This window comes from Accipiter gentilis, chromosome 12, assembly GCF_929443795.1.
Source record: "Accipiter gentilis chromosome 12, bAccGen1.1, whole genome shotgun sequence".
In the NCBI taxonomy this organism is placed as follows: Eukaryota; Metazoa; Chordata; class Aves; order Accipitriformes; family Accipitridae; genus Astur; species Astur gentilis.
Genome location: NC_064891.1, coordinates 682,031 through 970,388, shown reverse-complemented (window position 1 = coordinate 970,388; position 288,358 = coordinate 682,031). Strand labels below are relative to the sequence as shown.

The window sequence follows — 288,358 nt, the reverse complement described above, 5'->3', positions numbered from 1 at the left end:
GTCTTTTTCTGCTCTTGAGCAAACTTGTTCTGTGTGCCAAAGGCGAGAGCATTAATTGAGCACAGGACCTGTTTATAAATCCAGCGCAGCTTACGGTTTGACGGGTGCCACTGCTGTTCATTCTCACCTTGCCGCTGTCCGTAATTAACCTTCTGCATCTTGAAATTCTCCATGAAATGAAGGATGGGCTCTGGTTTCAGCGGGGCTGCTCTGGCCTAAATTAAAGTGGCCAGACTCCTGCTGCACCTCAAAGTCTTTACCTGGCCTTGTGGACAACCAGGGAACGAGCCAAAAGATGTATAGGATCAGTCTTCTAGATAAATAACATTGTGAACAAGAGGAGGATGTAAGCCTTGTTGTGACTTTCCATAGCTTATTCCTTATGATGAATTTGGTACAAGCACTGTTGCTCCCTAACAGAAGCATACAGCGTACCACCAAAGAGGAGACTGGCTGCCAGGTACAGCTACCTACGTAGGTGTGCACTAGCACATGTAGAGCAAAGATGGGCTTCACATAGGAATCTGTCCTCCTCCCCCAAATGTGGGACCAGTTGAGTGCCTGTTGGAGTCAGTGGGACCCTCCCTGTTGACCTCAGTGTCGACCTGGGGAGAAGGAGCTCCTACCCCAGCACCTCCTCCATGCCATGTGTTCTCCCAGTGCTCCCCCTGGTACTTGCTGGGCCTCTCTGTTAGCTGATTTAACTCACTGAAATGGCCAGAAAATTGGCAAAAGGCAAAAATAAACCAAAGTAGAAATCTTGCATTGTTTTTTGCCTTCTGGTGAGTCATGGCAGTGGAGGGAAGGAGCAGTAGGGCAGCCTGGGACAGGGGCAAGTCTGGGGCTGGGGCAGCAGCAAGGAAGTTTGGGAGGAGGAGAGCACCAACCCTGCCTTGGTCAGTGAGCTGCCAGACTGCCTGGGCTGCATGTGAAACCACAGCCGAATTCCTCATGTCAATGTCTTTATTTTGGTTATTGTTTGAAGGAGTCGCCTTATATCCAGTTTCCAATCAAAACATCATGTACTCCCTAAAATCTGAGCTCGAATATGAACATGCTGCACTACAGGGACTGAAGTCTACCAGTCGTATAACGTAGACGAATGCCTTTGAAAAACAAATCCTTAATCAAAGTTACACTCCATTTGTTTTTTAAATTTTCATTTTCCATTTAAGTGGCTGTTTCATTGCTATGAGAAGCATTAAGAACTACTCATGTTTTTCTTCTTGTGGCTCTTTTAAAACTGAACTTCCCTTGTTATTAATGTCCTGGTGGTGGATATTTTCACTTCTCTGCCCTGTACTCATAGCTTAGGTCCAAGATTACCTGTGAAGGGTTTTAGTTTCTTCTTGCAGAAATTTATGCATTGCTATTTTAACTATTTGAATGTTTTCATTGTAAAGCACTGTTTCTTTCTCACTATATTGTTGTAATTGCATATTAAGTTAACTTAAGTCAGAGAAATTCTTTTTCTTCTGTTATGTCTTTTTGTCAGCCTGCAGTTAATTCAATATTGACTTGTAAAAGTAACATCAATGAAATTATAGATGCAGCTAGGTTGTAACTCTTTATTTACCCAGGTATATTCTAAGAAGATGATATGCTATGTACGCTAACAAGCCGTTAAATTCTACAGAGGTGCTGCCTTTGGTCAAAAAGACTGAAGACATCACTTTTCTGCTCTGACTTCCTCCTGTGAACATTTAACCAAGGTAAGAAAGTCACTGCTGCAAACTACCTCTGACACTCGTGAACGTTTTTTTCTATGGGATACCCTTTCTGTTTGAGTAGAACTTTCTTCTACTAATGAATCACCATCTCAAATAACAGTGAACCCCCCCAAACTACCAGACGAGCATTTTGAAGCTTGATAAGAAATATGTTTTCATTCCAGCATGGGTTTCTTTCACAGCAAAACAATACTTGTGGGAAAAGCTGGGGTTTTCCAACATTTCACCTCCTGAAAAATGTCAGTGCTAGTTTGTTCTGAAATGGTTATTGAAACATATTCAGAGCATGTTATCAAAATGTTTTGTCTAAAAAAACCCAAGCATAACCACTTTTGATAAAAGATCACTTCAAAGCATGACTTAAACACACAAACCTCAAACTTCAGAAAATAGGAAAGAAATTAACTTTCCAATTTCTCCCCAATAAAGCCTTTAAAAAAAAAAAATAATCATCACCATCTGTCAGCTCATTAATCTACTCAACAAAACAGGCAAAGGGTTATCTCTGGAAAGGGGTTCACCTCAGCTGTTTCTCTGGATTCACTCATTGCCTCTCAATACCATCTGGTTTTGAGGGCAGCTCTGCCCATGTCTGCTCTTCTTGGGCATTCAGATCTCCCAGCAAGCTCCCCCATGCTGCTTGGTCTCCATGTCTGCAGCTTCCAGGTACAGATGTGTCAAGTTCCTTGTCATCTTCGTGCCTCTTTTGGCAAGCCAAAGACAAATCATCCAGAGTAATTTTATATGCTGCTAGGGGCATTTCTTACACAAGATTTTACCAGGTTCCCATGACAAATCACTCTGGAAGCACTTTTTTGTTTTTCTTTTTTTATATTTTCTCTCTACCAACACCAGGAAGAATTCGCTGGTAGTATTTCTTACAAGTTGTTTAAAAATAGAACTTAACACACACACCACCCCCTCCCTCCGCCGATTTCTTAGTATTCAGTCTCATCCTCCATAAGTCAAAACCTGCTGGCTGCACAGCCACATGCAGGAAAATATCACTGCATCTTTTCAGACAGAGATATGAGGGCCTATGTAGTGTTAAGTGATACACAGGGTTAATGTATTCTGGAAAGCCATGAAGAAAGTAAGCAGGCGTTCATATGTCGGGATAGGACAATGGGTTTTTTTGTAAAGAAAATGTTCGTGTGTGCTTAAGCCCTTCCAAGGTATCGCACAGGTCACTATTACATCATTGATGATTTACATTTTCTGCTCTGTATCGTTTTGTATTCCTGGCTTAGGAAAGCAAGCTAAAGCAAGATAAATGCTCAGTGTACTCGAACGGTGTGCATTCAGCTTCTAATAGCTTAATGACCGCTTTCTTCTCTCTCATTTATCATCATTATTATATGTCCATTAACAAGAAACTGTTTAGCAGAATCACAGAAAAGGCTGCCTAATGTTTTACTACCAGATTTGTGAGAAAGGAAAGGATGGGACAGAGAGGGATAATTTTAAGAAGTGGGAAAAACCAGAGGCTTTTAACTTTAATTCCTGGCTGTCATCATTCTAATTAGCAATGGGTCTATTTGATGTCTCAGTTCAGACAGTGCAAATAGTGCTGCTTTGTGTCTGTCATGGTGATTAATGTCTTTTTCAGTAAAAACCCAGTAACACATACAGAGTCATATACTAAATCTATAGAGTATGCTGTCCCAGAACAATTAGGTGTCATACACCCAGTTACATCAGTGGTGATGTCCTCTGTTTGCATTGTGAAAAATCAGACTGGTGACATATTAGGGGTGTCTGCTGAGCCAGAATATTCAAGGGACTAGATAGAAACAATAGGCCTATGAATATACATTGAATTTAATAATAGTTGTTTAACTTCTATTCCCTACTCATTTTGGATTGTTCTCCTCATCACGGAAACCAGCTTCTCTGCACATTCTACAAGGCAGCAGAAACAGAAGGACAATAAAATCACAGCTAAGTGCAGCATATTCATCATGTAATATCTCTGATCCTTTCCTGGAACTGGTAAGAGAAATGGGGTATATCCCACTGAATCAAAAATGTGGTTGTGCTCATATTACACGCACAATGGTTATGAAAGGCAGATCTTAAAGCAAATCAGTAAATTCATATTAATTTTAGTGGGCTTTTGACCAGCCCTAAGCTGAAGCCTGTGGCTTTGAGGAATTCGATATCTACATTTTTATTTCACTTTTAAACAATTCCAAGTCTCCCAGCATTCATTTCTTATATTACAGCAACCTTTCTCAGAAGTATTTTCTCATGCCATGCAAGCTAGAAGGTGGCTGGAGTTTCAGAAGCAGATGAAAGGGAACATTATCCACTTTCTTCCTAAAGAAGGTATTTCTTCAGCTGACCTTGTCTTGAAGAAACATTCAGCTCTGAATTGTTTGTGTTTGTGGAACAGAAAAATTGTAATTTATGTGACAGCTGACAATAAAATACTATGCAATATCTTAATTCTTTGCTTATTCATGAAATAGATTAGTGTAGAGTTAAATATATAATTGAAACATTGCAAGGTCTAATAGGTAATTCTGTGACAGAAAATACAGGCTGCTTTACATCAATGAGCTTCACCTGACCAGACGTTTATGGTGTAGGTTTCATTTTGAGAAATGTAACACTGAAACAACTGGCAAGTGATGCTGGGTATTAGTTGCAGTAAGAAGAATTGAAGATTTATCATTTAGAAGGCATCACAAACACATTCTTCTCCTTTGGCATGACCTATCAGTTACAGTAGTTTAGGGTTCTTATGAGACTTTCACACCCTGACACTGAATATAATTCCATGCTGTGTTAATGAAAGTCAATATTCATGGAGTTACATGGTTAGAGTTATGGAATGAATAGTATTTAAGATTTGCATTCCACACACAAATAGCTGTAACACTCAGCTTTTACACATTTCAATGTATAGTTGGCATCCATACCCTCTGTTTTCAGAAATCATCTGACGAAATGGATAGTCAAGATCCCATGATCTCTCTGTAGGAAAGTCAAATACAGATTTTGATTCAGCTGAGTCCTAGTGCAGTAACCACTGCAGAGCACTGTTTCTCATTGGGTTTAAGGAATGCATGTGAATTGTATGTTTTTCCTCACTTGAGGATAATTGCTGAACTTTCTCTGCGTGGCTGGAGATGATGTACATAAAAGGGTGCAGGTTTGGACTGGTAACAAAGATCCGTACTGTTTTTGTTTGCATATGAAGGACACATGCATAGATTTCTGTGTTACAGCTATGTATTCATACACAGCGTGCCAGTAACTCTTCCTCAGAAAAGATGCAGTTTGACTTTCTGCACAGTCTTTCTTAGGCTTTGGCATGTGTGGTTTCACAAAACTGTGCCTAGGTGACAGACAAGATTTTGGTCTGCTTTTCGCAATGGACCTGCTGGAGCCTGGAGATGATGGTGCTGCTGGGACAGCACTCTTCTGGGAGCAGAATTATCTTTGTTGTGTTTTGTTATTCCACACCCCCCGCCCCAGCCCTGTGAACCATAGGCATGCTAATTGTAAAGTATGTATCTCTGGTGGAAGGAGAAGGTAAGCCCTGCTGGTTGTCCTTTTTATTTAGTTGTTTGGAAGTAGGGGTGCTGTGTACAGCTGTGGATGGTTTCACTGATACGTACTCCAGCGCATAGTATGTACTCAGGAAGGTTCATTAGAGCTGAAATAAGCTCCTGAAGTTAGCTGCTGTGAGCTTGAAGATCCTGTCCTATCTGTTGCTGCTCAGCAGAACTGACTTGGCAGACTGGATGCACATTTTTTTAAGACCAGCAACGTTTGGCCTATCTTTGCAAATTATTTTGAAAAAACCCACACTTTAAACGCTAACACTGCATGATACTTGCTTCATATTTTTACTTTGATCTTTGGTGAATGCAGTTGCTGCGGCTTAGTCTCACTGCCACTTTTCATAGGGCTGTGGCAAATTTGATTTTTCCATACAGCCTATAATGAATCAAAGGAGCTGATGTGGTTTACTTTTGCCTATTATTTCACCAGTTCTATTAAATAAGTTAATCGTGATTGAAAATTCAGCAATGAGACAGACAGAAAATCTTGTTCTCTGTGAAATAATTCAGCAAATCTGTTACTTGCCATCTCACCCAATGTTATGTGGTCCTCTTTTATCAACTAGTCTTTTTTGAATGTAACATGAATGCTGTAGATTAGGAACCTATTTCACGTATGCTGCAGCAGCGCTTAGTTTCAGAAGGAGGGGATATATAGAAGTTCAGAAAGCCTTTCGTGTGCAGTGTCTAAGAAAGGAAGTAGCCACCATGAATCGTGGACTGTGCTGACTAATTCCAAAATACAAAGTTTTCATTTGTAAAGGTTTAAAGGATAAACTATTTTTCTTTGAATTCAGCAAATGACTATATAAGTTCCAGACAGCTCTCTCAACTTTCATAGTGCAAGTTTATAACTTTCTTTTTTTTTTGTTTGCTGAAGTTTTATGCTCAACTCACCTGAAAAGTCTTGGCCTTACACCAGTAACACAAGGTGGAAAGCAGGACAGTCTCAAGAACTTTACTGGGTCTCGTGTTTTCCCTCTGAGCCAGAGGATGATCTCTCAGTGTAAGGACAAAACAGGATATAGCCTTCATTCTGTTGCTGCTCCTTCATTGCAAAACAAACTCATTCCTGGCCATTAACATTCTTTCCTCACTCTGCTTGGTGCTGTGGCTAATAACTACTTATGCAACAAACCCAACAGGCTGACTCTTCTGTTTGACCACTGGTGGCCTTAAAATGGAAGATGTATTAGCAAGCTGATGGTATCTTTGCCCTTGTGCTGGTGAGTATAGCTAGCCACATACTTTGATAGCTTGGTCAGGAACAGTTTAAAAATTATTTTAGCAGATCTCTGGGTGCCATTATGAACTTACTTAACTCCTTTTCCCATTTCCAGACTGTTTAGTTTTAAAACTCTCGTGTGACATTTGTTAACCAGGATATATATAGAATCAGAAGCAAATGAAAATTAAAATAATGAGAATAGGACACAAAATATCTATGATTTTCTGTTCATACATTTTCATTTTTATTATGGTAATGAAATGCTTAATAATGTACTCTTCAACCGGTGAAATATATCTTGAGATGGTTGAATTAGTGCATATTTTGGAAAACTCCAATGACAATAATAGGATACATAGTTTTATGACTAGGTAGCGATTTGGCAATATCACCTGCATGCTAAGTGCAGCTAAAATAACGTAACTAATGAGATAATATGGGAGTAAATAAAAAGGTGTTGGACGGGTGAAGAAATGCTTTAAGTTAAATCTAACATATAGGTATAGTTCAAATAACATTACGGTTCTGACTCAGGCTCATGAAAGTATGGAAAGTGAGAGTTAAGGCTGCCTCTCTATGCTTAATATGCCCTGGTGCCTTTCCAGCAAATATTTTATTATGTGAGCTCTCCTAGTGATTTTGGAGTAGCATTTTGGACCTCCGTAGGGGTTTGACAGTGGATTATTTCCCTTAGACCATCAAGCAAAGACAAAAGTCCAGAGAATTGGGAGAGACCAAAATCTTCAGTTCCATTTTTGGGCTGTTACAGGCAAATAACCTTTCTGCTCTACCTGTCCCCTCATATTAAGGCATGGCTAAAATGTTTTGCTAAAAATCTGGACTGTGGTTAGAATTTGGGCAGAAATTCTTCATTTTATGTCTCCAGAAAATGTTTTAGTTGCAGAGAAAGCTGCTTCCACCCCTTCTGCATAGGCAGTTAGGCAAACCTGCGGTCAAAGATCTCCTGTTCCTGACTCAGATCAAAACTTTTCCCCTAAAGCTGGTAAAATGGGAAGATGAACTCAGGTCTTCTCCACTCTAGGCTGGTACCCTTATGATGAGCTATTCTGACATGATGCCACAAAAAACATGGTTTCCTTCTCCTGTGGGACAAAAGCAACATTCAAAGCTGTAAGAGCTGGCATAAAATAAAATGGCTGGTTGGCACTTTAGATGGTGATGGGATTGAAAGATGAGGATTTCAGTCTCAGCATTTGCACACTCCTCCTTACTGCAGTATCTAAGCCTCTTGCACATCCCAATGAACTGGTTTTATAGCTCCCTGTTTTACAAACGGGAACGTGAAAGCAAGAAAATGTGCTGCAGAGCTGGGACTTGATTCCTCTTCACGCAAGTACCTCATCTAGTGCAATGCTCCCAGGATCTCTCTTGTCATAGCTACAGATTTTCTGTATGCAGCCAAAAGGGTTACTGATTGATCTGGCATTTCCTTTAGGTTGTCGTTTTGTCCCTGCATGCTTTATATGCCCATTTTTCCCATCAATATGAATAGGAATAAAAATAAAACCCCAATTCCTTTAGTTGAATCAAGAATAAGTGGTATAAATCAGTCTCCCTGGCATTGCTGGCTGTTCTGTGGAGATCATACTCAATATCTCTTTAGTGTGGCTGTTAGCTGTTCTCTGAAAACAAATTCTTTTGTTTTCAGTTTTCTTTTTCTTCTTAGGTTGAAACAAAATACCTTTATACTTACCACCAATAGCTCCCAAGACTTAGGGAAAATTAGCAAGGTTATAAAACCTACAGAGTGTGTGTGGTTTGCTGTTGCAGCTGCACTTTAAAGGAAAAGTAATATACTCACTTGTCCTCCTTAGAAAAGCATCTATAAATTAGCACTCTTTGAAAAGTTCCTGATGCCTAGCACCGTTTTTATATATTACAGCCAAAGTGTGGGTCTTCCATTTTTAACCCTTTAGTCAATTTAAACTGTCTTGCCAAGATCTGATGGGTCTCTGCTCCAATCCTTTTCTTTATAACATTTTCTGGTGCCTTAGAGGCACAATGTCCCCACAGTGACTCAGTGCCTTTGCAAAGGTCTGTAGGGCCAGCTGTCCATATGGCAAGGGTGACCATGACCATGGCTGGAGGTACTGCATCCTGCATCGTGCCTTTGGCAGCGATGGGATCACCTCCTTCGAAACACCTTGGGAGGGTTAGTGCATCCACTGTGAGAGCCTGCTAACACCTCTGTTTCCATCCACTCAAAGTGCTGGAGTAGTTGTTTATTACCACTCTTCAGCTCAGTGGGGTTAAGGGCATACTTCAAAAATGTAGCACATTGTGCTTTCTTGCAGTACTAAGAACAAACATGAGAAACTTAAAACAAATGAGAAGGATTTGTGTTAGGTCTGTTGGCAAGGAGTCTTTCTTAAACTCTCTCCTTCCATAATATCTGAGTCAAAATAATATTGACTCTATTAAATCTTCAGGTTTCTTGCTTTTTGTGTATCAACACTAGGATGAAGCAGTTGCAGTCCCCAGAGACGCACAGGAGCGAGCTGAGTGAGGCAGAGATATTAGAGTTGCTCTTGTCCTTCCATGCCCTGTCCTCTGCCTTTGTTAATCTGCATGTGCAAATTAAATTGAAATTAAACTCTTAATTTATCACCATGTTGTGGTGACAGCAGGCAGGATCAGAACACTTCACAAAGACGTAGCACCACATTAACATCAGAAACAGATTCTTCCCCAGAGAGGAGAGAAGATTTTAAAGAATGTAGAAAGATACCACAGGGCTGTAATCCCTCTCGCTGCACAGAAAACAACTGATTGTTGTTGAAACACTCGGAGGAGGAGGTGGGTCCAATAATCTGCAGAACATATGTAGGATACGGCTTTTCCACTGTCAAGAGTGGAGCTGAGAAACTTGAAATAAACAACATTAGGTGAAGTTAAAAAAAAAAAAAGAAAAAAAAAAAAGAAGGAGGAGGAAAAAAAAAAAGAGAAAACACATGGCAAGTGAGAAAAGATACTGTATGGTAATAACTCAATGTGACTGCCCGGAGAAGTGAACTGCTCCGAGAAGCATCCCTCTGGATGCAGATCATCTCTGTTACAGAGGGCTGCAGGCTTTGCCCGTGTCCCCATGCTGTCTTTATTTTCCATTGCCTGTTTTTGCAGGGGACTGAGCCACCTCCTTGTCCCTTCATGGGATACTAGCAGGTATCCCAGGATCAGTGAGGGCCATCTGTGCGGGTGCCCTGTGGTCCGGATTTAGGAAAGCATTTAAACACATGCTTAAGGGATTTGCTGAATTGGATGCTGCTCTCTCCGCTGGCTCCCTCCACATGTCTCCTGGCTCCCTGACTGTTTGGCTCTGTGAGTGCTTTAGGATGCTGCTGCTGTTGAAAGCTGGGCCCCTCTCCTTCTCTGCAGCATCAGAGGTGAGGCAGGCACGCTAGCATTGCCTCAGCAGGTAGGTCTTTTCTCTGCTATTTTGCAGTGGGAGATGAGCTGGCTGTCCCCACACTCATCCCAGCAGGTAGGAGCATGCTGTGGTGTGTGGGGGCGCACCACATTGTCCTGTCCTGCTGACAGCCCCATAGAGCATGGTCCCCAGCGTCGCCGGCACGCTGCCCTCTGCCTGCCACGTACCTGCTGGTGACACGGGTCTCCAGGAGATGACCACCATCCCGTCAGCTCCATTCCAGTGCTACCACCCCTTGCCCAGAGCAACCTCATGCTGCAGAGGGTCCAAATATGACAATTTTAAAGTTTACTGGCTGGATGAAGGCCTTGACACCCCTTTGAAACTCCTAAATTCCCAGACTTTGAGAGCACATAAGTGATTTAAGACCCTACGTCTGAGGGCTTTGGGAGGACTAAGTTCCAGAGCTCCTAAGTAATTTCTCTTTTAAATAGAGCTTTACTCCCTCAGGATCTTTTCAATGTTACCCTCACTTCTGTACTCAACTTCAGATGACAAAATCTTCAGAAATGTTTGGATTCCCACAGAGGCTGGGTAAGACGAGTTTATTTGTTCAGTCCTGCTTCACTTCATCAAAGAGACCCCAACAGGGAGAAGTCAGAGGGCCCCATTCGTTATGTTTCGCCCAGCCTGAGAGGTGCTCCTGCCTGCAGTAGCGATACTCTGCAGGGAGATGCAAACTTGCCAAGCTTTACTTACCTCAACTCAGCATGTGGTGCAGCACACTGATAGATGCATGGGTATGACATGCTTTGGAAACCGGCCAGGGCAGACGTATTGCCTGGCAAGAAGCAGGACACGCGTCCCCCCGGCATTGCTTGTGATCTGTGTGCCAGGTCAGCGCCCTGGCAGGCTCCTTTGCCGAGACGGGTGCTGGGGTGCCAGTCCCTGGGAACCCCATCCCTCCCATGGCCACAGCTCCCTCCTGCACAGGAGCAGGGCAAGACCAGAGCCTGTGGCCATGCCGAAGCCTCTTTGGAGACACCTGTACCGACAAGCCAAGGTGGAGTTATGTTTTCTCTGCAGGGATCCACGCAAGCTTGCGAGTCAGTGGCCGGACTGTTGCTTCACTGTGCCACTGCGCATCTGGGTGGGATCCCCAGGTTTCCCCTGGGAGAGCCTGAACTCGGGTAGTTGGAGAAGCTGAGCCCACAGGCTGACACTGTGCCCCCCACCAATCAAAAAAAAACCCAATATCCCTTTAAAACTGATATTTCAGGGCCCCTGTAAAGAAGCTGATAAGGAAATCTGAATTAGCAGGATTGTTTTGTTTGGAGGTTTTCCACTAGCGTTGAGGAACTGTGTATGGGGCAGACTCAGGACTTTGGCATCTCTGTTAAGATCAAATCTCAGTTTCAGATTTTTGATCAAGTAGTGCTCGGGCAGTGCAGACATACAGGTTTAGGTGCCGCAGCTGGGCACCACTTCCCTGCACAGTGCTGCCATTTGAAAAGGGGGCAGCAAAGAGAAAATTACGCCTGAAACCGCTCTGAAAACTTACATTTCTGAAAATTCACCTGCAAGAGGCAAAGTCCTTTGAGGGCTTCATTTGACAAATAAATATTTTTCCCTTAAGAGAGAGGCTTTAAAAAAAGGGCCCTCTTGAAAGAAAAGAAATCCTGGTGATTCAGCTGAGCAGAGTACAATGTACTCAGCAAAAATAAGAAATAAAGGAATGAAAGTGTTAGCAGAGCCTTGATTATTGGTGACGGAGGGCCATTAGCCAAGTTATAATGGATTGTCAAACCAGGTTCGTGTTTGTATAACCTCCCAAGTTCCTTGCACTGAGTCAACATCTAGCCATCTGGGATGGGAGAGGAGGGAATAACTTTTTGTTAAAAAAAATAAAATAATGTAAAAATCAGTTAAATTTATGTTTCTATTCTAACGGAAGAAGTGTTTAAAAGGAAAACATACCTTTCAGAGTGAAGCATTTGTTTTTGTTCTTTACAAGTGCTTGTTTGAGTTCATGTTTGTTAAATGGCTTGTAGTTATTAAATCATGGAGGTTTCCCCTGCTAACATAAAAATAGGTGTGATTGGAAAATTTGTAGCAGGAAAATAAAACTGCCTTTCACCCACTTGGACTTCACTTGACTTGGTGAGATGTTTGCAAACCCTGATTGACTTAAAAGCACATTTCTTTAGGAAAGAAGTACAATTAAGACAGAAATTTGCCAGGAAGACACATAGAAGCTGCAGCAATAATACCACGAATTATGTGTCCACCCAAGGACACAGCTGTTCCCAAGTGATGGTGGTTACTGATGAGGGAAACACAAAACACTTGAGTATGAAAGCAAGAACAGCTTGGAAAACAAAGATGGATTTTCTGTAGCAAGTATAATTTCATTTTCCAGCCTCCTCCTGTGTATACAAATGTAGTCATTTCTTACGGTTAAGACCCCTTGGCCTTGATAGGCACAGCATGTACATCTTTAAAATGATGGTGGCCTCTTGTCAGTGTACATGCGTATGAAAATAATTGTGCTGTGTTTTATGCTAACCTGGAACCTGTGCGGGTCAAAAGCCCAGAGGAGTGAATGGATAGACATCAGCTGGTTTGGGATGGCTTTGGGTCAGGTCCTAATTATGCCTTGTGCTAATGAAAAAAGAGATGATACATCTGAGAGCAACTTTTGTGGCTTTGTCCTCGACTGCTCCATGAGGGAGCACGAAACAGCACAATTATTTTCACATGCAAGGACACTGACAAGAGTACACAGGCAAGAGGAGGAAGACAGGCACAAACACCAGGATGGAGACTTGGCTTTAGCCCTCCAGTTTCACCAAAGCTTTTTGAGGGCCAGGGGTGACCATAGACAACTCTGCAGCACGGCTGGCAGAAATGTTCCACTGAGGATGCATCTGCTGGTGTCTGTGGATAATATCTTCTTGCGCCTACTGGTTTCATCCAGTTAACCCCCAAGAGATTTCCCCAGGAGTCACTAGGCTGCTGGATCTGTGTAATTCTGAACAGAAAATCCAGTTGGTGACAGAGTCCCAACTTTTTGTTTTGCTATTGTGTATGTGGACAGATTTACTCACTTGCAAAATTCAGTACATCATAATCAGTTTCTGGGTCATTAAAGAGACTTGGCAAACTTTTTGCTATACTTTGTAATGTGTTTTCTCTGTTTCAAGTGAAACTGGAGTGAGAGCCTTGACTTCGAGCATTCTGATTTATTTCTTCTGGTTTTAGAAGTTATCTTTGGTTTGCTACACAAAGAAGACCCTGGTGGAGCACTGCACTCATAAAACAAAAAAAAAAAAAAGAAGAAAGAAATTATGAAAAAGAAACATTTGAAGACACAGTTTGTCAGTCATTTAATTGACATTCAAATGAAACTGCTTTGTAAGAAACATATCCTACCTAATTCTGATCCACTAATAAAAAAATGTTTATTCAGCAAGGGTTAACTTTGTCTTGTGGACAAGGATCTAATTCATTTAAATCCCTATTGAGATTTTAGCACACAAATGAAGTGTTATACGGTCTTGCTGGAGCTCTTGGCATTGGGTGAATTTTTCCCATCATAATGTTGACTTATTAGACGCGTGCAAAGCCTGTCCACCTCACTGTGGCTGTGTGGCAGAAGGCAGCACTGTAAGGAGTCCCAGCGTGGATGGGGTAGCTCAAGACTCTCTGCAAGAGGCCCTGTCTTCAGGGGCTAATCCCACCCGTTGGGGAGGATGGTGCACTTTGCTGGGTAGGTGTCCCGACCCAAGGCACTTGGTACTTGCTGAATTCCATGAGGAGTTTACAGATCTTGCAGACCTGGGCACACCAAGAAAATGCTTGTGAAATTTAAACAGAAGTAAGCATCTTCACATGCTCTAGGTGGGGTCTTTGGTGCACTCATATTGCTTTTGGTAGCTGCTGGGATGTTATACAAGGAAGTATTTTAGAGTGGTGACACTCAAGACCAGGCTTACAGTTCTGATGTATGGATCATAGAAATCCAAGGGTAATACTAAACCCAGGCCTGGTTTTTAACATGCAGTTGCTGTAACTGAAGATGCAGAGTTGGTGTTTGCATGTGGGAAGTTGAGTCCTACCTGTATATATGACATAATAAAAGAAGTGTAAGCAATTATGTAAAGACGAATGTGCATGTGGGATTCCTGTTATGAAAATAGGTATTACTTGTAAACTTCGTCCCATTGATTGAGAAGACAGGGGACACTTACACTTCATATACAAATGCTGGGCTTGTTTTCATTTACCAGGGCTTCTTTCTACTCTTCTGGCAAGGTAAAACGGTCTTTGTATGTGTGGAAATACAAATTGCACATCAGAAAGGGCTTTTTTTACAATGCTAAATTAACATAAAAGAGACTTGGTGTAGATGAGGGTCCGACTTACTGTTTGCCTTTCTTGTCAGAGCTAAATCAACTTGTTCTGAAACCTTATCAGCATATGGACTGGAATTATAATTTGGTTTGGACTGTTCTTTTTTTGGAAGGAAGCAATAACATTTCGAAAACAGAGTGATTTTCAGATGTGGTGGAGCAACACAGTGCTTGTCCTTTATAATGTTCTTTAGAAATGTGCAACCAGATATTTACAGTGGCTGTGCTTATCAAATATTTATTGGTTGGGAAATTTTTGCCTACATGATTGCCATACAGGTATGGCAAGTCTTTAAAGATGATGTTAAAAAAAAGGTAACATGTCTCCTAGTTTATGAAATAAATAGAAATATTTCTTTTGGTCAAGTTTTCAGTTCCTAAAAGCACACTTAAGAAAATGTTTGCTGTACGTTAAATAATTAAGATCAAAAGCATAATTTTTCATGAGAGTTTTAGGGTGGGTCCCATGTTCATTAAAAATCCATTTGAATACTCAATAAACTGAATTTAGCCTGAAAACCTATCCAGAAGTTTATTAGAGATTTAATTCTCAGTGGTAACACTACGTGCAGGAAGACAAAGGTAAATGAAAGGGACCAAAAATTACATGTGTTTTTGACCAGACAGTCCTGTGTTTACAGCTAAATACCCATCATAAATTTATTTTCATATGTTTTGTCTCCAGTATTAACTTGAAAGAATATGAATCATGCAGAGGTCAAAGATCGAGGTCATTTTCCTGACACAGAATATTTTACTGTAGGACTCACGGACTGCTTGCCCTCAGCAGTATGAAAATCTTCTCACTGCCCTTAGGTTGTTGTGTTGTGAAAGGTTGCAGTGTAACATATGCCTCCTGCTTCATGATTTCTCCACAGGGCAACCCAAAATAGCTTTTCCAAAAAGTCCTTGAAAATTTAGAATGCCCTCTTTTCGTTGTCACAGAACTTTGGAGTCACTAGTCATCTGTTGTTTTGGTAAATCTCTGTCCCTTTCCCTCTTATTGATAGATTATCAGTGTTTGGCGTAAAAGTACAGCTTAACTGTTACTTGGACTTCAGACTTTAGTATTAGGCTATGGGAAAGAAAAGGACTGATGCTCTGGAGATGGGGCAAAAAATAAGGAATAGAAAATGCTTTGATTTTTAACATTATCTGTATGACATGGCAACTTACACATATTTCAACTGTTTGCTGTACAGTGAAAATGAAGTCTCTGTTAAGTCGGCAAATGTTCCTGAGTTATGTAAAGTCAAAACCTGCTAGAAACAAAACCTGCAGCAAGCACCCTGACAGTAATTATACTGTTGATAATGAGGAGGATGCATCTAGTTTTCCTTCTCTGAAAACTAACCAATGCAAAGGGATATGCTATTTTAGCCACTGAAGGCTTATCTAACCATAGGATTATCATAGAATTATTCCATTTTCACTCCAAGCTGTACCTTCTTCTGAAACAGATTTATATCTAGATGAGTCTCATTGACTAGAGGTACTTACATCTGAATCCATCAGTCCTTCAGTGCTCAGCATCTCTACACCTGACTTGTAAGCTCCTAGCACTGAGAACAGAAAAAAAGAAATCCATCTTAGAGGCCTAAGTTCCTTATCCAGTGAATAAGCCGAAATCAGTGTATAAGAATGGGATAAATTATTGCAAAACCTTGTCCAGAAATGCCAGTAATGAAAATTGCAAAGAACTACAAAGAACTATAAATACAAAATACATAGTAGATGGAAAACAGAGATACTCTCTAGACATATCCAGAAGGCTTAGATTTTGGAACAGACTTTGTTGGGAAGTAGCCGAATTGCTGTCACTGAGGTCTTTCAAGAAGAGATTAGACAGAATCTAGGAAGGACAGTCTGGGCACATTGGAGCTTGATTCAGAACAAGGCAGCACATACTTGGTGGGATGAAATCATAGAAATGTCATGCTGGAAAAGAATTCAGAAGATTAACTTCTTTGGTTCTGCTATGGACCTGTTGGCAACACGGTTACAGTAAGGATTGGATCTAGGCATTTTCTGAACATGCTCGTATTAGAAATGCACCATCAATTCAAAATAATTGTGATGTATACGAAAAGAGTTTGGTATTTGGTTTTCTTCTGAGCTAAAAGACTAAAAGACTGTCTATGTATCTTCTAGGGCTGGTAGACCTTTGCTGTACCAGGCAGTGTGACTTTTGGTGTCTCTAAATTGAAGAGGGGAATGCTGTCTTGCTGAACTATTATGTAAATAAGAAATATTAACATGCATTAAAACAATTACCAAACTTATGTCTACAAAAATATAATTGCAGGCTAGACTGTCCTCAGCTAGTTGCTTATGGACAAAATGTCACATTACATCACTTTTGAAATTAGTGTATTTATTTTTCGGCTGTATGCTTCAGATGAGTTCCACATGTACTCCAGATTTAACAAATTCATCATTGGTATCTTATTATCACTTGAAATTACTTCACAGTTAGGTCAGATCCAGGGTTCTCATTTGTTTTTCATAGCATGGATCACATTTTAATACAGAGTTTCTTGTGTATATCTCCTCTTCCCATTTTGCAGTTGTGAAACACCCTTGTGGTGTGGGTAGTTATTACATACATGGAAAAGTAAAGCTAGGAAACTATTTAATGCAATTTTAGCTTCATAACAGTTTAATAGCTGGGACTAGGGAGAGCCAGCTCTGTGTGACTAGCCAGTTCTCCACTGTGGGCCATTTTTGAGAACATCTGACAATATAATTTTACAGTATTTCACTTCTAACTTGTCTGTCTGTGTTCATTATTTGTTGTTTCTATGGATTCTGCCTTCTTTGAGTACTATCTCCCTTTCCATCTCTCTTTTCCTCTCTGCTGACAAGACCAAAGCTAGAAAGCAGTGTGAGAGGTAGCTCCCTCCCAGTCACAAGTTCTGGCGGTGTGTGCGAGTCCAGGGATAAGAAGAGAGGGACCACAGGCCAGTACAGGCTTTTCTGAGCAGGAAATTGGAAGAAGGTCTGGTCAAGTATTCTTCACTAAACCTACTTTTTGACAAAAAGTACTTCATTTTCAGCCAAACACCTACCTCCAAGAAAACTGGCTGCTTTCTCTGGAAATTACCAGTATTTCACAAAAAAAAAGCGGACTGATAGAAAAAAAAGAAGAAAAAAGTTTTGATTTGGGTATACTCCTGTGTTGCCTCGTGGCTGTTGTAGTTAGGTTGCCTCATGACCCCACTGATGTCTCCGATTGACAGCTGGGGTTGTACCTCTGCCTGTACTGCCCCCCCAAGAGAGGTGTTAGTGAGGGGAGATGGGGTGCACCACAGGAGGAGAAGTCTTCAGGGTGTCCTTGCTCCAGGAGACCTCAGGCCAGCCACAGCTGTGCCATGCAGCCCCAGGGGATTTCTGAGGTGCTTGGGGACCTCCTTTTTCCTTCCCATACAGTTTACTTTGGTGGGTTTCTCTCTCTTTCAAAGATGACTAGCAAAAGAGAGACTCCCTCCATGCCCACTTAGAGCCATGTTCTTGGCTCTACTTGGTGTCATATGCTAGCCAGGCTTAATACATTTTAATAAGCCAGTTTAGCCCATGGGTTTTGTATACTCATTTATTACTTCTCTCTCTTTTTCCTAATGAAGAGGTGCTGCCTGCTCATCATTTGTAATCAGAAAGACTCTTTGAGGACAGCTCAAGGGATTAAAGTGACCGAGTTTATTTTGTTTGGTCATTAGGATTGTACAGATCATGATACAAAGGTGTACATTGCCAACCCCAAAAGAGTACTCTATTGCAATGATTGCAACAACAGGAATTGAGTAAGCTCTGCCAAATATATTAGTGCATTGATACTTGTACACACTTATTTACAAAAAGCTACTGTCACAGATAGATTAATAGGGCTAGGTGGATGGCCGGTCTGGCCCCAGAAGACATTTCTCATGTCTGTATGTTGTTAAAGTCCTTAGAAGCCCAGAAGCACTCCATATACTGCATGCCTTGTACCAAGGGCATCCCGATGCAAAGGTCTGCTGCTAGTGCTGCTTCAGCGTGTAGCACCTGGGAACACCATCCTGCCACTGCCAGGTTAGGCAGCTCTCTTGGGAATATAGTTCACAGAAATACTGTTTAGTTTAAATACATAAAATTATGGACACCGGCTAAAAATATACCATTTTGACCAATGTGTTACAGAGGTTGTCATGGGGATGCCTTGCTCTCTCTCAGTCTTTCAAAAAATCCTTGTGGAAGCTAAAAGAAAAGGTTTCCTCAGAGGGGTGATGTGAGGAAAAAACATCCTCCATTTCCGCTGTTCTTTAATGAAATTTAATAGATGGAAATTAGGAGAGGAGATGGCATCATGGGGTGGATGGTTCTTAGAAGGCCAAACCCACTGTGAAAATCTCTTTCAGTACTAACATGGAGACATGAATCTGGTCGCTCAATGGTTACTCACCAGTTCTGAAAAAAGCATAAAAATTGTTTCCAGGTTCAAATTAGACAAAACAATGTGCACTCTGTGACACACTGGACTTCAATTTTATGGCAAGAACCTCCAGTTTCTTTGGCAGTTCAAAGCAGAGCTCTGCAGTGCACTGAAAGCTTTGTGGCAGCTTCATAAGCATTCCCAAACTCTGGAATATACTGAGCAGTGAGCTATTTGATTGCACATATTAAGTAAGTGGATTGAAATTGCTCCTTGTATATTGCTTAAATGAGGCTTGATCTGGGGTTTTGGCATGGTGAAGATGGAAGGAGCTTCAGACAGAGAAAGGAGGCTCTTCCTTAACCATTCAAGCCAGAAGGACTTGGAAGAGGGGTTTGAGGATTTAATAAATAGCTGCCTATGGCTCTCCCTGTGAGAAACGTAAAATAATCCTTAAATTCTCCCTACTTTTCCTATATTTACTGTGTGCACTTGTTTTGTCTGCTGGGCGATGGGTGGGCTTGGGCTATACAGGTTGCAGAAAGTGTAGGTTGTGGTCCAGGTGAGCTGCAAGGTGAGGGATGCTCTGCAGAAACACTGGATTTGGCCCAGGCACGTCAGCCCCAGATGGGGCTATTCTACTCGGATGGAGCTCTTCTGGGGACGCTGCAGCACCTAAGGTAAGCTAGCCATTGAAACAGTTTCTGTTCAGTCTTTGCTGACATAGATACTCAAAATGACAAATATATTGGAAGCTGAAATCAATGTGGGAATGGTTTTCCTTTCTCTTTTGGACCAAATATTGGTTTTAGATGATTACTGCTGTGTCAGCCAGTGCAATTCCCAGGCAGAGAAGCTTTGGATTTGAGTATTTGCCAGTATGAGGACCTTCCTGCCACATAACACAATGCCATCAATGGCTTATCTGAACCCTTAAAAGGCATGTGTTGAGATCTGTCCCTGGAGACGAGACCATTTCCAAAATTAATGTACTTCTTCACCCTGGTTAGAAGTGGTGTCAAAAAAAATCCCCTCTTGCCCCCCAAAAAATAAGGAGGGAATGAAGATAAAGGTAGTCCAAGTATGACCTCAAACTAAAGAATACTTTGGTTTTGTTTTATAATGAGGCTGTATTTTGTAAGGTAGACTATGGGGACAAAGGTAGTCAGGAGTAACTGTGGAAGTGCAAATGAAGGTGTTTGCAATGGAAGAGTGGCTGGATAATGTCCATCTCATAATAGTCCAAGATCTGGCAGAGGAAATTGCAAGTCTGGTAGAAAGGATTTTTAATAATCTATGAACTCAAAGGTAGCACTTTATGATTGGGGGATAATGCCTGTAACACCCTCTGTTGAAGGAAGGGAAAAATAATCTGGGCAGCCCATTAGTGTCACCTCAGTAGTATGCAAGGATTTGAAACAATAGAGAACAGAGACAGAAAGGCAAGTAGAAAATGGAAAAAATAAAAGCAACAGGAGTTTTTCAAAGGTGAATTGTACCAGGTTAACTGATATTTCTCTTTAACAAGGTAATTCCTCTTCAAAGGAAGTGAAATGTAGAGGTTTAATCTAGCAGGACTTCAGTGCCACTGAGCTGTGTGGGAGACTGAAATAACCTGAGGGAGATGGGGATTTGTAGGCAGACTGTCAAGTGGTAAGGAACAGGTTAAAGAAGAAGCCACAGAGCCGCCATCTGGAAAGCATTCCCGTTTAATTGTGCCATTGATAACTTTGTCACCAGAAGTCCCAGCATGCTAAAAGTACGGGCTGAGGAAACCAGTTGGGAGTTGTTGTCTGCCAAGGGAAGGATTGAAATATCATCCTGGGGAAAATGGGTGGACCTTCCGGATGGTGTGTCAGAGATGGGACAAAATACAGCAACACAAAGAGCAAGATGAAGGAAATGAAGACTTCGGTACAAATTTCTTTGATGAGCCATCTTTATGTAACCTTCTATGCCAAAAAAAGGTTGCTCACATTATTAAGTTGTCTTTAATTAGGTGATCCCAAGCTATTTTTTCCATAGCATGTCATCCAAGTTCTATGTAAAGACTATATGTTTGCTACTCAGCTACTCCAGAGGTGCATCAGGCAATTTTTTCTGGGGGACACTGCAAAAATCAAAAGTATGGACTGGATGAAAGGCAACGCAGAAAGGGAATGGTTAATGCATATGAAGACTGTGCAATGTCTCCCTCAGGAACAGGTTGTCTTTCCTGTCTTTCTCTGTAATGGCAGCGCTGCTTGAACCAAACTTTTCCATTTCAGGGGGAAAAAAAAAAAAGATCATGAGGATTTTTTGAAAATATTTATGAAATTTTGGAAAAAATAAAATCAGTATTTGAGAATGTTTTGATTGGCAAGAAACCTTTGGCTGTTCTACCATTTGCTAAAAAGACTGATTTTTTAAAAATTAAAATTTCCAGATGTTTGGAGGGGAGCTTATTAAAAAATGGTAAAAATATTTAAATATAAGAAATTCAATAATCTGATCTATATGCCTACATGCTGGATCTATATTTTAAAGTATAGAGAATGATGATAAAGTATTAATATGTTTTCACCTCTGTATTCTCAGCTGTAGCACAGGAGGTTTATAACAGGTACTTGTTATAAATGATTGTTCAGGAAGTATTTTCAAATCAGCTTCTTTCTGCATTGTTCTGCTCTAGATTGTTGAGACCTACTTTGCAGTGACTAGCACAAGTTAGTGTTAGGCTATGGAATGTATTTCCAGAAGTGGTGCAGTTTTCTGTGACTTGAGGAGTTGCAGGAGGAGGGGTATAGGTTTGCTTGCTCTTGTGTTCAGAACATAGCAACGGGGGGAGAGGAGATGTAGGACTTGTTTTTTCTGTAATCACTGGTGAGTCACTTAGAGAAAGTTTTTTAACTGGGGTCAGTCTAATTAAACTCATGATTCCAAATTAATGTGTCAGCCTATGCGGCATATGTTTCAGAGGCCCCAGTCAGCCAGTTTATGCTGGCTTTGGGAGTAGACACACAAGTTTCAAAAAACAGATTTAGGTGCTGAATGTCAGGCATCTGACTTTGAAAAAAAATATTACTTTTAATCTGTCTTGCTTCAGTTTCTTGTTAATGTGAGATCCCAAGTTGCAAACCAAGATTATCTTGATGTTTTCCTTTGCCTTTTTCAAGGAAAGATTCTTGCTGGCTTCTAATCAGCAGAGCTTTGGACAGAGCAAGGGCTGAGAATAGAATGATTAAGCCTTGGTTGAAACCTCTCTTGCTTCTTCATGACTTCCAGAACTCTGTTCTAAGTCGCTCAGATGCACCTCCAGCACCAGGAATTTATCATCTGCTGACAGAGAGAGAGAGAGTAAAAAGCCATTAGTTTTATAGGAGCTTTTCCCCCTTGAAATTCCATTGCCGGTTGACTCTTTCTGAGAGATGATGTTGAAACTGAGAATAAATTCAGTTTCAACATTTTCATATTCTTCATAGTCACTGCCAGGAAAGCGCTCGAGTTATGCAATAACAGCCTGGACTCCGTTCAGCATTCGCTGTGGTCGTCACGACACTGTAATGATCTCAGCTCCATACATCCCGGGTGCTGGATGCAATCTGCTAGGATAGTCTCCCCACAGAGCTGGAACTTCAGAAGCAGTTTCTGAGATGTACTCTCAGAACCTCCTCCCCCCCCACACACATGGCATTTCACCAGATGGACGAGGTGGCTAGACGTACAGCAGCATACCTGCCCCTGAACTGCTCAGCCCGAGTATTGGAGCAAGCAGGTAAAGGAGCCAGTGCTGCATGCGGCTTCGCTGTGGACCCGAGATGGAGCAGCCCATGAAAGCCTGCTCGTGTGTCGACACGATGCAGCATTCCCACCCAGTTTCTTGGTGCTCCAGTTGATCCTGCTGCAAATGCAGGCTCTTTGTACCCGCACAGCTCCTGGGAGATGCAGATGCCAAGGTGCAGGCGCTTCTTTCATGAATCCCTCTCTATTGTTTAGAACACTAGCTAAACACCTGATTGGTTTTATGTTAATATAGAAATATACACTATGTGATTCATAAGGTGCATTTCATAATTCACCTTTTGCTCTCCAGTTTTAGGGAAGGCTTCCTTGTAATCATTTTCAAGAAGTTGCAGTGATTTTTTTTTTATTATAATTTTTTTCTCCCCTGCATCGGAGAGCCATGTTACTGACTTTTCATTCCAGAAGGAGGTGGTGTTGTCTAATGGCTGGAACATTATAGCCTTGTCAGCTTGTTTATGACCCCTCTCTGTTACTGCCCGTATGACCTACAGCACAAGGGGCTAAGCTATTTCTGTATCATTTTTACTGTCTGTGAAAGAAGGTTAAAACCACCAGCCTCGTGGGATGTTGTAAAGTTTTAATGGCTCAAAAGTACTTTGAAATGATCAGGTAAATGATAGCAACTAAATGCCCAGACAGTTATTAGAGCTTGCTAATTCTCTTCTGACACAAGATGTCTGGTCACTTTGAATTATCCCTTCTACAGTTCGGGTTTTTTTAGTAACTAAAGTGTGTTAGTGTGGAGAAACAGGAGTGGTTTGTACAAACACAAAAACCCCTGAAGATGGAAAGAAACAGTATTTACAAGACACAGGAGGAGAATGACTCAGTAATTAGTTCTTGGAAGGGAGCATTTGATAGGGAAAGTGGATAAAATTAAAGGGCAGTCTTGATTACAAAATAATCTCCAAATTACTTAATGTATTACCAATTTTTCTGTTATTTCAGCCCTATGAGGCAAAATGCTCCCAATTACTCAGGTGGCGGATTCTTCTTTTAAGAAACCCAAGCAGTCCAAAGCAAAATCACTTCTCCCTCATTGAAGGCATACCTCCATAGGCCCTCACCTCTCTCTCAGACCTCAAGGTTACTACGTGGAGATTATAATGAGAATGAGAATGAAACTTGATATATTCTTTGTCTTCAAACTTGTAGAACTGTGGTACCCAAAGGAATCAGGACTTTGTGATTTATGACTCCTCTACTTTGTTATGAAGAAACGTTGAACATCTTTATTTAATATGTTAGATACCACGTTATCCAAGTTTGGCTGCTGGTTGCAACATGCTCACCCTTTATTCCCTAGAAGAGCAATACCTTTCTGTAACTTCCTACATTGCTATCAGCTTCACAATGCTATACCCTGTTTGTATAATTGCAAGTTTTTCCAGTTGTCTGGGCAGTTGTACCATCTGAGGGCTATTACGCTGCTTTGTAGCCTGCAGATTCTTCTGGATCATTTCCGATGTTAATAAAATATTTTACTTTTGTGTTTAAAAAAAGGTCACAAACCTGATTTAAACTAACCTCAGCGTATGGTATGTGCTTCTCTTCTCAGAGGGGTCCCCCACAGCCCTTGACTGCACTTCCATTAACACCAAGAAAAATTCCTCTTCTGCTTGAAAGGGAGTAAGTGCTAAAGTGCTAAAGTGCTGTTGGGGTGTGGGTGATAGCATTAAGCTGCACAGTATTTTTAGCAGATAATACTGAAACATGAGGCAAACCTACAAAAAAAAAAAAAAAAAAAAAAAAAGAAGAAAGAAAGAAAGAAAAAAAAAGACAACCCCCAAAACTTTAAACTGAAACTTTGTTTAAGCCAACAACAGGACACCAAGCCAGGAATCAAACAGGTCTGTGCTCCATTCTGCCTTTTGCCTGGAAATCATGTTCCATCCCAAGTCAACAGTTTAGCCAAGAAGCAAAACAACATATTTCTTAGGAGACAGTGAGTGAAGCTGTAAGTACTGCATCTGATTGACTGCGGGGATGCCGAGTTACTTGATTGCCTCAAGGTGCAAAGTTTTTAAGCATTATCTTTACTTTGTCAGCTTTAATTTATAATGCAAAGCTGACTGGTAAAAGGAAGATTTGCTGCTCGGTCACGTCACTTTCTTTCCATTTCTTTTTGATTTGCATTTGGTTACTAGAGCAAAAATGACTATTTTTAGAAGCTTGAGGTGAAAACAGAAATTCACCAGGACAGTACTATACTACTGAATCACACCTTTGCTCTTCCAGGATGGTTCATTTGACTCTCATGATGAGAAAGGGACAAATTACCCCAGGAAGTGGGAAGCCTCTCCCTGCTGCTTCACCTCATGGAAATACACTTCTGTGTGCATGGTAGGTGTCACTTTCTGCAAGAGGGTAAAAAGTCACCTAACTAGAGAGACAAGCTAAAGCCTGGCCTGAGTGCTTATGGGCTCTGTGCAGCCCCTCAGCCTGAGCCCTGTAGGGAGAGATGTAAGCTTAAGCCTTCACAGCTGATATCTGCATATTCCTCCACAAATGCAAATCCTACCAGTCAGAAACTGGAGGTCTAAAAAGTCTGCTTTATTTTGCTTACTCTGAATAAGGGGTCTCCTGCTTTTCAAGAGCATGATGGCTTGTCATGCCAATATAGTAAAACATGCTGTTACTTCTCTCTGGAGGATGTAAAAAACTGCTGTGACCTAAAAACCTCAAAGGTAACAAGTCCTATGAAAATGAAAGGATGAAAACAACAGAGTATTGCAAATCTCCTTTTGTTTAATTGAGAAAAACTGTTTAGGAGCCAGAAAGTGCTGCAGTAGTACTGGAGGATTAGATTTCAAGAATAGAAGTTTTTACAAATTTACAGTAACTTTCAGCATGTGCTTTTGTCCCATTGGCACAGCCATTGATATATGTGTTCTGTTGAACAGGGATAGGATTATACACATTCTTTAAATTAAGCACATCCTTAACTGCTTAGTTAAATCTGGGTCTTAATGGGCTGGATACAATGCGAAGTACCTCAGATCCAAGGGTGTGCAAACAAGCTGGAGAATTCTAATAAGAAATCTGAATTTAGGGTGCAACAGATTAAAATTCCTCTGAAAAAAGATACGCAAAGAACAAGTAAAAAAGCCAATGTGGCTTCACAAGGGACTGCTCAAAAAATCTGAGGTTAACAAATGAACTGTTCTGGAAATGGAAAACAGAGGTGGCAGCTACACAAGAACATTCTCTAAGTTACTGCTAGCAGGAAAAAATGAGAGTTAAAAGCCATGATGAGTTAAAGCTAGGCAAGGCAAAGCAATTCAGGGACAAGGAGGGGCATTTACAAGTATTTTAGTGGAATCGTGGGCAAATGTGAAATAGCCTGATAATCACTGAGAGGAGAGAAAGCTAAAACCAAAACCCCCCACGCTGCAGATCCTCAAGTTCCTTTTCAAACAATGTTAGCAAGCACATAGGGGTTTCAGGTCATAATTATATCTGGTAAAGTATCTACTGATTAAAACAGAATAAAGATGTCTCAAAGCCAAGAGTGCTTAAAAATCAGCAGATGAAAGTGCATGCATCTGACAGTGTCCAGTGTACAAAGAAACAGACAATGGGGAAGGATGGTGGTACCCTCTCTAAGCTAGGGACTCCTGACAATTTCATCCAAAAAAATGTCACTCCTACCAAGGCTTGTACAGCCTTGCAAGAGCACTCTTCTGCCTAGCACAGCAATGGCTGTGGAATGAGTCACAAGCCACTGTGGGGAAATAATTTTTCTCACTACTTCGAATATGTGTCAGTGGGCCACTTGCAGTAACATTTATGGTGTTCACGACTCTGAACTCATAAAGCCTTCTGGAGCATCCCTGAGATCCCACACTGAATTTCCACCCAGTTGTCTGGTTGTCTGCCATCTTTCATGTGGCCATCATGAAAGAGCATCTCCCTGATGAAAAAAAATATACATGGAGACCATCTGGAAGAGCAAAGCTTGACATGTATATCCTACGGCCACGAAACCATAGTCTCTGTCTATCTCATATACTCATTGCTTTAATAGAAATACATGTCCTGATGTTTCTTCTCCTTTCTGTGTTCTGCAAGAAGTATTCAGCCATGGCAGTATGCAGACGGCCACCCACCCACCCACCCACCCACCGCTGGTGTAGGCAGGAGCTGGAAACTCTTGTGCAAGGAGGTGACCCAAGACAACAAGGGCTGAACGGGAGGCAGGTGAGACCAGGAGTGCCTCAGAGGGGAGGGTGCATGGAAGGGTAGGCTGGAGAGGGAGTAGACACGGGGAGGGTGGATTGGGTGTCCAGCAGAGGCTGGGTTGGCAGCCATGCCCATGCCCCCCAGGACCTTAGGTCTGCACCCAGAAGGTGGGCACTGCTGGCTTGAGGTAGCCTGAAGGGTCTGGCCAAGGAGATGGAAGAAACAGTCCTGGATGAAAACAAGCTGAAGAACAAGGGGTTGAGGCAGGGCTGGGAGAAAGGCCCATAACTGCCCTGAGGATCTGCAAACCAGCAAAATTTCCGAGTTCACTATTTCTCTGCTGCCAGCAGAAGCCTGGGGAGATCACTCGCAATCAGCCTGCCCCCATCCTCAGAGAGCTCTGGCAGCCTGCTCAGACCTCTGCTTGTTTCTCCTTGCTCAGGTGCAGAAGCCCAGTGGTGCTTGTAGACAGTGAAGATCAAGACATTTTGCTGTTGCTGCTCATCAGGTAGTGCTATCTGCCCTGTGTGTTGAGACAGAGAAAAATGTACCGTGTGGTAATGGCATTCAGGGCCCTTCTGTCCCTGTAAGATTTACTTGCAAAAGCCAAAATTAAATAGCATGGATGATTTTAATTCCGTACGTCCTCAGCAGTGTTTCTGGGGAAACCTCAGTAACATGTTTTGAACAGAGACTTCTGTGCATAATTTCCTGGCTTTATTTCCCCACCACCTTCTTCCTGCAGGCTACTTGTCTGGAAATATTTCCTCCTGGACTTTCTCCTTCCAGCTGTGCTCCTCTGCTTTGAAGCCTGGTGGATTCCTTCTTCTCAGTGCCTGAGTCCAGCAAGAAGCACCAGAAGGGCAGGGGAGACCAGGCTGCTGGAGACCAGCGCAGGTGCATGGTTGCATGGTCTTGTTACATCCCAGCTGTGGGCAGCATTGCTGAGCAAGAGCAAGGTGAACCTGGGGCAGGGCATCCCTCAGCATCTGCAAGCTGTACTTGTTCAGAGAGGGTTTCCAGGCATTTTTTGAGTAATTAAACCTCAAGCAGATCTGTAACATGGGGGATTACAGCCTGGGCAGTTGTAAGCGTCTAAAGGTAGGGAATACAAGGAAGAGTCAAATGAAGTCAGTAACAGGCAATGTCATCAGTCCCACCTATAACTTAATTTTAGTAAGGCTGTAACTGCATGCTGAGAAACATTTTCAGCAAAAAAGTTACTTTAAGGAATTTTTCCATAGCAAAATGGAGAGATCATTAGCAAAATTGCTGGATTCAAGTAGTATATATTAAAAAAAAGTGGTTCAGTGGTACCAATTGGACAAGTGTACATACTAGTTTTATGTTTATTTAAAGAAGGAAACAGTGACATCATTAATGCTTTCCAGTGGCAGCTGATCTATAGCAACACCAGGATATTTCTAAACCAATGAGTAAACAAGTTGCAAGCTCCAGCTACATAATTTCTCTGCATCAAAATAGCAGAATCACTTATGTGAGTGAAATATTAGCAAAACCCTCACACTCTTCCCAGTTCAAAATTACAGCATACCCCTTGTAGCCCTGTTGGCAGTAATTTGTTCACATGTGGAAAGATCTCTCTCCCTCCCTCTCACATATACGTGTGCTTTCTTTTTTAAAACTTAGAGTGATGTCTCATAGCGTGAGATTATTTTTAATGTGCAAAATTAGTGCACACCAGGTATTGTTAAATAATAGAGAGGTTTCCAGATCAGACAGATGACAGAATGCTTGTTGTGCCTGCTTCACAATGGCAAAAGCAATGTGCCATATGGTAGCCACATTTATTTACACCGTGCCTTCTGCTATGCTTTTATGAGTGGAGGCACAGGGGCTGATACTTGTTTACTGATATGTCCAAAATAGTATGAAGCTGGAAAAGATTGATAAACTTTCAACACTGTGTAGCTCGTCTATCTCTTAGATATGAGTAAATATTTCAGCTGTGGATGCGTCGACCTAAGTAAACAGTGTTCCCTTGTAAAATGCCAGTAAATGAGTGTACGTCGTGCAAAGTCTGATGCTTTTACCATGTATGTTAATAATAGAGAAGGGATGCCTCCGAATCTTTAAAGAACCAGACAGGGCCAGGTATAGAAATTCAGGCTCTGCCGTACAGCATGCCACGAAGCGTGGTGCTTCCCTGGGCTTTCGTTTCAGCATCACCACTCAGTCCTTGTAGGTGAGCAAAAGGCAAAAAAAATGATATAAGAAGTCTAGGAGTTCATGGATCTGCAGTTCACCACTGGCAGCGTGCCATGGCGTGGCACATTGGTGGGGACAGCAGCTCTTGGTCGCTCTCCGTTTTGGTCTCACCTTGCATCGTGCGCAGGTGATGGGTGTATTCAGCTCACATCCCATTACTAGGCAGTAAATGGCCTCTGCTTCTCTGCTGCAGCACTCAAGTCATCTGTGTGAAATGCAGTTCCTGGAACCCATCAAATAGAACCTTAGGTTTTATGCATTGCTGAGAGGTTTATGAGGCCATCTGTCTTGAACCGATGACCTGGTACATAGTGTTTTCTCCAAAAATTAGACAGTATTTCCATAAATATAACTTCTGGTATGAATTTCTGAGTTTTGCTATTTTTCTTTTCCAGTGAATAATGGAAATAATTTGATAGCTTATAAGTGGCACTAATGAAAATTTCAGTGTCATGAATTAGGAATAATTTTGAGTCTGTTTCAATATGCACACTGAAAATGCTGTTAGCTGTGTTTTACAAATTATGGATTGTAATTTGAGGCTTTTAGTAGTGTGTTTACATGCTGTCTATCCGTCTATCTATTTCCAGGAGCCAAAGCAAAGCTCATCTTGTCACTGCTGATCTCCCTCACTTAATTCCTCATTTCACTTTGATCTGTCCGGGATATCTCTGGGCTCTCCCCTTGCCATCATATCTAACGGACTTCAGAATCTTATGTAGAATTTATTAAATAATTCCTGAGAGGCAGAGAAGTACAGTTTTCCCAATTATGATTAAGGAACTGAGACGTTTGTGTGGAAATAAATGGGATTCAGGTGCTAAATAGTTTCCAGAGTTGGTCTGAGAGGTTTTAGACTATTGGGACTGGCTGATATGCATGTTGAAAAGCATTGCAAGAAACCTGTATGAATCTGTAGGCGCCAATGCGTTTTGAAATCTAATACTAAGAAACTAATCCAAGGGCCAAGGTTCAACACTGCAAACATTATCCCATTCTTATTTTAACATTTCAACAATGTTGTGATTATATTTGGCTTTTTATGTTTGGCTTTTTTCGTTGGTTTTATCTTGCGCCATCTTAAAAACTGTCAGCTTAGTAAGTAATTAATTCACTCAGCATGAATGGATTTTACAGGGATATAAGTATCAACAAGGATTTTTCTGCCAAGGCTGTGGTAGTGTTAGATGCTCTGTAACTCTCAGGGTGAACATGTGTTGCGGCAAACTGAAAAACAGGAGTCTAAAGGTAAACTTCTGGATTCATATGGAAGCATCTATAAAGCCATTTTTTTCAGACATGCTGGGTATTTGTCAAGTATATGTCACACAGAAAGACATATTTATCTTTCGAGAACCATGCACATGTTTCTGAGTTTACCAGCTTACCTCATCATGCACTTGTGAGAAGAGATTGATCTACAGGTTAATTATTTCATACTTTCTATATGTTCATTGATAGTCCCTAAAAGACCAGGAAAGAGGTGAAATCTTGTACCCTAGGGCAAGACCACAGAATATGCTTAGGAGTAGCTGGAAGATGCACCAGCTTAGAAATGAAAGTAGTAATAATAATAAAAAAATAGCAAAGCGATAACATCTTGTGGGCAGTATTAAAAAACAATCTAAACCGAGACCAAACACTGATGGTTTTTCATACAGGGCAATGCACATGGTAAAGCTTTTCTCCTGTCATTCATTTTCAGTGAGCAGTCGAATTTCTCAGAAAAAAGAAGCACATGAAGATTTTGACATCAGTGTGGCCAATTTATTTTATTGATCCAATTATAAGAGCAGTGCGAAACTGTGCTAAAAAGCTGTGGCCAAAGTGAATCCCGGTGCCCCTTTCAGCTGTTTTGCTGCTTGCTAGAAAGACAGGACAAGGTGCGCGTGTCCGAGTCTCCGTGGCATTCGTACCACCTGCACCTTCTCCCCGTGCTTGAGGACAGCACCCTGCTCCCCGACACTTTTTGGGTGTGCTGCCCACCTTGGGTGCTGGTCCCCAGCAGCCTGGCACGGCATGGCTGGCTCCCAGCGGAGGTCCATGCTTGGTGGCCGATGGTCCCTGCTTCTGGGATTAGAGCTGCTTTTTGTGTGGGGGCCGGCTCATGGAAAATGCGTGACTGGTCCCTTGGGAAGGCTGCCCCTCTCGGGCAGGACCAATGCAGCTCATAGAGATGTAAGTGCGCAGGATAGAGATGTCAAAAGGTTAAGGGATTCCTAAGAAAAGCCTGGCTTTCAGCAATCTGGATATTTATACAAGTAATCCAAAACTCTTGGGCTTGCAAAAGCTACTTTTTAAATTGGTCTCATTAACTCTTTTTATTTGCATACCTCAACAAATAGTTGTTTTACATGAAAAAGATGTTAACAGAGGTTCTCTGCTTTGCTGATTACAGATTTATGATTTTTTAATATCTGTTACAATATTTTGTGGGTTTCTATTTCTATTTTTTGCTTTTTGGCTTAACCCAGGCCAGTCAACTCAGCCTCTTGAGGTAACAGAGAAACTACAGAATATTACTTAACAGCGAGCAAAAGCAGTGCTATACAATAGCATTGCAGATGATTTTAGCAAGTTCCCACCTCTGAATTCATCAGATTTCTTGGAAGAAAAGAAATTTTGTCCTGAAAATAAAAGATACGTGTCCACAAAGGGCATCAAATGTTCCTAATATGGCCTTTTTAATTTCATTTTTATATTTTTAATAAATGCTCACAGATTAATAGAGAGTGAATTCCTGGATACTTTGGACTATAAATTTCTCAGTCAGCCCTTCTGGCAGTGCTATGAAACGGGTTTATTTTAATTTAAAGCCATGCTGGGAAGCATGGGATGTTTATACGCTCAATTCAGATGTTCTGCCCACGAGGAGCTGCTGTATCCTCAGGATAACCTTTTGCCTTCCCGCTGTCCCAGTCCCTGCACCAGGCTGCCCTCCTGCAGGTTCTTCCCCAGGCCTGGAGAAGGAAGGATGGCCATCCCCGTGGCTGGGGCTGCGTCTCCTTGTCCCGGCATATGGCTGCTCTCACTCCCCACTGAGCTCCCAAGCCCCTCGGCTGCTGTCTTCACCGTCCCCTTTTGCTGCTTGGGGCCGTCTGCCCTATCGGGCTCGTGCCACCCAGCCTGCCCTTGGGGCTGATGCTGCTCTGCCCGGCCGTGGCAGAGGGGCCAAGGGCTGGGTGTTTGGGTTGGGGTTTTTTTCACGAAAAGCATGCAGAATGAGCATTGCCAATTGCTTTGTGCTACTGTTTCATCGTGCAGAGGTGAGCCCGTGTGTAGCAGCAATAGTTATTTTGAGGCGTCAGTGCCAAGAAGTGTGAGGACTGTGAAAGAAAAGACAGAAGGTTGGCTGTGCACAGCAACACGCAGCCTGAAAAAGCATAGAGAAATAGCAGAAAATGCTAATTCCTGGGCTGTAAACGACTGGCATTTAGAGAAGAAGGAAAAATTTCAACCTAAAAAGAAAGGAATCCCTGGAGTGGGAATATTTTAGTCTGCACATTGATCATTTATTACAAGCTGAAATTTGTAAGCAGTATTTCTGACACAGATTATTTAAATCTCATCTCTCACTGCACTGACACATTCTAGCTCTGCTCCCTGGCTGCTTTTCCACCTGAGGTGCTGGTGGGTCTGCAGCGGGCCAGTGCTGAGGGGCTGAGGCTGCTCCTGCTGCATTGAGTTCGGTTTTGCTGTCCATGTCCTCCAACGCCACAAGAGTGGGAGAAGCCCAGCCGGCTGCCTCCTCCAGGACGGTGTCCCTCGGTGTGCAGGCAGACCCCGGCAGCAGTGTGGGTGAAGGACGCCAGCTCCATCTCCGACCGCTTGCCATGCACTCACCGGGACCGGTGCTGGGCAGCCCTGCTCCGGTGACAGCAGGATGCAGCCCACTGAAGGTGATTATCACAGCCAGGTACCAGGGATGGTGCAGAGAGGGCCTGTTACACTGCGGGGAGGATTTTCAGGCTTGGTTTTGCTGTGATTAATAATGAAAATCAAATAAAATGAAACAGGTTATTTGCAGAAAGGAAAGTGAGTCTAAGCTGAGGGTTGCAGGGCCTGGAGTCCCAGCGGCTGAAATCCCAAGTGCTCCCAACGTCACAGGGATGCTGCTGGCCGCTGGTGCCTGTGTGGCTCAGGAGCTTGGTGCTGCCAGCCGAGAGCCAGGCCTTCCCCAGGATTTGAGGAAACGTCTGCTTCTTGGTGAATTAGAAAATTATGGCAAGAAGCAATTTTTCTGGGACAGCCCCGCACTTGCAATCGTCTGGACACTACATCCCTTCTGGCTTGCAGAGCATGGCTATGGTATGCCCCAAGGGCACAGATGCTGGCCCAGAAGGCCCCCCCTGCTGCAGTGGCAAGCACCCAGTCAAAATGAGACCATTTCTTCGGCTGACCAGAGCTCTGTGTGTCCCTTGCTGGGTTTCCCTTGCCTAGAAAGCTCCCAGGTTGGAAAGAAGTCAATGGACAGGAAGCAAACCACTGGGGAGTGATTCTGGGGACGAGCAGGATGCTGCTGAGCACTGAGCACTGCTGCTGCTGCTGCTTGCTAGGAGCCATGAGCAGGCAGGAAGGCAGGACCCATCCTGCACCGACCCACCACGGGGACAGCACCCACACTCAGCGGCCCATGGCCAGGAGGAGGCAAGCGCAGTGCAAAATTGCCTCCAATCTCTCCTTGCTGGTCGCGGGGTACCACCAGTCACCTACAGCAGTAAGTGCTTTCTGTAAGTGCTTACAGAAAGGGAGAAGTTGAAGGTTACTGGGTGTAATCAGGAAACCCAATACACCAGGTGGAAACAACCAATGTCAGTTATAATTCAAGCTGAATTTCTATTACACAAAGAATTTTTAAATTATGGAGCAATTTCCAAAGTCAGCAATAAAAAGCAGTACATATCAGCTCAAGGGAAGATAGACAAATTTATGGAAAATGAGGAAACCAGAGAGATAGCCACTGGCTGGATTTATGTGGTTGGGAATAGATGCTGAGATATCAATTTGTCTGTATTACTTACTGTCACAAATGTAGGTTTAGATGAACCATTGCTTCTGGCTCTGACATACCTACGCTTTAGTAAAAAACAATTGCTTCCATAATACAGGAAGAAACAATGGAATGATAAAATCTAACTGTATGGGAAACAAGCTTTCTGTATGAAACTTGTGGTTTGCTCTCCATTTTGTAAGACTTAATCTTCTCTTTACAGCAGGGATTTTTTGGCAGCTCTGGTGATTCTGCATTATGTTTGTGTATGTTTTGCCGTAGGGTATAACCTCATTTTCTTCCTAGTTTCGACACAAAGGATAGAATAAGTAAATATGAGTGTATGTAAAGTATACACACACAGATGCATACACATACACACAAATATATATATATATGTGCTTAGCAGTAGGTATTTGCAAAACCAGATAAAAGATGGTTCTGTGACACTGTGAGCATCCTACAGACTACCAACAGCAATTTCCTAGCATGCATGGGCTTAAAGATTTTTAAAGGGAATCTTCAGAGACCGTAGCATACCATTTTCTGGTATATTGAGTTTCTGAATAGATTTCCTTGGGTTTTTTTTAATGCAGCCTGCCTAATTCTTTTCCTTTCAAGCCTTACTCTTGGGTGACAGGAGCTCACTTGCTCTGGTCCATCTTTCTTAGGACAGTTCAAAGCACTGAGGGTTTGGGTGCTCTGGTCCTCTTCAAGCTAGTCCTCCTGCTGCAAGAAGGACATGGGTGATGTGGCCCTGGCCAGGCCACCAGCCAGCAGCAAACACCCAAGTGGTGTATCTGGACGTTACACTCTAACCCAGACCTCAGGCTCTGTGCAGGACGTTGGTGTCATGTCTTGAGAACAGAAGGGTTTGTGTTAACAGGTCTAACTTCGCATAAAGCCATATGCACCCAGGATGGCCTGGAGTGCCATGTGGCGAGCCAAAGGCGCTGATGTGTACTCCAAATTTTCATGCAAAATATTATGAAAATAACAAGAAGTGTTTCTTGGGATGACTGGGCATTAGAATTGGAGAGTTATCCCTGAAATATTAAACCTTTCCTTCCGCAGGATCCTTTGGAGGGATGCTTACAAATACTCTTCAGGGCTATATATTCAACACAGGCCTTGTTTTTTTGTTTTTTTTTTTTCTGTTAACCAATTATTATTTTTTTAAGATAGAGATTATGAAATCACATGGACTGATTTTTGAACATTGCAATTCATGCTTTTTTCTGTCCAAGACAATAAAACGTATTACAAGTGCCTTTTTAATGAAAGAGAAAGCAAGGCCTTCACGTCCTGCAACATCTGCTGGGAACATAATCTAAATTGAAAACGTATGCTGTTCTTGTGGGGAGGGAGAGGGAGAGGTCTTCCAGTGACAGGAAGTATCCAAAAAAGTTAATGCTGAAATCAGTAAAAAAATCATGCGTGACAGGAGGAAAATGAACACATAACCTTTCTTCCCCCCCCCCCCCCTTTTTTTTTTTTTCTGGGGGGTGGGGTGGTGATGGCCAAAGACAAGAGAGGGATGGGTGAAGTGGGGAAGTGGGATTATCTGTGTATTGACAGAACTGTTTATTTGCTCCTGGCAGAAATAAATCCCAGCGTATATTCCCTCTAGCTTTTTCTTATTTATAAAGATGGAAAGCCTAACCTGTTGCCAAGACCCATTATCCCTTGACTTGAGTCAGACAGTATAACTTGGTTATTGAATCAAGGAATACTGTGTGTTTTATGAGGACAGAAGGGAAAAGAGATGTTTACTCTTGTAACCTTCCTCTCTTTATTAGTGTGTATCATTACCACCACTACCAAAATGAAAGAGCTCGTATTTTAGCCATAGCAGAACTAGGCAAATAAATAAATAACATCTATTGAAAAATAATTTAATTGCCCTGTACTCCACCACCTGTGAGGAGGTGGGACGGTTCTGTGATGACGTGCACAGCATTTCTGAAATGCTTCTGATTTTGATGTGTCATGTGGTTTATCTTCATCTTCCCAGGTGGGAAGAGCACTAGTTAGCTCGATTGTACCTGTGCTAAGTTTGAAAACGTTTCTTAAGTGTGCTTTATGCCTTGCCTGAGCTCAAGCATCTCTAAGTACTTCCAATCTCCTCATAAATACACCTTTGTATTCTGCCTAATATATAAACATCACGACCCATGTCTGAGAATGTTGGGAATTTTATTAGGTTCATAAAGTTTTAGTTGCGGTCTAGCCCAATGGGTCCAAAATAAATAAACACAGAGAGCAAAAAGAGTAACAATTTCGTACCTATTTCTTCTCCCCTCCCTTGAGAGTTTCCCCAGGACTGGTGAAGTACTTGCCATGGTGTTTTCTGTGGCTTGCTATCAAAGTATCTGCAGTAAGCAAAAGGCAGATGCAGAGAGGAAACCTGAGAAAAGTAACTGAAACGGGCCTATTCATACCTTTCACTGATTTCCTCGATCTCTTTCCACCTTAAGGACTGAGAAAAAATTGTGAATAATTGTGAATGACTTGTGACAGCCATGTTCCCTCTATTGCTGCTGTGGGTGCAGCTGCTTGATTGGGACAGCTTCCTAAGCCTATGGATAGAGCACGTAAAGAACCAGCATGGCAGGACAGAAACCTCTCTCTTAGCGTATAGCGAGACCTAAATCTTGGACTGACGTCTTCAGTCTGGGGTGGCCCTTGCTCTGGCTCTGGACAGAGAGCCGTGGTTGCTCCTCCCTTAGCACACAGCTTGCTTTGCCCACAGCTTTCACCACCAGCAACTAAGGTGGATGCAACAGTACAGAAAAGAAGCTATCAGTGCCGCCAACAATTTCACCTGAGTTATGGACGAGTGCGGTCTTTGCTTCAGGATCTTATACTCCATAGATATTTCAGGCATCTCTCGCTCAGCGGAGCCACCATGCTCAGGACATGCAGGGTACATAGGACAGACGCTGTCATTCCTGCTGTCTTTGTGGAAAGGTGTTGTGTCATTGTGAGACAAGTCCAAGTGCCATGAAGCAATCATGCCCTTTAAAACGATTCTGTTGTGAGCCTTCAATCTGTCAGAAAAGTATAGCCCAGCAGACTTTTTAAAACCAAGGGATCAGCAAGCCAAGGCTCACGTGAGAATCAAACCCATGGCTTAGGGCAGTTACAAAGCCAACTATATGAATTTTTGCACATCTATTGCAGGAGCACCAGAGCCAGAGATACCACTTTGCAGGAAGAATTGGAAGGTAAAACTTTAAAGATCAAGCCCCAAAGAGCTTTCTGTTTGTTTATATGCACTGCACCCATTCTGTTTCAAGGCTATTGGAAAATTATTTCTGGAATGTAGCAAATGGCATAATACATGTTACAGATCCCATTCCTAGTTAGCTACAAAGCTTACACTGCATTTGGGGGGGGGGGGGGATAGAGGCATCTTTTTATTGTTCAAGAACTTTTACAAAGGAAAATATTTGTTTAGAGCAGATAACTGTAACTGACCTACAATTACAAACCAGATAAGACCATGCTATTTTTTATTATTATTATTTTTCTCAACTTAGAGCTACACAGCTCACACTTAGGATTGGTTGGAAGTTTTTCAGCAAATCAGAATTTTGTTGGAAACCTCCCCACAGCTTTCAGGGTCCAAGATACCCAGGTTTTTGAAAGGCCTTGGATTTGACAGACTTCTGCAAGCTCAAAGGTGAGTTTCTGCCAGGTATGGCCACAGGCGGGAGCTGCCAGGCCCTTAACCCTGGGGCAGATGCATCTGCAGGGTGCCAGAGGGTTGTTTTCATTTGGACTGAGGAATGATGAGTCCCCCCATCCTGCTCAGTGGTCAACTCTTCTGGACAAAAGTGGGTTGTACAGGACCAATCTATGGACCAGCTCTAAGAGGGGGATGGACAGACATGGAACCCAGATGGAGGTAGGTGCCTTCCTTCAACAGGGCATAGATGTTGGTTAGACTTTAAGTGCTTGTCTCACTGCCGTGCACTGGCTGATTTCCACTGTCTCCTGCTCGTCCTGCCCATTCCCAGCACCCAGGTTTGCATGGGAGGGAGACTGCCTACCCCCGATGCGGGGTTGGGGCAGCGAGCATATGCCGTCCTGGGCTCCTTCAGGCGTGGGAGCTGAGCAGAGGCTTCACCCTTGGCTCAGCTCCTGGCTGGGAGGAGGTGGAAAAGCAGGGCAGCCAGCACCGTGCTCCGGGGCAGGCAGTCCCCTTGTCCCCACACAGCTGGTCACCAGCAGGCCAGGTGTCCCTGTGGGTCAGCAAGACTCTGGCTGTGGGCCCCTAGCGAGCTTGTAGCCTTTGCTAAAACCTTCTGTATCTCCCACCTTTTTTTTCCCCTTTTTTTTTTTTTTTTTAATGCAAGTGCAAAAGCCCAAAATTACTAACGTTCCTTCCAAGACAATGACCACAAAACAGAGAATCAAACCCACAGAAATGCTTTCTTTTAAAAATTACTCACATTTCATCAAGCTTTGCTTATACCAAGGTGACACAGCCAAACCCACTGATGGTTCAACTATGTGGCCTGAGAAACGCAACTGCATTAACAAAGCTGCTCTCAGATGTAGACCAACACTTTTCATCTTTGTTAAAATACCACATTGCTACTCCATTCCTAGCCTGTCAGCATCCCTTCTCACTGGCCCTTCTGCCTGTCCCACTGGAAATTAGGTATATGTTGCCAAGCTCCTTAGAGCTATATGAGCTAAATATTCACCCCAGAACGCCTTAGAGATGTGAGGAGAACTGCTTCTTTGCTCTTCCTTTTTCAGAAACCTAACTAAATCTTGCTATTGTGCGAGTTATTTTTTTGTTTTATTAATAACACTATATTTCATTTCATCCTACACAGCAACAGTTGCAGGCGGCTGCCCAACACTTGTACTCTTAAAAAGGGAAAACAATACAAAGAGAGGATCTCCCTGGAGGGAGATCATGCCCTGCCCCAGCTGCCCACACATGCAAGACAGATTTTTTTCAAGCACAACAGTCAGTCGGGAACATGACTGCCATACTTGCCCTTGGAAACACCCATCTTTGCCCTGCAAGTATTTGGAAACTTTGCTTCCACTGCCACAAGGGTAGTTAGGGACTTTACTGGTTTTGAGCACTGGCATTTCACCTGAATGAGTATATCAATGGTCAGTGGTGTGACAGAGGGTGTGACACATTCAGGGTGGCACACACATACATACATACCCCCATGGGGTAATCATGTTTGAAGAGAAGGCCCAGTTTCTTCTACCCTGTCCTGACTGGAGCTGAGCAGTCTCTGACAGATGAAGAGGGACTTCCACAGAAAGTGAGCAGGATCTGGCAAGCAGTTTTGTTGTTCTGCTTTTGGCAGTTTAGCAAAAAACAACCTCTGTAGTCCAGTAGAAAGCTAAGCAGTTAGATACTTGCTCAACATCTGTGTCCTTGGGATATCCTTCTTATTGAAACGGATAACATTTTAGAGCATATAGCTTGTGCGACAGCTGGGAAAGGTAATGCTGAGGTTATTAGCAACTGCTGCAAGAGTCAAACAAAAATAATGGCTGGCTACAAAACCCAGAAATTTCTACAAGTTCTGCGGATAAGCAGAGGTCGCTGGGGTCTACGGGATGCAGGATGTGTGCCATGGGGACCAGAGACCCTATGGGGAGAGGCAGGAAAGGTGTAAGACTCTTGGCACAGCAGCCTAGCTCTTCCCTGGGGGTGTGCTGGCACTGAACCTGTGGAAGCAGAGCGGGTGCACAGTTTGGATGCTTTGGCACAGTCCCCAGTGTCAGTATACACCTGATGCTGTCTGTGTTTTCAGTCTCATCCTTGCCCCCAGCAGATAAGAAATCTTGGAGATAATTGGGTCTTCCAGTGGCCTGTAATGAAAGCGACATTATTCCTTCACAGAGGTGTCTTTATAAAGCAGCAACCAAAGTAAATGCATACAGTTATGTCCTATTTCAAAACGTGCTATAAAAAAACAAGAACTAAGCTGTGCACCAGAAGCAGTTTGGATGACAGTATATTTTTGCCATTGAATACTTTAGATCAGCTGTTGTATCAACGAGAAGAAACTCTTATGTACTGGAAGATGTTGCCCATAGACTATATATGCCCATAGAGTTTTGAAATCAATGGACTGAGATTCAGGAGGAAAGGTTCAGCTGCTGACCTCTCCACAGGCTTCCTTTGTCCCTTAGTTCTCTACCTATGAAACAAGGAAGCAATATGCAGAAGAATGCAGGGATAAGCATATCCTTACAACTTAAGACTTAATTTAAGGTTTTGGTGAAGCAAGCACTGGCATTTATCACAGTTCCACCGACAAAACCTGTCCAAATAGCACACAGATGCTAAAATGATGGGAACAGCATTTTTGCATAAGTAGAAATGTTTTCCTGTAAGCAAAACAGAACCATCAGTAGCTGTCATTTTGCTATCTCAATGTGGTGAAAGCAGAGGTGCAAGTTTATCACAGAAGAAATATGTCAGAACCATTTCATTGGCAGAGTATTTAATTTTTTATTTAGTGAGTGATTAGAATCATCAAACTATAGAAAAACATAGATTGGAAAGGATGTTTCGAGGTCATCTGCTCCAACTCCATGCTAAAAGCAGAGCTGACTTAACAATTAGATGAGGCTGCCCATGGCCTTGTTTGGTGAAGCTTTGCATCTCTCAGGGAGCAGGGATGCTGCAGCCTCTCTGGACAGTCTGTTCCTGTGTTTAACTGCCTCCCGCAAGAAGAATCTTCTTCTGCAAGAAGAATCCTCTTCCTTCTAAGAGACAGGTAAGAAAAGACCTACTTCCTGACTCCCAGAAAAGCCCAGGTATAAGTTGGACACTTCACTCTTTAGGCATCTTAAAATGCAGGTAGCTGTGCACATGCCTGGAGATAAAAGACTTCTGCTTTCCAGAGCTTGACCTGCTCTAGTGTTGAGCAAGTCATGACAAAGGCTGGGAGCAGTCTCTGCTGAATTTTTCAAACATTTGGTGAAGTTTTTCTTTCTGTTTGTGACTTTTTAATGATAATTCTGTTGTAAGACTCATTAGCTGCTTGCTTTGAGGGTTGGGGCTCTGTGGGGTTTTTTTTGTTTGGGGTGGTGGGGGTTTTTTTTATTGTGATTTTTGGCCAGAAAACTTACCTGATTTTGCTTTTAACACTGACAATGGGGGAAAAAATTCACTTTCACTGTAAGGTCTCACAAATCATAGACTTGTCACTCTGACAGCTGTAAACCTGTGAATAAATTTTTCTGGTAGGACAACATGCAGTGTGAGATAATATAGAAGATAGCATATAATAACCATCATAGAGAGGGTGGGATAAGAGTAAAAGTATTAGTTTACTAGTTTTGAGTAGCTGTTACTGGTAGCTTGGTTCAATCTAGCGCTAACAGTCTGGACAGAAATTACAGGATCAGAAAATACCAGCATGAAAGACACAGAATGAAATGAGACTATCTATGAGCAAAATTTTAGTAGAATGAGTGTGAGCGTTAAGTTGCCTATAAATGTTAATTTTTATCTTATTTTGAATAAGAGCAGGTGGTTATGATCATATCCAATTGCCTTCTATAGATTAAGGTATTTTGTATTATTGATGAATATGGAAAAAGATCGCTATGGCCCCTTGATGATGTTCCTCTGTTCTGGGATCCCTCTTCTTTTATCCCTTTATTGTAGTTTTCATCAGCCTTTCAAGGCAAATTTTTATGATGTGGACAAAGGATGGCATACAACCTGAGATACAGAGACTGTTGGTTTTTTCTCCTGATTTGTAAGGGACTGGTGTGCAGTATCACTTTAAGGTCTACAAATGGAAGCTCACTTTAACATAAATATAAAGTAATCCTGATAATTCATTGACAAATAGCATCAATTCCTGTTTCTGTGGGCATCAGTCATTAGGAAGTTTCTGGATGCTACTTAAGCTGCAACAGCATGGGGGAAAGGAAGGTTTCTTGTGTCATTTTCATTGGCCTTCAATCACAAGTTATGAGTGCGTTACTTTCTGTTCATGAATTTTGTTATGTATAAGGTTGTCAGATATTTTGGGACTTGGTGATTTATGTTTTCTGAAAAACGTAGAGCTTTCAGACAGCTGGGTTGTTTGGGGCTGGAGGAGCTAATGTAGCAGAGAAGGCACCCATCTGGGGAGAAATCTGTGAGAGATATGGTCTGCATATGAAGAGGACAAGCTACTGGCACAAGAATTATAATATTATAGATAGCTATATAAAATACCAGATGTGGAGAAGTGGGATGCCAAAAAAGCCAACAAGATCTCGGTGGGAAGCTTTTGGCATGTCAACATTAATGATCAAGCAAGACACCATGAGAAAGGAGAATTTTTTCCAGGAATCAAAAACCAGGGATGTGGTTGCTGAGAGCAAGAATTCCAGGAGAGGGAAGGGGGAGAGAAAATGTCAGATAGAGATGTACAATGCTTTGCTGGAAAGCTTAAGCCTTAAAACATTTGAGTAAGGGCATTCCAGTTTAGAAGTCATTGTGTTAAGGATAATAACCTAGCCAAGAGAACCCCAAACAAATGGGATGTAATTGTGTTGCTCCACTGCATGCTCCAGTACTACTGCCATAACACAGCAGAGTGCCAGTGGGCAAGGACTGGGTCAGCAGGTTGCTCATGAGGACCTGGTGTGCCTAACTTACAGGAGAGAGGCAGGTATCTCAGCCGTCAGCAGGACACTGTGGCACCAGGATGTCTTCTACCAGTAGCAGACCACTAAACGGACATATTGGCTTATTCATAACTCTCACTAATGAAGTACCATGGGGATATTTTTGCTGGGATAACCATGTTGGCTCCAAAACGCTGCTTCTTTCTGGAATGAGAGTCCAGTTATTATTGGTATGTTTCTAATGTACTTAAGGCAGTCACTTTTCCCACACTCTAATACTGCAGCTCCACATTTTTGGTAGTAGTCAGTCAGATGTGTTATAATTATGAATCAGACATTGGTTTTAAGGCTTGCAGACCTCTCTCATAAAGCTTTAATTTCCTCAGCCATTTGCAATAATCTTACATCTGTCACATTCGCAAGGTATCTAGACAGGGTACCACCAACTACCAAGGCTGTGCCAGGCACAATACTGTATTATGTCTGTGGATTGTACCTAATTAAGCCCTAAGTAGGGCTTGACAAGTCACTGGCACACGATCCAAGTCTTTCCTATTTATCAGGGGTACAAGTGGTTTGTGGTCAGTCAAAAGTTGAAATGACTCTCTGGAAGAGCTTTTTAATACATTTTTCACATGCTTCTTTTACAGTGAGACACTCCTCAGTCTGCAGAGAGTGATTTATATTATCAGCGAATGTCCAGGAGCAGTATGTAGCAGCCCCACCAGTCTGACCAGGTTGCAATAATTTAGTAATCTGCAATGCAATTATAGCAGGAGGCTGCGAGTAGTTACAGGAAGGGAGCACCAGTATGCTTCAGGTAGGGCTTCCGCTCAGTTGAAAACATATTCTCATATTATGTTCAAATATCAGGTGCTTTCATTTTCCAGGAGTTCATTCCAAGGGTCTATTATTGCCATTCATAACCCAGCATTCATTTCACTTTGACATAGATTCAGGAGTTTGCATTTATTTATTACTTTCTTAGGCCAATTTACCTTTTCTCAGTCTGCCCTTATGCCTAGTTTTCATGCACATTGTCTCAGTAGTTCAGCTAGCCCAATGTTTATTGCATTTTAGACCCAAATACCAAGTGTCTCTGGAAATCTAGGCTGGCTTTTATCATGTTTCTCTTCTTAATGGCAATATCCCAGGACTTTGTCTGTACAAGCAACTATCCCTTTCCAGGTGCTGCAGTAGCCTTGTCATTTCCTTTGGAATATATTGGGTGCAGTAGTGATGCCAAAAGGAAGTCTGCGGGAAGATTACCATCCAAAAGGCATAATAAAAGTAGTTAACTTGGCGCCATCTGGGTGTAGAAGCATCTGCCAAAAACCATTTGCGGCATCTAAAAGGGGAAAAAACTTGGGCATTCTTCTTGGAAAGATGTTGTCCACTGCGGATAGGACAGTGTTTCTCTCAAGCACTTTGTTTCGTTGATTTAGGTCAAAGGATATGCTGACTCGTCTGTTTTTGTTAAGGCCTTATAACCACTGGTAAACACCATTCAGTGGGTTTGGCTATTTCTTCTGACAGGGCTTGGATGGTCTGCTCAAGCTCTTTGCTTGGGAAGCACTGAACTAAACATGTTGTGACTCCCTAGACACTGTAAGGAGTTGTATTGCATTGTGTAGTGGGGACATGAGCTTAGTGGGCCTCTTTCCTCCAGTGCTTTTGTGTTGTTTTGGCTGATGTAGCAATGCCATTGGTCTATCTTACTGAACAGTTAATTTCTGAACCACTGGCAACAAACACAGTGCCCCAAGTGTCCTGTAACATTCTAAATTACTACAGGTCTTACTGGCATGTATGTTCATCCATGCGTGCAAGTGACCCAGTCACTTGTTATTTGGTTTTAACCAGTTCTTTCCCAATTCTCATTTCTGAATGCCATCCTGTGCCTCCCCTCAGGGACTTCCTTCTTCTTTCTCTGCCTTCAGACTCAGGAGACTGCTTTCTACCTATTTATTTTCCTGCTTCAATCTCTAAAAGTCTGAGAGGACCTTACTTAGCTTTTGTTGCCCAACCTACTTCCCTCCATTCCTGCTGGAGTGGACACCACCAGTGTGGTCTCAAGGCCTCTGTTGACTGAACCTCTCCTGTATCCCGCTGGACATGTCCTTCTTCCACTAGAAATCTGTCCCACTGGAGCAGAAAATGGAGGTGTGAGGGTTCGCAAGGAGTTTTCATTGCTGTCAGCTAATAGCTAGCCAGGGCATGAGGCCCTCAAATGCATGTGCATTTGCTCATTGTTTTCCCTGGCAAAGAATTAATTCATGTTGCAAAAAAAATACTGTAAAATTCTTCCATTTCCTCCTGTCAATTTACCCCGTGCAGGAAAGTGGGTAAGTCATGAGTGTGCACACTTTCAGCTGAGACTTCACAGCCAATAGCATTGCCAAAAGCCAAGAGCTGTGATAGCAAAAATGTGGGGTTTTAAAAAATGAGAGTTAATATTGATTGTCCTGCATTTTACTTGACCAGAGCAGGGAGTCTGTTTTTAAGAAATCATCATGCCCCTTTAAAAAGGTCAGGCCTCAGTCTCATTTTAAAGCACTTAGAACTGAAAATCATTCCTGAAAATGTTGACTTAAGCTGCTGTTATTTTACAAAAGGAATCACAAACTTGTTTGACCCTCAGAACTAAAATTTTCTTCTACCTCCAAGTTCCAGACCCACATCCTGCACACTTTCTTCATATCCCTCTGTTAAGTACTTCCAGTTGGACTTCTCGATGAATAAGGGAGGTAGAAGTTGACCATATCTATGCATGTGCATGTTTCTATCCATGATCAGGATTAAAATGGCCCCATATATACGTGTATTTTCTTGTTAATTCTGCCTGTGTGAGCCTACAAACAGATGCTTTTATTGCTGGAACCAAGAGGGAGAAAGATGAAATAACTATAGCCAAGTAGAAAATGTTAGATATGGTAATTTCCCTCCTGGAGTAATACACAGGAATATGATACTAGAAAACATAGAGAAAGCTAGGAGATCTTAGCTAAGAGACACTGAGATCTTTTCCTCTTTTTTTTTTTTTTTAATGTGAGAAAAAGAAGGAAGGAAAAGATTGTAATGGCCTTTTCCATTCCTGAAACTTATGCCCCTTGTAGATCACAGGACTCTCTACACCACAATAAGCAATAAGAACAGTGTGCTTTAAGTAATTTAAAAGCTATGTTAAGAGAAGTGCATACTTTTCATGTTTTATACAATTCCAAAACCATCAATCATTGATTTCTATTTGCGTGTTCTGCACAATTAAAATTGAAAATTAAATGCACAGAAAGGAATGAATAGCATTATCTTTCTTTCTATGTCTCTTTTTTTCTCTCTTTCTCTCTTTTTTCCTCCCTTTCTCCCTTTCTTTCTCTTTCCTTCCAGCCCCTTGTCCTTTCTCCTCTCTTTGGTCTTTCCTCCATAAAGGAGACTGAAGATGTCATATTGCTCTTCTTATGCTACTGACTGAATCCACACATGTCGACAGATAGCTCAATGTTTTGCCAATGTGGTCACTTGATAAACAATGAAATTTAGCCATCTACCCAAGTCCTATAAAACATGTGGATGTTAGACACACAGCCATAGGATGACTGGAGTTGTCATTTCAGATTGTTGCCCAGATACCTCTGCCTGGCCTGCCCTGGAGCTTTTCATGGAAAGACCTAAGGGCAATGGCTTCCCTTCACTGGAAATCTTGGTGCTGTCCTCCAGGACGGGGGATCTGAGTGCCTCTGAGCCCCTCTGCCTCCATGCCTGCAGGCTCTGCCCCTTCCCTTCACACCAGCTCATCCTTCATGACCACAGCACAGGCCCGCTGGAGCTGGTCACCCAGGCCTTCCCAGTCAGTGCTGCTAATGGCCCAACAACAGCGAGGACACTGTTGAACACATATGGTGGGATGTACGTGGTTTTCTTGGCATGGCAGTTTGAGGAAAAAAGTTTTGTGTGGTCTTGAAACCTCAGATGTGGATGGCCCCAACTGAATGCTGTTAGACAAGGGAGTAGCTAAGAAAGATCATTACAGTTCAATATGCTTTTATTTTAACCGAACTACTGAGTGCTAAAAATCTTTGAATATGTGGGAGATCCTCTTGGTAGAGTCTAGTTTCATCATGACTTTTCACATTGACAACATGCAGCATGTTGCGCTCAGAAACCCTCTGGGGACTGGAGATGAGAATTGCCCTCTGATCCCCTTTGATTGGTATTTATGACTCGAATGAGGGGTGTTTTTGAAAGAAAGCACTTAGGTCTCATTTTGTCACAGTGACGGTTAATCTTAGTATCAATAGGTGCCTAGGCATTTGTGTTTGCCATATGTTTTTCTCTTTAGCTCTAATGTTAAAGTTTTGAGAGGTCACTGAATTTGGCACGCATGCTTTTTCACTTGACTGTGTCTTTGACTATTAGGGTTCAGTAAGTGTTTCTAAATCCTAAAATAATTTAAAGAGGTACACATAGGTTCAGATATTTATCTTTAAATATTTGGAGCAACAATAATAACAGTAACAACCAGCAAATCCTTTTCTCATGACGCTTTTCTAGTTAATGGCTGGTTTTGCAGGAACCATAGTCCTCACTCCTAGTAAAGACAGAGAGGCATTGCCGGGAAACGTCCCGTGCAGTTGGAGGTTTTCACCAAGAGGTGGTGCTAACAATTACCACAGTCAGAATAACATCCTTGTAAAATCTCTATAATCTATTTGCAACCGAAATGAAAGGTTTTATGTGGGCATGTGCACTTATGCAGTACTACGGCGTCCTTCTATTTATGAGCTGTGTAATTGTACGTTTAGTCCTTTTTCGGCGTAGGAAAGCCGCACTATAATGTGTAATTATAACCTTGGTAAGTGTAACACCATTAAAGTTAGAGTAAGTGGTGTGCGCAGCAGAGCAATGATAGGGTGATGACAGAGTGACATGCTATAACCAGCACGGCATAATAAGAAGAGTCTTGTTGTTCCTGCTATTAAAAAGGCTGTTCTCTGTACCAGCTAACTTTTGGTTCCCTGGGAGAAGGGAAATGATGCTAAGCCTCACAGAAGCACTGGCTGTGCCTGTAGTGTCGACATTTGCAGGACACGTACCCAGAGGCTGTTAAGGATCTCGAGGTGTCGGGGCACTGGGGGTGGCAGAGCCTCAGGAGGTCCCGGCAGCCCTTGGGGGCAGCGGCACCGGCCATGCCGCAGGCGGACCTTGCTGGGGTGCTTGCCTCAGGTTGCTTGTCCAAACTGAGCCCTCCCCGAGCACTGAGCACCCACCTCGGCCTTGGCAGACAGGAGGATGTGCTGGCCAGAGGGCTGTACTAGCAGGTCCCTCCAGTGCGGAAAAGAGCCTTTTTCACAAGCCAGTCTAGGGCTTGTTGACTGCTGCAGGTGCGGATAACTGACCCTCTCTTTGCCCCCTCTGTTTTCCCAAAGGCAGGGGAAGTGAAGCCCTAGGTGCTCAGTGGCACAGGGTGCAGGAGGCTGCAGAGGGCAGCATGGCGGGGTGGTGGAGGACCCACCAGAGCTCCGCGTCATGGGGCTGATGGCTGCACTGGGGGAGCAGCGTTGGCCTCACCAGGAGGTATCTAGCCGAAATGCTGGAGGCTTCCCTCCAAAGTTTCCTGTAGGTGGAAACAACCAGCAATCTTCTTGTGAAAAACAGCCTGGGGGAACAGATACTTTGCCCAAGGGAGGGCAAACTTTGCCCGACTTCTGTAATATTGCCACCAGTGGTGAATCCCAGGCTCATCTCTGTGCTGGGGAGTTTCCACTCCTCTGGTACCTGTGGGATGCTGTTGGCCACATTGGAAGCATGTACCGATTAGCATCACTGAGGAAATTAAAAATCTCAGTGTGGGTATATGGCATAAACTACACTGCAAATTGAATTAAACTCTCTGAAAATCCTGCCAAAGAGGACAGCCTTTTACGGATTAAATCCCAGCCTTGCAAGCACTTTTATATAGGATTGCAGAAAAGAGCTTTAAAATGGTCCTTATGGCATTTTTAACAGAGGCAAGTCCCAGGGCTGGTTCGGGGTAGCTGGTCCAGTGGTTCTGTTTTCACTTTGGCAGGAGTACATCACTAATCTGAAAGCTGTTGACAGTCTTCTCAGTGATGCTTTTTTTCCATGTTTGTGTTTTGTATTTTCTGGCTGAGTTAGCCTGTATCCTGTAAACTTTCTTATTGTGCTTCATACTCATTGCAATGACATCTACTGTGGAAGGGAGAGAGAAGGCTTATTAACCGCAGGCTCGCCTCCTGCTGACTGCAGTCGGAGACGGCCTGGGACAACACTTCCAGCAGATGTTTCTGCTTTATAGATCAATGGAAACTTTACAGAGATACTTCCCTCTTCAGTCCAAAAGCAAATGCCAGCAAGTCTGAGATCCAGCAACTTTGTGCTGGACACCAAGAATTTTATTTGGTTTGTTGTATTTTTTATACACACACAAACTAGCTACCAGAAAGTTGTCTTTAACATTGCTTTAAATGTCATGTCTTACCAGAACAAAGCTGCTATCCACTTGAGGAAAGCGGTCTTGCTGCCTTTGCCCACACATGAAGTATCAGCATAGGTTAGAGTCTGGCAGAGACGGGCCCGCACAAGACATAGACCATCAGCCGTCATCACGGCGTGGTATTTTCTGGTTCTGAATCTCCATGGACTCTGTGGAACAAATCCATATTTCAAACGATGAAAGAGAAATGCGCTATTATATCCAAACAAAGGGGGGGAAATGCATCTTTCTTTCTGCAAATTATCTTCTTGCATTCTCAAGGAGGGGCTGACTGGGGAAGAAGGGATATGGAGAGGAAGGGAAAGGGAAGCCTCAACATCTGTGCCCACTCATGACTCCACAGGGATGGGAACACACGACCCCTTTCTCAGCACAGCACCCGTCTGCTATGGCTTCGGGCACAGTTGCTCCCATGCTACAAATTTCCCTCAAAGCAACTGCAAACAGGAAATAAACATTTTTACTATTTTAACAAAGAAAGCTCATCTATGGTTTCAGATCACCCATGTGAAACCAGCATAACCCTCCAGGACTCCTTTTTCTCTCATACTTTGCTGTTTGTGTAAAGGAAAACAGACAGTTGCAGCTGAAGGAGCTGCTTCCTTTCCGTGTGTGTGTGTGTGTGTGTGTGTGTGTGTTGCAAAAGTGGTGGCTTCTGTGGGAAACAGACTTTCATACATCCTACTCTTGTGTGATAGAGACAGGGAGCCTTTTGGCTCTACAAATGTCTGTAGGAAACTGCAAATTCAGAGACACATCTTTCAGTGATAGAAACCTCAACTATGTAAAAACCTCAACTGATGTTTCAGTGATGGAAACATCAACTGTCCTGTCAAACAAGACTTAATTTAGTGGGAGTATTTTTTGTAGCAGCAAGTAACAAAATAGACTTCCAGTGATTGCCTGCCATAAAGGAGCTAGAGACTTCCTCTGACCAGATCAGGCCAGATCTGGAGATATTTAATGTTCCTTTAATGTTTAGGGATCTGCATATTTGGTGGGATATCTGCATGAAGAAACAGCTGTGTTTTCTCTGGGCATCATCTTTTCTCAAAGGCCATCTCTCTTTTGAATGTATTGCAGCCTTCCCTTTAGGGACAACAGAGAGAAGCAAGTATACCCCAAAAGTATGTGCGCGGACTGTGCAATAACAAAAGTTTCCTATAATTCAGTTGGCATTCTGTGTTTGGTCAAAAAGCCCTTGAGGCCATGAAGTTTGAGAGAGCTGATTTCTTTTATTGCCTGGCTTTTAAATGCTCACTATTGTGTAAGACAGTGGTCAGTTCAACCAGGTCATGCCAGAGACTTGTAAATGCACAGTTGCCTACCTTGTCTTTTTCCAGCTAAGCTTCAATGTACTAATGGCATTTGGCAAACAGTATTGAGATTAGAGAGGATATGAAAAGCTTGTAATTTGCTTGTCAATCAAAGTAACCATGATCATACAATTTACATCTGAGGTTCTGGCTACTCCTGTCTTCAGAGTGTGGCCCCATGAATGCCAGCAGAAGCAAAACCATTTAGTGCTGTGGGGAGCTCAGGCTGCTGCAGGTATTCTTTCTGCTCAAAAGTGCCATAGACGCAGTCCTCATCTTCCTCCTGCCTAAGGTCTGGATAAGGTGCTTGGGATGGTTACTTCACACACCTGCAGAACCACCTCTGATTTCCTATATGGACAAGTACCTACAGCATCACTTCCAGCACACGGCAGCAGCTTTCACGATGACCTACTGTTTTTTATGTTTGGCTTCTTAAATATTTCTTCATGCACCAGCAAGTCTCTGATTCCTCTGAGATCACTTTCTAATAGCATAGGCAATCTCGATTTCTCATTTCTTTTTGAAGAAATGTCTGCAGCCAACAGCCCATATATCCCTCTTGTTATTTTATAATTTAAAAGTACTAAATATAGATCTGGTTACCTCTGCCCCTCCTTTGCCGACAGGTGCTTTATTACATTGGTAGCTTCACTCACTGGCCATTACGCTGGTATAAAGGGAACCTGCCGCTGTGTGTCTGGGATTTCACTGCAATCTGTTTAAAACTCCAGATCACTGGTGCAGCCTGTGGTCAGATACTCTTATGTGAAAAGTGCCATGTTTAGTACAGGTAGCGTGCAGAGCAGCCCCTTGTTTAGCGGTGCTGTCTCCTGCTAATCCTCTCTCCGGGGATGAGGGCTGTTGAGCTGTATGAGGAGGCACTCAGCCCCTGCATACTCTGTGCCAGGAGGTGGACTCTGCAGGTGCAGAACTTGGAGTGGGTCAGTTCCCAGGGCTGGGGCTTGAGGTGTAAAAGCGGGGCAAGTCCCACGTCCCTGTGAAAATCAAAAACAAAAGAGCATCCCCAAGATGCTCTTGGGGATCTGGCTGATCTCTCCTCCCTGCCTCACTGGGGACGAGAGGGAGATTTCCCTTGTAACAGGAGGATCTCTCTCACGCGTGCCTTGGCCTGCACTGTAACCTGTGCAGGAGGAGGTAGCTGTTCCCTTCACCGGAGGTCACTGCAGCATCACCAACCTCTGGTCTTTGGACTGTTGCATCTCCGACTGTTGCTCTAGAGGCTGTGTTTCTGACTATGATCTCTCTTCTAGGTTTTTATCTGATATACAAATACTCTCTCTCAATAAGAAACCCCCCCTCTGCTCTTCCCAGGGCAAGTTTGTCATGCCCCTTTCAGCAGTGGCAGCAGGTGGCGTAATGTCCTTTCCAGCTATTTACGAGCCCCCAGTAGATGAAGACATGAAACCTTTGACACCCAAATGCCATAGTCAAAACCTTGTTCTCTGTTACAACACGCTGACAATTTTATCAGCATCCGTGAGATATAAACTCACGCTCCTAGGAGGACCTCACTGATACCCTTCATGGAAGAGTCCAAGGGTTTCTCAGTTTTTTACTTACTGTCTTAGCAGCTCAGGGCTGAACTTCTTCAATACAGTCCTCTGATTAACTACCTCAGACCTTTTAATGCAACCAGCATCTTATGGTCCTATCTGCACAGACGCACTTTCAGGTTCTCAGGTCAAGTAGTGGGATTAAGCATAAATTTCCTTTTCTCATTCAGTATTTTGAGGGATGCTTGTCCTCTCTGCTGGCATACCTAGAGTGTGATGGTCTTAGTCCTGGTACCTCTCTGGCCATGTTGCTGTGTTCATTTTTCTCCTAGGAGTGTTATTTCTATGACACACAAAGTGTATTTTTAATTTTTCAGCTTAAGGCCAGCACTCTGGTTTTTTTCAGTCCTGTGCAGAGCCTCTACCCCTGCTTTTTCCCTTCTGATCAAAACTTGGTTTATGTAAACCTTTGCACACTTTACACCATCAAAACCATAATGCATTCATTCAAATCATGAAAGCCATTGGACTTCCAATCCCCATGGAGAAGAGGTGTCTCCTCCTTTGTTAAATGAGCACAAATGTGTGCTCCATTTGTGTAGCGGTACCTGCCAAAACCTTGTATCAGGCACAGTAAAAACACTTGGCATCAACCACCTCCCCAAAGACTTCTCCCCTCGGAGGGGAAAATTCCATTTTATCGTGTTACATCCTTTCAATAATGTTCATAAATGAAGTTTTTTAAGGCTTGGCTGCATTTCTCCCCCTCTGCAAAGACTATGCACTGACAGCTTCTGCTCTCTCTCTGCTTCCTTGCTTCTCCTTCCTTGATTTGGTAAGACCTGCATTTTAGCCATTAACACCCTGATTCTTGTGGTTTTCCTCATAATGTTAATGTTACTCTTTCTGGCACTAGTCTAGTCTAGAGCTTGAACATTCCAAGGAAAACTCATGATGGATCTGGCCTCTTTTTCCAAATGCCAGCTGTCTGCTTGGTTTCTGTTATATGCCACAGTAAAGGTATCTCCATCTACAGTTCCCCCTGGATTCAGGCTCTGCATGCCTCTCTGACCTGAATGTCTTCAAATGGTGTCTGGGGCTCTCTGGGATGGCCAGACCATCATGAACTTCAGTCTTAGTAGATGCTGGGATCCCCAAGCATCCTCCTGTGGGACTCTAGTCTCAACCTGACAGCTTAACAGCAGCTCAGACACCTGAAAACACAAACAGCCATTTGCCAAAGGGGCCAAGCTGTCAGCCACATCTTAAATGGAAAAGTATGGATTTCAGTACAGGACTGAGCATCTTCAACTAGGATTGTGCTCCTGGCTCCATCACTGACCACTGTCCATCTTTAGATAGGACACTGCCTTTACCATGGCTCTGCTGCCTTATCCATAAAATGAAGGTAACAATCCTAATCCTCCTTGTAAAGCTCTCTGAGACTCACTGGCAAAGGATTTGTGGCACTGCAGAGCTAAGTCAACTGAAATGGCTGCAGTATTTTAGCTGAAGCCTAGAGCTTCTCAAAAGCCTGAGGTGACTGAAGCAGTAGTTAGACAACAGAAGAAATAACTGGGTCGGGAGCTATATTTATGAATGATGGCAGGGTCATATGACTCACTGTGAATAATTTATCTGACAAAGACATATAGTTTGCATAATCTTAAAACAGTGTACTGTAAATATTGCAGTCTGCTGAATAATTTGAGAGATGAGTCAACAGGATTTGGTTAAGATCCAACAACGTTTTGAATTATTGAATTCTTTACTCCCAGACACTTACTTGAACGGCACCAGCTGCCAAGCAAGTAGGTTCCCACTCCCTCCAAATGGAAGTTGCCTTTGCAAAGTGGGTTTGAGAACTGGCTCAACATGGTCAGCAGAAATCTGGCCCTCCAAGGATCACGGGCTATTTGGCTGCTGTTGCAGACAGTACCCCACCAAGTCTTTCCTGTCACACTAAAACTTGTTTTGAAGAATGGGGGCTTGTGGAAAAACCTTGCCTCTTGCCCTAGGTAGCTGAGTGACTCTTGGACTGGTCTTTGTGTGACGTTAAAGGTCGAGCATTGCACAGTAACGTTTGCTCACATGAACACTTCTGCTCACAATGGACTTCTGTGAAGAGCACAACAGTTAGCCTTCATGGGGCATTATTCTGAATTTAACTTAGCGCCCTTGAAAACTTTCAAACCCTGTGTTTGTTGGTTCCTGTACCCTCACTGTCTTCTGGTTAAATAAACCTTTGTGGCATGAAGAGTGCTCAATAGTATCTGTTTGAATCTGTATGAAGAGCCTCAATAGTTTCTGAGTGTTATTCTTTCATTCATAGTCAGAAAAAAGCTCCTGTATCTCATGGGGATGATGACAACCACTCCCCTATGTCAACTCCTCTCTTTCACCATTTGATTTCACAAGATGAATCGGGTCAGTGCACTGAATGGCTGTCTGGTTTCTGTAGGACCTGCTGGAAGTGGCTCAGAAGAGTGCAGTCACACTGCGCTAGCTCTCCTGCAGGGACAGCTGTGGCACTGGGAGGCAGGACCTTGCTGAAAGCTGCTGCAAGACATGGCCTGCATCCTATTTTGTTTCTTTGAGGAGGTCATGTTCCAGTGAGAGTAACTATGTCATGTCCACCAAAAGTCCCTTGATCATGATCAGACCTGTGCTCCCCTCCTACCCAACAGATCAGGGCTATTCACCTATTCACCTATTCACCTATCAGAGCTATTCACTATTTCACCTGCCTGGTTGAGCTGCATGCATGGTGCAACCCTCAGAACTTGGGGCAGGTCCACCAAATCTTTTCCTCCACATCCATTTCATTATTATTACCTTCCTGTTTGCACTGCCCTTCCAGGCAGCAGGAGAGACAGAGATGCTGCTCCTTCCCAGAGAAAGACAGGTTGAACTCTCATGAGTTCTGTTGGCTGGGGGAGGGGGACCAAGCAGGAGATATTACAGGAGGAGAAAGGAGCATGGGATGAGGAGGAGATTGAACCTCTGAGGGAAAGAGCAAAGCAGTCAGATAGCAGGGAAAGAGAGACTGAAAAAAAAGAAAGAAGTTAAGCTTTGGAAGAAGAGGGGGGAAAGAGCTTCTTAAATGTAGCTAGCAAGGGTAAAGACTCTGGTTTCTTCCCAGATCTCCCACTGGCTGTGTGTATGCCCTGGAAGAAATTCCTTCATGACCCTGGGCTTCAGTTTTGCTGCTTCAAATTTAGAGTTTTCTGCTAATTTTTCCATCTCCAGCATAAATAACAGGACATGGTGTATTATCTGGCATTCGGAGTTAGAGAGGACAAGACCCACAGGGAATCACAAGGCGCTTGCACTTTCAATGTGCTGCCCCCTCTCTTACTCACAGGCTCACGGTGAAAATGCTGGTATTTAGCCCTGCCCTGGGCATGAAATACAGCGTCTTAATTCAGCACTGAAACGACTGTCCTTAAATGAATGCTAACCATGTACCCAGACAAAAGGAATGCATTTGCTTGGTCAGTAAACAACTTTTTATGGGCATTAAAATAATTTGGTTTCCATTTTCTTCTCACCAGGCAGATTTTATTTAGTCAATACCAGGGCTGTCACAGGCTGTGCCATTTTATTATTTGCCATGCCCCATGCTCTGTGTTACTGTGCTGGATCTCTTCTTAGTGGTGCTTCAGAACAGACCCAGGCACAGGGCATGAAAAAGCTCAGCTGTGCACAATCGCTGCTTTACCGGCATTGTAGCACCCTCAGCAACCTACTCAGAAAGCTTAGAGCTGACTTTGCATTTTCTGGCCTTGATCTCTGGCACTAAAGTTAATTGGGATAATTCAGAGTTCACACCCATCTCCCTGAGGGGCTGGTTTAAAAATACATGTAATGTGAGTTTTAAAATAATTTCTTTTGATTGGAAGTATTTGGAAATGTTCCTCTCCACTGGTTTTAAAAGGTGTCATTTTTTTACGAATGCTGAGACGTTGATTAATAAAATTCCGAAAGCATTAACTCAATTGAGTGGACTCCAACTTTTCCTTTTTTTATTATTATGATTTGTGAAAATAAATGCAATAAAAAAAAAAATCCCAGCAGCTCTGTTAAACTGTATCCTCAGCAGTCTTCCTCCTGATAGCCCTACCAGATGTTTTATGATGCTAGACACAGGGCCATTTGCTCTTTTCTCAGGGGAAGGCCAAGCGAAGCCTTGGCTCGGCACCACGAGCCTTCAGCTTGTGACCCTGTATCTCAGCCACGTTGTACACTAGCCTGTACCCTGGGAAGGGGCCAGGCAGTTTAGTGTCCCTGCTTTTAAGACACCTCAGGGAGGACCAGGTTTTTGGACAGCTACCTTTGGTTGCCATCTTCCAGCCTCCTAGGGGCAGCTTATGGGAGGTGATGCTCAGAGCCATCTTCTCCAGCACATGCCCTGGCACGGCCCTGGGAGTCATTCAGGAGGATGGCAGATGCAGGCTCTGGCTCTGCCCAGCCAGGGCCACCTCCCAGGCAAGAATGGCCATGACCACCCAAACGCTGGGAGACCCACCTAGGGAGACCCTTCTCCCTTGAAGCTGAGCTTCTGGTCTGCCATGAAATATGCCCTCTGAAAGGAGCTGGAGAGGCTGCAAGCCTTTGTATTTGGGAGGAATGAGGAGGATGAGGACTGGGGGAGGTGGAGGCAGGGACTGCTCCTGCTCCCGCTCCCAGCCGCCAGCCAGCCAGCTGGGGAAGGATTTACTGCCCTGGATGTGTTTGGGACACAGACCGCTCAGAATAGCCATCCATCCTACATGTCTGAGGGAGCAGCCATGGGAGATTCATTTGTAGGCTGGCCTATCTTCTTCCTGAAGTTTCTTTCTCCTTTATACTGCAAAGGCTAATATATTGTTCAAAATAAAGCGGGCCTGGGGACTGAAGACAGACCTGGTTATTGAGTGGAATGGACTGATGAGGAGTGGGTAATATATTTAAAGACTGTGCAGGAGCCGCTAGGGATGATATAGTCTGATTTATTTGATTTAGCCTAATTTATAGTACACTAGACTATGTTGTGATTCTTCAGGATTTTTATCAGGAAATTTGCATTCAATATTTAAGGATGTCTGGGCAGAAACACTCTCATTCTTTTATTATTTTGGCTTTAAACATATCATGTACCACAGAAGAATTTATAAGTGTATAAAGGGTTTTAATAAGTTCAGATGGCAAAAAAAAAAAAAAAAAAAAAGTTTGAAAGCTAAGATCAGCAAGGGTGGAGGATTCCTGCTTCACCCTTTCCCAAAAGCATGGGTGGACTTTGTTAAAAAAAGGCAATACTGTACCTGCATTAATTCTCCTTTTTTTGTCTTTAGGACAGAGCCAGCCTTGGTAGAGTCGCTGACACCCAGAGGACTACCGATCTGGTTTGTTGTGCACGTCCTTCCTTTCTGAAATGGTCCTTGATTTTAGGGCTGTAATTTTGCTTAGTGGAATAGACGATAGTCCATTTTTTTGATGCTCTAAGCATGATTTTTACATCATAAAACCCTCTAATAATTTCATCCTCTTCAGAGACCATCCCTAAAGGGAAATACTTCAGGTGAAATTGGGGCTGTCAGAAGAGCAGAAATGGCTTCAGCACAAGATTGAATTTCTAAGCACACAACCAGGGGAGACTCAATCTTTTTTTTTCCTGGAATTTTAAACCTTTTTCCATACACAGAGCAGAAGAGGGGGGCGGTCCCCAGTCTGTGCCCTACTGAGGTACCTTGTGATGCACTAAACATCTCAGCAGATGCCATGTCCGAAACATCTTAAATGTTCATAGAAGGATCTCAATCTTAAATCTGTGACATGTCATGGTTTCAGCCGCTCTGCTGGACCTTCCCCTGACATGATTTATTTGTAGGTACATTCCATGTTTTTGAGGTTTGCATCCCGTTAAAGCATAGTGGGCTGCAGCCCTTGAGCCCTCAGCCTAAAGGTGTTCAGTTGGGAAAGTTTGAATCCCTGGTGATCTGCAAACTGCAACACTATTTAAAACCTTTATTGACAGTCAAGCACATTGAGTGTTTAAAGTTTTAATAGGCTTAGAGTTAATTCTGGAGTCCACCAACATCTGCGTACATCCGTAATTTACGAGCACCTTTTACTTGGTTGGTTTAGTAAATTGTACCTAAGAGTGTTTTTGAAACTTTGGCAGCTCCTTGTAGAGTTTCATGATTCATCTGTGCTTTTGCCAGCTGCTTTGGTTCTTTTCTTTTTGCTTCTTTCTTTTTTTCTTCACCCCTTTTCCCCATTGGAAGACATTCTTAAATACTTAATTCAGGGCTGGGGTTTGGAATGCACTTTATCACACACCTTTTCTGTGCCAAAACACTTTACACACTCTATTAAGGACAACTTTCCACATACTAATGTATTTATTTGTGCAATGGCTTTTAAAGCCGGTGTAGATGGCAGAAGGCAAACACGATGGGCCAAGCCCACTTGTGGAGGAGACCTGACCCTTTCTTGCAGCTTACACCCCTGCTACATGCAGGCACGGCTTGCTCTCCTGCAACCTCTCCCTCTTGCAACGCTGGCAGCATGGGCAAGGCAGACGTGTGCCATTTTGAGGAGAAAAGCAATGGGCTGGGAGCTGTGGAGAGGAAGTCATGGGGGTGTGTGCACAATTAGTGGCAGGTCCCCAAGGTACCACTGGGTGCCTGACTTCTGGCCAAGGACATTTGCTTTGGCTGGGAGGGTCCTGTTGAGAAAATATAGGACAGCTGCCTGGAGGCAGCCGGAGAACATGGAGGCTTCCAAAAAAACCTCTTTGTGCGTTTGCCCTGGACAGCCCTTAGGAGCTGGGCTGGGAGCTGCTGGGCCAGTTTATTGTAAATAGAAGAGTCAGTCTTCCTTGCATGTATGAACCTTTTAGTTTCTGGCAGCTCTCATCCAAATAATCCTGTTTTCCTCAAAACATGTGAGCGTTTCTGGGCTCTTGAGAAGGCCGAGTGCCTGACAAACTCAGCGCTTGTCTCTTCAGGCAGCTAGAGGTGGCGGGGGCACAACTGTGACGCTGGCTGCATTGGCGGCTCTCATAACTTCCCTTGTTGTTTTTATTGTCTTAACCTCCAGAGTGCTTTGATTAGGTTGGAATCCTAGCTTTCATATTTATTTATTTTTTTAAAAGCAAGTTTCTAGCCCTTGTGGCTGTGGAAAGAGTAGCTTGAAAACATGCAATGTGCTTTGGATGTGCTAAAATCAGAAAGGGAACAAAGAGAGCCCAGCTGGGACTGCAGGCATGGGACACGTCTTTTTTTTAAACTCTGGATTTTTTTCTCTGTCTTGCAATAGCTTCAGTCTCGTTATCATCCTTTTAGCAGAGGTGTGAGGCAATGGCACAGCTTGCCCGAGGTGACACAGCAGGGCAGCAAGTCAAGAACATGCTCAAGGTGTCCTTGCCACGTGCTGTGCTGCTACTGCCTCTGCCTCACACAGGCATTTCCCAAGGGCTGGGCTGGTGCAGGCGTTGGTCACGTTGGGAACAGTTGGAAACAGAAAACTGAAGAGTTGGAACAGGACTTGTTTGTACATCATAGCAAGTCAGCTTGATTTCACTTCAAGTTTCCACCCCAAACCTCGTAATGGTGCATTTTCAGTGTGTCAGGTTTTGATGCTTCCAGCCTTGTCACACACTTGCAAGACCCAGTGCAACACTTTTGCTGCAGTTGGCAACTCAGTAAAATTTGCCTTTTTCACCTGAATTTGGCAGTATTAGTCTGAGAGCACATGCCCTCTCTCCCTCTCAGATGTCACCTCTTTCTGAAAGGGTAGAGTTTTCGGCACATCTCTTGGCTGGGCAGTAAAGCAGTGAACATGGGATAAGACGTTACCAGCTCTAACGAATTAAGGTCTAGGAACTACGCTGTGAGCCATAGAGCCATTTATTGTCACAGCTTGTGCTCTGCTGATGCTTGGGTTTGTTTTACATTATTCCCATAGCAAGATAGGAGTGGCTGATGCTCTTGTACTTAGGCTGGTTGATTTGACTCAGGCAGATAGCTCTTCTGGGCTGGTAAGAGTATTTACACTGAAGGGAGACTGAGTAAGGGGTGGAAAAAGATACAAAGTAGAGCCGGTCCCATCTTAAAAAAAATACTGACTCACAAAGAGTTAATCTGAGCAGGTTTATATTTATCTGTCTGATATTTATCTGTCTGACACATATGGTTGATACAAAGAACTGGTATCTACTCTGTCAGTAGAAGTATTTTATTATTGTTAATAACTATTTGTTAACTCTGGCATCTATAATATGCCAGGCACTGTGCAAAACCCATTGGAAAGCGTAGTCTCTCCCCAGAGAGCTTATACTAATCTATTCTATTGCAACAATATTTTTTTAATACTGTGTATAAATCATTCTACTAGCAGTACTTAGTACAGAGGTTTACACTTCCCCATTCATGTTTTCATGGCAAACAAATTTGCCACAGTGAAAACAATATGCAGTTCAATCCAGCTATATTTTATGGAGTTTCTTCCAGGTAAACCATTGGAAACCATCGCTGCAGAGAGGCTCTTAACACACAGTTAACTTTGAAATCTGCCTAAGCACCATTAACTTTAATGGCCCTGAGCACACACTTCGGGCTAAGTGTGTGCTGAAGTCCTCTTCCAAATGTGGATGGGATTAGGCCGATACAAAGCATTTTGGCAAAATTCGGTGTAAAGCTTCTGGGACATTAAAATCCCCAGGGATTCACTATGGAAGTGGGTATCACATTGTCTGTCTCGAGGGGCCATGCTCAGATGTCTCATGCGGCAGTGTGAGCTGACCCTCCCATTCAGGACCATTTTCCCATCTAAGGGATTCTGAAAACTTCATCAACCCTGGGGGCCTTTAGCGAGGGTCGACTCTGTTTTGCTGCATGGAGAAGTGCTGTAGTACTGCCCTGCATGAAGGAGAAATGACTCCTAAGAGAGTAGATGAAATCATGATAGGACAATAGTGTAAGAAAAAGCTTTTTTTTAAAAAGACCTTCATTGAGTCAGACTAGAACTAAATCTGTAGCTAAATAAAGGCATATAATGAAATAGAAGCAAGAAAAAATAAAAATAAAAATAAAAATTTATGTGTGCTAAACAAACAGTATCATCCAGTCTCTAGGGGAGAATAACTGAAAAAAGATAGTATTGGAATAGCTTAAAAAATGGAAAATGCCTAATGAGGTCCTTAGGGGACTGACTACTTATGTAGGCTGCATGAATGGCTTGATTCAAAAGGGAGCTTTGACCACATTCAGAATTGTGTCCAATTTAGTCTTATTTATTTAACACGTGAAGCCAACTTGCATCCACTGTTGAACTGCCATCAAGAAGCACTGGAGATGCCTGACGGTGCCCTCTTGCCTCTTTGGGAATCACAAACCAGCAGATCTGTGACAGCATTTTCCTGATAGCAAAGGCATTTTGATTCTTCACTGGGTTGCTGCCCCCAAATTACCCCATGTGTTTGGACCTTTTGTGAGCCTCCAGAGAGTCAGAGGCAGAAAGCCTTCCTAACACAGAGAAATATCTGAGCTAACGTTTTTTGCCACAGGAGCGTGATGCGGAAAAGGGGTGCAAAGGAGATGGTGGGAGGGAGCAAAATCTTTGGGCTGCCATGAGATCCTAGGTTGGCTCACCACTTCTCATATGGCTTCACCCTAAATTTCTGAAGAGATACCCCTCACTGTAGGGATTTTTCTATTCCCCGAAAATACCAGACCTTCTGTCTTTAGAATAATTTTGAGTGGGCTTTGGCTATCCATTATAGGGAGCAGAGGCAGAAATGAACTGTTCCTTAAGAAACCAGCTATGCTGTGCTGGAAGTTACAGAGAAACAACATAAGCCAAGCCATAGCAGAGACTTTCTTTAATGTTTATGAGTGACTATTTTTCTGGCTGATGCTTGTGAAATAAGTCAGGTTGGCACAAAGAGTTCAATGAAGGCTTCACTGAATGCGTGAAAGCCCTGAGAACAGAAAGACTGCTGCAGGACTGTGGGTGAGACATATGGGTGAATAAGCAATTTCCTTCCCTCAGATCTGATTGTTTTTATATAAATACACACAGGCATAATTATAGGTAAGACCACTTGGAGAAAATGGATGCGTGAGGGCAACTGCATTCATTTCTTGTGAGTCTCTCTAGGGGCAGGAGGCTTCAATAATCAAAGTCCTAGAATCCCGAAATGGTTACATTACAAATATTCTTTGTTTTTATGAAAGCTCAGTGAAACCCACCTCACTTTTCTTTTTAGAATGTATCATCATAAAAAGGAAACCTTCCAAACATTAGTCAACCACTGCATGGCTTTGTAGAGTGTTTTAACTTTTGTGACATGAAGAAGAGTGCGATGCATATCCTCAAACAGCTCTGCTTGTAAAATTATTTACTAAACAAGCACAAAAAGTGGTTTATTTATAAGCACTAAATGACAAGATTGAGAACTGGAAACCAATAAGAAAGAAGGGAGCAATAAAATATTACGCAGCCAAATGACTGTGGCTTGATATATCTTGTCTCAGCTTTTTTTTGATTTTCCCCAAAAGCAGTTGGCAGTGACAATAGAAAGGCTGTGAACAATGTAACAATATGATATACTTGTGCCAAAATGTAAATACAAAAGAAATGTTCTAAAATACCCTGTATCAAATTATCTGCAAGAAGCGGAAAAAGATGACTCACGTTTTCAGTTCTTTGAAAACACAGAAAAAAAATCAAATGCAGAGCTTAAGAGTTTATCTTTACATAGGTACAAATTCCTGATTAAAAATTTGATCCCAATTAGAGAAGACCAAATGAATACTTTGATGATGATGTGATGGATGGGGTACACAAGTGATGTGTTTCATCATGATCCCAGCAAACTGAGTAAAAGCAAAAAAACCCCCAAAACTCAGAATGTGCCTCACACATCTCTTTCTCAGCAACTAAAGATATGAATGAGGAGGTAGTGACTTTTTAATGAATTTCAAGTTCCACAAATGGGAGCCTTTTAGGATCAAGATATTAGGTGAGCATGCGATATGACATTTTTATAAGGCTCTCAGATATGGGTCTTGATGCAAGACATTCCAACTCACTCAGATGGACAATAACTCTTCACTAGCCCTGGATTAACACAGGCACTAGAGAGAGAATATGTAGGGAGGAGAAAATAGTCTCAAGCCAAAGGCCCACCCTATGTGCCTATATGTAAATCACAAGAGGCATAAAGAGCTTTATCTACCTTTCCTTTCCTAATGCAATCTGTTTTCACAATAAAAAAAAGGTCTCATCTGTATTATTTTCTTACAGCTTGTCATAAAATGGTTATATTTTTCAAAAGCATTTCCAGTGAAAGCCAATGGATAGGTCTGCAGACGTTCAAATATCTGATCTCCTTTTCCTCGGCTCTGAGTGTGTTGAATATGAGTCCAGTTCAGCCAGCCTGGAAAATGTGAAGTTTATTCCCAAGCTAATGTCTCTGGACTCATGGCTTAAGCAGACAGCACGCTGTCCCAGGGAGGCTTAGGGTCACAGCTGTTAAAATTGCTGGGTGCCTTATAAGTTAGGTGGGTGTACTAGACACTCATTGAAGCACCGGAGGTTGTTTTGTTTTCAGCAGGGGGTTGAAAATTTTGCCCTCTAGCATTGACCCTTGGCCTCCTCTGGCCTATGGCCAAAGTACCAAGTCAGTTCATGGGTGTAATTCTATTATTTCCCATCAAGACCATGGGCCTTGGTCTCTACTCAAATACTCTCTTTTGCTCTTGTAAGCCAAAGCATATACTGTAATACTGAAGCAAATATTTACTGTTTGGCACACAATGCTCTATAGTCCTCCTGTGGTCTTTGACAAAATCCACTTCTCTGTTCTTGTTTTCCTAGCTAAAAGCTAGCTAAGGAAACAGGTGGATGATTGCATGTGTGTGATGCTGAACTCTAAGAGGAAAGTCAAATGCTTTGCTTTTTGCTCAATGTAAATTCGATCTGAGATCATTGGGACTTTGCTTTTAAGAGGTTCTTTTCTCCTAAAGTAACCCAGTGGCTTCCATCAGGTCAATGACAAAAAGACAAAGTAGTCTAAGAAGAATACTGTGACGGTCCTCTCTTCTACCTCTAGTCCTTGTTTTTTTCAGCCTGACCTTAGTTTTTTAGTGGCTACAATTTTAGGAGTAATATGCCTAAGTCACTCCATAAACATTGCACATAAAACGTGTACCTGAGTTATTTTTATTAGTTTCTCAACTCAGCAGAAATGATTAGATTTTGTGCAACACACTCCCACAGCAAAAGGATATCACAGTATGGTCTGATAGGCAAGTGTGGGAGGCTGTAAATTAAGTGAAATACATTTATTGGGATCATCCAGTTTTACTTTATGAGAAAGCTGGTTGTCTCAAAATAATCCTTGATGCCCTTTCTTCTCTTAAGGTCATATAGATAGGACATCTGGCAGAGGCTCAGTCCCAGTGCAACCAAGAATATTAACCCTGACCAGCCCAAATCACAACTGGGTCAGCTCATTCTCTGTAGCAAAAGAAATCAAGCACAATTTTGTAGTTGCTGATATTTCAAGGACTACATGAAATAGTTCTATTTTCAGTAAGTATCAAAGCCAGGCCGATTGCAAGGCCTCCACTCCAAAGACCCTTTGTGCTAATAAAAGCACATTATCTTTGTAAAGTTAGTCACTATTTCATTGTGAACAAGGACATGGCAGTCTGCCCCTAAATTAAAAACTAAAGCCAAATCCCATTTGTTTTGCACCCCCTGTGGGTTATTGCTATAATCTCTAATTGACAATAATTGCATTTCATGAATCCATGAACAAATATTAATTTAATTTAATTTACAGAGTGTCCAGTTCTGTTAAACATCAAAGATAGTAATTTATAAATGACATCAGCAATAACTCTGCCTTCATTCAGGGCCACTTCTTCTGCCAGTCCAGGCTCAGACTCAGCACTTCAGCTGGCAGCTGCCTGCAGGCACCGTATGATGCCCAAGCGTCTGTCTTCCAGCAAAATGGGTGTTTCTCCTTCTGAGGGTGAAGGGGCACCTCTTTCCCCACATACGTGCATTCTCCTGGAGAGGGGCAGCCTGCGGAGGCACCTGCCCTGTGTTGGCTTGACCCCACAGTACAGGGGGTTGTCCTGGAGGAGAAATTCCTCCCAGGGCTTTGAGGTAATGTGGGCTGCCCCCAGCCCCAGTATAGTCCCACTGCCGCTTCACATGGGTGCTTCACGGGGCTCAGAGGTGCTGTTTTCACACAGCCGCTATAGCAGCCTTTCCACATGGGTCACTGAAGAGGGTGCTTCAGAGACCCCAGGATCATCTCCCTGTGGTGCAAGATGAGCGCAAATTAAACTCTCCTTCCTTTTAGGAGACCACGGATCTGAAGAGGAAATTTCAAGATAACCGTTTTGGCTGCCAGCTTCTTCTACCTATGCCTTCTCGCTTGGACATGTTCTATGCTTGTAGCGCATCAGCCTCAGCCCACCTTCTTCCTCCACTTGCTACCCCTCAATGGACCTCCCACTCCTGCAGCTGCGGATGTGGTCTGAAACTGGTCAGGATGCTATTGCTTGATTGTTTTTCATTTCCACATCTTTTCCAGGAAAGAAAAAAAAACAAACAAACAAACAAAAGCCACTGGGGAGCACAGGGGACAGAACAAGACAGTGCTTAGTGTTGCTGGGAAAAGTATGGGAAGGGAAGAGCCCCTTATGCTATTGAGGCAGGAGGTATGGAGACCCTTGCCAGCAAAGTCTGCCACCGCAGCAATGCCTCGTAAGCGTCATGGTGATCTGCAAGTGGCAACAGAGATACATCTTGCTCTCGACTTACTTAAGCGTCACATTGCACACTGCACCCATAAAGTGGCCTACACCCAAAGTGAACTGGCTCTGCGCTGAAAACACGCCCGTTACAACCAGAGACTCTGGATGCAGAAAATATGCTGTCAAAATGTAACGGTCCAGCTTATGGCTTGATTGAACTTTTTGTCATCTTTGAAAGGCATGACAGCTGGTGTGAACTTTTGTATCAAATATCAGCGTTCCCCTCTCCAAATACTTCCATGTGACTGGCTTTGGTTAAAGAAGGCACTCTTGCTGAATTTAATTAGATAGAAACACAATTTCAGGGCAGATACCACCCCTTCTCGTTACCAAGGAAGATGGCCTGGAGCGTTGCTTTGTGCCCAAGAGTCTCCCTAGCACAGCTTTCTGGCTGAGAAAACAATGGGCTACATCCAGGAAAAATATGAACGCTATATCTGTGCCTAGAAACTGTCACACTGGTATCTTTATAAATTGTACTGATATAAAAACAAAGCGCCTTAATTTAATTACGTGTGTTTTCCTTGGTTAGTGTAAGAAGAGTTCTGGGGGGGGATCTGAGGACCTTTTTCCTATCAGACTGTCTTGAAAGGCAGAGGCCTCAAGGCAGACCCTGTCTGCGCTGCAGAGACATACGCGCCCGCTGCAGGGCCACAGGGTGCTCACCCGTCCCCTCTTTGTAGGGAAAGCCTTGCTCTTCCCACGTGCACTGTACCCGTGGCGTGGTTGGTGACATTTCAGTTACAGCAACAGATTCTGGGTGAGGGAAGGTTATGATTGGGGCTGGGAAAACCATCTGAGTGGACGACTTTATTCGGCCATTTTCTTTCTTTTCCTTCTTTCTTTGTGAGTTGCCTGCAAGCAGGTGGGCCTTTTTCCAGATGAACTGGTGACTCACTAAGTGACTTGCCTGGCCGTCCTAAGTGCTGCTTCAGCGTGTGAAGGGCAGCACATCCTCCTGCCACAAATCCACAGGGAGCGAGAGCTTGCCCTGGCTTGGGGCTGCTCCGTGGTTTAGGGGAGGGAGCGCAGGACCCCCTGTGCCGCACAGCTGGGAGGATGCTGTGCCCTCGCCGAAGAAGCAGATGAGGCTTTTGTACAAGGACAATAATGGTTTCTAACCTTTCTGCACATCACACAGAGGAGGAAGACTCTTTGCAGCTGTGTTATCTTAGTATAAGGGGCGCCAAGTGCAAAAATGCATTTTGAAGGAAAACAAGGGCTTTCATTTGGCATTTCCAAAAAATACAGGCACTTGGTATTACCCACTGACAGTCCTTCCCCTTTTAATGTCTGCAAGCAGCTTGTGGTCTGTGGAGAGCTCGTGAACAGCTTGTTAAGAGCTTGATGATCAAACCTGCTTGGTTGTGATCAGCCATGTGGCATATCCCCGTGACCATGGGGTAAGAGCCCTGAGCTCTCGTCAAATAGTCTCCAGAATTATCTTCCAGCTTGCAGTTTTAGCAAACACTCTTGCCACAAGCACGTCCACTATATTTGTAAGGGAAAGGGAAGAGGAAAGGGACATGGAAATCAGGCTGTTCAAAATCATCTGCTGTTCTCTTTTTAGAGAAGATGAGACAAGAGCCTGCAAAATTTGGGAGAGCTAATGCTGCTGCTCCACTTGAGCAGGAGACGTCTGCAGTGAATGTATGTATGAACTAAAAGCCACAGCAAAACGTGTCTTGTGAGGTTCTGGCCCAAGCATATTGAGGAAGAGGTAGGACAGATCCCCATTATCATACTGAGCATCCTGGGAAATGGGAGTCGCACCTAAGAGCATGCACCAAAAATAGTAATATTTGTACAGGGTAGTAGGCAGTGAACTCCCAAGCAGAGCTGAATCAAACAGCTGGGGATAACCAGACAAGAAAACACATGGCTGGAAAGATAGCCATCAAATTCCTCTTACTCCTTTCTCTGGCACTTTGCTCTCTCTGCAAAATGTCGACAACGTTCCTTAGACAGAAAGAGACTAGAAATGGAAAAAGTAAGTGGATAGGCTGTGGTTATGGCTTATTTTCTTTCCCCAACAGGGGAGTATTGTATAACGGAATTTTGTTCAAGTATCAGTTTTATTCTTAAAATAGTTATTATTCTTCATACTGCATATGAAACAAGAGCTATGTTTTGGGTCTAACATACTTCTTGATAACAGGGTGTGAGCGAGCTTTTTAAAAAGTAATAAATAAATAAAAATAAAATTATTTTTTACTAAATTGATTCTAAATTAATTTAATTTAAACTAAATTAAAATGAAATAAAATGTAAAAGGAGATATGAAAAAAAACTTCTTCATGTGTATTTGGGCAAAACAGACATCCGTGGACCTAGGGACTCTGAGTACAAAATCTTCTGTCCTCTGCTCTCTGATAAATGAATCACAAAACTGGAAACAAAAAGACAGGTTTATTTTGAAGACAGTCTCACAACATTCTGATGTTGGGTATAATCTAACACTGCTGGACTGCCATGTTACCCAGAGTCAGAATGATATCCACTGGGAGACTGAGATGTCTCTCTAAATAACATGTCCATGAGCTAATGCAAATATTGGATCAACAGTGGAAATGTATAATGCAACAACCACCCATACGCCTGAGTGCTCCTGTATTAAAACAAGGCCACTGTGTTTCAAGAAACCAAAAAGCCCTGAAATAGGAGAGATCTTGTATGGTTACACTTCAGAAAATTACAAGAACTCTACATCTAAAGCCAAAAACTAGGCAGCAAAATTCCCAGATCCATCTTTCCCATTTTCTTTTCTGTTTTGGTTGTTTGTTATTTTTAGTTTGGTTTGGTTTGTTTTTTTCCTCGCATTGGACCAGAAATATTATCAAAAAAACATCTCTCAAAGTGATTTCAATACTTCCTGCAGTCTTGGGAAAAGATATATAAACCTGAGAAAAATGTTCGAGGTAGGGGAAAAAGTAGCTTTGAAAGACTGTGGTTATTCATGGGCAGGTTGTGTAGCAGGGGCAATGTGCTTCATTCTGTGCAAGACAAAAGGTTTAACAGTCCTTTCTCCAAATATATTACCAGTACAAAGGACAAGTTGTTGGACCTAATTCAGTTTTCATTCATTCTATTCCAGTTGAAACAACTCTTGGAAATTTAGTGTGAGAACAGTTTCCAAAAATAGGTAAGAAGTTAAAGGATTGATGATGGAGATGGCAGCATCCATGGGGAAAGGGTCAGGTGGCCACAGTACTCCCTCGTCTTCCCTACGCCTCAGAAAACTTTGTCTGGGTTTTGCTGAGTTTTGAGTAAAAATGGAATTCTCTGGTATTATTCATTTTGTTTTCTTTGGGTCACCTTTCCCTATATATTACCCCAGCAAAATAAACAAGTGCAAGGAGTTCTAGCTTTGATTTTGAGCTGGATATGTGTGAAATACTTACAGTGAGTCAGGAGGGCTATGCTAACCATATGTACTGTTGTATGTATGTCACATAGACAGATGACCATGAACAGGAAAATGCAATCAATCATGCTGGCACTTTCTTCCCAGCCCTCCTCTCATGTGCCTACATCAGAAACCTTTGATATGCACACATGTGTAAACAAAAGTTGGCATATTTCTGTTGCTTTTGTATTTTTTCAGATCATTCTGTAACACAAGGGATAATACTTGCCTCTCATTGTTTTAAGTGGCAATAATCCACTTGCTAAGTGGAAAAACTACAATGCAAAAGGTTTTAATTTAAAATCCAACACAGGAAACAGATTATTGCTGAAAAAAACCAAAGTTCTGATATCCAAGTATTGTAAAAAGAACCTATTTATAAAATAAGTTGCTTGATAAAGTGAGAGGCTAATAGCAGTGACCTTAAATCAAGTTTAATTTAGGCACAGTTTGTTTAAATGTCTCTGAAAAGCTTTGCCATGGTATTTTATTCTTCACCTGTGTGTCACTCCGTGCTAATGCAGCTGGCTACACACTGCCCATTTTGTGATGTGGAGCTCCAGGTGAAGTCACCAGCTCCCCCTCCATGGTGAGATCCTGAAAAAAGGAAGATCCTGAAAGATCCTGAAAAAGTTACCTGCCTAAGGAAACCCATCGGCTCTAACACGACTGATGACCTATCTAAATGCTTCCAAAATGGATATCTACTTCAGCTCTCCCAAAGTTACTTCCCAATGCATCAATCACAGATATGATGGTCCAACTAAACTGCACTAAACAAAAGCTATTGACATTTATCCTAAACCCACTACTAGACTACAATGATCTTGAATCAAGTTTACTTGGCAAGCTACAGAAACGACTTGTCTTTCAGGCACTGTGAATGCACAATTTTTGGAGCTGGGAAGCCATTCAGTGTGCTGGCACAACAGCATATGAGTTCTGGAGATTTGGGAGCACCAGCAGAGGGTCAGTTTCACAAGCAGATGCCTCAAGCAGGGCTGCTAAGTGGTTTAAATGAAACCAACACCGTGTCACATAAAAACTTAAACTATTGCTTGTGACAACTCTCTTCCAGGGGGCAAAGAAATTAAATTCTTCCCAGAGACCTCTAAGGAAAAGAAATCAGTGAAAAGACCTCCCTCTTTAAAAGTTTGTTACTGGTTTCTGTGGCCACTTTGAGCTGCTCCACTGTTATTAAATGACAGTGCAATTTCTTTACCTGCCATGGTTTCAACACTTGGGTAGTCAAGGTTGCACAGCCCTGGGACTGTTAGCAAGGTAAGTGGTGAGATGCATTTGCCCACAGGTTATGCAGAGTTCTGTGCTGTTGGGGCATCTCACTGTGAGCTCTTTCCACCTCTGGCCCATCTGCATGGACACCAAGCAGCCCCATCACAGGTGCTCCGTGGCACCGTCCTCACTGATTGACGCATGCACCCAACACATGCATTCCTCTCCCGAACTGAGACTCCTTTCTTCCTCATTTAGCTGGACTGTCATAAAATAACCTGTTGCTTAAAAAAAAAAAAAAAAAAAGAGAGGACTTTGGTGTATAAAGCTGGAGTGCTGACTCTACACCATCTGGTGGCTTCTTAACTGCAACCATGCAGTGCAGCACAAGTCCTCTGAGGGAAGAGGTGACTAATAAGCTGCAGAGAGATCCTGAGCTGGTTAGGAAGTAACATTAGATTTCTGCTGTCTTCACTGGTTAATGTGATATGTAAATGAGTAACATAGGATATGATTTGAAGCCGTTGCTGTCTGTAGGAAACATATGCCAGTGTAAGTGCTTCGGAGGAGGTAGTTTTCCTAATGAATACACTCTGTGTTTGAGAATGGCAGTGAAGTCCCAGTTTTCTTCTATCATCTTGTGCAACTTGTCTAAAGCAACACTTGTTCCAGGGGATGGTAAATGTTTGAAGTTTGAACGGCATTGGCTCCTTTAGCCTGAATTTGTACTGTCACCCCCTGACTTGCACACTGCAAGAAATCCTAACCCCTTCTTCAGCTGCTGGAAGTGGACTTTACAGCGTATCTCAAGCCAAGAAGCAATTCCTAAATCCGCTGATTTGTACCAAAGTTAGAGTTAGCATAGAAGACATTTGAAAGCAAATCTAAGGCAGAAATTTCAAGCAGAGACACCATGAGTTGGATTTCCACACTGAACTGAGACACCTAGGCAAGGGGCTTGCTTTTTGACCCTGCTCAGTGTCTCTCAGCTCCTGTGGATTTCTCTGCAGACGGGCAAACGGTCAGCGTCTTTGCAAATCAGACCCATGGTAAGGTACTGACTAAGAGCAAAGGACACTACCTTTAGACATTCGCTTACCAAACTGCTTTATTTAAGCCTTCTGCTGTGTGGCTTATCTTGTTGCAGTGAAAGCTGTTGAATACTCAAGTAGCAAAGCTGGGGAGGTTTTCATCATGTCTTCCTGCTGACTCCCCATTTTAATTTCTTATATATTCCATTTGTCCTTGTGCACAGCCTTCCTGTGTTTCTCTTACGTGAGGCCTCTGGGGAGGGCCTTTTATTGTCAAAACTGGTAGAAGGAAGAGAGAAATGCAAAGAGATAGAATGCAGCCTCCAGTCATGTCTACCTTGAAGGGGACGAATTGAATTTCATCCTGAATGAGAAAATTTTGAGCAAATTTCAAATTTTCTAGTATTTTCTTCCAGCAACTTAGTCCTTAATGTCATAGTCCAGTAGTTAAGAAACAGAAACATACCACAGATCTTAGGGATCCAGTCAAAACAGCAGAAATTTCTGATGATAAAATGTTGCAACAAGCTATTTCCCAGCCAGATTTAGAGCAAGAATTCTTAGTAAGGATGCTTTTGCAACTCACTTAAAAATAAATAAAATAAAATTGCCCACTGCAGAAAGAGGAGCATTGTTTGCATCTTATATACAATTTTTCCATTTCAGATTCATTTCATTAAGGTGTACTCCTGGGGAGTAATAATAGCACATCAATGAATTCTCGCATTTTTTCAATGTGCTGTGAAAACATCTGCTAGTACTCATCAAACTCCTCTGTGGTTGGTTGCCCCCATCTACCAGGTTGAAGAAATTAGACAGGCAGGTTAAAGGACTTGCCCAAGACCACACAGGGAATCAGATGACAGAGTAGGTATTAGAATCATAATTTCCTGGCTCTACTTCCAATTACTTTGTGCCAAGGAAAAGGACTTTTTTCTAACGTAACACCTTGGTTATTTGATTTTGCTCTTTCTCTCTCTCTCTTACTCTTGCTCTATCTCACCTAAAATGTAATTGAAACAAAATTCTCTTCTTTAGTGTGCAGGTTTATGTTTAATCTATGGTGCCAAACAGATCAAATAAATGTTGTCACCACTCCAGAAAGAGCAGGGAGAGTTTATTTAGCTGATGTGATGGCATAGGTGGGTTATAAAAACCTCCCAGATTTTTGGCAGGGAGGTGATCTCTCGAGCCCTGATTAAACTCACTCATGTTAATCAGGCTGGTCTGCACAGCTTCCCAGGCAGAACAGGTGCAAAGCTGACAAAAACAGCACCCTGAAACTACAGTACCCCACTATGGATATCATCCAAAACGCCCACCTTAATTTCTCATTTTTCTTTTCCTGTTGCTTTCCAGTCAAACATGCCTCCATATCTGATTTTGGTGACAAATGTTGTGGTGGGGTAGGAAAAAGGTTATTATGCCCTCCTAAATTAAGACCCCAGAGAAGGTATTTCTTTATGGTCCTCTTTTGTGCCGTGAGGAAACCTTCTTTCCATATTTTAAAGGTGGTGTTACTTCATTTGCTGTAAAGTTTGAAGGGATTTGATACTAACGCATCCTCAAAATCATTAACTTTTTTTTTTTTTTTTTTATGTCAGTAACTATTGCTCTTTTATAGATGCCTTTCAATACACTTTTGGAGGAGCAGTTACCACCAGCCCTGGAGATCAGGTATTGCCTTATTTTTGTCCGATGTTGTCCAGTGCCTTGTTAGCTGGAGAATCCAGTAAGAACTAGAGACTCATGAATTAGAAGTGACGTGAAACAGCCCTCTGGGAGTCACTGCAACTTCATTTGTGAGAAGTTTTGTAATGCTATTCCTGCATTTTTCTCCTCCTAACAAACACGAGAGTTCCGTTCTGGGTTGCATTGGCAAAGGGAATGCAGATGGATGGTAATCCAAACCAGCTGTCCCACAGAGCTCACCTCCAGTGCCTGGGCTATTGAGGGTCCAGCCTTGGCCGTGCAGTCCAGCCCAGGCAGCACTGTGGCCGGCGCTGCCTCCTGACCGGGTTGGGTCATGCTAGCAAAAGGGATGAGCAGGACCCCACTGTGCCTGGAACCACTGCCATGAGACACTCAGGGACCTCATGCCAGCGTGGTCAATAGAGGTGCTCCTCAGCTGGTGTTATGTCAGCCCAGCTGTCAAGCAAGTAAGTGTGAGTGTGCCCACACTTGCTCTCATCCTCTCCATGCCCTCTCCATCTCATATTCTCATCATTCTCCATCCCCTCGGCATAAGCAGGTTCCAGCCACCAAGGGGAATTTAACTCGTGCCTGGAGATGCGTGTGGATTCAGTGCTGATTGTAAACGTGCAGTCCATTTACCTTAGTGAAAACAGGTCAACTGAGCAGAGAAACACCTCCGTGGACATTGCAGAGATGACATCTCTTGCACTGGATTAAGTATATTGCACACTTTTCCAGCAGGATCTGGAAAGCTTTGAGTTATCTGTAGGTTAAATACATTAGCCCATTCTTAAGCTGCCTTAAAGCCCCATTACTCTTTTTCATCCAAATTATGAGCAGCCTTGCAATAGCTTAGTGGTGCATGTAAGCACTATTCCTCATCTGCCTCTGCTGTTGTTCTTGCATGGAAATGGATTTTTTATAATGCAGAACTCCTTAGTGCTACGTTATCTCTGACCACAAAGCTGGACTGCATCCTTCCTGTGGAATACAGAAATATAGTATCAGATTTTTTAAAAAATTTTAAGCTTCCCAGCAAATTACTTAAAAATAGTTTACTGACTCTTTAAAATGTCACAAATACAGCGCAATGGTCTGCTGCCTGAGGGCATGGGCTGCTTCTTGGGGTGGTGTCTAAGCAAGCACCAATACCCACTAATACCCATTAACCTAATGACACCATTCATGCATAGTATCTATGAGCAATTGGATGAGGACATTAGAAACTGTGTAAGAGATATATGAGTTTGTGCATGTCACTGTACTAATCTGCAAAGTTTGTGCACACTGCTGCTCTTTGAAAAGTGACAAGAACGGGACACAGGAAATTATATGGACAGAGATTTGTCACTGCCGCAATCAGACCAGCAGAGAAACTGTTCACTAGTGGCATACTGTTAGAAAAATGTGTTCGGTATAACGGAGTGGATTAGCTCAGCAATACATGTTCCGCAGGGGAGAATTTCAGGAATATATCTAAGTAAACAAATAGTTACTTATCTTCTCTTGTACCAGGTGGTATGATGTGTATCTTGTTCTTCTGCTGCTATACAATAATCCTCGATACATATATCAAGCGAACATGGATCAAACTGTTTTGCTTTCTAATCATGCTTTTTAAGAGGAGTCACTGGGCACAATGGTCTGTTTATAGAATATTCTCAGGTTTTATGTTTGCCAGGCAGCAGCGGGGGTATAGTTTGTCTAGATGCCAACTTTTCACAAAAGAAAAGCTTCATAAATCACTTCCCTGAACTGTCAGTGTTGTTAGCAACTCCCTCTGGCACTGTACAGCTGAGGGGGTTATGTTGAGCACAGCACTCCCCTGCAGCCAAAGGAGTCCTGCTTTCGTTTATTTTTCTTTCCTAATTACCTGTAGTGAAGGAAAGCTGGTCTAAGATGAGGAACATTTATAAAACACATTGGATGATCAAAAAATCATGACAGGCCTGTTCAGTGCCTAACAACTAATTGTGCACAGTAGCCTGCATCTCTGCTAGAGTCAGCTTGGCATCACTTACTCCTTCCTAAGCATCATGGTAATGAGCATTCCTTGCTGACTTTAAAAAAAAAGTGGTTTTGAAAAAGAAACAGTGTGGGTGTCTGGACCCGAAGTCATATAGCTAATGCAGACATATAGACAATGCACACAAAACTTCCCGGTGTCAGATGAGAAGAACATGGGCCATAAATTCTCTGTCCTTAACTTATAGCCACACAGATGGTTTTGATTACAGCAGATGTTGTGTGAAAATTAGCTTCAGCTTGTGGCTAAGTGGAGGAGCATTTGTAGAAAGGGGTTCAGAAGATGAAGGCTATTTTTAAGACTCCTGCACATAAAACAAAATCTTTGTCTATAGAAAGGTGGCATAGTTGACTCAAGGTGCAGATCGCACGCACAGAAGGGTAAGGAAAATATTTAGCTTTGCACAGCCACCTTGTACTGGGTTGCTTGTAGATGTGGCATTTCACATAGCTTCTGCTTAGTGTTTTTATTTGCTTCAACCCATTGCTGTGCCAGTTGTTGCGTGGCATGAACAGTTTCTCTGCTGAATATCAGGCACGGAAATGAAATGAGACAGAAGTGCTCATCTTATCTTACATGCTGCTCTTCCCCACACTGATGTGTAAAGAGAAAATGGTGTAGACTGGCCCTGGTGCAGAAAGTCAGGAGAGGTGCCCTGCTACAGGCACAGATGATGGTCACATTTGCACCCTGCTGATGTACGGGACTGCCAACCCCATCTCCCCAGCGCTACAAGGCCTGATTTAGGTCCATAAAGGTGCACGCATGCTGCAGGTGATATTTTGGGGAGCTGGAGCCACCAGGACTTCCCTGCCAGGCACCAGCTCTCAGAGGAGCACGAGTGCTAATACCTGAGGCCAATGGGCGAAAACCGCCCCTGTCACCTTGGTTGCTTCTCCCTTTGCCCCCAGATACATCCGTCACAGCTGGGATTCGGTCACCTCTCTCAGCAAGATGCCGCGAGTGCCCTTGGACTCGTCAGGGCGGGTGATGGGGTGCGGAGACACAGCTGGCTGAGCTGGCCACCACCGAGCGGCTGGGCACCTTGGGCAGCTCTTTGCCTTCCTGAGTGGAGCGTTTGCCGTGGCGACAGCTCTTGGAGGGAAACCTTTTATAAATCCAAGTACGTTGGGGAGAGAGAAAAGTGTCTCACAGTGGCTTCGTCCTCACAGTGTAGCCAGCCTCCAGCAACCACCCTAGGAGCCCAGAAACAGAAAAGGAGAGCTGCTGCTTCCTTCCTCAGAGAGCATTGTTTCACAGACATCTGAGCTTTATTCTGCCTTTTGTCCCTGTTTCTACTTTTCCCAGAATATGCAGACAGAGCTATCTTCCATTTAATATTTGGTATATGCAGATTTATACAGACTCATTTTCCGCTTTTTGAAACTCCCCAGTTAGCCAGTTCAACTCCACAGTACTTGAACATTTGCTTTCAATAAGAAAAAAAGTTGATTAAATCAGTGGCCTGGCCAAATCTAGTAAGTTTTTTCTGGCAATACCTTTAATGAGTCCCATTTATTAATTTTTTCCCCCTACCTTACTTGTGTAACAAATTTCCAGATATTAACGTCAAGAAAGGCAATATTTGGCCTGTCATATGAGAAAAGTAAAAACAAACCAGCACACTGCCTTTTGTAGTTCTGGATCTCATGCTCTCTTAATACCTATGAAAGGACCATTTTGTAAAGTATAAATTTGGAACTAAGTGTTAAAGCATGCTGGTTTATATACGTTTAGGTACAAGCATGTATGTGCTTATATATACACATGCATATTGTAATGTGTACATTGTAATCAAGCGACCATTGACCCATGCAGTCTTTTTATTTTTGCCAGGTCTTTACTCTTCGACCCTCCCCCCCCTCCCCCCCGGCACTGTTCTTTAATGTAATTATGCTAAATTGACGTTCTCTTTGTGGTATTTAAAAAAGAGAGTAATCATTTTTTAAGCATTCATATATTATGAGTCTGTATTTTTTGGCTTCAAATTAAAATGACAGTTGATTGTGTTTTTAAAATATTATGGCTAGATAAATTAATTACACCAGAAAATCCAGAAGAAACAAACAATAAAAATAATAATAAACATCAGCTGCCACCTCAGTCCAAGCTCATGTATTATACTTCAAAACTTTGTTATTTCAAGCGGACATATAATTACAGGAAGGTGGAGGAAGAGGCTGTTACTGATGTAAATGCCAATGAAAATCTGTTGGTCACAGGCATTTGTCCCGCTAGCATACGGTTCCCAGGGAAGACAGGGGGGCGAGGGGGTCCTTCCTTGCCCTGCTGGGAGGAGGTCTCTGGGTTTAGCATCTCCGCGCAGCTCATGCAGGATGCTGGGCATGCTGCCCCAGGTGAGAAAGGCGCAGCACTGTGCTATTGTGACAGCAAGAAGGGTAGCACCCGATGCCCGTCGGGCTCCACCTTGGCCCTGGTGGGACCACCCGCCACGCTGAGAAGGTGGTCAGGTTTCCACACGGCTCTGTCCTTAACTTCCCAGGTAGAGCCAACAGCGGTGTCAATTAGTTCCACTTCTGGTTCTGTTTTTGTGATATTTGCCTCCGTTAATGAAAACCGGACTCACACTATCAATTTATTTCTCATTCTGTGGGCCACCAGCTGGTAACGATATGATTCTTGTTTACTGCTGACCTTGGCTGGATGTGAAAGAGTGACTTAGACGTAAACGGTTCCATCTCCCATTCCCAGACCCTTGAGCCATTATTTCCTTCTGCCCTACCAAGTAACATACTGGTTTTAATAAAATATATTGCCATCACTTGAATATTTATATGCTTGAACCATTTAAAAAATCTATTCAGATTAGTCTGGTTAGGCAAAAATAGCCCAAAGACAGCACCCAATGCCAACATTTTCTTTGGTTACTGCTACCGAAATTTCCCGTTTCATTCTATGGCTGAATTGCAAGATAGTTATTCCTTATTAATCGTGAGCATAGTGCCATTAAGACTGCCAAGTAACAGTATAGCCAATATAACTCCTACTCACTTTATAAAGACAAACATTAAAGTCATCACTTACTTTGTGGCTAAAAGAGGGAAAAATGCAGGAGCATACCAGATGAACCTCAGACATCGCGCCCTTCGGCAGTCGCCCCAAAATGCCGCGTTGCTGTAAATGCCGTCAGCAGCCAAATCCACCTGGTTACTGCGGATCCTGATGTCCTGGCCATACAACGGAGGCAGTGGCTGTGCGTGCTGAAGCTAAAATGCTGCTGTGGTGAAACTGCCTGTGACTGAGGATATGTGAGGATACACCTCCTGGTCTTGTGCCACCAGACTTTTGTTTATTCCTGGATCTAAAGCTATACTTAAAGCCATATCAGAGCCGCTTGCTTTTGTGGACCGGTCCATGGCAGTGTCATAGGTTATTCTGACTTTTAAAAATCATGTTTCTCTTAGATTTTTCCCCTCTGTGGGAAACAGACATTTGGAAAGCTTGTTCCAGTTGCAGATAAAAGCAAATGTTGCATTGGAATTTCCTACAGGACAGAAAGTCTCCCGTTCAAGAGGCTCTAGGCAATATGCAGCACTACACGGTGCATAAAGAGGAACAGGCAAGCTCCCCTTGGGAACTGGTTTCTGAGGTACGGTAGCTGGGCTCTGGTAGACGGTAGCTCATCATCACAATACTGGTTTGCAAAGATAGAGTAAGCTGGAGTATTTTCCCCCACTCCCCACCCCCACATTTCCTGGAAAAGGATGGGGAATCTGTAGTGATGTACTGGGGTTAGTGTGTCATTTTGAATTTAATAGGCTGAGAGATCAGTGCGGATCCCTTGGGTGCCCTTCGGAGAAGTGCACAGCGCAACATTTCTAGCAGGATGAATAACAGCCCATTTAGCAGAGGGTGGTGCAGCAGCATATTCTGCTGTCTGCTTGGCCTTGGAAAAATGCATCTGCCTAGAAACAGGGCCTGAGGCTGGGGTTTCAGGGCATGCAAATGTCTTAGCGGTGCCAAGATGAGCCTTTCTTTTATCAGTGTGCATTTTTCACACATTCAAAGTACCTGATCAATTCTCAGCTTAGAGTTTTCTGCATATTAATGAAAGGAAATGTGTTTTTTTCTCATTTATCTCATTATAAACTTTTATAAAGTGACCGTCAGTGAATTGTTGTGTGTACTTTGGCACATACTTCCTTTAAGCTTCAGTAAAACCTACTCACACACATTAACAGTATACACACAGGCATGAATCACTATTAATCCTTGCTCAGGGGAAGGAGTTTATGGAGTCCCAGCTGTACAGGGCTTGATGCTAAGACGCAAGGTCTTGTTCTTGTGGAGCCACCTGCAAGTTTCTGAACCCAAAGGGCTGCCTTTGCTCATCAAGGCAATAAAATATACTCTTGTTCTTGCTGGCGTGAGGGGTTTTGAGAATCGCAGTCCCGATGACGTAATGTGTTGCAATGCACAGAGCGTGACACTGTCTCCGGCTCCCCCATACTGAGTGTGGCGAGCTCCTGCCTGCTGACCCTGTGCGAGCCAAGCACTGGAAGGAGCCCCTGGGACGAGAGGGATGGCGAGCCGCAGTGGTCTCCCAACAGCGGGGATGCTGGTGGTGCAAATACATAAAGCTTCATTGTTTAACTGACAGTGGTTTAGCTGGAAAAGGATTCGGACCACCTGTCCCTAAAATGCAGGGATCTGCGGTTGGAGATAAAGGACTCAGGTTTAGTCATGCTGCTTGCCCGGCAAGCTCTGGGGTTAACATCCACAGCCACCTCAGCACAAGAGCACACAGCCTGGAGCAGCGCTGCTGCTCGGACAAACAGCCTTTATTCCTGAAGTCCCCCGGGAAGAGGGCATGACCAGCTGGAAGTGGTCACTTCCATTCTTTTGCTTTTCTCCTCCCTCAGCCCTGAGCAGCCCCTTAATGCTTCTCTGGTAGCACAAACTGCCATAAAAACTTCTTTAAAAAGGACGACTGAGAAATTCCCCGGACTTAGAGAAAACTGATGTTTGAACGCAGATTTTAGCCCAGCGGGCACCTGCCCACATAAATGTCTCCTCAAAAGACTGATGCATTGGGCTGCTTTGCTTGGACAGGCAAATTATACAACTGGTAAAATGGGATCCACAATTGGTTTTAAAACACACTTAGTAACATGCTGTATGATGAAAACATAGCCGTTATATGAAATACCCAGCTTGCCAGTAGTAAACGAATACTTCCACTAGACTTTAATAATGTTCTATGGGACGATAACCTCACAGCTGCCTTTTCAAAGCGTTGATTAAAAAAAGCAAAGGACATGAAGGAATGGCCATAAATTGGCAACGACACTCATTAAACCTGTCTTAGAGCAGCTTCTCCCTGCCCTGGGCCAGGGCAGGTTGCCAGTGGGGAGGCAGCGTGGGGGCTCACTCCTCCCTGTCTGTGGCCCACTGATGGAGCTCGCTGAAATTCAACAACTGTCTTCCCACTTGCCTACAAGCCCCGAAACATGGGAAGCGGTGAGGCCACCGAGCACTGGCTCCACATGCTCCCTGCGTATGCTGCCAAAGGACCCTCTGAGGGAAAATAGGTGCCTTACATGGAAAAGGGTCCAGTTGCAAATTATGCTGTGTGCGGGATGCAGAAACCTGGGAAGCTTTGCAGCAGGCAGCCCCTTCGGGGCAGGGACGGTCCTCCTGGGCACTGGCCCACAAAGTGCCATTGTGCCCTAAGTGATGGAGCAGGGACATGGCTGCACTTCAGCTGGGACGGGTCACCTCTCTGGAGGCATTCGCTTCAGCTGGTTTTGAAAGATTCTGGGACAGAAGGATAAGGGTTTTTAAAATATAGGCCATATATAAATATTTATGTCGAGCTATGTAAGGAGTACTACAAAAGGGGTATTTGAAAATAAATCTGCAGTTTGCAAGCCCCCATTATGCTAAATGTTTGGGGATTTCTTTTTGTGTACAGTGACTTCTTCTAAAACAGGCTGTTAAAAAGGAGAGACTAGCAACACAAACTTTCAATTTTAAAGAAACATTTTGTGATTAAATAAATGAAAAAAAATCAGGACCCAGCTTCCCTAGGCCAAGGAAAACGGTGATGTGCTTACAGTATATATTGTGCTGTTATTGCCAAATCCATAATGGACAGTTCCTCTTCATCAAATCCATTAAAGCCAGGCCCATTTGCTTAATGAGTCTTGCCTGCTGTCTGGGTCAGAGGGAGATGGGGACAAGTCTGCTCAGCAGAGACCAATAACATTTCCACAGAGGCAGCATTTTTTGTGGGGAGAGAAGAAACTCATTTTTAGAGAAATGCACCCTTGCAAATGTATGTGTAGGTCATCATGGCCAAAGTAATCTTAGAGTTACTTAGCCCTTCGGGCGTTTAGCTGAAAAGTGTTACACATACTGATAAAGTATCCGAGTAGAAAATTTTGTAACATGACTTCAAACACCCATGTGGAAATCCTTCTCCATTTCAGAGTAGTGAGTATAAAACCTTAGCACTTCAGTCTTTATCACGTCCCATAGTTCTTATCCAGACAGAGAGGGAGTGGGGAGGGGGGAGATGAAGGGGAATGAAGAATGAGCAACACTGAGAGCTGAGCAGGTTTGGAAGTGGGTATCACTGGAGGGTCTTCCTTTCTGTTATTTTTAGTCAGCCTCTTTCTTAAGGGACAGAGGTACCCTCTGTGGACTCTGGCGGAGAAACTGGCTTTATGAACCTCCGTGAGGATTCAGTTTGTTTACTAGGGTGATGTTGAAATAAACAAAGGATTCTGCAAGAACTTTCCTGGTGTGAAATATCACGAAAATTAATCTTATTTTGAGAATTCCACTGTTATCATTTTCCACTGTGGCTGATGAGAAATGCTTGTGAAACTATGTGCTGCTCAAGAGAGCTTCTCTTTCTCAATCCCTTCGTCAAAGCAAACAAAGCAAAGTCTTTGAATTGGACTTTTCCCCTCCCCTCCCCCCCCCCCCCCCCCCCCCCCCGGCATCTCTGGTGGGCACAACCTGTCCTGGGTGCGAGACCAGCCTTGGAACTCCCCAAAGGACTGAGCATCCTAATGCTAGGCTGTGGCGCACAGCTATGGATGGCAAAGCCATTCCAAGATGCACAGTGAAACTGCTCTTCACCCCTACTGCGCGGCTGCAATAATACTTCAAAAGCACTTTGGTGCACCTCTCCCTCACAGGGAATGGAAAACACAGGAGTGACAGAATGGATCTTGCAGAGAAGTCGCTCATCGCTCATTAACATCTCAACTGCGGTGGGTGCAATGATAGTGAAAAATGCCAGCTGTTTGGGGGTTTAATAGTAGTTCTTCAATGGACAGTGAATTGTACTGAGTCCTATCATAAACATTTTCTGACAAGCAACTCATTACCACAAAGCTAAGACTTTTAAGTGAATGTTTAATTCACTACATAATCATCTGCAGGATTCTATCAGAAGGTAGAATATACATCTGGTAATGCTATTCTTGCACAGTAAAACTCAGCGAAGTGTGTGGTTAATGTACAAACCCCAACAAAGATGCATTCAGATAAAGGACTCATCTAAAAGTCACTGAAGTCAGATACACACTGCTTGGGGATAAGCTGGGAAATTGTATTTTCATTCCCTGACTGCCATTAATTTCTGAAATGAGTTGTCCTCTTTCTTGCCTTGTGGTCATAACATCTCAGAAACAAGTGTGAAACAGCAGACAATTAGGTTTTGTCAGTTAAAAACTAAAGCTCCTGTGTAAAGTAATCATGGCTGGGAGGTTGGAAAGGATGGATGGAAGTGAAACACTTATAGAGAAATACATTTCTGTGCATTAGAGGTGACAGAGCCTGAGGCTGGTGGAAATGGTTTGGGTCAAACACAGAACATGCTTTTTAGATCCCGACACCTACCTCACTTCCATCTGTGCAATGGGACTATAAATGACCGAGCAGTATGTAGCAACCAGGGTGGTTTGGAGGCTTGTGAAAGAGTCTCCCAGCTTTTTCTGCATTGCCACGTGAGGAAGAAGAGGCTTAAACCTGAAGAGCTTTGGCACAGGGTGCTGAAGATGAGGGTGCAGCAGCAGAGCTGTAGGTAGAAAGGTAAGGTTTGCTCATGCACTGTCACGGCTGGGGCAGACATGGGGGGCTGCCCGCGCTGCTGGTGACCCCAGGGGAACGAGGCTCTCTGGCAGCCTCACCCACGAGGCATCCCTCCCTGCGACCTGAGACAGCGATTAAAGTTGCAATTTACAGAATGAGGTGTTGCATCCTGTTGAGGTCACTGAGACCTGTTAGGCTGCCTAGCGCCTGACTGGTGTTTAGCATCGCAAGAAGAAGAGAAGAATAAGAAAAAGTCACGTCCGTCAATTAGTAATAAGGGCTGAACTGCTCTGATCCACATTTCATTAAAGAATAGCAGTAGAAGTATAGACAAGTAAGTGACTTTTAACATCTAAATGCTACAAGCTAAAACTAAATACAAATACGAAGGGATGGTTCGCACTTAATTTCTTTGTAAGTAACATGCTATAACATTTCTTGAAGGTCTTGTAAATGACTGAATTTTATTTTCACTGTAATACATAAGGCAAGATTTAATGGCTGTCTTATAAGAACTAATAAGCATCTAAAGGAAGCTATCTTAAAATGTCAAAATGAGCCTGGATGAAAAGAAATGCCTTGTCTCTAACCATCTGTTACATAGTGGAGTTAAGCAGACACACAAGTGCTTTTTCCTGGAAGCCATCTGCACAAATATTGATTGAGTAATTTCATAAAATTCCGATTTAGTAATTTACCAGTTGACGAGGTGATAGTGCACAGTGTAGGTCTGAGTTCCCTGGCATTTCTACTGCAGCTAAAACAACACTGAAGTGCATTTCTTTTGCCATTAGCATTATTGCAAAAGGAGACACTGGAATCAAGTCCAACATAACCTATTGAGAGAGTCTGTAAAATATTTTCCTATTAACATCAGAATAAAAAAATAATGTGGTATTCCAGAAAATTGAATGGCACTTACATTCCATAATCTTCATCAGATCGGCTTGCATGGGGTTTTGCTTTTCCTTTGCCTGGTTTGAGGCTGTGTATATTAATTCCATCCAGTTTTATTTTAATTAGTTTAAAATTCTAGGGACTCAAGATCATCACGGTGTTTAAAAGACTGGGTTTCAGCAGCCGTCAGCAGCGGCTTTTTCATCCCCCAACTATTTAAGAGTTGCAAACTTTTTTTCATTTTTCCTCCCGCCAGACACTGACCTTGCCGTGGTGACTCATGCCTTCGCAACCCCTGGCTGGCAGGCAGCTGCCTGCAGCAAACCGCCGCTGGGGTTTCAGCTGGGGCAGCAAACCACTGCTGGGAAAGCAGTCGCAGAGCTTGCACCCACTGCTGCACATCCCTCCACCACCTCTCGCCGGCCCCGCAAGCCCTGCAGAACAGTGGGCTGGCAGCCCCCTTGCGCTACCTCTTGCCATAGAAATGGGTTTTTGCCAGGGATGAACTATCCCACTGTGGACCCACAGTATTTTCCAGCTTCGTCCCCCAGCATGCCGCTTTTCGAAGGAGTATTACAGATAATTTTCATTCCAACCTCTTGTCGCCAATTCTTGCTGGATTTCCACAAGACTTGACCAATTACAAAATGGATCTTATCTAAGAGTATAAGATAACTAGGGCTCCACCATTTACAAAATACAGAGAAAGAGTAAGACTTCTTTTAAGATAGCTTTTGGTGAAATGAATAAGTGAGCAGCCTGGTAGAAGAAGCGGAGTAAGGCCCAACAAGGCTTTTTTAATAGCTGCAGTGTGACAGAGGTGGAGTTTGGGAGCCCAGTCCAAGCAAAGCATCCACAAAGCTCATCCTGTAATTCATGCTGAAGAAAAACTTTTCTTGAAATGAAGACTGATTTGGTCCTGAAAGTCTGCACGTCCCACCTTAGAACCCCAAACTGAGGCTGAGGCAGGCACAGGGGGCAGCTGAGGCACTGAACCCCTCCCCGCTCCACCAAGAGCTGCAGTTAAAAGATAAATGATCCCATCTGCACTGATGCTCCTGCCACTTTGGCAGTGCCCCTGCCTCACACTGCATTTTTTGAAAGAGCAAGTTCTGGTCAGCAGAGGTGGCTCAGCAGACGATGAGAGGCATGGATGCTCAGAAGTGGCCGTTCCTCCTTGCTGGGGTGGTAGGACCTGAGCAGCCTGGGGCACACATAGCTCTGGCCTATGGTTGCATGGGATGTTTGTAACCCAGCCAGAACCCTGAAAAACTTTTTTAGGTATTGGCACCCCAAGGGCTCTTTGGCTCAGCCTGTAGTGTTAAGAGATGAGGTATGTCAGCCTCATATCTGCAATGGGCATCTCCATTCTTCCCAGAGCAAAGGTAGAGTCTTAGCCCCAGCAAGCAGGGATTTGCTTTGCAGCACAGCTTTCTTGGTTTGAGTGTTTGAGGGCTGCAGCTCTGAATACTGACAAAGAAAATGTGAAACCTGGCAGCGACAAAACTTCCAACTAGTATGACCAGCCTCCCGAATCCATCCTCAGCGCGTGTGATTTTCTGTGCACGCAAGAGCAGCCACCCATGGCTCATGAACGCTATTTTAGATGTTGTTCCTCCCTTTTGTCCAGCATGGGTTAAATCCCATGGGTCACTTCATGGCTCATTTATAGACAGTCAGGATAAGAGCAAGGAAACTGCACCACGGGACCAGTAAGGTCAGAGAGTTATGAAGTCCCAAGCAAAGAAGACAGAGGGGAGACATGACTACATGTAAAAGCTTGTTGCCAAAAGGAGTGGGACAAACTCTTCTTTGTGTCCATTGCTGATCAGACACAAAAAGATGGGCTGTCACTTCAGCAGCGGTGACTTAAGAAAAGCACTTTACCAGAAAGGGTAGTGAGTCATGCAATAAATTACTCAAGAAATTTTTTCAGCCCTCAGTACCAGGGGATTTAGAGAAAAGTTAAACGAACCATGAACACATTAGGTATAGGTGACCCTGCCTGGGAGGGGGAAAGGGCCTCCAGATGCCCTTCCCAGCCCTCTTCCCGGCAGACTCACGGTGCTGTATGTAACCCCATTGCATCTGGGCCTGTCACCCTCCCTGCACAGGAACGGAAACGTCTGTTCTTCTGCCACCGTTACATAGCTGCATACATATTAAGTGAACGCATATGCATATTTATGTAGCATATATTGCACAGTTTGGTTATAAGACAGTCTTCCAACTTAAAGCTCCCAAACTGTTCACAAAGGAAACCACTTAAAGTATGAAGTGAAAAGAAATCTCACTTGCATATGCCATGGCTCATACTCTATCGGCTGGAATAGCACTGATTTTTTAGGTTTAAGGTATAATGTTTATTATGCTTATGTCACACTGTGGCTTTGTTTAATAGGAAATAAAATGATATGAGGAACAAAATGGGGGAAAAAACCCCCAAAGGATCAATTGAAGTGAAGACTTGGGGAAACATTGTCATTTTATGAATTATTCCGGTGCTGTGCTCATAGTCGAATCTTAGCTGACGGAAAGAAACCCTATCTGCTCTTTATACAAACACCAGAGGAAACTGGAATCTGACCTTGTTCTCAGCCCTGTTTCACCATTTGCCTCCTTTGGGAATTTGGGATCAGCCCAATGTTATCCACTGAACAATGCTCCTGTGTCAGCTCCCCAGCCTGGGCATCCGAGCAGGGCTCCTTCAGATAGGAGAGATCGGGGAGCTTATTTTGAGGAGAAATGAGCTGTTCTGAGGACAAATATCCACCCAGGTTAAATTAACTGTTAGCCTAGAAATCAGATGGCACAGTCCTCAGCCGAAATGCAGCACTGGAGCTATTCATTCCCCACAAAGCTCTCCATGCTGCAGGGCATTTTCTCAGGATGAACCTGGGGCTCCAGTGGTTCAGCAGCAGAACTGGGAAGAGGAGCTTTGAGGAGGAAACCTGAACTCGTGGGGGTCCTGGGAGCACATGAAGATGCAGCGGTGAAGGGATGAGGTATCAGGATGAAGCTCAAGGTGGATGTGAAGTTCACCCACCTGGAGGGCTGCCAGTAAGCAATGCCAGGGCTGCATGGTTTTTCTGATTAGCCACAATACGAAGCTGAAGCCCGGCTGCTGGGAGCAAAGCCTTCCGGGTCCTGCTTACCCCAGGAGCCCCACACAGGGCCCAAATGTAGCTTTTCCAGACTTTCAGATCCCGTCTATGACCAGAGTCCTATTTCCACTTGTAACTACTACATTATACAGCTCTTCAGAAGAAATATTTAAATCTGTCAGTCTCAGTTTGGTGATGCTCTAAATTTATATTACTGACAACAGCTGTATTTATATGCATTGAAAACCAAAATGATAAGCATCTGAGGTCCACCAAGCCATGAGAGGGCAAATGTTCAGCTACGTTGCTTGACTGTAAAATATTTCACATAGCGCATTTTCAATAAAATATTTGTATATTTGTGAAAATATTTGTGAAAACACGTGACTTCTGTTTTTAGGGTTAATAAGTGGAGTGAAATATTCTGTTAGCCTACCTTTTTAGGTCTCTTTTCAGGAAATCTCTGTAGATGGTCACACTAGGATAACTTTTCCTTTACTTGAAATTACAAGAGAAAAAAACACAATTACCTGTATCATCACCTTAAAAATTACTAAATAACAAACCCAGACCATTTTGCTGTAATAATCTTAATATGTGACATGAGACACACTGCCATTTCATCTGAATGGTTAAATGTTAGCAGTTGCTTAGGACTGACCTTGCTCTTGCAGAGCAAGGAGCTCAAGGTGAAAGTCTCCCAGGGGAGAAAGGTGACTGCAGCAGCCAAAGTGCCCTGCATTTTCCAGCAACCCAGGGTGAGCCTGACTTTGCAAGAAATGGTCTTTTGGAAAAGCATATGACAGCCAGACTCAAAACTCGTGGCGTTTTGCTCATGGTTTGTCTTATGTAGCCTGTGGAAACTTCAAGTTTCTGCGTGCTCAGCAGTGCAGCTCCAGTCCCTACCAGATGTTTGCAGCCCTCAAAGGATACACAGTAGTAAACCATGGCAAACACTGCCCCGAAACAGCAATTTTCCCCAAGCTCATCCTTCACTGCTCCCTCTCCCGTGGCAAAGAAGCCTCCGAGGGGAAGAGCACTGACTTAAGAAAACAGTTTGGGCAGCGCCCAGTAAGTCTTATTCCTGCTTGTATTAATGAAGTTGTCACTGGTCCCTCTGCATCACAGCCTCCTTCAGCCACCCGGGTTTTTACTATGCCTAGGGGAAAGCCCACAAGAGCCACTTGTGCCTACAGTGCCCCTCCAGAAAAGTTCGCCTGGGGCCCCAGAGACACGTTTGTTGGTCCATGGTGGAGCATGATACTTGCCCCTTTGATCTGGTAACAAGTACGTGTTTGTCACAGAGCAACCCACCTCTGATCAGATTTTTTACACACAAGAAACACTGAAGCCACAAAGCAGTAGCTAAAGGCAACACTCTAATAACTACCATAGCTGCCTTTTAACAGGGCTCAAAGTCACCAGGGAACGTGGACTAATTTGCTGTAATTCATTTAATATGTTTAGTCTGAGCAACATAATTTCAGCCCAATAGACGTCTGAGAAATCCTTCATCAGTGTTAATTGGGAGAGGGTTACGGTAGTGCCCAAGGTGCCCCCGGCCAGGCGGTGCAGGGCTTCGCTGGCTTCCCCCAGGCAGGACACAGCCCTCCTTTGGGGCACCGTGGGGTGTCCCACCTGGGTGGCTGCCCCTGCCCTCGCTGCTCTCAGCAATGCAGTCTTCACTGCCTTTTTTCCTTTTTTTTTTCTTTTTTCATTTTTTTTACACAACTAGAATAATAAATAAATATCCGAAAGTCAGTGGCAACTTCTAAGCAAATAGGCCAGATTGGTTTAGGTCTTGAAAACCCTACACAGGGTGCACCCGAGTCATTGCATGACCCCATATACCACTTCATGAGCCACACACTGATTTGCACGGGCGCTCGCTGCTTGTCATCTCCCTCTGAATGAAGTTGATAGCGGCTTCAAATACCATTGTCGCCACTTCTGGGCAACCAGGAAGATCTGGACCCCAGGAGTAGGGATTTTCCTTCTGCAGAGACGGATGAGTTAAGACAGATACAAGATTCTATATCCCTGTCTAATTTATTTTGAAGTATGTACATTCCTGAACAAGGATATTAGATGGCAAAAGCAATGAGAGCTTAATAGCTCACAGATGATGCGCACACACACACTTTGCGAACTCTAGCAGACAGCTGTAGCCCAGTCCCCAGCTCATGCCCCTCACTTTTCGCTTTCCTCAAACATTGCTCCAAGTGTGTAAAAATGCTAAGTCCTACAGCCACTCCCCTCTCCCCTTGGCCTTGGCAACTTTGCAACGTGAAATGAAACCCATCTGAAGTATCAGCAAAGCTTTTTTTTTTCTTAATTCTAAAGCTCAGATGTCTGTTGACAGCAGATGCTCAAGTTAAAAGTCATCAGTTGTCTTTATCAGTTAAATGAACTTACTGCTGGGTGGGATCAAAAATAACCCAGTATTACTTTCCTAGCTATCCCTTTGGCTACATGATATAAAACCAGACCCTATTCTTTGTGTCTCAGACATACAAAATTGTCAACAATGATATTATGACTAAAGAGAGCCTGATCCCAGAGTTTTACCTGCACATGGTTTACAGAATCAGGGTGGTTTTGAAACATTTCTACTGTCTAAAAAAGCTACTTGAAACCTGATTTTACACGTATTTACATTGGTTTGACATGGGCTTACCTCCACTGAATGCAGTAATGCCCTTTCATTAATTCCAGCCTTGCTGGGGGAGATCAGCTCAGCCCATTAGGTCTACAGGCACATATGTAAATCTGACAGGCAGCATATAAGCATACCAAGGCCTTTTTTTTTTTTTTTTTTTTTTTTTTTTTGCCATCCACAACAGCAATCAGAAATTCTACAAGCAATCACTACCCTGTTCAAACATATAGCAGCGATAGCTAACTTGCTTACAGATGCCTGGTAATATCTAAGAGAGCACTACGGCTGCCTCCTCAAGAGCAGGTTCCAGGGACATCCACCCAGCAGAGAGAAACCCAACCTTCCCATCCTCCAGAAGTCCCAGCTGTTTCCCACAACTCCCAGAGACATCACCTTGGTGAGAAGGGGCATACACAAACCTTGTCCTGACTCTACTCACAATTCCTGGGAGACCAGTGCTGCTAACAGAAATGAACAACCCTCCTTCACTCCCAACATGCTGGTTGTAATAATCACTTTAGTCACAACTTTGTTTAACATGCATCTCTTATACTAGGCCCACAAAGGTAATAATACCTCCAAAAAACCCTGACTAAAACCTCAACCTAAGTCCTACTGACACCAGGCAGGCTAACAGAGAAGGGTTTTAAAAATACCCAACACTGAAAGCTATGGTGATATACCAAGAAAATTGTAAAATGCTGTCTCCAGACAACAATACTTAGTTTTTAAAAAATCAGCTGTGTCACATGGGGTGCTGAGGTGGCAAGCCAGCTCATCCTGCCTTCTGCATCAGAGCAGGTTTCTTTGCCTTTGCCAGGTGGGAAGGTCCAGCTCCAGGTCTGACCCTGAGCAGGAAACGGCACTAAGCAAGACGCCTTCTGAGCAAGTGGAAATTTTGCTTCAGTGAGGACTGCAAGACTGGGGCCAAAGCTTCCATGACCATTTGCAAATTGCTGTGAAACTTTGTGCTGTATGTGCATAGGAAATTAAAAAGCATCGGGGGCTCTTACACACTGAAGAACATTGACCATACTATGCAAACCATGTTAAACCCTTCAGTAATGCCTACAAAAGGCCCAGCCCCTTCCCCATTTCAGCAGCCCTTTACGTCTTTGGCTTCGAGTCTTAAAAACCATCTCCAGTCCTGGCATCCCTTGCTGCCAACAGAACTCCAAGGGAAGAACTTCAGGGGGGAATCCAAATTTGAGACACAGGTATGCACCTTCATTCCCTCTATTCTTTTTCTTCATGTTCTTCCAGAGAATACCTCATGAAAGGACACCTGGAGTATTTTCAGAGCAGACATTTAAAAACTTGGAAAAATTGGACTTTGTGCTCAGTGTTCAACAGTTAGAGGTGGAAAAGGTCTGTGCAACAACATTTTGTAGTAGCTATTTTTATTCCGCGTCTGGAAATAATTACTTTTATGGGAAGAATATACATGGTTCACACGCTTTCAGCATCTTTGTAAGCTTCGTTCATAGTCTATAAACAAATACAAATCTCCCAAGTGGGCTCTGTACACTTTTCTGGCAAAAATCAGAGATCAATATTCCAATTTCCTTCCTCATTTCAACCAAAAGGACGTTGCGAAAGGGTGAGACTCACCACCCTTAGTGAGCATAAAATTAAGCTATTAAAAAGACAACTGCTGCTCTTTACTTTAAAAAAAAAAAAAAGTAGACAATGCATGAAATATTTTCCTGTGCTATTTCTTTTGATTCAGTATTCAATCTGGACACAAGTTGTATTTGTGAATTAATACAGAGACTATAGGCTGAGTTTCACAGATCTGAATGCACAAGTCTAGGAAGGATGCTCCAGCAAGGAAGGGAGCGAGCAAACGTGAGCTTGCAGGCAGAGGTTTTCTGGGTCAAAGCTTAAAGCAGCTGTGGCTGGAAATTTGACCAAGAAAAAGGGATATCATCACCAACCTTGGACTGTAATAGTAAGAATTTGACATCATCATGCAGTTCATTTTTCATAGAATTCCTCATTTTGTGACTATCTGTCAGGCTGAAGAGAAACGTGGGGATTCTAACTGTGGTTTCCACTCATTTATTAAGTGTCTTTGCTCAGGTGATGTCTAGAGCTGGATCATTTCTTACGTCCTGAAGAATGGATGGAACTTACTTGTTGCCAGTAATAATAAACGGATGGGTTTGGTAGCTCATAAAAAAAAAGTCATGCCTGGACTGGAACGGTGAAGCAGATTGACAAATCTTTGGAATAGCAAAATGAACATCAGCTCAAGTACTAGGGAGGTGGCTGTTCCAGATGCTAAAAATGCTGACTTTCTTTTTCATTTGACAGTGACATACAACCAAAATGTTTTCCTGAGACAGCAAAATAATAAAGGAAATTTTAGGTGGAATATTAGGAAAAATGTCCTAATGGTGAGGTGTACTAGGCTGTGGCATATTCATTTTCCCCAGGGAAATGATAGACGGAAGCTTAATTGCTTGAATGATTTAAAACTGGATTGGAGAAAACACTGGCAAATATGCTGTGAATGAAGAACTGCCTTCCACCAGCAGATCTCTGATTTCTGTCGTTCTCCAAAAAGCCACCATCAGTGTCATTTTAGGAGTGACGGATTGCTGCAGTTCGGGTGCCAAGGTGTCCTGGTTTCAGCTGGGATAGAGCTAACCGTCTTCCTAGTAGCTGGTACAGTGCTGTGTTTTGAGTTCAGCATGTGAAGAATGTTGATAACACACTGATGTTTGCAGTTGTTGCTCAGTATTGTTTAGACTATAGTCAAGGATTTTTCAGCTTCTCATGCCCAGCCAGGGCACAAGAAGTTGGCACAGGACACAACCAAGGCACCTGACCCAAACTGGCCAATGGTGTATTCCATACCATGGGACGTCCCATCTAGTATAGGAACTGGGAGTGGGGGCGGGGAATCACGGCTCGGGGACCAGCTGGGTGTTGGTCGGCAGGTGGTGAGCAATTGCCCTGCGCATCGTTTGTACATTCCAATCCTTTTATTACTACTGTTGTCATTTTATTAGTGTTATCATTATTAGTTTCTTCTTTTCTGTTCTATTAAACTGTTCTTATCTCAACCCATGGGTTTTGCTTCTTTTCCCGATTTTCTCCCCCATCCCACTGGATGGGGGGGAGTGAGTGAGCGGCTGCGTGGTGCTTAGTTGCTGGCTGGGGTTAAACCACAACACAAGGCTTCAAGATGCCAGATCAGTCGCATCTGAAAGTGACTGGGAAGGCACAGGGGCCATGTTCAGTACCCGTGGACTCATCCCGCTGCAGTCGGGGGAGTCGCTTTGGAGCTGAGACCAGCCCCTGCACCTGGGAACTTGGCTAACAGGCAGCATGTAGCATTCATCAGCCTCAGCATGCACTGGTTACCTCCACCTCACCCAGGCAGGTGCCATGTACGTGGCACGACAGCGTGAAGTTCAGAGCCTCGTGGTCAGAGTTGTTTGAGGATTGAGATGGCTTTTGCTTCTTTTGAATTCCAGGGGTTTGGGCTGAGCTTTGATGTGGTTTTAGGCTTTTTAAGTCTATCTGGAGCTGAAGGACTTGTACAACTGTTCACCTAATGCATCAGATGAGGACACCTTTCCCGAATCAGTAATTAAAACCTAACACTAGCTGGAGCTTCCAGACTGGAGAACCTCCATTGAAAATGCTCTGCTACTGCTGCCCTGAACCTCGGAGGGTCCTGTGCCACCAGACGGAGGAAGTTTCCTGGCTAGCAAAGGGACGAGCTCCCCAGGAACACCGGGAAAGAGCAAAGACCACAAAGGTAATGTGCTTCCTGATGGAAAATTTGGGCTTGGGTGGAGATGCTCAGACTGGGAAGAAAGCAAACAGTTTGGGCAAACCATGGGTACTGCCATGGCTGTCCTGCACCAGCCTGACAGAATGGGCAATGGTAACTGCTGAGGAAAGCAGTGGAGGAAGGGGAAAAAAACCACATTGAGCAAGTCCAGAAACCCTACTGTTCATTTAAAAGAAAGCATGTTAGAAACTATGACACCCAATCACATTATTGCTTTTACAGACAACTTCTATAGCTCATGCAAACCTGGTCCTGTCTGTTTCCCCTGCAGAATAAAAATAGGGAATGAGAAAGACAGACACATTTTATTCTGAAGGTTTCAAGACTGACAATCAGTTCGGGGACTCTGCTAGTTTCCAATCCACTAGTTAGTTCTCCACACCATCTCTGTGACCCATCATTGTCACCCCGAATAACGGCGCCTTCAGCCTGCAGAAAGTGCCTTGGGGTTTTCACTGGCGAAAATGAAAGAAGCACAAAAATATTTTCAATCAGTACTGGAACAAACTTCACATTGCACAGCTGCAGTGTAAGTGTCATCCCCCAGAGACCCTCTAGAATTTGATTAAGGTATATGGAAACTTGACTCATATTTTATGAACATTCATTTTTGTGATACATTTTTAAAGGGACAGCATACATTTCCATCATGTGGAAGAAATGAATGCTGTTATTTTGACAGGAATAATACGTTTCTAACATGCAGCGGTTTTTGACAGCAGCTGAAGAAGCAGCACAGGAGCTGTGGCATTAGCAGCTATGGGGGACTCTGTTTGGTGGGAGAAGCACCATGAACCATGGTAGAAATCACAGCGATTTCATTTTTTATTTTTGAAAAGAAGAATAATCGGGAGGAGCAGAAGAGCTTTAAAGAGTGAGGACATGGTTTCCCAAGCCGCCGTGGGATGTGGCCCCCAGGCTGGTGGGAGCAGAGCCGTGTTCTTGGCGGCAGCAGGCAGGGAGGGAGGCAGGGACGCATCCTGCACCCACTGGCGAAAGCCCAGGTGGAAAGCTGTGATGCGCTCTGGGACAGAAAACAGCATCCAAGAGGGATGTGATCCCACCTGTCTGCCCACAAAAAAAGCCTTTGGACTGCCATCTTATCAGCATTAAATAAATTAATAAATGGGCAAACACACAAAACCACATTGGGCTAATTAATAGCAAAGCTGGGTAATGCTCAACAGAGCACATGCTCCTTCAGGCCGCACCGTGGGCTGTGAGAACAGCCAGTGTGTGCTGCACCAGCCCCAGAAAGCGGAGGCATGCAAAAACTGCCTCTCTGTAGACCCTAACATTTCTGCAGGCTGTAACTGCCTTCTACCTGAGCCCCCAGGGAAGTCAGGGGACCTATCGGAGATTTACACCCCTGATGACAGCAGAATAAACCCTGCTGTTTGCAGAAAGATGGTTATTCTGTGGAAGACATACTTTGCTAAAACATCATTATCGCAGTAGGAACTCTCTCCATCTGTTTTTATGTAAATAATTTCAAAGTGTATGATTTATATAATAGATTTTGTTTGAATTCGTTTTCACCAGTGAGATGAGGATAAAGATTTTCTTTTATATTACACAGCTGGTTTTACTTCTTCTTAGCATCTGATACTTTTATTATTTCTACACAAATTCCTTTACTGCAGGAGATTTATTACTTATAGTAATCTTGCGTGGTGTGAATTTCTTATAAGAAATTCATTTAGTCTTTCATGTGACTACTCTAGACTGGAGATAGAATTAAAATGAGGAGATCTAAATCTGGTAAATATTATGGGGTGGTTCGTCAGGAGTCATGCCTGCTGTCTCTTTCACAGCATCCAACATTTTATGCACATCACTCAAAGAATTAACTAACTAGTTAATTCGAGCAAAGCAGCAGAACCGAATTATTTCATGCATCAAAATCCCTCAGAGATGTTGAAAAATATGAGGTTTCAGAGACAGACTGTTTATATTACATAGCCAGACGAGGAGCCCTAAACCCACAGGTGCTAATGCAAATAATAAATAACGAAAAAAATTGCAGAAACAGTTTTGGAAAATGCATCGATGCTGAACACAAAGCTGCATTGGTCTAGCTGAGAAATCGTTTGAGTACAGCAAAATTTTGTTAGGTGATAGAACCAATGGCAAATTTGGCTTGATTTCTGGGGTCATTTGGGTCCAAAGAGGAGAAGATAGGAGGAAGGGTATTATGTACATTTGGATTATTTTCTTTTGGCAATTTCAGAATGAAACCTTTTGATGCTTTTGTTTGAAACAACATTACTTTTAGAAATGTTTTTTGATTTAAAGAATAAAAGTACAAAGGATCAGAAGAGCAAGTAAAACATCTTTGCCATAGCATGTGACGTTTCATGCATAGGGACTGTGACGTCTGATCCCTTCCTTGGCTGAGCAGCTCTTTGCACATCCCTATGTGGAGGATCAAAGTTTACTGACAGAAGTCGTACAGGTTCACGTTGCATATACTGATGCTTCTTTGTATTTACATTAAATTACTGCCCCTCCATCTAGAGGGATACCCCCACAAGATTTTATTGCCTGCCCTAAGAGTCTATTTGGTATGTATCAAAATAATAACGCGTAAATGAGGCGTGTGAGAGGCAAGGGTGGAAACATTAAGTAAGCATTGCAGAGCTACAGCAGCAGGGCAGCACCATTTAAAACACACTTTACTGAGTGCAAGCAATTTCTAGGTATCACCTGCATTGATCTCTTCACAAATAAACAAGACTCGTGAGATAGACAGCTAGAGAGAGGTAGGCGTGACATAGGCATGACTTTGCCTTTCAGTCCCAGCCCTGGCTGTGCAGGGGATGGATTAAACAGAGGGGAAGAGAGAGGCTGAGGATGACAACCTAACGCTCTCTTGCTGAAAGATGGAGCCCGTGGAGCCCCTCTGCTGCCCACAATGCCCATTTCACATGTAATGCCAAGGGGAAGAAACCTCAACTCACTCCATCCCTGGAAGCCTCTGGATGTATTGCTATGTATAACCTTATTGAAGGCTAAGGTAAAAACTTGTCTCCGAAAGCTCTGCCCCTACAGTGGTCTGGGGAACAAGATCTGCCAGCTTGATCCAATCCCACCCCTACATATGGGGCACAGGGTCACTGAGCACCATAAGATGTGCAGCTCCATTTCCACTTTGGGCTACTGCGGGACCAGTGTCAGATCTTAAATCCTCTGTGTGAGTGTGTGGTACAGAGGGGATGCAAAGTATGGAGCTGACACTGCATCTCAAAAGCCACAGGCTGAAATAATCTGAGTAAAAACAGGTTTTCCTCATTTCACTCTGGTTTTAAGTGAATGAATCAAACACTATTAATGCAGCCTAGATAGAGTAAAAGGTATAGAGCAGAGTAAAATACAAGCAACGGCAGAGAGAAACAAGAGATGTAGAAATTGTTTCTGGGCAGTGTCTGTTACCTTTGCCTGCTTAAAAGCCTGGTCGACTTTACTAGATTACTATACAGACATTACTGGATGTGCCTTCAGTTTTCCATACTTCTTCAAAAAAAAAAAAAAAAAAGAGTAAGAAATTACTGATATATTTTATCCTGATTAAAAAAAATAGGATTGCTCATTTTTTTAATGAGAAATTGAGTTAAGCTTGCAGCTTCTTTTTGTTTCCTGTACTTACAGCCTCTAAAGAGTGAGTACTTTGACTTTAAAGCAGCCACTGGAGACCAGTGGATCAATGCATAAGTGGGTTTGCCTAAAGAGTTACTGCACTCTTGCCACAAGGTTAGCATCAAGTTATGTTGGGCATAGAACAAGGGATGTAGGATGACTTCGTTAACTTACGGTATGTTTCATTATTGTACAACTCCCCTGCTTGTGGGGAATGTTTTTAATCTCAGCTTCCATCAGCTGTTACAGCGTAAAGGTGGAAGAAAAACTACACAGGCCTTCCTGAGGTCTCTTTGAGTTAGGAAAATAAATCAGAGTATGACTATTTTTTAAGAATTAATTCCATTCCTTGTCTGTCCTCAGTATTGCCACAAGAATATTGTGTTTTCCTCAAACTGTTGTTTTGTCCATCGCTTTTGTCACAGTCCTTACAGGTCTGCTTCTATTCTACTGACTGGTCATTAACCATTGACCATACGTATTTGATAGCTGGTACCCAAAATTCAGCCTGTCCTTACCCATTGACCCCATCCTCTAAATCACCTGGTGTAAAGAGCTCCACTCTCCAAACCAGAGGGCAGAGGAAGCAAGGCGCTCTCCCAAACAAGATGATAAATTTCAGTAATAACCTTTGCAAACCAAAGAGCGAGGCAGTGTGGGCTGGAGCACCATCTGCTGGCATCCTCTCTGCTGACTGCTTGCATCGGGGCACAGCAGGTTTTGGCTGCTCCCACTCGTTCCTGGGCACCACAGCTCATCACCCCCAGGGGACACGGTGGCCAGGGATCCTTCCCCCCACTTGCCTGCGGTGCGTGGGACATGGTGGCATCCCCTGGAGGGGATGCAGGAAGGGGAAGGAGCGTGGGCTTCCTTCTCCACCAAAGAGTGGCCGGAGCCCTTGGAGGCTGCAAGAGCGGGGGTCTGGCCTTGCCGGCCACGCTTCCCAGCCGGAGCCGCCTGGGGAGCACAGCCGGGTGCAGACACACACCCAAGGCACTCCTCAGCCAGCAGCCCCACGGGGCTGTGCGTCCCCCATGCTCCCACTTCCACGCAACCCGAGCACGGGTGGGATCTCGCCGCCGCTGTTGGAGAGGTGAGCATTTCAGCAAAAACAGCCGCTTGTGATCGCTTTCTCAAACTCAACATGTTTTGCTTTCTGGGTACCGCTGATCTTGCCTGAGACCTTCCCTGAGTGGAGGGGGATAGATTCTTGCAAGGTTGATTGGCTACCAGGAGAATTAAATACATTTATTTTTTCTCAGCACGTTACCGTAAGTATTCTCCCTGTATAGCATCCTTTCAATGTCTGTCTTTTTAACTGTCAGAGGAGATTCGCATATGTTCCCTTTCCCCACATGAGCTGCTTGCTGCAAGCTCAGTTCATGTACAGATTTCTTGTCCACAGAGGACAGAAGGGCCCAGACAGCTGTGGAGAAATCCTGGCTTGCGTGGAGGTCTCCACAACTTGGAGCATCCACAGGTGCCAAAAGCAACTTTTTGCATGGCCACATTTTACATTTTATAGTCACTGGATAAAAAACACAAACACTAGAGAGAGTGCAGAGGAGACACCCGCAAGAATGATCTCAAAAATGTGACTTCTGAGGAAAGGCCAAACAAACTGAGGCTGCTCAGGATACCCTTGAGATGCAAAGGCCAAGAAAGGTGAAATTAACTATCCCAGCACGCTGCAAGGAGAAGCAATGCGTTGTTCTCTGTGTCCCTGGGAACTGGACGAGGTATAGAGGGCCCAGCTTACCGTGAAAAAGGTTCGCATTCAACATTTTTGAGATCTTCCAATAGGACAGATAGCACAGCACTACACTGATTTGCGTGTGGGGTGTCTACAGCCAGGACCAAATAAGGGAGGTATAACCAACCTTTTTCTGGTATGCAGGGGTGGATCTTGAAATCCTTTTCCAGCTGTGTAAGTCTTAGTCTCCTGGAAGCAAACTCATGCATTCCTGGCACAGGCTTCCCAGGAGGAAACACATCTGTCCTCTCAGAGGCACAACTTGGGTGTCTGGCGAATAGGAGGGAAGCTATGGATGAAGTTATGGAGCACATGGAAGTGGATGTCCAGAATTACAGGTTTAAATTTAGGCAGAAATTACACCCAAATTCTATTGTAGCATCTTAACCATTTTCTCTCCCACTTTGGAGCTGAAGTTTAGTCTTCCCAACCACAGCCTCAGGAATGGTGTTAATGAAGATCAGGCCAATGTCTAAGCATCTGCTCACTGTCTCCTAACATTTCAGGGCCCAGTTGTGTTACTATGTGTTATTCCTGTACACATTCTCAACCTTATAAGCTAAATCTGGTTAGAAAAAATCAGGGGCCATTTTAGACTCCAACAAGCAGACAGAAAATTTGCCATGTTAAAGTAGACAATAAGGAGTCTTTGTCTGTGTAAAATTGAGAATTCCCATGGTCAATGACTAGATGTGGGAGGAAGGGGGAAGCAAGGAAATTTTTAAGGAAAGATAGCAAACTAAATGCAAGACTAAGTTTCAAATGTTTCCAAATCTCTGTCACTAGCATCAGTGCACTTAATAGAAATCATGCTAATATGCAAATGTTTCCAATTTAGCTATTATCTTTTCATATTTTATTTGTTTATTTAGTCATGGTGTTAACAGTAAAAATATCTTTTCAGCACAGTGCCTTCAGGGATATTAAAGAAAGTTCCTTTATTATTTCAGGCAGCTCCTGAGAATAGCATACATGTTTTATATAGATGCGGCAGATCAGTAAAAGTATTCCTTCACAAAACATACAAATCCAGCATTTTGCACTCAGGCAAAGGGATGACAGAAAAAAATTATGAAAGACACAGATGGGCAAGCTAGGAAAAATCCTACAGTCGAGCAACACAAAGAGCCAAATACTGAAGCCTCTTTTAAATCAGGTCTTCCTAACTTGTCTTCTAGATCCCAGTACGTAACTCACACCAACTTACACTCTCACCCGGTTTGGGTTTGAGTCTGGAAGAAAAATGTATACTTCAGCTCTGGATTTCACCTTGCATGCAGAAGCCCATGTATGCCTCAAATGTCTCAAATGTGTCTCCAGACAAGGATTAAATTTTAATCTTTGTTTTAAAGGACATTTGGTGGTGAGTGAAAAAACTCAGGGAGGAAAGAAACATTGCTGTAACCCCAAGTTTTTTAAAATGTCATCTGTTTGAACCTGCCCTGAATGCTGTAGAGGTAGCTTAACCCTGCTGGTGAGGTAGATGAATACGTTGCATGCAGCTGATCTGCTCATATACTTCAGATAATTCATTATACAATGCTACTGATATGTGCAAGAAAAAGAAATGGTAGGAAGTTTCTCCAAAGTCTATTATGTGCACCTACGTGTAGATGTATGCAAGCAAAACGTGGATGAACTCAGTGATCGTCAAGATGGCAGGATGAGAAAGCTTCTTTGTTATGACTGCACACAACTTCAGGATGTTTTTTTCTGAATAAGAAAAGTCTCTGACGATGAGTAATTTCTTGAAAGCACACCAGACTGCTCATTATACATTTCAGTACTATGAAAGAAGACCAAGTTTTGTAAAAAAATCACTCTCTATCTTACCATTATCTGTATTCTGCCAATATATAGGGTACTCAGTTGACCCCTGAGTGGAGAAAAGCTCTGAGTGTAAAATTCATTACAGAAGCTTATGCCTTCAGATAGTGTTAGTTTCCTATTTGTCTGGACTGCATCAACATTGCGATGAAAAAAACCAAAGTCTTAAGAGGCCACAAATGCCATGCTGTCTCTGCTGTGTTGATGAAACTTTTAATTACAAAATGAACGAAGCTAGTTAAACTCCATAAAACTGTCGATTGTGTGGCCTAACACAATTACAGTCATTGCAGAAACATACCTTTCTTCTAGCTCTCTCCCCTTTCTCTTAGGCATATTGCTCCAAAAACGTGGAAGAACAGAACTTTGAAACTCCACAAAACACAATTTGCATCACTGGTTTTGTGATGCTGTTGTTAACGGCCAAGATCAATAAACTGTTTAAGTGTGTTGGTATGCTTCGCTGGCTGCACATAGGTATGAAATGAACCCATTTTTTGGTGTAGCCTTGTGAACTGGAGAAACTGAGTGTATTGGAAGAATTCCATATCCACTCACTGGAAAAGTGGGGAATTTATCTCTGAAAGCACACTTACAAATTTGCTAGCTGTTGAATGAGATCAGTACATTAAATGGATCACATTCATTTTTGGTGCAATTATGTCATCCTCAAAAATGCGTTGAGTTCTACGTAGCTTAAATTCCAGATCTTACACTTGGCCCTGTAATTCTTCCGCATGATTTTGTAACAGCAGTGCCCATCAGTGAACTCAACTTCAAGTATGCTAAAACTGTGAGTCTTAAATTCATAATTCATAAAAATAAAACACTGCAGGAATGTGAAATAAGTATGTGTGAATAAAAATATTCCCTAACAGGAGCTGCATGGATTTTAAGGGAGTTACACCAAGTATGCTTCTGGCCAATTATTTGATGCTAACAGTCACTAGATGCTAAGGAAAGTAGCTCATGAAATACTTCTATGTGAGTTCTCATAGAAATGTCTGTTATATTGTATTTCTATGCTGTACAGTTGAGCAAAGAAGGATGCCATGCAGTGTCCTGTATTACATATTAGCAAGGCAAGACATTGGCTGTATCAGGCATGGGGAAGGCAAAGCCACTATTTTTTTCTGAGTCAGCTAAATACATTTTGATGTTTCTGAAATAAGGTAGCAGGACCAATCCTGAGAAAGCCAGGCACCTGATAAAAAGCAATGCTTAGAATCTAATCCAACCATAATGGCCAAATTTCTACAAGGATAACTTACAAGGCTCCCATAGCATCTATGGTAATAAATTAAGCAGTGCCAGGAAACATATTGTTGTAGCAGTCCCTACCTGTTCTCCCAAACAGTTTTGGGCATTGTGGAGAGAGATTGCTATCTCCACATCGCTCTTGGTGATCCCATATTTACCCGTATGCATCTTCCAACAGGTACTTTAACTGCTCCCATAATGACTCACTGTCACTGCAGCAAATAGTTTGGTGAAAAAGAGCCCGAGATCTGGAGAAGAGGATCTTCTTAGGGGTTCCATGTTCGCTGCAGTCTTGTCTGGGGGATGCACTCGGAAAAGTGAAATACTCTGAAACACAGGGCAGAGAGCTAGCTGGCTTTCATCAGTGCATCCAGCATTCCCGCCTGCTCACCCCACCGCGCTTCACAGCTTCCTTCAGCAGGTTTTGCAGGTGCCGAGGAGTGAGAGCTGCATGTTTTGGTGCAATAGGAGCATTACCTGCTGAGGCTGTGTCCTCTTCCCCAGAAGCACCAGGTGGCCCTGTCTGAGGAGCTGAGGGTCGACAGAAATGCAGCAAACACTCCTGTGGTGAGCGGACCAGTGCCTATTGCCATTGCCCTGCATTTCTGGGATGAGTCGACAAGCTGTATGAGTCCAGCCTGGCACTGCATTCCCCTCAGAGCTCCCAGGCAGGGGGTTGTGCTGGTGCCACCTTCTGCTAGGGAGTCAGAGGACACCCAAGGGATGCATAGCTGCTGAGCACTGGGCCACCATCAGCGCAAGGCTAAGGACCGCAGCGCCAGGATGAAACCGTCTCTGATTGCTACAGCCGACTTCCCATTTGCTCGTACACACACTGACTCCAAGAAGTCAAAAGACAGCACAATAAACAGAGCCAAGAATCAGACCAAATAGGATTGAGATCTCGAAAAGTCTTAGTCGTAGGAATAGCTCACAAAAGAGTTTCTTTCAACTCCAGCCTCGTACCATCAGTGTTTGCTTGTCAAAATCAGTATCTTTTGTTTTGCTCCACAGTATACGTTGGCTGTGAGTAGCTTTTTTTTTCCCTTAAAAACAACCAGCACAAATTGAAGGCATCTCAGGCACTTGCTGAAGTCCAAACAACCATTTAAATTATATGGGGAGGGTTTAGCTACCTCCGCATCCCCAGCTGAGTTGTGCTGTTCAATCCTGGCACGTTCCCAAGCACAGAAACACCAAAGGCAGCTGAAAGGACTCACCAGGCTCAAAACCAACCAAACCCAATACCCAGTTCCTGTCCATACAGATTTGTCTTGCCAGCCTCCACTGGTTTCTTTTTGGGTTTAATCACAACTGTATCTGTTTATCTAGTGAAGAACTTAACTAATGGACTGGATGTGCTTAATAACATGGGTGTGGGTCATTTGCTCCGGACACTCTCTGTCAGGTAGACACGTGGTTTTCAGTAAAGCCTATTGGGTTACTGGTGTTTTTACAGCTCAGGGGCAAGCCAGTGTGCTAGGCAAAAGGTTAAAATCCCAGAGCCCAGTGTCATGGTTTAAGCCAGCCAACAACCAAGCACCATGCAGCCGCTTGGTCACTCCTCCCTCCCCCACAGTGGGATAGGGGAGAGAATCAGGAAAAAAGTAAAACTCGTGGGTGGAGATAAAGACAGTTTAATAGGACAGAAAGGAAGAAAATAATAATAATAAATACAAAATAATAATAAAATGAGAATAATAATAATTAAAGGATTGGAATTTACAAAACAAGTGATGCACAATGCAATTGCTCACCACTTGCCAACCCATGCCCAGTTAGTTCCCGAGCACAGATCTGCCCCACCCTGGCCACCTCCCCCCAGTTTATATACTGGGCATGACATCACATGGTATGGAATACCCCTTTGGCCAGTTCAGGTCAGCTGCACTGGCTGTGTCCCCTCCCAACTTCTTGTGCCCCTCCAGCCTTCTTGTTGGCTGGGCATGAGAGGCTGAAAAATCCTTGACTTAGTCTAAACACCACTTAGCAACAGCTGAAGACATCAGTGTGTTATCAACATTCTTCTCATACTAAATCCAAAACACAGCACTGTACCAGCTACTAGGAAGGCAATAAACTCTATTCCAGCTGAAACCAGGACACCCAGTTACACAACTAAATGCACAGTTAGCGACATCCAGCAAAGGAAGCCAAGCTCAGTTCTTCCTACACCAACCGCGGGATTTACAAAATTATTGCCCTTAGACTAGACACACCTGGCTGCACGCAATCCCCTTTTGTCCCCTTGTTGCAGGGCAGTAGCCGTATCTCCTCAAGCCTTGATGGAGGCTGCCGGCCCACGGGCAGTGCTGGAGGGACCTCTGGTGAGCCCCAGGTGGAGGCGGGCAGAAGCCACCTGGACCTGTCCTCCAGGCACACTCAGCCTGAGCATCACACCTGCGTGGTCAACATCTGCTAAACCTCGGTGCGCTGTCCCCAGCATGATGCTGCAAGTGAAGTAAAACCAGTCACATCACGTAAAGTCCAGTAAAATCACATGGGAATCAAATGCTAGTTTTTTATCCACCTTTAAAAATAATTCAAGGTTAAGCCTCCTCAGTGTCTTTTTTTCAGTCAGACCTAATAGGCCCCTACCTAAAATCAGATTGATTTTTTTCCCTAGGAATTATATATTTAGATATATATGTGTACATCCACGTATATATATATATATATATACACACACATATATCTTATATTTGGTAGATAGATTGACAGCTATAACTAGTTGCATTTAATTAAGGTGATACTCCCGATCTCCTGGCTCTTCACATCTGCACCTGCTTCACACTGATTACATTCTGGGTACATCCACAAACCTCAGGTGGGATTCTGCATGTCATGGTTTCTCCACATTTCTCCAGTCTCACTGAAAGTGCCTACACATGGAGGTTCACAGGACCTTTTGTCTTGGGAATATAGGTAAATCCTATTGGGTTTTTTCCAAGCTCCATGCTTCTTGTGTCATTTGAAATTCATAACTGGCTTCATGGCTAAAATATCATTTGAATGTGCAGTTTATTTCTACTGAATACCAGTTTGCCACAGCGGAAGACCATTGAAACCCCTGTTAAATGACGGCTTACCTTAAATGACGGTTCTGTTTTTCCAATGGTACTACACAGAGAAGAAGTACATATGGCAAAGTACCCACTGCAGTCAGCAGCTACGTGAGGCTGGCTGTAGTATTTTAGTGATGAATCTTGGGTCCAGCCCCTATTCATGTAAATCCACACTCCTTTGTTGGTGTTGTTTTGTAGGAACCTTGTACCATTAGTGTCTCCCCCCCAAGCCCAACAAAACAGCTCATCAGTGGGGAACCCACCAGCCCTGCTTTGCAAGTGAAAGGCTCATCAAGAAGCCTTTCAGTATCAGCAGGCTATTTAAAAATGGAATTTGTGGCACTCTGCAAGAGACTTCTGTAATTTCAATTAGGCTTTCTTTGGAATGGGCTATCTGGGAAAAGAACAGTTTTGGAAACTAAAGGCTTTATCTACTTATTAGCAAGTCAATAAAAGCCATGAAGACTCCAAACTTCTGCTTTGGCTTTGTGTGCATTAACAGGCCAAACAACCTAGCTTCATTTGAAACTGGTTTCAAATTACTTGCAGATGGCTGGATGTAGATGAAAGACTGCATAAAGGTGTTCCTTATTCTATTCTCTACTCCCTAGACTATTGGGCTATGTGCTGACACTTGGATGCTTGTTTTACAATATCATTTGACATGTGGGATTTATGTGTCAAAATTTCATTTAAAGCCAAGAAAATGTCAACTAGCAAGTACAGAGAAGCAGCAAAAGACTGTGCTTTTCAAGACAGAAGTCAGCGAGTCGGACACTGCCAAGTCTTAACCCTGTACCAGGCGCACACAGACAAAAATTTGACCCAACTGCCAGCAAACTAAGATTCCTTTGGTGTGTTCTGCTGAGATTCCATTACTGCCTTTATCATTAAGAAAATAATGTAATAAAATGAGACCTTTTCCCTGAATGCATTAATAAAGATAACTAGTTGGTCAAACTCCAAAACCACTGGAGCCACATTTAATTTACTGCTTTTATGGATTTAGGATTTGGTTTGCTGCTATGTTCAGTCCACTGCAACAATATAATGGGAAATTGTAATGGCATGTTTAAAAGAAAGGGTTCATAATCTATCACTGAAGCTTTAAAATGTCTTGTGCAGACATCCACAATTAAATGCTACCAAAAATGGGCACTTCATGTGATTTCACCACAGCTCACCAAAGGGGGAAGGGGGGAAGATCCAAATAATCATCAATATAGCTTTTTGTGCTAGTCACCTTAAAACAGTTTGGGGAACAGAACTGCTAAATCAGCTTTTAAGGGCTTGCTACTCCATTCAGCTGCTCCTCATGTTAAGAGTGTCTGTGCATTACTTTGTAAAATATCAGATGGCATACTGCTAAATTTCCAATCAATAAAAATAATAATGAATTATGTGAAGGTCTTTCAGATATCTTATGACCAGTTGTTCAGAAAGGCACTCGTCTTTTGCCCATGCCTAGTTCAGGCAGTGGAGGCTTTGCCATCATCACCAACACCTAAAGCATTGAGAAAACCAGAGCACCTGTAGAGTGCAGGACCATGGGCCTGTCACATCATGACAGGGATAAAGGTGGTACAAAAGACCTGTATCCCATCAATCTCTGCCTAAGAAGAGCCCTGCTTCTTATGGGCCTGACTCTGCAGCCTCCCCCGTTGAGCAGAAGCCGCTCCAACAGCTGCATTTGCTTGGGCTTGCTGTTGCCTTACGATGCAGGAAAAATGGGGAATTGAGTGCTGCCTTGTTTGAAGTGTCCCTTACCTGTAAAGGAGATCATTCTTCAGAGTGAGGCAAAATGCCACCCTGAAGGATTAGACATAAACTGGCACAGCTTCAGCTCACAGGCAAAAGATGGACTCAAGCTATCCTCCAAATGCCACATGCGTTTCTTCCCTCCTCCTCCTCCCGGGGCAGCAGGAGCCTCCTCTTTCTCCTGCTCCAGCTTGAGGACATGACAGGAGGAGCTCGCTCTCCACTCTGCTGAGCAGTCTCCCATGACGCCATGACGTGATCCAGCCCCGGGTGAAAACAAATTAAAGCTCCTGACAGAGAGCGAACACCAAACCCACCCGGTTCTTTTGGATTTATTTTAAGATTGTGGGTTTTGGTAAGAATGTCTGACAAATCCTTTCAAATTGTCCTAGGAAACGTGCCCATCTCTTCACTTTTGGGCAAGGGAGGGAGGAATTTGCCATTTTAATTTTAATATCAGGATTGATTAAATGCTTTGTAGGTTGTGCTGGTAAAAGACATTCTTCAGCCCAGGTGACAAAAAAAGCCTTATTTAGAAAACACAGCTTGTACAGGGACTTGCTCTAGCTGCAGACTTAAACAAACACATTGTTTTTTATTTGCATTCAGGAGTTTCCATTTGTGCAGCTTTTGCCAGAGGACTGAAGAGGTCTGTGATGTGTAAGTTACTGCTCAGTGATTTTAAAGATGAATATTTGGATCCTCATTGATATTTTATTTTTATTGCTCATTTTGCTACCAGGGAGGTTTTCACATGCAGCTTTATATAAACTCAGTCTGGTTTCTTGTTCTGTCCTCAGGACACAACATATCTTGCTTCGCTAAGAGTTTGGAAACAAATGCTTTGGGGTTTTTTGGTTTGCTTTACTTTTCTTCCTCTCTACAGCTCATGCTTATACTTTCTATTAATTCCTTGCTGAAGGTAAATTCTTTATTGTTGGGATTTCTGTCAGTGGTTTTGGGACTCCTCATCCTCGCAGACCTGGCGAGCCAGGCTCCCCACAGCAGCAGGGCACGAGGGACTTACTTTGCCTGCATCCATGCTTCTGCGCGTCCTGAAAGCTACCTGAAGACTGGGGGCTTGTGTCTCCAACACGGGCCCACCATGACCAGCAAGAAATGGGTGAGACCCTGCACAGCCCAATAGCACCAGGGCCCTTTTTGCCAGCTCAGCTTTATCCCCGTATGGATGCTGTGAAGTCCACCCCAACCAAAGCGGCTTTTAGGAAGCTCTAGGAGGTCAAAGTCCACAAAAAGTCCTGAGACATAAAGTAGAACTCAGATCAAGTTTAGAAGGCTAAATCCAAAACGCTAATCCTGACAGCTCACGCTCAGCAGGCAGCTGATCTACCTGGGAGCACTGAGATCTGGATGCCCCATTGATAAGGGCTGAGCATGGTCCTCCTGCCCACACCGGAGCTGCCCCAAGCCTTGGCAGCTCATCAAGCTTAACCCCAGTCAAGGTGCACTAACAAGACACCACCACCACCACCACACCACCCCCCCCCCCCCCCCCCCCCCCGCCCCGTAGAGGGTCGTTCCAGTAGATGCCCAAGGGCATGCCTAATAGGTGTTGTCAGAATAGGAATTTTCACAAAATACAGCAGCAAGGCTCTTGAAAGGTGGACAGAGGGAGGCGATACCCCTTTACACAGCAGCCGAGCAGCTGTAATGCTGTGCCAAGGAGCAAGCAAATCCGCTTCATTTCCTCCTCCCTGCAGAGGGCTTACAGCTCACCAGGTTCCCCTGATTGTGTTTCACCTGGGCACCTAATCAAACAAACCGTTCATGAAATAAGAGCTGACTGAGCAATATTTCAAACCCTGCAACTCTACGTACAATAGAAGTTGTTTTAAAATTACTTGCCAAATTAGCTCAAGTGAGCCAGAAGAGAAGCACTAACTCCTAGCCAAAGCCCTTAGTGCAAGTCTGAAAGTTGAAATAAAACTTTTAGAGCTCTTGAAAGAACAGAAGATGAGGGAAATTACATTCACATTCATTACAGAAATGTAATTCATAATCCCAGCGGTGGGAATGCTAATGCCTTTTGATTGATTACAGGGATTTCTTTGTGAAAGCAAAAAGATCTCTGGACCTGAGGACACTACAAAGTGCAAATGAGTTGTCCGGTAATCATGGCTATGACTCAGGAAAGCAGTTAGGTATATGCCCTGCCTAAGTACCTGCTTAAGTGCTTTGCTGGATAGGGTTGTGTTTAAGTCAATGTGTGTTTTTCCTGTAATAACCTTTGTCTTGCCTTGTTCTTAGTGAATGCGTTCTGTTTCTCCTTCATTTGATTTTTAAGAAAAACAGCTTTCCAGAAATGGCTAAAAACATTTTTCAAAGATTTATCACTACTGTTTCTTATCTGCCATTAATGAAGCATACAAGAACTGTCTCTAAAAATTAACACTGACTTCAGTATGTCTATCAATCCACACAAAAAGCATGTGTCTTCCAACACAACACCTCTGAATACCTCTCTTGACACTAGATATTTTCACTCAATAGTGGCCTTTAGTTAATTTTTCTCCCCCTTCTTCCTGCACATTGGCTTGTGTGGAAAGGCTGTGGCAGGCAGAAGTACCTGTCTTGTTCTGTGGCTATTCCACCGCAGCATATGAGCCACCTTCTATTTGTTGTTCTTTTTATAGAAAGCGAGGTTTATTTACTGTCACGGACACACACAAATAGCACCTAAGGCCAAAAGACATCCAGAAAAGTCTGAGTTACAATGCAATTGCATTGCATCCCTTGCTGACCCTTCTCATGAGTACCTGGTGCAGCACACATGGTCCTTCAGGCCATCATCCAGCAAAGCACTTAAGCCCTCCCCTAACTTTTAAGCATATGATCAGTCCCATCGATGTGTATGACAAATAATATGCTTCCTCTCACTGCCTCTGCAGTTGATAAGGGAGAGAGATCAGATTTTACCAGATTCGTGTATATTTGGAATAATAGGTAAAATAGTACCTTATGTCCACATGTTGTGCAGTTTTCTGTCATTGATAAACTCTTGAATTCTTGGAAACAGGTAACTTGGCACTGAGCATATTCCTCTCTCAGAACTAGATGCTTGCTAGGCCTGAGGTTTTAAACCTACACCATCCTTCAGTCAGTCTTGTACAAAAAATACAGCAATTTTTAATTTAATAGGAAAATGCCTAAGTGGATTTTCCTTAAATTTCACATATGAGAAGGATGTGTCACTGCTCTTTTGGAGAGAAGCACTTCTAAGCACCTGCAACTAAAGTCTTCAAAAGAAAGTGTCATGCAGAGTGGTTTCAGTGTCGTTTCCCTGGGCATCAGCAGTAAAGCAAACTGCAACCATTCAGATAACTAAAAGGTTTGCATTAATGTATCAGGATTCCTGTAAATTTCTCCTATGAATAAGCATGCTTTCAGATTACGAACTGGTAATTTATCTCTACTGGCTGCTCCACTCTTGTAACTTCAGCTACACCCCCACCCTGGGGATCACAACAGGGGGTGGTTGCCTGCATCTGACAGCTCCCCCCAAAATAATAATTAAAAAAACCAAACCAGAAAAGGAGGGGGGTGGGGTAGGGGTGGTGGAAGAGAGAAAGGAATATAATTGCTAAAACATGGGCTGTACTCAGAAATTGCTTTTTTCCCCAAGTAATATACATTGGAATCACAACTAAATGGAGTGTATAATTCTTTGTGAAATGGACACAGAGTTAACACAGAAACAAATACTCAGAAACACAAACCGGCACATGCACACACATGCATATGTGTGTTTTACTCAGACACACACAGAAACTGTGATTCCTTTTATCCAGTTAATTGTATGTCTTCCCCTAACATCTTACTTTCTGTACTTTCAAAGCCTTATTTTTTAATTAAAAACACTTAATTTTTTTATTTTTTATTTTTAACGACAAAGCCACAGCAGACTTGTGGTAGGCTTCTGGAGTGCAATTACCCAATTCCACAGCACCAGTCCCTTTTCTTTTTGGATGGTAGTCACAGACTCCAGATGCCAATGTACTGAGGCTAATTTTTTCCATCAGCAACATCTAGCTATTTGGCAGGCCGCTTTAGCATTTTTGCTGGCTGCCTCAGAGCAGTCAAATGGCAGCGCTCTCCTTATATTGCCTGGGAAACTGATTTACCTGGGTGGTATTTTAATCAATGTTTTGCCTTACCCATACATTTTATGCAATCGCTTCCTACTAATAAACATGCCTGTGAATTACCTTCTCATTAGATTTCCACAAAGATATATTTTTATTTGTAGTCAGAGACCAGTGCTGAACTGCTCTTTCCTGATTCACAGGCTCCTGTGGTCACAAATCCAGGGTACAAGGATTCCTGCATCCGGGTGTTGAGGGGCAGGGGAAGCCATGCAATTAATTCTCCTCAATTCACCAGCCAACCTGAGAGAGACGGAAGGGAAATGGTTTCAGACTGATCCCAATTTCAAATTGCATTTGTTTCATCAGCAGAATACTCCCCTTCTCAGTGTTACTTCCAGTTGACTAAAACATTCTACATGAATCAAAACTTTTAGAACAAACTAATTTCCAGGTGAAAAACTATTAAAAATCTATTTTTTTTTCCTAATTAGCTTAGCAAATGTTGAAAAAAGGGTGTTCTTTTTTTTTTGGTTTTCCTTCCTTTTTCTGACCAGAAGCATTCATGGAGTTTTATGTGAATTTACAAGTAAATTTACTTGCCTTGAAGCTTCATTTTTTTTTTTCCATAACATGTCATTTACTTCATATTATATCATAAAGCTGACACAAAAATAAAAGCTTGGTGTTAACTTTGTATATATATGTAAAAACACATAAATACATGTATGTATACACACATATACATACATACATGCATGCTATTAGGTGCCCAACATCCATAGTTTGCTTGGGATGCTTACATTAGATACTAAGAAAAAAGTTCTCACAATGAAGCTAGTTAAACACTGTCCAAGCCTGCCTGGGGAGGATGGAGATACTCAAGCCCAGACCCAAGAAGTGCCTGTAGGAAAAGATTTGGGTGCAGCTGATGTTGCAGGACAACAGGGAAGAGCATCTGCGTGGTCCATGAGCCCAACCTCTACCCCAGTTCTATGAGCCTAGGACTCCAGTCTTGCTCTCTGGTCTGTCCTCACCTCTTTCTTTTGTGGGAATTTGCAAGTGAGAGACAACAGGCCATTGCTTACATTCTCTACAATCAAAACATCAGGCGCTTTCCAGGGAACGACGAGAATGGCAGTCCCTCCTCACAGGAAGCCAATGATGTGCTGCTGTTCAGCCGAAACACTGGACATCTTTCCCATGAGCTGAGTCAAGATGACTGAGTTACCAGGAGGTGACTACCTCCAAACAGGAGGTCTCCTACCTGCCCCTGCAGAAGCAGGTACCTCTGGACATCTGTGCCATGCAGGTGCAGAAAGTGTCAGGGAAAAGCACCAATGAGCCGGTGTTAACGTGCCTTCAGACTTCATCAATCCCTCCGGAGTGATGTCATTGCTGGGTCGGCTTTGCACTCTGTGATGGGCTTTCTCAACATGAGAAACAGGTTCTTCAGGCCTGGACTTTTCCTCCTGTGCATATTTTCTGCAATCCCAGATGGTTTCAGTGCTGTCAGAGCCTTCACAAGAGCCCTGCCTGCCTCCCCTGGAGCTGGTGACAAGCCATATGAATGACCACAAGAACATTTTGTCTCATTCCTGTGCCTGGAGCCTTTCTCCTCCCCACCCCAAACCACAGCCTTACCCAGAGCTGGGGAATGGAGGTGAAGCGTTAAAACACATTTTGCTCTGTGCCAGTGAAAAAAACCAGCAAGGAATCATATTTTGTAGAAAGCAGCAAACAATCACTTTTTGTAGGACTGAGTGCATCAGAATGACACAAAATACCTCTTGAGCTTTCTCTGAAGCGAGATTTCATATCCATCCCTGACATGGTGGCGTACTATGTCCATCTACTCACTAACATACTATAGTAGGAAATAAGCTTATGACTGGAACAATCTGCCATTTTTATTTTGAATTAATGGAGAGCAGGTCCTCTTCAGGATGAACTGAAGCGTCAGCCTCTTGTGTTTATCAGTGATTTAATTTAATATGCCGGACTGAGCCCAAGTGTTGCTAAACCACCCACACGTTGGTGCCTCCTTGCTGCAGCTGCAGCCCCTGGGGAAGAGCTGGGAGCCAGGGCTCCCACTGGAAAACCAGGACCACTGTTCCCTCCATTTACCAGTTTCACAAGGAGCCTGCCACCAGCTTTGGGCATCTACATGCTCCTGCAAATCTGGCTCCACTACCAAATATGACTTCTCCTTATGCTGTGAAAAATGCATCATTCTCTTCCTTAACAGCAAAATTTAAGAAACCTCATCCCTGTGTCAAACATGATATTACAAAGTTCTGTATAATTTATGAGCAATTATATATCACTCCAGCCTGACCTCCAGGGCTACTTAGCAATCTCAATTTCCATTTAACTCAGCTGGGTCACCTCATTCTCCAATGCCTTTGGCTCAGTTATATTGTATTACAAAAGGTAAATTTAGAGATGGAGACCGAAGGGTTAAATTGTGTACGGTATGAGACCAAGATAAACCTATGGAGGCCTAAAGAAGTCACGGTTTGATATCAGCCGTTACCTTGTGCTGGCATTCTTGGGTCATTCAGAAATGTAAGAAAGTTGCACATGCATGCTCAGTTGATATTGCTATTTGTCCCACGAAGTGTTTCTCCTTGGCCAGTGACAAGTCAGATCCTGGGACATAAATCCCAATGCTATTTTATCACTGAGTGCTGCCACGCGGAAGATAAAACTCACTACTCTCCCTGTTTTGCTGTCAGCCCTTTCTCCCCCAGCAGCTTGTCACATGCCATTCACTGATCACACAGCTTTCATCTACCCAGCAGCAGATGCCCGCCTGCCATGATTTTGCATGCTCACGGCTGCAGGTCACAGGGAAGACTCAACGCGATTCACCCCGTGGGTGCAGCTGACGATCACCCCATCGGGAAGCCCATGGGTGGGCCACCTGGAATAGGAAGACCCAGCACTTACGGTGAGCAGCAATACCGATGCTGCAATGCTGTCATGTAATTTTCAAACTTGCAGCTGCAGCTTCTCATGTCCTTAGCCAGTAACAATTTGACAAATGCCTTTGTATCAGCTGGGCTCCGACACCACAGGGCTTCACCTTTCCAAGAGCAGCAGCAGCAGAAAGGAAATATGAAGAAATCAGACAAAGCAGTGTGACTGGCGGAGGTCTTTGCTCGAGGGTGGCAGTGCCTCATCTTTCATTTTTACTGCATTATCTGTCACAGATGTCCATACGCTACAGCTTCCCGGGCTCCTGTAAGATCAGGCTCTGAATAGGAGAGACCAGATGAAGATCTTTAACTGAGGGAGAGAAATCAATTACAATGATAGATGGGTTGTAGCAGTTGGAGGTGAAGAAAAGAAAAACAGCCAGTGAGCTCTCCTACAGCATGCAGCAATAGTCCATGTGAAGCAGCTGTAGTTCCCCTTTGGGAGGTGTTTCCAGCCACATGAAGCATCCATGGCCAGCAGAGCTGATGTCCACCACCAGCCAAGCGTGGTGCCAGAAGCATCTCCTGGCCGACTCACAAGCTTCTGAAAATAGGGCCTTGAGGAGATTGTACTGGTTTTCGTTTACTTGCATGGCTTGATGCTTAGAAAATAGTCATCCATCAGCAAGGAAAAGCGGTGGTGAAGAACAGATTTTTTCCCCTTTGATAAATCTGCTGAATTTCTAACGATTTTTTTTCATTATTTTTATGAATGCAAGTGGGTAAAATTAAAAAATAATAGCACTGAGTGCATCACATCGTAGGTGTTCAACATAAGAGGGTCCAACAGTGCCAGGTCTTCAGAAAGCATCGAGTAACCTTCTGAAATTAATACTTCTAAAGTTATTCAGTATAGGTATCCAAGAAATTTGATGGCTAAAATAACAGTTTATTTTCAAAAATGTTTCTATAATTTGGGAATCATTCAACTATAATTTTGATGTAGCCATAATTAATCAATCAAATTCTGCTGGATATTTGTACATATAATCATTGATGAGATCATTACTCTCTTACCTCTTATTAAGCTAATGTTAATATTCAATTGCTTGCATAGAATACGTTTTATTATTATTTCAGGTATAAAATAGCTTGGTTTTATATTAAAAACCCCTGCTTATCTCCTGTACTTTCTGTCCAGCAGATCTGAAATACAGCACTTCTTCATTATCAAGGAAAATACTGTATCTGAGGTGGGTTCTCAGTGCTCAATGAGAAAAACAGGCCTTGCCAGACATGAATAGTGGCCATGTGTTAGATGATAGAGTTTCAATGCTCTTGTTTAATTTGCAATCATACACAAACTTAACAGTAAACAACCTCAGCAAATAATGAGTGTTTGATGTAGAGCATTTTTTACAAGGGACAACGAGCATGAAAGTCAAGATGAATAGATTGCTTTAATTTCATGGACAATGTGAATTAGAAACAGGCTGCACACATTCCGTTTTAACTTAGAGAGTAAAATGTTTTCATTGTCTAAAAAACTAGATTTATTTTCAATAACACTCAAGCCCTATTTTTCTTCCTTCTAGTGATTTTCCCAAAATTTTCACAAGTAGGGAGCAGCTGTCTTAAATATGGCCAATTAATTTTGTTACTTAGTTGGCTGTGAGACAGCAAACAATAAGTTTCTTGCTATTAATTGATAGCTACAGAAAAGATGCAATGGATCACCTCAGACAGCTCAGATCAATCTTTTTGTGTTTAACATTTGTTTTGAAAACACAACTTTGCAAGTGATTGATGTGAAGAAAATTGGCTACAGTCTCGTCCTGCCATATTGGCTAGAAATGTCTGTATTTAACAGACTGATTTCAATGTTTGGTGGCTTCCTCAGGCAAGTTTCTCCTATGTACCAGTGCCAGCCTGTATCTAAAGGTGCCTAAAGGACACTACAGCAAGAGACAGTTCATGGCATTTTCAGAAGTAAGAAAGAAGAAGGTGGAAGCCTCACTTCTATTCCTGCTGTCACATCTGACAGCTGAGTGACTTCAAGCCACTTCTCCTTGTCTCCCTGCTCTTGCTCTCCTGCAGGAGAGAGCAAGGAGCACCACCACACTCCTTGCTTGATGACTGCCTAGTGCCAGCCCAAGGAGCCTCGCTCGGCCCCTCTGTTCCCCGCACTAAAGCAGTTACACCAGCAAATTACAAGAGAGTGCCAAAAAAAGATGCAAAATCCACCGAGATGAGCCAAATCAGCTCAAGCCTGCAAAGCAGCCACTACATTCGCAGAATAAGAAAGAAAAGGCTGCAGCGTAAGTACCCCCACAGATGTAGAATGTGCATGGGAAAGAATACCACAGCTCAGTAAAGCAAGGGGAGAAAAGCTCACCGGGAGGAGTGCGGGAGCACTGGGGAAGAGCTGCCCTGAAAGATAAACAAGGAGGATGGGAAGCAAACCCTGGAAAAAGAGAAAAAAGACAAAGAACAGATGGTGGTGAATAAATACAGCCAGAAACCCAGCAAGGATTATAAAATTTTTTTATATAAACATCAGTAGAGGAAAGAGCCCATAAGACTGGTAAAATACTATTTATTAACTCACAATCTGTGCATTTTGTGGTGCTCACCTGATGGCAGGTGTATGAGCCCAGTTCCCATGGAGAAAACTCACTCTTCAGGTGTGCTGCTGCATCTGGAGGGAGGTGTTTTGTAGCTTTTTCAATGTGGATTTTTGCCTACATCCACAGGCTGTGATTTTGCTCAGAATCCCCCACCAAATGCTGCAGGGAAAGAAACTGCCAAAGACAGTTCAATTTGCAGCTACGACCAGGGGACTCTCTGCCAAGTCCCTGTAAAACAGGGTGGTCAGTAAACCCAGTTGTTCAGGGAGGATGACTGTGGATGTCACACATGGAACATTCAAGTTAGAGGACTAAATTGTTTGGAGAAAAACAAACATTTGGGGAAAGCTTGAGCTCTCTGAAACTGGAAAATATTCTTGGTCTGGACAAAACCAGAGGAAACAGTCCATCCTTGGCATGCCAAATATCTCTACAATAGAGAAGCTGTGCTGGTAACTACCTCACCTAAGAGCTATTATTTATGAAACTGCAAAAATGTGTCATTTTTACTGAAGCAACAAAACTGAGACACATGGGGGGACGATACATCCTTGTGCCTCCATACAGGGACATTGAGACAGACAGCCTGCAGTACAAGCTCTGTGTTAGGCCACAGGCAGAGGGTGAGGTTAAATCAGTTTATTTTGCACCCTGTGGTCAGTTTGAAGGCTGGGGTCAATGATAAATTATAACTGGTGAGTTAGACCAAGAAAGCCAGCCCAAGAATTACGTTTAGTGACCACACCGGATCCTACAAAGGCTATTTATTACCTCTTACTAACTAATTAAACTTACTACCGACAGCACGAGCAACCCCTGCGATGCCTTTTGTTGTTGTTTGGACCTGCTGTTCTCCTTGAAATACTAGAGCAGCTGTCAAAAACCAGTGAGTCTACTGCTGTTGGCAGTTGTGCTTGGTTGTATTTTACATGGTGTGCTTATCGCATGCTATGTGTGTGTTATGTTGTTAAGGGCGTCTTTCTAAGGTACCCCTCTTGCTTGCACTCGTTGCAGAAACCCATTGTGAATGTTTTGTGTCCTGAGACAAAAAATCACAGTAGTTTGTTGTTGTTGGGTTTAACCTTTATCAGTTCATACTGTTGCCTTGCTCCAGTTTCTCTGGCCTCGGTTGCCAAAGCTACAAGAACTCTAGCTCTCAGGTTTTTGTTTAAAAAAATATACATGTGGAGCAAGGTTTTGTTTCTGCTGTCCTGACATTTCCGTGTTGATTAGATGAGTATAGACAGATAGATAGATAGATAGCTGTGCAGTTTTCTTCAGGAGCCTTTATATTATTTACTAACATTTTCCCCTGTGCAGTGGATTGAGACAACAGAGGTTAATAGTTACCTATCCAAAACTGTACTTCATGGCAAATCGGCTAAAATCATGCCTCCTGCCTGAAAAGCGACATGTAAAGAATTGTACGAGTACAATAAAACCCCAAAGGCTAAATATGAAGTAGATAATATTTGATGATAAAAGATAAGTTGTTGAGTCATGTCTGACTAAATTAGATGAATCCTATTTCTGTTTAGGTGTAGTCCCCTCTAGCAGGGCGACTATGCTAGGGGACTATCACAGGGGAACGACAATACCCGTTTAAAATGAGAACATAGTTTTTACAGTAAATGTAAACTAACTGAGAGCAACTTCATTCACCTCTGTCCCCTCTGAGAGGGCAGGGATTTTTCTTGGCCACTGACATTAACTCTTTCATTTGCCTGGGTACATATCCTTGGCATGTGTGATCAGCTTTATTGGTTTCATCTGTTCTTTTAGGGAAAGAATGAAATGTCTCTCCTTAAGTTTACACTTTCCAATTGACCCAAACTTATGATTTTGAATATGCTTTCCTGTATGCCCAAGGAATCATCCATCCTAAGGAAGTCCTGAGTGGGGCAGGTGAGAGGTGCAGTCCCAGTTAGCTTTGCTAACAGCCTCAGCATCTCAACCCCATAGCATGACCAGCCACCATAGCCTGTACTTTCTCAGAGACTCTAGATTTTTGCAAGGTTTCTTACATCAAGCTGATATGTACAATTCCTAGTTCTTTTCCTCAAATGCTGTAGAAAATCCTTCTGCTAATACCAAATCTCTTCCAGGCTTGTATTCAATTTGCAGATGCTTTACACATCCGTGTGTTTGTCATCTGGAGGTGAGGGGAAGGCATTGCAAAAGGCCCCCTTTAGCGATGTCAGGCATGTTATTTGTGCCAGTTAACATAGGCTTCCCACAAATAAAGACACTAAACCTCTAGCACCATAGCCACAGCTGCCTTCTTTCTTTAAAGTTTTTGACTGTAAAACATTTTAAAGTGTTTGTTAGTGCCTGCAGTGCATAAACTGCTGATCTAATGCTTTAGGTTCTAAATCAAGTTGACACTTGTATCAGCCTTAGTAATTCATTTGCGGTGGCACAGAAATATTCCCAAACATACGCATCACCCGAAACAATTCATTCTGAATGCCACAAAGAGAAAGGAAGGCCTTTTCCCACACAGTGCATAATTAAACAGTGAAATGCATCAGCCTTACCTTATGGAAACCAGAAGTTTAAAGGGATTAAAAAAGAGATTAGCACAGTTAACAGAAAACAGGTTAGCACAGTGGCTCTCAAACACAATTTTGCCCATACAGCCTGCAGCTTACCATGTGTCATGGTGGATGCCAGGCCTCCAATGGACCATTCTGTGCTGGTTTTGGTACTCTTCTCTTAGGCATCTGCTGCTGGCCACAGCTGGGCAGGACATGGTACAGTTCCTACCATCTTTGCCACCTTCTTTGGGAGCTGTGTATACAGCAAGCCTTCCTGCAGCTGCCTCTGGAGCAAAGTTACGACGGTCTGGGAAGAGACCACCAAGGTGTTTGAGATATGTCCTTGGGAGCAGATGCCCTTTCATCTTTCTCCTGGCGCTATGAGTTCCAGCTCCAGTACCATCACAGAGTAAGATTGGGCTGAATGTGCACATGGGTGCAAAGAAAAGGAGAGTCTTTGCAAAGCCAGATACTACCACAGTCCCTCCACTCTGGGACTACTGATGAATGTTTATGCTCACAGCCCTGACTGTTCATTAGAAGCTGTCATTTTTTCACCTGAGATCACTTAGCTAAAGTGTTTTGCCAGTAAATTTCTGGCACCCCTCTTCACAAGGAATGCCAGACACAGCAAACTGCTCACTAGTTGCTGCATCTACTCTTTTAAATACTTGACAGTTCCATTTTGTTCATTTTTACAGAGACATTGATGTATCTGGCAGTTCCTTAAGAGATGCCTCTGTGCTTAAACTGAAGCTACATCTGAAGAAACAGCAGACTGGAGATGCAGTATCTCTTTTTGCTCTTCCTCCTTAATCTAAATACCTTCAGCCTGAAATGCCAAATATTGGACTCTACCATCTCCTTTATCTCTCCATGTATAATAAAGAGGAAATGTATTTCCAAAGATGACATATTTATTGCAAAATAACTTAAAATACTGTTTTAATTTCCTCACCATTTACCCAAATTCTTCACAGTCTACCCAAGGTAACGTTGAGTTTTCTAATGCTGTCCATCATTAAAAAATAAATAATTCTGAGCCCATATTATTTAAATTACTAAAATCCACCAGGGCCTTTCTACAATCTCTGACTTGTTTCCTTTTTGAGGAAAACCTAGTTGAGAAGAGCTGGAGGGAGCAAACAACTGGAATGGAACAAGCTGTAGCTGACAGGAGGTTTGGAGACAATTTTGTGAATGGCAATCCTGAAGGCAGGAAAGATGGAAGTTCTGCTGTGTTTCCTCAAGGGAGCCACTCTCTATGCTTGCCTGATCTCTTCCAGGCCTTGTTGACTGAGCCATCACACAATGCATTGGGTGTGCCAGTCTGCAATGTTACAGCTGTGCTGGTGGCACACAAACTGAAATTCAGCCTTTTAATGTAGCTGGGACTTGACTGTTCAACATGGTGGAAGACGGGGTCTAAGCCCTAACCCAGCATCCAGAGCTAAGAGCCAGCTGAAGGACTTGAACACAGGCCCAACGTGCTCACCACATGGAGAAGGCAAGCAGCCACACGCTGTAATCCTAACCATCCTGTTCAATGTTCACATATCTAAATATCCTATTAGACCCCATGGCAACAAACAAAACCAGAATGAAAATGTAGAAATTTTGCAGATCAGTAGATGTGCTCTGAGCTTTTGAAAACTAGACCACTTGCATTAAACTGCCAAACTTCACAATTTTGGTGGGGCAGGGAGGGAACTTTAGCCTTAAACTCTTTAGTTTATTATCATATCTAAGCTCTTGCTCACATTTTTGATCAGACGGAGAAGATATACTCAAGAGGGAGTATCATTCTCTGGTGGGGTCTTTACGTAATTTTGCGTAACAGATTAATGATTTTACTTGGCTTGCTTGTAATGTTCTGTTGACTAGAGAAGGGTGACTTTTTTTGAAGAAATGCTTTTCCTCTAAAAAGATGTTTATTTAAGTCAACCAAAATTCTTTGTGACTTGGCTGATATTTTTTGGCCCAAAATAATTAAACCTTCAAACATTTCAGAAGTTTAAATGTTTTGATTTGCTATTAACTTGAACTCTTTTGCTTCCTGCTTTACTAAGGACTTTTTAAAAATAAAAATGCTTTCATTCAGCTCTCAATTAAATCCATTTTTGGTGGTGGTGATGATTTTACAATGACTCAATTCATTTAACCTTCTTCACCTCTTCCTCCAGTTTTGGGGGTTGTCCACCAAAACCGAAAGCTTATTGTCTTAGCATCTCTGCCATTCAGGCAGTCAGGGATAACTATTTGTCCTGCTTACTGCAATTTAGAAATGCCTTCCTAGTGCAACTTGCTGCTGCAAAGCATTAACACACGCCAACCCAGCTGATCCACAAGAAGAGAGTTCATAAACAAAATGGCAATGCTCAAAGCGTTCAGGGAGCTTATGATCACTGCATGGGCACTATGCTCCAAAATTTGGTGCACAATTTCCTAGGTTTTCCTAGAGTTGGGTCTATTTTTAACTACGTGAGACTGTTTGTGTGTCTAGAGCTTCTTTTATTTCATTAAATAGCTCACACAGAAAGTTATTCTTCTAATGCCCTCTTGGCTCTACTTCTCATGCAGAAGACACAGCCTCTCCCTTGTGAAATGGGGTCATGCTATTCCCTCCTCCTAGAGCTTCAGTGTTTTAAAGTCAGCAGTTACCTTGGAGGTAAAGGCCCTAATCAGCAATTTAGAGAGTCAGGCTCCCTCTCATAAACCCTTTCTTATCTGATCAAATCTGGATTTATTTGGTGCTCAGTGGCACAACTTCAGCAGAGAGAAATGAGTGTCACTTAACAATGCTGTTATCACTCTCGTGGCTCACCTCTAAACCCAACCCATATTCAACATATTCTTGAATAACGAGTGCCAGAAAAGGACAGAGTTTGCACAGCAGTCACCGTGCCAAGTACAAACATGAAGAAGTTCCCACACCACATGGTAGCTCCTTGATTATAGATGCAAGGCTCAGCTCACCTTTTTTAGGCAGAGGATTGTACAGGGAGCTCAAGTTAAGCCATTAGCCACCACAATTCCCAGCTCTTTCCTTGGATTGCCGAGTACTATGACAAATGTGGCCAACATTGTGTCAAGACAGAGTGCCATACCAGAGCAGAAAGTATCCAACTAAGTCCCTTTTGCCATAACACATCCCTTGACTACTTTTCATTCACTGGTCTCTAGGTTAACTGCAACTTATGTTTCAGGCCATTGATGAAGGTAGGAAACTGCAGTGGTCCAAGATCTGATCCTGTTCATTTCATTCAGTAGGTCATACAGATTTTGCACTCTTCTTGTGTCAAAACTAAAATATAGTGGGGAAAACCAAGTAAAATAGCAGGAACCTCACATCAGTACAGCGATCATTAGCAAGTAAATTCACAACCTCATCACAGCTCTATCAAACAAAATCGGTAAATTCTCTTTTCCCTCACCTCAAGTCTCTGCCTCAGCCTTTGTGAATTGGCATTGTGTATTTCACTGCTGCTTAATTCCCTCGAGTCACATCTCAGCCTTTCCAGCATTTCTTTCAGCCAGGCTAAGTCCACAGTGATGACTCCAGTTGTCTCCATTTAAACATTGACTTAATATTTACATTTATACAAGTTCCCCAGGGTGTGGGGGACCACCACATTTAAAAAACAGCCCCTTTTCAGGTAGCTCTTTACAAAGTCTTATTATCTAACTATTGAGACCTGTGGTTTACCTTGACTCAACGTGACTGGTATGTTCGTGAAAGGCATTTTACCACCAGCCAGCATAAAATCATCGCTTGCTTGCCTCTTCTACCTGTCAGCTCCAGCATTTGCCTGGCATGAACTTAATTGCTAAGTCCTTCAGCTTAGCTTCATCTACTGTGGCTGACCCAGCAGGATTAACAGCTTGAGTCATTCAACAGCAAAGCCAGCTACAAACCCATGAACCAACCCCCAGCTCCTCGTCTTCACACAGCCACAAGAAGGCAAGACCCTTCTCCAACTGTCCTGTGCAGGAGCTCACTGAGAACAAACTCAGCATGTCCATCTAACTCTGAAGTAGGGTGCTAAAAACACCCAGGATATTTGCAGTGACAGGAGCCGCAGTGGGAGGGCTAAGCCTGTGCTCTTCCATGGAACTTGGGACAAAGCAGTAAACATTCAATCTTCCCGCAGGAAGTTTCTCTTCACGCTGCTGTTGTTTTGTTCACCCAAGTTTGAGTGTACTGGATCAAAGGTTCATCTAAACAAGCAAATCTAGTTTTTCCAGAATACGATCCCAAGCCCCAGCCAGTTGCAGCTGAAGGATTTCCTGAGCCAGAAGCAATGTCTTTCTATTAAGACCCCTGGGCAGACTTTTCTTCCACAAACTTCTGCAGGAACTTTTCAAACTCTGCATACAAACACAAGCATATATACATGTGGTGCATTTTTGTTGCTATAGATACATTAGTTTAGAGGAGACTACATATCATTGATAAGCAAAATGATTATTAGAGCAGCTACTTGATAGGGGCCAAATGGTTACATAAGCAAAATGAATCAAATTAAAAGCCCATTTTTCTCGCAACCACAGACTTCTGAATCATTCATTGTACAGGCTCAAGTTTTCCATGCCTAAAGAGAAAGGTTTTTTTCTTATCCCCTTAAAGTCAAAGCAAAATCTCTGCAACCATTTTTAGGTTATGGGAGAGTGATTCTAACCAAACTTTTTCCAGAAGAACTACAGTAAAAACAGATGAAATTTGAAACTTGGCCGTGACTGAGTAATCAATGAAAATTAGTGCTCTTGCATGCTTTGAAAGGAATTGGCTTTAATTTAGCAAAGTTGTGGCTCTTCAAAAACAGTGTGCTGTATACCCATGGCTAAGATGTTGTCTACAGGTGGATGTACTGTAGGGGTCAATGAGCCCATGTACTGATTTCAAAGACAGCCCTATGTTGCCACAGAACCTGCCACTCACTGAAGGCACCACATAGAAGAATAATTCTCTTTTATGGGTATGATGTTAAAAACAAATCATCCAGGGCTTGCTTTCACAAGGTCTGAGCTAATCCAGCCCTTGAACTTCCTCCAACCTCCATCAGGTGTGAGAGGGCCCCATGCATGCTCAGGCTGCAGCAATAGGGTAGCAGAGGTAAAAGGGAAGGAATCAATAAACCAAGTATCTTTTCTAAGAGCACTACTGAGTCTGAAAGAATCAGTTTCTCACTCTTTCCTTCTGGGAAGGAAATCCTTGCAGCAGCTCAGTTTGGGGCGGGGTGGGGCAGGGGAGGGATCATCCTCTCTCAGAAAACCCATTGGTCCCATGGCAGTCAGGGATTCCCCCGAGATATGAATGGTGGTGATTAGGACCCCTTAAGATAGACCTTACCTCGTAACTCTTATTAATTGGATGAGTGCTTTAACTCCTTTGCAGCCAGGGAACAGGATGAGTCCTGGGTGATCAGAGGCAACTGGAGATTCCTGCTGCTCTCTGTGCACTCCTGGGATGCTGACAGCAGCCAGGTCATCTTCTGAGCATGACCAGTTTCTTTAGGGAGTCAACAAAGTTAAAGAGCTGGTTGCTTAGCAGCACATCTCCAGAGGCACCTGTTGCCTCTGTAAGGAATTCACTGACTGAGTAAATAATTCAGACTAGGCAAGAACCTTGGTAGGGCCAAACGCTTAGAAAATTGATAGGCCAGTGACCAAGTTGGGCCACTTGAACTTCCCCCTCTGCTTTTTGGAGTATTTCCTTTAATGGTGTCACATCTGATTATTTTTAAAGCTTTGTTGTGCTTAAAACAATATAAGGAATCATGTAAGACAACATGCAACAAAGCACCAAACAAAAACCAGCCCCAACTTCATCCAATGACATTTTCTGAGAGTTCTCCTGAAATATCTCCTTATACCTAGGCACCACTCATTTGCACATCTTAACTTCACATGAATAAATGGTTCCCACAATGTCTGAAAGGTTTCACTTCTGCCATTAATCTTCAAATAAATTCTTATGAAGCAATTTCTGCCATGTCAATTTATAGCTCTTTAAAATGGACAACTAATTACAAGAACAACCCTTTTTTGACAGAATTTATAAACGCAAGAATAAAGAAAGATAACACCATTCTGACTCATCTGAAAACTGCTGTTGTGCTTTCTTCCTATTTTTAAAGTCTTTATAGCATTTGGACGATGCCTGACAGATTACTACCTTGAATTTATGCACCACTAGGAAACGCTGTTATCCAGTGGGCAATACTGAAAACACAGAACTATGATATATGATACTATATGAACTGTATGATTTACACTTACTGTACATTCTTTTTTTTTCCTCAAGAGCTCATCTGTTCTTCTAGTTTAATATATTTATCTATTTTTTCCTTCATCGAAGCATAAAATGCCAAGTTCTGAGCCCTTTGAAAAAATGAAGTGAACAAAAAAGGTTGGCCAGGTAATATCACATAGAAGATTATGCAAGAACATGATGCTGGGATCACTTTTAATAATAAAAACGCTATAATGGATGACGTGGGGCAGGGTTAGGTATGGAGAAAAGAAAATTTCTTCAATTCTGTAAAATCTTAGGTTTTGGCTGCTTTACAAGTTTCAACTCTTTTGCAAAGATGCAGCTACAATTGAATAAAACCTGTTAACATAAATCCAAAGATAAATAATCCATGACAATTCCTATTTCTTTCAAAATGCAGAATTATTTTCAATATTAATTTTAGCAGTATTCCAGATTGAAGTCTAATAAGCATCTGGTACAAAATAAGCAACTTATGTGTTCTTTCCCAAACATCCAAAAAATATTTTAACATTGGGTTAATCAACCTCTAATTACCAGTGTAGGAAGGACTGGAATACTCTGAAGCATCTCAGCATAGGCAACCAAGAACCAAGTCAGACCCAAAAAGGGAGTCAGCTGTGAAATCCTTTGGCAACATAATATAGTTGTTTCTGTTAGAAACCCTAAATTACCTTTTCTTTTATGGGCTCCCAATCCCACTAGTGGAGTGGGACTAATTTTTGTCACTTGCCAGAGAAAGACTTTGATCATGTACTAAATGGTTTTACAGTAAGTGGGTAGGACTGCAAGTAGAAGATGCAGAATAAGGAATTTATCCTCAAGAGTCTCTCTCATTTTGATGGGTTGCCTTTGATCCCGCAAAGACCGGATTACAACTTTAAAGTCTGTCCTAGCAGTGGGTGGATCACCTCAGGAACCGACCAGAGAACAAAGCACATTCCAAAGACAGAAATTGCAGGACCTGGCTTAAAACTCTGAGCTGCAATTCAGGGATTTCACCAAAAAAAGAAAGCTGACACTTGTGCCAAGCCATGTGACAACCACAGAATTTGGGAAAACATTCAGCTCACTTCCTTTTTTATCTGTTTGTCCAGCCTCCAGTTTTCCCCTTCAAGATCACCAGGTTTGTTCTTCAGCAGCCACTGTCAAACAAAGAGTTATTCCTTGAATCATATTCTGTTTTGCCTACACCTTGTGCAAATGACAGGAACTGTTTAACATTTATGTGAATGTAACAGAGAAGAGAATCTGGCCCTCTGTTCCTGAGGGCAGCTTAAATACTGAGGATGCTTTTACAGTGTTGAAATACTTCAAACCTGAGGAATCGGAAGATGAAAAAGTGAGGAAAGCATTGAAAATGTCTACAATAAAAGAAAGAGAAGGAAATAAAAGAAGTTAAAAGATTTATTTTTCCTTTGGTGAAAGCCAGCAGGGAATTCTTGAAATTCTTCAAGCTACATTGAGCTACATCTTCTAGATCTAAATGTGAAACTGCACAGGATTTAAGCACATGCTTCCAAAGGCATTTCAACCACTGGCAATTTCTGCTCCCACAGGAAGGCTACCTATTTTCTTCTTGTTCTCCTACATCTTCCACAGTGTCTTCATTAAAGTTTTTTCTGACTCATAAATTTGGTTTGAGTAGTGAGTTTTGTGAAAATCATAAAGCGACAGATTTATTGTGGAGGAAAGTATAAAAAGATGCAATTTTCATGTTAGCACTCTTCCATGTATCTAAGAGAACCATCCTGTGTGAGAATTCCCACTGAAGCCCTGGGGATGAATTGGATTCAACTAGATTATTCCCAAATGGCTAAGTTACAGTTTTATACTTACAGATATTGAAAAGAGGGAAACCTTGTGGATGATGCCAAGAAGTGGAAAAGATGTTAGAGTGAAGAAAAAGAGTGGGACTTCTCTCTCCTGTGTCCCAGCACAGAAACAGGCCCCTGGCTTGAAAGCCATTTGGGGAAGGGAACTGTTTGTATTGTGTTTGTATTGCAGCACTCTGACCAGGAGAAACATCCACAGGAAAAAACCAGTTAATTAAACCACCAATCATCCATTCAAAACAAAACAAAGCCTCTTGGGAAAGTTCCTGGGGAGGAGATACTACTGCTCCATTTGGGGTGTTTCCTCCCAAATTTCCACAGAAAACCATCCAGACTTTAGGCTCTAACATGTAACATCCGGTGACCGATTCACCCCTTGAGTCACAGATGACACTTTGCAGACTTTCATCAGCCAGGAACCTGGGATCCAGCTGTGGCAGTCTCATTTGCACAGAAGACTCAGATCCCAATCCCTGCAAGCAGCGTGCCACTTTCCCTAGGTTGACTCCTATCCTCCCAAATGAACTATGAATCTCCCTCTTGGAATTAGCCTGCTCCAAATGAAAGCTACTGATAAACTTAATGACTCTCCTAGGCTGCAAACAAGAGATTTAATTCCATTAAAAACCCAGGAAGCTCTTCCTACCTACCTATGGTTAAAAAAATCTCTGTGGCTGATCTTGAGATATTCCCCTTTAAGAAGTGTGTCAAAAGTTCTGCAAATCATTTTTAGAGGTTTCTAAATGTATTATTTTTAAGTTCCTTTCCTCTCCTATAATTCTTTATAGTTGGAATTGTAGCATTAATGGAGCTTGGCTTTACAGGCAGAGACAGAAATAGAAACAATAAAACTTTAAAACTTACTAAAATATTTTATGAATAAGCTGCTGTAAAATTTCAGGCATCTACAGAGCTCACTGTGGTGTGAAATACTCTGAAGGCCTTATTGTTGCTTCTTGGAGATGACCTACATAACTCACAGCATCTTCACTCAGAAATAGTGCATCTTTCCAAATACACACTGTGGAACTTTTTCAGATCACATTCTGAAAATGTTACAGTCTTTATATATATCCCATATACATATCTTTCTTACTTTCACATCTCTAAAATGGAGTGAGATGATCCAGTAATGCAACACTTAATAGAAAAATGTGCTTTCGGTCATCTGACTACAGCTCCCCAATTTGAGTTCAATTCCCAAAACAATTTTTGGCAGGAAGAAATATTGCTGGGGGGGGTGGGGAACAGAGGCAGGGAAACAGAAAAGGAAGAGGAGGTAGATTCGTGAAATTGGAAGCTTAAATAAAATGTGCCTGCCTTTGAATTTTCATGCATTATTTATTAAATGTGATAATCTCTATTACATTTCAAAATACCTTGATGAAAATTCAAACCAAATATTTTAAAATATTTGAATCCCTGGGCAAATTTTGAAACAACTCTATTGATCCAAGATGCACATCAAGAAATGGCAGTTCTAGATAGCCTAATGGATTAAACAGCTCTGTGAGTTATGGTGCCTTTGAGAGTACTGAATTTCATGCCAGTACTCACAATCCTGGACACCACCATCTCAGTACATTCTCTGTTGTATTTGCATTCATGTTTTATGCAACTTTTTCAAACAATAGTATTTTCTTTCTCTGTGCAAATCAAGGGTAAATTCTTTCTTCAAATACAACTGTGTGAAGCACTATTAAGTCAAAAGTGTTCAATACATCTTTCTGGTTTGTACTACTGAAGAAACATAAAGAACCTCCAGCATTATTTAGGGACAATAAACCTTACCCAGTTCATTAGTAAGTGAAGGGAATGGTAATGGTACTGAGGTCAGAGAACACATACAAGGATGAATATGGCTGAATTAACAGCTGGGGTATTTGGCATTCAAGAATCAAGTAAGAACTGGCTGCAAATCCTTCAGGTCTACAAATGTTAAGTTGCAATATTTTTTGGTATTATAAGAATATCGGAATAACAACTGAATTCAATTTATTTCAAGATGCTGAAAAAGTAGGTTCTGATGAAAGCCACAAAAATTACTCAAGGGCTAGAGAAGATGACTCATGGTGTGACAGTAGAAAAGGTCAATATTTTTAGTAGGTAAAAGAAGAGATTAAAATAGATTTGGTTACATTGAGCAATCATATCAGAAATTCAGGTGGTCCTTAATCTAGAGCAGAATAGGGTATTGTAAGAATCAATAGCTGGAAGATGAGGTTTGACAAATTCATATATGAAATTAATCCAAATTCCCTCTTATCAACTGACCAAGCTTGTTTCTGTCACTCACTCTACTGGAATATATTAAACAATCCAGAAAAATATATCCGTGACCTCACTCCAGCTCTGTTCTTCCCTTTTTAAAGGTTGTCCTTTGCTCCCTCTTTAGTAGTGCCCTCCCCACTGCACTATTCATCTAACTGACTATACACTCTGCAATAAATGCATAATGTTGTAATTCTAGAATTAACTCTTACTTGGCACTGTCTCAAATGCTTTTCTGAAACTCAAATACATGAATTCCATTGAATTTATCTATTGAGTTATCTCCTCAAAGACTGCAGAGTTTGGGCACGTGACATACCCTGAAACCAACGCACAATACTGTTGCATCTGTGTGTCATGATTCTTCTCCAAAGCTGATTCTAATCCGATGGAGGTAACCATTCAAGGGTTTGTGTGAGTCATTTTACTCTCCCCTTCTTTGCTAGGGGAACTCCATCACGATTTTCTAGTGGCATGCTCTCATCCCTTCCTTGATAAAATTATTTAAATGCCATGTTAATCCCACACACATATACTCTTTCACAACCTTAGGACAAGGACTATTCTTTCCTCTCTATTTGAGCACATTAAGAACTTTGAGATATGTTTTCACTGTATGTGTGGTCTCTTTTCCTTCCTGCCCATACTATTAGCTCTGTCCTGTCATTCATCCCATGGTCAACATCATCACTAGCTTTACCGCAAATTAAGGATAAAAATGTTTTCACCTTAGCCAAGAGAGATTATTTTTAACCTCTACCTCATTTTTCAGGGGTCCTACTTCCTTTCTTCCTTTTTATAAGCAAAGAACCTTTGGCAGTGTGTTGTAATTTTCTTAAGTCTATTCACTGACTTTTTGCAATCCTTACACTTTGTCCCCTTTAAAACATAAACACTCCTTACCGGACAGTCCATGCCTGGTTTTCTTTGCCCCGGATAATCTTTGCTATCCAGACAGTTCCAGCTAATGTTCACATCTTTGGCTTGATAGAATTCTAAGTTTCCTCAGCATTCAGACTGCTGGGTCTCAATGTCTTCATCTCTATATTTAGGAAAGTTTGCTCTTTGAAGTCAGTAATCCTAGAATTTAGCTTACATGACACAGTAGGGAATATGATCCAAGCTATTTTGGGCAGTGTAGCTATGTCAGTGTGATGTTCCACTTGAGCTAATAAACTTTGAATCTGTTAGCCGGAGCAAAGCATGTGGCAGTACAGCTTCAGATATTCAAATCAGCCCATTCAGAACTAATTTGGTCCTCTTTGCTAGCTAGGTACTGTTGTGTAGACATAATTCTTAGTTACAGACCTATTTCTGCCTTTTATCTGAACAGGTTTTTTTTTTAATTTAAACAAAACTAACTTTTGATTACAGATACAAGCTTGTTTTCTACAGTCAAGTCTTCCATAGCATGTTAATTACTTATCAAAATAAAAATTAATATAGATCACCTTTTGCCATTGAATGTTTTAGCTCTATATGGTCCTCGCATGATTAGTAATATCTCTTCACCAGCCATGCATATATTATTACAAAGAAACATTCCAGCAGTACAATTACAGAAAATCCTATGTATACATATATACCTGTGTCTAAGCCAACCTTAGAGATTACATCAGGCTCTGTAAACAACCAAAAGCAAAAGGAGCTCTTTGGCTACCTTCTCCCAAAGTGACAGTAATCCAAAACAGCTTTATTTTTGCTGTCCCTTCCCATTTCTTTACAGCCTACCACATTAATAATGTATTGCGCTACCACATCACCTTTTGCCTTTAGTTCTGCTCCCCCTGGACAGCACACATTTTTTTTTTGAGACTTTTCTTCCAGTTGTAATTATTATACTTGATTTCACATCCTGCATGAGCAGTTGAAGTTTCACTGTGTTGCAAAGTATCTTTTTGAGAAATGTACAGGAGCCTCAGTTATGCCTGTCTAACCTCATTAAATACATACCTGACCTTCCACCACTCACTGCATCACCTACCTGATCACTATTCTTGGTGGTAACACTTCTTTCTTACCATAACAGTTACAGAATAATTTAGGTCAGAAAGGATCTCCTGAAGCCTATAATTCAGCCTCCTGCTCAAAGCAGTGTGAGCTTCAAAGTTATATCAATATGATCAGAGCCCCATTCAGTTTTGCAAACATCCAAATCTCTTGCCCATTCCCCTTGCCTCTGTGACTCCTTTCTCCCTTATCCCCTCCCCACTCACCTGATTTCTCTCTTCCATGTAATAGAACCAGGCTTGAGAAATTATGTGTGGCCTGCCTGACCTTCTCTGCACTGTCTTCCCCTACCCTTTTCTCCTTCTTGACAGACCGGCAGAACTCTGCTGAAGGTCATCCAGGTTGCAAGGTCTTGAAGCCTCAGCTTGTCATCACTATCCTTGACAGACTCCAGCAGACAATTTCTTTTGTTGTTGAGACCACAGGTGAGCAAAGGAAGCATTTTGTTCCTCAGAGGTTATTTCTCAGTGTCAGGTCTTTAACATGTAATTCTGTCCCTTGCAGGCAGCACAGCACTGTCTGCTGGACCAGCTCAGCTGGCAGGCACTCAGTTCTTCTTAACAGGGAGTCCTCACTAATGGGGATCTGCTCCATGTCTGTATGTATCTTCGCTCTTCCTTTCAACCGCAGTTTATCCCATCTTCTCTTCTCTGTCATAGACTTTCACATATCACCCTCTTTGTTCATTGCTGAGACTCACAACATCTCTGCGTAGGAGATAACATGCAGTAGACCCATGTACGCACATTTCAGAAGCATGTAATCAGCAGTCACTGGGAGGATTTTGCTCAGATTATTCATAACTAATTTCTCTCTTAGGAATAATACCCCCAAATCTATCTTTTTTATTATTTATTTGAGGCAGGTTTTTTGTAAATTCAGCAGCTCAGCGGGTGATGGGTTCAGTGGTGGTGTTCTACCAGTCCTTGCTATTGCCACAAAGCATCATTGATTCTACCATGGGATACAATACCAGGCACTTTTGTTTATACACATGAGCATTATCATTGCTACAAAACAAAAGAGCTGTAACAAAGGACTAGCAGCTCTACACTCCCCAAAGCACTACCTAGCAGTCTTGACTATCACAGGATCTTCCTAAGCAGTTAATGTCTCAAGCAGGCAGATGAACTGGATGTGCCTTATACTCAGTCTCATGTTTTAAAATTCAATTATCAAGATGTCCTCCTTGCTCCATCATTTCACCTTTACACTACTTGCAGTAATCAAATTTCCTTGTTGCTTTTTGTTTCTATGGTATAAACATCACTACTTAATTCAATTTAAGTCACAAAATACCTCATTAAACCCCATCCAGAAACTGTTGGTAAGAGGAGGCTTGTGTTACTCAACCCTCATTTATATCTAATTATAAAGATGGAACATACCACATTATTTTAATAGGAAACATTCACATGTTGGCTTCACACCTGAACTGATTAGGGATCAGAATCCCCAATTTTCAGTTATTAAAACTAAATTACAAGAAATACAAGGGATGAAAATGGTGGACACTGGAACATTTTAGCTAGATATGGAAAAAGTCTGGAGGAAAGGTGGGCGAGTTCAAACATATCATTGCTCAAGCACAGTGTATGATATTCAGCAACAAAGTTATATGTAGTTTCCTGCAATTCTGCTGCCAGAGAACAGAGTAGGCTGTTGAAACTTATCAATCTCTACCCAGTGAACGTGTGATCAGCCAGTGGCACAAGACGCTCCATTAGCGTGACAGAAGCCAAAATTCAAAGTGCAAAAGCTACGTGACTGTGGAGTTCAGCTTAAAATTGAAAAAACACATGCACCTTTTAAAAAACCATAACCCAAACCCAAACAAACCCAAAAAACCCAACAACCACTCAACAACCCCCAAAACGTGGCTACTTCAACGTTAACAGTTATTAGGATCATTTCGAAGACTAATTCTACCCAGCACTTGACCTCAGGTGAAGTGCTTACAAGACAAAGACAAGTAGGGAAATCTCTGTCTGAAGGCATAATTATTCGGTGCATTCAGTAAAAGCAGTAGCAAATCAAGCAGCAGACTGCAGTTTACATAAGGGTAGAATGAGGAAACAGTAAGTGACCTTTCCCTTACAGACCTTCTTAGACTTCTCTAAAAGTCATTCCAAAATAAGCAGAGAAAGCAAGGTTTGCATCAATCACCATGAAGCATAGGGGAACCTCCCCTCCAAATACCACCCCCACCCCCACCCCCCCCCCCCCCCCCGGCCCTGCCCCATGCTGGTTCTACTCTCTTTTCCAGGCTCTTGATTTCCCTTCTTTTAATGCGCCTTCCTGCTGGTTTACAGCCCCGCACACCAGGGAGCCAGCTCTCTGCTGCCAGTGACTCTTGTTACAGTACCAGGGAGGCACACATGTTGTCCATTTCTTCCAGGTGCATTCTTTATTCAAGTCCCACTGAAATCAGTGGAAGAAGTCTTGGGCTGTTGGACCAGAACCCAGTATTTTCAAACCTTTTGAAATTAAATGAACCCTACAGTTTGTTAAAAGGAAGATGCTGGAAATAAGTCTACACCCAGCTAGATGGGGCTTGAGACAGGAATTTCTGAGGTCAGCGCAAGCAAGCTTGACTTGCTACTCATTTCTTTTAGTTATGGCACCAGTAAGACCATTTTAGAAATTCTTTTGAATTTCCTGTTTGAAAGTTTTCAACAAAATGCTGTAGGTATATATAACTAACAGCAAGGTATTCCTCCAGGCTGGGCTAGTGAGCGGACATCATCCAGCACCATCCATTCCCAAATGTCACCTTTATATAACAGCTACTGTTGGCTGACCAGCTCTCACAATCAACAGCTCAACTTCCATTTTCTGAGTTTTCTGAGAGCTTTTCATAGACTGTTAATATGCAGTTTTAAGCAAGATGATCAGGATCAGGTGATTAAATACTCTAAGCTTCAAAAGAAGTGTTAAAAGTAGGATTATTTTCAAGTGGATAAGGTGACATGGACATGGCTGACAGTTTTCAGTGTAGTTTTTAGCGCGGCAATCCTTTGTTTTGAACATAAAATTCAAGAAATTTGAGTTTTCTAATTATAATGAGATTTTCAACTGATGTTTTGAATACCATGGTGGATCACTTCAGTCCTTTACCAGGACATCTGCATTTTCAGGCATGTGAAAATCTCATGCTTCACCCAGCACAGAAATTGTTTGGGTCAGTCAAACATTTATACAGTAACGGGGCAGCAATTTTGATTTTTGTGACTATCATCAGCTAAAGGATTTGGTATTTTCTACATTGCTTGAGTAACTCATACATGTCAAGAAACAGAACCATTTCGCAATTCTAGCCTACCCTCATGCCTCTCTGTATTCCTTACAGATGCTCTTCTATTACATTTTACACATTTCACAAGAAAAGCATCTGACATTTTATGAGGAATAGCCCTAGTGGCAATGGAAATTGCAAGTCTAAACCAGAAAGTTTTAGATCCTCAGTTTTCCTTTCTATAAGGACCCTTTTCTTTTGCTTAGGCATCCACATTTTTTCTAACGTTTTTAAGATGTTGTATGTATTTATGGTGGAATTTTCAAAGCCACCAAGAGGATTTGGATGCCAGACTGCAGCTCTTTTTAATGAGATGTGAACATCCAAATCCATACACAGATTGAATATACATTAGGCTTTGTATACGTGCTAGCAAACAGCTAGCAGAGCTAGCAGCTATGCAACACCCAAAAGTATACTCAATTTGATTCTGCAACACCTTAGTTATTCCAACCAGATCATCTACAGGGAACTATGCCACATACTGCCATAGCAAGTTGGTTCTCTTGTGCCAGATACTAAGAGCGAGAAGCTGCAAAGCCATTTCACTTGCAAAGTAAGCCAAATTCTAAATATAAACCTCACACCACAGTATATTCAATCACAAAATCGCAACTGCCTCATATTCTAATTAGCGTTTTTACAGGATTTTAGGGAACACCACCCTCCATTTTCTGCCAACTAGTGCCAGTTCCCTCCCTGCAAGGATTCCCCTGTGTCCTTCATCCCCAGGGAGCCAGTTTTCAAGGAGCAATGCTGTCAGCAGGCACTGGGAGGAGGTCTAATCCCAATGGCTCCACATGCCTACAATGGCCAACTGGATTGCCAATTGGCTTTTGACTCCGTGAGCTATGAAAGTATAAAGCCATACGGGCACAATCATCAGTCTGGTGCTAGCTGATGTTTTAGTTAAATTTTTTGTCAGGGCAGCATTTTTTGGCTTATAGGTCTCCCAGAGAGAAGAGTTAAACGTAGTTCTTCAGGAAGCTGTGTGCCAGTTAAAGAAAACAAGTGACACACAGCACAGAGAAATGATGACAACCAAATATAAATGATAGTAGGAATCGGCAATGCAATAGACTTAGCAACAAGGCTTCATTTTTATCGGAACTATTTTTATCTGCTTTAGGAACAATTCCTGTCTTCAGCTGAAGATAAAATACAAACTAACTATGGACTTGTGTAAGTAACTAGTGGTTTTAGTATCGTTTTAGAAAATAGGTATATATATTTTTATAATCTGTAAATGATGAATTCCCTAAAAATATGAAGGTTTTTACTCTTTGTGCAGGAATCTGCTTGAACGTCAATTTAATGATTACTACTAGTAGATGGAATTTTGATACCCATTTGGTAGTGATTTACACCAGTGTTTTCAAGGCTGCCAACAAGCAAATCCAGAAGGCAGGCAGCCAAAATTCCAGAAGAGACAACTGTCTTTTATTTTATAGCTTATGCGTTTTCAGCTTAATATGATTTTCCACTAACAAGTTCTGTACCTTCTCCAAAGTGCTAAAACTGGTGTGCAGCATTGCAAAGTAACACAGCCTCTTCGAGGCAAGCTAATATTAAACTCATGGTAAATTATAGAAGTTATACTGTTTACTTAGGGAAAAGAATAGTAAGGTTAAAAGAACTACACATGATTTATTGCACACACTGGTTTCAGTGGTCACGTTTTTAAGCTTGACTATGTATGAAACAATAATATATCAGCTAAGTGTTCTTTCCCATTTGATACAGAATGAGCAAATACATAAGAGACAAGGAAAAGATTGCTGTAACACTTAAAAGGAGCACAAAGCATGCATCAGTTATATCATGTGCTTGAAAAACAGGATGCAAATCATATGTAATCCTTCCAGAAAGGCATCGAAAACAAGCTGCATTTGAAGGAGCAAAAAGGGCACAAACAGAAACAGGGTCTTCTCACTTTTCAAGCAGAACCATAGGAAGTGGGCACACATTAGCATGGTGAGGTCCAAATCTTGTGCTTAATATGATGACTGAATGCTTTCTAATGATTTCTAATGCTAACAGTATTCCATTTGCAACAGCAATATTAGTGAAGAAGCTACTTATCCATTAGTCTAGACTCTATACATAAAATGAGGCCCTAGCTACCACTTCATACCCATCATCATGAAAGGTCAAACACAGTTTTGCTTTGTAAAGCATTTATTCTTCCACTGATCACCTATTGGAAAGATGACCCCATCAGGACAGCATGTGTTCCTTGCTCCTCAGAGCAATAGCTGCCATTTGACCATTACTACCTGAAACTAAAATCAGATTAGCTAAGTTGTTGACTATATAGAAAAGGTAGTTCTGTGTGCTATGTGTGCCTCCTGAAACTATAACTGCACAGAACTGAACACCACAAAGAACACCTCTCATTCTATTAGAAATTTACAAGTTAAGACATAAAAGTCAAAACCAAATACAATGCAGATAGCATAATGTTAACAGGTGGAGAATAATATTCATTCTGAAATAATAGCCTTAAACTGATACTCCATGTTCAGATATGAACTGGGAATGACTCTTCTTCTTTCCTTTCCTCTTCCTGGCACAGGTTTTTGTCTGACTATAAAACTTATCATCCTGTCTCCTCTCTTAGTAACATTTGTCTATCCGATGAATTCCTAAGCTACGCCTTGTGTCATTCTCCACACCAGTACAAAGAACAAATGCCAGCTTAAAAGAAGCACTCTTGCATAGCTGCATGCATCCTGTTGCATGATAGTACCGTGCAGGTGAAGCATTGGAAACAGGATTCTATTCAAAGACAGGTTACGAGCCCACTGGCTGCAAATCTTGACATGCGTAACCGAGGAAACAACAAAAGCCACTGCACACATGATGCTGATCCCACAAGATCACTCAGCCTAACCACACCGTATGCTCTTCCTCCACCTGTTATGACCTGTACAATATATACCTCTGTACACATCCAACTTGTAACAGATTCCCAGGCACCAACTGGACCCTTCCCTATAGCCCAGTTTTAATACATGTGATGCAAAATACTTTTAAATATACACTGAAGAGAAACCAGAGTTACTCTAGATGTATTTTCTATGTATTTTATTGATCTGATACAATATACAAGCATACACAGCAGTATAGGCATGTGTATGTGTCTGGATATACATACATACACAAAATGCCATATGTATGATACATACAACAAACAAGGCCAGATTATCTGGTCTTGCAGAGATATGCCCAGGACAGGACCAAAGACCAGGGTGGAGGCATACAAACCCTTCAGAACTCTAACACTGTCTGTTCCTACAGCTGCCTGGAGACCAGGACAGCTTCTGTAATAGGACAGAAAGATAATAGGCATCCATTTTAGATCTAGTAATAGAGAAGATAGTTGCTTTTATCTAACCACTGGTTATTCTGTTTTCCAAAGGTGATCTGTTATTATTCAGATAATCAGGACTCACAGGCTTTACACCAGGAGATAAACGAAAGGTGCACAGAACCTGCTAAGTGGGATTCCACAGCACAAAGTTAGCTAATAAAGCCTGGGGGGAGCCATGCTAGATGATGAAACTGCACCAGGCCCAACAGGTTGTTGGGACCCAGGGGCTGAGATGTGGGAAATCTGGGTAAACACTCAAGAGCTCAATAGGAATCCTTGCTTTATTCTTTGCCCACCCCCAATCCTGCCATACTTATGCATCCCTCTAGTATCCTCTTCTAATACCACCATAGAAATGGTCAGTACCCACCAGCCTGCTAATAAAGTTTTTCCACAGTAAAGAATTACTATCATTTATTTCATTTATTATTTATTTTCTCATATTTTATGAGAAAACCAGTAAAATCGGTCAAGTTGGTTATCAGGCACCTGGCTGTATGATTTACATAGGAAACCACAGTTGTTGGGAGCTGAAAGAGGAGAAGCCTCATGGCCTCACAGTGTATTTTGGGAGGAACAAGATGGATAATTACCAAGTTTGTGGCTATGTTGTATTTTAAGTTTTTCAGCTCACAAAACCAGAAGGAATACTGGTGATATAGCTCCGATAGGCATATTTTGCTTGTTAAACAATAGAAAAACACATTTTAAGCCATGTTTTTTACCATAAACTACTGTTAGTTGATAACCTAGACCTGAATTTCTTCCTCTGTTGCAAGTTTACGGCTTGGATCAATGAGATGTGTTCCTGTCATTTTCCCATCAGACATTACTGGAGAAGCAGTAGGTGTCTGCATGGTAAGTAAAGAGAGAGAAGGAGAAAAACTGGGGGTCATAGCTGGTGGAGGGTATCCAAGATTATGGATAAGGGGAGAATGAGGGTATTTTTTAAATGCTTGCCCTGATATTGTATTTGGCATTCGCGGTGGCACTGTCCTTATGCCAGGCTGAGCTACTGATGTTATCAAGGGAGGAGGGAAAACAAGAGATTTCTTCTCCTTAGGGAAGCTATGAATGTATACATTTTCATCTTTCAGTTTTGCAATATCATTAAACACTGAGGCAAGAGGTTGAAATCTGGGTTCCCAGCTGAGCACATAATCCCAGTTATAATCACCTCCGAGATCCTCATCAGGGGTGCCAAGAGTTGCAAGTGAATCATACCCAGAGTCCTGCCTATCTGACATCAAGACATAGTCTCTTGTGAGGTCTGTCATTATGTCTTTCTCTTTTATTCCAATTTTCTTAATTGTTTGAGACAACATTTTATGTGCAAAGGCTGTGTCACAGGCTTCTTCTCTGCCTTCTTTAATGGTCTGCATGCTCTCCATGCTTTGCATAGTAGCTATGTCATCCATTTCTCCAGACTGACAGGAGAGCTGATCAGACTCTGTTGGGATCCCTGAATCTGGCACCCGTGAGCCGTGCTCGCTCAGCACTGAGCCAGCGCTCCTTCTGCAAGGATGCTCATTGATCCTTTTGATTTCCTCATCCTCTGCAGTTTCTCCTTCGGCAGAAGCGTGGCCACTGGAGTCTGAATGCCTGCAGGGGACACCATCATCCTTCCCTTCTTCGATTCCTACTAGGCTCAGCCATTCTGCTATGGCACCCATGGGAAGCATACTGCTCTCAGTACTTTGGATTTTCTGGCAGTCCATATCTTCGCTGGCTGAATTCACATCAGTAGCTGAGGAGGATACTACTTCTTTTTTCACACAAACATTCATCAGATATTTCCACTTATGTCTTAGAATAAGTGCAGTAAGACTGACCGCAAGCAGTAGGAACACTATCAAGGAGACCGAAATGCTAATGGTCAGGCTGTATGCTGACACTATGGGATAACTCTCAGGAGAATTGGAAACATTTACCAAAACAGTGCATACTGTGAACTTTGACTCAATCTGGGGGCTATGAGCTCTTACCAACAATTCCAGGGTGTCATCATTCCTTTTGCTGCCATTTTTCTTTCTGTGAACAGCCTGAGTCAAATAAATATTACCACTGGTTTGATTCACAGAAAAGAAAGGAGAGGTTTTTAGAAGGGAGTAATGAACAACTCCATCTAGTCCACCATCACTGTCTGATGCTGTCACTCTGCCAAGCAACTGGCCTGCTTCGTTCCTCTCGGGGAGATTAAAGAAATACTGATCTTGTGTAAACACTGGGTCAAACTCATCTCTCCCCTCAATATCTACCTGAACTGTAACAGTAGCCAGTGAGTCACCTTTGTCTTTTGCTTGGATTATGAGACAGTACCTATTTTGACTTTCATAGTCAAACATTTGCTTTGTATGAATATCCCCTGTCAAAGGATCAATGAAGAACATGTTGTGGTCTCTAGGAGCTTCACGATGAGCCAAACATGAAGACTGGATGGAGTAGGTAAGGTGCCCATAGGAGCCTTTATCAAAATCCAGTGCATTGACAGCACACACAAAAGAAAAGGTAGGCAGATTTTCACTGATACTACAGCTCAGGCTGGGAAACAGAAACAGTGGGCTATAATCGTTGTCATCTAGGATGCTGACAAGAACAACAGAAAAAGCCACATTTTTTACATCAGCTCCTCCATCTGTGGCTTGGATGATCAAAGTGAATTTCATGGTGTCCTCGTAATCCAGCATTTTCATCAAATCCACTGATCCTGTTTTCCCATTCAAGCGAAAATGTCCCCTGTCATTTCCAGAGATGATAGCATAAGTGATCTCTGCATTAGTGCCTGCATCGCAGTCATTTGCTGAAACTTCAGTGATGTGACTACCTACAGGGATGCTTTCCTTGAGATGAATATGGTACTCCGGGCTGCTAAATACTGGAGGATTATCATTAACATCCAGCACAGTTATTAGCACTGTAGCAGTTGAATTCAAGGAGGGCGTTCCATGATCAGAGGCAAGGAGGACCAAACTGTGAGAAGAAGCCGTTTCCCTGTCAAGAACGTTGTTCAAAACAAGACTGCCAACAAGTTTGTAGGATGTTTCTGACTCCATGACACTTGTTTCCACGGAGAATAAATTCTCAGCATTGCCATCAATAATAGAGTATTCAACATACGTGTTTTCACGGGTCCAATCATAGTCAATGGCTGAAAACATGAGAACACTTTCTCCAGCTGAGGTATCCTCACTCACACTGAGGTTGTACAGAACCCTTGTGAACTGAGGGGCATAGTTATTTACATCTTCTATGTGCACCTCTACGGAGGTAACCGCACTCAGGGTGGGACACCCACCATCTGTGGCTTCTATCAGGAGCCGAATAATGGAAATCTTTTCCAGCCGTGTCACTGGTCCCATAGCGAACACTGAACCTGAAAATAAAACAGAATTAACAAGAGCCCACACTTCACACTCACTAAGGCAAGTAAATGTGATTCCAAAAGCTGACTCTAGTCAGTCATATTTGAAAATGACTCAACTGTAACAGCTGCACACCCCAAAGTAACTCTCTCACATCCAGAGAGTAGTGGGTCAATGGCTCAATGTCTGAATGGAGATCAGTCACGAGTGGTGTGTCTCAGGGGTCCGTACTGGGACCAGCATCCTTTAATATCTTCATCAGTGACACAGACAGTGGGATTGAGTGCACCCTCAATGACTTTGCAGGCGACACTAAGCAGAGTAGTGCAGCTGACACACCTGAGGGACGGGATGCCATTCAAAGGGACTTGGACAAGCTCAAGAAGTGGGCCCATGCGAATCTCATGAGATTCAACCAGGCCAAGTGCAAGGTCCTGCACCTGGGTCAGGGCAATCCCTGGTATCAATACAGGCTGGGGGATGAAGAGATTGAGAGCAGCCCTGCGGAGACAGACTTGGGGGTACTGGTGGATGAAAAGCTGGACATGAACCGACAATGTGTGCTCACAGCCCAGAAAGCCAGCCATATCCTGGGCTGCATCAAAAGAAGCATGACCAGCAGGTCAAGGGAGGCGATTCTGCCCCTCTGCTCTTGTGAGACCCCACCTGGAGTACTGCGTTCAGCTCTGGGGCCCCCAAAATAAGAAGGACATGGACCTGTTGCAGTGAGTCCAGAGGAGGGTCACGAAGATGATCAGGGGGCTGGAGAACCTCTCCTATGCAGACAGGCTGAGAGAGTTGGGATTGTTCAGCCTGGAGAAGAGAAGGCTCTGGGGAGACCTTATTGCAGCCTTTCAATACTTAAAGGGAGCTTATAAGAAAGATGGGGACAGACTTTTCAGTAAGGCCTGTTGCGATAGGACAAGGTGTAATGGTTTTAAACTAAAATAGGGTAGATTCAGATTAGATGTAAGGAAGAAGTTTTTTCTATGGGGGGTGGCAAAACACTGGAACAGGTTGCCCAGAGAGGTGGTAGATGCCCCATTCCTGGAAACATTCAAGGTCAGGTTGGATGGGGCTCTGAGCAATCTGATCTAGTTGAAGATGTCCCTGCTCATTGCAGGGGGGTTGGACTAGATGACCTTTAAAGGTCCCTTCCAACCCAAACCATTCAATGACTATGTTCATAAGCCATCTACTTCTACTTCACTCTTCACAATCTATAGCTAAGCACCACAGAGAGAATGACGTGTGACAAGGTTGGTGAATACAGAGTAACAAATGGGTAAAAAAGAAAACAGCTTTAACTGGGTGAGACATTTGCATATTCAGTGTTTATAGTTACCATCACCCAACAAACATTGCTTTCAAAAATTCATGTCATGTAAACACCTGGGAATAGCAAGTAAGTGTAAGAACTTGCTCACTGAACAATAGTTGCACATCATTTTTGCAGTATCTAGTAATGTTTGAAGCTGATATTCCCCAAAATCTCATGTACACATGCATACAAAGAGAGAGACGCACAGTTTTCCACCTCCCAGAGTGTTACAACATTAGGCCAGAAAATTTAAACCAGTAAATCTCTTAACTATTGAAGAAAAGTATGTACTTTGGAGAGAGTATTCTCAATTTAGAAAACTTCTAAATTCCATTTAGGATTATAGGATAATATAAGCTCTCCAAAGAAGCAATCTTAAAAACATACTGCCCAAGCTGTAGAGAAGCTCCATTATGATAGGTTCAACTTATACTGAAAAATACTAAGTACAAACTTAAATTGACTGAAATCTAATACATGAGCTGAAACATTATAAATCAATGCAAAATGCACAGCAACTTTTCTATCAAATCACATCAGAGGAATAGCACCTATAGGATGTTGTGACTAGCTGCCTCTTGCATGGTTCAGGGACAAACTGAGAACTCCAGTCTTTGATGCGACCAGTTCTTCAGCGACAATGGCAGATTTAGCCAGAACATATGGTGGACTTTGGCCACCAAAGATTTCCAGAACTCAAGTGATTACTGGCAACAGGTAAGGAATTGCAATAGGACTCTTCAATTTACACTGAAAAAGCTGAAATAATAAATTGTGCTTACAGACTCACCATTCTTGTGATCAATGGAAAATCCCTCAGAGGAAGAGAGGATTTTGTAGGAAATCATTCCATTATGCTCTGAATCCCTATCCACAGCAGAGACTGTCAGAAGAGTGGCATCCACAGAAATTAGCTCTGGCAAGCTCACCTGACATATAAAGGAAAAGTACAGTTTTGATAGAGCTTAATAAAAGATTTTGAACATGAAAAATACATTTTCCTTCATTTGATCTTATTAGAAAAAAACAAACGCAGTTCCCAGCTTTGGAAAAAGTTTCATCTACCCATTTTCTTCTGGGACAAAACTATAAAGAATTGAGATACTGAAAACAATGTATACAATACAGCCAAAATTTATAGTAAACTTTAAACAGTAGTAAAATACATCCTAGTTCTAGTTCATTATGACAATAAGTTCAGAGAATCACTGAATCTCTTTTTGCAATAGTACACTAATGGAAGGAATACCTACAATGGACTGCAACTAAAATTGGCTTTTCTCTCTGCTTTCAGAAACACCTTGATTTTCATACATGGAATACAGTCTGCAGTCCCCATCTGGAGTATATGATTGACCATTAAAAAAAACCCAACATATGTACCCTGAAAATTCCAGCACCAGAGCACTTAATCATCAGTGGTTTATTCCTAGAATTTAGTTTTTCAAAATACTCCCTTTTTTGTTCATATAACCTATGAAACCAAGAAAGCCCTTCTCCTTCTTAAGAGCTTCCATTATTTGATGTCCAGATATAGTACTTTTGTGACCAAAGTTTCCTTCCACCTTATAAATCAAATTTCAAATGAACTGTATGATACAGAAGCTGCTTTTGTTATAACTTCAAGTGTTAGTTTAAATCATTTTAACAGAGTGATTATATGTATATAATAGCTATATAAATACGTATGAAACTAGATATGAAAAGTATAAATATGAAAACACTTGAAGGACAATAAAAGGGTAAAAATTACAGGATGATGAATAGGGAATTATACATATCATCGCCCAAAAAGAAGCAGTGTATCTTACTGTCCAAGCAATACACCAAAACACCAGGATTGTGGAGAGAAAAGCTCAGCTGTTTACATTAGTATAGTCAACAGAGCTACAGTGTTTTGCATCAGTTAATAACACTGCCTGTAATGTCTGCTCCAATCTACAAAAAAATTCCTAGCCCTTGCACAAGCAAGTACTTGCCTAAACTATTCTCCGAAATCAGACACATATGAGGGTTGAGGAAAACTTGAGGCAAGGTCTAAAAATCACTTGAGCATTACTAGTGGCTTTTTTTTTCTTTTTTTTTTTTCCCCCCAGAATTCAGACTTATGAATTTGAGTGGGCAGTTTACACAAATCCTGACAACTCAGGCACCTGAAGGTTTCACAGGTGCCTACAGTCTGTCCCATAGTTATCTAAGTGACTAAACTGTGGTGCCTGCACATGCTCAGGTGTTGCAATTTCTTTACTAAACCAAATGTTTAGACTTATTTTTTGACTAAATCTGTCTGAGATTTATAAATGAAGCACTATTAAATCCAAGTCTTCTGTGGTGCCTTGTATTTTTGGCTCTGAGCATATCCACCACACACAAAAGTGCCAAGTCAAGCAAACAGCTCAGTTCACAGGACGGCAGAATTGCTGAGGCTGGAGAGCACCTCCACAGTGCATCCTGTCCAACCCTTGCCCAGAGGAGGGTCCCCTGGTACCCACGACTGTATATAGTTGAGTTTTTAGTGTCTCCAGGGATGGAGACTCCACAACCTCTCTGAGCAACCTGTGCCAGTACTCAGTCACTGTTAGAATTTAAAAAGAAAAAGTTTTTCCTGATGTTTAAACAGAATGTCCTCTATTTCAGTTTGTGCCCACTGCCTCTTGTCCTGTCACTGGACACCACAGAGGAGAGTCTGGCTCTGTCTTCTTTACTCCCCCCACTAGTATTTACACACATCAGTAAGACCCACCCTGAGCCTTCTCTTTCCCAGGCTGAACGATCCATGCTCTAGGGTCTCTTGGGCCTCAGCCCAAGCCGCACAGCCTAGCCCCACACAAACAAGTGCTAAGGAAACAACTCCTCTGGCAGCCTCACCTTTCCTGTGGCAGCCTTACAGCAGCCTAACTTCACCCGGAGCTCCACACTTTGTCTCTCTCCCATCCCTAACCCTAACTCCAAGCCATTACATGTGCTGAGCCTTAGTCCAAGCCCCACAACCTTAGGGCAGATGAAGTCAGGGCAAAACCCTTTTAGCAGACTACCCTTTAGAGCCTTGTATGGTACCGTGCTCATTTCAGCAGCACATACACTAAAATTGGAGTGATACAGAGAAGCTTAGCACGGGCCCTGTGCAAGGATGACACACAAAATTGTAAAGCATTCCATATTTTTTTAGGGATCTGGGGGTGCTGGTCGACAGCAGGCTCAATGAGTCAGCAGTGTGTCCTGGCAGCCAAGAGGGCAAACCCCATCCTGGGGTGCATCAAACACAGGATAACCAGTCGGTCAATAAAAATTATTATCCCGCTGTACTTTAGCTTTGGTGCTGCCTCACCTTGAGTACTGTGTGCAGTTCTAGGCCCCACAATTTAAGAAGGATGTGAAGGGAATGTGTCCAGAGGGGGCAACAAAGCTAGTGAAAGGAAGCTGGAGGGAATGTCCTGTGAGGAGCGGCTGACGGCTTTGGGCTTGTCTAGTTTGGAGAAAAGGAGGCTGAGGGGCGACCTCATTGCTCTCTAGCTTCCTGAGGAGGGGATGTGGAGAGGAAGGTGCTGATCTCTTCTCCCTGGTATCCAGTGACAGGACATGTGGGAATGGTTCACAGCTGTGCCAGGGGAGGTTTAGACTGCACATTAGGAAGCATTTCTTTACTGAGAGGGTGGTCAAACACTGGAACAGGCTTCCTAGAGAGGTGTTTGAGGTCCCAAGCCTGTCAGTATTCAAGAGGCATTTGGACAATGCCCTTAATAACATGCTTTAACTTTTGGGCAGCCCTGAATTAGTCAGGACTGGATGATCGTTGTAGGTCCCTTCCAACTGAAATAGTCTATTCTATTCCATTTTATATATGTTTCAATTCATTTAATCATCTTAGTGGCTCATAGTTGTCCATAGTTGCTAAAACAGCTTTGTTTCAAAACATTGTTGGACAACTTGACTTCTACAACATTCTAGCAGTTCAAATCCTTGTCCAGAAGTCCAAAAGCTGAGCTCTGTACCCTCCTCAGCCTAGTAGGGGATGTTGGGGAGGTCAAAACTCATATCCCTCACTCCTTAGATCAGTGCCATTGCTATAAGGCTGGGTTACACATTACAAACTGTATGTACATGACCTACCACAGGGGCATTTGCTACACCTCTATGGAGCTGTGCAACTGAAAATGCATGCCACAGTAACAGGGCCAGAATAAATGTACAAACTTGTTTACCATTCTCTCAGAAGAAGGAAGTTCTGAACACTAGACCCTGCTCCCCAAACTGGTTTGTATTATATCCAGTAACTGCTAGTGATGAATGCATGGTGTATGGAGTACAGCTAGCATTCACACCACTTTCCTTCTGAAGTCAGAAACAACAAACATGAAAACTTAATAGTTCTGTCAGTCCTTTTAGCAGAATTCCTAGGAAGGTCTGGGGTTTCCCAGAAGAGCTCTTCTCTGCTCAGTAAAAGTTTGCAGAGACCTTCCCTCTCAGTGATTAAATGCATTTTTTAAGACAAATAAAACAAGCACTCCTACTATTTATCATCATATACAGAAAGATATCCTATGTTCATTGTCCATTTACCACGTTCCCACCTTATACAAATCCTGAGTAAACACTGGTGGGTTATCATTGATGTCCAAAACAAGGATGGTGAGTTCTGCTTCTGTTTGATGTACAGAATCCGAAACTATGATTCTCAGCTTATACACAGCAGTTTCTTCAAAATCTAATGGTTCCATCACTGTGACTACACCAGTGTGTTGATCAATGGCAAATTTCATTCCAGGACTATTACCATAAATAAAACCAAACTGAAGTGCTGGCCTGGAGTCCTCATCACTTGCTGACACCTGAGTCACCATAAAACCAGGCAGGGCATCTGAAACAGTAATTTTCAGAATAAGTCATAGCTAAAAGATGATGTTATACTTTCTGAAGATTTTGCCAATCTTGTAATATTGGATTTTAGATATATGTAAACTTTCTGTATTAGCTTTTGGTGTATTTTGACTTTGTGTTTTAGAATAAGAGCAATATCCCGAAATACTATGGAAACAGTAGTGGATTTCTTCAAATGCATCTTGCTTTTATTTTAGTATTACTATATTATAAATTTTAATTCAGGTTTTCTTTAGACTTTCCAGATCCAGTGTACCCATAACTGTTTCTTCACCAGCAACAGGAACTTCCGTGTTTTCCACAAGCATTTAGGTGACATGAATTTATTGAACAGCATAACAAACTTCGACAAGAATATTTAACTGAGGCATCAGAGTCCCCTGGTCTGCGTAGAACCAGCAAAGGCAATTCTGAAGCTTTTCCAAAGGAGGAGAAGGACACTAGGGAGAAATGAGACCTCCAGCCAGACCTACATGGCACAAAAATCTTCAGAGTCAAGGTATAGTCCTATGAGAGTGAGAAACTGGATACAGACAGTTTTTGTCATGTGCCAGATTGACAGTACCAGGGATTGCAAACTGAACATATTAGTGATCACCTAATAAAGCCTGGAGCTAACAGAAATTAAACCATTTCCCATTTGCATGCCTGGGGCATTAAGCCTCAAAATACTGTGCCATGTCCTAAAGCAACTGTTCTTAAATGGAATACAAAAAACTAAATAAGTAGCCAGTTGTTTACAGCTGCTGTGCATCCATGACTCCCATACTTGTCATTACCAGTGGGAGCTAAGTTTAGGAAAGGCTAAAAAATTTCAATAGAAAGACAGCCTTGATATCTTTTGTTAACAGGAGTACTGGAATTTCAGCACCTAAATCTTTATAAATTTTCTGCTGTGTAACTTAATGCATCACGTGTGCAAATGTCACACAACATACCAATTGTATGATAGGATGAGAACTCAGGAGGTCCTGGGTCCTCCTCTTCATGATCATCAACTGGATCAAAATATAGAGCATTTTAAAGCTTCATTCATATTTACAGAAATTATTTCTTTCATCGCAATGAAGCTCAAAATGTCTCATTTCTAGCAATGCTGGTTATAACACCAAAGTATTTTTACTGGAGAAAAGCAGAATAAGACACTGAAGTCTAAAATGAGCAGATTACAGATGTATTTCTGCAGTTTGTTTTCCTCCTTCTGAATTGCCTATGGTTTTGTTCCAAACTATTCTTAACCACGATGTCTAAAGATTAAGAATAATGCCTCTGAGAACAAAAGCAGATCACACTTCACTTCAATATTTCAGTATTATCCTTTTTACTACAGTTTCTTGGTAACACAAATCACCAAAAGCACTATTGTTGTCTGACAAATCCCAGTCTTAACAAAACTTAGCTGTACTATCACACTTACTTTCTGGGACCTCCACTTCACCTGGTGGTTGGACAACAGGAGCATTGTCATTAACATCTAACACTTGTATCCTCACAATACTGGTAGCAGAAAGTCTGGGGTTTCCTTTATCAGCAGCTTGTACAACCAACCTACAATTAAAGGAAGCAGTAATTGTCACTATTGGTCAGAAATCACCAAATTATCCACCAATGTTATAAGCAGGGGGAAAATTACAAACAAAAGGATTAGCCCTTTCTGCTCCTCATTGCAACTCTCGAATTCCACCTTTCTTTTTCTACGGTTGACTGTCTGGAGTTTTATTTTTTGTGTCTTGCAGGAAAAATGTCCAGGAGATTCTAGGTGGCAAAACCATAACAAAATCATACAAAGAAAAGGAAGTATTCATCTGTATGCTTTTCACCCAATTTCATACCAAATGTAGGTGGTTAAACAAGCTAGCAAGACTCTTTCAAATAAGACACATTTCTCCAGTTGGTAATTCAGAGCAGGAACTAAAACTTAAGTACTAAATTGTCCTTTGGAGGAACCTGACTCTCCTCATTGTTTATAAAGGGACAACAGGAATGTTGAAATTGAATAATATAAAAACATCCAAAGTAATATTCAGCCAAAATGTCTGTAGAGATACAGAATAGCCCCCCATTATACTATAAATGTAAGTGATAAAGTGAAAAACCTGAACACATGCACCATTTGACAATGGCAAAGTTCCCAGTGATTATAGCAGGACCAGAATCTCACTGTCAGATTAAGAGAGTTTGCCTGTATGCTTTCATTTTACACCTGCATGAGGTTGGGAAGTAGATTCTGTTAACAACCTTTTGATTCCCACAAACAACGTAGCAAAGAAAATGGTAAGTAACAACCTGATAAACATGGATACAAGGACGTTTGCTCTCTGCGGGAGCTAGCTTCTGAGCAATACAGAGCAAATGTTTATTGTAAGCAAAGATTATTTGGAAGACTTCACCATTCCCTAGTATTAAAAATTATCCAGAAGGGAATTAAAAATTAAATCTAACTCAACAGGTGCTCTAAAAAAAAAGGAACATAGCAAAAAAAGAAAACATCAAGCTATGTGAAAGGATATACACGTCACAGCCTGGCATCTCAATTAAATGTTTTGTGTACTAACAACTGCATGTCGCATCATATTTTCTGGGTCTCCCTGCAGATCTTCTGAATGCTTTATTTCCCCCCCTTTTTTCTAAGTCACAGATTCTGTTTAAAGTGTCAAATAGCTATTACTTCCTGAATGTTCACATGACAATATGGAATACCAAGGCTGTAACTCAAGCTGTGGATTGCAGCACTTCCATTCCTGAACCACACCAGCTCTGCTCTGGGTGTTCTTGTGGTTTCTGACGCCGACAGAACACATAACTTGAATTGCAGGCTAGTATTCAATCTGTGACCATGTATAATTCCATATAGAAAGAGTATTTTTTCTAGAATGAATATTGGTAAGGTATACATATGGAAATATTTTACTAAAAATAATCACTTTCTAAGGTTTCAGGAAAAAACTCTCATAAAAACATCTCAGCCAAAGCATTAAAATTAAGGTTCTGTCAACACTTTCATTGTAACTCCTATTATAAGGGACTTAGAACTTCTGGGGATGAAAACGTTCAATTTAGATAAAATAAACAACTCCTTGCAAATTTGAAAGAACCAATGGTAACATTTTGAAATTAAACAGGAAAACAGTTTTGAAAGCTTCTTTTGCTATTCACATTTCACCTAACAATGTAGAGATTAATAACATATTATTAAAGAGAAGGAATATGAAGTTTCAGATTCCTCAAACAAACTGTCAATTTAAAAGGCTAGAATGCCTACATAAATACTGAAATAAATCAGGCTCCTAGTTAAAGACAGATATGAGAATTATTATGTTTACATGTTCAATACTTCATCAACAGTAAACATCCTTCCTTTGAAGGATTTATTGTAGGTATTCTTTTAAAGTATTAGTTACCAACAAAATGTATTATGCTATTTAAATGACTAAAAATCAGAACTGATGTTTTTGATTCAGTGAAAAACTGAAAAAATAAACTCCAAATGAAGCGTTCTGTATATTAGGTGAAAACAAAGTATTTTAGCACACTCTTAGCAGATCACGCTGATATTTAAAAAAAGAGAGAAATCATATTCCGTTGAACTTTTTGATGTGGTTTTCTAAAAGTTATTCTGGTCCATCAGTATTCTGATTGGATGTTTAAAACTTTGAGGCCCCAGAGGATAGGAAAATTTGCAAACATTTTAACTGATGCCACAACCATATGGGAAAAAAAGAAGTAACTTCTGCTGACACGTACACAGAAATCTATTTTTTGTAGAGATTGCAGTGTGTAAAAAGGGTGTATTAATGAATCTGCTACTCGTATTTTCTCTTCAAGGCATGATTTATTTGCTTTCTAATTCCAATTATGGCATGACCTGTAAAGAAAAATTGTCATGTCCACTCGATCATATTTACTCACAGTTTCTTGGAAAGCAGGAAAAAACTATTTAGTACAAGACAGCTTATAGATGGAAACAGCTTACAGAAGCATCTTTATCAAATTATGGAGAAGGAAATTTGAACTATATTCTATTTAAAGAACAGAACATGTCCCTATTTCTTGGATTTGGTTTGAGTGTTTTCTCTGTGTCTTTACTTATTTATAAACAAAGGTTCCAGAGAGGGATTGGCTGTACAGTTCTTAATAAACTAAAGTCCAGGAACTGCCATCATTCTTATAGTGAATCATCACACTCGTTTATATCAGTAAGTGTTGCCATTGATTAAACAAGACTATATATCTTCCCCTAAATTTGAGAAGTACACAAGAATCCATGGTACAAATAGGGAGCTTTAGTGCTGTTCTCAATGCTGTCTGGCTTGCACCCAGGCTCTGTGGGTAATGGATATCAACAGAAAACTACAAAATACGTAACACAAGCAATCTCAAGTTTAAGTGGACAAAAAGAAGAATACATTTTTACAAGAACCTTGCATACAAACCTGTAAGATGAAGTGTTTTCATGATCTAGGACTGTATTAGTTGCTAAAATCCCCCATGCTGAATCAATTAGAAATGTTGCATTTTCATTACCAGATAAAATTGAGTATTCAGTATCCCCATTCAGCCCACTGTCAAGGTCAGTTGCAAATACCTGTTTGGGAGCAAAACTGAGGCTTAATTCAAAAGGGCAGAATGCAGTTTCAGAAAGAAGAACCTCATGCTACAGTCTCTATTTCTGGTTACTTTCCTTTTGACTGCACAGATTAAGCAAATAATCATATTGGTCTCCAACATGAGTGTCATGTGAGGTCACAAAATCTGCTCATGAATTGCAATAGGATGCACATGAATTCTTTCCCTGAGTAAATCGAAATTCAGCTACATAAAGGGCTAGGGCTGAATGTAATCATTTTACATTGCTTACACTACCATAAGGTTGCTGTTAGAATGCTGTCTCTGTTTAGTGCATAAAAATGGGGCCTGGGACTGGCCCTTAAAGTAGTACTGCTATACAAACAGACAAAGGATAAAATAATTAAATTATTAAGTTTTCAGAGGTTTCATGGAATAGTTCATTAATTACTTTTCAAAATACAAACCAGAAAATGTAAAAAGGGCAGAGGCAAGCTATAAACCCCACAAAATAAATAACATTCAACAGCAGTGAACAGGTCTCTCAGAGACTCCTCTGACTCTTCAAAGAGTCATCTTTGTATTTTTCTGGTTGCTGAACAAGCATTATTATGAGTACGGGATCCAAACCATAGCAGAGGCAACCAGTCAGACTGAATAAAGGAAACATAATAGAATGTATTCTGTCATAAAATTTCAACTACACATCTGGGTTGACTGCCTTTTGATTTTTCTCCATTCCTGGACATATGTTTCTGTAAATACAATGTCCATCAGTTTCTAATCACTTTGCCCTGGAGACATTTGTAGCTTTCCATTTATTTATTCTCTAGAGGAGGAATATCTTTAGTACCTAACATGACCCTCACTGTGACCTGACTTGCAATGCAAGAACATACACTGAGGAAATTATGCGTTCTTCTAGTCCAGCTGATGTCTTCTTTTGCACTAACACGGCCAGCTGGAAACACTTTCAGAGAATGGATCCATTCAGAGGAAGAAGTGTTTGCACATTTAAATTGAGACAAGCTGCTCTTTAGGCATCAGATTTTAAATTGAACACTTGGGTTTGACTCTACTAGTTTGATGATTTGAAAGTATTCTTTTTATTGCTATAGCCCTTTCAGTAGATGCATTAATGCAAGACCCAGCCTACATTGTAACCAGAACCACAGCTTTGAATGGTGTTTTTCAACTACTTGAAGAGAGAAACAGAAAATTAAAAGAATTTAAAGTCCAGCTGCACAACTATTAAGAAGATAAAGAATTCTCTTTCAACTTATATTTCCACTTACCTGTATGATATCTGTTATAGGACTTTGGCCTTCCCATACTGATGCTTTGTAGTAGCTTTGCTCAAATTTAGGTACATTGTCATTCACATCTTGTATCAAAACTGTGACTCCACAGATCGCTGAATTCAAGCTATTTTCAGCCAAAACTGAAAGATGTATTTTATTCTTAACTTCATAATCAAGAAACTTTGGCTCTTTTACTGTGATTGCACCTGGTTTATGAAAATAAAAAAATCGAGATGTGACATATGTCTTCAGGAAAAAACATCCACAAATGCAGTTACGAAGTCCCTAATGTATATGGTCTCCTTCACTGAATACATGACAGAATTCCAGCAAGCTCCCCACCGTGTCCTTCCTCTACCTAACATCACCCCCCACATGCTAGCTACTGTACAAATCTTGGACAGCCAGGTTTTTACTGATCAACCACCACGCTGGCAATTTCCTAAAGCAAAGCTGATTTACTTGTAGAGGGATAGAGAGGAAGAAAGTGGCTGCGTGATGTGTGCTCCTTGACACATGACAGTAAGCCAGCTGTGTCTGAAGAGACTCTTGGCCCTCATCTGAAAGTGGCTATATCTAGCCCTCCACCTATATCCAAATTGGGCAATAGCTGCATCAATTTCTGTATCTGACTGACATACAGGTAAAACACTGACTCCTCCTGATGCAGTAAGCCCCACCGCCCCAACTGTTATTCTACCAAAAATAATCAGTGAAAATTATTGAGAACACCAAGCACAACTAGGCTCCTCCACATTCAACCTGAAATGTCCTTGGAAACCTGTAGCATTGTTTTGATGTTCTAGGTAATACAGTAATATACTCAAAATTCTTCACCACATCTAAACACCAAACATAGTTAATTTTTATGTTAATTTCATCAGAATTCAAGCTGAGTTTTGCATGGATTTTTCAGTAATAATGCCGTGAATATCTATGTCCCAAACCTGTGATAGCATAAGAACCCATCTGCTGTGGCTCTCCAAGCTAGTGCTTTTTAGTTTTTATTTTCTAAGATAAGCAGCAATGATTGGCTATTGTTTACGTATCTGTCCAGTGTTCAATAATTACATCTTGAACATAAAGATTTCAAAGCTGGCAGGTGGTCTCTCTTCAGCACAACACTTAAAAATGATCACATTCTGTATACAGAAAAAGCAAAATAGACAGTGGCAGAAGGAATACACTTCAAGACGACAGAGTAACTGTAAGACTCTAGTGGAGCGTGGTGCAAATAATCAAGTTTGAGTTACACCACCTAGAAGGAACACGTGAAAGAACCAGAGTTGCTCATTCTAGTGAAGTGCACATGAAGAAGAAACAGGGTAACAGTCTTCAAATATGTGAAGAATGGAGGTTTTGCCTTTGTCTTCTGTCTGTTGTTACTAGTTGAAGTAGTAATAAGTTTAAATCGTTTCAAGAAACATTCAGATAAATATGAATAAAAACTTTCCAACTGCCAAGACTTGTACAGACTATTGAGAGGGTTTGCAAAATCACTGTCACTGGAGGTTTTTAAGGACACAACAAAGTTCTGTCAGATTTCAGCACATTTGATTCCCCTTCTGCATCAGAGGACAGACTAGTTCATGTCTTTGGGTCACTTCCTACTATACGTCATATGATTCCACAATATAATAAACCCCCCTAGAATGGGACAAAGTCTTCTCCAAAGTGGGGTTAATTAACATCAGTGCTTGAAAAATGGAAGTAGACCAGACCTTTGGCAGTTTAGAATACCTAAGATAGAAAGGGCATCAATAAAGCTCAAAATACTTCTGCTGTAGAAACAATGGGTAGAGTTACTGGTGTCAAAATTAAAGCTGAGGTAAGAACTGTTCTTAAAAAGAAGTCCTGGAAGGCTACACTTCAATTGCTTTCTAAGAAACAGAAGAAAGGTTTCAGAAGAAAGGAAACAGAAGAAACCACAATGGTTCAAATATCTCATATGAAGACTTGTGACATCCACTGCTATAGAAATTCCACTATTGTTTGTGAAGGGAGTGCTTACAAGACCCTTAAAGATTCACTTTCTTGGAGATAAACTTGTCTGGGTCTAAGATGTTCTTTAAGATTAATCTTTCTAGCTTTATTTCAGTGAAATAAGGACTTGCAAATCAAGTGTATGCCCTTTAAGTGCCCCTCATCTAAACAAAACAAAATAATTTTAACTGTTCATCAGCATCAAACATGATTGCTTTATAGAAGTACACCACTTGATGCTTGGAGACATCAGAATAATCAGAGACTAAAGCCTCCAGGAACTCAGGGAGAAAGCCATTGTTAAGAGTACAAACTATTTACACTACTTCTGAGGAAGACTGTTTACACTGTCTATGCCATCCCAGAAAGACTACAGCTATTCAGAAGGCAAACTCTTTTGTTGCAGAGATTTAGGAGCTGAGAGGCAACCAAAGTAGCTATGCAATCTTACACGCCTTAGATGAGAGCACGTAAATGCACACGGGGAACACACCACTCTCCTGCCATCCAAAGTTCCTGACTGCAGAGCAGGTAAAAGCAGACCTACTGCAAAATGCAAATACAATCGCCAAAAAAATAAACAAACTTGACTTCCAGACTTGTCATGGTTTGCCTGAAACAAAGAGCATTAACTCAACCAAGGGTCTAATGCTTCCTACATTAGGAGTGTTTTGAAGGATTATGTTTATTGAGTTTTTGGGCAACTTCATGATGAGAAACAAGATGGAGTCTCACCTTGGATAACACAGCTGTAGTTTATCAACTCCTATCACCTGGTGATCAATAGTTAATCAGAACTGAGCATTTTGAACAGATATACTGGTGTTCAATTTCTTACCACATCAAGTTTACAATAGTGCAGGTCCCTCCACATCCTTGGTTTTACTAATGATTTATTCATTGTAACAGGACAGTAATACTCTACCCCTTGTTCTTGTGGTAGGGACTGGCTATATTTCAGAGACCACACTCTTTAGGCTACACACAGACACTTGAAAAAAAAATATATAAAAATGTACCTGTAGTGGGGTGTATGGAGAATATGCTTTCCTTGTCACTGAAGATGCTGTATTTTATGTTTTCTCCTGTAAATTTGCGTTCATAAGCTTCTACAGTTAGAAGTGATGTACCTATGGGAGTAATAAAACACTTTCATCACACCCACTTTAGAGTGTTTTATTCTAATTTTATATTACTATGATTAATAGCAGATCCACAGCAAAACACCTACGTACTAGGCTAGGTGCTTATTCATGAACTAAAATAGTAGGCAATAAAAACAACTCCTCCCTGACTTTCACTGCATTACAACTTCATAGGCAAGGCACTGTCTATCACTCCGTGCCCAGTAGGTTACTAACCTGATCACAACTTCATCACCTGCCTAAACGAAATGTGAGTTTTAACTTTTCCTAATTGCAAACTCCCATGTACCACTGGAACTACCTCTTACCTGAAGTCATATGTACTCCTTTTATTCAGGTTATGCTTTGTTCATTTAAAACTCACCTTTTCCTGCATTCTTCTAAGGAAAACAGTCCCTTTTTTTGTGGATCATAGGAATACATGTTAACCCTGAATCACCATAAAGAGTTTATTTTTCCTTCATTTATCTGAATTCAATTTGGATTTTTGAAAAATATTTTAAAGATACATTCTTAAAAATTTTAATTAGCCACCTTTTGACAGAAAGAATGAAAAGGTGAAACTACATGCATAGCTATGTGTCAATTCAAGCAGAATCTAAATTCCATGAAAAGAGCAATTTAATATAGAATACAAGAGACATGAAATAAAAATCCTGTTTGAAATAGAATTAGGAAAAATGTGGAATGGAATACATTATCCTGCTCTGAATCATCACATATAACAAAAATATAGCAAGTTTAAAAAGCATTATCAAGATTTCCAAATAATTATTCTTTTCAAGTGAGTTACAAAATTGTTTAGCATATATGGTGATTGATTTTAATGGATTTTAATTATTTAGTTTAGTTGTAATTGATTCCACACAACTGTGATGGAGTGAGGTTACTGCGCAACCTGAACTCTTCCAAACAGCATTACAGACAACTAGCTATTTTGTTACATTACTAAGGGCACACTGTCCACACTCAGTGTCCTGGATGTCAGAGGAAAGAACTTGAGTGTAAAAATGAGAGGAAACATTGCTCTTTACAACTATCTGCTACCTTTTTTATTTTAGCGTTGTTACTTATTGATTTTTAAAAGCAGGAAATTTTAAGTGGTTTGTCATCTGCTCCTAAAGTCTGATTATCAAAAGCAAAAATATGCTGATTTGGACAGGTGTAATTTTCTGTACTAGTCAATAAATTTATAAGATATTTACTAGAAAAGTTCTGGAAGTAAGATCCAACCGTCCAATAGGTAAGGTCTGATATTAATGCTGCACTGTTAGGAACTAAAATAGGGGGTTGCAAGTTGAATTTTCATTGCTGAGCAACTTTGATTTACTACAAAAGCCTGCAAGGGCAATCATTCATAGTGTCCTCAGAGCAGAGTTAAAGATAAGAAAAATTTCAAGGTCCGAAGAATGTCACTATTCATCTTCTAAAGCTGTCAGCAGTCTTTTTGTTTGTTTGCTTGAGTGTTTAAAAAGAAAAACTACCAGAAATAAAGGAAGCAGCAGCATTTCTACTTGAATCCCTGCTTTTCAGGGGTTAGGTTAATAAATTTTTACTCTGGGTCTTCAAATCCTAATCCTTTAAGTTTCATATTTTTCATGTAGTTAAAATTGTTTCCAACTTCTTTTTGGCAGAGAATAAATTTCTTCTGTTTCTGATACCTTTCACAGAAAATGACTCCTTCAAACTGTGAATTTTTACAGTTTATTGTCAAAAAAATACAACCAAACTGTGAGGTCTGTTGTGAGACAAACAGGCCCTAGAGAGGTAAATAGCAAAAGAAAGTACCCATCCGCTGGAGCTCACCATTTCAAGTACACACAATTCAAATACTGCTTCAAGCGGAGGTCACAACATGTAACACTTAACCCAGAGAAGATTAAGAGACAGGTAGCTTTCTGGCTGCAAAGCACACTGAAATGGCACAACAAGGATGAGATCAGCGCTGAAGCTAGTGCAAGGAAGGAAGGAGATCAGGATCACAGACAGCAGTCAGATTGGCTTGAAAGGCTATGCAATCGACTTCTGAATTAGTTAAGAATATTAAAGGAAGTGGAGGGTGATTTAAAATGTTTATATTTAGGGTTTTTTCAGTTCAGTCACAGACAACCTAAGTGCATTTGAAAGTATCTCAAACTGCTTTCAATAGCCTGGACACCAACCCTTACATTATGCCTCCTGACTTGAAACTGAAGCATGGCAGCGTGGACAGTATTTGCCTACCTGGCCAAAGAGGCTCAAAAACATTCACTGTACTCTGTGTTAGGACATAACATAGACACCAGAACTGAGTTACTGTATCACTGCATCATTGGTTTTCTTCTCTCTTCAGTACTCATTATAGTCATCTCTTTTCCCCTCCTTTACCATCTAACCCCAGTTCATACTTGCCATTATTTCCTGAGACCTCTTAATTGCTCATGAAAGAAAAAGCTAACTGAGCACAATGAGTAAGAGATGACTTACAGAAAATAAGAGGCTACATATTTTATATCTATTAGAAAAAAACCAGGAGTCAACAAGTTTTACTGGTGAATCTTGTCTCCAAGGAAGTGCTATGCAAACAACCATTCAAGTGAAAGCTTGGTGAATAATAAAGGTTTCCTACCCTCTGGAGACCACAGTGACTTGATTATTTATTGACTGGCTTCTAAGTGCCTGTTGCAATGCAGTTTATAATATTTACAGTCATTAAATATTCAATATTAAACAAAAGCAAAAGAATGGGGTTTTCTGAAGGTCATCGAAATTTGAGGTCAAACACTTAAAGAAAATCTGACCACAAGGACCAATTCCTGAGGCACTGACCCAATTGACGAGCTTAGTTTTAATTTAGTCCAAGGACCCTTGGCTTTGGCTTTCGTCGTTTATATTATTCAGATTTTTGATTCTTTTTAAAATAAACTTAAGAGTTTTCCCACTCTATTAGTTAAGGTAGAAATAAAATTAGGAGGAAAAGCCACATTTATTAATACCAGTTCTACAAATAATCAGTATGTAATGTAAATCTCCCCTGGTCTGAACACACTGGTACCATTCATATTTGTAGAAGTCCCAGGATCACATATATCCTGTAACCTAACTTCTATGAGAGTTTTAATTATAATCATGATTTTTTCCCACTGAAATGTAAAATATTTGATATTTACTTATGCTTATATAAATAAGAAAATACTACAAACAGAGCCAAAACAGTATTAGTATTTGGTAAAATCTCTCATAATCTTAAAAGAATTTGATCTTCTTAGCAAATAGACTTTTATTAAATATACAAACTAACATTGTGGGATGAAACCCTCCTGTTTACCCTGAAGCTTTGCTAAATTTCCTTTAATCAAAACAACTTAAATTGAATGTTATTTATATTTTCTACAGATTGTATGGGAGAACATGTGACTATGGCATTCTGATACCACAGTTCCTCAGGGCATTAATTTCAGGCTGGATTGTCTAGCCTGACCCAGAATTTATCTACAATTAGGAAAATTTACGATCAGATCAGTTTATCTATTGCCATAAAGCCCGGATTTTTATTTTCTTTCTTTAAACCTAACAAAACCTATCTTCCCTCTTATTATTTCTTCTTAACTAGAAAGAAATTTTAATGCAGGATTAACGCAGGTTAATCACATCTCTCCTGAAAAGACTGAAACCCCAGGGCCTTGACCTTACTCCCCTGGGAAGCCTGACAAACAGGTTCTGATGACAATTTTTGAAAATACAAGCCTGCTGCAGCAAGGGGGAGACAAAATTGAGAGCCCAGAGCTCGCCTCTGGAAACACCCTGGTCTCTCTGCTTTCCAGACACCTAGGATTGAGGGCTCCCTCCATGACCACAATTGACTCTCAATGGGTAGATCAATGAAAAGACAGAAAACAGATTAACACACATTGCTGTGACAACCAATCATATCTTCTGGAAGCAGCGATTCCCCCAGGGAACACTCTCCTTTGCGAAGTGACACACAATTAATTACTGTACAGTGCCAACTCTAGTAAAACAGGGCTTGGAGGCCTTGGGGTATATGTGACTCACATTCAACGAAAAATTCAATTTTAGGGTGTCCAAAACTACTTGTAAATCCTGGTCAAATTCATGGAATAAAAAGCATTTTTAAAATGTCAGGACAAATGTGTTTAGGGATTTTTATTTTTTTTTCTTTGCATTTGTAATAGAAGCAATAAATGAAACACTGGTTTAAAAAAATTTAAACACTACAGAATTTCTTATTCTGCAGGTTCCGTACTCTGACTGCTCAGTATGGAGTGAAAAGGAAATAAATGCTCCTCTGCCTGAAGAGACTTGAATCTACACCTTTCATATTTCAGGAGAGTGTTTTAACCACCAGGCTACTGCACACTCCACTCTTTCCTGCTGGAAGCCTTGCACTTTTTCAAAAAATCCCACATATAGTTTGACAGACAGTGAGAGAGCTAGAAGGATGCTCTAGCTTCATGGTTTGATCATTCATCACAACTTTTTAAAAATAGCCTGAAATAAAAATATTTCATCAATGGTTAAAAAAAAAAGTCAATTAAAAAAAAAATAAAATTCAACTTATTGCCTATTTTTTATCTGTTAACTGAAACATCTGTAATATCCACAGCATTATCTTTATCTTACAATACATTGCTGAAAATTTGGCTTGTAGTCCCAAACAGGCACAGAGGAAGGAATGGCTAGAGTACCACAGCAGTAATTGGTGCAACAGCCATCTTCACCCTTCATTATTCTGTTTGTAATTATCCAAGAATATTGATTGGTTTTCCAAAATTATTAACACATTTCTTTTTTACTGATTCCTAATCAAATATATAGGCTGTTACTCAAGATCTAAGAATTCACTAGTCTCACAATACCCTTAGGATATAAAGGAATATTGCTTTCATTTTACTGAGGGAAATTTGAACTATAAAGAGGATAAATGACTTGTTCAAGGTGAGCCTCATGAGGCAGTATTTGAATCAAGAATATAGTGCAGGTCAGATCTCTAAATACATCTGGTCAATTGTACAGTGGGATTTGTGGGCACAAAAATGTGAAAGGCATTCCTTTCTGCCCCTCATTAGGACAAACCCATCCCCTGAAGCAAAAAAAGGTATTTACCATATCCAATTGGCAGGAGGCATAACTACTAATATTCTCTGAATGATAAAAAGTAGACCAGTAATTCTCATCATTATACGGAACAAAAATATATAAATCTGTAAGCACCTTGTGATTGAAGCTTGTTTGCCTATAGGTAGCATTCAATTGCACAAGCTCTACCTAGAAATACATTGTAGAAGCCTGTCTGAGTGACAGTGTACCACAGCCTCTGAATTTCTCTCCCCTTCACCCCACCCTAGCCCACATTCTCCTTCTGGAAAGTCCAAAACTTCAGTAAGGTTTTAGAGTATCTCTGAAAGCTACTACAGTTCACGAAGAGTTTTGTAAAACCAAGAAACGTCATGTTGCAGCTGGTATACACCACTCATCTCATCGGAGTGTGTGTGTGTGTGTTGACAAGTGAAGCAACAAGTGAATGCTGTACACCCAGCGTTAAAGCAATTTTGCTAAAAGAGTGAACCCACTGATGCTCAGGGCTTCCCAGGCTGAGGGATGGAAACACCACCTTTGACAAGAGAGTCTTCTGTTTAATGTGAGCATCACTGTTGTAGATGGGCAGCAAACTCTAGAGCCAGACAATGCCTCCAACTAACAGGCCATGCTTCTTTTTCATGCTGGTGCACTGGAAGAAGGTTCCACTATACTATTTGTTACAATTACGATTCCAAAACAAGGGGACATTGGAAAACACAAGAACACAAATTGGGATTTGATGCCCACCTGCTGCACTGTTCTCAGGCACGCTTGCTTCATACAGGCTGTGGCTGAATGAAATCTCCTCCTCTTGTTCTTCCGTAGAGATAATGACCATAGCTGTGGCTGTTCGAGGTGAGATACCTTGATCTGAAGCCATCACTAGCAGCTGGGTACTGAACTCCTTGGAAGCCAACGGCTCCTGAAGAATGATGTCACCTGTCTTCATGTTGATCTGAAATACAGTTTCCGCTATCATCAGACTAAAAACAACAGCTCCGTTTGATCCCAGATCCACATCCTCCGCTCTCACAGTGGCTACTGTCTCATTCACAGGGGTTTCAGCAGGCACAAAGGCCCTTAGAGGATTCTGCAAAAAAATGGGATCATTGTCATTGATGTCATCAATGTGCACCACAACCCTGACAGTGGTGCTTCTTGGCAAATGGGTGCTACAGTCACTTGCCACAGCCCTAAATGTGTACTGGGATTTGGTCTCCCGGTCCAGTGCCTTTGTAGTAACTACAGACCCCGTTACACTGTTGATAGCAAATGCTCCAAAGGTGTTGTCAACGAGGGAGTATCTAACTTCACCATTCAGGCCATCATCTTCATCAGAAGCAAAGAGGTCCAGGATGGCTGAGCCTTTCTCTAGATCTTCTCTCACGGAGATTTGATACTGGCTCTTTGCAAACAAGGGGTTGTGGTCATTTTCATCCAAGACCATCAGAGTGAGCTGTGCAGTGGAGCTTCTCGAGGGACTGCCTAGGTCACGGCACTCAATTACAAGAGTGAAATTGCTGACATCTTCTCTGTCTAAGCTACGAGTGACCAGCAGTTTTCCTGAAGTGTTATTTAGTGTGAAGTATCCTCCAACATTTCCACCTTTCAAACACATAAAAAATAAAATGATCACAAACAATTGCTTTTGAAAAAAGAATCCCTTCTGAATACTGCTACGTTAATTGCAATAACATGATCCAATTGCTCGTACAGCTGGTGCACTCATGTGCCTTTCACATATTTTATTCCTCTTATACAAATTAAAACCTGCATTTCATTTAAATCAGTGGGTGGCAATGACAGTAAATACAGAATGTCATATCAATTTACAGAGTGGCTATTTTGCCAGATGCATGTCTTTTTTCCTGAAGCAGAACACCTTATAAAATCTCCTGCAACTATGCTGCCACATAAAGTGACCTCTTCCCAACCTTAGTTACAAATTCCAGAAACCTATAAAGCATTGCTGACAATTGTAATTACTCGCTCCTTGTTCTCTTCTACAAACCTGTCTTGGAAGTGAATAGTTGTGCAAGGTCTTGATTTGGGGGGCGTGGGGAGGGGGAGGTAAATATGAAGCAGTTGACGGAAAAGTCAGAGGTTTTAGTAACAGTGAATGGCATACATACTTTACAACATGTAGAAAGACAAAAGGTAATTAAATTAAAGATCATAAAAGATTGTGAAATTAAACCCAAGAAAACATAAAGGAATTCATAACTGTTTCTTCACATAAAAATGTCTTAGCTGTTACCACAGTAGCTATCTGTCTACATTTGAGCTATTGCTGAGAGCCACAAAGCAAAGCAAGCACAGCAAACTTGTATTTGTGCAAAGACATTACAGGAGGCTTTGAACAGCTATAGAGCTTACACTGGCATAGTGGACACAGGGAGAGTTTGGCAACATGAAAACCAAGTATGACATTATAATTGCTGGGTGAAAGAAGCTCTCATGAAATAAAATTAAATAAATAAAATTAGATTAATTCTTGTACTTATTTGCAAGGGTATATTTACATTCAGAACTTCCACAACTATAACAAAAAGGACAAAATTATGCCTTCATGATTAATGCCTCCTTCCAGCATTTGGTAGTTTTTTGTTTTTCTTTTCTGTACTACTTCAAATCCAGAAAGTAGACTGAAAGTATGCCTGGAAAGTGCTTATTAATGCTGACAAAGGGGTGAAAGATCTTTCTTTTTTCCACAGGAAAGAAACACGTGGACAAGATGGGAGCTAGGGAGGCCTGGTAAAATCAAGACTAGTTGAAAACTTGGATACTGCTGTTTACATACTTCCTGATTTATTTATAACAAAAATGATGGAGCATAACTTACCAATTATTTTGTATCTTAGAGCTCCGTTATTGCCAGAATCCATATCTACAGCCCGGGTAATGTAAACAACAGAAGGCTGTTGGTTCTCTGGAATACGGATCTCCGAGGCAGGAAGAAGAAACACGGGAGAGTGATCGTTTTCGTCCAGCACTGTGCAGATAATTGTCACTGTGCTCGACAGCGATGGGATTCCACTATCTTGAACCAAAACTGAGTTTAATAAAAAGAAAGTAGATTTTATACAATGGTTGTGGGTGCAACAATAGATGTTCCTTAATGATAGCAGAATAGGAGACTTATTTGTGCTATGCAAAAAGCACATGCTCTTTTGTACCTGAAAATCTTACCACTTCCATCTAATTCAAACAGCATGAGGAAAGGTAATACTGATAGTAACGCCACACCCATTCTCACTTCCCATTTTACAGGCACTCATAGATATTTCACACTGTTACCTTTAATATTGAAAACCTCCTGGGTTTCCCTGTCCAGTGATGCAGTTGTTACGAGTTCTCCACTGTCTGAGTTCATCTTGAATTTCTCATAACCAGTTCCTGGTAAGATTTCATACTGAAGCAAGGAATTCAGTCCTTAAAAACAGAAAGGAAGTTTTAGTAAAACACAGCCACTCTCCTCACATTCAGGTCTACAGATTTGCTTCTTTCTTCTCCCCCCTGCCCCGGGAAATGGGTTATGGATGAAAATTATTATTTTTTATGCAGTGAGTAATTGCTTCTTCATTAGCACAAATTTTAAATTTGGATCTTCAAAAGCCTTGTCCAGATGCTGCTTTGTGCCTAAGTTCTGCAGCCACTCAAAGTGACCCCAGCAACATTTCTAGGTACACAGTGCACGTCTCCAACAAGCTGACAGATCAACATGGTGCAAGACAGCATTAACTTAGACCATAGAATCCATGCATTTGTCTTCTGCTCTCCTGGATGCAGTTAGTTTATTTCTCAACAGGATGTCAGGCAGACTACTAGGCTGCTCTGGCAGCTCTGGTTCTCCACTCAACTTCACTCGGAGACAATGCAAGTATCTTTATACAGTACAACACTGAACAGTATAAACATTCAGAGAAAACATCCACTTCTTGGCATGCCCACCAGTTCTAAATATTCGTAATACTGAGCAGGCAGGTGCCTAAGTCCCATCAGGGCTCACGGGGTAGCCATCTCCTAGCTGTCTTCAACAGAAAAGCTAATTTGATGGATATTCCCACAGCACATCTCAGGCGTTTTCGACTGCTCCCGCTTGTAGCCAGTCTCTGAAATGATACTGCTTGGTTTTATAAAGTTGTGCAGGATTTTCAGAAGGGAAGGTTAGAGAGTTTCCTCCCCTTCAAGTTTTTCTGAATGCCAATTCCATTCAGCTCCTAATCAGACCTACCATTTGCATACAGTACAGGGATATTGGCCTTCCTGTCTTTCTCTGGGAAATAGGCTAAAACTGTACAGGCTTTTAAATACCTTTCTTTCAAAGCTGCCTGCCTGAGTTGAACAAGAAACGTGACTCCACATTCTTACCTATTATGGTTATAAAATAATTTTTTTCATATTTCTCCTAGTTTCAACACCCTCCTGAGGAAAGTATGTCATCTCCATCACATTTATATTATTAACTTTAATGAGTTTAATCCTACATTACACTTGAAGGGCTCATACTATTGTGCTTTTTTTTTTCCTTTTTCTTTTTTTTCCCATTTTTTTCTAAGTTTCATTCAATCATCCTGTGTTTTTCCAAACAACAATCAGTCTTTTAGTAAGGTAGGGACAGTTGGCACACCTGGAAAACTACAGCACTCCTAGTCATACGAAAACTGCTATTCAGAGTCAAACACTGCCTGCCTGTTCTCATCCGCTGCAGTCAAAAACATGACAATCTGTGCTGGAGTTGATGGAGAAACACCAGTGTGAGAGAAAAAACAGCCTACAGTTTTTAACATCCATGACTTCCTTTGTTTGCTTTTGAATAGCTTTGCTAAATAGTTGACAATGATATTGAAATTTGATTAAGAGAATTATTACTGTAAATGCATTTGCACCTAAGCTAAGTCAAGGGAGGGACATATTCATACAGTACACAGTGAAAGCAAACAGGACTTACAGAAATCCTTCCAGCTTTCCAGAAGAAAGGAGAAAAATCACAGCAGTAAGGACAATGAAGCAGAACGTCTTGAAAGTTTAAGTTTACCAACACACACTATCTGATCTGTGCATATTAAATACCATTCAACTACATTTAAAAAGATACTCTCAGCTTTGCTTGCATTTATCTATTCTTAATCACCAATATGCTACAGATGAAAAAAAAAGACACATGACACTCCAAGGCTGATATTAACTATTAGCCTTTGCTCTCCTGCAACCGAACTGCTTCAACCCCAGTACCTTCACTGGCAGATTTCACAATGGACATTATTTACAGACAGTACCAAAAAACATTTAGGTGCCATTCAAGTTGTCTATTCACACACTGTTGAAATTAAAACTTTTAACCCTTAAAGTACACAGATATGTGACACCATAATTACATTTATTTACCAAGCACTTACTGCCTCCTTTCTCATATCCTGCTGCTAGGAGCATACACCTAGCAGTAGGAGAAAGCTGCACACCCTGCCCAAGAAAGGAGCATGATGACTCTACGCATTCATATACCATGGCACAGCAGCTGACATGTTTGCACTTGATCCAACCTGTTGGTTAATTATTCAGTAGTGTTACTCACATTTGGGGGACTGAACTTACAAACTGAAATGAGAAACAAATTACTCTTCCTGCGTGTTATGAGCTGGAAGAGGAGCTAAGCCCCTTCCTTAGCTGGTGGCAAGGACCCGGACCCCTGTCCCTGCAGGCCAAATGGCAGGGTGGATCCATGGTGCCTGAGCTACAGCCAGGGAAAAGCTTCAGCCCCTTTTCCCATTAACCCATGTCGTGGTTTAACCCCAGCCAGCAACTAAGCACCACGCAGCTGCTCACTCATTTCCCCACACCCAGTGGGATGGGGGAGAGAATCAGGAAAAAGCCCCACAACTCGTGGGTTGAGATAAGAACAGTTTAATAGGACAGAAAGGAAGAAAATAATAATGCTAATAATAACAATAATAAAATTACAATAATAATAATAGTAAAAGAATTGGAATATACAAAACAAGTGATAATACAATGCAGTTGCTCACCACTTGCTGACTGATGCCCAGTTAGTTCTCCAGCAGGGATCCCCCCCAGGTCAAGTCCCCCCAGTTTATATACTGGGCATGATGTCCCATGGCATAGAATACCCCGTTGGCCAGTTTGGGTCAGCTGCCTTCTTGCTGGTTGGGCATGAGAAGCTGAAAAGTCCCTGACTTAGTCTAAACACCACTTAGCAACAGCTGAAGACATCAGTGTGTTATCAACGTTCTTCTCATACTGAACCCAAAACATAACACTATACCAGCTACTAGACAGAAAAGTAACTATATCCCAGCTGAAACTAGGACACCTCACCATAGCACGGGCAGGCCCTGTGCTCCCCCAGCTTCTTGGAAGCAGCAGCCATGGCATTACACTGTGGATGTGTCTAGTGCCAACACCAGTGAAGAAGCAATGGGACAAATGTCCCCCCTGCCCCAAATCTAGGCTGAAGTCTCATCTTTATAATACTAGTGTTGTTAAGACCATGCTAATCCATGAATATGAGCAAGACAAAATGTCCAGTGAATGGCAGTAAGCCCTGTCTCATAACTCTAAGTCAGTGGTCCCCATTAATCTTCTGAGATTTTTCTCCTAAAGCTCCAGACATAACTACTGAACCACAGAGGGGCACATCAGCTTAAAAGCAAACCTTGATAAATGCTACTTCAGTTCATTCAGAGCTGCTGCAAAGTCGTATCTCAAGACAAACCCCTGACCTATCTTAAATAGGCTGTGGGCATGGTTGCTTTCCCATGCATTTTTTTCCAGCATTTACCTGTACTACATGTATCTTTACACTTGCATTTACTTGTGTTGTACTGTTAGATGTTGGTCTCGGGGTGGGTGGTAGAGCTCCCACAGTGTAAGAGGACTTAGAGGAAAGGAGGTAACACAGAGTTGCAATAAGTGCAGCTTTTGTTATGTGCAGGAGGGAGCTGGCCGAACAAGATGTTTCATGTATATCCACATGAAAGAAAATCATTACAACATTACAAGCAAAAATTTTAGTAGTGATTTCCAAAAAAACCCCACCACCAAAACAAAAACCCAACCTTTCGAACTGGAAGCAAGCTCACAACACATAGGGTCAAACACAAAGAAGGTGACAGCTGCTTGCTTTCCCTCTTCCCTTCACAGGGAATGAGTAGTAAGACAAACAAAACAAAAGGTTGATGACGGCTGATATTGTCAGTAAAAATGATTCCTCCCCGTGGTCAGTCAGAAAACATATGAAGTGAAAAAAAACCCCGCATCTGTGATGGGAGGAAAGTCCTCCACTGAGACTATGCAAATACTACTGTGATGTGAAATGCAATTTAAAGAGAGAATAAAAATAAAGTAAAAAATGTGATGTAAAAAATGAAAGAACACCATGAAAAGAGTTATCTTATTCAAAAATTTTGTTCCAAAAAATATAACCAAAGTGAGTAGCATTATATTTATATGACTCCTATATAAATTCTATTTTCTTACATTATGAGCATCACTTCAGTGTTTGGAACAATACTGTTACACGCACATGACATGAGGCCAAATCAGGCAAATGTGAGAAAAAGACCCAACAGAAGGACTGTGGTTACTGGAAAATGTACTTTAGAAAAAAAAAAAGCAGGAAGGAACCATCAGCCACAACAGTGCTCCAGCCCGAAGTGTCTGCACAGGCAGGCGCACACTGTGCCACCCAGTACACTTGGAATGCCCTTCCTCTCCACCCTGCCAAGCCACCCCCACTCCCTGCTCCTAACGGCTCCCAAAATTTCCTTTCTGCTGTATTTCCCACAAGATGTGCAATAAATTAATATAAGGGACAAAGAAAGGAGGGAGAGGAATCCAAGCAAATTCCCACTCCTTTTTTCTATTATTTTGCAAATTTTTACTTCAAATATTGCCTTTTTTTTTTTTTTTTTTATAGTGTGATCCACAAAAGAAAGAAAATACTTGGAAGAGCAAGCTACAGAGGTAGACTGTAACACTGTTCAGCTGTCATGAAGATTTTCATAGACAGGGCTACCCACCTTTTCCTAATTTTTAAATATTTTACATACTTGTGGGGAAATGTCTCTTCTATATAGCACCTCTACTGAGCTCACATCAGCCTTTCATAATCAATATGTGCTCTACATTAAAATGACAAATCTTACTCAATACAGAAAACTATTTTGCTAACAAGACCTATTGTTTTATCTATTTTTTGGATAGCACAACCTTAAACTTAATTCTAAAGATGTGCAGAAAATGAACCCACAGTAAAAAGAAAGTCATTCACAGACTTGAGACCACCTTTGGGCCAACTGCAGCAGTATTGTAGTATTTAATTCTCTTTCCAGATTTTATCTTTTCTGTAGACCACAGACTCTGTGTAACTGCTTCATGTTACACCAACTGTATGTACTGTGTGTGGTATTACTTAAGATAAGATTCTCTCCAGCACACAGACTACCTGTAACATCATATGCATTTAGGTATTTCAAAAGAGCAGGTAGTTGAAGAACCGGAGGGAATTTTTAGTTGTTTAGCAAAGAGTCTCTCACGTTTAGTGCTTACCTGTGATACAAAGAGCCTGTGAACCAGCACTTCTTACTCATCTATTCTGCGTATGTTTGAAAAGCAATGCATTAATATTCTTACGTATGTAAAATCCTATTTGAAATCCAGAGCAGCTTCCACCATACCATCACAGCACAACTAGCTGGAAAATCTTGGATGACAGTGCCCCTCTCTGGTGAGAAAAGATTAGTGCATATTTGCCGGTTCTGTCACAAAACCAGGCCCCTGGTCTAGTGAACTGTTTTAAAACTATTCAAACCGCTCTGATTGAGAGCAAAAAAACGTTCAAATATTAACTTTAACTGAGCTGAACATTTTTTGCTGATTTACAAGCAGAGCATGCTGGCTATCTTCACATGAAAGCTACAGTACGCTGAGCTACTCTGCATCACGCAAGCGCATGTTTACATTTAATATACCAGTCAGAGCTGAAGCTACCCCAGTGTGTAAGTCAGAATACCTCCAAGCCCTCAATAAAGGTTGAGGGTCTGAACCAAAAACCATGTTTTGAAACCCAAAACTCATACATCACCTTGGGAAAAGCACAACAGCTGTACATGCAAGCACAGCAGGCAGCAAGATTTAATCAGTCTACTATGGTCCACAATGAAATCAACAGCAAAAAGACAGAAATTACCTGCATCTCTGTCCACAGCTTCCACCTTTATGACAAACTCCCCTGGATGTTGGTTTTCACGAACTGCAGTCTTGTAAAGTTGCTTCAGAAATATCGGGGTCTCATCATTCACATCAAGAACAATGATGGTTAGAACCTGCATGGCAGAGAGAGCTGGGCTGCCATCATCAAGAGCCATGACTGTCAAACTGTACTGCTCCTGAATCTCACGGTCCAGAAGCTGGGCTGTAGTTAAGAGTCCTATTATAAAGAAAGAAGGTATTAAAAAAGTGTTCTGGTCCAGGTAAGGATCCCAGTTGTCCCAGCACTCACAGCTTCAATGTAACATCACTGTGCACACTGTGCCACTGCTCCAAGGCTTCCAAGACTTTGGAGTCAGTCATTACCTGTGATTCCCTTTAGAGTGCTAACTGGCCCAGAAATACTCATTTTGACATGAAGGGAAACCGGGATTCATAGAATATTTCAGTGAAGTTCAGAGATTTTTTTTTAATTTAATTTTGGACTTAACTTTTTAACTTTATTTAACTGAAATATTTGTCTTTTGCACGCAAGTTACACAATTAGGAGCTCTACAAATCAGTGTCAGCTGTATCATATAATGGATTCAAAATCAGAATAAGAACGAGAAAATATTGCAACTATTAGCGTGAGAACATGTTCCACCCACAGTGTAACGCACATTCCTTGATCTTGACTTCCCCTTTCATCATGTGTACGTATAGCAATACATGTGTGTGCACATGCTTTAAGTATGCACCATGCAAAAATCAGAATGAAGCATTTCACTTGCACACACCTTCTTCCCACATTCCTTAATACACTATTGGAAAGCACTCCAGTACATCTACACAACAGAGTAATAGTGTCATGTGGAAATTTTTCAGCTGAGTCTCACTGAGCTTGCCTGCTGCACATAGTACTGCCGTGCTTGTGTGGTGCTCTGCCCAAGGTAATCACCCCTGAGGATGGTAAGTCACCTGGGTAGACTATTATAGTAACGTGGTATTTCAGTATTGTGTGGTATGCACTCCTCAATATTACCATGAGAAGCACAGTACAAAAAAATCCAGAGAACAGAAGTTACAGTACCTGTGATTTTATCCAATACAAATGCTTTGTTTTCATTGCCTGAAAGAATGTGATAGGTAACTTGTCCATTTCTTCCCTCATCAGGATCCTTTGCAATTATGTGGTGCACAAGGAAGCCCACCTCCACATCCTCCATGATGTAGGAAAGAGGCGATGATGTAAAATTGGGACTGTTGTCATTGATATCTAAAATAACAATTTTTGCAGCCAGGGAATCAAGCCTGCGATCAGTCAGATTTATTGCCTGGTCTGCTGCAGACACTGTAAGGATCACAGAGCGAGTAGTCTCCCTGTCTAGTGGAAAAGCTGTGGTCAAGGTGCCATAGGAAGGGTGAATAAGAAATGGATTTTCAGCCATGTTACTCTTTTCTAAGGAATACTGTATTTTGCTGTTCAGAAAACTGCCATCTCCATCTTTTGCATTGAATGTGTAAACCAGTGTGCCAACAGGTACATTTTCCTCTATGCCAATCACTACAAAGTCATCTTGGAAATACGGAGAATGATCATTCTGATCTTCTACATCAATACTCAGGAAGACAGTGTTATTCTGTGGAGGATTACTATTATAATCCTTTATAATAACTTGCAAAAAGAAGTGCGAAGCTGTTTCATAGTCAAGTTCCTTGGAAAGATAAAGGTCTCCTGTCAAGCTATCCATTTCAAAATGAACATCATCATCTTTAGCAATACTGAAATGCAGTTTCCTGTTAGTCGTTAGATGATTATCAGGCCACTTCAGAGAATTCAACACTTGCGCAGGTTTAAAATTTTCAGGTACAACAAAGTGCTTGAAATCTTGAGAGAAGACAGATCTCCCATTGGGAAATGGGATTACCTACAAAAAAAGAAAAAGACTGCAATATTTTCCGATCATTATTATGAACAATGTAATGAAAATTGTTTTCCTTAATTGAGAGTTTAATTGTTTATTATTTGTGACTGTTATTTATCCCAAGTATGCTTCAAAGCCAGAAAACAAAGTCAGCATGCTCCATAAGAATTCAGATAGTCCTTGGCCAGTCATTCCATAACACTATCTTTCATTCCCACGTTAAAAAAAAAGGGACAAGACTGTCTCTCACTCTCTGAATCACAGGGGTCCAAAGACAGACAACTTGAATACTGCTATCTTTGCCCCTGCTCTGGAGCACTTCAACACTCTTTCTACGTAGGACAGGATCACAGGGACAGATGTGACAAAGAAAGCATGGTACATTATGCAGTCTTCCAAATGCAAACAGATAGCTGGGGTTTTTTGAGGGTTGTTTATGTCATTACAGAGTTTCATTCATTATGGATTGCTGCTGTGTTCCAAGTTAATGCTTTAAAATGAAAGAATCTCTTTAACTGTGGAAACTGCGTTTGCCTTGTCTTGACTGAAGCATTTTTATCCAAGCTATCCAAAATTAACCATATTTTGGGTGACATGAAAATAGCAGCCTCAGTGACGTTCAACCTCTGATAAAGGAGTGCATAGGCAGCCTGGGCAAAGCAGCCCCACTGCAGCTTGATGAACAGCATGTGGCTGACTGTGGAAAGAGCACACGCTGGATTTCACACGCCCATGCAGAGCAGCCCTGTATAAACCAGCACAAAGGAATGAGCTATCCTTATACTGGGTTACAGAGACAGAATTTAGAAATAGAGTAACATAGAGGAGAAAAAAAACCAAACTACCTTCTCCCCCACTTTCAGTCTCTCCTGATATTTGCTTTTCATTCTGCCTACCTGGATATTTTCCTTCTCTTTTTTAGTGTTCATAATGACCTCCTACTAAAGCATAAACATAATCTATTTGCAAGACATCGCAGAATGCTGTTGTCTATTCTTAACAAATCAAAATTAGTCTGCCCTCTCATTTCCTCTCTCAACGGAAAAATAGCTAAAGAAAATTACCATGAGGCAAGGTGCTTATAATTTGGAACTTCCTCCTTTCTTCAGCTTATTTCTCTAGCGTCTCCCAAAATTCTTTTTTCAAAGTAACTAAGTATCTAACATAATTGTTCTATCCCTCAACATAAATGAGTACCTGAATGTGAACAGCAGCATGTCCTTGAAGTGAAGGTGTGCCCTGGTCCCTGGCTGTGACCATCATTCTGTAGTCTGATCTCTCAGCATACGATAGAGACCGGGTTGTTCTTAACTCCCCACTGACAGCATCAATCTGGAAGTATCCTATATCCTCCTCTTTAGGGAAAAAATGGGTATGAGTTATCACAGATCTCTTCAGCTTGCCTCCATAGTACTGAACATTGTAATTAACAGTAAAAAAGAGTAGGACCCAGAGGAAAGGAAACCTGCTGCACTCATTTGGATCACCTCTTCTTCCTTCATGGAGTACATAGTTATTATAAACCACTTACTCTGGATTTAGAAAGCTACAGAAAGAAACGCTATGGAGTACTAGAGTGACTGCTCAATTTTATAGCAACGTCATTAACACCAATGGTGTGTGCATCAAGAGAGCAGCAGACAACCGAGGATTGGTACTCCTACTTCCAACATAAGTTGGCAGGCAGGGCCAGAGAAATAATTAAGTCTTTGTCTCTGAACTGGCATGAAGGGTCAAGCAAGTGATGCTGGATACACAGCTGGCTCATATCCCTAGCAGACTATGGGTTAGCAAAGAGCCCTATCTACCCCTAAGACACCATAACTGCAGTGATGCCACGGGCCCTGCCTGTGCTCTGAACCAGGACCTAAGTAGGAGTAGCTAAAATCTTACAGTAAATTATTGCAGACCAACATGTGAATATTAGAAATTATGCTTACATCTTTCATCGAAGACTGGCTGCATGCTAATAACAAGCAACTTCTAATTAAAATTACTATTTAGAGCTACAACATATTACACTTATTCTAGAGTTGCAAAGAAAAATTCTACCAGGGAAGAGTAAAGAGCTCTTTGTGACTTAGAATCATAGAATCATTTAGGTTGGAAAAGAACCTTAAGATCAAGTCCAGCTGTAAACCTAACACTACCAAGTCTACCACTAAACCACGTCCCTAAGCACCACATCTACACGTCTTTTAAATACCTCCAGGGATGGTGACTCTACCACTTTCTGGGGCAGCCTGTTCCAGTGCTTGATAACCCTTTCAGTGAAGAATTTTTTTCCTAAAATCCAGTCTAAACCTCTCTGGTGCAACTTGAGGCTGTTTCCTCTTATCCTATCACTTGTTACCTGGGAAAAGAGATTGACACCCACCTCCCCCATTTTTAAGGAATGCAATACAAATTACTCTCTAATTTTTAGTAAAATGGGGAAGTATCTATTACTTGGTATACCTTACCAGAAACTTAGAAAATCAAATTTGTCATAACTACTTCTCTCTTGAAATACTATGCAAAAAAATTTTTACTATGTGAATTTTTAATAAGGTGTGCTAGTGGGTTAAACAAAGTCATGCAGTATAACAGCTGCTATTCTAATAAGCAACTATGGTAAAAATAAATTCAGTGCAGATGTAGTACACAAAACACACATAAAAAACTATATTTCTATTGGCACCTAAGTGAGCATGAAGCTGTTTATGTTCTTCAAATCTGCACATGCAAACTAGTTAGCTGCACATATAGATGTTCATTTTTGTATCCAATCACCTCACCTGCAACTGTAAAATATTTGCACCTGCAGAATTTGAAAAAACACTGAGCAGGCCAGTTAGAAATCAGGGGTTTCACCATCAACAAATAGGAGATTTTTCCAATATTGTTCTGCTATTTTTGACTGCCTATAGGTTTCTAATGCTCCATGAGTCCCTTCTGGGTTGACTCTTGCAGTCTGGAACATAACAAGAAAATTGCCAACAAAAGGAAACAATATGTAGAGACAATTATATTGAATGAGACAGTCCTGCATTCTACATTTTTCATGATAGTTTCAAAATAGTAATGACCCTATATTACTGTTTTCATAAATAGCTTTTGGTTACTTTCCTGGTTTAGGTCCCAACAGTGTATGTCTACATTCACAGATACGCTATTTTGTTCTGTATAATGTTTCAGGACACAAAATCCCAGCTAAGCAAAAGACAGAGGAGATATGAAAAACAGAAAACACAACATGAATTGCATGCATATATTTTTAACATTTTGCTAAAACTGGCATTTAAAATAACTGACAGGGAGAACTAACAAGAAAAAGAAAACAGTAAACAGAAGTGCACAAAAACTATTCACTTCATTTTTCTATCAAAATGGAGCTACAGTTACCAAACTGAACCAAAAAAATAAAAAATAGTTAAAAAAAATATCAGAGAACAAAAACATTGCAAGTATATAATTGAAATCTAAGCATGAGGCTATGAGGCTTCAGCAGTGATGAGGACAGTCAGTACCTCTTAGCATAAAGACCAATACTTGTTTTTCTGTTTCAAGTAGCAGAACATAAATAGCTAAGCTCAGCTGAAATGGGTGTCAGTCCACAGAGCTTCTGAAGGGTTGAAGCTTATTTGATAGGGGAAAGGAATGGTCAGAATCTACATTTCTGAATAAAATGAAAGACAGCTGGTCAGAAAAGAAATTACCAGTAGTGTTATTCACTAGAGACTACAATTCCACTAAAATCCAAATATTGCATGAAATGGTAAGTTTTGTACTTATTTTGGTGGCAATAAAAGTAACAGAGAAGTCTGATATTGGAAAGAGATATTGTATAAAACTAGAACCCCTTGGGACTTACATTTCAAAAGTACTTCTCATTTTCATCTTTTTTTTTATCTGGTACTGCATAATAAAGACAGTCAAAACTGAAACATCTTATTTCTATTTTTCTGGTATTTTTACCAGTCTATTTTGTAATTTATTCATGGACAATTTCAAAGTGTAGCCATTTGATTCCAAATAAGAAAAAAAATAAAGAAAATAAATCCTTGTGAAATGGATTTCCCTACATCTACAGACAGACTAATCAAACTTTTACACTACATTTTGTAGCTAAAGCAATTGAATTCAGTTCTGAATTTCAAAGCTTACCTGAAGACAGATCTTGCTTTTCAACCTATTTAATAGATTACATTAGAGAAGAGATAGACCACTTTTGAATACTTTTGCCCAAGATTACTGAGGGCAAGTGCATGTGAGCAGTACGTTGCTCACTTTCTAAATACACTCCAAATTCTACTCCTCATTCTTTTGGAAGTTCAAAATGAGGAATAAGGGAAAAAGTGTGTTTAAGTTTTACACTCACAGAGCATGTCTGTCATTGCTCTAAAAGCTCATGCTCCCTGCACTTTCAGAAAGATTTGCTCAGTTTTCATCTCCGTTAGTCACCTGAATTAGGCAACTGCTGCTTGTATCATACACCCTAAAGATGTCCCTTTTTGTATGAAGGGAAAAGGGAGAAAGTATAGGAGAAATCAATAAGAAAGAAGGAAATTGAGAAGAGCAGATGGAGCATGGAACACAAAAAAAATAAATTTCTCAATAACTTGACTCTAATGGGCCCAGTATCTTCTTGTGCTTGCAACTCTATCCTAACCTGCCAATAAACAGATATGCTTTTTCACTTAAATTTTCCACCTCTGCATTGTCCAACCTGTTGGCCAGCCTTTCATTTACATGAGGTTCTTCAAAGCTCAGGCACCTTCTCAACTCTGTGCTCTCAAACATAATCACAGGAACTGCAGTTTTGGACAAAAAAAAGATGGCCTGAGAAACCCCAGGCAATGTGTGGCTGTGAACTTTGGCAGAGCATTTAAGCATTCCAGGGACTGGCATTCAGGCAAAATGGCCCAGAAAGCAGACAAAAAGTAACACTAGAGTTTTCTCAGATATTCATGACCTCAGTATGCAGTAATAGTTAGCTACATATTTTTACCTAATTTCCTGAAGGACTGTATCTTTCAGAAGTTTTAAAATACTTAGTGCCTTGGCCATCTCATTCTCCTTTGAGATGAAAGAAAATTTGTTTCTCTTCACAGAAAAGAGGAAGGCAATGCCATGGTCCCAAAGAGCTTGAACACCATGAGGCTGCTGCAGAAATGCAGCCCTCTGCAAGTCTAGGAATGCTCCCTATATGCTACTAGCAGATCACCCTGGAGAACAAGTACTTGTCTACAGACATACGTACAACACTTACCAATTTCTGTGGGTTAGCAGTGTAAACTGGGCTTCTCCTAGCACTCTGTTGGTCAAGTGGTAATCTATCCACAGAATTGGTCCAAATGCAACTGTAAAAGCCTCTACTTTGCAAGTGCTAGTCTTAACACATAAAGTAATAGTTTATGATACACTACAAATACAGACTAATTTTTGTTATAAATGCTATACTATAACCTATTGACAGTCACAAAGAAGGCCAGGCAAACCACTTTGCAATTGCCAGCATCACTAAGGAATAGCACACATAGCTGGGATTCACCTCTCTCTGAATTAGGTTACTCTTACAGTGACAACACAAAAGTGGAGGTATGGCAATATGATCATGCATTTCCATACACATGAATATTTAAGAATTATCTGGTTTGATTTTCTGGGAATAGAGAGGGGCATTTTGAAGGAAACACTTCTCCTCTGAAGGCTAAAATTCATCTGTTCCGTAAGCCTCATAGTTCTTTTACAGATTCTTCCTTATGTAATTTGTTGTCATTTGCCATCAACCCTCATGCATAGCTTAATCTATTGCTGCTATCTTGGTGTTTCTTTACGGTCTCAAGAACATTAAAAATTACCCAGTGACTCTTACAAGCTTAACAGCTGACACTGACACTCATAGCTCTTAATCTTGTGGCAGTCCCTCAACTGTTGAAAAGACCACTGGTCTGCATGCAGTCCTCCAATTAACCTGATGTCTTTGTGTTTAACAAATATGGCTGTAAATCAGATCATATTTCTTCTCCATATTTTAGCACTGAACAATGTCCCTGAACAAGAAAATACTATTTTAAATATAAACCAGGCAAGAACTTCACCATGAAACAGAAGACCAGATGTTAAAGGCTTTGAGCCAACTAACAACAACAAAAATCAGTATCAGAGAAGCTCAGCTGTTTCTGGATTTGTTTATCGGGAAAATATCTAGTTCCAAGGCTGGGAGGGCTCTTTTAGTGGGGTTTTTTTGGTGCTGTTTTTATCCTTTTGTTCTTTCTAGAGACAGCATTTGCAAGACCCATTGTATTTTGTGTTGCTAGTCATTTTTAACTCTTACTTACTCCCCTCTGGGGCTCTACAGTGAAGCCAGTAAGAAAATCCAATGTATAGTTTGAAGGAAGGGAATATAGTTAGATACACAGACAGGCAGAGACCCCTGAAGAACACTTCCTGTGTTGCCTGGCCACCACCCTTCAAACAAAGGGTTGGGCACTACTCATTCCCTTTGTCTTAAGGGGGATCATTTCCTGCAAAACATTATTATTCGCAAAGCAGAAGTCTACGATTCTCTCCAGTTCCCTCTGGAAGCGGCAGTCACTTGTATCCAAATTAAGGGAATAATAGTATGACCATAAACTGACCCTACAGTCTTTTATTATCTACATATATTTCAACTGCAAAATTTCCAATAGAGTTGTTAAATGTCTCATTTTTTTAAGCATCTCTTGGTGGAAGACAGCAGAGTTAGTTCTCTGGCCCTTGTGGATTTGGATCTTAAAGTCCTGCCATTACTCCACAGAAGTCAAAAGGATACATAAAGACACAGTATAACATAATCCACAGGAATCTTCTGGTAATTTCAGTCTTGGCAAGAAGAGGCTACAGATTCCCTTGCTTTTTAAGAGTGAGGAGTAATGTAGCTTTACAGTATTTTGTTCTTTACTCTGCAGTGACAAATAATTGTAATGAGTTTAAACCAACTGAGCCCACGTTTGAGCTCTGCCTACACGGAAGAGAACACCTGAGGAAATGCACTGAGTGGATGGAAGTATTGGAAATGCTTTCTTGCTCTGATGAAACAGTATGCTCCGTGTGCAAATTACCATAGACTACAAATACCGAGCTTAAAAGGTATTAATTACATTAAGCTGCTAGAATACAGCAGGCACCAAAATAAAGAATTAGTTCTGTTCTTGGCACTTCTTGCTATTTTCAACCAATAGTGAAGAAAAGCAGGAGAAACAGACATGTTTTCCTCACTGGTTACAGACGGAGTTCTCCTTCGCTTAAAAGAGTAGCAAGTGGCATGCAGCAAAAATGGAGATCGCATCTATGTTTCTTAGTAGTATTAATGCCCCAGTCCCACTCATGTTCTAATTTTGGACCTTCTGTTATTGATTTCACTGCAAGCAAAACTGGATCCTATAGCTTACCCCAGAAGTGAACTACTACATGTAGGAATTATGGGGAAAACTAAAGAGAAGTGTTTTTAAGTGGCCATGCTATGTCAGGCTAACACAGTGCTAAACAAAGGGTGAAACATGAACTAAAAACCACAAGCCTCACTGTTTGCCCAGATTATCTGTTGATCCTTCTGATCCCTGTCTCAGACTGTCATGAACAGTTCTTTTAGCAGGAAAAATTTTTAACTGGTCATGGGAAAAGGGAGATCATCTTTCCTTTAAGATGTTAAACAACTGACTGAAACACAAAACTGCACAGTACAAGAGCATGGTCCTAATCTGAGTGCTGTTTGAACGGTCTCTGGCCAGCCACATAAGCAACCAAACTCCTGGGAAGACGGGGCAGAGGGGGATGGACGGACGGACAGAAGGAAGGAAGGAAGAAAAGGTAGCTGCTCGCACCTCCTTAGATACTTCATAAGACGTACCATGGTCACGATTCCTATTAACGCAGACACCTTTATTCCAACAAACACAAAATAGACATAAAATCCTGTATGTATATATGGCACCTCTAAAACTCTAGTTATTTCAATGTATCTTTTCTTATGAATAACACTTTAAATTCTTACCTGATTCTATTGAATACAATACAACACCGTTGTTTCCAGAATCAAAGTCTTTTGCAAAGACAGTGGTAATATGTGTCCCTGACGGCTGCCCTTCCAAAACCTGTCATCAAGCATTTTATAAATAATTTGCAAATATACATGGATAACAGCAAGTCTTAAAATAAATCCCTTGCCATAACACAAGAGTTTATCTGTTACTCTATTTTCCATTTCAGTAATATTTACAGTCAGTGCAAAGAGCATTTCAGGAAATGGTTAAATAATACAGTTCTAGCAATCCTCTGTTACGGTCTGCATGTATTGCTAATTCGAAAATCTGTGGTACAGCAGACTCAGATGTCAGAAATTAAAAGAGATTCTACTGCACACATAAATAAAATTATACACGTCTATCCTTTACATCTAACAGAACACACAGCGGAGAATCGTCATCATTTGATAAAGCCTGATACCCCCAAACACACCCGAGTCTCAATTAAGAATGGGGTCGGTTTCTATTTTGCTGCAGCACTACCATCACCATTTCCCAGCGCAGGGGGTTTGGGCTCCCGCCACAGGGTGGTGCTCGGAGCAAGGCAGCGCATCCCGCCGGCAGCACCCACCTGGGCGTGCAGCACCCACCTGGGCATGCAGCACCCACCTGGGCATGCAGCACCCTCCCGAGTGCCGCCTGAGGGAAGATGGGCTTATTGTCGTTGAGGTCCCTCACTGCTATGTACACGGCTGCTGTGGCGTTCAGCCGCGGTGAGCCGTGGTCAGTCACTAGCACAGTCAGCTGGTGGTGAGCGTGTTTTTCACGGTCTAGTGCAACCCAGTTTATGATTTCACCTGACGGACAAAGAAAATGAAGGAGAAAGGGAGTTAGATCTTTACTGTGTGCTACCACTCATCGTACTACATGCAATTATACTTCTAATTCAATGTGAAATAACAATACATGTCTTCTGATACACCTTACTGCTCACATTAAAACCTCAGCTTCCCAAGCTCCATTCCATAGAAACGTTCTGTCAATCATAGTTTGCAGTTGTACTTTAGTACTGTATTACATCCTTTAGTATACAGTGGATGCCCCAGAGCAAAGGTGTAAAACAGTACGAACCAACGCGCTGAACCCCCAAAGAAATCCATCTGGCCTTTTCTTCACCACACTTCAGGACAGATAATATATGAGCACTGGGTTTCAACTGCTGACAACAGCCTTTATTAAGCCCCTGGGTTAGCAAATGCTCAACACAATGTCTGTACATTAATCAGCAACCCTTATGTCTCCTATATGTTCTGGTAAACCCAGTGAATAAATCTGACCCAATCTTCTCTCCATCTGCTCAACCTTACTCAATATAGCTGTAGATTTGCAATTGGCCAAAGTCCTTCACACAGATAGCCACATATTATTTCAAGATCTTCTTGGTTAACTCCTAGTACTCTGCCTTTAAACTTCCATAAACATACTCAACAGGAACCTGCTTTGAAATGACAATTTTATTTTGAGATTCACACAGAGAAATTCTGGGAGAGCTTATTCACTCCCCATGAGGGCAGGACATCTGGGAACAAGAATTTTAAACAGCAGATCTTTGCTCACTACGTATCATTTTGCTAAACCAGATTATTTACAGTGCCTGTAGTCCCTACAGGATTCCCTTCCTCTGGGCTCTCCATGCTGTGGTCTGTGGTGTAATACTGTGTGGACGTAGTACCTATTACTCAAAGCATTTGGGATTCACTGCAGAGTACACCTTGTGCCGTGAAAAATTTCTCTCAGCCAATTTGATTTCTGTGGTGCCATGTACAACATGAACTCAGGTTTGATGTAACTTACAGAAGTTTTCACAAATATTTGAAATCACTGTAACTGTCAAATGTCATAGCTACCTTTACAGTTTTTTATGGCTGATCTGTACTTTTCAACTGTACTTCATCACAGGCAATTAAGTTCCTCATATGAACTACTGAAGCTATAACTTAAAACTCCTTTTAATTTGTTACAGTCAAACACTGAAACTTATGACCAAGTGACCAGAGTGAAGTCATGAAAAAAAAAAATCCTAAGGGTTAGTTCATTCTTCATGAACATATATTAGATTTATTTCATTCCCCAAATTGTGAAGCTCTGAGTTAGAATATTCACATATCAACCCAAGAGATTCACAGCAGTTCCTGAAAGCTTTACACTTTACTTCCATTCCCTTAGGGAAGGCTGCTTTCCAAAAGCAATATTAGGCAGATTACAAATCATAAAATGCTACCTGTGTTGGAATTCATCTTGAAATACTTTCCATCAGACAAAAGGAAATAGGAAAGTTGTCCGTTTCTTCCTGAGTCTTTGTCAACAGCTGTGATGGTGCCAACCACACCCCTGGGAATTGGATTTTCCTCCACTTCAAAGAAGTAGCTCTCATGCAGAAACATGGGAGAATTATCATTTTCATCCAGGACATTAACTATTACCGATGTACTTGCATTTTGCCTGAGGTTTTCATCCTTGGAGGTGCTGACCAGGGCTCTGAAACTTAGTATCTGTGCACATTCGTAGTGCAAATGTTTCCGAAGATAAATCCAGCCAGTATCAGAGCTGATTCCAAATGCAACAGAATCCATGCTAGGCTCTAAGGAATAAGTCAGCTTGGAGGTAACGCCGTGTGGATCAAGTGAGTGGGCTTGAACCTGAAGGATTTGGGCACCTGGAGAGGTGGCTTCACTGATTTCTACTTGATACACCAAGTTCTGAAAAACCAAAGTAGGGCCCATCTTCTGCTCTTCAATAATCACTGTCAACATCAGCAAAGAAGTCAGAGGAGGACTGCCATAGTCTTCAGCTGCTATGTGTAGAGTATACTCCTGCTGCTTATCTGCAAACACTGTCCTGGTGAGGTTTACCACTCCAAGGTTTGGATCGATGCTGAATGCATTTGACTGTTTGCTTGCAATACTATATTTGATTGCCCCATTCAGGCCACTGTCTTTGTCTTCTGCATGAGCAATGTAGACAGCAGTGCCAGGGAGCTGGGTATGTGAAATAGTTACTTTGTCAGATTTGGTAAGAAACACTGGAGGGTTGTCATTAATATCTACCACAGATATGTTGACCTGGGTGCTACCATAGACAGGGGAGTTACCCAACTGTGACTGAACGGTGAGCACCACAACAGACTGAGTTTCATGGTCAAGCTGTTGTTTGGTGCGGATGATACCAAACTGGGGATCAATAGAGAATCTTCCATGTGGATCACCGGAGGAAATTCTGTAAGAAACCACTTCTAAAGAATCTAGAAATGGAAATAACAACAAAAAATGAAAAAAAAAAAAAGGAGAGAGAGAGAGAAAGAAAGTGATAATACGAAGGTTGGTGTGAACATCTGTGAAGAATGCATGCTGTTAAATTCAGTGGAATAAATGTAAGCTACACCGATGTTTGACTTCCTTGGGCTTTTTATGCTTCCTTCTTCCTGTCCCTGGAGCCCTTCAGTAAAATATGACTGTATACAGTTTGTCCACTTGTGCACCATTTGCTTTTCATCTCACTGGTATGATAAAACTCTATAGAGGAAATAGTATAAAAGCCTCTTGTTTTTTCCCTTTTCTAAAATATAGAAAAAACACTCCCATAAATTAGTCTTATGGGAGTAATTTCATTACACACAGGCATTCACTATAGCAAGGAATGAAACAGGTGGCAGTTCTCTGAAAGAACTGCATTTTACTGAACTTACTGTTCATGGATGACCATTGCTATAACCCTTATACATCAGACGCTACCTAAAGCAAAAGCTATCTAAAGGTTCAGGCTTATTACCAAAGCTGCTCCACAGGTGCTACCTCACCCCAAGGACAGTGGTCAATGCACTGTCCTTCCAAGAAGGAGAAAATGGGAAGACCTGACTAATCAAACTTATATAAAACCTCTGCCTCTACCACCTTACATGTACAGATCCATCATCAAGCTGGTACGTGGACTCATGGCTCCCATTGTTCTGCATAGGAACCAAATATATATGGCTCTCAGGACAGGATCTTTTATGACTAAGGCCTAGTAGCAGCTAACCCATTTGCCTCTAAAAACGGTAATGAAACCAAATGGATTAAATAAATTTTCAAAAGGTCCCATAAACATTCACTGGACTTTATCACTTAATTTGAGAAAATGGGGGGGGGGGGGTTTGTTTGTTTGTGGTCCCTTTGGGGGAGTGTTGTTTGGGGTTATTTTGCAGCACCACTTCATATAGATTCTCTGAGACTTCTGAACACTCTGATAACAAGTATTGCTCCGAGATATGTCTTGCATGGGTAATGCTTTAACACAAGCCACACCATCATACGGACATTTCCTTACACTTTCACAAAATGCTTCTCACCTCCCCATTTACAATTACAGAAATCCATCTTGAAGAAATGGAGGCAGTTGCCAATCCCCATGGACCACCAAGGAGAGTACCACAAATCTCCATCTGTTCCAAAGAGCATCCTGATACAGCAGTGATTACATCAGCTGCTGTAAATACCAACAGTAAATACTATTTAATGCTTGACAGACTGAATGAATAATACAAAAGTTTTAAAAAAAATTATCTGCAGATATTTCCAGTTAACGGTCACAACAGAAATGCAATGTAATCTCTGACTGAGCATGCAACTTACTTGTAGGCTCTCTGGCCTTCACAGTGCCGATTGGGCTGTCTTCAGGTGCATCTTCAGGAACAGAAAAAGCATACCGGGATCTCTCAAATATGGCAGGGGCCGAAGCGGTCTGAAGGATGTTTACTGTGACGGCTGCATTGGTGGCAGAGGGAAGGCCACCCCCATCCCGTGCAGAAACAGTCAGGAAGAGCGCAGAGCGTGCCAGGTGACCAAGAGCTGAGATCAGGTAAATAATTCCTGAAAATACACAGAAACAAAAGAGCAATAAAATAAGTTAAAATTCAGCAGACTGTCAAAATAGTTTCAACGTGTACCACTACTCTAAGAGACAGCCAGACAATGTGGACAAAAAGCAGCTCTCCCCATTCCTTTTTGAGAGCCAAGTTTTTTCAAATTATATGGTCTTTACCATGCACAAAGCCATTGAGACATAGCACGTTCTGTGTCAAAACACAGTGTCCATAATTCCAATTTTAGAAACACAGATTCAGCTAAATCTTTAACAACTCAATTGAGTCAGTGGCGTTGTTCTGAGTTTTCAGCAATGTTAGGAAAAACACAATTTTACCAGTACTAGCCTACAGGAATCTGGAAGTACACTGGGGAGTGTGGGGGGGATACTTTCTTGTTACAAGGACTAACTTATTTTTGCAAACAGTGAAGTTAGAAACAGGCTGCAGAGACATTCTGCTCAAATAAGTCCCCAAATAAACCATCCACACAAACGGGGTTGAAGCCCCAAAATACAAATCTTAGGAGCAGTAGGCTCTGTGGAGAGTATCTGGGAAGCAACCACCTGCTGTCTGATCATGAGTTTCTGGTAAAATACCCTTTAATAGTGAATTCTAAGATCTGTTGAATTTGCAAGCTGCTAACAATTAAATTTTTTATAAACTATATGAAATAAGTAATTCTTTGAAAAGAAAATGCAATCCTCTGTCCAGAAATACAGGACTTTGGATACGTCTTCCCCAAGATAAATATATTTTCATCCTTTAACGCTGATGAATGAGACTAGCTGTCTCCAAATACATTCTCTTCTGACTGCTAAAATAAGTCTATAGTAGTATCAGATAATTATGTCCAATTTTCAAATACTCTCTATATAACTACAGAAACCCACATCTAACCATTATTACCTAAGATGGTAGTATGGGTAGAAAGAATGAACATGACAGGAATCCTGTCGCATCTTCTTCTAGAGTAAAAGCTTGTATGAACTTGAAAGAAAGCTTTTTTTGAGTGAAGACTTCAGTCTCAGCAATGAGAATTACATCCGAACCATAGTTCTCTATGGGATGTTCATAATGGTCCACAACAATTATCCAAAACTGATACTTGTTAACTGTTCCATGAGAGACAGTCATTCATTGTCCTTTCCAAGCAAATTAAGGATTTATAAATGAAGATATAAACCCACAAATAAATCATTAGCCCTCGGAGCACTCTGAAATGTCTGGTCTACATGAAGTGAACATAAATACTTAAAAATTTAAGGGTAAACACTAGATCATAGAGCAATACAGCAGATCACAGTATGTTTGTTACTTCATAAATTGTATAACTAAATTATAAACTGAGGCACACAAAGACCAGGTGCTTTCAGCCAGGTAAAAGATGGAATAAAAAAATGTAATTACATGCTAGAGAGCATTAATACTGATATGTCTTATCCTTTCCAGCATATTCCCTATCATTAAGCAGGAGGAAGACCACTTACTCTGAGGTAACAAAAATCTATCAATATTCTAAGACTGTTTGGTGGTCACAGATTTTGCAACACACAGAGAACTATTTGTAAAGTAAGTTTTTCAACATGAAAATGAAGATGAAAGGTGACCAAACACCTGAAAATCCTTCTTAGCAATGACTGAGTTTAACTAAGTATATGCTAAATGCTAAAATTGCAGTCAGCTAAGCAGTAAGGTTGCAGTAAACTCAAGTGATTCAACTAATAGGGACAACTTTCTACATATCAACAGATATTTTCAAGAAATCATCTGTGCTTTCTGTAGAAGCTGGTGAAGACACAAAACCTCTAGCAGCTCAGTAAAACCAAACTTTTAAATTTTGAGCTACCTTTGTAATTTCCTGGATCTCAAGACAGGTTTCGTAGGGATGATGTTTGGCATTCAAGTCAGACATTTAGTGGTCCTATTTGTCAGACAGGGTAAAAATTAGATTTAACTTCAAGTGCCTTAGGAGAATCAGTGCATGATTCAACTACAATATACCTTCTCAAAATTTAGCGTGAAGCCACAACACTAATTTGCTACAATGTATTTTTAAGCAGAATAAAGGAAAATACATGAAATCCTTACAAATATTCAAATGTGCATGCAGTATACATTCCAATTATACTGCTAGGACATTATAATAACAAACTGTGTCTTGACATGCTTAAAATGCATTCAGAGGGTCTTCAGGATCAAGGAAGAATGCTTTCCACTAACAACAAAGGACATTTATTCCAGTGTAGCAAAACACAGTAAAAACACAACAGAGATAGAGGTGGATTCAGAATTCATTGCCGATCCAGTTCCTATGCCAGTAACTGATGCACTTCCAAGAATCAACCTTATTTTGGCCTCTTTGTTCTTTTTTGTCTTCTGATGATTGGGTTTTACGATTAGTCAGCTCAACAAAGTAGTCTTCCAAGGACATAAACTTTTGGCATTTTCTGCGGTAATCTGAGCAACTGTAGCTCAAAGGAAAAAGGGTTTTAACCTTTTTTTTTCCCAGAGGTTAAATGTATAAACATGGACTTTAAACACTGTTGTTTTCAAATTAAATGAAGCCAATCAAATGGACTGTATTTTACTAACTTGACCAATTGGGTATTTTTCTACTGACAAGGTCAAAAATATTTCATTCTTATTTTGGATACTTCAAAATGTATGTGAAGAGTGGCAAAACTTCTACACAAAAGCATTACATTGAAATTCTTACTCTCAAAGCAATAACGAAAGACTTCAGAACATCCCTTAGCAAAGGGTGGAGCAAACATTGCTCCACTCCAGGAACTCTGAAGACCTGATGGAACAGATATTTCAGAACCAAAATTCCTTCTCTGCTGACCTAGACAGATTACAGCCAGTTCAGCTACAGAAAGCAGACAGAAAAGAAAATGGATAAAAGATTTTGCTTTCTCTCTTCATTCTTTTGCTGTGTCCTAGGGAGGGAAGGGAATAGGCAAGTACATCTCGCCAACTCAGTCCTCTCTTGGAGGACCAGGGACACCCTAAGAACAGTGGCAGATTCCAAGTAAAAAGTATATGTCTTCCATATGGTTCCTTCCAGCCTCAAAACTGTAGTGTGCAGGAAATTTTATAACCCAGTTTGACTTTTAATTATACACATTCTGTTTCTTTCAGCATTTGTAGGACTGGGCATTAGCTTTGCATCTAGCGATACATCATCTATACAGACATTTGAGACAGCTCTACCATATGCTGGGGAACATGCCACATTAGGCTCTATTATGGCATCATATGATGGGAAAGAAGTTGTAGAAGTAGGCAGCACCTGGGATCCTACTTTCTATACGGTTAGGTAAAAACATTGGACTGTGACTAAAATGGACAGTCATGACCACTTGGGTCAAAAGTAGCTGCCAGCACACCTCAGAGTAAGCTGGCTAGGTGTATTTGATCTGCTGAAGTATGGTGCAGGCGATCCCCTAGTACTACGTTGCAAAGGCAGAAACATGGGGCTAACTGCAAGAAGCACATGGCAGGAACTAGCTGTTTAAGTCAAGTCACGCATTTGGTGTGTGAAACTCAATAGAGGTATGCCTTGCTAAATAGCAGGTTGAAGACAAGTCAGTTTTCCTTTCTTTCCTGTTCTGTGGTTAAGAAAAGACAGTGGCTTATTATTGTTATTATCATAGTCATTTGCAGCCTGCAATCTGTGGCTTCAGAGAACTTAAAAGACAATTAGGTTGCTGTGGTACAGAACATATTCTTCCATTATGAAAAACAGTTTCTAGAAATGCTGACGATGGAAAGGGAATAATGAGACAGCTCCTCTGTGAGGAACGTTTTACCAAGTCCAAAGCTCCCAGCAGGGGACCACACAGACACAAGTCTGGTTCCACTTTAAGGAGTCACTGCGTGAAAAATGCCACCTTCTTTCTTACAGCTTGGCTCCCCATATATATGGACAGTCTTGTCTGCTGCCTTTAATAACATTTAATTCCCATTTTTTACATTTATTGTTTATATTACTGCAGTGCCTTGAAGATTTTACCTCTGGTAATTCCTCATTCTGCACAAGAGAGAGCTGGAATCAATTCTGCTTCATAGGTGAACAATTCTATAATTATGTACCAGATGAAGCATTAACATTCAGCCTCACTTACACCTTGGCAATCTCATTTTCTTGACTAGATCTGCATGGGTGTAACTGACTGCAGATTCCAACCTTTGTAAAACAAAAACATGACGCAGAGACTGCCTATCATGATTTGTATACACATTTTAGACAGAATCTGCAATGCGGTTTGCATGTTAGCAACTGCCACTGTAGGCTCTAGCTTGGAGAACAGCTCTGCTTCCAGGGCAGGGTAGCTTAGCACAGACCTTTTGCTGCAGAACAATCTGTGCTTACTGGCTAGCATAAATTGTTACAATGGTTTCAGGGATTCAATGTACAGTGAGAGCTAGTACTAATGAAGGGTGAAATCATAACTGTCAATTCCTTGATCTGCTTCACACTTCCTCACTCACTGTACATGCTAGGACTCTTACTTCCAAGAAGTTCTTGCTCTCCACTTTGCGCCTATCAACCACAAAAGATAAATGAAGACAATGTTCGCCCAGAATGTGCAAACACATTAGAGAAAGACAGGACTCTGTGGCACCTGCCATTCTCTCTCAATGACAGAATTTCTCATGGGGTTTTTTTGTTCTTATTTTTGTGGAGATGCACCCTACTCCACAGGTGGGTTAGCTGCTAAGTGCTGTTTCTCAAGAGTTAAAGGCAGGAGACAGGTGCCTGCATATAATGATTCTTTTAAAATATATTTCTGATCATCTTCGTGATCCTGTGTTCAGTCCTAACATTACAACAGCATACATCATCAGTAGGTTCACTCACCAAAAGCATTTTTTGTATGGCAGAAATAAACTGGTTATCCCAATAGGATTTCCACACATACCTCTCTCTAGCTGACCACTTTGAAAACCTATCTGTTTTTCCACAGGGTCATCATGTAAACAAAGCAGAAAACAGCCCTACATTTATAGCCATTCATAGGTAAACAAAATATTTTCCACTAGTCAAGCACTGCAGAGGCAAAGATAAAAATCAGGATGCACTAACTTCAGTAATGAAGTCTGGTTTGCACAGAAATGTGTACTCATTTAAATGGCTTCCAATATTTTCTAATTGTTCATAAAATAAAAAAGCAACTTCAGAACACGGCAAGAGGAATAAAATCAATAGCTATCAATAGTGTTCCCTAAGATCATGAAACTGAATGCCCTACCAGCTTTAAATGATGGCAGTATTTCTTCAGCAAATATCCTAGGATGGGTGAGCTGGCATGACCTGACACACAGCTCAGACAGTAAGCAGATGGCAAAAAGGTACGCATAGTTCATCACCCCAATTCACCTTCAAAGCTGGCCGCTGGACCTGCTGTTTAATACTGCATAGGTCAGTGCTGACCCACTGACCTGCTCAGAGCATGCCTCGCCCAACCTAGCATGCCAGCTTCTCAGTGCAGAGACACACATACAGCTTTGCTTTTTATGTGCCAGAAAAATTTTCCAGATGAGCATAGACAGGGTGATCTTCCTAGAGACGGATGTAGTTAGGAGGTGTAGACTTTGCATTAACATTAAAACCAGCATTGTTCTAGGGAAGAACGATAGTGCTTCTGCTTGACGTTTCCATTTAACTTTATCCAACTCATTGCCTATGCTATAATCTTAACATTACATTTAAGTTCCAGTTTTAGCAATTTACCTGTATTTTAAAATATACCTTTTTTAGTGAAGCTGCATTCTTGATGGTAACCATAACAACACTCTGCCAAATGCACTGTTTGAAGAGCTGGTTTAATAACTGTCAGGGGAAAGGAAAGAATTAATGAGGAATTACACTGTTATTTACAGTCTACCTGCTGTAATACACACAGCTTCAGCTCATAGGAAAAGGCTTTAAAAAGCTTAATCTTGATGGCACAAATGCTGTTTTGAGTTTCAGTGAATAAGAGGACTATTTCAAGTTCGAAATTATTCAGTATTTGAATGTTTTCGTAGTAACTGATTCAACTTGTATTGATCTCCTGTGTACATTTGTACTTTACAGAAGCCTCATACCCCTGCACTGGGAATGCTTTCAACAGCGGCCCCTCTCTAGCAGATTCTTGTGCTGAACTCAGAGTTTTCCCCTTGGAAAAGGAAATATAAATAAAATAGCTTAGTGTCTACAACCAATACTATATAAACATACTGTGTTTAATCACAAGACTTTGCTTAGCATATGAAAGTCTATTCCAGCGCACTTCATCCGAATCCAAACGGGTTGGTAATCTGCAATATAAAGAACCAGTACCAGGATCTATAAGCTAAAGTACCCAGTTTTAACACTGCAGCTCTCCTAGAAGCACATTATTACTATCTTAAATACTACAGGTCACAGACAATTTTAGTGAGCTAAGAAGTATTCATTGACACACAAAATACAAATTTCTAATTAAGGCAGTGCCATTATTCACAAGCAGAATATCCACCATAGCATCAGCCTCCAACGTCGGGCAAGAGAGGGAACAAGTCTAGTACTAGAATGATCTATCATCGAGGTTAAGTTTTCTGTTACACAAGTGCTTTTCAGACAAAGTCTTGCAATGGACTATTTGGGATGCAAACTTTTTTGTCTCTAGGGACTATAGTTTGCTCGTTTAGGAGATCACATACCTCCTAATGCTCAGGGGCAGGTAAAGGAACATGTAAAGCCAGCCTCTTTCAGCCTTCCCAGCTGCCATCTAACCATGAAAAGGTTAAACACAGTTCTGCAACTTCAAGAAGTCAGCTAGAGGACTGGACTCAAAAGTATAAGGTGGTACTTATATTTGCATTACCAGCTTTTTGGATCAAGTGCTTGGCCTAATTACTATCTGAACACCACCAGAATTTTAAATTCTCTATCTAAATTTTTTTTTTACATCTTAAATTACAGGTAATATTCATATTTCAGTGGTGCTGTCAATGCATGGTTCAAAGTTTACTACAAATCAAGTTAGCATGATGGTTGTTTATTTTGTAGGGAAAAACTAATTTATAAAGCAATTAGGATTTAGGCAATCCTAAAAAAAATGCTCACAAATCCCATGAAAAGTTGCAGACAGATAAACAAGATTTGTAGTGCTTTTTTCCAATGATTTTGAGAAGCTAAGAGTTTAAAGCAAGCAAAGTTTTTAGAGCAATGGTTCTACCAATTATTACTGTATTTTAAAAGTTTGGTTGCCTATTGATTGCATGAGAGATGATGAATCCCTAAGGAAAAGGTATGTAACAGTAAAAGCCCAAAGAAAGGTCTCGAACAGAAGCTGGATCAGACCTATTCAGACCCTTCCAAACCCCTACACTGCTTCTAAACCAAGTGTTTCATTGAACAAGCTCTCAATGAAGAGTGAGCAAAGCAAGCTGAACGTGCCCCCACCAGCTACAAGCCAGGCAGTAGCATTCTGAAGAAGCTGCCAGCAGCAGAACAGCCTCACGCTCCCCATTTAGCAAGAAACAGCAGTGCTTTAGCTATGAAGTCCCCAGTACGGGCGGCTGTTCTGAGCAGGGAAGCTGCTCCACTTTGCCCAAAATGCTTAAGAAATATTAATAGGGTAAAAAAAAAAGTCCTACCACTCCAACTTTAATCAGGTGATTACAACACCCACCAAAAGACAAATAGATCCAGTGTTGCTCAAAGCAAAGGAAGAACTCAACTGGATCTTTCCTGTGACCACAGCAATCGCTAACTGTTTGGGATTTCAGTTCTGCACTTACTTTGTGAATCTATTGATTCACTTCCTTTATTTTTAACATTCAAGTCAAATGAAACATTTTGCTTGATCCTTTTCCTCCCATTTTAAATTTCAACATAAACCTCCCTCAAACTGACAACAAATTTATATTTGCTACATGTTCTTCAGAATACTGTCAAATCTAACATTCTGCTGTTCAAAACCTCTCATTTTCTACAGTATATATTAAAAGAAACCTGGAGATAACGGAACCAACTGATTGTAATGTTAATCCATTGCTGTCTCACTATTTCAACCTACTATAGACCTCACAGGACAGGACTAGGGTTTGGGGGTTTTTTTGCTTAGTACAATGCTGTTGTTAGTACCACAAAGGTTTTACGACTAAACTTAATACAGGGAAAAAACCCAAGTATTACTTTGATGTAGCTTTCTCTATACTGTAGTATTACATGTTTAAATAATTCTCCCCTAACAAAAAAACCTAAACCAAAACACCAAAACACTAATTTGCCAGTAAAGCAGCACATAACCGAAGAGACATAATTTGCTGTTACAGGGAGATTTCCTCTGTTTCTGCCTTGGTTTGTTTTCTTTAATCTGACATAATAGTAACTCAGAGTACGTTTGTTGTCTGATTGCATACAAAGAGAACACTTCCACATAAAACATGAGTTTTAAAAAACCCCACACCAAAAATCAAAGTCAGCACCCTAAGTGGGCAGGACTCTGGCCTGGTGAACTGCTGTATTTTCAAAGACAAAGGCAGAGCCTTTCCCACACAATCTACACAGCTCCAGCACTGCCGCACCATCCCACCAGGTCACCTTTGCTTTCTTAGCTTATTGAAGTTTTCCAAAACATATTTTTAATCAAGGACTTTTTCAATCAAACTGCCAGCCTGCAGATCCAAAAATAGCTCAATGCACAACCTGGTAACAAAACTCACCTGCCATGGTAACCGGAGATGATATTTCATTGAAGGCACGGTACCAAAAGATGCATGTTTCCAGCACAGATACAGAATGAAACCTAATATAAGCCAAGTAAATTATAGTTGCTGTTCTTCTATGAATGAAACTTATCAGATGTTCACCTTACTCCTCACGAACTGATTTTCTACTCTATACACTCCCCTACTATGCCCATTTTAACAGACCAACAGTGTGAAGGCATTTTGCCAAGGCTGTCTGCTCCCTCGTGTGACCTGCCGCTTTCGTCTTTTTTTTAGGTTAACTGAGAACATGAAGTACATTAAGTACATCCGTACTTAAGACCCATACAGTCTCTATCAAAGAAAAGTGTTGATTGTTTGAACTTTACTGTACAAATCTCACGTTATTCCTCTCCTCCAAAATGGGAGGTTTGGGCATAATTTTTTCATTTTCACCATTTTTCTTGTTATCAGCCCACATCATCTGTGCAACCCCATGGGAGTTCACTCTGCCTCACCTGGTGAGTTCTTCTGTTTCTGAGATCTGACATTGACTTAACTACATGAAAGGGGAGTGGGCTAGAGTATTTTTGTAAATACTTTGCATTGTATCATGCACAATGACTCTCAAGTACACGTCACCACACTATTGCATGGTTGAGTTTTGGCACATAGCATGTAGGAATTTTTCTCTTTGTAGATGGTCAATTCTGTTGGATTTTATTCATAAAAGAAAAAAGAGACACATATATTAAGAGCTGGCACTGTGGGTATTTTTTCATGCTGTTCTGCTACACAGCTTCCTTTCAGGGCCAAAATCTGCACTCTCACATTTACTACAGCAAATTTTGTCTGCTTCAAGAATATACTGTTTCCTGTATTCATGTTAGATTTCTCATTAGATGAGATCTCAGTGAAGGTAGATGTCCACAAATTACTCAGCTGAGACCACTAATTTTTCCTTTGTGACTTAACTCAAAGTTCTTCAAAGGTGAAAACTTAATGAGCTAAACCAATGTCTCAGACATATTCATCTGATTTGCAGCATTCTGAATACACTATCAATTTCATATGAAAGATCAGAAAAACAGTAATTGAAGAAACTGCAGTTTAAAAAAACAAGTGGCCTCAAAATGTTCCAAAACACTCCTAATTTTAAATGTTATTTATGTGAACCTCTTCATATGTTTAGCAAATGTACTACATGCTGTATGAAAATGCCAAAAGTAGTTTAAAAATAAACTGGTTTTTCCTACAATACTATATGAAAACATCATTAATCATCATAAAAATGGCCTTGTTTTCTTTAAAAAGGATGCATCCCCATTTTACTTTGATGCATATTACAAACTGCTATATATTAAACTTTCTATAATAAATGGAGTTAAGCAAAGTTTGGATTTTGTTTTTCCCAAAAAGAAATTTTGGTGTTCCGACTTTTGTTTTCAACCTGTACTGTAATAAAAATAAAGCAAAACTTTTTCATGCAATGAAAATCTCCTAAGATATGACTGTTAAACGTCGACATTTCCATTTTCTTCAATAAAACAGAACTTGTCAACATCCTTAACAGGAATGAATTTATTCTGGTGCTCTGAACCAAATACAAAAGGTTATTTTAAGTCAGTTTGACACTAAATCGCATCTACACATGGTGCCATAGTACAGTAATGGAAGTAGTACAGCTCTAAATTGCACACTGCCAAAACAAGAAAAGTATATCAATGGAGGAACTGTTCTGCACAAGCTCTACACTTAACTCCTCTTTTTGCATCCATTACCAGGCACTGTTAGAGATGAGATGCTGGAATTAAATCTGCCTTTTGGCTGATAAGTTAATAATTCTTATATTCTTAAATTTGTGTGTCCTTCAGGTGTATTCCTCCTTTCATTCTTCTCCAACAGCCAAAGCTCCTAGACTGCTCTACATCTCTTACATGACATTTTAGTCACATGATGCCCTATGCTATTCAGTTAAAAAGAAATCAGAATGCATCTTTGTGCTGGTTTTGGCTGGGATAGAGTTAATTTTCTTCATAGTAGCTAGTATGAGGCTATGTTTTGGCTTTGTGCTGAAAAGTGTTGATAATACAGAGATGTTTTAGCCATTGCTGAGCAGTGATTGTACTGCATCAAGGCCTTTTCTGCTTCTCACCCCACCCCACCAGCAAGGAGGCTGGGGGTGCACAAGAAGTTGGGAGGGGACACAGCTAGGACAGCTGACCCCGACTGACCCAAGAGATGTCCCAGACCATATGGTGTCATGCTCAGCAGATAAAGCTGGGGGAAGAAGGAGGAACGGGGGGGACGTTCGGAGTGATGGCATTTGTCTTCCCAAGTAACAGTTACACATGATGAAGCCCTGCTTTCCTGGAGATGGCTGAATATCTGTCTGCCGATGGGAAGCGGTGAATGAATTCCTTGTTTTACTTTCCTTGTGCACATGGATTTTGCTTTACTTATTAAACTGTCTTCATCTTCAACCTGCAAGTTTTCTTACTTTTACTCTCCCAATTCTCTCCCCCATCCCACCAGAAGGGAGTGAGCAAGCAGCTGTGTGGTACTTAGTTGCCAGCTGGGGTTAAACCTTGACAATCTTAAAGGAAATGAATTATTTTTTTAGCAAGTCAAAATTTCCCCAAAAGCAGTAGAAACTGTAGTTTTGTGCTGAAAATTTTTTTTTAATGCTGAACTACTGACCAGCTCTTGTAACAAGACTTGGCTCTTGTACTCAATATGTTATTTTGGGGCATAAATAAGTAACAGATGGTACCATGACAAAAGGTTGATGCATGTATCTTCATGTCAATGGAAAGATCTCCAAATTCCTCACTGTATTGGGTTTGCATGGCAAGGTTTTGGTAGCGGGGCGGGGGGGGAGGCGGGGGGTGTTACAGGGGTGTCTTCTGTAAGAAGCTGCTAGAAGCTTCCCCTGTGTCTGACAGAGCCCATGCCAGCCGGCTCCAAGTCAGACCCACTGCTGGCCAAGGCCGAGCCCATCAGCGATGGTGGTAGCACTTCTGGGATAACATATTTAAGAAGGAAAAAAAGTTGCTGTGCAACAGAAACCACAACCAGAGAGAGGAGTGAGAACATGCAAGAGAAACAATCCTGCAGACACCAAGGTCAGTGAAGAAGGAGGGGGAGGAGATGCTCCAGGGGCTGGAGCAGAGATTCCCCTGCAGCCCATGGTGAAGACCCTGGTGAGGCAGGCTGTCCCTTGCAGTCCAGGAGGTCCACGGTGGAGCAGATATCTACCTGCAGCCTGTGGAGGACCCCATGCTAGAGCAGGTGGGTGCCCAAAGGAGGCTGTGACCCCGTGGGAAGCTCACGCTGGAGCAGGCTCCTGGCAGGACCTGTGGCCCCATGGAGAGAGAAGCCCATGCTGGAGCAGGTTTTCTGGCAGGACTTGTGACCCCGTAGGGGACCCACGCTGGAGCAGTCTGTGCCTGAAGGACTGCAGCAGTCTGTGCCTGAAGGACTGCAGCCCATGGAAGGGACCCACGCTGGAGCAGTTCATGAAGAACTGCAGCCCGTGGGAAGGACTCACATTGGAGAAGTTTGTGGAGGACTGTCTCCCATGGGAGGGACTCCATGCTGGAGCAGGGGAAGAGTGTGAGGAGGAAGGAGCAGCAGAGACAACGTGTGATAAACTGACTGCAGCCCCTATTCCCCATCCCCTACGCTACTCACTGGGAGGAAGTAGAGAAAATTGGGAGTGAAGTTGAGCCTGGGAAGAAGGAAGAGCTGGGGGGAAGGTGTTTTAAGATTTGGTTTTATTTCTCATTACCCTACTCTGATTTGATTGGCAATAAATTAATTTCCCCACGCCCAGTCTGTTCTGCCCATGATGGTAATTGGTGAGTGATCTCTCCTCATCCTTATTTCGACCCATGAGTCTTTTGCTATATTTTCTCTTACCTGTCCAGCTGAGGAGAGGAGTAATAGAGTGGCTTTGGTGGGCACCTGGTGTCCAGCCAGGGTCAACCCACCATGCTCACAGAAACATTCTCAGTAAAATATAAAGGAAGGTCACAGCCTCTGTTTTAGGCATCTAATTTAGGTAGGACTCACAGAAACACAAGCCTAAATATCTTACATAGTCAAAAGAAACAGAGATGCTAAGTTAAATGCTTATACTGCTCTAACATACACTGTGTGAATGTTACTTTCTCTGCAACCTTTTCATACTAGGTTTAAATCACTAATAACTGTCAAATGAACACAAACCAATGGCTGCTGCCTTTTACTTAGCCTTCATGGGAGTTTCCTCTGCACAAAGTCACTAGCTAGGGGACTTGTTCCAAGAATATGAACAGCCCGTTTACCTGAGGACTGACACATGAAGTCACAATGGCCCAAAGACTATTATTAATTTTGTTGATTTGAAACAGCTTCCTTGAACCAGGGCTACAGTAAGATGATAACCATCTTTTTATCGAGCTCTAAAGAAGGGTATCAACAACATCAATGGAAAAATGAATTATATGGCCTTGGGTGAAGGAAAATATTAGTGCTTGTAACATAATGAAAGTTTATCAATTCGATTGTTAATCCCAAAGTCTTAAAGTTAAGCGCTGCATAGGTTTTCTGCCACACTTGTGATTCTATCCTGTGACTTAGATTTTTAATTACCTGCTCAGCCATAACTATAAATACACTGTTCTTCAGATAGCTTGTTAGGTAATGATAGGAAAATAAACAAACATAGCTCAAACAGTTTCTTAGCCAGAAGAACTTCAACTTGCTCTGTTCTAATCAATTCACGAGTGCTGTTCATAGATCATGCATGGATCAGATATCTACAAAAGGAAACATAATGAAGCCAAGATGTTGTTTACACCAACACTAGAAACAAATGATAGCAAGAGTCACGAACTAGCAGAGGAACTGGTTTACAGTTCCCTATCCATACATTTTTCTAGTTACACAGTTCTTAAAGTGGTTTTTCTCGTGGACAGTCTATCATCAATCAAATGAAAAATACTTAATTTCAATTTTTTCTCAAAGGGAAACGCAGTAAATGTTATTTATTGAGTATAAAAGCATATCACAAACAATAAAGGCAGTATCTAAAAGCTAAAATAGCAATCAAATATCACTAATAAAGACTTGTTTAGAATTCAAAAAACTTTTTAATGGAATATCTATCTGCTCAGTGAAAGGCTCTTCCTTCACACCCTCACTGAATGTATCTATATATGACATCCACATGTCACAGTGCTTGAAAAAAAAAAGATGAAGGCCCTTCAAGGAGCTTGGATGTGGCTCAACCTCATAATACCTATGTATCAAAAGCACCACTGATATATTCTATGCAGTCAGTGGTCAACCAGCTGGTATGATATCCTGTATTGCGAACACACCTCACTATGCAAAGCTAAAAGCTTTCTTAATATATCCATACAATTGCTTTAACAAAGCAACAGCCAGAAGCAAGCCATAGCAGTGAAGAATTCAGGTTACAGTTTTTATTTTATCATTTTATCCATTTCTCTTTAAAAACAAAAAAGGGAATGGGGAAAAAAAGTTAATCTTTAGTGAGTATTCGAAGCACAGCACTCCAAAAACATTCCCTGAAGAAAACCACAGTAAGATAAATTTTCAAATCCACAATCTAGATGCTGTAAAATAGAAACTACATGTGCCATGGAGAACAGCATCATCTTGCATATGATTTTAATGTATTGTAGGGCAATGTAACAAACTGTTAGCTACTAATTAATTTAAATCTCATAATACTGAAAACATCTCTGTCCACTTCCACATATAATGCTAAGGGCTATAATGAACATAAGTCAAAAAGACTAGTGCATTGATTTTCATTGTTCATTTCTAAATGCTCTGTCAGTGAGAAAAATTAAGCATTTAAAAAAATAAAACTTATCAGTAAGGCAAATTCATGGAAGCCTCCAACACCATCACTGTGCCTCCCTTTTAGGTCCTCTAATAATGAAAAGAGCAGATAAAACAGAATATGCCATACTTCAAATTGGAAAAACTGCAGAACACATCAGTAACAGACTGCACATTCATGACATCAGAAAAACAAAGACCAAAATGGTAATATGATCTTGTTTGGCTTACGGGTTTGGGGATTTACCTCCTGAAGAATTCCTATCTCTTGTCATACTTGTCCATTGCCCTCTGTTCACAAAATGCAGCCCACAAAACTAGATAAAGTCCCCCACATAACCTCCAGAGAGACACATATAAATTAGGCCATATATAAAAGCATATGAAGACAGCTTTAGCATGATGAAAACTGGAAAATGTCAGTGTCCTAACAAGAAGTAAGGAGAGAGTTCAAAATCTCTATGCCCTAACAGTGAGCCACTTATTTAATTTCCCTCTGAATACTGAACAGTTTTTGCAGCAATTTAACCTGCAAAGATTGCAAAACTTCTGTGTGACAAATTCGCAATTTTAATGTTTATTTTGTTTATAATGTTTATTTTTTGCCAAGAGTTTAAAAATCATTCTGCTCGCCAGTGACTGAGCAAAAGCACTATTGTAGGTAAATGTGGAAGAATATAAAAGGAAAAAGTGTATTCTTCAGAAAAGAAAAACCACACACCATTAATATTAGTAAGTTAAAATTAGTCTGGCCTCATGAATTACCCAGGAGATCTGATTAAGCGCAATCAGATTCCAAGCACTGTAACGTTGGGAATAGTGTCTCTGACCTATATGCTCTTCTCATCATGAAATGTCAGCAATAATGACCTCAAGCAACTCCACCCTGAATTTGGTCTGCCTTTGATAAAATACCATGATAGATCTGCAAAATAATAGTAACTTATAAACTTATGGTCTTCATGATTAAGCATGACATTTTTCCTATACAAAGTGCCAAAACTGGGGGGGCGGGGAAGCCAAAAGGTCACAATCTGAGGAAATAGCCTTTCAAAAGAGAGGACTGCTGCAAAGCCAGTGCTGCTAGCATGATCCACAGGGGCTCTCTCTGACAAGCCTGCTTGGGCAGTTTTAAAATGACCAGTTAAATGCCTATGGAGATCCAGCTTCCTAATTATTGATTGAACTATATATTTTTGGCATCAGCTATGCCCCTGAGACTCTGATTTGACAGGCAGTTAAAAGTCCTCAATTAAATAAATTCTAAAATAGCCAAGACAAGCAGACCAACTTCCTAAGAACATTAGTTTCTTCTGTTCATCAGAGTATTTTGGGGACCATGAAAGAAAGTGAAAATAGGCACCATTTTGAAAGAGTAGAGCCTTGTAACATTTCGTATGCCAAACAGCTAAATATACACACATACAACAGCCAAAAAAAATGTTTACAACATATAAAATAATTCCCTGTGCCATGACCATCATAAAGCAAAACCGTTGATCTAGATAGATTCATACGCGAGGGCTGGCTCTCAGGTAAAATGATAGCTGCCGTTTAGTTAACCACTCCCTGAAAAACACCATTGGACATTTGTCATGTTCTTTCCAGCTGACATTGATAACTATTTTAAGGTTAGAAAGCAGACTACAGGGTGTCCTGGTTTCAGCTGGGATAGAGTTAACCGTCTTCCTGGTAGCTGGTACAGTGCTATGTTTTGAGTTCAGTATGCGAAGAATGTTGATAACACTGATGTTTTCAGTTGTTGCTCAGTATTGTTTAGACTATAGTCAAGGATTTTTCAGCTTCTCATGCCCAGCCAGGGCACAAGAAGTTGGCACAGGACACAACCAAGGCACCTGACCCAAACTGGCCAACGGTGTATTCCATACCATGGGACGTCCCATCTAGTTTAGGAACTGGGAAGTGGGGGCGGGGAATCGCCACTCGGGGACTGGCCGGGTGTCGGTTGGCGGGTGGTGAGCAATTGCCCTGCGCATCATTTGTACATTCCAATCCTTTTATTACTACTGTTGTCATTTTATTAGTGTTATCGTTATCATTATTAGTTTCTTCTTTTCTGTTCTATTAAACCATTCTTATCTCAACCCAGGAGTTTTACTACTTTTTTTCCCCGATTTTCTCCCCCATCCCACTGGATGGGGGGGAGTGAGTGAGCGGCTGCGTGGTGCTTAGTTGCTGGCTGGGGTTAAACCACTACACAGGGGCTGCTTTGTGGCTATGGGAAAAGTAATTCAATCTGTGAGATTCAACCTGTGTTTGAGAAAATTCACACAGATTTGCTTTTGCCATAATTGCTTTCTTGCTCTCTTCGTCACTCCTTCACTGAACCTCTCTCCAGAAACCAGAAGGACGAAGAGTCATATCAGCAAGCAAAAGGCAGAGAAAGACACTTACAAAGCTAATCATTGAGTCAAACAGGGAGGCAGCTGGATATTTTAAGACTGTGAGCAGAATGGGGACTTAGTCTAGCACAGTGTGGGGAAAAGTTAGGACAGAAACAGAGATATGAAATGTAAGGAGAAGCATCTTGAAGGGTCTTTTATTGCTCCCCAAGAGTAAGAGCTAAAAATTTAAGGAACTCAGATATTATTGTAAAAAATAATGTTTTGATTATTTCTCACAATGATGAATAGATTTATGGCTGAAAATAGTGTTAAGAAGTGGCATACTGCTTGTCCTGTATTGTACTGGCATTTACCATGTTTCCCATTCTCCCGTTTATTCCAGTGAACGCAAAGGCTTCATATTAAACCTAAATCCTCCATCCTCCTCTAGAATTATTGCCCAGCAGAATCTAAGTTTCAACTGTATGACATGACTCCAAATAAAAAAAAAAATCATTGTCAAGCAAAAGATACATGTTGTATAATTATAGCCTTTCTGAATAATAGACTCATACAGTACCTGTGGATGTATCCACTGTGAAAAAAGAAGAAAATTCTCCTGGGACCAGTTCATATGTGACAACGCCATATATTCCTGAATCTCTGTCTGTGGCAACAACATTGATGATCTCTGTTCCTGGCTGTGTGTGACTGCTGATGCTCGTCACATAGACAGTTTGTTCAAAAACAGGTTGATTATCATTAATATCTTCTATCTCAATGCGAACAAAAGCTTGGGCACTCAGCCCACCCTGTTGGATAAATCAGAAAGATAAAAACAAAAAACAAGGTAAATTTTAAAAGTGTACACAACAGAATGATGCACATCTGGCTTCAGCCCATCATTAGGAAATGGAACATGCTGCAACAATACTAAGCAATGAAAAAGTCTGTTAAAATCAACTTATGATATCTGTAATATCCCAAAATATTGCATTCAGGCATGCTACACACTCAGAACAACTCCAGTGGTCTGACTGAGTACACAAAGAAGTTCAACTTCTCACAACGAGGCCTGAACATAGAGTTATTTTTGTAAATACTAATGAACCCTACTCATGTCAAATCCTTGCTAGTCTAACCTTGCTTGTTTTTACTGTAATCACCTACACACCACTTACTCCTTCACAAATAAAAGTCAGGACATTCTGCCCCAGAAACACATGTCCCCCAAGTGACTGTGGTGTTCCAGTAAAGCAGGAATAACTTCTTTCTATCTTTGAGTCTTTCAGATTTAAAAGTGTGACCGTCATAACAGCAAATATACTGATTAGGAACACAGACTGAGAGCAGAGCAGTACAGGACAGCCAAAACCTGACTTGTCAGGCTGCTGCCTGCAAGACCCATCATCCATTTACTACCCTGGCAGGTTCAAGCAGTTCTGCTCGTGCAGCATGCGTGTGTGTCTATACATATATATATTTTTTTTGTGTGCGTGTATATAAGTGTGTGTGTGTATATATCTATCTCTCTATATATATATTTATGTATGCATGTGTGCTTGTCTACATACCCACACCTTCACTTTGTGTACACAGACAGAACAATACCAAATTCAACTGAAGCACATAGCTGAAATTATTTGTTGATGTAAAATTCATAACTGATTACATAAAATCATTTCCAGTGCGCCTGTGATTTTGCAAAGAAAGAGGTCTCATCACGCTTTCTAGGGGTCTTGGCTTAACTTCTCTGCTCTTGTTTCTTTTCCCTATACAAAATGCTGGGAAAAGAGACAGGTGTCGGATGCAGCTTTGGCACTGTACCTCCTTGCGACCCCAGCCCAGTCACTGCACTGCTCTCCACATGGTTGAGGCTCCTGCTACAGGTGCCCACCAAGAGCCCACTGAAATACCATGTGGGCAGCCGTGGTACCACATTTAGCCTTGATCTGCAGTGAAAAGGGAGAAGCAAGGAGCAACTGCAAGCTGGCTTATCAAACTATGCTACAACAACCTCACAATTTGCCATGGCAAAGCACTGAATTTTGTGTCAATCTGGAAAAAAGACAATTCTGTGGGTGCTGAAGTGTAGATCCCACAGGGGTCCAAGTGAAACAAATCGCAATTTACTTCTCAGAGGTACTACCTTGTACTCCCTGCAGGCTCCCTCCCATCAGTTTGGAGGGGTTCATATTTCCAAGGTTATTTTACACCCCTAACAACTACAAACATTTTTAAAAGAAAGCAGCTCCACTTGTGGCACAGCTAACAGCAAATGCTGGGGCACTGGCATGTGCAACAGAGGCACAAAGCAGCACATGTATGATTAGCCTGTACGTGCTGTACGTAGTACATAAAGATAAGATACAGATGGAGGAAGAATCCTGCGCTCCTCAAAGGCACACTGAGCATGCTGTGCTTGTACCAATTAGTCACTTATAGAAACTGCTGACACAGATCAGATGTTGGTGTGTACACATCACAAGCTACGCTGAGCTAGTCCAAACAATTTTGCAGTCACAGTAGCTATGATATAAAAAAAATAAATAGGTTGCAGAATCCTGCAACCTAATTGTTCATGTCAATTATTTTTAAACCTGACCTTCATGAAACCATCCAATGATTCAGACTGCATACCACTCCTTTAGACTTGCCCTGCAGCATAATAATCTCCCCCAAAATTATTTTTGACAGTTTGCTTTTTATGTCCACAGGTTCAGACTTACTTTTGGGAAAAAAATATAGTATCAGCATTCCCTTCCATATTTCCATAGGGATTTTTGCTTTGTTCCATTTAGTTTTTTTTCTTCCACGTAATATTACCTCTGTTGGGTGGCCGTGGCATTCCCATGAAGGCTCAAGTATGTGGAAAATTAGGATGATCTTGTGCATCACGTGTCTATGTTTCACCCGCAAACTAGGAGATCTGGCCCATATCCTCCTGGTGTGTTTGGGTTTTCTTCAAAGAAAACCCAAGCATGGCATGCTTCCAGGGCTCACGCTGCTGCAGAGGGAGGCAGCAGCCAGGACACGTGCCTGAGGACTAGGACTGTGAAGTGTACCAGGCTAGCACCAGCCTCAAAACTACTCAGCCAGCCATGAAACCCTGTGCTGCTATGGCGGGCTCACTGCCAACACCCCAACCACGCTTCAGGGTGGGTCCCTTCCCCAATAGCTTGATTTCCACAGGAAGGAAATTCCTGCACAGGAGCTAAAAGGGGGGGCCCCCCATGTGCTCTGTTCACTGTCAGAAGATGCTCTGCATCTCCACAGCTTTCAGGTACTTTAGGACAGAAATGACAAATGAGAAATTTTTAAGGCAAGAGGGCCAAGGAAGAAGTGAGGTCAATTATAAAAAGCATCTAAAAAGATGGTTGGAACAGCATGAAACCAAACTGCAAAAACTTATTAGAACTTGTGTGAAACTGCTTCTTCCAAGTTTAATTATTGCTAAACAGACATAAACAAACAACAAACAACAACACTCTTCGGCCAATTTGTATTTCTCCTATGGAGTTATGTAAAGACTCCAAAGTCTTTGGAAATTGATTAATTCTAAGTATGTGGGGGAACCTAATCTCTCAGAAGACAGACCAAATTTTATGATAGAGACAGATCCTTCTTTTCCTGAAGAAGCAGTGCATCCCCTCACACATAAGTCAAGTACAATATTAACTTATTACCTTAACGATATTAACTGGTTATGGCTCAGTGCTTGCTCTGGCTATAAAAATATTTAAGTATCATCCCAAGCGAGAAGGAACAAACTGCTTCTATTTCTAACCACACGGATATACTTCATCTACTCGGAAGCAAGCACGACATAGTAGATCTTCCAAAATATGAAAGCTGATTTAAACAAGTCTGTTGCTGACAGAAAATTGCATTTGTCAAAACATGTTACAAGCAACAGAAAGACACAGTTTTTCATTTTGAAATCCCTCTTCTCAAACATTCAAGTATTTTTAACTACTGTAGTGCTGTTTGATAAAAAAAAAAAAAAAAGTCACAATTACAACAGCTTCTTTGTCAGACTCCTGAGAGTTGTGTGTCCTGTGGAACAAAAAGGGGACATAAGAAAATACCACCAAGTGAAAACAACCACAAGTATTTTTTTCTTCACTTTGGCACGACCAAATTTGTGTGAAAAGATAAAGCTATTAGTACACCTCTTTATCGTGTCTCAAAAAAAAAATAAATCCTACCATAGAAATGGTGCTATTTTGAATAGCTGTATTTCTTCATCTCGATGCTGTAAAATGCTTAAGAATCTGCCAAGATTTCCACTACAGCCTCCAAAGTTTTTGTCAGTGAACTGTGCTGTCAAATTTTTATTCCAAACTAAACTGTGACATACAGGATCCCTGACATGAAGACATAGTTTCTTTTTTTTTTTTTTTTTTTTTTTTTTTTTATTAAACCTAAAAGATACGTCACCTTGAAGTTGTAATGCTGTCAAAATGGAGAGACATTGCCAATTATCTCAAAAGCCTTAACTTCTTCAGAAGCCTGTCAGTGTCCAGTGCTTACCTCTACGTTTCAATTGCTTCAGTGTAAAAGACAAAGAAAACTGGACAAGCAGTGTGGTTTACCAAAAAGCAAGAGATGAAGAACAAAGTATTTTTCTATGCAGAAAGGCATTAAGAGAGTTGCTAATACAGCTGTCGATGATGCATTGAACCTTTTGTAATGATTATGTAGCAGCTAAAAAACTGAAGACCTAGCATTCCTTATAAAAGATACAAGGACGCTTCTTTTCATCTCCAGTTGATTAGTATTAAAATAAGATGACTTTTAATTGCCTCCCACCACCATTCAATGGCAGCCTTCAAATCATCATTAAGGGCAGTCCTATCACAGCACTCAAGAACCTCACTTGGAGAAAACAAAACCAAGACAGTCCACTCTGCAAAGGGAAAAGACAAAAAAAACCCCCACAAACCCAAACCTCTGGACTTTCAGTAGGTTATACATGTGTGTGTGGCACCCCTTATACTACTGGAGGACAAAGAGTGGAAGAACACCCTGCCTGTGCTCTGCATTTTTTGAAACTTCTTGCCACACCAATATTAGAGTCGGTACACTGGCACGTGGACTGTGTTACCTACAGAGATGTTTGTTGCTGGAATTGGTCCATGCCTGGTAGCAGCTCTCACAAACATAGGTCATCCAGTCTTCCCCGCTTTTGAAGAAAACTGTGGGCCAGCTCCTCCCAGAGTCAACGTTGGACACTCTTGAATGCCCCTTATTCTGCACCAACCCCAAGATTATGCAACTCAGATTTTGGCTTTAAAGGCCAGGCAACTGTTGTCTGTAAGCAAATAGTACAGATGCCACCAGACAGAATTTAAATTAGCATTATTCCAATTAAATTTCTCTGGATTGTGACAGGTTTTCTTTAACAGCTGCAGTCATTACTGTTTATTTGGTTGAAAGAAAGAGAGAGGTGATGGGCATCATAAAAAATGCAAATGAATAAACAAAATGATTGACTTATGCATGATACATAGCAATAAAATTTGCCACTGTACAGCAGCAAATTATGTGCTGTTAAAAAAAAAAAGGTTTCCTGTGTGAAAATGAATTCACATTAAGACTCTTTAAGGCAGAAGTACACAAAACAAGCAAAAAGGAAGCATAAATTTACATATGTAGTAGTTTGGAGACCCCTAATCAAACAGGGAAGAACACGAAATGGAGCGTCCATTTTGGTCATGTTGGGAAAGCAAACCAAAAAAAAAAAGCCAAACAATAGAATTAAAACATATCAGACCTAATTTGCACATATTCAAAACCAAAAAAAGTACTAATTTTGTCCTCTATACTGCTTTGGAAACATGCATATACTCTTATTAGAATTCCTGTTTTTCTGTATTTTCCTTTTGCAAGTCTTGATTTCACAGTATGTCTGATCTAAATCTCTCTCAAGTGCTGTGGAGCTTCTCCAAGCAACATACCTTCACCCAATTTTTTTTTTCCAGAGAGAGAAAAAAACCCTACAATCTTAATATCATTACAAGAAAATTTCAGCTGACTGTAAATTCAAAGACTCCCCAAAATGCCTGCCGAAACTGTTTCTGATCTGTCACAAGTGCATAAATACAGCTGTTGTGACTAAGGGTGCAGTTTAAATGGGGGATGTCCCAGGCAGACCTGGCATGTGAATCACAGGAGGGTCACCCTCACTACTGGAACAGCTCTCACTCTGCCACAGTTCAGACGGAGACCCAAGGAGAGGGCTAGATGCAGATGCTGTGGGATTCAGCGCAAACACCTTTCTATAAACCCAGCTACATGACTTCTTTTCACATAAAAGCATTTCAAGAAGTACCACCAAATATGTATGTGAAGTCAGTGACTTTGGGACCAAAACTGGTGCTGCCAACTGAAAAGGCTAATGCTAATATTATGATCAGTCTTATCCCCACTTAATCAGTGAGAGTACTCCCACAAGCTCTCATGGGATGTTTATTTAACACCAGTTTAACAGAATCTGTTTTCCACTTCCCTCTCTGTGGGCTCTTGTGTGCAGTTTCAGTTCTCCCATTACGCTTTCAACATAATGCATAAAAGACATGACTGACAAAGCTCCAAAACCATGTAATGGAGTAGGCACAAACAGGTGGAGGAAACTGATACTTTTGCTGTAAGATAAACTGAGCACCACCTGGAGAATACTTTCTTTTCCTCCTCATTTCTAATTAACTTTGTTATTTTCTTTCCTTTTCATCTCTCTCCCCCATCTTTGACAACACTGACCCTTCACTATTCCTCTGTCTTTTCTGTACACATTTCTCCCCTGACTGTAGCCTCTACTTTGAACCCCACACCTAACATCTTTAACCCATCAAAATCAGCAGCAGAATGCCAGGAGATAAAATACCCTACTATAATTCTGCTGTAAAGGTGGAGAGTGGATCAACGTAAGTTCAGGTATATTGAAAATTTTGAAAAGCTAATATTGAATTTAGGTGCTTTAGTATTTAGATGTCAGATGAGCAAATTTTTAGAAATCAATGGGATCTACAAAGTGCTGACTTCCAGTAAAAAGGTCAAGTCCTGCCTGTCACAGACAAGGCAATCAAGAATTGAACCCCTCTTCCAATTACTGAACTTCTGAAAACACAAGGTCCCTAAATGAAGATAAATGACAGACCAATTTAAAAATTAAATACTCTGCAGTTTCAATGCATTGGCTGTTTTCCTTTAACTTTGGATGAAAGATTTATCATTGAAGCAGTAATTTATTAAAAAAAAAAAAGCAATAAGCTTTTTTCATGTAAACCTGTTTTCTTTCACATTTTCAAGATAATCTTCTAGCCCAGACCGGATATCTTAGAAACTTGACAGAATTTCACTGCTATTGTCCAGCTCTCACATAGCTTTTATCAGTAAGACTAATCTTGATATTCCAGATACAAGTATGTGTTCTTTACATTTATACAGCTTCAAAACATGTGATAGGAGGAAAAATGAAGTGATAAAGTACAGCAGAATACATAATTTTCTCCTGTTATACATTGCAATACTGACTGCTTTACTTTTCAAGGCTTGGACATCTGTACTCAGGTGTATGCTACAAAATTTTGCCTAGAAAGGAATTTTGAAGACAGAAATCACAAATCAGAGAAATTCCAAAATGGTCACATAGACTTAATTCTCCTGTAAAGATTACAGACACTGTCCTCACAAAAAGACTTACATTCTTAAATTATTAGATGTTCAAACCAGAAAGAGCCAGGAAACAAACATACAAACAAAAAAATATATTCTTATATAATTGTTTCTCCTCAAAAGAAACCTATGGGTAAGAAGAGGCACACTGCTAAAGGCACTATTAATACAAGAGAATGCTGCTGTAGCCTCTGAAATAAACACTAAATAGTGATAGCTAAAGAAAAAAAAAAAGCAGATTAATCGCTTAACTATTACACATACATCCAAATTCAACAACATATGAACATACCCTCAACTACTACTTTCTCAAAATGCAGCAATTAATACCAAGCATCAACTGCAGCTATTTAAGTTCATCCACTCATGAATATGGAAATCATAGTTCACTAAGTTTCTCCAGTGTACTGTAACAAAAAGCACAGACATTTTAATGAAAAATACAGTATTTCTAGCACAACTGCATTTTTTAAAATTTATATTAGATACGCTTAAATGCAAGGTAATTATTCAAAGTGTGGAATAAAGACTGTATAGCCTGAAAATTTCAACATTTTTCAGCTCAAATTGTGTTGCAAAATGTGACCTGAATAACATTTTTTAAAGTGTCCTTATGTTAATTTAACATTTGAAGCCAACCAGTAACCTTTTTCTTCAGCCTCTTCACAGTTCACTACTAAAGCTAGAGAAAGTTAAGAAAAGTACCAGCTGGTCTCCTTCTGGGCCTCTCATTGCAAATCACCTTTAGATACTTCCACAACAAGATGAACCCAGGAATTATTTTCTTCCAGTCTTTTTCAGGAATTGTGCTACCAAAAATTTCTGTTATGTGGCACCCAGACATCTCGATGTGTTCCCACCAGAATGAACGTCTCTCTGCCCTCCTTGCCACACAGAGATCTGAAATGGACAATTTCAGGCACAGGCAACTACCCTGCCCTTGCTGTACCATGAATACCCACTTCCAAGCACCAGATCTTGTAAAGTGGGAAAACTTTCAGACACACCACTGCAGGGAGGCTGTACCCAGCCACAGCAGCAGCAATGGCATCAGCTAGCTAGGAAGGACAAGGAATTTATCCAAGAAAATCACTGGCACCCACAGTAACCATGCAGCTCTAGCACAAGTTACTGGTTTATTACTGCTGCAGTCATCCTGAAAGCAGGGAGCAGAGGTAACCTGGAGTCCACCAGTTCCAAGAGGAGAAGGAAAATCAGCAGGGACTAACACATCCTAGAAATGGTTTTCAACAACTTCTTTAGGAGTAATTGGGGATTTCACAGCCAATTTTATCAGTTTGGGTCAAAATTTATGGTTTATGAAGTATCACTTTCTGCCCTCTGTAGGGGTAAGAAATTTTATTCAAATTAATGCAATTTTTACATACTAATTACATTCTCATTCTCATTAAGAGTATACAGCACATCCAAATTTGTAAATGCATTCACAAACCTGGCAGTATGGAAAGGTGAAACTTACCCCATCCGTAGCTTTTACTAAGAGATCATAAGTGGTTGGATCTCCTTCTCTGTCAATGTCTTGAGACACACAGATCTGACCAGTACGTGGGTCAATCTGGAAGGCTTTGGATTTTTCATAATAATGAAATCCATCGTAAAGAAAATACTCAATTTCACCAAAATGGTCAGCATCTGCATCTGTTGCCTTCACCTGCAGGGAAACAAGAGAGATAAAAAATGAAGCCAGTGAAACTATTACTCATTCATTCAAAAATCACAGATAGTTTTTTTAAAAAGTTACCTGTTTGTGTTGTAAAAGCAAATGTGCATACACACAATAAATACAAACATGTTCTGATACCTAAGCTGTCTGTCTGCAGTTTGTAAAATAATGACTCCGCTACGGACAGTATAATTATTCCAACAAGCATGTGAGATCGATTAGACCTGTCTGTAACATTACTTGTTTATCTGTCAATAATTATCTCGATCAAGTAGACTTCCCATGACTGGAAAAGCCATACACATTAAGCCATACCAATCGGCCATACCTTAAGCTACTCTCCCTTCATGTTATTTTTACCAGTGGAGGTAGGTCTCATGAAAACCACATCACACACAGATCAGAACAGTGCTGCAGGACATTCTTACCTTATGTATTTTCTAAAAGACTCCCCAGAGCTTAATTTAGTTTTCACTTGAAAGAGGGCTTGGTGGCATGGTGATCCATACAAGCTAAGGACTGGAGGTGGTTTTAATTTCCAGTCCTCTCTCCAAGGAGCTAGAGCTCTACCAACACAACTAAACGTGACCATCACATGCATGCACAGCACAAAGCAAGAGATGCACACACTGCAGCAAGTCCCTGTGAGAGACTTAATTACCTTGCCCGTGGAGTCTTGCATGTAACTGTAACTGCTGAATGACAAACAAGCCTAACATCTTTTCTTTTCAGCTTTATTAACTACATCTAAAAAGCAGCGTGAATTCTGCTGTAAACCTCAAACAAGATGTGAAAACCTGGGGTGACTTTCAAGATGCTCTTTGCCCACAGGGGAATTGTTTTGGTATTAAGATACTAAACTGGGACTGAGTTAAAACCAAATGAACAAAAACATGGCTTGGGAAGGCTGGAAAGCATGGAGGTGGGGAAAGGGAAACCATGTAAAAAGTGCCAAGGCAAATTATAAAGCTATATCTTACTCTGGACCAGTTACTTCCATCAGAATTTTAAAATTACAGATAGCCCAAAAGATACATGTTTTATTTCAATTATTTATTTTGCTTGTTGTGGTTTGTTGTTTGTTTTTAAGCACCCTGTGGACTCCTCCACTTCTCCATGGGATGCTCAAGATTGCTGTACTTCAGAAGAGGTATCACTGTGACTGTAATTGCACCACATACTCCAATGCACCTTTCCCCCACCACAGATGGTTTCTTACAGTTCTGAAGGCCATTATACCAGAGTTTCTGGTGTTGCAAATAGAAGGCTCCTCCAGGGGAGCCCTGTGCTCGCAGAGCCCTTCACACTCCTTTCATGCCCTTGCAGTTTGCATCCCATGGCTGCAGCACAGGGTGCAATGCGCAGCCAATCCTGACCTCAGTCCAACCACTTGTTCTGGATAAGTTAAAGGCAAAACTCACGCTCAGCTTCAGCAGAACAAAGATCCAGCCCTGAAAATGCTTTACAGCTGTATATAAATCAAGTCTACAACACACATATTTCATCAGCCTCATACTTTGTTATTTATGTCATAAAAAATGATAAAACGTAAGTCTAGTGTGCTCTTGGTACTCTCCCACCCTGGTGCTATGGAACAGTAATTCACTTGGCCCTTATAAGAAAAGTATTTCAATTTATTTCTTGTGCCTGAAATCTAATGTGGGTGACAATACTGAAAGGTTCTGTCTCCCTGTGCCTGCACACAGTTACATGTGTAAATGCTAACATTTATGTCTGCAGTTGAGCATGGGTGATTAATTATGGGTATGCAATTCAAGGGTATTGTTAGAAGTCTAGCCCATTATGTTCAGCAACTTGTTTTCTTTCTTGCAAATTATGCAGTCCTCAGACTTTGAACTGTACCTGCAAAGGCATAATAAATGATGAATTTAAATCAAAATGCTTCAGATATAGTTAAAAGTTATCACAGAATTTAGAAATTAAAGCACAAGGTAGTCACTGTCCAAACCACGTCATACTGCACTAGTACCAATCTGTCCTGGTTTCATCTGGGATAGAGTTACTTTTCTTTCTAGTAGCTGGTATAGTGTTATGTTTTGGGTTCAGTATGAGAAGAATGTTGATAACACACTGATGTCTTCAGCTGTTGCTAAGTGGTGTTTAGACTAAGTCAGGGACTTTTCAGCTTCTCATGCCCAGCCAGCAAGAAGGCTGGAGGGGCACAAGAAGTTGGGAGGGGACACAGGCAAGGCAGCTGACCCCAAGTGGCCAACGGGGTATTCTGTACCATGGGTCATCATGCCCAGTATATAAACTGGGGGAAGTTGGCCGTGGGGGTGGATCACTGCTCGGGAACTAACTGGGCATCGCTCAGTGAGTGGTGAGCAACTGCATTGTGCATCACTTTTTTTGTATGTTCCAATTCTTTTATTATTTTCATTTTTTTATTATTATTAGTATTATTATTTTCTTCCTTTCTGTCCTATTAAACTGTTCTTATCTCAACCCATAAGTTTTACATTTTTTTTCCCCCGATTCTCTCCCCCATCCTACTGGGTGGGGGGGAAGTGAGTGAGCAGCTGCAGGGTGCTTAGCTGCTGGCTGGGGTTAAACCACAACACAATCCTATGGAGTATTACAGCAGTTAAGTGCCTGAGAGCTGTGAATTACAGCAATCCAAACAGGAGGAAATGAAGGCATCAGCAGGAATTTTCACAGTGGATTGATCAAGAGTGTTATATGTTGGCAATATCACGGAGGTGATAGAGCTGAAAGGATTTATATGCCTTGGAGATGTAGGAGGCAAGAGAGTACCAAATCTGTAACACTTCTGTTCTGACACGCTGAATATGAGATTGGGATCTAGGAGAAAAGAAAGGGTGTAAAAGGAAGGGTTATGCTCACAGAGCCTTTCTCATTCTTTCACTAAATATGTTTTCAATACACTGAGTTGAAGATGCATGTTATTAAGGAGTGTAAACTTGGGAATAAGTAACTACAGCACAAAGTATTTCCCCAGGACACATTTTTAAAAGACAACAAAAGTCATGGTATAGATAGCTACTGGCTGGACTCCTCCCATCAGTCATGCTTTTCTGTAGACTACGTTCTTTAGTCTGTTTGTACACCATCTAGACTGCAATCTGTCAGAGGAAAAAGAAAGTTTCTTCTGTCCTGTTGACACTACCAATAAAGTAATAAAAGGTTGGAATGCAGACATCCTCTCAGGAGAAGGAAAAAGGGGTACCTAGAGAAACACTATGGAGAACAATTTTAAAAAGCTGATCCATCTATGTGATGCTTAAACAGACAGACTAGTGCATGAGGAGAATGAATAGTGGAAACTACGGTAGACACCAAAGGGTATAAGAAGATAGAAAGAAAATTAGACAATGTTGGAAGTTCAGAAATAACCTTCTATTTGCATATAGAAAGAGGCGCTGATCTCAGAGAAAAGTAAATGAAGGGAATCACTGTATAATTAAGGATCATTAACCTCACCTAGATGTACACTTTAATCCTATAACACATGTGCAGGTTTGAATGGAGAAAAAAATGCTGGCAATACACTTGAACAGGAGGGAACAGAAACAATTTTCAGTGCTATGCTGAAGAAGAAGAGACTAGGGCTTATAGAAAGCAAACATTTGGCAGATCCTCAGATCACAGCAATGAGCAATATATCCCCATATTTTATGGGCATGAAACAGTGTTGCCAATAAATGAATAGTAAATAGGATTATAGAGAATTATATCAGCTCCTAAAGTCCAGGTTGTTTTAAACACTAAGCCATTTTAAGAAAAGGCTCCCCCCCTCTTCTTTTTTTTCCTTTTTTTTTTATTTCCACTGCTTCAAAATTTTCAAGCGTATATTTAACTGTGTCACTCTACTGTTTCAACACATTAAAATAAAGTTCCTGTCTATAGATCTAGATTCCTTTACTTTCTTTTCTAGGCATTATTTCCTGTTTTATAACAACTGAATATATTTTTAAAAGCAAAGTAAGTATTTTATACTCTATGCAAAATGGGAGAAATTACTTGTGCACGCAAAACCACATCACAAAATACAATCTTATTAACCATGCAGATCAAAAATTCAGGACCTATATAAAGACCATTTCTAGGATTTAGAGTACGTAGCCTTAAAGCTGACTGCTTTGCAATGCTGAATTTCACGTGTGTGTGACCAGAATTAATTTTATTGCTTTCAGGTCAACAGAATACAAGTAGACTACAATTGGAAAGAGCAGGCAGTTTGGCCAAATAACTCATGACAGTGGTCATCTCTGATAGCAATTAAATGAGACTAAAAAATATTCAATTTTTCATGGCTTAAGAATTGCTCTCATACAACATATTTTGTCAAGTTTACTCCATTTGATTTCAGCTAACCAAGATACCGCTTTCATAGCTCATAAAATCTGTTTGGGGGACTCAATATCAGAGCGTAAGACACATTTTTATTTTGTGCATAAAACGTGTGTTTAATTCTTTCAGTTGTATGGATATCTTGAAAAGCAAGTTAATTCCCACCACTCAGTTTAGAGCAAATCAGAATGTAGGGTAAATAAAAACATACTTCACTACTCCAAAATATTCATCATCAAATGTAAGACAGGACAAAAATAAATGGATACAGACATAGGGAAACTACCAGGAAACTGAAAGGAAATGTTTTAGCAATGGAGTTACACTTCTGATGAATGGTGTAAGCATAGTTCTGTCCTGCAGACACAAAATCACCGACACAAAATCCAACATCATTCCAATTAAAGTATTGAAGGAGACCAGGCCTGTTCATGGCAGTACAGCAATGCCTGATGGCAGACCCTTACCAGGTAAGTGCTGCAATTCCACATGTAGGCAACCCAAACTCCACCAGAACAGCTGACCACCAGTACTGTGGAAGTATCTGCTACACCAAACCTTCATGCCAGGTCCATGGCCACAGGGAAGTAGAGGAGCAGCCTGGGTTGGTGGCATGCTGTCAGTAAAAGGAGATTGTAGAAATACTGGCAGTGAAATTACTGGGAGTTGATACTCTTCAAGAGTCATTTGGGTGTAAGTGTACCTGTGAGATTAGCACGTGAGCTGCCAGAAACACACATCATCTGACATCTTCAGTTCAGTGCCCTCACCTATAAGCCTGGTTGGCAAGAAAATAGTATATAAAATACAAACCAATGATCTTTACCTCATAGCTGCCTGAGGCAGTGTGGGCAATAACACTGACACCAGACCTGAAGCATTTTAATAAGTACATTACTTCTCTGGATTTTTATCTGTCTGTCTCAACATGCATGATCACTGCCCACCTCCCTCATACAGCAGGTTTAATGTACAGAAACAGGAATAAAGCTTCACATCCACTTGCTGAAGTCCTAAAGGCATAAGCCTTGACTTCAAGAACAGGAGCTGTTTGCCTGTCCTTGAACAACAACTTGCATTGACAACACAGAAAGCCCCACTCCTCATCCTCAAACTGGGCTCCATCTGGAAAGCCAAAAATCAAAATAGTATCTGGAATTTAAGTTGAACATTCAACTGGCATTGATGCTCACTTTGCCAACCACCACAGGTACCACATACTTCCAAAAACAAAGAATAGCAAAATCCTTAGTCCTCATCCTTGCTCTGATGCAAAGTATCTTCACTGTCCTAATCAGGTCAATAGACTTGACTAATGTCAATCTTTCTACATTCTTTTCATCCACTATAGCATGGAGACTACCACAGCTAACAACTGACAGCAAGCACTCACAGACATGACCTTGCTAACCTCTCCTGCAGCAGATGCCAATTCCCCCAGGTCACTCCAGAATTATCAGTTTTCCAAAGGTGCTCATAACTGTTTCATTCAAGTCCCAGAAGCATTCATTAATTAAATCTCAACAACCTTTAAAGTGAAAGTACAGAAGCCTAAATGCAAGCAGACAAAGAGGGTGGACACCCTCTGTGCTCAGTGACAGCATGTGGAATGTGCTCTTCACTGTAACCTCAAGTAAGCATTACATTTCTTAATTATGATAGGGCTTTTGTTTTTGGCCTTTCAAACAGTTATGAAATAGTTCAGCAAATGCATTTTGTGCTTACCTGCCTTTTTTTTTTTTTTGCTTGTGGGGGCCCCCACGAATTGTATAGAAATTCCCAATAAACTACAATGTTTTAAAATGAGGTAAGACTAACGCCATTTCACATATGGATCTGTCATAAAAGATCATACTGATTTTTATTTTTTTAATAAAACATTGATTTTTTTTATAACATTCTGTATCTTCCCTGAGACAAGTAAATGAAAGGGAACATATTTTACTTGATGAACAATTATGAGATTTTTAGCTTTTTGCCTTCTGTGCTCTTCTGTGTATATAACTGATGACAATGAACAAACCTGCCAATAAAAATATTGACATATCTTTGATTTACTGCTTTCAGTTAGTCTATAGAAAGCAAGAAAGATGAAAATCACCAGAGGAGAAAACAGCATAAGTACATTACAGCACCATGCTTTCAGTCTGAACACCAGACATCTTCCAGCAAGCCAAGTCCAGATCAAGGAAGAAATGGGCATTTCAGTCCATATAGTAATCTGCAATTCCTGCTCTGATGGTAGCCAGAGCCTGAATTCACTCCTATTTAACCCAAAAGTTCCTGACATGCCTTCAGTTTTGTTGCTATGCCTCCTGCAAAACAGCATGAGCAGCTAAATCCCATTGATGCCAGCCAGGATCCATAAGTGTGGGAGACAGGTCCAATCTGGAAGGCATGCCCTTATCACTCTTAACACACCAACAGGATCCAGACAGTTACAAAATACAGTTGTTGATGTCTGAATTCATAGCAAGCAGCAGTGCAGCTAATGCCTACTTATTATGAGGTACAGTAGTGGTCATAAAATGTGTTTTGGGAGCAGGAAGCTTAGGTTCCAGCACTGAAAATATCTGCTAAAAGGACCATCTACTCTGTCACTCTATTTGGTCTACATTGCCTTCCTTATCATGCAAATATAACATCAATTATTTTTATTGCCTGTGTAAACTGGAAAAACAGAAATGAAATGAGAACATATTTCTGAGGAAGGAAAACTAATTCTCATAGTGACTAGCAAATATTTGCAGGACTAAAGCCTTATTTAAACATCAAAGATCCCTACTTTTCAGTAAAAGCAGCTCCATTCATTCATTAATGCTGCTCACATACTCTGCTATAATTTTAGATTTTATAACATGCTTAAACGTTGCTATGCGCTGTTAAGAGTTTAAGTACAAATCCATTTTTATTCATTAACTTTAGTAAGCTGCAGAGCTCCAAGTCTGACTACCTCTGCCAAGCAACAGCAGAGCACAAAAATTTCCCTACTCTGTGCTAACTGCACAAAGCAAGGAGTCATAGGTTTAATAATCTAGAATATCTATCACACAAATAGAGACAATATTTTGTAGAGAACATGTTATTTTAATGACCTTGAACTGGAGCATGTTTTAACTTTTGGTGGCAGAATTAATTTTAAAATTATTTTTAATAAGATGGTTTAGAACACACAACTCAAGGTACTAGCTATCTTGTTGCTTAGGTCATTTTCCCCATTAGAATGCCTTACTATGAACAATAAATCGATAATATGATGTTGATTGGCAGCATGTATTATGACATTAAAATTATTTAGAAGAATTCCATTTTTTTGCTTAGATCAATCAACATAATTGCTATATTTATGAAGCTGTAATGTGATACACTATCTAACTGAGCCTAAATGATCAAAATACATATCCTGAATGCAGACTAGGTGTTTCACCTTAAAACAGAACACTAATGATAAAAAGCTCTTTCAACTATACTGATGTCTCTAATAGACAAATTACAGGAGGATGCTACAAAGGAGAGAAAGAGCTGCAGAAATAGATAAGCAACCTTGCACCCAGCTGCCTCTCCCTTCCTTTTGGCACGCAGGTTTGTGCAACTGGACTTTGAGTCAGATCAAGGAGATGATCTAGGAAAAGCTCATCATAAAAGCTTTGTTATTGGTGCAACATTAGAGTTCAGCCAAGCCATTTCCTGATGCAGCTTACCCTGGGATAGGAGGGTGGCAGGAAAGTGCAGTCCAGGTAGAGCCTAAAAGCTCTTTCAACAGTGGCATGGACTTAACACAGGCTGAAACTGTACACTTACACATTTGTGCAAACATTTTCCAAGCCCCCAAACCAGTCTGAGCTGCTAATTCCTGCCCACAAACCACAATGCTCCAACCAATACTGCTGGCTAGACCGATACAACTATTTATTGGAGCCACATTGTGAACAAGATCCCTAGCAGCAGAGCTTAATTCCTCCATTTAAAGAAACAGAAAACAGAATAAAAACCAAGAAGCTTTATTTGTATTTAGTCAGATGATTTCAAAAATTCTTCTCCTAGTTCACTTCAAAGTCACACTAGCAAGGATGAACGAGCAGCCAGGGTAGAAATCTCTTAAACTGATTTTGCTGTCAGAGTAAAAGAGTTTGTTATTGCACATTTATAGTAAACAAAAACCATGTGTGGGCTGCCCAAATTGCCACTTACAAATACACTTGTAAATTGCTGCAGTCATTGTGTAAATGTGGAGGTTTAACATAGGTGAAAGGGTAGTATGGCAGGCCAGCTGGAGAGTCACTACAGAAGCAACCTTTGAGATATCATTACTGCCCGAAGAGCCCTAGCAGTAGGTTATCTTAGAAAGTGCACAGCTTAGCTCAAGCTCAGAGAAAGTCTCAGAGGCAGTCCACTCAGGGTCCAGTCCCTCCCATTACAGCTGTGGCTACTCTATGCATTGCACATGGGTGTTTGCTGAAGCAACAAGTTGACTGATCACCACCTTTCCCTAATCAGGAAGGAGTCCTCCTCGAAAAAACCAAACCAAAACAAGCAAGTTTATCAAAGCTAGACAGGTTCTTTTGCATTCCACATGGCATCAGCTTTTGACCTGCTGTTTCAGTTTATTTCTTCAATTAGTGGTGGGCTTCCTTCTAGCCATACTTCTTTTACAAGTATTTAGCTCATTGACTCAGGTAGCAGTCAAAAGGATAAGTGACAATGGATTTGTTTAATTTACCTACTCTCATCTACACACCCTTGAAAAACGGGTATTCTTATTACATCCATTAAAAGTCAGGCTGTGTAATGACTGTAGCCAATGGTACTAATGTAGTCAGATAACAGCAATATCATCATCATCCTGGTTTGCCTTGTTCTGTTTTGATCAGCATGGTGAGGTTCAACAGCACCACTTCAAGAGAGGCTTTAGAAGACATATCAGCGTATGCAGGCAAAGGTTTCTATCACTTTGCACCTCTAACACTCTGAATCTGAATGCTCATTCAGTCTGCTGAATATTAACAAATACGAAATGCCCTCCAGTATTCAGACACTGCTCGTTTACATGCTGGAGCCTGAATATCCTCCCATGTCTTCCAGCAGTTAGGATGACAAAAAAGATGATCTTGAATTGCCCCACAGGGAATATGTGAAAGAAGACAGGGAAAAAAAAAAAGATAAAAATCCGTGATTATTCTGGAGTGTGGTAACAGTGGTCAGTCAGTAACATTTCTGTTTCCAGCTCCTTGCTCTGCAAGTTGGCAATTCACCATTTTGTTGAAGGAGTCTGATGCCAGTTAGAATCAGGGGGTTTGGGGTTGGCTTTCTTGGTTTGGGGGGGTTGATTATTTTTTGTTGTTGTTCTTAGGGTTGCAGGGGGCAGGGGGCAGTTGGGGGGGTGGTTTTGTTTTGTTTTACTGAAGGCGTTTGTGTGTCCACTGAAGTCACAGAAGTTCGCAAATCCCACAGGGAATGATCTGCAGGTTGTGGGACCTGAATCTCTTCAAAAGGTGGCCCCTACTGCCCTGTTCCCTTATGAATATCTGCTAACATGCTTATGTGCAAAATCACACTAATAATAACATCTTCTAATCATCAGTAAGTGCCTTAGCTTGGCTCTCAGAAATATGGCCTGCACTACTTTCAGTTATTCCCTGTAAAAGTTCTGTCCCTAAGCGTTAAAAAGAATAAACTCTCTCCTAAAGAAAGCATATATTTTGTGTAACTGGAGTCTTATAAATCATAGCCAATTTATATTTGGAAGTACGCAGATGAGGGCTCTCTTAGTTCGTTTCTGCTTTTATGGAAAATTTAAAACATGGCCAAACTCACAGCTTGAATAATGTATTCATAGCACTTGAAAAAAAAATATTGTCATATTTTGTTCATTGTAGACAAAAAATTAGCAAGGGATCTATACATCTCCTAATAATTGGTGCAGAAATGAAGCCTGACACAGTATAGAGACATTTTTCCCCTCCTTCCTTCTAAATCAATTTTTCATATATCACCATTTTGTTTCCTAAATCTCCAACACTACACGTCTATGTTTCTAGCTATTTTTGCTCTATACAAGTCTCACACTCACACAATTTAGACACTAGCAGACCACAATGTGCAACAATAAGCAATCATCAGAAAGATCAAAAGGCAAAGAACATGCAAAATATTAACCTCAATTGCATGACATGAAGTAAATCTGGGATACTGTCTAACAAAAAAGAAGCCTTTATACTTTATTTGGTCTGAAATACAAAACCCACTGAGTGCACAATGTGTGTAACTAAACCAGCAACTTCTTCAGTTTAAGTTAGCTATATATTTTATAAATAGGATTCAGATGGCCCAGCTCTGAATATGTGGAGGTGGCAGAGCCACTCCCAAAAAGTTAAAGGACATCACCTATGATCCATGATGTTTAAGCAATGATATGCAGAAGCACCACAAAGTCACCACCACTCAACACAAGCTTTTCTAAAGACAGAGCTTTTAAATACTCTCAATATCTAAAACAGAGCTTACCATAAATCCCTTTCTCCTTCCAAACTACAAATCCTAATTAGTATTATGGAATTACACTTATCAGGCGTACAATGTTTAGTGAAGGGCTAGTAAATTTTACCTGATAAGCATTATCATGCCAACTAAGCCAAACATATCAATAATGAAAATAATTATGTGTACACACCCTTTTACAAGCTACAGATCTTCAAATGAACACAGTAACATCTAGGTCATTAACTACACCATCTCAGAATTATGGGGCCAGAATCCCCTTTGCAGACCAGGCTAGATGTCTGAATGAAACCGCGAGGTGCACCAGCCTTCCTTCTCTTACAATCCATCTCTGTTCATACAGCCTCTCTGCACAACCGCAATTTCATGATGGCCACGAGACCAGCAAGTCAGGATACACAGCCAGATGGTGCATTACATGCACGTTTCATTTGACAACGTGATGGATGCACCTACATCAGATGGGGACCCAAGAGCAGACTGTCCTGCTGGGCCATACCCACTACCCAGCTGAGAAGTTGAGAAATGCCAAGTTACAAAAGTTTCTAGGTCAGAACAGTCCAGAGCCAACTAACAGGGTCAAAGCAAAGAGAAAGGGTAGAGAATAACCAATACTGTAGCCACGAACCGTCAGCACAAGTGGACCACAGCCCATTACAGCTGATGCATTACAAACTCCATTTACTTTTTTCATCAATACCTGTTGCTGCATGAGTTGAGAGCTTTTAAATAGCATAATCTAATACCTGATGAACCTTAAGCCTTTGCAAAATACACCACATAACAAAAGGAACATCATATGTGGGAGTAGCTCAAGCACATCTACAAGCAGAGAATGTGGCTAAGTTTTATAGTATTAACAGCTAAGGAAAGCACACTGTGTACTAGCAGCAAATTTTTAATTGGTAAAAGCAACAGACGGATTAAGTTCCAGGAAGGAAATGAGAAGGGCTGACAGGGTATAAATTGGCCACATCAGTGATACAGACAGAAGCATCCCTTTTTTTTCTGATGAGGAATTCTCCCACATAGAGGACACTGGAGTCCTACACCGTTGCTATACTTCTTGCACAGCAGAAGAAGTCAGAGCTGTTTTGAAGTGGAAAATGATGAAAACCAGATGGCTAGGTCCATTTGTTCAGCTCCAGAATTCTCTGAAGTCTTTTGCTTTCTCTTAGGAAAAGGAAATACTCTGTTCTGGGGACTGGTTCTTAACATTTTGGATGTAGCCCCTTCAGTGATCAAAACAGCTAACTGGAATGAATGTCAGCTTCAGCGATCAGAAGAGCAAAATGGTGCTGGCAAGTAGAGGCATTCTTCAGTATCTGCTCTGCAGAAACAAAAATTAAAAACATAGCAACTCCAAAAAGAAGTCTATGTCCAACTTGGTGTATGCAGAATTTGTACATCCATATGTTTAGGGAGGATTGAGGCATCCCTGAATATTCAGACAGTATGTCTCTAATATTAAATCACTTTATCACATGTGCTACTTTTAGACGATCCATTCCTTACTTCCTCATTACATTTTTCTCAAACTAATAGATGAGACCATTTGTAGCATGGTACTTAAACTATACACAGACCAGATATTCTTATTAAGCCAAAAGGATCCCTGCAGTTTTGTCACATCTATGAGCTAAATTTGTAGCTCTTTAATTTTCATTGTTGTGTAATGCTCCTCCATTTTCTGGAGAAACATGTTAGAATAGGGAACTGCTGAATAATGACATTCTACTCTCAATTGCTTCCATCTCTCACGCATACTATTGGTACCTGTCCATGATGCTAGTTAATCTCAGCTGCCTTTATTGGAGCTTTCACCACCTGGCCAAAAAATTAGCTTGTTTTTCACAACCTCTGCCATGTCATTTTACCCCTAGCCCCATCCTTTCCTGTACCTCTGCGGAGAGTGGCAGCTCCCCCTCACCAGCAGCTATACAGCAGACACATAGCAACAGTCTTTTCATTTTAACTTTTTAAACAAACAGTTTCTTACAGAGACCTGGCTCCTGTTAAACTATACAAATGGGAATCACAGCAGCTAAAATTTCACAACAGAGCTATTCTATTTCAGCCACACAAGAGACACTGGAGAGCATACAGTAGAGAGATGGGGATATCTGGGCTACAGTGTGTGCTCTCTCCACTTTGCACCACTGGTTTCCACTTCGCTTGTAAATACACAAGTGTATTTTATTCTCAAGATCTTGTTCCACTGCACAGAATCAGAGCTTGTTTCCTAGCTTGTCCCACCACATTATAACCTCTTCCCCGCCCCCCCCCCTTCTTTCACAAGTGAAACTGTAGCTTTTGAAGGAACATTATAAAGATGCAAAACTTCCAGACTGGAACAGAACAACTGAGTCTTTAGTCCGGGACCTTGTTCCTGGACAATGGCCATTCCAGAGCCTGAAGAGTAAGATGCAAGAACCCCACAATCAATAAAACCACTCTCTTCCTCTCTCCTCTCTTCTCCTCCCCCACAAAGGATTCAACATAATAGTTAAATAGGGTAATAACCAAAGGTCAGGAGTTTATTCTTTCCCAAAGTTTTCTGAAGGAACTTTCTTTACTTGTGTTATGTGCATAAATGTCCAAGCTTTCTCCAAAGATGTTAAACTATTTGCCAAGACAAGTCATGGCTACAAATTTTCTACTCGGGAACAATTTTATCTCATCATTTTTTAATTTATGCCTCTTCAATTTAAGGGAGTATTTTATGTTGTTAGACAAGGAGTGAAAAACTCCTAATATCTACTCTGAAATATTCATTATTTCATAATTCCTCTACTGTGTCCTTTCATTCATTTTCTGGCCAAGATAAATGCCAGTCTTTCTTCTCTATTTCCCATTTCTCAAATGGGAAACACTTGACATCAGTCACAGCTTGCACTGAGAAGCTGGGCTAACGGATCTGCAGACTCCCATCCTTCAGCACTAAAAATATCTACCCCCTTGACTGAGTGTGAAGCTGGCATTGGTCAGCACTGTAGAAAGGTAAACCTCAGCCTCTGATAATGTCCTAGAAAATGGTGGAGTAGTGCCAGTAAAGTTCTTTCTCCTCTGATGATCTACTAATCCTTGATGTCCATCCATGCTTCTGTCCATGGGGATTGCAGTAAGGTCTCCCGAGCCTGTGGGAACACTGGTAATGACTAATAACTAATCACTGCTAGAGACCCCAATCAATGTGCCAGAGCCCTCCACCAAGAAGGAAGATGGAGCTGGATGATGCACTGAGCAGGACTGAAATGAACTGATAGAAAGGCTAAAGAATATGAATTGATATTAGGTAATTATGGAAGAACACGTGGCCTAAAGCAAGAGTGGCACCTGTGCAAGCTCAAATTATCTCCAGCAGAGAAGTGATGGGGGGGGGGGGGGGGGGGGGGCATGCAGTTGGAAGAAACCCACTGTCTTAACTGCAAAACTTAAAATTAAAAATTGACATTTTGAAAAAGTCAGTTCCGAAGGAAAAAAACACACCATGAATATGCATGTGTGCTACCATCAAAGAACTAGACTTTTCAGAAAGAGGTGAAAACTAAGAATGAAAAGAGAGGAGAGCAATCTTAATAGGAAAAAAGCAGGAAAATAACATTTTTAAATGTGATTCTTCTTACAAGCTGCTAAAAAATACACTTCAGAAATTTATGAAAGAATGAATTATGCTGAGAGTGATGGGGTTTAGTGGGAAGAACCTGCTCTACCTCAAAGTAAGTGTAGTCCATCTGCCCCACCAGCTCTACACATGCACATTTAGAGAATTATAGAAGCCTGTGCACTTCAGCAGTCAACTGCTGTGTTTTGCAGATGCAGTTTTTTGTGACAGGAAGCAGAAACACAATCTCCACATAGCCACCATGCTCTGTGCTCCATTAAGATCCACAACTCTCTCATTTGAGCTGCTTTCACATCTGTAACCTAATGCTCCAGCAGTCCAGCCTGAACGTACATCTGGTAACATCATGCACATTGCATGCACCAGGAGCACAGGTGGGATGATATAAAATGAGTGCGTTTTGAAGTGAATGCGGAAGGTATTGGAAGTACATCTAGAAATAATTGAACACAGTGACCACGTCAGTAGCAGCTGAAGCTCATGAACAGTGAACTGTCTTTAATAAGTCTTGGTAGAGCTACTTTACCATTAACACACACTCATAAATACCCTACATGGAAAAAAGAAACTGCTCCTTGACAGCAGCTCAGCTAAACAGTATTGCCACACAGCGGGGGATGCTTAGCAGGTACTCAAATACAGTAATTATCTGCTAGGCTGTGCAATATGCTCAAAGAGATTTGTAAGCAAGGTTTATAGAGATTTATAGAAAAAAATAAACAACAAAAACTATACTTTGTGTTGTCATTGAGGGGCAAAACTTTCTTTGAAGTTACAATGCATTTTCCATGTGCCAGAGAGGCAGTCTCCAAAGACACTGTAAGATGGAATGGTATGATTTACATTTATTTTCTCTCACTAGTGACAATTTAAAATGTTTTCCCTGTGTCTGAAAACTGTCCATAGGAACTGTAGTATTCTTTACTCATACAAGTTTGCCATTATCAGGAGAAAATATCAAGCAAATAAATGCACTGCTTCATACATGCACTTTGTAATATAAAAATCCAAGCTGACCAATTAAGGCAAGGAAGTGCCTAGAGCTTTTGCCTAGTTGTGGTAGGAATGCACAATTACAGCTAACGGAAGTTGACTGTATCAACTGCAAAATATTTAAGCAGGCTCCAATAATGCCAAAGGAGACAGATTCATTAGTTAAGCATAACTAATCCTTAAAAGACCCTTCACAACATCTCCTGGTTCTTCTGTCACTTGTTCAATGCCAACATCATGGTCTCATTTCCTGCAGCCTTCTCCCTTTCGCCTGCTCCTCCTCTGCAGGACTCAGTTTACTTCTCCACAGTTAGCCACACTGGTTAAAGAGTAAAGGTTTGTAACGCTGGCTGCACAACTCCCAGTGACACCACTAGTGTCTGTATGCACACAGTCAGTCATGAACGCTCTGTCAAGTTTAAATCTGCTCGAGCACCATGTGTCATATGTTACTGCAGTTAGAATGGACAACAGTAGAGGCAAGTACTGAGAGCCAGTTCATCTGTTCTGTAATGAACTGAATTTACCTTTCTTCTAATTAGAAATAACGGAGAGAAGGCTCAGTTGTCTCACCCTAAAAGTACCAGTGGGATTTTTGGGCCACCAACAGTTCCTACTCCTCCTGTGTCACAGCAGGATCACAGCACACGTCATACTATACTGGGCCTGGAAAGAAATGACTAAAGAGTAGCTAAAATAGTGTTTCCTTTTCTTTTCAAAATAAAATATAGAATGAGTATATAACTACAGAATGCAATAAAAATCAGGTTTTATTCTCCAAGTTATTTTCTAACCTCTTATATAATTTCCTATACAATTATAAAAAGCTATTCTATATGGCAGTTCAAAAAGCTGGAACTGCAAACTGATCCTCTACTAAATCCCGTAGTATTTTACCCTCTTTTCTCTAAAAGAGTACTTACTTCATTCCCACTAAGTTCCATAGGCATCTTCTATAGGCCCTGCTTAAGAAGCTAGGGAATACATCAAAATCAGGAGCTTCTTAGTCACACTTTGCAGGACAGACAAAGACTTGATTTCTTATGATCAGTGATAATGAATACAAACTATGAGAATATCAACCCATGGACTGAGCATTATGAAACACAATGCTGTGCAATTTGATTAGAAAAGCAGAAAAGGAGCAAAGGGGAAACTCAGCACAGAACTCTGGGAAAATTAGATGATCAGAGAAATCCAGGTCTTCAGCCTTCAGAGAAAGCAACAGATACACATCATCGGTACCAAGTGGTACAGTCCTTTGTACTAAAGCTGCCCTCAATACTAATACCATACTGGCTACAGCATCAGGCTTTTCGCAGCCCACAATGCAAAGGTCTTTCTTTTCCGATCCTGTAAAAATCCACTTCCACCAAATTAGAATAATTCACCCATTCATAAAAAATAACATCAATTTCCAAGGTAATTTCAGAGCCAAAAAATACTCTTTCTGAAGTCATTATGGCTCCTCTATCTCAGACTACTAGTAAGAGGGGAAAAAAAAAAAAGGCCTCTCCAGTTCACAAGAAAAAGGAATTTTAGTAACCTAAATTAATTACACTAGAAAGACAATTTTAAAGCAAAAGAATAAATTGAACAAGTCAAAAGGACAAATTCCATTCAAATTTTGCTCATGTGTGAAGAACCGAAACAACTAAAGGGAAGAACGAGTTTTCATATAAAGACACTGACACCAGCGTTATGCACTGTTCTTGCTTGCCACAGTTTTTCCAGGAAGATGTGCAGCTCCATGCACAGAGCAAACTCAAAATCCCAAGAGCAAATTCAAGTTGATATTTGTTTTGTAAATATATAGCCACATGCCAATACCTTTTAAAGTACTTAATAAACAAGAAGGCAAAGGAAGGATAGGCTGAGACCAAAGAAAGGACAGAAAGAAAACTGTAGGAACTCTCAGAAGAAAAAAAAAATAAAAACACTTTCTAAGCCATGAGAAAGGACAGGAAAGAAATATAGTTAAATTTTTTTTCCACCCGATTCTAAGAAAAGGCAGGAAAGAAGTTACAAAATTCCACTATAGTATTCATAGAAAATTATAGTACAGAGATAAAAATGATAAAAAGAACATGATACCTTCTGTGCCGAAGATAAAAAAACATGGCAACATTGCTATAATTCCTACTGTTCTGCAGCACGAGGAATTCAGGATTTTAATAACGCTATCATGGTAGAATGCAAAGGCATTTGCAAAATGTATGTCAAAATCCATTTCCCAGCATAGGCAGTATTCTCTATTACAGCATGGAATCCTGAGGGACTGATTTGAACTGACCATGACTGCACTCCAACACATTTTGAAACTAACCCCACTGTCACCACCTGTGGGTTCCAGGCAAAAGAAAAGCCCTCTATGCAAGCCAGCATGCAGAAAAAGGTCTCTCTCAGCATTATTTTCCTCCCTGCAAGTGTCTCCTTCCTGTCCTGCCATCTAATCTATAATATCTATAACATGCTGAAAAGTAACTAATAGTTGCTCTAGCTTCCCTACAGTCTCAATGACTCCTTTAATTACAGGAGAATTAAATCTTCAGTGTTTCAAAATTCTTAAACTACAATTTTTCACAAATAAGCACTCTTACACAATTTCTTGTTTATTATGGAATTAATATAAATTCATTTAATACAAAATTCGAAGCAAGCTGTGCCATGGTATATTCACCCTCCTTTAATAATCTTTCCCCTTACAAAGAGTTCCACTATTTTTTAATATGCTAGCAACAGACTGTGAAATTTCAGAAAAATTATCGTTAGCTTTATAATGTCATCACCTTGGCATTTAAAGGAAAAAGGATGCAGACTCAGTGCCTTCATCAAGGCTCATTTCACACCTAGTATAGAAAATAATATCACTCCATGGCAATAGTATCAGTGATAAAATGTGAGCAAAGTCATGCTGGCATGTATTCATCTGATACCTGTGCCCAAATCAATCACGTCAAGATAACTTTCCCAAAGACAATGAAAATAAATTACTACAAAGTATTGACAATGTTTTTCAAAATAAATAAAGGGATAAAGACAAATTATAGGAAGCCTGGAATGATCAAGCGTTTTGGACTACAACTTCATGAGAGCCCTCTGGTTCCAGGCAGCTGCGGGCAGGCATGACTGCTGTGGATGATAATACTACAGACAGACAGATGATAATACTACTGCCCACAGCTCAGACTACCAATGCCCAAATACTGAATGCAACAGGGGGAAAAAATGCATTTCAGGAATTAAACAAGCTGTAGGATTCATGCATTAAGTGTAAAAACTCCCCTTCTAGAACACATTTCTATGTTTATTTATTTCTGGACTTTCAGCAATAAAAGCAAAGAGGGTGTGTCAATACTGGATGGGATAATTTCATGGCTGAAGTGAGAAATGTCTCTTGCTGCAAAATACAGTTGTTCAAAGCCTCTTCAAGCAAGTAAAATTAGCACAGAACTCAACAGAAGATTTAAATCCTTAATGAATACCCGCTCATCATGTAAGTGTGTCTGTCACAGTGATCTCACCTGGAAAATAAACTCATTAATTCAAAAAGCAAGAATTACATGACAGCAAATGACACAACTCAAAAGATCAAGTGCAGAAAAGCACAAGTTGTGTTCACTAAAGAGTGAGTGTGTTTGCAGTATGTCTGTCTGCTTTACTCTCAATGCAGCTTCTCTGCAATCTTTGAGGAATTAGCACTACTGTTAACTCCAAAGATCATCTGACTTCATCTGTGGGCATATTGGTCATTGGTAGACACCTTGGTAATCTTTAAGAGCTTCTCATCTTCACAAGTGTTACCAAAGCACTTAGGAAAGTCAGCTGTTTCTGCTGACTTGCAGATAACAAGCATCTACAGTTTTGAACTTCGAACCAGTGGAAATCCGAAAAACCTGCAGCGAGATACAACTTACTGCTTACTTAGTGCCAAGACAAAGTTCTGTGGTGAAAGAGCATTTTTCTACAACACTTTGAAGTATGAAGAGTACTAGATCCTCCCTATTGCATGCAAAACCGGCTCATCATTTGGACTTCATCTCTGTATGAAGCTGTAGCAGCTGTCTCACATTAACATGCTTAAACACACAAATACAGTTACAATATAGATGTAACATTACAAATGTTGAATTAATTTTAAGTTAGTATATAGTTGATATAAGCCCTTTTTTTTCAGTGAACACCAGAATCCCATAAATCTCAGCTACTGTTGAGGTCTCAGTCCTTATTTTCTTTGGCTGGGTAGTATCTAAACAGAACTATTTTTCCTCTTTTGGAGGCTTTAATTACTCAGTAAAGTAACTATTATTATTTTGTCTATTAGGTTAACCTGTCCACAATTACTACTATTATCAAACTTGAAGGGTCACACAGCAGGCACTTTGTGTGCGACCACATAATGTCATGTGAACAACTGCATCTGGACCTTTTAATGTAAACTAGTGTAATGAGATTTTATGAATTTTGTGGGAAACTCTCAGATATTTCCTTAACATACATTTGATTCCCATAAAAGCCCCAATCTAACAGCACTGGCAAAATGAAAACCCTTCTCTCCTCTGACAGGACAAGTTCCTGTTGATGTGTCTCAGCACCAACCACAAAGGAACACACTTTTAGTACAGAGGTTTCACTATGTGTACACTTTTGGACTTTTTTTTTTGCTTGGCTGCTGAAAGGAGCAGCTTCTTTCACAGTGGTTTCTGTGACAAAGACAGATGAAGCAGCAGTAACCAGACCGAGACATTCAGTCCCATTCCCGAAGGCTAAGAAGGAGTAAAGAGTAATAATACTCATTAGTAACATGCTATAATGCTATTCCTAACAACCTGGGTTTGCAGGATAAGGACAAATTAAGTTATTCCTTTTTTTTCAGTTATGTCATATTCCCTTTTAAAACTCTTTTGAGAAGGGTGTCCTTTGAAGCACAACGTATTTGGCTTTCCATTTATTCACTCCACTATTTACTTACCATCTGTTGTGTAACCTCCCAATTCCTGAGGAAGCCAAATAAAAGACTTGACAAGAATTGCCTCCAAGCCTACACAGGAACTGCCAAGAAGTGGGATTCCTCCCGGCTGGGGATGTTACTGCCATAAACACCTACAGGGGTTACAGGGCTTGCACTGATCTGGTTTCAGAGCTCTTTTCAGAAAAATCATAAAACGTCCCTGTTCTTCCTCTCCACAAAACCACTGGGGTAAAATTAAATATAATGGCTTATGTACTGCTAACATCCCCCTCTGCTATCAAATATAAGAGCACTATTTCCTAGGTATCCAAGATGTGAGTAAGATTCGCACATGGATACTAGACAGCTGGCTGAACCCTACCAATCCTAAGGTGGTGCTGGTGAAAAAGAAGAGTTCTTAAAAAACCTTACCACCTTTTGAGTATCACCCATATCAAAGGTAATCTCCCTACAGAACATTAGGCTACCTATTTTGGTATTCATCTGAATTTATCATTCTTCCCAAACACTCAGAAGGCCAGAGCAACTCAGAGGGTCCCATTCCTGCCACAGTTGGACTCAATCACAATGATCACAAGTTTTTTCACCTTTAGGCCTCACAACTTCGACTGCAACAGAGCAGATAACACACCACAGCTTCAAATCCTGGAAAGGCTCCAACCAGGTTGAAAGGCAGCAAAGCAGTTGCTCAGCGGCCACAGTCACTCAGCACATCTCCTCACAGTTTGTTCTCCTTTGAGTAACTCTCCATTAAAAAACAGGTCCAATTCAAGGCTCCCATCCTTATCTTTCAAACTCTTCATTGGAAATGGCTTACCTGTGGGAGAAACTGCTTTTCTAGTGACGGAACCATCAGTTTCAAGTTACATTTTCAAACGCTTTTTTCCTTGATGGACACAAAAAATTTGGAGATCATTTCCAGAAGGGATGAGGGCAACAACAAATCTTAGCTTTATCAAAACAGAAGGCAAAACCCATTTCCTTAAACTACTCTTCTGACAGTAATAGCTAAAACAAAATTGCCACCTCCAAGTAAGCAGTATTCAGTCAGCACCATCAAAAGAAAGGAGAAGGAAATGTATCTGTGTTCCCTTAGGCAAACAAGCATCATGGCCAAAGGCACCACTAGCTTCTGAAAGAGACAGACATGTTAAGTCCTTCCCTTGAACAAAAGTAAATTCCTTCCAGATGATTACAGTACTTCCCTTCTTCTCAACAAAGCAATGAACACTGAAGTAGCCATTCAGTGGGAAGAATCTACAGCTGTGGTTCAGTCAGGTCCCACACTGCAAGGATGTAGGTTCCCAGAAGCACTGGCAGATTCTGAAGAGTCTGGGGGACACCCAGGGATAACACAGGTACATAAACAAGGAGAGGGAAAAGAAAGAACAGAATCACTGATGGAGAATTGCAGCCAAAGAAAGAATTACTGTTATTTGGGGCCTAAAGAAAAGATGTTGCTGACATCCATTATAGGAAAAAGGAGATCTGACACAATGTTGAGGAGGTGGAGAAGAATTCTTACATTTTCAACACTATTTATCCTACTCTGTGTACCTATGAAGTTCATGTATTCTTACTGACAGACATAAAAAAAGCCTTCATTTTCAAAACCACATTGAGCATAGTCGATAAGGAGATCTTAAGCTTATTAAGATATTACTTCACTACACAGAAGGTCAGAAGCGCATCTTCTCAATATGGCCATTTCAACAAGCTAAGCATTTCTGTAACTACTAAATAAAAATCTCACAAGGATGTATTATGAAAACAGGATTTTTATAGTATCATTATTCAACATGCTCAAGACAAACACATATTTTTTCTTACACCAGCAAAAAACCCAGTACATTGATAAGTTTTATAAATTAGACTTAATGTGCTCCTTCTCATCATTAGTGTGACACAGTAGTGCCTCATTTTACACTTTTAATAACTTCTTTGTTTATGTCATCTGGCAGTGCCAAGTTTCCAGTCCAAGGATCTGAATAAGGAAGTGGCACTAGAGCTCTGTCATGCTCTATAAAGACTTTTTACTCCCAAGAAGCAGCAGGTCAGCTACTTTGGCTGCTTTTGTTCCAGAATATAATGCATGCACAATTCCTTCCTTACAGGAACTGCATCTGCCACGCATCTACTGTCAGCATGGAAAAAACACTCTTTATGGTTTATTTCAAGTTCTGCCCTGTGGAGTTTTAATCCCCCCAAGAAATTCATATTTGCTTTTGTCATGTAGCCTCAAGAACAAAGTTGCTTGTGAAAACAAGTCTAATCGCACCTACACATCTACCCAACCTCAACAGTCAGAGCTGAGGATAAGCAGCTGTGGAATCACCCAGTGTCCTGGTTTTGGCTGGGACAGAGTTAATTTTCTTTCTAGTAGCTGGCATAGTGCTATGTTTTTGATTTAGGATGAGACTAATGTTGATAACACACTGATGTTTCAGTTGTTGCTAAGCAGCGTTTACACTAAGTCAAGCACTTTTCAGCTTCTCATACTGCCCTGCCAGTGAGGAGGCTGGGGATGGGGCGCAGAAAGCTGGGAGGAGACACAGCCAGGACAGCTGACTCAAACCAGCCAAAGGAATATTTCATACCATATGACGTCATGCTCAGTATATAGACTAGTGGCAAAGCTGGCCGGGGGCCGCTGCTCAGGAACTAACTGTGCATCGGTCAGCAGGTGGTGAGCGACTGCATTGTGCATCCCTTGTTTTGTATATTCCAATTCATTATTATTATTATTTTCCCTTCATTTTCTGTCCTACTAAACTGACTTTATCTCAACCCATGAATTTTACTTTTTTTCCGCATTCTCTCCCCCATCCCACTGTGAGGGGCAGGAAGTGAGGGGTGTTTAGCTGCCTGCCAGGTTAAACAATGACACCCAGGCACAGAGAATAATATCCAAGCAAGTGGAAGGAATGAGAGTATTTTCAAGCAGTCAGGTTTCTTGCTGCATAAGGACAATGAACACAAGCCTTGTGGAAGGATATGAGCCTTCTCAAGAGAAACTAAAAGCAGCTGTTAAATTTCTCATTCTCCTTTGAGCCCTGATTTCACAGTGAGGAGTCAGTATCCTGTTTTAAAAAGAAAAGCGGGCAGTTGGTTTCTTTTTCACAATAGGACCTGACCTGTTGGTTCTGGAGCTCCTCAGATGAAGGCAGTTGGACACACTACAGCTGCTCAGCTCCGGAAAAAAGCAATTTCATTCTGTAATAAAATACTACCCACAGTCCTTCTGAAGGTATAAAATGTATGGCTTTAAAATTGTTTTAGGACAATTGTTGATGAACTGTATCTGTGAGATACATAGGCAATCTACATAGCTGGGGTGGAATTTTTCTGCAATAAAGACACCTGGAAATTTGACAGTTACTGTCAACTAAAATAATCTCACAAAGTTTTTCAATTACTGCTGAAATACCACTATCAAAGAATTCAAGCTTTGATTCTTATGTTAAACATCCTCGGACTCAGACAGTAAAATCAAGCTGCTCTTCATATACAGATGCATCCAAAGACAGGCTGCAACGAATCAAAGTTTGTTCAAAGTAACTCTCTTCACAGTATCACAGAAATGTAGAGAAAAATTCACAATAGCAAAAATGATAAAGTAGAAAACCTAGAAAGGTTCCTCACAATTACAAAGAATTTATACTATACTACTATCGAAAATAGTGCTGTCAAGTTCCAGAAACAAATGGACATCTAAATGGCAGAGCCAAGCATGTTGAATTTTGCTGTTCTTCATGGCTGGTACCACTGTAGTCAATGAGATAACTTAAATTGCTATACAAATACACTATCCAAGGCTAGATCTAAATAAAGAGGAATAGTAGTATTATAACAGACATCAGAGAACGGATAGTGATAAAATTAAAACTCGTCTTCCTCTTTATACTTTCGGGCTAGATGACTATATAATTACAGGTACTTAAATGTCTTGGTAAAGTCCTGGGTACTGGCCATTTCAAAACTTAAGACAGGACTGGACTGGAAGAGAGATTTTTCTTTTACTCTAAAACTTTGGACAGCATTGCCCAATTACGGTAATCAACAGCTTTGACAGAAGACACTTGCTTTCTTTTCAAGTCAGACAGTACTAAAAGGGAAAATGAAGAACAACAGCAGGAAGAGGAACAAATGGCCAAGAAACCATCCCTGAGTGCTTATTTTCTCCTCATTTTTACCAACTGAAGCTTTCAACTTGACTGAACAAGGAATTCAGAAATATGACTATATACCAAACTCCACAATTACTGAACTAGAAGAATCACCATGGCCAAGAATACAGGAGAAAAAAATGTACCTTTTGATATGAAAATATAACATTGACAGAACCAGAGAACTATGACGGCTAATAGATTAAGCTTTGACAATTGGAAAAGTTTGCCGATATATGTCAGCAATTAATGAAACAGACTGACCACTATCTTGAGTATTTTAAGACTTACCAACCACACCGCAGAAAGACAAGAAAAAACAAAAAAGGGTCTTTGGTTGACTTAATTAGAAAAAGAGAAACCCTGCCACACACCAAAAATGCATCATGACAGGACTAAATGTTCCACATTTGTCACGTTGATGTTTCTAAGTGTTCCTGACTGTTAAAGCATGAAAATGCAAATGTTGCTGACAAACATAAAAGCTTCGTCAATAGTCTACTGCCATCTGTATTATTAAAAGCACGTTCTTCATATGAGCAAGTTTTTTAGCAGCACACAGAACAAGTCACCATCCTGGCTCATGCCATGAAAAATTCTAACATAATTCTATTGAGCTGATGAATATTATAATGCAAAAGTTTAACACGAACAATTAGAAAGAAACCCCACATAACTAAAGTCTCTTCATACACTTGGAAACGTTATTCTATCAAAATCAGCCTTCACAGCTCATATATCTGTCAGTTTACTATGCTATTGCTTACAACACTTTTCATGGGATAAAGCACAGTGCAGCAATACATGAATTTTTCTGTCCAGACAGAATGTACAAGACAGATGTAACAAGCTGAAACAGCTTCAGTTGCAAATCATGTAAGAAAAATGAACTAGTCACATTGTCAAAGGGTAGAAATACTACACACTTTGGTAAAATATTAAAAATACAGAAACAAACAGATTAGCTTTTATAGTTTGTGTACAGGACTGGGAGCAAAGAACCCTCCCAATTCCAATTGAAGCACTACCAATCAACCTGCTCACTGCTCAGTAACACTGGCTTACCTGAAAGCACAACTGCAGAAAAGCCTCAGTAACCTGGGCATACTCCATGTTCTGTATTGCCGAGTTTAGAGGCCAAAAGCTTCACGTGAGGCTAGATATGGGTCAGAGCTGGACCCTGAGATAGGTAGGAGTGGGAAAGGTAACTAATTATTATTTTTAATTCCCTTTGTTACAAACATCAGTGTCATAGAGAAAAATCAGTCTATCTTTTTGCACAATTTCTATGGAAAATATTGATGTCTAAAATTCACTAAAAGATCTGTTCTAAATATCTGCTGGACTTCTAGAAGTTTTCTAAGTACCACCTCTACTAAGATTTAAAAAACCCCTAACTTTCACTGTGCAGGGTCACCACAACCTGACATTTATAGGTAAAGGGGACTTTTCAATCAAATAATAAGGCTTGTGAACGGCAGAATACTTGACTACTTTCATGTGGTAGCAGGCTAACTGTAACACATTGTCCTAATGATCTCTATAGCCTTAACCTGGGGATTTTAAATTGGGCATGCACTTACCGCATCTCAGTATCTTAAAAATACCTTTCCGATACTATCAAAATGGCTAAAGACAAAAGGACAACAAAGACATCTAACTTCTTAAACCCATGCATTTCTAATCTCAAGGGAACAACAGCATGAACTCTAGTTAAGTAGAGTTCACTCAAATATGATCCTTGTCAAAGGAAAATACAGTCTGTGATACTTAGAAATACCTGAAATTACTAAAGGCTTTTCCCACAAACAACTACCAAAATGCAAAGCTTTGTGATAACAGACACTCAGGATGCTATCTAAACTTACTGAGGTTTTAATTGCAATACACAGGTTTAAGTTTCCAGTAATCCATTCTTCCTGCTCACAACACATACTAACCAAAGAAAGACTAACGCGTAACACAGGGGTCAGTGATACAATACTCCACTGAGTAGCAAGCGAAGACAATGGGCACGTTAAATGCTGAACAAGTGACATTTCTAGGGAATGCATTGGAATACATTAATAATCTCTCCTGCAGAAATTAAATCTATGAGGCAATTAACTGCCTAAAGTGTTACATCCCACTACAGTGAATCCAGGTGAGGCTGTCCCCTTTAAGATTGTTCACACCTGAACAAAGCAATCAGGCTCCCAAGTAACTCGTTACCATTCCCAGCAAGTGCTCCTGCAGAAGCGTTCCTGAAGACTTTCACATTTTTATGCCATTTCTGCAACTTCACTGGAGATCCCTCCCAAGTCAACCACTGATATTCAGTGTCCTCTGCTTTATACTGAACTAATTAATTCAAGATAATTAAATCAGGCTTTCAGTATTAAAGAGGCCTCTGGGGGAAATAAACCAACAGGAGTGACAGGATGGGAGTATAAAGAAAGAAAACTGAAATTTCACAGTAACCTCTCCTTTATGGAAGAGAACCTTGCTTTTCTGACTAGGACTTTTCTTTCTCTTTCAACTGTCCTTTCTTAGGTCTTATTTCTGCAAGATGAATGCTATGTTCTGGTTTTCTTATTATCAGTTCGCTGGGAAAATGTCCTGGTGTGCTACAGTGTCTCATCAGAATAGTATCACAATGACTAAGAACACCTTCAAGTTTTCCAATCACAAGTCTACAGCTGTGAATGTGGAAAATATAGTCTGAATTGTGTCTGGTTTTAAGGATCAGGGAAAGCCTTCACTTACAGCTATCACACTCCCCCTTCCAGAAAGTGGGAAAAGGGAGCTTGATTTCTGCCTCAGACCCTGTATGAGTGAAAAACAACTGACCTATCAGAAAAAAAAGAGAGAAATTTTATTTTATTAATTTCTTTGCTTTCCTTGAAGGATCTAAAAATTTTGCTTTATTTCCAAAGAATGTCAATGTTTTGTTCAGCCTGCAACACCTTGTTAATTTCACACTTAATTTGAAATAGAAAAAGCAGTAGAATAAATTTCAGGTTCATTCTAACTGAAAGCCTGTATTAATTTTTCAGCTCAGACAAGGCAGGGTAAGATCTGAAGCACTGAACCACAATAAGTGTGATAAAAGAGCTAACAGAAGCCATGGCTCTGGGGATGTGAACCAGAGAAGATATCAATAACAGCCTAATCCTGCTACTACTTATTCTGTGCTGCTGGTCTAAATGTCAAAACCATATTGATGAGCCAAAAAATTCACCTAAAAGAACTTCTGACTGATGGTGCTGGAGTTACTGAAAATTGATAAATTACCCCAAAACACATAGATTGAAAGAATAAATTAAAGATGGCTCTACCAAATTTATGTTTGTATTTTAAGTTTCTGAACAATTTATCACATAAATATTATTCATATTATTGATGCCGCAGCTAGAAGAGATTAATATGCCTCCAGCCTACTAACTCTCTGAAGATATAAAATCCTCATGGAATTGTCACAAATACACATGATGTTCCCAATATCTAAATCTGTGTACTACACTACAGTTTGCAAGAAGGTCTACAACGACTGCATATGAGGAGGACGTGTACTATTCCAGCAAGCTGAATAATTCTAGAGGAATTATATGCAAAAAAAGTGTTCTTGAAGTTCACATTTTAAACAAGAATATCCAAGTAACTAGAGCTCAACTTACACTTCTGTATCTGACTGAATCCCATTTTCATTATCTTTTAAAGGAGAAGTAACACTACCACTTTATTTTTGCAGAAGAATATGACAAGAATCTTGAATGGACAGATTACTGCATGCTTGGCAAAAGGCACGCAGATATCTGAAGAGAAGAAAGTGTTCTAGATGTATATGGTATTAAATGGGGCTATCAGCTTAACATCTAGCTCTGGAACTGGACCTTTTTACAGCAAGAAATGAAAATAAGCCAGCCTGCCTATCACTTTATCAGCATGTCCACTTCTATGGTTTGCAACAGAAATATTTACTACTTTAGAGGAAATCTCTTCCCTGAAATACCTTACCCTCCTTTTCCCCACCCATTCACTGCAGAATTTGTTTTTAGATCATAGTTGGTTACATAATGGAAATTTGTATCAAACAGAAGCCTCATGTACCTATACTCTTACATTATTGTGTTTTAAATGACCAGAACATATGGAGCACATAAAGTGCCTGTAACTGTGACTCTCCAAAAGATGCTGCTGCAACTGGTCAGTTCCTGTCTTACAGCTAGAGGAGTGTTCCTGTAGATCAGTCTGGAGACCAGTGTATTTAATGCTAGGACTGAGACATTTATCCTCCCCAGTCACAATTCCTATTTCTTGCTTTTTAAGGATGCACCTTATTTAATTCAGTAAGTATTAATTCTAAAAGGGATTACAGATATTCTTAATATTCAGAACTCCCGAATTTTCTAGAGCACTTTTAAAAGTGGGATGAGGAATATGACAGATGACTGTCTGCCTCTTCAGGCTCTCTGAAGGCTTCATTAATAATTCCACACAAGAAAAGCAGGTTTAGTACTGTACAGTGAAAATATCCATACTCACTGTGACAGCCCAGGAATCTTCCCTGTAAATGACTCATGAACTTTGTCTGACATTTAGTAATTGTTTTATAAATATTGTTTTTTCATCATAACTCTCATACACACCATTTCCAACCATACCACCCCAAACAGACAGAATGACTGGCCATTAAGAATAACAACTGTTTCACTAGGTGAGTTTGATTAAAGTGAGAAATTAGTTTTCTCCTGCTTGTCCACAAGGAGGAAGTGGAGAGAGCAGAGAACACCCAAGCAAGAAAAATTCACTAAGAGCAGATATAACACAAGCTTAAGAAGACTTGAAAGAAGAGCCTACATAGCGGGCAATCTCAGTAATTTTCAGAGAGAAGAAAGAAGATGTGTTATTATTTAACTGGAGACAAGTAAGAGTCACGTGAGAACAAAATGTGCGAAAAGCTTTGTTATGAAGAAAAGGCAGAAGGTGCAGAAGCCAAGAGGAGCTGGGCTGAAGCCCAACAGTCACTTGAAAGATTTATGGTATCTCCAGAAGGTGCTTAAGAGACCCCACAGAGGTTCAGATTCCAGGGTCTTAAAGAATGAATGGCCTAACAAAATAAATCCCTAACACATCAGCCAGTGAAATCTCCCACCAGAGGAGGAACTCTACTAGCAACCCCAGTTAACCTGTATGTTATTTAAAAAAAAAAAAAAAACCAAACAAAAAAACCCAACAGAATGAATTTATGTGCAAGTCTATGAGCCAAGAGAAACATAGTTGGTTAGTCCTCAGAGCAAGAAGATAAGATTTTAACAGCTGTAAAGTGTTGTGCTAATGCTCAGAGGATATGTTGTTTGGTGCATTTTTTTCCCCAGCATCACATAGAATAAAGCTGAGTATCTGCTATAGGCTTCCTTGGCCCCAGGGTTAGACTTGAAGATATACAGAGAGAATTATAATGCTCTTGGAGAAAGAGTATCAGCAGGAATCATTTCTTTATGAGGAGTTTTAATTTCCCAGAGACTCACAAATCAATGAAGATAATAAAGCCATTGGACATGAATACTTCAGACCATGTAATTGTAACTTAAGTTTAAATTAAATGGAAGAATAAACAACAGTTAGTCTGCATCTCCAAGTTTTTAAGTGATAAATACATAATGTTAAAAATAAACAGTTAACAAGGACAAAAAAGTAGTTTGGATATGAGAGAAGTCTGGAACTTCAGTCAATCATGATAAAAATATATAGGTATTAATGGACAGAACAGAATAAGCAGAAATGGGTGTGCTAAGATGAGAAGATAGCATGCTGTTAAAACTGGCCATTATGCTAGATGTAAAGGAGTACCTTCCTCACTTCTGCCATCAGCAATGATCATGGCCATCATAACTAGACTGAGAATACAGGAATGGAAGTTATGCATCTTAAAGTTAAAATCCAAACAGCATTCAAAGTGGGAAGCCCCAACCTAGAACTATTAAAGAACTGACAAATAAAACTACAAGCTTGCAGCCACAACCATTCTAGATCTTGACACAACCATCTCTCTTGAAAATATCAAATGAAGAGACTACATTTAGAAAAGGAGAACAACTGAATGTGGGTACTACAATCCTATCAGCCTGACCTAAACAGGCACAAATTTTAGAACAAGTTTCAAAGAATAATGAGAAGATAGAAAAGAATATAATAAAACATTTTGCCAAGTACCTCAGTATCCTTTTGATAATGGATTTTTCTAGACACACAAGTAAGTTGATCTGGATTTAATAAGGCAACCAATGGAAATCACATTTCTTCATATTTTATTTAGTACCAGTAACACAGCTATTAGTCAAAGAATCATATGGTAAGAAACTATGTAAAGAAGAAATGAAAACAAGATGTCTTGAGAAAAGGAAGTAACAAATAGGTTGGTTGTATTGATAACCAGCTTGTTAAGTCTATTCATTAACCAGAAAAAAACCCAGAACATAAGCACTTCAATAACATTCACCAGTTCTTCAAACTAGAAAGCACTGTCAATGTAGAAGATCAAGAGGATCTTTATACAGAAGAACTAGAAGACTGAAGTAACAAGTATAAAATGATAAAATATGAAATTTCATACCAAAAAACTAATAAGTTTTGCTGTAATCTGGGAATTTATTCATTGGAAACTGAGAAGGAGAAAAAAAAATACATGGATGACTATGAGTCAAAGTGATCCAGCCTAAAAAAAAGACAAAAGCAAACTGATTTAGGTGAGGTATTAACAGTTAAGTACTAGCATTCCTGTGAGAACAACCTGTCAGTTCCCATTTGGAAAATAGTGAGTACAGATGATGTGGCAGAGAGGTCCAGTTGTCCGGCTAGAGCCAGAGACTTGATGAAAACACGAGCCTGCCTGTGCATTTCAAAAGGCGCAGCAGTTCTGCTCCACTTCCCAGAAGTATGGGGTGGGCAAGGAGAGGTGTAGTCACTGGGAGCCACTGGGGATGACAGGTACTGAGATTTGCACCTGATCATCTCCAGAAATGTTTCTAACTTTCATCCACACTTTCTAGGAAAAATAACCACAATTTAGTGCATGCTCGTAGGCCTAAAACATGGATTCCATTATGAGCAATTAGTAAGAATAATGCCATAGCATAAAATCAAAGTCTCAAAAAGTATGCTTTAAGTGGCCTCCAATAAGATACAATAGACATCAAAAATCTCCCAGGAAACATAAATGTTTTTCAACATGGCATTTCAACAACAGAGTTTTAGAAACTGCGGGATAACTTGTGTCCCATAACCGCAGGGTTCTGGAAATACAACACATGTTCTTGTCTAACTCCCAAATATTGGCTTGGGTCCTCCCTTCAGACAAACATTTCTGGAAATTAAAAGCAGCCTTTCAAAAATTGTGTTTCAACTATCAGGTCTTTTCGCCCTCCTCACATACAGGCACAAATGGAGACTGAAATTTTTAAAAAGGTTATTACTGATTAGTTCCATGAAAATGTAAACCTTACGTCTTTAACTGCAAGTTACAAACCTAAGAGGTTTGGGGTTTGGTTTTTCAATGGAAAGAGAACACAAAAGCAGCCTGGTATCAGAGCAAAATCATTACAAGACTGTAGCACTGCCAAAATTATTGCTAAAGACATTCACTTCAAAGACAGCTAAAAAAAGAAAAGAAGAAACAAATTCCAGGATATGGAGTTTTACTTTAATAGTTACAAAAGGGAGCAAACAAACAAATAAACAAGAGAGGCCAAATATATGGGGGTTTACCTTTCCTCTTTCTTTTTAAAACCAGAATGAAATGCTCTCTTAAATCCTTTAAAAATTATACAAATGTAAATCTAGAGGAAAAAGAATTGTCTAAATTGTGACTTTGTTTTCAAGTTAAACTTCTGGGGAAAATAATTACTATTACTAGTGATGGCAGCACATACTGTTTTAAAATATGTTACACTGAGAAGAAGTTCTGTGCTCTGGGAAAGCAGGTCACATTTGTACTGGAGTTTATTTCACCCCTTTGCTCCTACAGCATCATGCATACAGCACTCTCTCCCCCTCAGAAACCCACAGACACACATTAAATTAGTTGGAATTTTCAAAATCCAGAGAACCTGAAAACCCCCCAAAGAACAAGTCATGGCTGATTTCACTGCGGCTTATGTTCCTAAGCTCCCTGTATGCTTGTGCAACAAAAGCTCTTTTGAAAAGAGCCTCCCAATTCCCCACTGCCTCACAACTTCTGCAGCCATCAATTGGCACGATGTTGTTGTATAGTATTACCATATAGTAGCATTTTACACTTACTTTGCACAGGTTTATAGATCTACACAAAGCAGAAGGCAGGAAGGAATTACCAAGTTTGGTCGTTTTTAAAATCCAGCATTACTGAATCTTGTGCTCCGAGTTAAACAGCCGATCTTCAACTTGAGCAATTTTTGCTCCATCCTATTTTTGCACTGTGAGCTGGAGACTGGATCCTGACAGGGCTCTAAACACCAACTGACCCTTGGTAATAACGGTCCTAAAAGCTACCACAGAACCGCACTAGAGTAACTACAAGTGTAAGCACAGCATGCCCCAAGAAATCTGAAGTGCTTTCAGTGATTTGATTTCTCAAAATGCTGTAAAATCGAATTCTATTAATGTCTTAATGAGCAAGAGAAACAGTACAGCACACAAAACACTCAAAACAGGAACCAGCCTGTTGAAAACTGAGCAAGCAGTGAGTTGGTACATTCAGGTTACTGCTCTCCTTCCCCCAAACATAAATGCAAATTTTAAGGTTTAAATTCTGTGTTGACACATTCTTGAGATTAACATATTTTCTAATAGTACACCAAAAAAACTATCTATACAGCATGCACTTACGGTACAATGGACAGCATAAGCATTAACAAAGGGATAATCCTTGTCTGAAAGAGCTTATTCTCCTCCATTTGGGTGCATCTTAAGACAACTGAAAATCTTTTCAGAAGAGACCGATGGACATGCTTTATGGAGTCCATGCCGGTGTAAGTGCACATCAATCCTACAGAAATGTCATTAAGCATCATAGTGATAAAAGTACCAAACTGATATGTATCTATAAATTACCTAATTAATAAAAATGTTGGACATTTCTCACATAACCAAACTGGATAAATGTCCAAGGCAATAGCCTATCAAAAGATTAATTAGGCATGCCCAACTAAAAATAATTAAGTGCCTATATATCTATGGAGAATGTTTAATATGTAACCCCATATGTGTACTGAAGCAGAGATAAAGATATCAATGTATCTGTGACTGGTAACAGCCTATGAGAAAACATAGTTGCCTACAAACCATAGGTCTGTTATCAAGGCAGCCACACCACAGAAGGACGCTTGGGAGAAAAGGCTTTGGTAAATCATTACTCTGGTATGTCTGGCCATGAGTTCAGAATTCAAAGCAACTACAAAACATAGCAGGGAAAACTGCCTGTGTAGTATAAAACTGTATTTATTGGGGTTTTACACATTTGTAAACCAAAGGTCATGTAGAAGGTAATGTACCGGAGGCCGAGTGCACTCATCTCCAGCAACTTCTCTAACCAGTTAGATACATCCAGTCCTTGGACACTGCATTAAACCATATGTGTTTGTTTATAACTGTTAAAAAAAACCACAGGGCATACACAAGTTGTTTGTCTTGCACATGTTTAGTCAGACGTTAGTTAAATAATTGCCCTTCCTGTTACCCTTTCCCAGCACCAGATGTAGGCACAAGCCAGTGGAAGTGGAGCAGACATAAGCATGACAACCTAATTCTCTGCATGAGGGAAGTAGCTGGGGATGGGGAGGGGGAAGGGGAGACAAAAACACTTGACACAAGGTCAATGCAGGAGATGGAGTCATCTGTCAAGGCTGGAAGTTAGTACATTTGCTTTTATTACAGTAAATGTTGGTACTGCAACAGTTTTACGCTTAAAGCAGTGCAGCCTCTAAGCACAAATAAATAGGCATGACAGTATCCTGATTTTTATTTTAAGTCATATCCAGCAGGAAACAGAGCTAGTAAAGTCTGGCATAAATGCAATGCTTGTTTTTGTTTAGTCCAAAGGAGAGGAAGAGACAGAACCTAGAGCTGTGTCTCTAGTGCTGCAATTTCAGTTAGGGAACTTCTAAACAAAGAAAACAAAGCACTATTTCAAAGTCCATAGATTTGATCCATCTAGAGCCACCCACGTATCAATGGGAAGCTTGTGGAAGCAAGGAAATAGGCACAAAAAAGGGCTGCAACGTAAGCATCGTCCCTTAAAACATGTTCTGCTAACTGTCAGATGCTACCGTGAAGAGTGAGGCTTTGGCTTGTAATGTCAAGTTTATGCACATAAAGAAAGCCTAGTTAAAACTTTCTTTACACTACTTGATTTAAAGGGACTATGTGAGGAATAGGAATTGACTTCATACACAGCACAATTGCATCAGTAATCCACCTACTTTGGTACATAGTACCTGCATCTACCCTGAAAACTCTAACCAAGTAATTATCAAAAGGAATCAGCAGAGATTTTATATCGAAGCATAGCCGGCCAGGGCACAGGTCCTTAGAAACATCCCTTCTGCATTACAGTGCATTACCAGTTACTGTAAATGCTGACAGTTACTACATTTGGTCATGTATGTGTTAGACAGGATACAACTGTTTAATCTGCTGCACATTTATATATAAAATTATATATACAAATTTTTATAGGAAAGCAGTTCAGTACAAAAAGGTGAGAAGTACCTACACATTTTCTGTTGCAATGCTAGATACACCACCACTGGACATGTTCTCCAGGCATGACGTAAATCCCTTGCAATTCAACGTTCACCAGAGAAGAATGACCTAAGCGCCAATGAAATTAAAAAGCTCCTGATTTTGTACAGCCTCTTATAGAGGAGTCTCAAAGAGCTTAGAACTGATTGAATGAACTGTGATTTATAAGTAGTATTTTAAAAATCCATTACTCCTCCTAAAAGAAACATCTTTTTACACAGATTAGTAAACTTTCTTTGCAGACTGAGAGCAAGGATACTATTTTCTATCAAATTCTATAAAATGTGAACTTTCTTCTACTGTATCACCTTCATAAATAAGGCTTAATTTTATATTTTCACCAGTGGCACATTTCAGCATTCATCTTTTAAGAGCAGCTGCTAGCCAAATGCTAATTTTTTTTTTTTTTCAGCTAAGACAAATGAGTACTGGAAATGAGACAGAGAGGTGATAACAGGTGTGTGAAATCATGAGTGGTCGGGAAAGATCATTCTCTCTGTCTCCAGGTTCAAAGCAAAGGGGCAATTCCTCATGGGGCAGATAGCTGATCAGCACAGCCCTTGCCACAGTATCCTGTGGCTGGTGATACCTGGGAAAAGCTGAGGGCTAGAGTACGTTTCTCAGAAAAAAATCCATTGGGGGGTTACAAATACATTGAAACTCTATCTTGCTTGGGATGTCCTTGAGCTGAAAATGGTTGAATACCAAGAATCCATGAGGGAAAGATTCATGTATTTTGGCCTGTTCTTACACTCATCCAGGGTGCACACTTTTAGCATCGACGAGAAAAAGGATATGGGGCTAGATGGGATATTGGTCCAATACAATACATACACAGGCTCTTACAGGGTAGCACCTGTGCCAAGTGAGCTATGTGATATTCTCCCCCAAGTGTTTTGTTCACTGATACCTGTGCCTCCATACTGTTGACATCTGCAGCAGGATTTGGATAATCAGCTGGACAGAGAGCCCCACTCTTCACTACAACAGTGTTGATATTACTTACCATTTTACACTGAATGTGGAGCAGGGATTGCTCAAACTGCCATTAATGCACTGCAGAACAAGTTTCTCCAAGCTATCTACACACACATTGAAGCCCATAAAGCTTGTGACTAGGTTCTAAATTAAACTCATGTGTTTTAAAAGAGAAATGCAGACTCTGTAAATCATTGATGTTTTTTCAGCATGCAATTAGAAGTTTGTTTTGAAGAATGAATTGAGCAGCAAAGTAAAATAAAAAGGCTCATTCTGCAGTGTGTCAATCTGTCTGCACAGTAAGCTGGAACTTAAGAGATTCCTAACTCATCTATTTCCCAATGCTTTAAAACCTTCCAGGAAAGACTAAGCCTTCTGCTGACCTAGCAATTTATGAAAATCTATACGGATGATAAACTGACATTAATATTTGATAAATGAACAGACAGGCCATATCCAGCCATTTACAGCTTATTAATAATTTGCTCGAGTGTATTATAAGACAACTGTTGAAGTCAGCTTTTTGTATAAAGGTGAACACCAGCAAAAACACATTTCTGCACTGGAATGCCTTCCACCTAAAAAAGTAGTTCACAATCATTACTCCAGGAGGTCAGTGTCTATGAATGAACATTTGCTGGACACTTAACTGAATGTTTATTTGTTATACTGCATAAAACCGTACAAACTTAGCAGCCAAAGGTATTCAAGGACTCTTATGTTTGCCACTGGTTCTCCAAGTAGTCTTTTAGCTAATACTTTAATACAGCGATCTCTGCAATATAAAGCACATATTAAGACTATTTAATATCATTACTCCTCTTCCACTACCCCAAAGCTAGGGATACATCTAAATTCTCTAACAACAATACCTTTATCACACATACCTCTTTTCTCATCATGGCTACAGACTAAGTCTGCAGACATTTTCAGACTTAGCCATGTACCAGCCTTCAAACTTTCCCTCTTCCCAGACCCAGCTTGCTAATGTCAGTTAAAAGACTTCCCTGAGAACTGGGAAAAAAGGTCATTTTCTGTAGTGATTTTGAAAATGTTTTTGTTCTCAATCTTTCATGTAACTTTTAATTCTCAAATAAAAGTCAAATGTTTCCATGTCAATGTTTTTGATGCTTCAATGTTTCATATGTTCTCTAAGTGGTGGGTTTAGCTAGCAAACAGCTGTAGATTCAGTACATGGGTGAGGGGGAATTACCTCTAGAGATCTGTTTTTTGCAAGTGTTGGACACTGAAAATTTAACACTTGCCCCATTTAAGAGTAACTACAAACTAAGAGCAGCAAAAGTCAAAGCCTTCCACCTCCCATTTCTCACACCCTTGCATTTTCAAGATCAGAGCTTCTTACACCTACAAAGCATCCATTTGGTGTTGGATGTTGGCACTAAAAGGACTGCATCAAGGAACAGTCTCACTCTTATGAACATTTAAATTATTAAATGGAACAGTCTTCCTATTGTTAAAAAGCTAGAAGGGCACCATAATTAGAATTCATAAGCAAAAGAATATGTAGAAATCCTATTCATTTAAAATTACTTTAAAATAATCATTAAAATAATATTTTGTTTTCTCTTTTTTTTCATTTTTCTCCCTTCACGCAATCAGCATAGATTCAAAGAGACATTTTTTAATCTCTGAGCCCAGACCATCCAAATACTTCCAAAGCTACATATTAATAGATTACAAGAAGTTGTGCATAATCATCAAAAGAGCTTTTATAGCCACAAAGCTATTATAATCTACTGAGAATCTACTGAATGGCTTCTGGAGTGCAAAGGGGTATTTGTTGTTAATTTAGAAAGAAGTAATTGCTACAGAATCATATACCTAACAGATAAATGATATGTTAATTGCTTTCAGACTCAGTAAAATTATAATAAGAATTGGGATGAACAAATAAATAGTTTTGCATTATAGTTTTAGGTCAGATGATAAATTTATTTGCTGTAACTGTAGTTCAGTCTGGGGTTTGGTCTTCCTGTTGTCACTTGTATTAGTTGTAAAATACACTAGCATTCCAAGTCAACAAACAAAACCTGTCTTTTCTGCAACTGACTTCTTTAAATCAGATGCAGTGAAATTAGACCTGGAAAGCCCAAGAAGACAACAGAGGAATGCATGGCCTGATGTCTTCTACCTTCTTTTTGTCTCATCTCGAACTAGGATGAGCTGGATTTTATAGCTCTTTATAACTTATGTGAACCTAGTTTGCTGGCTTCATTTCTGATTTCAGTGATTGCAGTATGGATTCAGAACCAAAACCATCAGAGGAAGGACTGTCCTCTTAGCTCCTTGTTTCAACATTCAGGGAAAGAAAAGGAAGAAAAATACAGTCTGCAGCAAATGCTGCTAACTGCTCAGTGGCTCAATGACAGATTACAGTCTCTAAGTCTCCACCCCTCACAGCAGGGATGTATGTCCTCCAACCCTTTTTGTCCCCTTAAGTTTTCTTTTTTCTTTTGCAGAGTGTAGAGAAAAATTAGGAAAAGATACATGTTGAAATGTCTTTTTTAGAACCTCTCATTCTGCAAGTACCTCTTGGAAACATGTATTTCAAGTAAGAATGAACAATTTCTCTCAAATATACTATGCACTTAAAAAAACCAAACTCAAAACGCATGCATCCTTCTTACATATGTTATACTTCAAATATTATTTTCTAAAAAAAACCAACCAGGTTAATTATTCCATAATTTCTGGTATACCTAGCTTAGCTTTAAGAGCTTTAAACAAAATCTTTCTTTGCTGTCATTGCATTTACAAATGCCCCACAATCTCAGCATCAGAAAGTCTGTTATTTTTAATGAAAGGAACTGAGGAGCTCTAACCAGTGAGTTAAAACAGCCTCCTTAATGGACCAGAAAAGTGCAAGTTGTCATAACAGTGGAATGCATACAAGTCTTTATCATTTGACAGATAACATATGTTTTTTCTCTTCCTCTGCTCTGTTAGAGATGACTCTAAAGCCAATAAACATGTAATTTCTAATAAAACATAAAAGAAAATAAATAATTGTAGGCCCGAAGGAAAGAAATCTTCTCTTATCAACATGCAGTCAAGAACACAAAGGAATAAATTGCCCAGTATTTAGTGGCTGGGCAGAGTTACAACAAAGCACTAGGGCAGAAAGCTCTTAGACACACGATCCATAAAGCGACGCTTTGTCACCAGTTGGTCCCCGAGCAAAGGTTACTAATGAACAAGACTTCAGTGATGCACTACTGCAAGAGCCCCTCTGCTTGCAGAGGGGAAAGACTGGAAGGTTTAGTAGGCTTCCAGCTACCATGAATGCGATCCAAACATAAAACAGAGCACAAATGTTTATCACAAATGTGTGATAAACAACCATAGTCCTCTTCTGCTGACCCCCAGATTGTGGAGCAGAGGAAGCTAGGTGACATAAGTAGCCTCCTTCGGTGTCTTGGTTCATTTCCAGGAGCAGCAATAACATAGTCCATGGTTACCTCCTTTTCATGCTACCTTTTAACTTCAAGAGCCCAGTTAGAGACAGGAGTTATACCATAGACCCTGAAAAACTGCTTGGCCAAAACAAAAACTGTTTTCTTTATTCTTAACACTAGCTGCAACTCCTGGAGCAACATAAATGAAACCACCTGCTTCATGATAGCTTTTCCTGCTCACAATGGTTGAGTAGAAGGAAAATGAGGGAAAAGGTATGAGGATAATTTTAAGAGGCGGGTATCCTTGAATCTTAATAGGTGAGTATGTTTAAAGCTTAAGCCTACTATACAGTGCAGTATGAAACTTGGACATCACTGTGGTGATCCAGGATTAACCTGCAAGTAGAAACACCAGCCTCCTTCCCTGGCAGTCCATGGGATGCTCACCTGCTATTCCTCCTACACACATCTCTTGTGCCTCATTCACCTTCGGCTTTAATATCCCAGGTTTGATCAGTCAGCCACCAGGACCTAACCATTTCTTTCTACTCTCTAAACAGGATTATGGCAGCACAGTGACGCTTTCAAAATTCAGTACACCGCAGATGGTATCCACAGTATGTGACACCTTTGACCTGCCAGAAAATCTGCACTTTTGGTATATCAAAACCTACCAAAAAAAACCCAAAAAAACATAACAAAACCAAAACCACAATGGTGGGTTATTTTCTTTAAAACACTTCAGGAATCCTTCAGGATGCTTCCATCTGATTAAATCAGCCCGGCGGATTCTCTCCTGTTGCCTTTCAGCACCACGGACGCCGGCGACCCCCCCACCCACACTCACCCTCCCGCGGGGGCCGGGACTGCCGTAAGGCCCCTCGCTCCTCCCCCGGAGAAGGTGAACTTCTAAAATTACGTTATTAACTTTCTCCTGGGCTCTCCTGGGGCCACCGGTGCAGGGTATCCTTCCCCCCTCCCCCAGGGGTGGAGGAAAAATAAATAGCAGTGATGGGATTTTCTTTTCAGTTTGGGATATGAAATTAAAAGCTCCATGAGCTCAACCTTCCCAAACTTTTTATAGATTGGTTTTTATTAGAGCTGTGCAAGTTGTGTACTTTTTGAGCTCAGAGCGCAATTTAAAAAAATAAAAAAGAGGAAAAATTTTTTTGTTGAAACAAATGATTGTTCGACCCAAAACACCACCAATGACTCCCGATTTAAAAGAATAAATAAATTAGGTAGGCCACCTGGAAATAAAGACAGAACGATTTTTCTTCAAAAGAAACCAAGAAAACACACTGCAACTCTCCCTAGGTCTCCTCTTTAAGCATGGTTTTTTCCCCCAAATTCATCCAAGTGTCTGCGCAAACTCTGAGACTTTTGTACTCCACCCAGGACCAACTGCTGTGAATTTTCTACTGGTGGACAGTAGACTTGGTTTAGTTCAAAGGTGTAAGTCCTGAAATGTCCTTCCAAGCTAAAAGCAAAAAGGGCTATGTGGCAACTCCCGGTCGGGCAAAGCCTCCGTTTGACCGCACTTGCAAAGAATAAGGGGGGGTTTTGATGGGCACGTCGAACATTTTTCCTATTCGCATTAATCAGTTTCTGCGAAGGCCGAGTGAACGGATTCTCTCCATTAGCGGAGAGCTCTGGCAATATTACAAAGCCCCAGAAGCGCTTTTTGACTGCAGGTGCCTCTGTGTTACATTGTCTGGCCACCTCTCTGCTTTAGTGGGGGTCACACTCACACACACCCCCTCCCCCCGCCCCCAAGAGATGGGTCTCACTGATTTTACTCCAGTCCTCAGAAGTATCCCAGGCAGCTCAACCCCCTCGGGGACTTAAGGAGAGCCGATACTTGGTTCTCCCCGAAGAGCCGAGCTTCTGCGCTCATCACCCACGCCGCAGGCTTTAGCGGGGTAAGGAAGGCTCTTTTTAAGGGCACTTGCGAGGACCGCGGTACCACGTACGAAGGCACCGATTAACGGAGCTCCGCCGACCGGGCTCCAGCGTCCCATCCAAGCGCCAACTAGCAGCGGCAACGTCGGCAAGGGCTGTACTTGGGGGCCGAGGAGCCGAAACGCGGACCTGCTCCGGGCCGAAGGCCCGGCCGGGCCGGGGCCGGGCGCTGGCCGCCGGGCCGGGGCCAGGCCCCGGCCCGCAGCGGCCGCGGCGAGGCGGAGGCTCACCTGGAGGAGGCAGCGGCCGGGCGCGGCGTGCTCGGGCAGGCGGCCGCGGTAGACCTGCCGCTCGAAGCGGGGCTCGTTGTCGTTGGCGTCCTCGACGCGGACGCTGAGGCGGCAGGCGGCGGCGCGCGGCGGGCGGCCGCCGTCCCGCGCCACCACGCGCAGCTCCAGCGCCGCCTGCCGCTCCCGGTCCAGGCGGGCGCGGGTGCTGACGGCGCCGCTCCGCGCGTCAATGCGCAGCAGGGCCAGGGCGGCCGGGTCGCCTTCCAGCGCGTACCGCACCTCGGCATTGGGCGAGCCCGGCTCGTCGGCGTCGGAGGCGCTGAGGCGGAGCACGGCGGTGCCGGGGGAGGCGGCCTCGGAGACGGCGGCGCGGTAGTGGGGCTGCGGGAAGGCGGGCGCCTCGTCGTTGAGGTCGGCGACGCGCAGCAGCAGCGGCTCCTCGGCGGAGAGCGGCGGCGCGCCGCCGTCCGTGGCCACCAGCCGCAGCTCGTAGAGGTCGCGGCTCTCGCGGTCCAGCGGCCCCGCCACGCAGAGGAAGAAGACGCCGGCGGCGCCGGCCGGCCGCAGCGCGAAGGCGCCGTCGCCGCCCAGCAGGGCCAGCGCGATGCCGCCGCCGCCCTTCTCGTCCGCGCCCTTCTCGTCCGCGCCCTCGTCGGCGTCCGAGACGGAGACGCGGGCCACGTAGTCGCCGGGCCGCGCCCCCTCGGAGACCCGCGGGCCGCCGCTCTCGGTGAGGTAGAGCAGGCGGATGGCGGGGCTGTTGTCGTTCACGTCCAGCACGGCCACGGAGACGAGGGCGCTGGAGACCTCGGGCTGGGCGCCGCCGTCCCGCGCCTCCACGACCAGGCGGTGCAGGGCCCGCGCCTCGCGGTCCAGCCGGCGGCGGAGGCGCAGCACGCCGCTGCGCTCCTCCACCGCGAAGTAGCCGTCGGGGTCGCTCTGCCGGCGGTTGATGGCGTAGCGCACCTCGCCGTTGGCGCCCAGGTCCGGGTCGGTGGCCCGCAGGCGGCAGACGGCGGTGCCCGGCGGCGCGTCCTCCCGCAGCCGCGCCCGGTACTCGCCGCGGCTGAAGGCGGGCGCGTTGTCGTTCTCGTCCAGCACCCGCACCGACACCCGCAGGCGGCCGCGGCGCCGCGGGCTGCCGCCGTCCCACGCCTCCACCAGCAGCCGGTGCGCCTCCGCCCGCTCGCGGTCCAGCCGCCGCAGCAGCACCAGCTCCAGCGGCTCCGGCCGCCCGTAGCGCAGCTGGAAGAGCGGCGGTTCCCCCGCCGCGCCGCCCTCCTCCAGCAGCGCGTAGCCCTGCGTCCCGAAGCGGCCGGCGTCGGGGTCACGGGCGGCCGGCAGACGGAAGGCGGTGCCGGGCGGGCTCAGCTCGGAGACGTTGAGCTGCAGGCAGTCCCGCGGGAAGCGCGGCGGGTGGTCGTTCACGTCGGTGACCGCGATCTCCACCTGCACCACCTCGCCGCGCAGCGTGGCCGCCGCGAAGCTGTAGCGCGCCCTCCGCTCCCGGTCCAGCCGCCGCGCCGTGCGGATGATGCCCGTCTCCGCCTGGACGTGGAAGTCCGCCAGCACCGCCGACTCGCCGCTCCCCTCCGACAGCAGGAAGCCCCCCGGCGGCCCCGCGCCCGCCGGCAGCCCCGCGCGGATGTCCCCCACCAGCGTCTCGGCCGGCAGCCCCTCGTCCACCGCCAGGCTGAGGTTGTACACCGCTGCCGCGCCGCCGCCGCCGCCCGCCGCGCTCAGCCACAGCGGCACCAGCAGCGCCAGCGCCCGCCCCGTCGGGGGACCGCCGCCTCGCCCGCCCCGCCACCTGCCGCCCCGCAGCCGCCGCGCCATCCTCCGCCTCTAAGCCGGCATCGCGGGTAGCCTGCGCAGCTCGCCGCCGCCGCCGGGCAGGTGGCTTCGCCCCGCCGCCGCGGGAGGAAATCCTGCCCGCCGGTGCCGGGAAGGACAAGCCTGTGCGAGGGGGCGGGGAGGGCGGCTCCCCGCCGCCGCCCCGCGCAGCCGCCGCCCCGCGCAGCCCCCGCCCCGCCGGGCCCCGCCGCCCCCCGCAGCGCTGCCGGGCCGCCCACCCCGCGCCCCGGGGGCTGGCGTCCCCCACGCGCGGGCGTGCCGCGCAGGGTTTGGATGGCGCGGAGCTGGCTGGCTGCAGGGCCGCCCTCAAGTCGGAGAGGTGCTCGCCGAAACGGATTCCTCGGGGAATCGGCTGGCTTAGCTGCCGATGGGGGAGAGCGGTGACTGGCGCAGGGGCTGCCTCTAGATGCAGAGGCATGCCTCGTGGAGGAGGAGAATTTAAACAAGACAGAAAGCTGCGAGGATAAACGGGTTTGCTCAATTCAGCAAGGATCTTTTTCTCGCCTTAATGTTCTGGTCCTACCTTTTCCATGAAAAGGCTCGCTCGTGATCCTAGTGTTAGGTCAGTAAATAGTGCTCCACGCGGCAGGGAAGTGTTCACCAGAAATAAGCTTTAAGTAGAAAATGCCGTCAGCTTCAGCGAGATCAGAATTTCCTTCCTTTTTCACTACTCCCGACTCTCGCATCTAACTGGGAATGCTCTAAGGATGAATTAGTGTTTCTTCAGTGACACCGAGAATATACAGTGTCGTATAAATGCTAAGTACCAACCATCCATCTTTCCATGAAAGCTAAGTACAATACTTCAACAGTTACCAGTCTCTTGCTGCTCCCACTGGTCCTTGACCAAACTTCATTTCACCTTTCCAGCAAGAGTCTCGCAGGCGGTCAGAGAAAAGTAAATTCATCCTAGGCCAGGCAAGTAAAATCAGGGCAAAGACGATATAGTAGCAGGAGAAGTTACTGTGGCTCAGTCCTCTCACATGAAGGAGCACTTGGGAGAGCACCGGTTTTGCTGGTATTTGCCACTCTTCCAAGTCGCAGAAGAGCAAACCAAGTACCGCTGCCAGAGCACCCGTTCCCCAAGGAGGGGGCAGAGCTTCTGTAACAGCCATTGATGTATCCACGCAGGGGAGGAGAAGGGGGAAGAGAAGTCATTTTCCCAGCACTGTTAGGACCTAACAATTCCACACTTCCAGGTAAGAGGGAGAATTAGGTTCTAGAGTAAGTCTAGAGGTCGTAGTACCTGTATGCCTGCCTGCAGGGAAGGAGAGAGACGCAGGATCATAACCACTGTGTCTGATTTCCCTCTTTACATAGAGAAGCAGGGCTGAGCAAAAGCTAGATTTTGTCAGATCTTCTTAGGCACATTCTGAGAAAGTCTCTGTATATTTATATACTGTGATAATTACAAGCATAGAAGCAAGAAGGAAATGCTGAGGCCCTTGCCAGTTTCATTCATATTCATTGAGAAAACACATGGATCTTCCCCAAGTAACAGATGTTCAATATGAAAATGCCCGAATTCCATTGAATCACAGCAAGTTTGGAAAAACAGCCATGTCCCATGCAGCCCATGCAGTCACTAAGAAAACATGTGAATCACGTTCGATCAGGCACATTCACTGAAAAACTAAACAAAACCTGCTACTGCCAAGGTCAGGCAGTGCCTAAAGAGCAAAGTTCTGTATTCAGATACAGCATGCATGAAGATAACGGGCGAAAAAATAAGATGGACATAGTTGGTTCTGGCAGCATTCGTGTATTTTGTGAGACCAGGGCACTTCTATAGTTCTATATGGTTCTATAACAAGTGAAGTTGTATAAAAGCAGTGCCCAGCTATAGCATGTTTCCAGAAATACCACATCTTTAGGACACTACAGATGTTCTGTCTACTGGGAGCATGAGCCTGACCTTGTAAGTGTTCCTCCACCTTCTTCATCATTCTGCTTTCTCTGAGCCTTTTCTCCTTTTCCTCCATTCCCTTCTTAACCTTTTTCTCTCCCTCTCTTTTGCCATGTCCATGACCTCATTCCTTTTCTTCCACAAATCACAAACAGAAGTTTCTAAATCTTGAGATGTTTGCTGTCTCCTGGATATATTGAGCTACCCCTGCTGTTCCCCACCTTCTCAGTGACATGCTGACCTACACAAAAAAGAGAAGTGGCATCAGCTAAGACACGGAGGGAAGCTGCCACAATGGCATTATCCCAAAGGCAGCAAAGGTCCAAAGTTTTAGTGCACTAGCTACCACCTCCTACATCCTCAACAGGTCTCTTTCATAGTGCAGACACTTGCCAGCTCCTCAGATCTACCAAGTCTTCTAGCGTAGAAAGTGGACAGGAGCGTAATCTTGCCTGAAGGCAAGGGATGTTGGTTAGACCATGCCAAACGCCAGCGCATTCCAGTTTAGAAGGGATCGTCTGTGAGCCAGCATGCTCAGTCAGATAGCAGTAAGTTACTTCTTTAGCTGTCTTCCCGTCCTTTTCCTGGAGGTGGCCACCTCTGGCTTCATAGGCAGGTGAACAGCATGTGAATCAGCTTTCAAACCACTGAAGTTTCCAGCCCTGCCTCTTCAGGCAACCCTGCATGGGCATCGCCCTTCTCAACCAGCGAGGCAGTGAACTCTGGTGCTCCAGAGCAACTCCGTATGCCAGTTCAGCTGTCCTTGCAGCAGGGACCCAACCTCCAGGAAAGGAGCAAGGAAGGAAACTGGAAGGTGAAAACTGTATCAGCTGCTCAAATTTAATCAGCCTGTGTTTGTAAATCAATATTTGCTGTAGCTTGATCCTCCTTGGATTAATTGGAAATTCTTTTTCCTTCAAGGAGAATTAAACTGTAGCAAGCTAAAGCTGTGGTAGGATACTAGTGCACAAAAGATCACTGAAACAGAGATAGTGTTGTTACAACGATGAAGGCCCATCATTATTAGAATTAATTCTATCTGCAAACATTGCCTTGCCCATGCAACAGCTGTGGCAGCTTAAGATGTGACCCTCCCACACTGAAGACATAGATGGCTGAGGTGGTAAAGCAGCATGACTACTTCCTTTTCTGCAGCTCGCTGGCTTACTACAAACCATCTTCAGCAGCAGTTTAAGACAAACCAGCTGACTCGGGACTGACTGACGCAGGGTGGGAGCACTACAGGAATCCATTCCAGTGCTCATCAGATGGGCGGTAACAGCCAGCTGAGGGCAGAGAGTGGCTGAACTGCTCCAGACAGAGCTGAAGCAAATAAAATAATAATTAAAAAAAAGGGCATCTTTCCATGAAGTTATTTCCTGTGCTGTTTGAAGGCTGTATGGTCTCAGCTGCTTGTTACTGCCTTTCAGCCAGCAGGCACCACGCTTCCATTTCTGCCTACCAGGTGGTGTCCCCTGATCCTCTGTGGGTTTACTTTTAAGAACAAAGATTAGTTTAAGGAACACTGAAAGAATGATTAACCCCAGTGATTTTTTTCCTATGCTGGATTACAGAGATCCCATATAAATCAGCTTTCTGGCAAAATTGTGGGGTGAGGAAGCACTGGTATCTTCAACTGTTGCAGCTGGATCTAAGAAAGGATGTCTGTCTATAGCCTTACTGGCTGGGGTCACTACAGATATTCAGCCTGGAATACGTGATGTATGGGGAAAGCATTAACTTTGCAGAGCATCAGGTGTTTCATTATTTATAGTTCCCCAGGCATACGTATATTGATTTCAGCAACACCTCTTTGAAGGAGTGTCAGCTGCACAAAAGATTCACTAGTGACCCAATGAAGGCTGGTCACAGTTACTATAATAGAAAGCTGGGTGTAGGACTGGTTTCCTTATAAATGCAGTGAAGTGTAGTTAAGAGTGATTCCCCGCCCCAGTAGCCATCCCCTTACTCTTGAGCATGAACTAATTTGCAGAACTCATTTTGCTGTGGAACAGGTGCTTTGCCTTCACTGATGAAGAATCATGTTGTTGCCAGAATCTGACTGGAGATAATGTACCTCAGTCTGTCTTCAAAGGTAGGAAAGATGCTGGTTTGAGAGCTGTGAGCCTACGGTATGAATACCAGTAGTGGAGTTTTTTCCTTTCATTCCTGATGTACTGTGATGCCTTCACTCCCTTCTGTAGAGTGGATGTTGCTGCCGCCTTCTTTGGGCAATTATTTCAGAATTTGTCACTCAGATATAACTGTCTAAGTAGGATTATCCAGATCAATATTTTCACATTAACTTTATTTCTAGTTCACTTGTCCCATATGCTATCATTCAGGCCTAATCACCTGTCCCGATGTTGTCTTTCCATCTTAGGGATCTTCATTAGTCTCTTTGCTGTCAATCCTGTTCTGTTTCTACTCCACACCTTCCCAGCTGCAAAGCCGAGTGTCACATCACTTGTAAAGATGATTGCTCAGATATGTTTGGACCTGCCTGGAAAATCTGAACATGTTCTTCTACTTACGTTGTATTAATCCCACTATCCCCTGCAGGATGCAGACATTTCTTTTTATGCATAATACATAACTGATCATTTTTTATGAACAAAGTTTCTAGAAAATATGAAATAAAATATGAAAACAAATGTTAACAAAATTGAGATTCTGCTAGATAGGTGTTCACTCAGATTTTGACATCCTACCCATTTTTTTATATGTATCTACATTTAGTTTATAAACTTAGCCATGGATTTTATTACTCTAGCAATGGCATTTATCCAAAAGTAAAAGACCCTATTCTTTATTGCTGTTTTCTTCCTCATGTGGTTTGCAATCTATATCACAATTAACATACTATAAGGCTATCTTTAAAACAGAAGGAAGGCTTCTTTCTTCTGCCGTCTGTTATTCTGACAAGCTGATGCAGATTCGAAGCAATCGTTTTAAGAGGGCAAAGAGTTCACGCTTTTGGGCCAGGAATAAACACTCAAGAACTTCCCACTACATGGGCTGCATTTCACATAAAGCTGTCTTTTGCCATCTGCTTGCCACCGCTGAATCCAGAGCTTAGTGGTCTCTCTAAAACTTGGAGGTGAGCTCCAGAAAGCTTGATAAAATATAATCCCAAGTTGGATTTAATACTCCCTTGATATAATACCTCCCTTGACTACTGTGTTGAATTTTCACATAAAATGTATGAGGTTATCTAGATTATCTACTTTTTTCACACAATAATAGATCACAACCTGCAATCAGATCCAGTGGTCAAAGTCTATGTGTGTAGAAGAACAAAAGAAAAAAAGACACAGACGTGAGAAACAAAATGGGACTACATCCTGTTATCTGATGTGTTTGTTTGAACTGCAGACGATACTGAAAGTATGCAATGACCAAATGTGGTTGCAGGAGCTCTAAATCCACCGATAATCTTCATCCGGATGCAGCCTCTTAACTCAGGGACGTGAGTGCAGCATTAGAGAAGTTATCTCGTATCTATAGGATACAATATCCTAGTATTTCCTACACTTCCAAAATCTCTCTCCCTCTAAACTTTGAAGCTTTGAAAAGCAAGAGTTGGCTGAGAGCAAGCGTAACAAAACCATTACAACCATATCTGAAGGCATACGAAGTCATCAAGTATAGGATTCCTCTGAATTAGCTCTTCCCAGATTTCCCTTCAGGGATGTCAGTTAGCCGATGTTAATGTTGGCTAACACTGTGCACAGCACCACTGGTGCCAGCAAGCCAAAATACAGTAGTTGGAAGTTAAAAGTCTGTTTGAACGGAGTGCAAACTGCAAACAAGATGTAAACAGTGAGAACGATTGCAACGGCATGCCACAGGATAGGATGCATTTTCTGTCACTTGCAGTCTTTAAATCAAGGTTAGACAGCTAACAGACACGTTCTATTTCAGCCACAAATGACATGGCTTTAGGCAGGAATTACTGAGTAAAATGAAGTCAGGCTACATGATTAGACTGTTCCTTTCTGGCTTTCACATCTATGAAAATCCAGTTTCCCAGGGCAGCTGCCCTCATCGCAGAAGAGCAGCCCACACAGCGTGCTTGAGATCTGGAAACCTGCTGCTATCACTTCATCAGATGAAGTCCCTGCTGAGGACTCAAGCTTGTGGCACTGAGAGGAGAGAGGGTCGACACGTAAAGCTGTATCTTAATATGCTAAACCGCTATGCCAGCTGATTCCCTTGCTGATTTGAGCTAATTATTTAAAATAGCTGTAAATCAGAAAAGGGCTTTGCTTTTAAAAGTAAAATATACTGTAATCCACGTGTGAATTAAGGCCCCTGGCTAGTTTCTCTCTTGCATACAAACACTAAAAGCAACTAATTCACCAGCAATTTTTCAGCCTTTGCACTCCTTTTCCAGATGATAATTTCATAAGGAGTTTGGATGCCTGAGTCTTGGCTTCTGTGCTCCAACTGACACTACCCCAATTACAATCCTAAAAGGTTCGCCTGTTTTCTTAAAGAGCCAATTAACACAAGGCTATAAATAGATAAGAACAAAGCAATCCTCCTTCTCCCAGTGTGCAAGTGCCCTGACCTGCTGATTTTCATGGCACACGGTATTAGGCAGTGCTAAGCGTTTCTTTGGGGAGGTGACAGCTGAAGGTGCGGCTGGACGGGGTGAAACCCCCCAGAAGCCACAGGGGAGCGGATGTTTGCATTATGTCCTGTAGCAGGTTTGGGTTTGTTGGCAGCTGGCAGTAAACTGCTGCTGGCTAATTCTGCTCTTTCATTTCAGTAAGTGGTAAGTGGAGCACCTAGCAGCTTTTGGATAGGCACCCATTTTTACTATGTGTGAAAACACATTTGTGCAAATCCTAATTAATGGATTGTATTTGCTTGAAAGTAAGCCAAACCAAGTGCTGGAGACAGAAGTTGATTGCCTATTTTAATTTAGGACATACAAACTGCATCTAAAAGCAGTTCTGCCAGCTTTCTCCAGCCACTCCACGTCTGTAGGGGGAAATCTCATTTTTACGGTGCTCTCACTGAATCATCCAAGGTCCTCATCCTTTTTTACAGAGTTTATCTTTACAGAATCTTTATGGGGCTGAGAAGATTCATAATCACCATTCCACAGAGAACTGCACACAGATATTAAATTATGTGTCCATAGGGCAGGTTTGCATCCTGCAATGGACAGAGAGCCCTTAGGTGATGCTGACCCTGCTCTTCAGCTGGAGATGTCATAGCACCACCCTCAGGGTCCCCAGCCTGAAATAACAGACCCAAGGGGTGTGTCATATGCTAGAAAGGGCCCAACCGTCTCACCATCACAGTTTCTAGGGCCAAACTAGTGTCTTTGTGCAGTCAACGCATTGGGGTGAAGAGCTCCGTGCTGAGCACTAGCTCGGTGTGCCCACAGTCACACAGGGAGTCAGCAACACAGCCTGTATCTTCTGCGTCCCAAGGCAGTGCCTTCAGGCTTGTTTTTCCCCGCTTGCTTTTCCCGGCCTGTTCTAGCCATATATGACCGCTTACCTTTTTTTCCTGGTGTGCTCAAGAATAAAATAATGCAGGCTTTTACCAATTTCAGCTATGTATCTTCTGCTTTCATAGCTGGAACACAGATTGGAAACAGATTGTTCCCTAACATAGAATTGCCAATGAAGTATCTTTTTTAATGTCTTTTTGTCAGTCCTAGTCCTAAATATTCACCTCTGACTATGTTACCTTTAACTGTGTATGGGTTGTAAGGCTTTCATGTATTATTCAGCAGTAAATATAGAAATCAGTGTTTGTACTTCAGAATGAACTCAGCCAGAAAGGATAGGAAGGAGAAGCTTCTCAAGCCTTTCAGTAAGGCTTAGGATAAACTTCTGTAATATATTTAGAGGAAAAAGGAAGACTGCTAGGCATCTGTAAAAGGAAAGCATTACTTCTAAACCCATATACATACATGCCCTAAAATGTGGCCACAAGAACAAGAAAATATCATAGGATGACTAAATTCATACAGCTAATTTTAGGCAAGAACTCTCTGTAGGCCTAGCTTGCTATTTCAACTGCACTTGTCATGTGTTCGTGCCTGACTTGACCACATCGCTCCTGAATTCCTGCACCAAAAGCTTTACGGCTGCTTCTTTCAAAATAACATGAAATGCATCCCTTTGCTGAACTGTGCTGAACAATGCCATTGGGCAAATGAAACCGGATTCCTAAACCCGCTCGTCACAGTAGGCGTTTCAGGGCCAGCACAGCTGGGGCTGGCACCTCCCAAAGCCAGGATCCCCTGGCCTCAGTCATGTGCTAAAAGTGGGTGCCAGCGCTTTGGGGATTAGAAGAGTGCATCTATTTTTAAACACATTTTTCCTAACAAGAGTTACTAGCGTTTTTTTAGTACACCAAAGAAAAGAATTACTACCACGCTTTTCAGACTTTGCCAATAAGAAAGATACGAGACTCTTAAAAGGAATTGTAAAGTGTTTAGGTGCAGAAATGGATGAGCAATGGACTGCACTTTGCTGGAAGCAGACCGTGGGTGCAGGGAGGTGTAACTGCCTGGAAGGGGAGGAAGACGTTTATACCAGCAACCCTGGTGTTGCTCACGCCTAGCAGAAAAAAACCAGTACTGAGAAATATCCTAGTGAATTCAAATGCCATCTGTTCCTGTGCAGCAGAGTACTTAATTGACTGAAAATTCAGAATACAGAGAAATGGGGCGCTCTGCTGACTTTGGGCTGTGTTCAGGGCATCCTTCTCCCTTCACATGAACCAGAGAAAGACCATTTTCAGGTCTTGGCAGCTGGCCTCGGGGCTGGTCCCCAGGAGTGGACCTTCCTCAGGGATGCCACAGCCACGCTGGGGGCCCCACTCTCCACGGGAAGAGCTGCTGCCAGGACAGCACATGTGGGCTCCCCCCTGCCGCACAGGGGCAGGGACACCAGGCTCCACACCGTGCCCACCTTGCACGGGACCTCGATCTGCCTTTCGGCTTCCCAGCCCTGACCACCATGTCCCTGCCCCTGCCCACCACATCTCGAATGAGAATGGGCAAGACTCTCAGACCACCACACAAACCCAAGTAGTTATGCAGGGCAAAATGACATTGCCCCCTCAGTAAAATCTGGATGTTTTCTCTCCGGCTCCATCTTCAGTTTATTGGTACATGGTGGGGAGGGAAGGGGAGAGAAGGGGAGGAGACCATTGGGCAGCAGGGGTTGCTGGGGCTGTAGGTGTTTTTCTGGGTCTGGGAGCAGTTCTCAACTTCCTTGCTGATGCTAAAGAAAACAACACGCAGGAAAGTGCTCCTACGAGGCTCAATATAGGGTCTCTCTCAGGCTCAAATCTCAGTTTACACCCATAGAAAAAAAACATATTGCCAGCATGAGCTCATGACACAGTGATCTCTCTCTGAACGCTCATTTTGGCTTGCGCGCTTGGAACAGCCTGCTGTTTTCTCTGTAGCTCAGTCGTGCGATATTTCACCTCACTCTTCATCAAGAACCAGGAGGGGTCTATATTGCGATGGAATGAAAAAATAACAGCAGTTATATAACAGTGCTTTTCTTTTATGAGAGGGCCTTTTGAAATGACAGACACAATTTTTATTTTCATACACAAAGACATTCTCTGTAAGGGGAAGAGTTCAGGTCTGCATTTTCTCTTTCTGGTTTTTCTCTCTGTCATGAAAGAGCTGCTTTCAGTTGTTGACACAAGCTGTCAGGATTTCATTGCACTAAACAGATTGTTGGCAGCCGGTGGGAAGGTAAAATGAATTAATCTACACTGAAATAACAGTTTGTACTTTGAAAAGTGGCATTCGTTTGTGAGTCCTGAAGATCTCTACAGATGTGAATGAATGAAGCTTTATAGCAATCCTGTTGGAGGGTTAAGCAGAGCATGCACATTTCATTCCCAAGCACCGAAAGCACCTGACTTGTCCAAGGTCAGACTGAATGCACCTGATCCAAAATCTACTGAAATCAATAAAAGATTTCCTGTGACTTCAAGGCATTCTGAGCTGAGACCTAAACTAGTGACAGAAATAGAAAATAATTCATGACCCTCAAATCTCTCTTCTAATTGCTATTTTAGGCTACTTTCCTTCCTTCTGTTTTAGAGCAGACTTAAATTAGAACACCAGCCAAACCATGATAATTTATTATAAGACAATATGATATAAGAGAACTTGTGTTAAAACTTTCCAGAAAAAAAATCATATTGCAAGGACAAATAATATTACTTTGTGGCCAAGATAATCTTTAAAGGAAATCAGAATGACTTGAAATATCCCCATGGGCTTCTTTGCTTGAGCACTAAAGCACTTACCTGGATGCTTTATTTACTGCAACAATTTCATGTCGTTATTGCCTAGATTAATTGCCTGACAGACCTATAGCAGAAGTACCAACTAGAAGTCAGGACTCAATAGTGTACCAGGGAAATGAAAAATCTGGACCACTCAGAATTTCACACTGTTAGGCTGCTAAACAGATGCAAGTCTTTTGTAATAAGCAATTAAATCTTCTTACTAGTTTAAAATACACCTTTTTGATTGCATAAATAACAGGCATATAGTCATAACTGTAGGATCCATTTGGAAATATAGACAGCTTTCAATTACATGGAAGTAAATTATCGTGGCTGGGAATTAGTCATACCACAGGTATGGAAGACACCCAAGTCGCTCTGAAAAAACAAGCTTATTTATTTGCACACAATACCACCCGAACAGCTCTACTGCTTCCACACCTGAGCTGGGCAATGCAGGTTTGTCAGCAAAGGCTTGGGACTTCTGCGCTCTGCAGTCAACAGCATCACCAACATTTTTCTTGTACTAGTTGTTCATAATATCGTCTCAGACTCTGATTTACATAGGGTTTATATTAGCTATGGTTTTATTTTCTCTGGGAGGCCACTTCTTACTCCACTTCACTGAATATTTAAACTAATTGCAGTTATAATAATGGAGGATTCCCCCAATTGGCTGCTATTGCCAGTCTTGCAACAGAAAATAGCGTGACATTAGCTTCATCCTCTTTCTCTCCTTCCCTAAGCTCCAAACCACTTATTCACCCCACTTAAGACATTCTGACCAAGAAGAGAAAGCAAGTTTCCAAGTCAAAGAGCTTGAACAGAAAATGGCTCTCCAGCTACCTCTCTTCTCTTTCACATTAGCAGCCTTCCAGGCTGAGGGCCAGCACTAACTGGTGGCTGGGCCAGGAAAGGACAAGCTCCATTGGATTGCTGGAGCTTCCCGCGCCAAAACTAACATGTTCAAATCAAGGCAAGAGGTGGCCAAAGTGGACTGTGTAGCACAGTCGCTACGCGCTCACAGGGGCAGAAAAACAGCTCATAATCTCTGCGGGTATTGGTTTCTGATCAGATGGAAGATGCATCTTTGTAAGGAACATGTTGAGTGAACCTGCTGTTGGGAGGCAAATGCATGGATGAAATGACAAGTTCTGTCTCCAGAAGAATTCATCAGAATCCCTTTCGGCCAGGCAACAAACAGAAACAAACAAACTAACAAACAACAACAACAAAAAGGTTGTCCTGGCTACTAATGCTGTCCTGAGCATTTAGAAATGCAGCCAGACTGGAGACTGGAAACCCAACCAGGACTTTGCTTTGGATCGTAGACTTGGAACAACCTAAGACTGACATGCTCAAAGGGCAAGATACTCTCTTTGCTTTCTCCTCTGGTTACAGACCTCATCCAGACAACATCACCTCAGCCCCTTTCAGATCCGGTTTCAGCCATTTTCTTCCCATCTGTGCTCCTTTCTCAGCTAAACTCTGTGTAATGCTGCTGTTGATGGATTATACAAGCGAGAGATACAAGATAAAGTATGTATCATTAATGTAGTAAAGACTCTCCCATCTGTGTTTCTTTCCAAGGACCCCAATATAGTAAGCAACAAATGAGGATTGCTTCCCCCAAGGTAGAGAAGAACAATCCTCAGATATTCTCTAGAGGGATTGTTTTAGTTCATTTATGAATTATCATAACATATAAAAAGATACGTAAAAAGTATTGGGTGAAACGCTGGCCTGACTGAAGTCAATGGCAAATCTCCCATTTACTCTAACGGGACTGGATTTCATCCACTAAGTTCCAAAATAAACCTTTTTTGCCTACATTTCCTTGGATATGCATAGCACATATTAGGCAGATGCTCTGTATTTGCTCAACAGCTAAAGAAAGTTATTCCTTTCCCCCCAAACGCTGTCTTCTCTCCCCACTAGAAAATAGACCTGGAATAGTTTCTTCAGAAAATAATACCAAATTATCAGGGTTTGTACTGTCTAATCTGGGTTTGGCATAACCAAGTGAACTTGCTGGCTGCTAGCCCTGCCGTTAACAGTGTGTAACAGCACAGTTTGGGACCTGTCCTTTGGTTTTCCACTTGTACATGCTTCCGTGTCCAATTTCAAACACAGTCAATCGTGAAACAAGGAATAAACTGTAAAGTGGAAAGGTTAAGGACAGGGAAACATACTGAAACTCCTCTCAACACGTACAAGGGCAATTACCTAAGCACCAGTGAGAGTAAGTTGGGGCAGGGAAAAACATTCAGAGAGGATGCCTCGTCATCGATGACGGCAGCGGTGCATGACTTACCTCCCCCTGCTCTCTGCTGCTCCTCTGCACAGGTCACTGCCTCGCAGCTGCAGGATGAGACCCGCGCCAGCATTTCACCTGCTCCAGTTCACGTTCCCCTGAGTTAACCTTAACAGCCACAATTCATACGAGTAAACCAGGCAGTGAATTGTAACAGGCTAAGACATAGGCAGGCTCCTGCCAACAACTGCCTCTGGCCAGGGCACCATGGCCAGGCAGGTATGGGGCGATGACCTAGGGACCACAGCCCCTTCTCCCATGCACCCAAGTCACAGGCAGGGATGTGGGGTATCCAAGGACGTCAAACCATTGCAGATAACAGGTAAGCAATTCCCCAGGAGGGGGACGTCTTCGAGAAAATAAGTGTCTTTTGGAGAAGGAGAAAGAGTGTTAAGATTCTCTCATGGGAGACTTTGATTTCCTACTAAATTGCTCCTCTGTGAACTCATGCCTGGCTTTTCCCCTGCACATCAACTCGGGTATTAAAAAGCCTCACCAGAGCGCTGGGAGATGCAATTCTCTCTTCAAAACTTAGATCTAAAGCAGCCATTCGACGCAGGGAAGTTTTGTATGCCTAAGTTCAGAAGCCACTTCACGTTATTTGACCTCTCTGTTAGAAAGACAAAAGGCTTGGGCTAATGTTTCAGCCTGGGGATTTTTCCCTCTTTGAAGAAACAGGGAGAAAAGGTGAGGGCACAAAAATGAGAAAATGGTTCAAACCAGAATTTTAGACAGGTGTTTAGACAGAGCAAATACTGATCCCTCAGTTCACCACTTTCTGAGCTGGGGAAGGACATGAAAGAAAGCAGCAGTACATGAATGCTGTTAGAACATTTTCAAAGGAATGAAAACATCCCATCCCAGCACGCCTAGCTTCCCCTCTCTGTCTGCCTCACCTCAATTAATATTAACTGATTGTAACTGAATATACTTTGAAAAATGAAACCGCTCAGTATGGTAGAAATCAACTCCCCTATTATTACTAGTACAGCTTCAAGGCACAAATATGACTGCAGAATTTGCTGCAAAGGGCTTATGGCCAAAAGTGCTGGCAGAGAAAAGTCATTTTAGAAAATGCAGCCACGAGGACACTGTAACTTTTTTATTTCCCCACAGGTGTATGTGGGGTGGATTTATTGACCTTTGGGCTATGAGGCAAAGACTTATCTGTTGGCTTAAACCTTTGCAAAGGGGAAAAAGAAGAAAAATGAAGGGCTTGATAGAGGAAGCTTTATAGTATGAAATTTGGAAGGTTTGATCCTATGGTCCTACTTCTGTGGTGGGTTTATAGGACACAAAGAACACATTAAAAATCTCACTTCAGCGCTATTCCTCAATACTCATTCTCTTGTGCATTCCAATTCAATTTTTTTTTTTTTTTTTTTTTTTTACTTCCTTCTGCTAAAGGAGCAAAACCCCAGAACAGATGTGGAAAATGTAGGTAGATGGAAAGTGAGTCAGGCAACTAGCAGAGACAGATATTTAAAAGATGATAATGCTGCTTCATAACCACTCCTTGTTCTTTTTACCTATCCTCCTCTTATCCCTGGTACCTCCAGTGTCCCCAGCCCACAGGTCAGCTGGGCTCTGCCTGAGAGAGTACATGGCAGACTTGGGCTTACAGTGGGAGTAAACAGCAAACATTTTTCACAGTTTGTGTGCAGCACAACATACATGGAAACACATTTAACTTGGTGTGCGGGTGAGCAAGACTGGCTCGAAGAAAAGGAATGAAACAAACAGAAAAAGGAAGGAAAATGGGCGAAGAGAAGAGCATGAGGCAAAGAGAGCAAATCATCTTCCAACAGTTTCAGACCCTTGAAGGAGTGTGCTATTTTTTCATTTAAAATGCAATATTTAAGAATAATAAGAAAGAAACTCATCATATTAACTGAGGCAACTAATGGAAAACAAATGCATGGCTCCAGTGAGCCAGATACGGAGAAAATGCCAACGAAGAGATTTTGGCAAGGCAAAGACGACTTCAGAACAGAGTATAAACAAGTAACACTTCCTCTCCTCCTCCCATCATGGGATGCAGCAGCAAGGATTGCCACACACATGCAGTGCAACTCACAGCATTGCTGTCTTGATGCTTCATTTAAAATGAGAATAAAAGAATGTGAAATATGAGCTGCAAACTTTGCTTCCCAACATTTATTTCCTCAGGAATGTGCATACACTTTATTTTTCTAGCTTAATGTCCATCATGCAAAGTCAATGGTTAAGTTGTGGAGCATGCTAGGTTTGGCACAAAGATCTCACGTTTTTAATGACAAGGTAGATTGGGCTGGGCTTTTTGAGTGGAAGCTGTTCTATTACAGACATCAGCCTTGGCCAGTTGTGTCTCAGGGTTTCACTGGAACCAGAAGTTGGAGGCTCCTGGATTTCAGTCCTGGAGTCCAGAAGAGATGCCGCTCCAGAAGAAGTGGTGCAGGTCTGACTTGGTGCCCATCAGCAGCCTTTGGGAATCTGGTGGCCACAGACTGTCACTCCCAGGTGCCCGGTGGAGCTTTGCAAGAAGCTGCCTCTGCCTGGCAGCAGAGGCCAAAGCAGTGGCCTGGCTGGATCTAGCACGTGTTTCATTTGGCCTACGGCCCCTTTCCTAGACAGGACAGGGAATGGAGGTCAGGCACCAAACAGCCCGAAGAGGTGGGCACGTTTCCAAACAGTTGACACTGCACTGCCAAAGCTGCTGTCACTGCCGCTCATCCCTAGGAAAGGAAGGCAAGAGGTGTGACATGTATGGAGCAGACCAGGTGGAATCCACCTCTGTACCTGTGAGGAAACCTCCAAACTGGAACATGGGCCCCAGGGCTGACAGGGTTAGACCATCCTGACCCCTGAAGGAAACTTTTTTTTTTTTAACAGTAAAAATATTTTAACAGTAGCATCTTGGACCAGCAGCCTAGATGCAAAACCATTCCAGCAACCACCAGGGATTATGCGATTTGTAAGGAACAAGATTTACAAGTAAACTATAGTTATATAGTCCTAGCTATAGGAGCACGATCCCATGGTGCTATGCTTAGTTACCACTCAGGCTGTATGTTTGCTAGGGACAATGATTGCTGTAGGGAGGCAGTGAGCAAAGCCAGCTACATTTCCTATTCATCTGTAGAGTTTCTCTTCCCTAAACTGTGTTGGCCTCACCAAACAAAATTTAGAAATCCGAGTGAATCAGTGATGCTGCCCAGTCCCATTTCAAAGGCAAAAAACCCCCCCAAACAACATATGAAACTCTTCAGAGGAAAGCATGTGAAAATGTAACTCCACACTCAGTGCTCGTTGTGGCAAAAGATAGATTACAAACATTTTTATCATTGTGATGCTTTCAGACAAGAGAAACAACAAAGTTGTCAGCAAAGCACTTTTACAGTTCATGTTTCTACACACTCCACAGTGAATTTTGGAAGATATGACCCTATAAACACAGCTCCAGTGTTTCCAGCAGGTGATCCCTCTCTCACCTCTAAGCACCAAAAGAAAAAAAGAAAACAATTCCTTCTTTCCCTGTGATACACTCACCTCCCTGATGGTCTCTGGTGCACAGGAGGAAAAGAACAGACTACTCTTTTATTCCGCTCATGAACAAACAGGAGGCACTCAGGCTTTGGGTACGACTGGAGGAAGGGGCAGAGCTCTGGATTGGGAGTAGAGGGTTGTGGCTGGGTTTCTGCCCACCATCTCCCTCCCCTCTGGAAGGGGCAGGCTGAGGATGAGGAAGGACGTGGTGTGCCCAGGAAGGAGGAAAGCAGAATTTCATTCTGTTGCACCGGTGTCCTGATCAGCCTCGGCACAGGGGGAAATTACAGCAGCCTAAGGAAACCTGAAAGCACTGAAAATTAGTTATAAAAGCTGAGACATCAAATGCATTTTTGCAAGAGGCTTAGCTGACTATCTACTTTATATCCACTTATCAAAAAAATTAAAGCTAATACTTTTTAATCTTTCCCAGGTAAAGTCTCAGGGAACATTACTTTTACCCTCTCTTGCTTAATACTAATTTTTTTCCCCTTCTGTTGAGGGAGAGAAGTGACTTTACATGAACTGCATGTGAGAATGCTCCAGAAAACTTTTCAACAAAAACCATGGGAGAGAGAAGATGAAAGAGGATGAGGTTTCCTGTTCTTGGCAAAGCATATTCTCCATACGGGAACATTTCTAAATTCCACCACATATTACTTCGGCCCTGTCTACACCAGAGAAATGCACCACGTTAAAAAAATGTGTGAACTGACACGTCTTAAAACTAGGACAGTGTGAAACACAGTATCGCCCTGAGGTATGAATGACAACAGCTGTGTTGTTTTAAAATGTGCTGGCTCCTGGTGGTTAATTTTAAGGTGTGTCCCATAGATAATCACCAGTTTTGTTTTTCACATCCAACATGCCTCTCTCCATACAGATATCAGTTATCAGAGTTGTTTCAAATGAACTGCCTCAGTACAAACAGGGTGTAAGGCATACATTTACAGAACAGCACGCGGACGTTTATGCTCTGGCCATTCTTTTTCTAAACACACACACCCCCCCCCCCACCCCTTCTGTTTTCTCTTTGAACAGGCATTCAGGCTTCTTTTTTTTTTTTTTTTTTTTTTTTTTTTTTTTTAAGATGTGGATTCAGATGCAATATTCTGAGGAGCAGAAAGTTCTCCCATTTCCTAATTGTGACCATTATTGACAATGGCTTCTTGTCTGTTACTTTATAGTAAGAAACACCATGTTATTGGGAGCCTTACAAGCCCTGGGAGATTCCCAAGTCCACAATTTTAAGACAATTCAGAAGTTATGTCCATAGTTCAAAGACCTCTATTACCTGCAGTACCAGATCTTTTTACTACACTGTTCATAGCAACTGTTTACGGGGTTTAAGAAACAAAGAATAGTAAAGAGCACTTTGTGAAACACTGAAAAGCTAGACACTTTCCTATCACAACAACGACAGCCTTTCACTAGCAGAGATTTTGGCATTCTTCCACATCTTCACCACTCAGCTTCACCAATACAAAGCATTTGCCAGGACAGTCTGAAATGGATCAGTCTGAACTTACACTAGAGTAAGATGAAGCTAATAAACTGAGCATGAATGCTGTGCAGAACAGGTGGTTAAAAAGAAAAAGCCCACAGACATCAACTTACCTGAACATCTTTCTGACTTTGGTTTAGGTTTCCTTGGTGCATCTCAGTCAGTCTTCTGCCAAGAATGTGAAAATTGTTGTCAGATTTTGTTATTAAAACTAGTGTGGGGCATTGGTAGCAACCACCGGAGCATTTTAACAACATCCTTCTAGTATGCTGTATCACTAGAAGGATCGCTTAAGAAAAATCAAGTGGGGCAAGAAGAACTGGGAGGCTGGAGGGAGAAGAGTCATTTATCAACATCAGGTTGCGTATCAGAAGAGAAAATAAGATTTTATGCAGTCAGTATTTTTCCCCATCTCCAAGAACAACTTCCCACCACATAGTTCAGTCACCATGTGTGATGCAGCAAGGCAGAGCCACATGGGGATGTGGAAGAGCAATCTACAGCACTGCATGCTGCGCCTGGACAACATGAAGCTCTCCAGAACAGCTGAGAATCTCACAGGCTCCATGGGGATGCTGTTGATGGAAGGTGGCCAGGACAAGTTTGGGGGAAAAGAAGAAAAGAAAGGAGTTACCAGGTCATAATTAATCAGGCTGGAGATACAGGCTAGAAATAGCTTCCAATTTCTTAGCAGTGTTTTCCCCATTAAAGGTTACAATTGCCTAAAAAAAATATCAAGGAGAAATTGAAACCTGTGAGAGAGAACACAACACTAAAAAATGCACTACCATAGACCACAGGGCTATGTTACTGGAATGCGTGAGGACCTTTTCTTCAGGGTGTGAAAGCTTGAAACACACTGTGCCATTTTAAGCAGTCATCCTATTTTAATTGCTGGAGAGAAACTGCATTGTTGACTTGGCAACCGCCTGTACCAACACCAGTAAAACTGGAGAAACACCAGGAACCATTTTCTTTCCCCTTACATAATTAAAGGACATTTACAACCTCACCTACAATTTAAAAAACAAAAAAACCAAAACCCAACAAAACCAGGTTTGCTCAGGAAGAGAAATACACTGCATTTCATTACATTCATTGTAATTAGCAGCAAGCATATTTATCTATTATTTCATTTAGATACTATGATGAGTTTGAGTAACTAGTTACTTTTGAATTTCTTGTTAAACATTGATTTAGAGCAACATGGAATAATAAGACTCCTTCACTGGGACTTTCAGTTCCACAATAGAACAAAGTAATTAACAGAATTGATTTATTCTGGTAGGTCTGCATTGCCAAGGTTTCTTTGAAAGCAGCCATGTTCATTACCATGTTGCATGGGAAGAAAAAAAAATTAATGAGAAGGAAAGAACTAATATACTTACAGGACATGAAATTTGACTCATCTGGCAGCCAAAGCCATGTTCAAAGTTTTGTATGGATTTTTTCTATTCATACTATATATTGCTGCTTTATTGAGAGCAGATCTCTAGTTGTCAATGCAGGAAGCTTGCTTGTCAAGGGGATTTACTTGGAAATAGTGAAGTCATGTTAAGATTCGTGGTGTCTTTTCCTAGTGAAAAAAAAATGCTGTTGGATGCAGCACAAAAGTATTTCTGATTGCACAAGCTACACCCTTATTTATCACATGATAGTCTCCCAACAGCAATGCATCCTGTCAGCATAATACTCTGTGGCTATAAACTCATGTCTCATTCTACAGCTCACCATTTGCCTGTCAGAAAGAAGCAAACTCAGTGTTGTAAGGTAAGCCTTACATTCAATCAGCTGTAAAATCAGCCTCACCATCTTTTTAAGCTATTCACAACGCAAACTTTGGCTTCACGCTTGACTCTTAAGCCTTGCTTAGAATTGTACTTGCAAGTGCTTCCTCCATAACGATCCCACTGCAGCAGCAAAACCCTCCAGACTCCTCACTCTGCATTGCTCTGCAATTCTTCATGTGCCAAAGAATTTTCTTAAGTGTCTTGCGCTATACATCAGAGCATGAGGGTACCAGAACATGCAGATAAATACAATGCCAGCACTTCTCAGAAATGCATTTACAGGTTGCTCGCAAAAGAGTTTGCATCAGGATGCCCACGTTTTCATTTTCACCATTGACTGCACCCACATTAGCACACTATTTTCTCCCATTCCTTTCTTTATACCCATGCAGCATCCATCTAATCCATAAATACCTCATCTCCTCCAGCCTGCCAGGAAAACGTAGCCTGTTTTCAAATATTTCCTTTCAGATGTCATAGCTCTGGTGTCTTCTAGTCTTAGTTTTTCTACTGTCCTTTTCACCTCTCCCCGAGAGATTTCAGTTAATTATAGTTCTTTCTTATCTGGTCTCTTGGAAGTCTCTCCTCTAGGTGTAGCCCTTGGTATTCATAAAGCATACTGATGCTGCATTGACTTTCCCTTGCTGTGGAAGGCTGAACCCTTTGGCCCTCTTCTCAGCAGTGGATGGGCGGGGGGGGGGGGGGGGGGGGAGAAAGAAAAAAGAGTAAAGGTGAAGTGTCTTGCAAGGACACATGCCCTCCCTAAAAATAAAGCAGAAAGGTTGCAAAAAATGTTGGCAGAAACAAGTGTTTCACACATTATCTGCACTTCTCAAACACAAGTGTAAGGTGTGGGGTTTTTGAAGAAAGAAAAAAAAATCCAGCACAATTCAGTTTTTCCAAGTCTGTGCAAACTTAAGATTTCTTATTTTCAGTTGTAGTTTTCTTGTCAGTGATTTCGATCTTCCTTACCTGGAGACAAGCATTTAGCTCAGTTACTGTTTGTACTGTTGAAGTCTAATTTGCAGGCAAGTGCCCTGATTAATCCATGCTTTAGATACACATTTGGGGCTTATGTACTCATCATATTCAAAACAAAAACCCTAAAACACATTTGGGGCTTATGTACTCATTATATTCAAAACAAAAACCCTAAAGAAAGGTTAACAAAAGCCTGGTGATAACATGCACCTGAAGGAAGTTAACATGTTACTAACTTAAAGGTTCACAACTAAACATGACAAAGCCAACACTACACAGTTTCAATACAAGCAGCAATAGGAAAACAGTAACACCTAAGGCTTGATCGTGCCAATCCCTCAAGTCAAAAATCTTTAAAAAGGTTTTCAAGAGAACATTTTGAAAAAAACCAAGTCCACATCTAGAAACTCCATAGTTCCCATCTAAAAAGCAAACCCCGTAGAGTTTTTCGTGCTGCTTTACAGCAATTGGTAGAATACATACTAATTAAAGAGAAAATTCTCTTGGTTAGAGTTGGTCATTTTGCTGGAAAACCCCTCAAGTAATTTCCAACATCAAAATTTGTGAATGCTTAGGCTGGTATTTTTCAAGTTTCTGACACATCCTAGATGAAATTACAATACTGAATGCCTCCTTATGAACTTTTTTCTTTTTAAGATAAGGAAGCATAGGGAAAAATGCATGTGAAAAAGTGTTCACAGAAACAATTACATTTTGCTAGCCCTGAGACGCAGATTCTCCCTGTGCATCAAAATTCTTGGAAGGATATCTTTAGACAGGGATGGCCATTCATTTCTCATCCAAATTTTTTTCCCAGTATTCAGCCAACTTCTGTCCTACTAAGCACAGAACTAAATTTGTAAGGCTTCAAGATGTAAAAGCCAGAAAACTGATTCTTAGCTGCTGCCATTAAAGAAGCATCGGATGGAGCTTCCCAAAGTGACAAGCTCTACCTAAATGACCACCAGTGAAATCTGTAGTTCCCTGCCTGCCAAGTTTTCAAACTACAGACAAAAACAAAGTCAAAAAGCTTCTCTCTCTTCATGCAGCCCTCAAGCTCATTTCAGCTGAAGGCTTGTTTGCTTTCAAAGGAACGTAGTGATTCACCAACTGCATATTCTGCTTATGGAACAGCTTCCATAGAAAGTCATAGTTATGCTAGTTTCAAGTCCTGCTAATCTAGCGTTAAATTTTATAGAACAAAATTGCAGGTTGACCTTTTTCAGCTGATCGGGCTTACTGGCATTCATTAATTTCCAAATCCTCACCATGTTCTTAGGAGAACTAATGAAAATTTAGAAGCCTTATCTAAAAAAGAATGATGCATCTCGTGCACAGGAAAATGCACCTTGTGTAGATACTTACATACATGATGTGCCAGACTGACAGTTTTTCCAACTCACTTGACAAAAAAACCCAACCAAACAAAAAACCCCCAACACACCCCACTGAGTGAAATCTTGACTTCAGAAATCAATGATAAAACTCCCATTGATTAATTGTGACCAGATTTTCAGTTATGGGCCATGGACAGAAATATCCCTTTAATTTGCTCCTAGTAAGACATAAAAAAATTAGTGTAAGCTTTTTTCCACCCACACAGCTTCCATCCAGAACCTTTCCTAGACCTCACATTTAACTCAAGAGGTTTCAATGTTTTTTTTAAACACATTAGAGAAAATTCATGAACAACTCCGCATTTGGTTTGCTAATCCCTTCACGCATATAGGAAGCTCTTTATAATATACTATAATATAATATATCAGTACTTTCTCTCTCCCCAATACAGCAGATCTGCAAAAATAGTTGTTACTGTACTATGGGAAACTGTGAATTTTAATACTAAATTACTTCAACTTTCAATGTATTTACTTTTTTGTTCTTACTACAAAACCCAAAATGGAAAAAAAGACATGAAATCATGTTGTATTGAAGGTTTTATTGATCTCTAAATTGCTGTCACTCAAATCAGGCATAGCACTTTAATTCTTACCTAAAAGGACTAAAAAGCAACTGGCTATTAAAGATTTACTTCTGTAAGCCTTTAAGTTGCCAAAGACAAACTGTTCTGCACAACTTTCATGCTGCCAGCAAATGACAGCATTCTAGCTGCATAGCTTACATGGGATGCTTTAGTATACAGCAAAGAGTGATCTTAAAATTTATCACTTTTACCAGTTACACCTTTTTGAATTATATTACAAACAAAAAACATTTTCTTACTTCTCTGCAATTATGTACAGTATAAAACAAAACAAGGTTTGTGGTAGAAATGTGTGTGATTTGATCACATACAGAAGACAACATCAAATTTTATGAAATAAACGACAATAAGTATTTTCTGAGATTAGACTCCCGTTCAAGATTACTTTAACTGACACTGCAGTGTGACACTTTCCAGAAGCATGGAAAATACATTCAGTGGACCAGATCCTCCTCTTTTGCTTCACCTTATGACTTACATGGACAAATCTAATGTCACTGTATATCCTACACAATCAGGTATGTGTATCACTATCTAGGCTTATTTTGCACTAGAGGAGCACTTAACTGAAATCTGATAACCTTGATGTGTCATAAATAATACTTACAGAAGTATATGTCATGATATTCATATTACTGTCACGTAAAAGAAAAAACTGCTGGGAAGAAAATGAACATGCAAATCAAATGTTAAAGAATACAATAAAAAAAAAAAAAAAATCACACTTAGAACTAGGACAGTGTATTGTAAAGCCAAAAAGGAGAAGCACTATTCCAAATATTGGTGCACAGCCTTTAATTTGCAAATAAAATCTTTACCCAGGGCACAAAGAATGCTCTGGCAACCGCTGCCCCATGCTAGCAGATGCCTGCAGAAGTCCAGGGAAGAAACACAGGTTCTGCAGGAGACTTTCTGATCTCTCCTCAAAGCAATAAACAGTGGAATAAATGCAGTTTTTAAAGGAAAGTGCCAGTACAGAGATGTGCTAGAAATGTGAGCCAAACCCTCTAATTTCCCCTTCCTAATTCCAAATTACCAAAAGACATAGACACTTAACAAAAAATTAAAAACACCCCCCCTCCAAAGTCATAACAATCTCACCCCCTTTCAAGTTATTCCTCTCCACTCTGGTTTCCTACAGAGGATTTGACTGTGAACAAGAAAATTCTGTGTAACACCAATAATTCATTGATTTCTGGAATGAAGCATTAGCAGCAGTATAAAATACACATAAGCCACAACCTGTATTTTCCCCCCGTTATGTTAACAGCTGTAATAAAGATCTAGAAAAATTCAAATTGTCATCCAAATAAAAGATATTTAATCCAATTTGTAAATACCAAATACTTCCCTCTCTTTTTTGTGAAGATGCTTCAGACAATAGCTGTCAACCCAAATTCAGTTATTTATGCAGCATGGACTCCCTTAAAATGACCTTGTCAAACATTCAAATTACAAATACAAGACCTCCTGTGCATCATAAAAGACAAGACAAAATTTCTCATAATATAAACAACACTTAGTTTTAGTAGCTTTTTGTAAGTTACATTGCAAGTAACTCCTTTCTCTAACATAAATCCCAGATTTGAAAGAAGTCAGACTGGCAGAGAACAGAAATAATTATTGTGAACTGCTTGCTATCAATGCTGTGACCACAGAACAATTCTCAGCATCTACCCAGCATGAAACTTGCCACTGCAGCTATTAACATGAGTAGCAAAGTTGCCAACTACTGAATGGCTTGATAACTTAAGTGTCCCCCACCCCCCGTGGAAGGGAAAGTACTTTAGAGCAGCACAGACATCACAGATAAGCTGTAGCAAGGAGGCTTACATGCTTACTGCTTGTTATGTGGCTGTTTGTAAACACAATGAGATTTGTCCCTTCATGAGTACGAATTATCTTTCAGTAAATATTTTTTTATTTAAATCCCTTCATAAGATCATAGGGAGACAGCAACATGTAAAATTAAGGCTGGAATCACTTAAGAGCTTTTCCTCTTAGAGCTCAGTTTTAAAAGTTCGCTGTACTCTAATGTCATATACGATTTGGGTAAATGGGAAAAACAGGTGATTTACAAAGAAAGTCAACTGGTCTTAACCTTGTAGTGACTGAACAATATGACTTGACAGTGGTCCTTCCTATAGAAAGTCTATTCTGAAATGTAACAAGTGAAGATAAGTAGTTGCATATGAAAACTTGCCTAGGCAAAGAAACACTTTGAAGATCCATTTCATTCAATAACACAGCACTGTCAATGCTCAATGGCTGTCTTTATAAAACAAACTACATCATTATTATATTGTCCCACTTCTTTCTTGATTACTCTATTACTCTATACTTGAGTATATATACTGTTCCATTACAGTACATACTTAGCACATGTACAGTAAACAATACTGGTCTAAAATCTAAAAGTGTCACTCAAGGAATTCCCAGTAGGTGGCTTCTATGCACAAATTTGCAATTAATTTTTGGAGTCAAGCAAGGGTCTTTCAGAAAACCTGGCTCATCAAAATATTTTTAGACCTACACTCAATAGATTCATATAAAAAAAGCAATGACCTGCACATCCACCCTTTTCATGAACTATATGAGCTCCACAAAGAGAAAGTTAACAGCTGCAACTGGTTTGCTGGGATCACACCGAAAAAAAGACAAAAGGACAGAGAAATAAAATTTATTATAAAACATGTTGAAATAGCAATGACTGAGCTGACTTCCTGCTCTGCTGTTCTAGGCAGAACAAAATGTGACTGAATGCTCTCAGGAAAGCCAAAACAAAATCACAGCATAAGTATGTTGCCGCATTAAAAACGCTTTCTCTTGATAATTTCTGGTTTCCAGCTGACAGGATGAGTTTCTTCAGTCTAAAGAGAAAAAAGAAAAAACTTGTAAGGATTATTTTTAACTTGAAATTCACCTTTAATTAGGGTTTATTTTAAAATATTACTCACACAGTATATGTACTTTATTTCATATGTCCCATTATAAATATCCAATCTACTACGTAATTAATTTACCCAGATGAAATTTTATATCATCCCACTGTCTGAAGTACATGACAAGACTTGTTTGGGGGTTTTTTTGTTTGGTGTTTTGTTTTTTTGGTTTTGCAACAAGGACAGAAGTCAGGCTGCCAATGGCATTTCAGAAACAACATTGTAGTGATCAAAGCACAGGAACAGAAATTCCAGTGACAGTCCTTCCAGCAATATCTAAATCTGTATTGGCAGATGCCACAGAGTCTACAGTTTGCCCAATTGCAAAATGGATTAAAACATTCCTTATTCCTTTATATTTAAGAGTTGTTCCAAGTATAATTCAATGCAAAATTTCCAAGGCTTAATAAAGGTCCTTATATTCTTTATATTGAATGCATACTCCAATAAACTATACAATAACGTATTGTCTTCTCCATTAGTAAATGGATTCAGATTTAAGAATAACAGTTTGAAAATAAGCTATTTACTCTGAATTCTAAAAATTGTAACGGCAAATAACAAATCTAGATCATATACAGAAGTACAATAAATCTTTAAAATGTAATCTTTTTGCTAATTCCCATGGTTTAATCAATACAACCACACATAATCCCCTACTGGCTTCAAAACACAATGTACATTATTAAGATTTCTCCAAAGTGTATCACAAAGGACTTTTGCAGAAGAGTTGATGGACCTGACACTTATTTGTACTATAGCATATAATAAGAAATTAGGAGTGCGGAAACTAGCTGCTGTCCTTGTAACATTATTACACACTGCTTTCAAACGTTAATAAAATGGATTACACGAGTCTGTGCACATCCCTTACTGATATGTGTAACATTTGTTTGAAATCTGTTGATTTCATGAAAATACATCAAGACAACACTTGGACATACCGCAGTATCATCTTCTTTGTATACTTTTATGGTTTTATCAGCTTCAGCAGTTAGCAATCTGCTTTCTGACTGGTCAAAAACACAAGCAAATATTCCCGATTCACTGTCCAAAGAGCCTGGCTGTACAGCTGCATGTACTCTCTGGAAATTGTATCCAGTTCTCCAGTCCCAAAGATGCATAGTACCATTATCAGCTAAAACAGACAAACATATTTAGTATTTTAACCAGTTAATTTCTATCGGTTTTCTAAAAACAGTATCATGAACAACTAGTTAATACATTAGGAATACATCAGGAATACATCAGCTATAACATTAATATAGAATGGCTCAGTACACCCTACAAGGTTTCCCATTTTCTACTGCTTTCCTTCTTAGTTAAGAAAGGCTGATCTTGTTTAAGAAGGCTGATGGAAACTTCCTCAGAATTTCATCCAGTTTTGCATCAGAGGGATGATACACTACATCACAAGGCAATTGCGGCAAGTTGCTGTGGAAGCAAAGTACAGGCATTCTGAATATCAAACTCCCTGTTCAGTACCTCCACTAAAATTGAACAAAGGGGTATCATCCTGTCAAACAGATGACAGACATTAAACAAAGCTGTAATGGGATATAGGCTCAATGTTTGCAGAAGTTCTATTTCAAATACAGGTAAAACCACTGCCAGTATTACTACTAGTGCTACAGGGTATTCACAGCAATCTAAACGCTGTATTCAGAAGGATGCTCTCAAAGCAATTTTTAGTTACAAAAACCCAACCCCTTCCCAAAGCATTATCTAGCCACAACACATCTACTAGAAGTTTCTCCACAGCTGCCAACTAGACAAGAAATCCACATGTTTCGAGAAGGGTGCTTCTACAGTAAAATAATCTAAGGTAACCTCAACTATTTTAATTCAGCATCGACTTCTTTGAAGTTGCTGTAGATACCATGACGATGTAAAGGAGGGGGGAGTCAATATTCAAGTTTTAATTTTTAAAAAACTCACAAATAGTGTTACTAAAACTATAGGGGTTTTTTTAATGTGGAAAAGGAACAAATTTTTCTAAAGCCTTAACTACTACTAACACAAAAGTATCCTACAAAGCTATTCTAGAAGAGTCTTCAAAATAATACAGAACGAGTTACAAGACTGGTCCAGTTATTTTGTAATGTTCTTGCTCTCACTATGAATGCACCAGTTGTCAGATAGAGCTTTATCCAAATTTTAAAATCAAGGGCCACTGTTATCCATACTGGAAAACATAATCAAGGTAAGCTGACAATATAATTGGCTATCTTCCAACTCCTGCTTAGCACATTTCCATTTTATTCCACATCCTCAGCCTACATAACATACTGTATCAAATGGGACCAAGAGCACATGGGACCAAATGGGACTAAACACATTTCAGTATTTCAAAGTGCAACTTAATTGTTACTTTTTTTTGTTATGGACTGGTTACAAATACAGAAATGTTCTTCATAATATCTGCTTCTGCAAACTCATGGAACCCATCTTAAACTGTTTTATCACATGTGATACTATGAATTCAGTCCCATCCTTCTTTACAACTACCCAAAAGATTAGACAAGCAAAACTAAGAGGTAAAAAACTCAGGCTCTGCAAAGTTATATGGAACAATACATTCTAGCCTCTTAATTCACTTTCCTCTGACTGCTAGAGTTCTCTCAGGACAATCTCACAATTAAGCAACTGGTGAGATTTGGGTTTAACCTCCTCCTTTAACTCTGGTTTCCCATGCAATCTTGGACTCTAGAGCTCAGCTCTCAAGCTATAAAATTAGGACTCCCTTTTTTCCACACTACTTACTCATCTCCTGTTTATAACAGCATATACTTCAAAAACACACTTACAATCTCCCTCCTATGTAGACACAGTGCCTTAACAAAAAGATCTGAATTCAGCTGGGATTTCTAGAAGCTGCTTTCAAAAAAACTTGTCACTAAAAAAGGCCTACATATGTACTTTGTATTGTACAAACATAGAACTCAGAAATATCATAGATTATGTAGTAACACATACTCCCACCAAAATACTTCTTAACTGATATATAGATAAATGCAACCTGCAATATGAGATAGTAACTGTTCTTACATAAAATTATTCACAATCAGATGCAGTAAGCATTCAGTACAACTCAGATACATGAACACAAACTAGTAGTCCCCAGAATCTGGGGGCTCACAGACCACTAACAATACTTTAATGTATCAGATGATTATTAAATTCATGAAGCTTTTAAGTGAAAAAATTAAATCGATGTGTCACAACAGACACAAAATCCTCCCTGAATATATGTAGGCACACTGAAGCCAAGTGGCTAGTTTCTTAATTCCAGAACACTTGAGCGTACAGTATTGCTGAGTAAACGTGGTTTTGATTCATAGGACCAAATAAAATTAGGAAATTAGCTATCAGTCTTTTAAGCGATACAAAGATAACATCAGAAAATGCATGCAAGAAACTTCCGAGACAACAGAACCAACGCATTTGAGCTGCATAAAAAACAGGACAGAGATCACATTTAAAGGGTACAGCAACCTTTAGCAAGATGTTTCTATATCCTCTATCCATTCTCACTGCATCAACATGTTACTAACAGAGAGCAGCCAACAAAGAGCCAGAAGTCTCCAAGGCAGCTTCCAATTTCCTCACCACTCCCAAGGGGACACTAACAATTCAGACTCAGATCATAGCAGATGGACTCAGGAGCCTTGCAGTAGTAGTCAACTGAAAAGAGGAAACCTCTTCCCTGCAGCACATTAGAAGTCCTTTCAAACACATTTTTGTGCATGCAGCTCAGTAACATCCAAGAAGATATAAGCAGCCCTACAAGCAATCCCATTTCACTATGAAATGAAGTTGTATGCTGTAGCAGGCTTACAGGCCCAGATAAAGGAGAGCTCGGCAGGCATCTTCGTTTAAGGACTTCCAGCCATGTATGCATAGGGGAGCGGAAAAGGGAAATATGAACATATATTTCTCATTTTACCTCCTGAGACCAGAACACCATCGGAATTTACAGCCAGCGTGTTGATAATAGCATTGTGACCAGAGAGGTTTTGAATGAAATTTCCATCTGGGAATTTCCACTGCTTAATATTATCTGGAGAACCAGATGCAAATGTGTAACTGAAAGAAAATAAGGACAGTATATTAAAGTTCAAAACAGCTGTAGGGATAGCATACATCCTACACTGCAACTAGCATTTAACAGTAGTGTCAAAGTTACTTATACTAAAACTGCTTTTCTGACATTTTTACTTTGCATAAAGTGAAGCAACTCTATGAAGCCATGAACTACCCTTTTCCTTCCTGCTCCACAGATTACCTAAACTTTATAAATCCTACACCATATAGGAAGTTAATATGCAAACAAACATTAAAAATGCACATTTAGATATTATCAGTTGTTATTCTGGCAAATTTTCACATTTAAGGGCATCATCAGCACAGGTATCAGGAAAAGAAACAAAGCACAAAACCAGTATTGGCTAGTCCTCTAAAACTACACAACCAAGGATAAAGCACTGCAAAAAAGTGAACTATGAAAGATAATTTGTTTTATTAAGTTACCGTAAAAATCAATTCCCTCATTTTAACATGTGGAAGCAGTTAACAAGGTTATTTGGGTAGCACATACAAAAGCCTGTAAGAATATTTTCAGTTGCCATAACATCTAAGCGATTTGCTGTCTACTTAATAGATTCTTCAATAACAAAATAGATTAGGAAAAAAATACTGGAATATTAAACACTACAGAAATACTGAAACAAAAAATACTAGGCTGACAGTTGCTACTGCTTGATAAAAACACTTCAAGTATTTTTCAGAGGTATGATTGATGAATCTGAAGCCAGATTTTTTTTTTTTTGGCAGAATATAAAAAAATAGGGTTTTTTTCTGCTATAGCTAACAGGGATAGCATGAGGTTTTTATAATTTTTCAGACACACAGATTGTATCTGAATTGATTCATAAAGATTCTAAGCTTCTGCACTGACAGAATTTCATCTTAAGATACAGAATGTGCAGAAGTACTGCAGTTCTATGTGAATTCCTTTTCTCCATTGTTTTAATGGGGATTTATCTGACCAAGCAACTGTTGATACATCAAAATATAGTATCTAAGTTCAGAGTACTTCCAACAACACCTGCTTCAAAGATTAAATACTCACAAGAAGTTTCTTTTTGAGGTCAGATTGAAGTGTCTTGTGCAGTGAAACACATATTCAAAACAATCTTTTTGTATTAACCACTGCCTCCTTTAGCATTGTTCAGATGTGCCACTTTATAACATTACTTCACTTTCTGCTAAAAATCATTCAGTTACATATTTATTATTAGCCTTACAAGCCCAGCGTCTCTGGTTTCTCAAGGACTGCATCACAGGCACATACATAAGAAATTCTGCGGGATAAGACATTCTCAGGATTGCTAACGTACACCAGTGCCAATACTTGGGGAGCACAATCAGTGTAGTAAAGGTATTTGAGAAGTGATATGTACATTTTTACAGCATTCTAAGCTCCTTAGTTTTTCATATTATTTTGCCCTACCATTTAAAATTATCACTCACATTGGCTGTCACCACACAAAGTTGTGAATTGTGAAAGTGTAAAAGAATGAGGAAAACGTACTGTCTCGGATGTAGCACTACTGCTCTTACAGATTTCTTGTGATTTGTTAAAGTAACACGAGTTTTTCCTGCCACCAAATCCCAGAGCCGTATGGTAGTATCATGACTGCCTGCAATGAAAAGAAAATAAAAAATGATAGAATCAGTATGATGGTTTCTACTATCATTACCATTTTGACATGGCTGCCAAAACTTTTGTATCTGAGACAAAAATATTGTTAACGTTTGTTACAAAAATGTGACACTAATGCCACCTCATACAAGAAAGATGCTGGATTGTAATAGCCCTATGCAGTTTGAAATTCAAGGAGACCTAAGTAGTTACACAACAAGGCTAGATTTTGACATAACGGGAAAGAAGATAAACTTCATATTTAGCCATGGTACTGGACACTTCTTAACTGAATTGGGGAGAACTGTGGAATATCACAGAAAATGCAAGCCTCAGTATATATTACAACAAAAAATGTAAACACCAGAAACAAAGGAAGTGCAGAAAAACTTTCAAACATTGCTTAAACATACCATTAACAGTATGAAATAACCACTGCATGGCCCATGTTCAAGAGAAAACTAATAAGGGAAATTGAATAAATTAACAAAGATAACATTATGGACCTCACATAATTACTGAACAAATACATTCATGATTATGTTTTACAATCATATTACTTGTGAAACCATGCCCACTATACCTGTAATAATTTGTGGTTCTGCAGCTTGGCATTTCACTGTCGCTACCGCATTTGTGTGCCCCGATAGTGTGTGCACGCTGGCTTTCGTCCTCACATCCCAAATCTATGAATTCACAGTAAGTCAGTCACAGAGGTCAATAACAGGTGCATATTAAACATATTTTAGGCACTGTCACTGATTACATGAATTTCTTGCCACAGTTCTACAGATTAAACAATGGTATTTAGGTTTTTTTCATCCAACAATTAATCACACAACTGCATCAGCTGGCAAATTTCAAGGGGAGCAGGGAGCTTGCCACTGAATTTCCAGACATACAGATAAGTTAAAGTCACCATAAAACCATACCATCTTCTAAATATAACAAAGTGATCCTATATACTATGTAGTCTACCTACTAAGTTAAGAAATAAAACATTCTCCTGAAGTGACACTGCATTTTTGCATATTCGGGCTTCAGTTTTTATCAACGATGGAAGACAAAATTAACATAAACCATCTTACTATTTTCATCTTGATTCATGGTAACTTTTGGTAAGTATTCACTTTTACAAATAGAAGATGTTGAAACACATTGACATATCAAGATGTTAAAACATAACAATACTATACTTACTCGTGCTGTTGAATCTCTGCTACATGTTACCAGTACATCTATTGTTGGATGCAAGTCTAAACCATAGACAGCACTTAGATGACCATGGTAATGTCTGATAACCTAGATGAATAAAAAAACCACACACACAATAACTGAATATTTGAAAGAATATTCTAAATGCTTTGATTTTTATATTTGCCACCACCAATTAATTCCAATTGAAGACACTACAGCTTACCTTATTGTATTCAAGATCCCAGCATTTCACTTGTTTGTCTTCTCCACAAGAAAATAGGTATGGACTTCTTGCACTTACTATCACCCCTCGTACAGTACTGATGTGTCCCGTCAAAGACAATT

The 288,358-nt window shown here is 41.4% G+C and overlaps 2 protein-coding genes and 1 non-coding gene across 5 annotated transcripts in view; 1 reads left to right on the top strand and 2 right to left on the bottom strand.

The window, feature by feature from the left end:
* Positions 1-137,900: 137,900 nt before the first annotated feature.
* On the bottom strand, positions 137,901-255,859 carry DCHS2 (dachsous cadherin-related 2). The gene is made up of 20 exons (XM_049814836.1): positions 254,024-255,859; positions 211,890-212,081; positions 203,313-203,544; positions 185,614-185,850; positions 183,225-184,244; positions 181,613-181,800; positions 180,973-181,072; positions 174,153-174,310; positions 172,121-172,958; positions 171,029-171,268; positions 165,118-165,252; positions 164,663-164,872; positions 162,568-163,425; positions 156,613-156,723; positions 153,605-153,816; positions 152,177-152,328; positions 149,161-149,291; positions 147,437-147,723; positions 143,656-143,794; positions 137,901-141,555 (listed from the first exon to the last, which is right to left on the bottom strand). The coding sequence occupies exons 1-20, from the start codon at positions 255,857-255,859 to the stop codon at positions 138,932-138,934; spliced, it is 9,900 nt and encodes a 3,299-aa protein (XP_049670793.1). The 3' UTR covers positions 137,901-138,931.
* On the top strand, positions 145,924-146,030 carry LOC126045051 (U6 spliceosomal RNA). Its single transcript, XR_007507895.1, has one exon. It is a non-coding gene; the product is annotated as a U6 spliceosomal RNA (small nuclear RNA).
* Positions 255,860-278,105: 22,246 nt separating the features above from the next.
* Positions 278,106-288,358, bottom strand: part of PLRG1 (pleiotropic regulator 1) — an 18,988-nt gene continuing 8,735 nt past the window's right edge. For all 3 annotated transcript variants that reach the window (XM_049814837.1, XM_049814838.1, XM_049814839.1), the window contains 7 exons: positions 288,237-288,358; positions 288,017-288,118; positions 287,400-287,502; positions 286,706-286,814; positions 285,059-285,198; positions 282,057-282,250; positions 278,106-281,040 (listed from right to left, as the gene is read on the bottom strand). The exon at positions 288,237-288,358 is cut by the window's right edge and continues 28 nt beyond it. In XM_049814837.1, the coding sequence (XP_049670794.1) occupies positions 280,981-281,040; positions 282,057-282,250; positions 285,059-285,198; positions 286,706-286,814; positions 287,400-287,502; positions 288,017-288,118; positions 288,237-288,358 (830 nt within the window). In that variant the 3' untranslated portion in view covers positions 278,106-280,980. The remainder of the gene's footprint in view (positions 281,041-282,056; positions 282,251-285,058; positions 285,199-286,705; positions 286,815-287,399; positions 287,503-288,016; positions 288,119-288,236) is intronic.

Bases quoted from the DNA above. Each gene is read 5' to 3' on its own strand.
- DCHS2 (XM_049814836.1), bottom strand. From the start codon at position 255,859: ATGGCGCGGCGGCTGCGGGGCGGCAGGTGGCGGGGCGGGCGAGGCGGC. The intron at 164,873-165,117 runs GTAACAGTGTGA...TATTAAACTCAG, and splicing joins GGAGGTTTTCAATATTAAAG to TTTTGGTTCAAGATAGTGGA. The intron at 141,556-143,655 runs GTGAGTCTGTAA...TTTTATTTTCAG, and splicing joins TTCCATTGATCACAAGAATG to GTTCAGTGTTCGCTATGGGA.